The 288,358-nt window shown below is 49.3% G+C and overlaps 1 protein-coding gene across 2 annotated transcripts; it reads right to left on the bottom strand.

Annotated features, from left to right (window-relative positions):
• Positions 1-80,884: 80,884 nt before the first annotated feature.
• npm1b (nucleophosmin 1b) lies at positions 80,885-226,990 on the bottom strand. 2 transcript variants are annotated; one of them, XM_072497707.1, is made up of 10 exons: positions 226,740-226,979; positions 204,576-204,658; positions 196,239-196,358; positions 184,894-184,987; positions 176,948-177,069; positions 161,464-161,585; positions 159,761-159,887; positions 92,416-92,526; positions 91,700-91,774; positions 80,885-85,306 (listed from the first exon to the last, which is right to left on the bottom strand). In XM_072497707.1, the coding sequence occupies exons 1-10, from the start codon at positions 226,855-226,857 to the stop codon at positions 85,256-85,258; spliced, it is 1,023 nt and encodes a 340-aa protein (XP_072353808.1). In that variant the 5' UTR covers positions 226,858-226,979; the 3' UTR covers positions 80,885-85,255. The 2 variants fall into 2 exon arrangements, with proteins under 2 accessions (XP_072353808.1, XP_072353809.1); XM_072497708.1 differs by lacking the exons at positions 80,885-85,306; positions 91,700-91,774; positions 92,416-92,526; positions 159,761-159,887; positions 161,464-161,585 and adding an exon at positions 174,412-175,262 and having other exon boundaries at positions 226,740-226,990.
• Positions 226,991-288,358: the final 61,368 nt, after the last annotated feature.

Here is a 288,358-nt window from a genome sequence, read left to right as displayed (position 1 = left end):
CTTTGTTCTTTTGAGGTGATGATGCAACTGTACAAAACCTTGGTAAGACCACATTTGGAGTACGTGTGCAGTTCTGGTCGCCTCATTTTAGGAAGGATGTGGAAGCTTTGGAAAAGGTGCAGAGGAGATGCACCAGGATGTTGTCTTGAATGGAGAGTAGGTCTTACGAGGAAAGGTTGAGGGTGCTAGGCCTTTTCTCATTAGAACGGAGAAGGATGAAGGGTGACTTGATAGAGGTTTATAAGATGATCAGGGGATTAGATAGCGTAGACAGTCAGAGACTTTTTCCCCGGGTGGAACAAGCCATTACAAGGGAACATAAATTTAAGGTGAATGGTGGAAGATATAGGGGGGATGTCAGAGGTAGGTTCTTTACCCAGAGAGTAGTGGGGGCATGGTGCCTGTGGATGTAGTTGAGTCGGAAACATTAGGGACCTTCAAGCGGCTATTGGATAGGTAGAATGATGGAGTGTAGATTAATTTGTTCTTAATCTAGGACAAACGTTAGGCACAACATCGTGGGCCGAAGGGCCTGTTCTGTGCTGTATGTTTCTATGTTCTATGTTCTATGTCCCCACCACCAGAGACCAGAAGTGGTGGTGATCAGGTTGGCACTGCCAAGGAGCATGGCCCAAAAGGGGTAGTGACCTGAAAGGGCAGCATGAAGGGACATTTGGAGACCCCAGAACGGGCTGTCGCTATTACTGGCAATGGGGGGGGTGGGAACTGATGCCGGCAAAAAAGTAGGGGGAGGGGAGAGGGGGCCTGAAGGGAAACTCATTTGGAGGGCCCCAATGCCAGAGATCCTTGGCGGGGGGGATGTGGGGTGGGGAGGAGGATGGAGAGAGGGTTGATGCGTCGAGAATGGTGTTGGGGAGGGGGGCACTGACGTTCCAACGCTGATGATGGTGGGAAGGAGGCACTGAAGCCCCAATGCCAGTGACATTGTTGGAGGGGGGCCTTTATTGTCACTTTGAGATCGGGACGCTCTTTGAAAAACGGCACCCCGATCTGTGAAGCCTGGCTTGCCGGCGAGTCCAGGCCCCGACCCTCTCAATGCCAGTGCAAATCATGCCCCCTCCAAAAAAATGATGAAATACGGGAAGATCGCAGATTGATTTTCATGCCTGAAATGACAGTCATTCTTTGGGAGAATTCCACCTTGCATTGTTTAAAGGCACCCTATGGGATTCTCGTTCGGTAGGACCCTCCGCTTCTCCAGCTGCGCACCTTCAGGTGAATTCCCTGGGAGGGTGTTGGCAACCATGGACTTCCATTAGATTGGTCCATGATTATGCTTGGCAAGGCACTGCTGTGGTTTACCTTCTGAAGCAGGGCTGACCAGGGAACTCTCCCGCTATTACTGCCTGCCATCAGGTGTATTGGAAGGGGCAGCATGGTAGCATTATGGATAGCACAATTGCTTCACAGCTCCAGGGTCCCAGGTTCGATTCCAGCTTGGGTCACTGTCTGTGCGGAGTCTGCTCATCCTCCCCGTGTGTGCGTGGGTTTCCTCCGGGTGCTCCAGTTTCCTCCCACAGTCCAAAGATGTGCAGGTTAGATGGATTGGCCATGCTAAATTGCCCTTAGTGCCCAAAATTGCCCTTAGTGTTGGGTGGGGTTACTGGGTTATAGGGATAGGGTGGAGGTGTTGACCTTAGGTAGGGTGCTCTTTCCAAGAGCCAGTGCAGACTCGATGGGCCGAATGGCCTCCTTCTGCACTGTTAATTCTATGATTTACAGACTGATAACAAATCTGTTTGGCCACATTGAAAATGCACTTTCTGAGGCCATCAAGTTTATGGACTTGAACCTGGAGCTTCTGACCTTGATATCAGGATGCTACTCACTGCACCACAGGACTTCTGATTGTTCATTAGGTTACAAATTGTTCTTGCATCTGTCCTGTAGAATATAAATCTCCAACTTAAACTCTCCAAATCAATCCAAGCTTGGACAGGCTTTTTTTCTTTTGGAGTTAAGACCAGGTGAAGGATAATGAAGAGGTCGTAGACTTTTGGTGGCAGCTTTAAATTGGTCAAAATGTGGGATTTATAGTTATTGCCAGTGGAGATAGTGAGGTCATGGATGTTGAAAGTGCAACGGAGAGTTAGTCTCAAGTGATTTGAAGAGAATTAGAAATCAATCCTTGAGGCAAGGCCCAATGGGGAGCTACTTATCTTGAGCGTGGTTCAAAAATGGGGCCATTGAAAAGAAATACCTACATTTTCAAAGTGTAAAATGGGGCAAGAGAAGGAAGTTCCTCACCAAGAATAACAATAATAATGATTGCTTATTGTCACAAGTAGCCTTCAATGAAGTTACTGTGAAAAGCCCCTCGTCACCACATTCTGCCGCCTGTTCGGGAAGGCCGGTTTGGGAATTGAACTCGTGCTGCTGGCATGGTTCTGCATTACAAGCCAGCTGTTTAGCCCACTGTGCTAAATCAGAATATCTAGAAATTGAAGTTGGAGGAACATTATGAGCCAAAGACAAGTTGGTTTCCTCTCTGTAGAGTGAGAAAATTAACCATGGAGATAAAAGAATAGTGGATGAGAGGAAAGATGTTCATTTTGCCAAATAAGTTTGCCAAGTCCAATCCCATCCTCAACTGACATTTGCACACTTTTCAGCAAGGGCTCACCATGTGGGAAATAGGATCAGGCATCCAGGCAAGGTTTTCTTCTCTGTGATCCAGCGAAACCATCTGCAAACTCTCCACAGACCCTCCATTGACAGAAACGAGCCATATCAGCACTGGTTGTGATCAGCTGTGAACCATTCCTAGTTTGCACGACTCCGTTTCACACCAGACAGTGCAGTTGCCGACCCCAAATCCTCTTTTCCCTTAGCCATTGACGATAAGAGTGATGAATAACACAACAAAAGGAACATGTTTATTTCGCACTCAAAGGGTCGTGGAAAAGTAAAATGTGTAATACTCTGCAGTGAAGCTGTGCATGCTGGGTCAATTGATATTTTGAAGATTCAGTTTGGCAGTTTGCTGTTAGGTTAGAGGATCAATCAATATGGTTGAAAGAGTGGGTATCGGGTGTTGAGATATAGACTGCCATGGTGTGATAAAATGGTGGATTAGGCTTGAGAGACTGATTGGCGCCTTCCTGTTCCAATCGGCCAACAACAATGCATTAATAACTACCCTTGGTCACGTATAATGAATGACTATTTCGCACAGCAGCCACGGAATGAAAACCCAGAGGAAGTCATCTGTTCCAGGAGAGAGATTCGGGAAAGGGAAAGATATGGGATGGCGGATGCTCACTGACATCCTCTTTATTCTCCTAAAGCGTGAGAAAGAGCTTTAAACCTTGCCCGTGCCTGCGGCTTCCGTGAGTTATGGGTCTCTCTCAGCCCTGCAAGAACAGCTGTGAAGCAACATCCCTGGCGAGATACCCTATACTTATTTTAAATAGCATAGATTGCCCATGCCTAACTGCAAATGCATTTCAGGGACTAAGTGAGCCCTGGATCCTCCATGTACAGATGGAGCAAAACATGAATCACGACCAGTCACCAGAGTCTGCTGCAAAGGCCTGGCACAGTAACTTTTTGACAGGTGGAAGCCAATTCAAAATGTCTCTTGTGCCAACTGTGAGTGCTCACAGCACAAAAAGAGGCCATTTGGCCCCACCAAGTCCATGCTGACATTTTGAAAGAGCTATTCGAATAATTTCAGCACCTATGCAATCACCGCAGGTGGATTGTATCAAACAGCATGTCGTCCCGTTGTTTGCAATGGGCAAGGTACTGACCGTTCCCAACCAACCCACACTTGCAAAACCCAAAACATTAGACGTGGCTGTGATTGGCCAACATTTTCTGATTTATCCTTAGTGTGCTAGAAACACTGACAACCAATTTAAGAAGGTCAACTGGACTCGCAGCGTACTGTCAGTGTACCCATCTCAGATGGCCACCTGCAAAGGACCATGGGAATTATGGCCAACCCAGAACTCAGACAGACTCAGAGCTTGTGTGTGTATTTGCAACCCAGATAGCTAGACGTGATCGAAACCCACGCTCGTTTGCATTCTAATGGCCCATTTCCCCAGAACAAAAGAACTGTACTCACGTAACCGATACAGATACAGACTAATCGGCGCCACACACTTTACTCAGGGAGCCCAAACAGCCAAGGTCAATGACCGCTAAGGACACGCCCAGCAATCAAGGCACCCGCCCCTTTATTGGCCAAAATCGAAGGCAGTCGAAATATTGGGTCCAAGTTAAGGTCCGCCCCAAAGAGCGCGAAATCCCAGAGGGATAAGAAGAGACACAGCCATGTGCTCGGTCTCTCTTGGATCTGGCCTATGCCAACCCAAGTGCAGCATAACGACCAGATAGTCAAGTTCAAGACCAACAATCGCTACCAGACGGATGAGCCCAGCAGAAACAGAGCCACTTCTTCCACCCAGCCACGCAAGATCCGGACAAAGGCCTTGTCCATCTGCCTAGAGCCGGTTGCACTGAAGTTAAGTATAGGTTATTGTAGTTGTTAGGTGTAGTTTAACTTGTAGTGTTTTGTGTTGCATGTCGAAGTAATCCTTGTGTGTAAATAAACCATCTTTGAACTTGAACTGACTAACTGGTTGTATGGTACTTTGATCGATATCCAGTAAAGCCTTATGGTGGTATCATTTGATACCTGGCGACTCTAAAGAGCATCATTATTAATTGGCAACATTATTGGTGACTCTGGTGGGAACTCGAATTAGAAGTGATTTTGTCACTCCGAGAGAACCCACAAACTTTGAAATCCAATTGCGTGAAAGAGAAAGAATTACAAGTGCAAGCCCATATCAACCAGATCACCGAATTTCGGAAGTGTGTACTAACCTGCATGCGTACTAACAGGGATATAAGGTAAACTCTTTAGATTGTGTCAAAACTATCGAGGGAATTGTGAACCGGAAAATAGCTTAGCTCATACCGCAGTTCAAATCGCCGCCTTATCCCCCTGTCCCAAATTAACGATAGGAAACAGAGATTAACGTTAGGAAAAGAGATATGAGAAGCAATGGCCACAAAAGCGATACCGAGGTGCATAAGAAAAATGCAGCGAAAACCGATGGCAATAGTGTCCTGTTTGGCACAGTTGCAAGGCACAGAGGAGGTCTATGTTATTCTCTAAGTCTGAATAAAGATTGTAGACTTCCAGTTAACACAAATACTTTATTCAATGGGTTTGTTCTGTTTCCAGAGCTTAACTAGATGTAAAACAGTCAAGAGGTATGACCAGTGAAGCTCAGGTAAACTGCCTATACTGAGCTGTCTCTGTCTGCTGCTGCTCACTAGCCCTGTGCTTCTGAAAGAGGCGGATCCTCCCTTGGGCTGGACCCTTTATACCCGTCTCTGATGCTCCCTCTAGTGATGCTGTGGCTGTTACATCTGTCTGTAGTCCCTGGTGTATGTGCAGATGTATGTACAGATGTACAGATCACTACAAGATCGTGAGGAAGCTCCGCTAGTTGAGAAAGAAGAGAAGAATGAGGGAAACAATAGTGAAAGCGAAAAGATTATTGAGCAACTCCGGGATCAGTTTGCAGCTAAAGATAAAGAGATGGCTGATGTCAAACGGGCACACCAATCTTGTTTAGTTCATCTTAGCAGCTTTCAGACCCAGTACGATAAAGCCTGCCAAGATACACAGCGCGCAGTCTTGGTACGAGAAGAGACAGAACAGCAGATAGCACAGTTAACGAGACAATGTGCGGATTTAAAGGCAGCTTTACGAGCGCTCCATAGCTCCACTACAGAACAAAGACAGAGCACAGTAGACCACGCAAAATGTAGACAACAAATAGAGAAGTTGCAGTCACTGCTTTCAGTGCAAAACGGATTTAGAGATACCTTTGGACAAAAATTAGATAAGGAAGGTGCCCCCAATTGGCAAGAACTAAATGAAACCGGCCAGAGATATGTGGAGTACACAGAAAATCACAATCGAGCCCCCCATGCCCAGAAAAGGAAAGCACGCACCACCGACTACACAGGCAGCACACCCCCATGAATCCGGTCACCACACAGCGCAAGTCATCGGATCGGGAGGAGCCCGATTGCGTTTACACCACCCCATTATCCATCACCCAATTGAGAGATGCCTGCGCTAAAACTGATCCATTCGAACCCACCGCAGGCCTGCATAATTTCTTTGAGAGAGTACGCCAGCAAAAGGTTATGTACGGTCCGGACGAAAGGGAGGAACTTAAACTTATAGTACTGAGCCTTGACCAGTCCGTCAGCTCAGCTTTGCCAGAACCCCAGAATGTAGGAGAAGGAACCCTACAGGAGATGAAAACGGCCATTTTAAATGCGATTGGGTATAACAAGGGAGACCCAGTAGGTTTAAACTGTTGTAGGCAAAAGAAGGGAGAGCATCCAACCACATTTGCAGGTCACCTTTGGATCCATTTTAAGGCAGTATTTGGGGATTTGAACCGCGCACATTTAAATGAGGTTAATGCCACTAAATGGTCCCACACCTTAGTCTCGCAGGTCAAACGATTGTGTGAATTACGACCCCGCAGACCACACACACAATGAAGTGTGGGTGTTAAAGAGACTCTCCAGAGCTTGGGAACAAGCCCTACACAGGAAGGCAGATCAGGAACAGATAGAAGCAAATATGCACCCAGTCAGGACTAACCAGGACCCAGCATGGATAAATGAGGGTAGACATGAAGGACAGCACCCCAGAGCACAGGCACCACGAGGTCGCTATAATTGTGGACACATGGGACATTACGCCCTCGAATGCCGACAAAACCCCCCGAACCAGCAAAGCCACCAACAACCAGGCCCCCCACCTAGGAACAATGCTAGGCCCATACAAAGAGTTAGTGCCTGTTCAGATAATTCAGCAACCAACACCACAGATTGCCGGTGTTCGGACTCCCCAACATGGGTCTGCGACACACTCTGAGACAAATCAGGCAGACCAGTAGGCACAGGCACAGTCCGGGGACATCCAGTAGAATTTCTTTGGGACACAGGAGGGTCCCGCACCACTTTAAACTCCTCCACAATGTTCCAGTGTGACAAATGGCCCACCACAGACACCATCACCCTTAGTGGATTTACCGGACACATACAACAGGGATGCATCACAGCCCCCGTAGATATTCAGATAGGGAACATAAGCACCAGGCACCCCGTTGTATTAGTCGACTTGCACATTCTAGGAATCGATTGTATGAGCTCCCATAACCTTTCCTTTGAACCAGTGAATAAATGTGCATAGAGAATGGCCAAAGCAGCTAGAACCCCGCTATGCTCACAGTGGGGATTATGAACATAGGATTTGCTCAGTAGGAGACTATTGGTTCAATCCGCAAGCAATTAGTACAGACCAGACAATTAGAGAGAGCCTCAGAAAACATAAAGCTTCCTTCACCCAACACAAACACGATTGTGGGAAGATCCCAGGAATGGTCACAATTTCAGTTCCTGATCCTAAGCCACAGAAGCAATACGGTTTCCCACAGCAAGCCGAGGGTGAGATTTCAAAAGTCATCAATAGTTTATTAGATCAAGGAGTAATTTGGCCGGTAGCCTCAACAAATAATGCCCCAATTTGGCCCGTGAAAAAACCCGATGGTTCTTGGCGACTGACAATCGACTACCGAGAACTTAACAAGGTTACCCCTTTAGCAGCTCCCACCATTGCCACGAGTCCTGAGACCTTGCTCAAGCAGGGAGTACAAGCAAAGTACTTCACAGTGCTGGACATCAGCAATGGCTTTTGGTCCATCCTGTTAGACAAGACCTATCAATATAAGTTTGTGTTCACATTTCAAGGGCAGCAGTATACGTGGACATGCCTCCCTCAAGGATTCCACAACTCCCCCTCCATTTTCCACCGACAATTGGCCAATGGACTTTCCAGATTTTCCCGCCCTGAATGCCTTATACAATATGTGGACGATTTATTCCTGCAGATGGACACAAAGGAACAGCATGTATAGCTTCTTTCAGAATTACTAGGTCTCTTGCAATCCATTGGATGCAAGGTCAACCCAAAAAAAGCCCAGGTCTTAAAAGAAAAGATCCTTTATTTAGGCACTATTATCACCCACTGGAAGAGAGAGATCAAACAGAAGCGAATTGAGTCAATAATTAAATTGCCCCTGCACCACAATATCACTGCACTCCGGTTATTCTTAGGATTAGTTGGATATTGTAGGAACCATATAGATGGTTTTGCCACAAAAGCAGCCCCACTCTCAGAGCTCCTTAAAATGAACGCCCATGGGAATGGCTCCCTCAGCACACAGACGCCATCGATGAATTAAAACCCGCCCTCGACACAGCCCCCGCTTTGCAGTTCTAGACCCACACTCTCCCTAAGCCATAGAAGTAGCAACCACCGACCGGACCCTATCAGCAGACTCCTACAGGAAAGACTTGACCGCTTAGGACCCATAGCCTATGCCTCACGAATTTTGGATCCCGTAGAACAAGGATTTACAGCCTGCAAACGGCACTTGCTTGCAGTCTTTTGGGCAGTACAGTATTTTGCAAACATCACAGGCCTTCACCCAGTAACGATTTTAACCGAGCACACCTCAACGCAGCTACTGTTAGATGGTAGGTTAAAGGACGGTTCAGTCAGCCAGATTAGAGCAGCTCGCTGGACACTGTTGTTCGAAGGAAGGGACATTACTGCCAAACATACAAAGACCCACACATTTCTAGCAGATAACCTTCAGTATGCAGGGACCCCACATGAGTACCATATCATAACAGCCCAACACCACACAGGACCGTTTATTCCGAAGTCACTGCACACACGAGCAGGCAGTAAAACGCAGAATCCACACACCATAGACAACCCTTTAAAGATTTATGTAGACGGTTCCTCCACGATAGAAAATGTAAAGAAAATAACTGGTTGTGGAATTTATGTAGAAGACGCACAGGGACGCGCATTAGAAGAAATATCTTTAAAATTGCCCGGCCACCTAGGATCACAAGCAGCGGAACTATCAGCCATAGCATATAGGCGGGAGGGATTCAGATTTCTGGATAACTGGGGCTCTTTCTGGGGAAGATGGGACCTCTACAGACAGGATGGTCTACATCTGAACCTGAGGGGCACAAATATCCTGGGGGGGAAATTTGTTAGTGCTCTTTGGGGGGTTTAAACGAATACAGCAGGGGCATGGGAACCTGGATTGTAGTTTTAGGGTACGGGAGAATGAGAGTATAGAGGTCAGGAGCACAGATTTGACTTCGCAGGAGGGGGCCAGTGTTCAGGTAGGTGGTTTGAAGTGTGTCTACTTCAATGCCAGGAGTATACGAAATAAGGTAGGGGAACTGGCAGCATGGGTTGGTACCTGGGACTTCGATGTTTTGGCCATTTCGGAGACATGGATAGAGCAGGGACAGGTATGGATGTTGCAGGTTCCGGGGTTTAGGTGTTTTAGTAAGCTCAGAGAAGGAGGCAAAAGAGGGGGAGGTGTGGCGCTGCTAGTCAAGAGCAGTATTTCGGTGGCGGAGAGGATGCTAAATGGGGACTCTTCTTCCGAGGTAGTATGGGCTGAGGTTAGAAACAGGAAAGGAGAGGTCACCCTGTTGGGAGTTTTCTATAGGCCTCCAAATAGTTCTAGGGATGTAGAGGAAAGGATGGCGAAGATGATTCTGGATAAGAGCGAAAGTAACAGGGTAGTTATTATGGGAGACTTTAACTTTCCAAATATTGACTGGAAAAGATATAGTTCGAGTACATTAGATGGGTCGTTTTTTGTACAATGTGTGCAGGAGGGTTTCCTGACACAATATGTTGACAGGCCAACAAGAGGCGAGGCCACTTTGGATTTGGTTTTGGGTAATGAACCAGGCCAGGTGTTGGATTTGGAGGTAAGAGAGCACTTTGGGGACAGTGACCACAATTAGGTGACGTTTACGTTAGTGATGGAAAGGGATAAGTATACAACGCAGGGCAAGAGTTATAGCTGGGGGAAGGGCAATTATGATGCCATTAGACATGACTTGGGGGGGATAGGTTGGAGAAGTAGGCTGCAAGTGTTGGGCACACTGGATAAGTGGAGCTTGTTCAAGGAACAGCTACTGCGTGTTCTTGGTAAGTACGTACCGGTCAGGCAGGGAGGAAGGCGTCGAGCGAGGGAACCGTGGTTTACCAAAGAAGTGGAATCTCTTGTTAAGAGGAAGAAGGAGGCCTATGTGAAGATGAGGTGTGAAGTTTCAGTTGGGGCGATTGATAGTTACAAGGTAGCGAGGAAGGATCTAAAGAGAGAGCTAAGACGAGCAAGGAGGGGACATGAGAAGTATTTGGCAGGTAGGATCAAGGAAAACCCAAAAGCTTTCTATAGGTATGTCAGGAATAAAAGAATGACTAGGGTAAGAGTAGGGTCAGTCAAGGACAGGGATGGGAAGTTGTGTGGAGTCTGAAGGGAGAGGCGAGATACTAAATGAATATTTTTCGTCAGTATTCACTCAGGAAAAAGATAATATTGTGGAGGAGAATGCTGAGACCCAGGCTATTAGAATAGATGGCATTGAGGTACGTAGGGAAGAGGTGTTGGCAATTCTGGACAGGCTGAAAATAGATAAGTCCCCGGGGCCTGATGGGATTTATCCTAGGATTCTCTGGGAAGCCAGGGAAGAGATTGCTGGGCCTTTGGCTTTGATTTTTATGTCATCATTGGCTACAGGAATAGTGCCAGAGGACTGGAGGATAACAAATGTGGTCCCTTTCTTCAAAAAGGGGAGTAGAGACAACCCCGGCAACCGGTGAGCCTCACGTCTGTTGTGGGTGAAGTCTTGGAGGGGATTATAAGAGACAAGATTTATAATCATCTAGATAGGAATAATATGATCAGGGATAGTCAGCATGGCTTTGTGAAGGGTAGGTCATGCCTTACAAACCTTATCGAGTTCTTTGAGAAGGTGACTGAACAGGTAGACGAGGGTAGAGCAGTTGATGTGGTGTATATGGATTTCAGTAAAGCGTTTGATAAGGTTCCCCACGGTAGGCTATTGCAGAAAATACGGACGCTGGGGATTGAGGGTGATTTAGAGATGTGGATCAGAAATTGGCTAGCTGAAAGAAGACAGAGGGTGGTGCCAACATTGAGGGCATTTAAAAGTTTATTGGATAAGCATATAGAACATAGAACATAGAACAATACAGCGCAGTACAGGCCCTTCGGCCCACGACGTTGCACCGAAACAAAAGCCATCTAACCTACACTATGCCATTATCATCCATATGTTTAGCCAATAAACTTTTAAATGCCCTCAATGTTGGCGAGTTCACTACTGTAGCAGGTAGGGCATTCCACGGCCTCACTACTCTTTGCGTAAAGAACCTACCTCTGACCTCTGTCCTATATCTATTACCCCTCAGTTTAAAGTTATGTGCCCTCGTGCCAGCCATATCCATCCGCGGGAGAAGGCTCTCACTGTCCACCCTATCCAACCCCCTGATCATTTTGTATGCCTCTATTAAGTCTCCTCTTAACCTTCTTCTCTCCAACGAAAACAACCTCAAGTCCATCAGCCTTTCCTCATAAGATTTTCCCTCCATACCAGGCAACATCCTGGTAAATCTCCTCTGCACCCGCTCCAAAGCCTCCACGTCCTTCCTATAATGCGGTGACCAGAACTGTACGCAATACTCCAAATGCGGCCGTACCAGAGTTCTGTACAGCTGCAACATGACCTCCCGACTCCGGAACTCAATCCCTCTACCAATAAAGGCCAACACTCCATAGGCCTTCTTCACAACCCTATCAACCTGGGTGGCAACTTTCAGGGATCTATGTACATGGACACCTAGATCCCTCTGCTCATCCACACTTTCAAGAACTTTACCATTAGCCAAATATTCCGCATTCCTGTTATTCCTTCCAAAGTGAATCACCTCACACTTCTCTACATTAAACTCCATTTGCCACCTCTCAGCCCAGCTCTGCAGCTTATCTATATCCCTCTGTAACCTGCTACATCCTTCCACACTATCGACAACACCACCGACTTTAGTATCGTCTGCAAATTTACTCACCCACCCTTCTGCGCCTTCCTCTAGGTCATTGATAAAAATGACAAACAGCAACGGCCCCAGAACAGATCCTTGTGGTACTCCACTTGTGACTGTACTCCATTCTGAACATTTCCCATCAACCACCACTCTCTGTCTTCTTTCAGCTAGCCAATTTCTGATCCACATCTCTAAATCACCCTCAATCCCCAGCCTCCGTATTTTTTCAATAGTCTACCGTGGGGAACCTTATCAAACGCTTTGCTGAAATCCATATACACCACATCAACTGCTCTACCCTCGTCTACCTGTTCAGTCACCTTCTCAAAGATGACCTTGTGCATGTGGATGATAATGGCATAGTGTAGGTTAGATGGCTTTTGTTTTGGTGCAACATCGTGGGCCGAAGGGCCTGTACTGCGCTGTATCGTTCTATGTTCTAAGTTCTATGTAGTGCAGCACCCCGATTCCTTTCCAACCCCTGCAGACATATATTCGGACAGTTTATATGTGTGCAATAGCTTGACAGAATTCCTGCCACTGTGGGAATCTCGAGGATTCGTATCCGCTGATGGTAAACCCCCCCACCCTCAGCCCCATTATTGAAACACATTCTTAGGACAGCTAAAGACTGCATGTAGGGTATTATTAAAATGAGAAGCCATCATCATTCCTCCCCACCCGGTAATGTAAAGGCAGACGCCTTAGCTAAGTCAGGACCATGTCACTTTTGGCAACCCCCCGAAAGTGAACCGATACATGCAGTCCAGGTTTCTCAGACCAATATCGAGGATCTATCCCAGGCCCAAAAGGCAGACGACACTCTCAAACAAGTTTTAGACGGTAACTTCCCAGTCCCCTACGATAAATACAAGGACTCACTGACGGTACAAGACGGTATAGTTTTGAAAAATAGAATTTATGTGGTCCCTACCCAGGACAGAAACCAGATAATTTGCCAGTTTCATCACGGACACCAGGGGATAGACAATACCATTGCCCATTTAAGACCTTTGTTCTGGTGGCCCAATTTAAAATGCGATGTAACACATTATGTTGAGAATTGTTTAATCTGTGCATAGAACAATCCTGAAAGGTACTCCAAAAAGGGACAATTGAGACACACCTGACCTGTTAATGGCACTTGGACAAATTTTCAACTCGACTACATTGGCCCCCTCCCCCCTTACAGAAATGGTTTCAAATACGTATTAGTGGAATCGACACCTTTATAAATGTAGAAGCATTTCCCTCACGGACAAACACTGCAAGGGCCATAGCTAAGATTTTGACCCAACAGATATTTATACGCTGGGGACTCCCCCGCAGCAGTGAGTCAGACCAAGGTTCCCATTTCACCGGCAGAATCATGCAAAATGTCCTAACGATTTTTGGAATCAAACAAAAATTTCACATCGCGTATCACCCCCAATCCAGCGGCATTGTTGAGAGAATGAATCGCACTTTAAAAGCGACCATTAGAAAAATGGTGCAACAGAACAATACCACGTGGGACACAGTTCTCCCATTTGCCCTTATGTTTATTCGGAACACTGTTTCCAGTTCCACTGGTTTCACCCCCCCACACTCTCATAACCGGACGGCCCATGAAAGGAATTGAATATTTATTAGGTCTCGATTTGGCAAGCCCCACAGTCACCGCCCTCACCCATGAAAAAGGGGTCCAACAAGTCACAGACAATATTAAAGCAGCACAGCTCGCTGCAGATGTCCGAGGAAGGCGCTAGAAGGAAGCAGAGTAAAGCCTGCTTTGACAAAACTGTCCACCCTGTAGAGTACACAGTCGGTCAGCAAGTAATGATTCCCCTTTACAATCCCAGTTCTTTCCTCTCCCCCAAATTTGCAGGACCCTATTCCATTTCGGACAAAGTAAGCCCCTCTGTGTACACGATAACGTACCCCAATGGTAAAACTGGTTGGTTCATCAACTAGCTCAAAGTCTACTCCCTAGCAATCGCAGACGATTCCGCCCCACCCATCGACAACCTAGTCCAACCCTCCCCAGCCCCGACAGCATGTCCACGCCCACAGACCCGACCTTGTCTCCGACCACAGGTACGACCTTCCACCTTGAGCTTGACTCCGACGACAGCGCCAGCCTCCCCAAATTGACCACAATCACTGACCACTGGTACAACCACCCCCCCCCCGGCCCCAGTCACTCCAGCCCCCGATACCACAACCAAGACATGTTTGGCCCCCTATACCCCCTTCCACAACCACAGCCAGAGCCACCACCATAGCCCCACAATAGTAACCTAACTTGCCCTTCACTGCCACCGTCCCTATGCCTCATGACAAACGAACCCCTTTTTGGCACCGCAACAACTCTTGTAGACTGGTTAGACATGACGATTCGGATTCCACGATGACCCACGTGGCCACGGCACAAAAACGGCAGACACGAGTCTGGCAACTGGGAGATGGTGATGATTCAGATTCTGACTCTGTTTATGGTAATACTTTTACAACACCTTTTGATACAGAACCCTGAGGTGTCCAGATGATGAGAAAAAGATGCCGCATAAGAATTACGGTGTCCTACTTTCTGATGGAGCCTGCCCGCTTTTTTATTCTTGCCCTGCCGCGGCCCACACGCACCTCATGGTCCCATCACTTCGAGTACTCTGGAATAGTTCTTTACACTTTTCACTGTCTTTGGCAGGTCTTAGTTTTCCCTTCTCTGCTCTTATATTGTGGTTTAAAGAATGTCCTTTGCCACGCTCTGTACACTCATCCCTTTACCTTCCGCGACCCTCGGGCCGTTCCCCACCTGCTATTTACACCAATGACACACTTGGTTGCCACATATGCCGCTACATGCAAACTACCTCTGGACCCTGGGACGAAGAAACTTTATAAAACTGGCCACCCTAAAATTCAGCTGGTTAAGATGAGCCTCAACCACCACTGGTTGCAAGTAAATAAAAGACTGGTCGGAGAAGTTGTCCCCCCACTCCCCGCATCGACCACAAGCTGCGAGAATCTCTGTACTTTAAAAGTAGGTATTTCTTATCTCTCAAAACGTTATTTCAAAAAACAAAATGAGGGAGTCACACATGGTGACGATCATAATGGGAAATTGGATTAAGGAGAGAAAGACAAGTAAAACCAGATATTAACCGAAGATAATAACAGATATCATGCTTGCACCCCCAGGATCACACGGAACACGGAAGAAGACAAGATGAAGCAAGGACTGATGACCTACATTGTGATCATCGCTGGTCTCCTACAACTGCGTGCGTTACAAGCCTCTGCACCACACACCACACCAGCCTCAAACACCACCACACAACATGACACCCCTAGCCTGGACACCACATCAAACATAAAGATAGACACTGAAACCCCCACTTGGTGTGAAAACATTGCCAAATTACCCCCTTTCATACACAGTAGAGGCCCTTCTGATAATTGCAATAATCTGCAGTGTCATCCAGACACTTAGACTCCGCAAATGGTGAAAAAGAGCCTCCCGCTCCCCGATATATATATACACTCCGAGTCCCCTTCTTTGGAATTCAAACAACTCAACAAACACTGTAGTCGCTGATAAAAATAAAGACCGTATACCTCTCTAACGTTGATGGATTAAGTAGGAATGTGATGCTGCTGTTTTAAAATCTTGTATTGTACATAATTTTTTTTTGATATTTGCCAGCAGCATGAGAGTAGCTTAGATAGTGCTAGTTAGATATTCAATTCTGCGGAACAGTGAAATGTTTCATAGTGACCCGATAGAAATTATGAATGTATGATGTGTTAATAAAAATGTTAGGTAAATGCTCCAAGAACACAGGACAGAGTAGGACCTGTCCTTGACCAAGGGTAAGCAGCACACCAGGGATGGATAAGGGATCAACAGTGTGATCCACCACGCTTTGTGTTCAGGATCAAGAGGACGGGATGTAGCCATCTCAGATGGCCACCTGCAAAGGACCATGGGAATTATGGCCAACCCAGACTCAGACAGATTCAGAGCTTGTGTGTGTATTTGCAACCCAGATAGCTAGACGCGATTGAAACCCCTGCTCGTTTGCATTCTAATGGCATATTTCCCCAGAACAAAAGAACTGTACGTAGGTAACCAATACAGATACAGACTAATCAACGCCACTCCCTTTACTCAGGGAGCCCAAACAGCCAAGGTCAATGACCGCTCAGGACACACCCAGCCATCAAGGCACCCACCCCTTTTTTGGCCAAAATCGAAGGCAGTGATCGAAGCCTGTCGAATTATTGGGTCCAAGTTAAGGACCGCCCCAAGGAGCATGAAATCCCAGAGGGATAAGAAGAGACACAGCCACGTGCTTGGTCTCTCTTGGAGCCGGCCTATGCCAACCCAAGTGCAGCATTACGACCAGACAGACAAGTTCAAGACCAACGATCACTACCAGATGGATGAGACCAGCAGAAACAGAGCTACTTCTTCCACCCTGCCACGCAAGATCCGGACAAAGGCCTTGTCCATATGCAGAGAGCCGGTTGCCCTGAAGTTAAGTATAGGTTATTGTAGTTGTTAGGTGTAGTTTAACTTATAGTGTTTTGTGTTGCATGTCGAAGTAATCCTTGTGTGTAAATAAACCATCTTTGAACTTGAACTGACTATCTGGTTGTGTAGTCCTTTGATCGATATCCGGTAAAGCCTTGTGGTGGTATCATTTGATACCTGGCGACTCTAAAGGATTATTAATTGGCAACATTATTGGTGACTCTGGTGGCGATTGACAACACTATTGGCGACGCTCGTGGGATAGTATTCCCTTAAATTGGCAACAGCAGCTACATATATTAATACTCACACCCCTGTTCTTTGCAGACAGAAAGAACATGTACACAGTTGCGCCTGTTTCAGCTAAACAATGTTAGTGATAGCCATTTGCTAGTTCATTCCTCAGGGTAATGTTTTGACCAATCAGAGTCAAGCTGCCTTTTTAAATGTGTTTTTTCAAACCATGCTTGGCAGTTAACTGTCAGCCACCATCAACTGGTGCATTCTCGTGGCAATGCCTCACGACCAATCAGGGTCCACTTTCCAAATAATCAACACTCTCTTCTATTACCGTATAAAGTTATTGATCCCCCTGACATTAATATTCTTTCAGTTATCCTGATGAGTTCAAGACCGACAAGTTTCAACAAAATGTCTTTTATCAGCAAACCCCAAGCTCTTTACTACCAAACGACTACAGTTGAAAATTCAGGAGTCAATTTGTGCATAGCAAGATCCCACAATCAGCAATGGGATTAACGGCCACGTTATCGACTCTCGGTTTTGCTTTAGGGGTAAATATAGGCTCGGACGCTGGGGAGAAACCCCATGCTTGTCATCAAAATACTGGCATTGGATCTTTTCCATCTTCCCAGGAAAGGACTGACAGAGCGACACTTGATGTTTCAGCTGGACGATGGCACCTCTGACAATGAAGCACTCTTTCTGTACTACATTAAGGTGCCAGCTGGATTATGGGGTGGCACGGTGGCACAGTGGTTAGCATTGCTGCCTCACAGCTCCAGGATCCCATGTTCAATTCCAGCCTCGGGTGATAGAGGGTGGAAGAACATAGAACATAAATTGCAGAAGGAGACTATTCGGCCCATCAAATCTGACCCGACCCACTTAAGCCCTCACTTCCACCCTATCCCAGTAACCCCTCCTAACCTTTTTGGTCACTCAGGGCAATTTATCATGGCCACACCTAACCTGTACGTCTTTGGACTGTGGGAGGAAACCGGAGCACCCGGAGGAAACCCGCCCAGACACGGGGAGAACGTGCAGACAGTGACCCAGCATGGGAATCGAAGCTGGGAGACTGGCGCTGTGAAGCCACAGTGCTAATCTCTTGTGCTACCATGCTGCCCAAAAAAGAGATTAAATAACAAAGCTGTCATGGAACAAAACGCAAAAGGAATGGTGATGATTGTAAAGCATTGGTCCAGAGTGAGTGCTAATGACAGAACAATGAACAAATTTGTCTGAAAGCATGTGGTAATCACCGCTGTTGTATATATTAGGAGATGTGTGGTAAGGCCCTGTACTCTCGGTACGGGGGAAGTCCCTGCCTGCTGGCTCCGCCCAGTAGGCGGAGTATAAATATGTGTGCTCCCCATACAGCAGCCATTTCACCATCTGCTGTAGGAGGCCACGCATCATAGTGTAATAAAGCCTCAGTTGTATTCACCTCTCACCTTTGTGCAATTGATCGTGCGTCAAAGCAAAAACATGAAAACAAGATACAGGCACCTTCCCAAACAAAACAGATCTAAATATGGAGGACTAAATTTGTGGCCTTAAATTGTTGAACTCAATGTTGAACTGCCCCCTTTCAAAAGCATATAACCCATCACATTTCTCCCTCCTTTCAATTCTGAGGAACGTCATATTTGACCCGAAACCTGAACTGTTTCAATCTCCACAGAGGCTACCAGCCCTGCTACCAACACCTTTTTGTTTTTATTTCAGTATTCCAGCATCTGCAATATTTTGCTTTTATTTTACGGTCTATAAGGCCAATGGGAGGGAGATTACTATAGGGTGCTATGATATGGAGATGGTTGAAATAATCTAGAGTTTTGCCTCTGCCTATGGCACTAACTTTACTGCTAAAAGAACAGGGATGCTCTGTTCCCTCAGATTCACAGAAAAATATAGTGCAGAAAAGGCCCTTTGGCCCATCAAGTCTGCACTGCCGCATGAAAGGCACCTGATCTGCCCATCCTAATCCCATTTGCCGGCACTTGGTACGTCTTGACATTCGAGGCTGTCCCTGTGTCTGCTTGGGTTTCGCCTCCACAACCCAAAGATGTGCAGGGTAGGTGGATTGGCCACACTAAAAGTCTGAAAAACACTGCTCCACCCCATCTCAGAACTCCCCTTTTGTTCTTTCTCTCACTCCACCCTTTCCTCACATTTCTACCTCCCTTTGGTGCTGGGCAAGTCATGTTTAACTTGAAATTAAAACTCTGTTTCTCTCCCCACTGATGCTGTCAGGCCTGGTGAGTATTTCCAGTGCTTTCTGTTTTCACGACCGTGAAAGTATCTACTGAGAAGCAGGAGTGAGGATATTCAGATACGAGGAAAGCTCCACAGTTCATTTTCAGGCTAGTAGGGGAAAGAATTTATTCTGCCATAAAGTAGATGATCAAGAGGTGTGATGTGCTAGGTGTGGTTATCAGAGAGTAATTGTGCATGGGTTCTGAATGGAGTCAACTATAATGGGCCGAATTTTCTTCTCCCATTCTGCAAGCACCATTCTACAAATAAGTCCATAAGACACAGGAGCACAATTAGGCTATTCGGCCCATCGCGTCTGTTCCGCCATTCAATCATGGCTGATATTTTCTCATCCCCATTCTCCTGCCTTCTCCCCATAGCCCCTGACCCCCTTATTAATCACAAACCTATCTATCGCTGTCTTAAAGACACTCAGTGATTTGGCCTCCACGGCCTTCGGTGGCAAAGAGTTCCACAGATTCACCACACTCTGGCTGAAGAAATTCCTCCTCATCTCTGTTCCAAAGGATCGTCCCCTTAGTCTGAGATGGTGTCCTCTGGTTCTAGTTTCTCCTACAAGTGGAAACATCCTCTCCACGTCCACTCTATCCCGGCCTCGCAGTATCCTGTAAGTTTCAATAAGAACCCCCCTCATCCTTCTAAACTCCAATGAGTACAGACCCAGAGTCCTCAACCGTTCCTCATACGACAAGTTCTTCATTCCAGGGATCATTCTTGTGAACCTCCTCTGGACCCTTTCCAAGGCCAGCACATCCTTCCTTAGATACTGGGCCCAAAACTGCTCACAATACTCCAAATGGGGTTTGACCAGAGCCTTTTACAGCCTCAGAAGTACCTCCCTGGTCTTGTATTCTAGCCCTCTCGACATGAATGCTAACATTGCATTTGCCTTCTTAACTGCCGACTGAACCTGTATGTTAACCTTAAGAGAATCATGAACAAGGACTCCCAAGTCCCTTTGTGTTTCTGATTTCCTAAGCATTTCCCCATTTAAAAAATAGTCTATGCCTAAATTCCTCCTTCCAAAGTGCATAACTTCACACTTTTCCACATTGTATTTCATTTGCCACTTCATTGCCCACTCTCCTAGCTTGTCCAAATCCTTCTGCAGCCCCCTTGCTTCCTCAATACTACCTGTCCCTTTACAGATCTCTGTATCATCTGTAAACTTAGCAACAGTGCCTTCAGTTCCTCCTTCCAGATCATTAATGTATTTTGTGAAAAGTTATGGTCCCAGCACAGACCCCTGAGGCACACCACTAGTTACCGGATGCCATCCTGAAAAAGACCCCTTTATCCCCACTCTCTGCCTTCTGCCAGTCAGCCAATCCTCTATCCATGCCAGGATTTTGCACTTAACACCATGGGTTTTAACTTATTGAACAGTCTCCAATGCGGCACCTTGTCAAAGGCCTTCTGGAAATCTAAATAAATCATGTCCACTGGTTCTCCTTTGTCTAACTTCCTTGTTACCTCCTCAAAGAATTCTAACAGATTTGTCAGACATGACCTCCCCTTGACGAAGCCATGCTAACTCAGTCCTATTTTATCACGCACTTCCAAATACTTTGCAATCTCATCTTTAAAAGTCAGACTCTAAAATCTTACCAATGACCGAAGTCTGGCTAACTGGCCTATAATTTCCTGTCTTCTGCCTCCCTCCCTTCTTAAACAGTGGTGTTACATTAGCTACTTTCCAGTCCTCTGGGGCCCTTCCTGTCTCCAGTGCTCGGAAATTAAAATGGACAAGATATTCCAAATGTGATATGAATAATGATGTAAACACACTGAAGGTACATTTGGAACTAAGTTGAACTCCTCCCTGGGTAGTTAATAAATCACAGTCAAGTGTATCTTTATTCATGTCAGCCATTTGTTGTTGCCTGGTCTCAGGTTAGGAGTTAGTTGAATAGGCTGAAGTTCAAGGAAGAAATCAGGTAATGTTACCTTCCGATTTATAGCACAGAAACTGGACATTCAGCCCAACTAGTCCATGAAGTACTTCCTGTTCCAGTGATTCGGGTGGGTTGAAAGATCCCATGGTACTGTTCAAAGAAGAGCAAGGGAATTCTGCTGGAACATTCCTCCCTCAGCCAGCAGTACTACAACATCATTGGGTCAGATGGTGGCATAGTACTAATGGCGAGCAGACAAAGGCCCATGTTGCTGCACGGGGGACATGGGTTCAAGTGACAGCTGGCGGAATTTAAATTCAATTACTAAATCTGGAACATAAAGCTAGTCAACTGATTCTTGCAAAAATCCATCTGGTTCACTAATGTCACTTCTAGAAGGAAATCTGCCATCCTTACCCAGTCTGGTGTACGTGACTCCAGATTCACAGCAATTTTAACGTCCCTCCTGACGCACTATCAATTACCACAAAGACGGGAGTAGTGGAACAATCTGGGCTTTATTGAGCAAAGATGTTGTGCCTCCTGTAGCTGGAACCAGAATGGCTGCAGCACCGGCGAGCACACACATTTATACACCGCCTACTGGGCGGAGCCAGCAGGCAGGGATTTACCATTGTACCTCTACTATACGGGCAGTGCCGTAATACATGTAATATAGTACTAGTGGTGACTACCACACCTCCAAAATGGCCCAGCAAGTCACTCAGTTCAAGGGGCAATGAGGGATGGGCAATGAGGGATGAGCAACAAATACTGACCCTGCTAGCGATGCTCAAAATCCCATGAAAGAATAAGGTAAAAAACTCAACAGCAGATTGAGACATGTGAAGTAATGTGTTATATTTGCTCTCCTGGGAGCTCAAGTGATAAACCCTGCAAAGGAGCCAATTAAGGTGAACCAAGATGTACCACAGGATTGAACTGCACTTTCTGCCCATTGCTAGCTGGGCTCAGCCAGAATGCAAGTAGGAGTGTAATAATAATAATAATAATCGCTTATTGATACAAGTAGGCTTCAATGAAGTTACTGTGAAAAGCCCCTAGTCGCCACATTCCGGCGCCTGTTCGGGGAATTGAACCTGCGCTGCTGGCATTGGTCTGCGTTACAAGCCAGCTGTTTAGCCCACTGTGCTAAGCCAGCCCCAATAATTGGTCTCGGCACATAGTCCACATGAAGAAGGGGGAACATTGCTCTGGGTTCCCACCTCATTTTATACAGAAAGACCTATTGGAAAGTCATTCTGTGTGGGTGCTCAGGTCGACAATTCACCTTCCCCTCCTGATCAACCAGTCTGCTGACACACACTCTCTTGAATCAAAAAGGAAGATTGGCCAGTTGAATTGAGGAACCAAGAGAGATGCCCATCGATCTCGACCCCAGTCTGCACTGAAGTTGAGAAAAATTGGATGGATTATAACTTATTGTCAATTTATCTCCTATTCTTCATTCATTGAAGTCTTCCAACAGTGGGGATTACTTTTTTATTAATTTTCAAGATAATTCTTTTGACAGCAAGGCCAGCATTTATCAACCATCTCTAGGTGCCCTTGGGTCGGTGGTGATGAGGTGGTGTCTTGGACTGCGCAGTCAGTGTGGTGAAGGTGCTCCCCAAGTGCTGCTCGGTAGTCAAAGTTTTGAAGATGAACATAATACATACAGTGCAGAAGGAGGCCATTTGGCCCATCGAGTCTGCACCAACCCACTTAAGCCCTCACTTCCACCCTATCCCCGTAACCCAGTAACCCCTCCCAACCTTTTTTTGGTCACGAAGGGCAATTTAGCATGGCCAATCCATCCTTTGGACTGTGGGAGGAAACCGGAGCAGCCAGAGGAAACCCACGCAGACACGGGGAGAACGTGCAGGCTCCGCGTAGACAGTGACCCAGCGGGGAATCGAACCTGGGATCCTGGCGCTGTGAAGCCACAGTGCTATCCACTTGTGCTACCGTGCTGCCCGAAGGAACAGCACTGCGCATTCTAGTTAGGATTCTGTGTGACTTTGAAGGAGACTTGGAGCTGACGGGGTGGGGTGATCTGGAGTTAGGCTGACTGCACCATCCAGTTCTTGCACCATTCTGAGAACTCCAGTGATACATTCCAAGATTGCACACGTCTGTAATCCCTCGTCTCGCCAACCATCATTCTACTAGGAATTCACTCCCCCGGCCAGCTGTTATTCAAAAGGTACTGCAGCAAATATCGAATTTGGCACATTCCTATAATGGAATAAATGATTTCCAGTGGACAAGAAACAGATGTCAGCACGGTCATCCGAGGTAGTTACTCTGCAGGTAGCTTTCATATCCACATCGTGAGAGTGGATTGCTTGAGTACAGGTAGACTTTAACCCTTTTTGAGTGAGTGGAAATTTGCCATGATCATTTCCACAATATCTGGCAATGAAATGAAAAATGAAATGAAAATCGCTTATTACAAAGAACAAAGAACAAAGAAATGTACAGCACAGGAACAGGCCCTTCGGCCCTCCAAGCCCGTGCCGACCATACTGCCCGACTAAACTACAATCTTCTACACTTCCTGGGTCCGTATCCTTCTATTCCCATCCTATTCATATATTTGTCAAGATGCCCCTTAAATGTCCCTATCGTCCCTGCTTCCACTACCTCCTCCGGTAGCGGGTTCCAGGCACCCACTACCCTCTGCGTAAAAAACTTGCCTCGTACATCTACTCTAAACCTTGCCCCTCTCACCTTAAACCTATGCCCCCTAGTAATTGACCCCTCTACCCTGGGGAAAAGCCTCTGACTATCCACTCTGTCTATGCCCCTCATAATTTTGTATACCTCTATCAGGTCGCCCCTCAACCTCCTTCGTTCCAGTGAGAACAAACCGAGTTTATTCAATCGCTCCTCATAGCTTATGCCCTCCATACCAGGCAACATTCTGGTAAATCTCTTCTGCACCCTCTCTAAAGCCTCCACATCCTTCTGGTAGTGTGGCGACCAGAATTGAACACTATACTCCAAGTGTGGCCTAACTAAGGTTCTAAACAGCTGCAACATGACTTGCCAATTCTTATACTCAATGCCCCGGCCAATGAAGGCAAGCATGCCGTATGCCTTCTTGACTACCTTCTCCACCTGTGTTGCCCCTTTCAATGACCTGTGGACCTGTACTCCTAGATCTCTTTGACTTTCAATACTCTTGAGGGTTCTACCATTCACTGTATATTCCCTAACTGCATTAGACCTTCCAAAATGCATTACCTCACATTTGTCCGGATTAAACTCCATCTGCCATCTCTCCGCCCAAGTCTCCAGACAATCTAAATCCTGCTGTATCCTCAGACAGTCCTCATCGCTATCCGCAATTCCACCAACCTTTGTGTCGTCTGCAAACTTACTAATCAGACCAGTTACATTTTCCTCCAAATCATTTATATATACTACAAACAGCAAAGGTCCCAACACTGATCCCTGTGGAACACCACTGGTCACAGCCCTCCAATTAGAAAAGCATCCCTCCATTGCTACCCTCTGCCTTCTATGGCCTAGCCAGTTCTGTATCCACCTTGCCAGTTCACCCCTGATCCCGTGTGACTTCACCTTTTGTACTAGTCTACCATGAGGGACCTTGTCAAAGGCCTTACTGAAGTCCATATAGACAACATCTACTGCCCTACCTGCATCAATCATCTCAGTGACCTCCTCGAAAAACTCTATCAAGTTAGTGAGACACGACCTCCCCTTCACAAAACCGTGCTGCCTCTCACTAATACGTCCATTTGCTTCCAAATGGGAGTAGATCCTGTCTCGAAGAATTCTCTACAGTAATTTCCCTACCACTGAAGTAAGGCTCACCGGCCTGTAGTTCCCGGGATTATCCTTGCTACCCTTCTTAAACAGAGGAACAACATTGGCTATTCTCCAGTCCTCCGGGACATCCCCTGAAGACAGCGAGGATCCAAAGATTTCTGTCAAGGCCACAGCAATTTCCTCTCCAGCCTCCTTCAGTATTCTGGGGTAGATCCCATCAGGCCCTGGGGACTTATCTACCTTAATATTTTTTAAGACACCCAACACCTCGTCTTTTTGGATCACAATGTGACCCAGGCTATCTACACCCCCTTCTCCAGACTCAACATCTACCAATTCCTTCTCTTTGGTGAATACTGATGCAAAGTATTCATTTAGTACCTCGCCCATTTCCTCTGGCTCCGCACATAGATTCCCTTGCCTATCCTTCAGTGGGCCAACCCTTTCCCTGGCTACCCTCTTGCTTTTTATGTACGTGTAAAAAGCCTTGGGATTTTCCTTAACCCTATTTGCCAATGACTTTTCATGACCCCTTCTAGCCCTCCTGACTCCTTGCTTAAGTTCCTTCCTACTTTCCTTATATGCCACACAGGCTTCGTCTGTTCCCAGCCTTTTAGCCCTGACAAATGCCTCCTTTTTCTTTTTGACGAGGCCTACAATATCACTCGTCATCCAAGGTTCCCGAAAATTGCCGTATTTATCTTTCTTCCTCACAGGAACATGCCTGTCCTGTATTCCTTTCAACTGACACTTGAAAGCCTCCCACATGTCAGATGTTGATTTGCCCTCAAACATCCGCCCCCAATCTATGTTCTTCAGTTCTCGCCTAATATTGTTATAATTAGCCTTCCCCCAATTTAGCACATTCATCCTAGGACCACTCTTATCCTTGTGGTCACTTATTGTCACAAGTAGGCTTCAAATGAAGTTAGAACATAGAACTTGCAGTGCAGAAGGAGGCCATTCAGCCCATTGAGTCTGGACCGACCTACTTAAGCCCTCACTTCCACCCTATTCCCGTAACCCAATAACCCCTCCTAACCTTTTTTGGTCACTAAGGGCAATTTATCATGGCCAATCCACCTAACCTGCACGTCTTTGAACTGTGGGAGGAAACTGGAGCACCCGGAGGAAACGCACGCAGACACGGGGAGAACGTGCAGACTCCGCGCAGACAGTGACCCAGCGGGGAATCGAACCTGGGACCCTGGCGCTGTGAAGCCACAGTGCTAGCCACTTGTGCTACCGTGCTGCCCGAAGTTACTGTGAAAAGCTCCTAGTCGCCACGTTCCGGCGCCTGTTCGGGGAGGCTGGTACAAGATTGAACCCGCGCTGCTGGCCTTGGTCTGCTTGACAAGCCAGCTCTGTAGGAATATAGAAGCATTAAAAGAATAGGAACAAGAGTGGGCCATTCAGTTCCTTGAGCTAGCTCTGCCATTCAATTTAGATCTGCACCATAATTCTCTTTTCTGCCTTTCCTCCTTACCCAACAAAAATCTGATGATCTCAGTCTTGGAAGGGCAATTGACCCCTAGTATCCAGACCCTTTTGAGGGAAAAAGTTCCAGATTTTCAACACCCTTTGTGCGAACAAGAGTTCCCTAATTTTGTTCTTGATTAGTTGGACTTGGGTTTATTGTCACCTGTTCCGAGGTTCAGTGAGAAGTTCTGCGTACAGTCCAGACAGATTGTTCCATGCATGAAAAACATAGGACATACGATGGATACACAATGTAGTAGATACACAGACACAGGCATCGGGTGAAGCATAGGGAGTGTAGTACTACTCAGTAGAGAAGAGGTGTGAAGAGATCAGGTCAGTCCATAAGAGGGTCATTCAGGAGTCCCGGTAACAGCGAGGAAGAAGCTAATTTTGAATCTGTTTTTAAAAAAAGTTGTTCAGGGGGTGTGGCATCGTCGGCATTTATTTCGTATCCCTAATTGCCCTTGAACTGAGTTTCAGAGGGCATTTAAGAGTCATCCACATTGTTGTGTGTCTGGAGTCACATGTAGGCCAGGCCAGATAAGGATGGCAGATTTCCTTCCCTCTCGGGCATTAGCGAACCAGATGGGTTTTTACAACAATGGACAATAGTTTCATGGTCATCATTAGACCCCTAATTCCAGATTTTTATTGAATTCAAATTTCACCATCTGCCATGGTGGGATTGGAACCCGGATCCCAGAGCATTACCTTGGGTCTCTGGATTACTAGTCCAGTGACAATACCATTACGCCACCATCTCCCCTCAGTGCATGGTGTCAGACTTTTGTATCTTCTGCCCATTGGAAGACTTTGGAAAAGACAATAACCTGGGTGGGAGGGGTCTTTGATTATGCTGCCCGATTTCCCAAGGCTGCGGGAGGTGGAGACAGAGTCAATGGATGGGAGGCAGTTTGTGTGATGGACTGGACTGTGTTCACAACTCTGTAATTTCTTACAGTCCTGGGATGAGCAATTGCCATACCAGGCTGTGATATAGCCAGATAGGATGCTTTCTATGGTACATGTGAAAATTGGTAAGAGTCAATGTGGACATGCCGAAGTATTGGTGCCGTTGTACTTTCTTGGTTGTAGCGTCGACATGGGTGGACCAGGACAGATTGTTGGTGATGTGCACACCTGGGAATTTGAAACTGTCAACCATCTCCAGCTCGGCACCATTGATGCAGACAGGGATGTGTACGATACTTTGCTTCCTGAAGTCAATGACAAGTTCCTTAATTTTGCTGACACTGAGGGAGAGATTGTTGTCGTTACACCACGATAGGTTCTCTATCTCCCTCCTGTACTCTGACTCATGGTTGTTTGAGATCTGGCCCACTACAGTCGTGTCATCAGCAAACATGTAGATGGAGTTGATTCTTATGCTGGAAAATACACTCTCTGTATCTATCCTACCAAATCTTTTTGACATTAGTCAACCACCTCTCAATCTTCCAAATTCAAGGCAATACAAGCAAACTTTCAGTATTCGTCCTCATAATTTAAGCTTCCAAACTGCGGTATAAGTTTGATGAACCTGTGGTCCACATCATCCAAGATCAATGTATCCTTTCTGATGTTCTGTTGCCCAAAAGTGAACATAGTACACCAGAATGAATCTGATCAAGGCTTTGTACAACTAAAGTATCACTACCTGCCTTTTCTACTCCAGTACCCCCTGATTTGATTTGATTTGATTTATTATTGTCACATGTATTAGTATCCAGTGAAAAGTATTGTTTCTTGCATGCTGTACAAACAATGCATACCGTACATGGGGAAGGAAGGAGAGACTGCAGAATATAATGTTACAGTTATAGCAAGGTGTAGAGAAAAGATCAACTTAATACGAGGTAGGTCCATTCAAAAGTCTGATAGCAGCAGGGAAGAAGCTGTTCTTGAGTCGGTTGGTACGTGACCTCAAACTTTGGTATCTTTTTCCTGACGGAAGAAGGTGGAAGAGAGTATGTCCGGGGTGCATGGGGCCCTTAATTATGCTGGCTGCTTTTCTGAGGCAGTGGGAATTATAGATAGAGTCAATGGGTGGGAGGCTGGTTTGTGTGATGGACTGGGCTACATTCACGACCTTTTGTAGTTTCCTGTGGTCTTGGGCAGAGCAGGCTCCATACCAAGCTGTGATACAACCAGAAAGAATGCTTTCTATGGTGCATCTGTAGAAGTTGATGAGGGTCGTAGCTGACATGCCAAATTTCCTTAGTCTTCTGAGAAAGTAGAGTCGGTGGGTTTCCTTAACTATAGTGCCGGCATGGTGGGACCAGGACAGGCGGTTAGCGATCTGTACACCTAAAAACTTGAAGCTCTCGACCCTTTCTACTTCGTTCCCATTGATGTAGACAGGGGCATGTTCTCCACTACGCTTCCTGACGTCGATGACAATCTCCTTCGTTTTGTTGACATTGAGGTAGAGATTATTGTCGTCGCACCAGTTCACCAGATTTTCTATCTCATTCCTGTACTCTGTCTCGTCATTGTTTGAAATCCGACCCACTACGGTGGTGTCATCAGCAAATTTGAAAATCGAGTTGGAGAGGAATTTGGCCACACAATCATAGGTGTATGAAGAGTATAGTAAGGGGCTGAGGACACTGCATTGTGGGGCACCGGTGTTGAGGATGATCGTGGAGGAGGTGTTATTGCCTATCTTTACAGATTGTGGCCTGTGGGTTAGAAAGTTCAGGATCCAGTCGCAGAGGGAGGAGCAGAAGAGTTTTGTAGGAATGATGGTATTGAAGGCTGAGCTGTAGTCGATAAATAGGAGTCTGACATAGGTGTCTTTGTTATCTTGGTGTTCCAGGGTAGAGTGCAGGGCCATGGAGTTGGTGTCTGCTGTGGACCTGTTGCAGTGGTAGGAGAACTGTAGTGGATCAAGGCAAACCGGGAGGCTGGAGTTGATTCCTGCCATGACTAACCTTTCAAAGCACTTCATGATGATGGATGTCAGAGCCACTGGACGATAGTCATTAAGGCACGCTGCTTGGCTTTTTTTTGGTATCGGGATGATGGTCGTCTTCTTGAAGCAGTTAGAGACCTCAGATTGTTGTAAAGAGAGGTTGAAGATGTCTGCGAATACCCCCGCAGCTGATCCGTGCAAGAGCTGAAATGAAAATGAAAATCGCTTATTGTCACAAGTAGGCTTCAAATGAAGTTACTGTGAAAAGCCCCTAGGCGCCACATTCCGCCGCCTTTCGGGGAGGCTGTTACGGGAATTGAACCGTGCTGCTGGCTTGCCTTGGTCTGCTTTTAAAGTCAGCGATTTAGCCCTGTGCTAAACAGCCCCTGAGTGCTCTTCCATGTACCCCATCCGGGCCAGTGGCTTTCCGTGGTTTGACCTTTGAGAATCTGACATCTGCAGTGGTGATCTCAGATACAAGTTCATCCGCAGCTTCTGGGATGGAGGGCTTGCTCTTGCTGACCTCTTGCTCAAAGCGGGCATAGAATGCATTGAGCTCATCAGGGAGGGGTGCGTTGGAGCCGACGATTTTACATGCCTTCATCTTGTAGCCCGTTATGTCTTGCAGACCTTGCCATAGACGGCGAGGATCCGTGAGGCTAGCCTGGGACTCGAGCTTGGTCCGGTACTGTCTTTTGGCATCTTTGATGGATTTCTTTAGATCATTTCTGGCTTCCTTGTACAGGTCAGGGTCGCCTGACTTGAGCGCCTCAGACCTAGACTTCAGCAAGCAGTGGATATCCCTGTTCATCCAGGGTTTCCGGTTGGGAAACAAGCGGATTTGCTTCTTTGGAACACAGTCTTCTACACACTTACTAATGAAGTCAGTTACTGTAGTGATGAACTCGTTCAGGCTGGTCGCAGAGTTTTTAAATGCTGACTAGTCCACTGACTCTAAGCAGCCCCGTAGGAGATCATCCGATTCCTCAGACCAACAATACACAACTTTCTTTGACGGATTCTCCCGCTTCAGTTTTTGCTTATAAGCCGGGAGCAGGAGCACAGCCTTGTGGTCAGATTTGCCAAAGTGTGGGCGGGCGATAGAGCGGTAGGCATGTTTGGTATTGGAGTAGCAGTGGTCCAGGATGTTTGGGCCTCTGGTGGAACAGGTGACGTGTTGGTGGTAACTTGGTAGTACGCTCTTGAACTTGGCCTGATTGAAGTCCCCAGCTACAATGAACAAGGCCTCGGGATGTTTCGTTTCAAGGCTATTTGAGGTGGTGAATATTTTGTCCAGTGCGATTTCCACGTTCGCATGGGGTGGGATGTAAACTGCCGTCAGGATAACGGAGCTGAACTCCCGCGGAAGGTACTAGGGGCGGCATTTTAGCATCAGGTATTCCAGGTCCGGGGAGCAGAAACTCGCCAATGTTGCTCCATCTAGGCACCAGGAGGTGTTGATTAGGAGGCAGACCCCACCTCCCCTTGCCTTGCCTGAGGCCGCCGTATGGTCTATTCGGTGGATTGAGAAGCCCTCTGGTTGTAGGGCACAGTCCGGTGAAGCAGGAGTGAGCCGTGCCTCCGTGAAACAGAGCACACAGCAGTCCCTCAGTTCTCTTTGAAAAGTGAGTCTGGCTTTAAGTTTGTCTAGCTTGTTTTCTAGAGGTTGGACATTAGCTGGGAGTCAGCTAGGCAGAGAGGCTTTGGGGCCGTGTTGTTTCACTCTCACCTGCAGGCTGCATGTTTTCTACACTTCCTGGAGTGACAGCTTCTTTTTGAGCCTGGGAGACGGTGAGAGTATGCAGTGTTAAGGGAATAGTTGTGTCCAATGAGGTTATTCATTCTGGTCGGTGTGTGGATGGAGGATTTGTTGCCTTGCTTGCGGTTCCTGCGTCGGTCGCTGGGTCTGCGTGGTCGAGCATTCCGGGTCGCTGTCAGGCTGCGGTTGTCTGCACAGGTCGGTGGATGTCCAGACCACGCTCCGGCATGGATGGGGTGAAGGCCGGTAAGTGGATGACGTCTCTGGGGTCGCGGTTGCGGATGAGGCGATGGTTGGGTCCGTGTGCTGGGGTCCGCGTGTGTTGGGGTCCGCAGGGTCCTTTCCAGAGCGCGATCTTCCTCCAGAGATAAAAGCCTCCCTGGGATAAAAGCTCGCATTTACCCTTTTTGATTCTTTGTTTGTACCTGCCGAGTAGCTTTCAGTGATTTGGAGACTTGAACTCCCCAATCTCTTTGCCCCTCCTCAGTTCCTAGTTTCTCACTATTTAAAAAATACTTTAAAGCAGTGATGGGCAAACTAGTGAATTAGCCATATACGCGACCCTCCTTCATCTCAGTGAGCCATAAGATTGAAGTCGGGCTTGTGCATTAACCGCGACCCCAAAAATAAGATTAAGTACATTTAATACACGCTGAATACTTCATAACAAACTGTAGAAAATGCTGAATCATTTATATATTAATAGAACTAACATAAACCTCTGGTAGGAAAACAAAGGTAATTTTAAAGGATTTATACTTGCATTGGTAAACATTAGACATAATGTATAGTTTTATGTAGGTTTAATTTAATATTTCTGTGCCTGGAAGGGTAAACCCTATAGTTAGATTCATGCTGGACAAAGGTGTTTGTATATGTGGGGATTGGTTTAAGTTCCAACTATGTTTCTATGCTTAGAGAGGGTTACGGGGGACGTCCGGTGGCAGCTATGGTGGAGTAAGTTGCAAATTTGGTGGCTCTCGATCCAGTCGGACTTTTGGACCTTTTCGCCGACTTTTTTGTACTTTTGAGTGCTAGTTCGGAAGGCATAGGCACTCAGGCACTGACTCCAGGCACAGGTGTATGGAATTAAGAAGCAGAAAGAATCACAAACAGTTGAAGAAGTGGGCAAACAAGAGCAGTGTGGAAGCTGCTGCTGAGGACAATATGGCCGACGTCCGGACCCCAGTGCACACAGCCCAGCCAACAACGGAGCATCTGTTGAAGGTCATCCAAGAGGGCTTTACTGCTTTGAAGCGGGACAGTTTAGACCCGATTCAGAAGTCTATCCAGCGCTTTGAGCATAGGCTGGGTGCCCAGGATCGTACGATCCAAAGCTGGAAAAGGCACCGGAGGAGCAGGAGGATAACCAAACGGTGGTGGAGGCAGAGGTGGAGAGGCTGAAGGGCCAGCAAAAAAGGCTCCTGGAAAAGTTGGAGGACCGGGAAAATAAGTCTCGTCAGCAGAATTTGAGAATTGTTGGTCTCCCGGAGGGCGCTGAGGGAGAGGATGCCGCAGCGTATGTGGCGGGCATGTTCCAGAAGCTGTTGGGAGATGATGTCTACGCCTGATGGAGGTGGACAGGGCGCACAGGGCGCTGGCGAGGCAGCCGCGAGCGCCCCCCCCCCCCCCCGAGTGATGGTTGTCCGGTTTCACAAGTTCCTGGACAAGGAGCGGGTGCTACAGTGGGCCAAGCGCACGCGGAGCTGCCATTGGAATAACAGTGTCTTGCGCATCTACCAGGACCTGAGCGTGGAGGTGGCCAGAAGAAGGGCAGGCTACAGGCAAGTCAAAGAGATGCTGTTTAAGAAGCAGGTGAAGTTTGGGCTGCTGTACCCGGCACGCCTGTGGGTCACGCACCAGGAACGTCACCATTACTTTGAGGAGCCCGAGGATGCGATGGACTTTGCCAAGAGAGAAGGGCTGGTGCCGAACTGAGGACTTTTTGGACTTGAGTTAATAAGACACTGAGCGATGTTTACACAAATTTTCTGGTGCTATGTGTTTTTCTTTTCTTTCTTCCTGGTTTTTCTGTTTCCCTCCTGTACTTGAGTTTTTGTTGGGATAAAAGAGGGAGGTTAAGGTATGGGTGCTGGGGCTTTTGTGTTCGGATCGGGGGGGGGTTGGAAGTGCCTATTACTTATTCTGTTTTATTTGATTTGCACTAGCGTTGGGGTTTTCTTTGTTTCTCGTTTTGTTTGTTTCTTTTCAGAGCAATTGCTCGAGGATGGCTGGTTTGGGGAAATGGTGTTGATGGGCGGGGGGGGGGGGGGGGGGTCAGAGGGAACAATAGGTGGGAGACTTGTTGGCGCCGGAGGCTAGCTGGGTGAGCTGTCAACGGAAGCCAGGTGGGGTGTGTGTATTTAGTTAGTTTATAGCATGGGTTAGGTTACAGGGTGTTGTTGCTAGGGGGGGAAGGGGGGGGTAGTTGATCTGCTGATGAGGGAGGGAGTTAGGTGCGGAGTCATGAAGGAGGTCAGAGGTGGGGGCTGCCAGGAGGTGGGCTAGGGCAAGCGCGACACAGTGGCTGGGGGCGGCTCCAAGAAAGGGGATGGCTGATCGGTGGTGGGTGGGGGGAGGGTACGGTGCCCCTCAACCAGGCTGATCACCTGGAACCTTTGGGGGGTAAACGGCCGGTAAAGAGGGCGCGTGTGTTCGCGCATCTGAGGGCGCTGAAAGCGGACATGACAATGCTTCAGGAGACTCATCTGAAAGTAGCTGACCAGGTCAGATTGAGGAAGGGCTGGGTTAGCCAGGTCCTCCATTCGGGGTTGGACACTAAAACCAGGGGGTCGTGATTTTGGTCAACAAACGGGTGCAATTTGAGGCGGGCAGCACATTCTCGGATGGGGGAGGCAGATTTGTTATGGTGAGTGGCAAGCTCGAGGGATGAGGGTAGTTTTGGTCAATGTATATGCCCCAAATTGGGACAATGTGGATTTTATAAAGAGACTGCTGTGGAAGATACCTGACCTGGACTCGCACAAGCTGATTATGGGAGGGGAGTTTAACACAGTCCTTGACCCCGGCCTGGACCGGTCGTGTTCAAGAACGGGTAAGATGCAGGCAATGGCGAAAGAACTGAGGGGGTGTATGGAGCAAATGGGGGGGCTGATCCATGGAGGGCTAGTCGGCCGACAGGGAAGGAGTTTTTGTTCTATTCACATGTCCATAAGGTATATTCCCGAATTGATTTTTTCATCATGAGCAGGGATTTGCTGGCGGGGGTGATGGACGTAGAATATTCGGCGATCGCTATTTCGGACCATGCTCCGCACTGGGTTGATCTGCAAGGAAAGTTTGCAGCGCCCTCAATGGAGGCTGGAGGTCGGTTTGTTGGCGGGCGAGGCGGTGTGTGAGAGGGTGAGGAAATGTATGCAAAACTACCTGCAGGTCAGTGACACAGGGGAAAGTCTCAGCGGCGGTGCCCTGGGAAGCGCTGAAGGCAGTGGTGAGAGGGCAGCTGATTTCGATCAGAGCACATAGGGACAGGACGGACAGGGCAGAAATGGACCGACTGGTGAGGGAGATAATACAGATAGACAGGAGACACGCGGAGACCCCGACAGCAGAGCTATCGAGGGAACGACGAAGGCTACAGACTGAGTTTGGGGTGTTGTCCACAGGTAAGGCTGTGGAGCAGCTCAGGAAGGCGAGGGGTGCGATGTATGAGCACGGGGAGAAAGTCAGTAGAATGCTGGCACAGCAACTGAGGAGGAGGGAAGCGGCCAGGGAAATAGGGAAGGTAGTCAACGGAAGGGGGGAAACTTGGTAGGGGATACACGGGGCTTAACAAGGTGTTCAGGAACTTCTATAGCAAGCTTTACTCCTCGGACCCCCCCCGGGGCAGGAGGGGATCAGACGCTTTCTGGATGAACTGACCTTCCCAATAATGGGTAGGGGATTGGCAGACGGGTTGGGGGCCCCGATCAGAACTGAAGAAATATTGGGGGGGCTTGAGGGCCATGCAATCGGGTAAAACCTCGGGGCCAGATGGGTATCCGGTGGAGTTTTACAAAAAGTTCTCCGAGATACTGGGGCCGGTACTGGCTAGGTTTTTAATGAGGCAAGAGACAGAGGGGTGTTACCCCCGACGATGTCCCAGGCCACCATCTCTCTGATATTGAAATGGGACAAAGACCCGGAGACATGTGGGTCCTATAGGCCGATCTCTCTGCTCAACGTGGATGCTAAAATTCTGGCCAAGCTCTTGGCGGCTAGGATTGAGGACTGTGTGCCAGGCGTCATTATGGAAGATCAAACCGGGTTCGTCAAGGGCAGGCAGCTGGTGGCCAACCTAAGAAGGCTGAATGTGATTATGATGCCCCCGGAGAGTAGGGACGTAGAGGTAGTTGTGGCAATGGATGCCGAGAAGGCTTTCGACCGGGTAGAGTGGGACTATCTATGGGAGGTGCTGGGACGATTTGGGTTCGGGGAGGGCTTTATCGACTGGGTCAGACTGTTGTACCAGGCTCCGGAGGCGAGTGAGGACGAACAGGACAACATCTGACTATTTCAGACTGTACCGTGGGACAAGGCAGGGGTGTCCCCTCTCCCCACTGCTGTTTGCGTTAGCAATAGAGCCGCTGGCAATTGCCCTAAGAGTGGCTGGGATGGATGAAATCATGGGAATCCTGAAAGAATTCGGCCGGTTCTTGGGGTACAAGCTGAACATGGCAAAGAATGAGTTGTTTGTAGTCCAGGCGAGGGGCCAGGAGGGTAGGTTGAGGGGGCTGTCGTTCAGGTTAGTGGGGGACAGTTTTAGATACTTAGGGATACAGGTGGCGCGGGACTGGGGCCGTCTGCACAAGTTGAGCTTGTCTCGGTTGGTGGAGCAAATGAGGGCTGAGTTCTGGAGGTGGGATGCGCGCCCACTGACACTAGCGGGGAGAGTGCAGACGGTTAAAATGACGATCCTCCCGAGATTCCTGTTCGTTTTCCAGTGTCTCCCCATTTTCATTCCCCGGTCTATTTTCACGAAGGTTAATAAAATGATCATGGCATTTGTGTGGGCGGGAAAGTCCCCGCGGGTGACGAGGGTGATGCTTGAGAGGAACTGAGGGGAAGGGGGGCTGGCGTTGCCAAACTTCAGTAATTACTACTGGGTGGCCAACGTAGCTATGATAAGGAAGTGGATGGTGGGTGTGGGGTCGGTTTGGGGGCGGATGGAGGCTGCTTCGTGCAGGGGCACCAGCTTGGCAGCCCTGGTTACGGCGCCCCTGCCGCTCCCGCCGGCACGGAACTCCACCAGACCCATAGTGGTGGCGACTTTGCGAATCTGGGGCCAATGGAGAAGGCACGTGGGGGGAATGGGAGCATCGGTTTGGTTCCCAATTTGCGACAATCACTGTTAAAAATGGAGAGGAAGCTTTGTTTAAGAGTCATTCGGAAAATATGGATTAGATTTTGGAATGCAAACCACTAATAGAAAACATTATTGTGAAACAAAATTTGAAAGCATGTTTTTTGAGAGTGGAGTTTGGAAACACATGTGACAATCATCTGGGGAGATTCTGAGGAGAAATTCCCAGACATTCACCTCAGGTTCAGAGTGGAGAATATGTCTGTGTGTTTAAAGGGACGGTGTGTTTTTGAGACCATTGTAGCTTAAGATAAAGTCTGAGAACACGCACGAACAGACTCAAAAACTGCTTCTTCCCCACTGTTACCAGACTCCTAAATGACCCTCTTATGGACTGATTTCATTAACACTACCTGTATGCTTCACCCGATGCCAGTGCTTATGTAGTTACATTGTATATGTTGTGTTGCCCTATTATGTATTTTCTTGTATTCCCTTTTCTTCTCATGTACTTAATGATCTGTTGAGCTGCTCGCAGAAAAATACTTTTCACTGTACCTCGGTACACGTGACAATAAATAAATCCAATCCAATCCAATTCTGCACTGTACGAATTCTATGGTTCTACGGCTGGAAATGTTAACTCTGCTTCTTTTTCCGCAGATGCTGCCAGACCTGTTGAGTTTATCCTGCATTTTATCTTTTATTACAACATTGTCAGGGTGGGAGTGTCTTTGGCCACTGGCAAGGAAAACCAGATAGACTTTTCCATGGAGTTTCCCCGTTTGCTGTTTTAATGCAGGAATTTCAACCCGGCTGAGAAAAGAAGGTGAAGTCAATCTGCTACACCGACGCACAGTGAATATTTAGATATGCACAGACCGAGTAAGGACTGAGTGAGGAGCACTCAGGTCAGTAGGTTTGATTCACTGGGGAAGTCTGGGATGAGCAGCGCTCAGCTTTCTGCACAATGACCCTGGAAAACAATTTAAAAACTAAATTTAGAGTACCCAATTATTATTTTTTTCAATTAAGAGGCAATTTAGCGTGGCCAATCCACCGAGCCTGCACATCTATGGGTTGTGGGGGTGAAACCCACACAGACACGGGGAGAATGTGCAAACTCCACACGGACAGTGACCAAGGGCCGGGATTCGAACCTGGGACCTCAGTGCCGTAGGCAGCAGTGCTAACCACTGTGCCATGTGCCGCAGCCAAGAAGGAATTATGATAATCTTTATTAGTGTCACAAGTAGGCTTACATTAACACTGCAATGAAGTATAGCTCTTGGGGCTAAAAGGATTAAGGAATATGGTGGGAAAGTGGGATCAGAGAATTGAACTTGATGATCAGCCATGATCATGACTGGTGGAGCAGGTTCGAAGGGCCGAATGGCCTCCTCCTGTTTCTGTTTTCTATGTATGATTCTATGTAGCCTCATGCCTCCACCCACCCTTCATGGCTCCTCATATCCCCCATGCCAACCCATATCCCTCTACCCACTTTCCATAACCCTCATAATCCCATGCCAACCCATGCCCCTCTATCCACCCCATGGCCCCTTATACCCTGTGCCAATCCAGACCCCTCCACTCACCCCTTACGGCCTCTCATACCCACTATGCCCCCCATATCCCCATGGCCCAAATACCCCCATTGACCAACTTAGTGCCAACTCAAGCCAAACCATGTCCCCCTCCCACCACCCTTTACCCTTACCCCCCCCTCCCCCAATCCCAACTTATCTATTATCTAGTATCCTTTGATAGTTCTTTGACAGTTTATTAATAGCTTTGAGAATTTCTTTAAAAAGAACAAATTTAGAGTACCCAATTCTTTTTTCCAATTAAGAGGCAATTTAGTGTGGCCAAGCCACCTACCCTGCACATCTTTTTGGGTTGTGGGGATTAGATCCACGCAAACATGGGGAGACTGTGCAAACTACACACAGACAGTGACCCAGTGCCGGGATCGAACCCGGGTCCTCAGCACTGTGTGACAGCAGTGCTAACCACTGCGCCACCGTGCTGCCCTTAGCTTTGAGAATTTCAATGAGTTTATAAATTATTTACGCTGAATCATGTTTACCTTCAGCAATCCCAAAGCGCTCTCAAAAGTGCCCCAGATCGATATCTAGAGGGGTACCTTTCATTCCCAAAGTGGTACCATGGCTATCCAAACAAATCCAGCTCTTACCTGGTCTGATCTGCTCACTCGCGTCTCACATTCCTGGTCTACGAAAATCCTACATCGGTAAATTGCACAAGCACGAATCCCCATCCCGACTCCAAACACGCCCTTGCAAAAATAGGAAGTGCCGTGTTCGGTGGCGAGACTTAGAATTTCCAGGCAGCACGGTAGCATAGTGGTTAGCACTGTGGCTTCACAGCGCCAGTATCCCAGGTTCGATTCCCCGCTGGGTCACTGTCTGTGCGGAGTCGACGCGTTCTCTCCGTGTCTGCGTGTGTTTCCTCCGGGTGCTCCGGTTTCCTCCCACAGTCCAAAGATGTGCAGGTTAGATGGATTGGCCATGCTAAATTGCCCCTCGTGTCCAAAAAAGGTTAGGAGGGGCTATTGGTTACGGGGATAGGGTGGAAGTGAGGGCTTAAGTGGGTCGGTGCAGACTCGATGGGCCGAATGGCCTCCTTCTGCACTGTATGTTCTATTCATTGCTAGAGGGATGGAGTTCAAGACTAGTGAGGTTATGCTGCAATTGTATAGGGTGTTGGTGAGGCCGCATCTGGAGTATTGTGTTCAGTTTTGGCCTCCTTACCTGAGAAAGGACATATTGGCACTGGAGGGAGTGCAGAGGAGATTCACTAGGTTAATCCCAGAGTTGAGGGGATTAGATTATGACGAGAGGTTGAGTAGACTGGGACTGTACTCATTGGAGTTTAGAAGGATGCGGCGGGATCTTATTGAGACATATAAAATTATGAAGGGAATAGATAGGATAGATGCGGGCAGGTTGTTTCCACTGGTCGGGGAAAGCAGAACTAGGGGGCATAGCCTCAAAATAAGCGGAGGTAGATTTAGGACGGAGTGTAGGAGGAACTTCTTCACCCAATGGGTTGTGAATCTCTGGAATTCCTTGCCCAGTGAAGCAGTTGAGGTTCCTTCTTTAAACGTTTTTAAGAAAAAGATAGATGCCTTTCTAAAGAATAAAGGGATTCGGGGATATGGTGTACGGGCCGGAGAGTGCTGAGTCCACAAAGGTCAGCCATGATCTCATTAAATGGCGGAGCAGGCTCGAGGGGCCAGGTGGCCTACTCCTGTTCCTAGTTCTTATGTTCTATGTTCACCTGCCATTTTGGCCTTGATAAAGAGGCTCTGCATTGTAGTGAAAATCTAGGTTCAGGTATGGTTTCCAGACACATAGGAAGACAAGAACAGGAGTAAACCATTTAACCCTCTCAGCATTCAATACGATCATGGCTGCCCTGTGTCTTATTTCCAGACAGAATCTGAGAAAGTTTATTCTGCTTTGCCCCATATTCTTTAATACCTTTGGTAAACGAAACCATCAATCTTCGATTTATAATTAACAATTGATCTAATGTAAAATGCCATTTAAAGAGGAGAGTCTACAAATTTCTATCACTATTTGTGAGCAGAAGTGTTTCCTAAATTCACTACTGAAAGTGTTTTTTATTCATCCACGGGATGTGGGTATCCCTGGCTGGGCCAGCATTTATCGTCCATCCCTGAGAGCATTTAAGAGTCAACCATATTGTTGTGGATCTGGAGTCACATATTGGCCAGACCAGGTAAGGACGGCAGATTGGATTTCCTTCCCTAAAGGACATTAGTGAACCAGTTGGGTTTTTACAACAATTGCCAATGGTTCCGTGTCACCTTTAGACTTTTAAATCCAGATTTTTATTGAATTCAAATTTCACCATCTGCCATGGTGGGATTCGAACTGAGGTCCCCAGAGCATGACTCGGGAACTCTAGATTACTGGACTGTTTATAATGATGTCTGTCTTTGTGTCCCTGCAAAACTTGAATATGTGGCTTTTCACCCGATTACCTTTTTTTAAATATAAATTCAAAGTACCCAATTCATTTTCTTTTACAATTAAGGGGCAATTTAGCGTGGCCAATCCACCTACACTACATACCTTTGGGTTGTGGGGGTGTGACGCACACAGACACGGGGAGAATGTGCAAACTCCACAGTGACCCGGGACCGGAATCAAACCCGGGTCGTCGGTGCCGTGAGGCAGCAATGCTAACCACTGCGCCACTGTGCCACCTTTCACCCTGGCATCAGTCACTGGCATCTAATTTGTGCCTTCCACTGTGAAGAGCAACCCAAAAAACCTGTTCAGTTCATCAGCCGTTTTCTCATCTCCCATTATTAAATCTCCCTTCTCATCCACTAAAGGACCAATATTTACCTTAGCCACTTTTTTTTGTTTTATATATTTGTAGAAACTTTTATTATCTGTCTTTATATCCTGAGCAAGTTTACTCTCATAATCTATCTTACTCATCTTTATAGCTTTTTTAGTATCTTTCTGTTGCCCCCTAAAGATTTCCCAGTCCTCTAGTCTCCCACTAATCTTTGCCACTTTGTATGCTTTTTCCTTCAATTTGATACTCTCCCTTATTTCCTTAGATAGCCACAGTCAATTTTCCCTCTTTCTACTGTCCTTCTTTTTTGTTGGTATAAACCTTTGCTGAGCACTGTGAAAAATCCCTTGGAAGGATCTCCACTGTTCCTCAACTGTTTCACCATAAAGTCTTTTCTCCCAGCCTACCTTAGGTAGCTCTTCGCTCATCCCATTGTAATCTCCTTTGTTTAAGCACAAAACACTAGTGTTTGATTTTACCTTCTCACCCTCCATCTGTATTTTAAATTCCACCATATTGTGATCGCTCCTTCTGAGAGGATCCCTAACTATGAGATCATTAATCAACCTGTCTCATTATACAGGACCAGATCTAGGACCGCTTGTTCCCTAGTAGGTTCCATTACAGACAGTTTTAGGAATCTATCGCGGATGCATTCTATAAACTCCTCCTCAAGGCTGCCTTGACCGACCTAGTTAAATCGACATGTAGATTAAAATCTCCCATGATAACTGCTGTACCATTTCTACATGCATCAGTTATTTCTTTGTATATTGCCTGCCCCACCATAATGTTACTATTTGGTGGCCTATAGACTACTCCTATCAGTGACTTTTTCACCTTACTATTCATGATTTCCACCCAAATGGATTCAACCTTATCCTCCATAGCACTGATGTCATCCCTTGCTATTGCCCGGATGTCATCCTTAAATAACAGAGCTATACCACCTCCCTTACCATCTACTCTGCCCTTCCGAATAGTTTGATACGCTTGGATATTTAACTCCCAGTCGTGACCTTCCTTTAACCATGTTTCAGTAATGGCCACTAAATCATAGTCATTCAAACATGAGTTGTTATTGCATTACTGACTGACCCATCCCTCCCACTGGCCACATGCCCATTCTATCGCAAATCCTCCAGCCAATGGCGCCGGCCCATTCTGGGTGGCCCCCTCTCCAGTCTCCCATGGGGCTACCTCGGAAGGGAGCTCCGGATAGGAACGACCTAGAGCATTTGCTTCCAGGACGCTGGCAGCAGCAGAACGAAAGTACGCCCGAATCGAAAAGGAAGGACTGGCTGTGATCTTCGCGGTGAAGAAATTTCACCAGTACTTGTACGGGCAGCAATTCACTATAATTACAGACCACAAGCCGTTGCTGGGTTTGTTGAAAGAAGACAAAGCAATACCACCAATAGCTGTGGCCCGGATCCAACGCTGGGCCCTACTACTGGCGACGTACCAGTATCAACTGGAGCATCGGCCAAGAACCCGGGTGGCAAACGTCGATGCACTAAGCAGGCTGCCATTACCGGACACCCCGCCATTAGTACCCAAAATAGAGGAAATGGTAATGACGGTACATTTCCTGGACACCTTCCAGTGGCCGCACAAAACATTCTTCCCAAAGGGACCCGGTTTTATCAAAAATAAAACACATGGTGCTAACTGGTCCAGGAATGAGGATCTAAAAAGTGATTTTAGAGAGTTAGGTTGGAAACTAAAGAGCAGGTCAAGCAGAGTAGTGATCTCAGGATTACTACCGGTGCCACGTGCAAGTGAGGCAAGGAACAGAGAGCGAGTGCAGCTGAACACGTGGCTACAGGGCTGGTGCAGGAGGGAAGGCTTCAGATATGTGGATCATTGGGATATCTTCTGGGGAAGGTGGGACCTGTACATGAAGGATGGATTGCACCTAAACTGGAGGGGCACCAATATCCTGAGTGGAGGTTTGCTAGAGCTCTTTGGAGGGTTTAAACTAGTTTGGCAGGGGGATGGGAACCAGAGCTATAGATCAGAGGATAGAGCAGCTGTTGAATAGGCAGAAATAGTATACAGCGAGTCTGAGAGGAAGGATAGACAGTTGATAGGGCAAAGTTGCACTCAGTGGAATGGGTTAAAGTGTGTCTTTCAATGCAAGGGGTGTCAGGAATAAGGGAGATGAACTTAGAGCATGGATCAGTACTTGGAACTACGATGTTGTGGCCATTACGGAGACATGGATTTCACAAGGGCAGGAATGGTTGTTAGATGTTCCAGGGTTTAGATGTTTTCAGAAGAATAGGGAGAGAGGTAAAAGAGGAGGGGGAGTGGCACTGTTAATTAGAGAGTGCATCATAGCTGCAGAAAAGGAGGTAGTCGAGGAGGGCTTGTCTACTGAGTCAGTATGGGTGGAAGTCAGAAACAAGAAAGGAGCAGTCACTTTATTGGGAGTTTTCTATAGACCCCCCAATAGCAGTAGAGAGTTAGAGGAACAGATTGGGTGGCAGATCTTGGAAAGGTGCAGAAGTAACAGAGTTGTTGTCATGGGTGACTTCAACTTCCCTAATATTGACTGGAACCTCCTTACTGCAAATGGTTTGGATGGAACAGATTTTGCCAGGTGTGTACTGGAAGGATTCCTGACTCAATATGTAGATAGGCTGACTAGGCGGAGGCCATATTGGACTTGGTGTTCCCCAAAGAACCAGGCCAGGTGTCAGATGTCTCTGTGGGAGAGCATTTCGGTGACAGTGACCACAACTCCTTGACCTTTACCATCGTCATGGAGAGGGTTAGGAACAGACAGTATGGGAAGGTATTTAATTGGTGGAGGGGAAATTATACTGCTATTAGACAGGAGCTGAGGAGCATAAATTGGGAACAATTGTTCTTGGGGAAATACACAACAGTAATGTGGGGAATGTTTAAGGAGCACTTGCTGTGAGTGCTGGATAGTTTTGTCCCACTGAGACAAGGAAGGAATGGTAAGGTGAAGGAGCCTTGGATGACAAGAGAAGTGGAGCTTCTAGTCAAGAGAAAGAAGGATGCTTACGTAAGGTTGAGGAAGCAATGATCTGACTCGTCTCTAGAGGGTTACAAGGTAGCCAGGAAGGAACTCAAAAATGAACTGAGGAGAGCTAGATGGGGGCATGAAAAAGCCCTGGCGGGAAGGATTAAGGAAAACCCCAAGGTATTCTATACTTATGTGAGAAATAATAGGATGACCAGAGGGAGAGTAGGGCCGATCAGGGATAGTGGAGGGAACTTGTGCCTAGCGTCTGAGGAGATGGGGGTGGCCCTAAATGAATATTTTGCTTCCGTATTCACTAGAGAGAGGGACCTTATTGCTCATGAGAATAGTGTAAACCAGGTTAATAGACTTGAACAGGTTGATATTAAGAAGGAGGATGTGCTGGAAATTTTGAAAAGCATCAGGATGATAAGTTCCCTGGGCCTGATGGGATATACCCAAGGTTTCTATGGGAAGCGAGGGAGGAGATTGCTGCGCCGTTGGTGAGCACCTTTGCGTCCTCACTCTCCACTGGAGTAATACCGGATGATTGGAGGGAGGCGAATGTTGTTCCCCTGTTCAAGAAAGGGAATAGGGAAATCCCTGGGAATTACAGACCCATCAGTTTTACGTCAGTGGAGAGCAAAACTTTGGAAAGAATTCTGAGAGGTAGGATTTATGATTATTTAGAAAACCATAGTTTGATTAAAGATAGTCAGCATGACTTTGTGAGGGGCAGGTCATGCCTCACAAGCCTCATTGAATTCGTTGAGGATGTGACAAGACACATTGATGAAGGTCGGGCAGTGGATGTGGTGTATATGGATTTCAGTAAGGCATTTGATAAGGTTCCCCATGGTAGGCTCAGTCAGAAAACAAGGAGGTGTGGGATACAGAGAAATTTAGTTGTCTGGATACACAATTGGCTGGCTGAAAGAAGACAGCGAGTGGTGGTGGATGGAAAGTATTCCATCTGGAGGTCGGTGACCAGTGGTGTCCTGTAGGGATCTGTTCTGATCTGTTGTGGTTTTTATAAATTACTTGGATGAGGAAGTGGAAGGGTGGATTAGTAAGTTTGCCGATGACAAAGGTTGGGGGAGCTGTAGATAGTGTTGAGGGCTGTTGCAGGTTACAACAGGACATTGATGCAGAGCTGGGCTGAGAAGTGGCAGATGGAGTTCAACCTAGATAAATGTGAAATGATTCATTTTGGAAGGTTGAATTTGAATGCTGAATACAGGGCTAAAGACAGGGAGCGGGATTCTCCGACCCCCACCGAGTCGGAGAATCGCCGGGGGGTAGCATGAATCCCGCCCCTGATGGCCGCCGAATTCTCCGGCACCGGTGATTCGCTGGGGGTGGGAATCCCGCTGCGCCGGTCGGCACCCCCCACCCCCCCCTCACTGGTGATTCTCCGGCCCGCAATGGGCCGATGTCCCGCTGCTGTAATGCCTGTCCCGCCGCCATGAATCAAACCACCTCCCTTTCCGGCGGGACCAGGCGGCGAGAGCGGGATCTGGGGTCCTGGGGGGGGGCGGCGCAGGGCGATCAGCCCCGGGGCGTGCCCCCACAGTGGCCTGGCCCACGATTCGGGCCCACCGATCTGCGGGTGGGCCTGTGCCGTGGGGGCACTCTTTTCCCTCCGCGTCGGCCATAGCCTCCTCGATGGCTGACGCGGAGGTGACCCCCTCCCCTGCGCATGCACGGGGATGATGTCAGCAGCCGCTGATGCTCCCGCGCATGCGCGGACCTCCGCCGGCCGGCGGAGTCCCTTCGTCCCCGGCTGGCGTGGCGCCAAATGCCTTCCACGCCAGCCGGCGGGACAGCAACCACTCCGGCGCGGCCCTAGCCCCTAAAGGTGAGGGCTTGGCCCCTAAAGGTGAGGAGAAATCCGCACCTTTGGGGTGGCCCGACGCCGGAGTGGTTCACGCCACTCCATCCCGCCGGGACCCCCCGCCCCGTCGGGTAGGGGAGAATCCCGCCCAGGATTCTTGGAAGTGTGGAGGAACAGGAATCTTGGGGTCCACGTACATAGATCCCTCAAAGTTGCCACCCAGGTTGATAGGGTTGTTAAGAAGGCGTATGGTGTGTTGGCTTTCATTAACAGGGGGATTGAGTTTAAGAGCGGCGAGGATTTGCTGCAGTTTTATTAAACCTTAGTGAGACCACACTTGGAATATTGTGTGCAGTTCTGGTCGCCTCATTATAGGAAGGATGTGGATGCTTTGGAGAGGTGCAGAGGAGGTTTATCAGGATGCTGCTTGGACTGGAAGAAAGGTTGAGGGAGCTAGGGCTTTTCTCACTGGAGCGAAGAAGGCAGAGAGGTGACTTGATAGAGGTGTACAAGGTGATGAGAGGCATGAATAGAATGGATAGCCAGAGACTTTTCCCCAGGGTGTAAATGGCTGTCATGAGGGGGACATAATTTTAAGGTGATTGGAGGAAGGTATAGGGGAGATGTCAGAGGTCGGTTCTTTACACAGAGAGTGGTGGGTGTGTGGAATGCACTGCCAGCAGAGGTGGTGGAGTCAGAGTCATTAGGGACATTTAAGCGACTATTGGACAGGCACATGGACAGCAGTAAATTGAAGGGGTGTAGGTTAGGTTGATCTTAGATTAGGATAAATGGTCGGCACAACATCGTGGGCTGAAGGGCCTGTACTGTGCTGGACTGTTCTATGTTCTAATTCCACCCTTACTGGAGCAGAAGAGAGCAGATCACCGTGGAAGACGGGATCCTGCTATGGGTCCAAGTCAAGGCCCTCGAGAGATACTGGCTGAACTACATCATGGGCACCCTGGAGTCTCAAAAATGAAGATGCTGGCCAGGAGCTATGTCTGGTGGCCGGGCCTGGACACGGACAGAGCGGCATTGGTAGGTTGGTGCCAAGAATGCCAACAAGAGTAGAAGGTCAATTAGAATATGAGTTCCCTGATTAGTGGCCCAATCAGGGAACCTCTTTCTGTGTATACAACAGGAAGTGTCAGATCTTCTGCACTCCCGGTGTAGATAGCAGACTTAATGGTCACGGTTGTTCAGCTGTTGGGTTTGTAAATAAGCACCAGCCGCTGTTGGTACACAGCATTGACCCGGACGACGAGTGGTGTGCCACCCTGACAGTCAACCAATCCCAGATCAGATTCCGTCTGGACACTGGTGCTTCCGGCAATCTCCTCGCATGGTCAGCATTTCAAACCCTGGGGGTCAAACCAACAATTCTTCCATCCAATTGCCAACTGGTCGACTATAAGGGTAACGTCATCCCCGCCACCGGGTCATGCCAACTCGAGGTGACGCACAACTCGCGAAAAGTCACCCTACCCTTTGAGATCGTGGGCTTCTCAAAGGGCACCCTGCTAGGCGCACAGGCATGCAAGCTCCTCAACCTCGTGCAACACGTACATTCCCTCTCTCCAGAGGACACGTCTGACTTCTAAGATGCGGACTTCAGGGCGCAACTAAGTGCCATCATCATTCAAAACCGAGATGTCTTCGAAGGCATGGGCACACTTCCCTACATGTGCAAAATCCTGCTCAAACAGGACACCACGCCTGTGGTTCATGCACCTCGCACAGTCCCAACACCCCTCAAGGACTGCCTCAAGCAGCAGCTGCAGGACCCCCAGGACCGAGGAATGCTTTCCAGAGTGACGGAACCAACCGACTGGGTCAGTTCCATGGTGTGCCTCAAGAAGCCTTCCGGCGAGCTCCGGATCTGTATCGACCCGAAGGATTTAAATCGTAACATCATGCGGGAGCATTACCCTATCCCCAAGCGTGAGGAGATCACGCGCGAGATGACTCGAGCCAACATCTTCACCAAGCTGGCAGATTCAATTGGACAAATCCAGCAGAAAGCTGTGTACTTTCAACACCCCGTTTGGCAGGTACTGCTACAATAGAATGCCATTTGGAATCATATCAGCATCTGAAGTGTTCCACCGCATCACGGAGCAGATGATGGAGCGCATCGAGGGTGTGCGTGACTATGTGGACGACTTCATCATCTGGTCCACCATCACTCAGGAGCATATCAGTCGCCTCCAACGCGTTTTTAAGCGAGTACGGGACAAAGGCCTATGCCTCAACAGAGCCAAATGTTCTTAGGAGACCACATCTCCCGGTTGGGTGTGCGGCCGGATGCGGACAAGGTGGCAGCCATCACGGCCATGCAGAAGCCGGCGGATAAGAAGGCGGCGCTCCGGTTCTTAGGAATGGTCAACTTCCTTGGAAAGCTCATCCCTAACCTCGCTTCCCACACCACGGCTCTCTGCAACCTAGTTAGGAAGACGACGGACTTCCAGTGGCTTCCCGCCCACCAGCGTGAATGGGAGGAGCTCAAGGTCAAGCTGACCACCGCCCCGGTTTGGCATTTTTCGATCCTGCAAAGGAGACGAAAATATCAACGGACGCGAGCCAATCTGGCATAGGGGCAGTGCTCCTGCAACGAGATGACGCCTCGTCATGGGCCCCTGTTGCCTATGCGTCACGGGCCATGACCCCCACAGAGCAGCGCTATGCGCAAATCGAGAAGGAGTGGCTGGGCTTGTTGACCAGTGTCGACAAGTTCCATGACTACGTGTATGGCCTTCCCCAGTTCACTGTGGACGCTGGCATCATCCAAAAGGTCACCCTAGGCTTTTCCTTTGGACCCACGGCGAAGAATCACTGAAACGACTACACGATGATATTAATAAGTTCCATCCAACCATCAGACTCACCATGGATTACTCTCCAAAATCAGTTGCATTCTTGGACACACTCGTCTCCATCAAGGACGGTCACCTCAGCACTTCGCTTTACCGCAAACCCACGGATAACCTCATGATGCTCCACTTCTCCAGCTTCCACCCGAAACACATTAAAGAAGCCATCCCCTATGGACAAGCCCTCCGTATACACAGGATCGGCTCAGACGAGGAGGAGCGTGACAGACATCTACAGACGTTGAAAGATGCCCTCGTACGAACGGGATATGGCACTCGACTCATCGATCGACAGTTCCAACGCGCCACAGCGAAAAACCGCACCGACCTCCTCAGAAGACAAACATGGGACACAACCGACAGAATACCCTTTGTCGTCCAGTACTTCCCCGGAGCGGAGAAACTATGTCATCTTCTTCAAAGCCTTCAACACGACATTGATGACGATGAACATCTTGCCAAGGTCATCCCCACACCCCCACTACTTGCCTTCAAACAACCGCGCAACCTCAAACGAACCATTGTTTGCAGCAAACTACCCAGTCTTCAGAACAGTGACCACGACACCACACAACCCTGCCATGGCAATCTCTGCAAGACGTGCCTGATCATTGACATGGATACCACTATTACACGTGAGAACACCACCCACCAGGTACGCGGTACGTACTCGTGCGACTCGGCCAACGTTGTCTACCTCATACACTGCAGGAAAGGATGTCCCGAAGCGTGGTACATTGGCGAGACCATGCAGACGCTGCGACAACGAATGAACGGACATCGCGCAACAATCACCAGGCAGGAATGTTCCCTTCCAGTCGGAGAACACTTCAGCAGTCAAGGGCATTCAGCCTCTGATCTCCGGGTAAGCGTTCTCCAAGGCGGCCTTCAGGACGCGCAACAACGCAGAATCGCCGAGCAGAAACTTATAGCCAAGTTCCGCACACATGAGTGCGGCCTCAACCGGGACCTGGGATTCATGTCACATTACATTCATTCCCCACCATCTGGCCTGCAAAATCCTACCAACTGTCCTGGCTTGATGTAATTCACACCTCTTTAACCTGGGGTTACCCCATCTCTGGATCTGTAAAGATTTAATCACCTGCTAATGGTCGCATTCCAAGCATTGTTTGGCATCTTTGAATTTGTCTATATATGTGTTTCTGGAACATACCTCTTCATTCACCTGAGGAAGGAGCAGCGCTCCGAAAGCTAGTGACATCGAAACAAACCTGTTGGACTTTAACCTGGTGTTGTAAGACTTCGTACTGTGCTCACCCCAGTCCAACGCCGGCATCTCCACATCATCATCCAAAAAGACCTCAATGACATGACCCCTTGCCTGCAACGCATTCTGCTCAAGTTCCGGAGTAACGATTTCCAGCTCATGTACACACCGGGTAAGGACCTGATCATAGCCGACGCTTTGTCCAGGGCAGTCACCACTCTGTCCGACCCAGAGGGGTTCGTTTGCCAAGTCGACGCCCATGTGGCCTTCACGGCCGCCAATCTGCCGGCCACGGATGAACGCCTAACCCACATTCGCCGTGAGACTGCGGCTGACCCCCTGCTATAACGTGTGATGCGCCACATGACTGACGGATGGCTCAAGGGACAATGCCCGCAGTTCTATAATATTCGAGATGATCTGGCAGTCGATGATGGCATCCTCCTGAAGCTGGACCGCATCGTGATCCCACACAGCATTCATCACCTGGTTTTAGAGCAGCTGCACGAGGGCCATCTCGGCGTAGAGAAGTGCCGATGGAGGGCCCGAAAGGCTGTCTACTGGCCTGGCATAAATGAGGACATTGCCAACACTGTGCTCAATTGCCCCACCTGTCAGCGGTTCCAGCTGGCCCAACCAAGGGAGACCCTTCAGCCCCATGAGTTGGTCACGTCCCCTTGGTCTAAGGTAGGCGTGGATCTGTTCCATGCGCTCGGCAGGGACTATGTTCTCATAGTTGATTATTTTTCCAGCTATCCCGAGGTTGTACGCCTGCACGACGTCACATCATCGGCTGTTATCCGTGCCTGCAAAGAGACCTTTGCTCGTCACAGCATCCCACTCACTGTGATGTCGGACAATGGCCCCTGCTTCGCGAGCCAGGAATGGTCTAACTTCGCCAGCAGGTACAACTTTGTACACGTGACGTCCAGTCCCCTGCACCCCCAAGTCAAATGGCAAAGCAGAAAAGGGCGTCCACATTGTAAAGAGGCTCCTCTGGAAGGCTGCTGATGCAGGATCCGGCTTCTGCCTCGCCTTGCTGGCCTATCGCTCGGTTCCACTGTCCACGGGCCTGTCACCAGCCCAGCTGCTGATGGGTCGCACCCTCAGCACCACTGTGCTGTCCATTCATGTCCCAGACCTCGACCATGCTCCGATCCTTCAGCGGATGTAACAGTCCCGCACGCAGCACAAGGCGGCGCATGATGCTCGAGCCTGATCTTCCTGCTCTGGCGCCAGGTGACAACGTCCGAATTCATCTTCCGGAGGGTGGCTGGTCTGCGACTGCTGTGGGTCTTCGGCTGGTGGCTCCCCGCTCATTCCTGGTTCGTCTGCCTGATGGCTCCATTCGCCGCTGCAATCGGCGTGCCCTTCATCTGGTTCCACGCTCGCTACGCGATCCACCACCGGTGCCACGCCCTCCTGTTGTCCCCGACCTGGACTTTGTAGAGCTTCCGGATACTCTGCATCCTCCTCACTTGGCCGTGGCCCGGCCCGATCTTCAGCCGGTGGCTCCTGACCCACCCTTGAGGCGGTCAACCTGAATTCGTCACCCACCTCAGAGACTTGATTTATGAGCATTACAATGTTGGACTCAATGCTTTGTTCTTTCATCCTGTTTCAGCATTTCACTAGTTTGTTTATAGCATTCGTTATTAGTTTTGTTGTTAGTGTAACACCTTGTTTTTCTATTCTCTGCACCAGGCACCTTCCCGTGTGTATAGACTAGCCTCATGTACATAGTTATGTAAATACTGCACACACATGGTCAGATACACTCATTACACATTATTTATTCTCACATAGGCACATGTTCTTTGTAAAAAAAAAGGGGGATGACATCAGTACATTATGGTGCAATCACATACACAACTGATGGACATGCAGTAGGACCAACGAGCACACATAACACCGCAGCCAATCACCAGTGAGAGCACAAGCACTATAAAGAAAGGGGACAGGAGAGTTCCCGCTCATTCTAGCAGCAGCCAACTCAGAGCACAGAGCTCACAGCCTGCATCACAGACATTCACCATGTGCTGAGTGCCTCACCATAGCTAGTGATAGGAAAGGGTCCACAGTTAAGCTGGTATTGCTTATACCTGCGTTTACAGTATGTTAGCATAGTTGAACAGTTAATAAAATAGCGTTACACCACTTCCAGCATTGTTGGCTTGTTTGTGAACCAGAACACCCAACACGACACAAGGTATGATTGGATTGGATTGGATTGGATTTGTTTATTGTCACATGTACCGAGGTACAGTGAAAAGTATTTTTCTGCGAGCAGCTCAACAGATCATTAAGTACGTGGGAAGAAAAGGGAAGAAAAGAAAATACATAATAGGGCAACACAACATATACAATGTAACTACATAAGCACTGGCATTGGATGAAGCATACAGGGTGTAGTGTTCATGAGGTCAGTCCATAAGAGGGTCATTATGTGGAGATGCCAGTGTTGGACTGGGGTGAGCACAGTAAGAAGCCTTACAACACCAGGTTAAAGTCCAACAGGTTTGTTTCGATGTCAGTAGCTTTCGGAGCACTGCTCCTTCCTCAGGTGAATGAAGAGGTATGTTCCAGAAACACATATACAGACAGATTCAAAGATGTCAGACAATGCTTGGAATGTGAGCATTACATAGATACATAGAATTTACAGTGCAGAAGGAGGCCATTCGGCCCATCGAGTCTGCACCGGCTCTTGGAAAGAGCACCCTACTCAAGGTCCACACCTCCACCCTATCCCCATAACCCAATAACCCCACCAACACCAAGGGCAATTTATCATGGCCAATCCACCTAACCTGCAAATCTTTGGACTGTGGGAGGAAACCGGAGCACCTGGAGGAAACCCACGCAGACAAGGGGAGAACGTGCAGATTCCGCACAGACAGTGACCCAAGCTGGAATCGAACCTGGGGCCCTGGAACTGTGAAGCAATTGTGCTATCCACAATGCTACCATGCTGCCATTAGATCTCCAGTTTATCCTCTCACCGTCTCAGTATAACCATTTGAAAGTTGACGCCCACAACAATGCTTAATCATTCCACTGAGGTGTGTCCCTCACGTTACACGGCAGCACGGTAGCATAGTGGTTAGCACAATTGCTTCACAGCTCCAGGGTCCCACGTTCTATTCCCGGCTTGGGTCACTGTCTGTGTGGATTCTGCACGTTCTCCCCGTGTGTCCGTGGGTTTCCTCCGGGTGCTCTGGTTTCCTCCCAAAGTCCAAAGATGTGCAGGTTAGGTGGATTGGCCATGCTAAATTGCCCTTAGTGTCCAAAATTGCCCTAAGGGCTGAGTGGGGTTACTTGGTTATGGGGATAGGGTTGAGGTGTGGGCTTGAGTAGGGTGCTCTTTCCAAGAGCCGGGCCAAATGGCCTCCTTCTGCACTGTAAATTCTATGACTAAATCTCGGAACTGAGCTAAGTTCACAACATTCCAGCTCAGAGCTGAGTGTTATTTTTCTTTTTAATTAAGGGGCAATTTAGCGTGGCCAATCCACCTACCCTGCACATCTTTGGGTTGTGGGGGTGAGACCCACACAGACACGGGGAGAATGTGCAAACTCCACACGGACAGTGACCCAAAGCCGGGATCGAACCTGGGACCTGGGTGCCCTGAGGTAGCAGTGCTAACCACTGCGCCGCCGTGCTGCCCAAAAGCTGTGTGTTATTAACAGTGATGTGGAGATGCCGGCGTTGGACTGGGGAGGGCACAGTAAGAAGTCTTTCAACACCAGGTTAAAGTCCAACAGGTTTGTTTCGATGTCACTAGCTTTCGGAGCGCTGCTCCTTCCACAGGTGAATGAAGAGGTATGTTCCAGAAACATATATATAGACAGATTCAAAGATGCCAGACAATGCTTGGAATGCGAGCATTAGCAGGTGATTAAATCTTTACAGATCCAGAGATGGGGTAACCCCAGGTTAAAGAGGTGTGAATTGTGTAAAGCCAGGACAGTTGGTAGGATTTTGCAGGCCAGATGGTGGGGGATGAATGTAATGTGACATGAATCCCAGGTCCCGGTTGAGGCTGCACTCATGTATGCGGAACTTGGCTATAAGCTTCTGCTCGGCGATTCTGCGTTGTCGCGTGTCCTGAAGGCCGCCTTGGAGGACGCTTACCCGGAGATCAGAGGCTGAATGCACGTGACTGCTGAAGTGTTCCTCGACTGGAAGGGAACATTCCTGCCTGGTGATTGTCGCACGATGTTCGTGCATTCGTTGTCACAGCGTCTGCATGGTCTCGCCAATGTACCACGCTTCGGGACATCCTTTCCTGCAAGGTATGAGGTAGACAACGTTGGCCGAGACGCACGAGTATGGACCGCGTACCTGATGGGTGGTGTTCTCACGTGTAATGGTGGTATCCATGTCGATGATCTGGCACGTCTTGCAGAGATTGCCATGACAGGGTTGTGTGGTGTCGTGGTCACTGTTCTGAAGGCTGGGTAGTTTGCTGCAAACAATGGTTTGTTTGAGGTTGCGCGGTTGTTTGAAGTCAAGTAGTGGGGGTGTGGGGATGACCTTGGCAAGATGTTCATCTTCATCGATGACGTGTTGAAGGCTGTGAAGAAGATGACGTAGTTTCTCCGCTCCGGGGAAGTACTGGACGACGATATGGCGCTCGTCTCATCGATCGACAGTTCCAACGCGCCACAGCAAAAAACCGCACCAACATCCTCAGAAGACAAACATGGGACACAACCGACAGAATACCCTTGTTTGCAGCAAACTATCCAGCCTTCAGAACAGTGACCACGACACCACACAACCCTGCCATGGCAATCTCTGCAAGACATGCCAGATCATCGACATGGATATCACCATTAAACGTGAGAACACCACCCACCAGGTACACGGTACATACCCGTGCGACTCGGCCAACGTTGTCTACCTCATACGCTACAGGAAAGGAAGTCCCGAAGCGTGGTACATTGGCGAGACCATGCAGACGCTGCGACAACGAATGAACGGACATCGCGCGACAATCACCAGGCAGGAATGTTCCCTTCCAGTCGGAACATTTCAGCAGTCAAGGGCATTCAGCCTCTGATCTCCGGGTAAGCGTTCTCCAAGGCGGCCTTCAGGACGCGCGACAACGCAGAATCGCCAAGCAGAAGCTTATAGCCAAGTTCCGCACACATGAGTGCGGCCTCAACCGGGACCTGGGATTCATGTCGCATTACATTCATCCCCCACCATCTGGCCTGAGAAATTCTACCAACAGTCCTGGCTTTACACAATTCACACCTCTTTAACCTGGGGTTACCCCATCTCTGGGTCTGCAAAGATTTAATAACCTGCTAATGCTCGCATTCCAAGCATTGTCTGGCATCTTTGAATCTGTCTATATATATGTTTCTGGAACATACCTCTTCATTCACCTGAGGAAGGAGCAGCGCTCCGAAAGCTAGTGACATCGAAACAAACCTGTTGGACTTTAACCTGGTGTTGTAAGACTTCTTACTGTTATTAACAGAGACGAGCATGGTAGCGTTGGTCGGGTGCCAATAACCTTGGGACACACTGTCTAGCTTCACACACACAGGAAGAATGACCTCCTGGACGAGAAACGTGGTTGTCCTGGAGATAGCGAAATGCCAAGACCTCCAGGGGAGGAGGTCAGAGAGAGCCCAGAATCCAGATGCCGTCAGCCGCTCTGCTAATGCCGCTCGGCAGTCTCAGAGCTGTAGCTGCTGCCATGAGCCCACACCTCCCAAGGCGGGTGTGGAGAAAGATTAATTCTTATTTCTAGGTCAGAAAGCTAGCGGGTTTAATTTCTCCACGGGTTTGCTCCTGCCATGGAGCCTCAGCAGTCAGAATTGCATGTCAGGCACTTTCTTTTAAAGCCATCAGTAAGTATGGTATTTATTCCCCATTGATTGTTGCCTTGAAAAGCTGGTGGGAGATTTCTTCTTGAACCACTGCAATAATCTGCGATTTGACCCCACTGAGTGGCTTGCTCGGCTACTTCAGAGGGAGGTTAAGATTCAGCCACATTCATCTGGGACTGAAGTCACAAATAAGCCCCAGGCCAGCTAGCGACGTCAGATGCCCTTCCCTAAAGAGAACGTGGCCACAGAATGTCCCAAAGCACTTTGTGGACAGTGTATTGTTGGCGCTATTGCAACATAGGGAAATTAATGGAAATTCAGAAACCAGTTGAGTTTGTAATCACATGCTGACCGATTCGGGCTCATTCATTACTGATACCAACTCATCTTTGAGTCATGAAGGTACGCCTGAGATTTTCCAATATGCGAGCACAACAGGGGCTGTTTAGCACAGGGCTGAATCTCTGGCTTTTAAAGCAGACCAAGGCAGGCCAGCAGCGCGGTTCAATTCCCGTACCAGCCTCCCCGAACAGGTGCCGGAATGTGGCGACTAGGGGCGTTTCACAGTAACTTCATTTGAAGCCCACTTGTGACAATAAGCGATTTCCATTTCACAACCACTGCTCGGAGAATACTCGTCTTGAAAATTCAGAAATTGGAAGCTTGGCTTTCGTCCTGATTTCTTATTCAGGCGAATTTGAGAGTGGGGGTGTGCTGTTACTGCCCCCTAGTGTTCAATGGTACTGAATGGCAGAGGCATGTTAAAGTTTGCTACGATAATCAGAATATATGGCAGGCTGTTCAAAATTCTCCAACATTGTCTGCGCCTCAACAGCATAGCTTTGGTGAACATATTTTGGTTCATGTTTTCAGTCAGAAGCGATGAAACATTTTAAACCATAAGTGCTCCCTAGACATTATCCTGATGCATTGTTGGATTCAGTGACACCTCCCAATCAACCAAGTATTATCCAATGTAGCTTTATTGAAGCTCATATCTTAACTCACACCAAGTTCCATTCACCCACCACCCCAGTTCTTACCAAACACCAGTGACTCCCAGTTTGTTAACTCTCCATTTAAAAGATTTTCATCCTTGTTTCAAAATCCCCTCCTTGGCATCACCCTCCCTATCTTTGTAACCTGCTCCAGCTTTATAACCCTTCGAGATACTGGCCAGAATTATCCGGCTGTTTGCTGCCGGCTGGATTTTCTGGTCCCTGCAGCAGCGCAGCCCCGCCCCGGGTTTCCGGGCAGCGTGGGGTGGCTTCAGTGGAAATTCCCACTGACCGTGGCGGGAGCAGTGAATCCCGCTGCCAGCGAACGACGTGCAGCCTCCCGCTACCGGGAAGCACGTGATTGGGACTCCGGGGAATGCCACCCGCTGCATCTGCATCCTGCCAATTCTGGTCCCTTGTGCGTCTATGAATTTAATCGTTCTATCATCGGCACTTGTTCCTTCATTGCCTGAACCCGAAGGTCCTGAAATTCTTTCCTTGAATCTCTCTCTCTCTCCCCTCTGACGCTAACAATATTTTGGTCAAGAATTATGATCCCTGGCAGCATGGTGGCGCAGTGGTTAGCACTGCTGCCTCACGCGCCGAGGTCCCGGGTTTGATCCCGGCTCTGGGTCACTGCCCATGTGGAGTTTGCACATTCCCCCCGAGTTTGCGTGGGTTTCGCCCCCACAGCCCAAAGATGTGCAGGGTTTGGCCACGATAAATTGCCCCTTAATTGGAAAAAATGAATTGGATACTCTAAATTTATTTTTAAAAATGAATTAACATCCTAATTTCATTCCGCACCTTGGTGTGAAATTTTATTTGCAAACACTCCTGTAAACCTATTGAGAAGGTTCCTGGATCTGCAGCTGAAGGGCTGAAACCTGTGAGGACAAGGCGCTGGAAAATAAATGGCTATTTTGGTTCTCTTTTTTTGGTTGGCACACAGACAATGAGCTGAATGATCGTTTTCTGTGGCATAAAGTTACTATGGTACTATGTTTGCGATGTTTAGCTATGTTAACAGTGCTAGTTAATTGGAAGTTTGTGTTAATCTAGCGCACTTAACCTTTTGGACTCAGTAACTCCTTTTTAAAAATAAATTTAGAGTACCCCATTCTTTTTTTTCCAATTAAGGGGCAATTTAGCGTGGCCAATCTACCTCGTCTGCCCATCTTTGGGTTGTGAGGGTGAGACCCAAGCAGACATGGGGAGTGTATGCAACTCCACACGAACAGTGACCCGGGGCCGGGGTTGAACTCGGGTCCTTGGCGCCATGAGGCAGCAGTGCTAACCACTGGGCCATCGTGCCGCCCATGCCTCAGTGATTGTGTTCAGTTTTGGTCTATTGTATTCAGTTTTGGTCTCCTTACCTGAGAAAGGACAAATTGGCACTGGAGGGAGTGCAGAGGAGATTCACTAGGTTGATCCCAGAGTTGAGGGGATTAGATTATGACGAGAGGTTGAGTAGACTGGGACTGTACTCATTGGAGTTTAGAAGGATGCGGGGGGATCTTATTGAAACATATAAAATTACGAAGGGAATAGATAGGATAGATGCGGGCAGGTTGTTTCCACTGGTCGGGGAAAGCAGAACTAGGGGGCATAGCCTCAAAAGGGGAAATAGATTTAGGACCGAGTTTAGGAGGAACTTCTTCACCCAAAGGGTTGTGAATCTCTGGAATTCCTTGCCCAGTGAAGCAGTTGAGGCTCCTTCTTTAAACGTTTTCAAGAAAAAGATAGATACCTTTCTAAAGAATAAAGGGATTCGGGGATATGGTGTACGGGCCGGAGAGAGGAGCTGAGTCCACAAAGATCAGCCATGTTCTCATTGAATGGCGGAGCAGGCTCGAGGGGCCAGATGGCCTACTCCTGTTCCTAGTTCTTATGTTCTTATATGAAGTTACTGTGAAATTTCCTAGTCGCCACACTCAGGCGCATGTTCGGGTCCACTGAGGGAGAACTCAGAATGTCCAATTCGCCTAAAAAGCACGCCTTTCGGGACTTGTAGGAGGAAACCGGAGCACCCGGAGGAAACCCACGCAGAAAAGGAGAGAACGTGCAGACTCCGCACAGACAGTGACCCAAGCTGGGAATCGAACCGGGGTCCCTGACGTTGTGAAGCAACAGTGCTAACCACTGTGCTACAGTGGCAGGTATTTGTAAGTGCGAAATGTATTTTAACAGTGGATTGAGAGCTGAGATTTTTTTTTGAGTGGGAATAAAGGTAAGGGTTACTGTGCTGCGGCATTGATTAGCATTGTAAATGTTATTTTCTAGTATGATGTTAAAGATATTTTATACCACTTTAGGAATAAAGTTTGTTATAATATATCATGTCCTTATTTCTTTGTGCAATCACTCCAGGAGCGAGGTGTCCTTTCCTCACAGTCTAACAAAATTAAAATAAAATTTGGAGGTTTCTGTCCAGTATCCTAGCTACTGTTGGGGTCTGGTCTGGATCGAAATAACCAAAAGACTCCCAGGTTTGAGTTCTGGTCTACGGTAAGTTGGCTGAGCTCAACCAGGTTGGCACAATTGGCCTCATTCTCCCAAAGTTCAGGGTGAGGGGTTGGCTTGGAAAGAAATGAGCCAAGGATCCACCTCATGATGCCATATTTCATGGGCCTGACCACTGGAAACGGTGGGCAATGGGAGGATAGTTTCATACAACTCAGAGGCTCTTTAGTGATGAGCATTGGCGAGAGGATTGGGCCTGTTGCTTTATAACACCATCTGAAACCCATGGTCACACTTAGCGAGGCACTGAAACAGGACAGAGACTCACTTGCTGCGAGACTGGTAATTGGGTTTATAGGGGAGATGGTGGAGTAGTGGTAACGTCACTGAACTAAAGCTCTGGGGGCACAGGCTCAAATCCCAGCACGGTAGCTGGCAGAATTTAGGTTCAATTCATCAAAATGTTGAATTATAAAGATAGTCTCAGTAATGGTAACCTTGAAATGATTGTTGTAAAAACCCTCTTTAGGGACATTTACTGGTCTGCAAAATAGCACAAGCCACACTATCCAAGGGCATAGCTACCTCTTTCAACACTATGAGATGTAGAATATCAGGCCCCAGGGACTTATCAACATATAGTCCCATTAATTTCTCCAATACAACCTTCTTACTCATACTTATTTTCTTTAATTTCTCATTCTCCCTATTCCCTTGGATCTCTGCGGCAGCACGGTGGTGCAGTGGTTAGCACTGCTGCCTCACGCGCCAAGGACCCGGGTTCAAACCTGGCCTCAGGTAACTGTCCGTGTGGAGTTTGCACATTCTCCCTGTGTCTGCGTGGGTCTCACCCCCACAACCCAAAGATGTGCAGGGTAGGTGGATTGGCCACGCTAAATTGCCCCTTAATTGGAAAAAAAAGAATTGGGTACTCTAAATTTATTTTAAAATAAATATTCCCTTGGATCTCTAATTCTGAGATTTCTTTTACATTCCTCCGTGAAGACAACAGGATTTTCTGTGCAACCCGCAATGTGTTTCACAGCAGCAGAGGTCGCCAGTCACTGGCCAGTGGCCAATAAGGAAGGAAAATTGAATTTTGGCCTTTATAGCTAAAGGAATAGAGTATGAAGATAAGGAAGTGTTGTTGCAACTGTACAAGGCATTGGTGAGATCGCACCTGGAGTACTGTGTACAGCTTTGGTCCCCTTATTTGAGGAGGGAGGTAGTGGCATTGGAGGCAGTTCAGAGGAGGTTCACTACATTGATTCCAGAGATGAGGGGTTTGCCTTGTGAAGAGAGATTGAGAAGTTTAGGCCCATATTCTCTCGCGTTTCGAAGAATGAGAGGAGATCTAATTGACGATGATAAAAGGTCTTGACAAAGTAGACGTGGAGCGGATGTCGCCTCTTGTGGGGCAATCTAAAATGAGAGGACATAGAACAGTACAGCACAGAACAGGCCCTTCGGCCCTCGATGTTGTGCCGAGCTTTGTCCGAAACCAAGATCAAGCTATCCCACTCCCTGTCATTCTGATGTGCTCCATGTGCCTATCCAATAACCGCTTTTTAAAAAAATAAATATTTAATACATAATGAATGGTGGAGCAGGCTCGAAGGGCTGAATGGCCTCCTCCTCCTTCTATTTTCTATGTATCTTTCTATGTTTAGTCTTTATGTAATAGATTATATCTAGTTATGAATACCCTAACTAAATGTGATCCAACCATTGCCTTGTGTCTCATTGCTACTTTTTTTGGTCTGTCCTCTCTGTTCTCATTTCTAAAACTCAACGGCAATTCAGTTTTTAACGACTTTGTAAAATCTGCACACATTGAACAACGAGTTGCTTATTTGGCCTCCGTTTACCCATAGCTTTTAATATCTTTCCAACGTGTAATAGCTCTATCAAAAGGGCCATGAATCTGTGGAATTCACTACCCCAGAGCGTTGTGGATGCCAGGGCAGTGAGTAAATTTAAGGAGGAGATGGACAATTTTTATTTAGCGATGGGTTGAAGGGTGATGGAGAAGGGGCAGGAAAGAGGAGATGATGACGAGAGAGGAAAATCAGCCATGATTGTATTGAATGGCGAGTAGGTTCAAGGGGCTGAAATGCCTACTCGTGCTCCTAGTTCTTACATTCTTATGGACCCACCATTGGTTTTCCGTTGAATGCACCTCTCACCACCAGGAAACCCGGAAGCATGAACGGCCAGAAAATTCCAGCCAAAGTAATAATTTAGCTTCTCTGGCATCTGTTACCCATTATACATTCTCCTGCCTCTGCCAGTAATGGACCCACATTTGTCTCTCAACAAAACCATTGCTTTCAACAGTCCTTTTCTTCTGTGTTTTGCTAGTTTACACTCATATTCTATTTCCCTTTATCAGTTTCGTGGCCCTCCTTTTCTGTATTCTAAAATACTCCCAATCCTCAGGTTTACTACTATTTCTGGTGGCTTTATAGGCCTTTTCTTTAAATATACAATCCTTAACTTCCTTTGTTAACCACAATTGATTGGCTTTTCTTTTAGGCACTTTTGTGCCTTGAAGAAAATAAGTTGCTGTGAATTTTTAACAATATCCATTTTTTTATGGACCGTCGTACCTTTTGATGTACTTTCCTAATCCACCGCAGCCAATTTATCCCTCATGCCTTCATAATTTCCTTTCATTCAAATTTAACACCCTGGCTTCAGATTGAACTTCCTCACTTTCAAACATAAAGTAAAACTCCACCATATTATGGTCACTCATCCCTAAAGGTTCTTTCACAACAAAAAGGTTGCAAAGGAGCTGGCAGTTTTGGGAAGCACTGCTGTTGCAAGTTATTGCAGTGCTTCCTGTAGACTTGGTGTGCCAATGGTGGAGGGAGTGGATATTTAAGCTAATGAATACTGCATCCTCTGTGTTAATGGAGGCTCATTATTTTCTCTTTTCAAAAAAAAAAAATTCAATTAAGGGGCGATTTAGCATGGCCAATCCACCTAGCCTGCGCATCTTTGTGTTTTCAGGGTGAAACCCACGTAGACACGGGGAGAATGTGCAAACTCCACACGGACAGTGATCCGAGGCTGGGATCGAACCTGGGCCCTTGGCGCCGTGAGGCTATCTACTGCACCACTATGCTGACCTATTTTTGAACTTTAACCAGAGTGTATACTTGTTGGCGTGTTGGTTTAAAGGACAAAAGAAAATGCAACAAAAAAATCCTGAGATATATTTAGATCGTACTCAAAGTTTAGCACAATCAAAGAGCACATTGCGGACTATTTAACATCGGATATGTTAGGGAGGGATGTCATTTACAGGACAAACAGCTGGCATCCAAAATATCTTGAGATATACTTCAGATTTATACTAAACGACCAGCACAACAATTAAAGTGCCAATTGCAGGCCATTGAACACTGGAGAGTCTCTCGAATATGTTAAATATTCAGATTAAATGGGTTGGTTTAACAGATTAACATTTACAAGAACTCCAAACACTAACATCCCTCACCTTGACTGAGAAGAAATATTAAGATTAACAGTTGGAAAGGGTAAGAATGGCATTGCTAATCTGGTTTTAAAATGAGCATTGTGTACGGAGAATGGAAACAATTAACTGAATAAAAATGACCTGGGGGGGGGGGGGAAATGTTATTTACAGCTATGTGCAACAGGCGTGCACAGAAATTGGAAGCTGCCTTTTTACAGTTTGTTAAGCAAGTCCACATTTAATATAGTACAACATGTACAGGGACTTAACAGGAGTGTTACCTTTCAGATAAAATTTGACACTAAGCTGTATAAGGAAGTAATGGGACAGGTGACCAAAGACTTGGCAACAGAGGTAAGTTTACAAGCCGGGAAAGATCCTGCTCTCTGCAGTCAGCTGAATATCCCTGGGACAGACGTAGGAAATGGTGGCAACGTGGTAATATCACTGGGCGACTAATCCAGTGGCCCAGTCTCCGGGGAACATGGATTCAAATCCCACCACGGCAAATTCAATGAATAAATCTGGAAAGTGGAATTGAAAGCTAGCCCCAGTAATGATGACCATGATTGCTGTTCCTCCCTTTAAGGAAGGGAATTTGCTGGTCTGGCCTTCTGGCCGACTTGTTACTCCAGACCCCCAAATAATGTGGCTGACTCTTAACTGCCCTTTCAAATGGCTCAGCAGGCTGCTCTTTTCAAGGGCAGTCAGAGTAACAAATACCAGCTGTAGTGATCTCTGCAGGTGCATGGACACAAGGGGTTAATGGGTAAATAGCAGCACCACATGATCACTAGAGGGTTGGACCAACAGGGGTATAAAAAGCAGCCACACAGGGTCTCTCCCTCTCTTGTGGGTGTACTGTGAACAGGGTAACATCAGAATAGTTAAGATAGTTAGTGGAGTTATGTTTAGTTATTGTTGTTAAATCTTGTTAACCTTATCCCGAGTTTCCAAGTTAAGGTGAGGAACTCATGCACTTATAGTTATAGTTACTCAATAAATCTTTGTTGTTACTGGACGAGTTTGAGTCTTCTTCAACAAGATTCAGAGGACCTCACCATCAACCAAGGATTGAGTAACGCGTGTTATCGACCACGCAGGTAACACCACACCGGCCTTGCCATTGAGACTCACATCCCTTGCACTCACATCCCTTGCAAGAATGAATACAATTGGTCCCAGTACTACTTAAGAAGTTCAAAGTTGGCCAGGTTTCCTGCCTGGTGGTTCTGAAAATAAAACGTAGCACTCTTTGTTAAAACACAACTGGTTGACGAATATCTTTCAGGGAAGGAAGAGTCTTTATCTGCCTGGCCTTTTAGTAACTCCAGTTCCACAACATTGAGTTACACTGTTGGCAACTGTGGAGGGAGCAGATTTAATAGTAACTTTCAGAAGGAAATAAATGATGAGAGGGGAGAAAAGCCACAAGGCTATGGGGAAACAGTGTGGGACTAACTTTCAGGGATCTATGTACATGGACACCGAGATCTCTCTGCTCATCCACACTGCCAATAATCTTACCATTAGCCCAGTACTCAGTCTTCCTGTTATTCCTTCCAAAATGAATCACCTCACACTTTTCTGCATTAAACTCCATTTGCCACCTTTCAGCCCAGTGCTGCAGCTTATCTATGTCCCTCTGTAACTTGTAACATCCTAACGCACTGTCCACAACTCCCACCGACTTTAGTGTCATCTGCAAATTTACTCACCCATCCTTCTACGCTCTCCTCCAGGTCATTTATAAAACAGATCCTTGTGGTACACCACTAGTAACTGGACTCCAGTCTGAATATTTCCCACAATCTGAACATTTCCCATCAACCACCACCCTTTGTCTTCTTCCAGCTAGCCAATTTCTGATCCAAACTGCTAAATCACCCTGAATCCCATGCCTCCATATTTTCTGCAGTAGCCTACCGTGGGGAAGCGTATCAAACGATTTACTGAAATCCATATACACAACATCAACTGCTTTACCCTCATCCACCTGTTTGGTCACCTTCTCAAAGAACTCAATAAGGTTTGTGAGGCACGACCTACCCTTCACCAAACCGTGTTGACTATCTCTAATCAAATTATTCCTTTCTCGATGATTATACATCCTATCTCTTATAAACCTTTCCAAGACTTTGCCCACAACAGAAGTAAGGCTCACTGGTCTATAGTTACCAGGGTTGTCTCTACTCCCCTTCTAGAACAAGGGGACACCATTTGCTATCCTCCAGTCGTCTGGCACTATTCCTGTAGACAACGATGACTTAAAGATCAAAGCCAAAGGCTCAGCAATCTCCTCCCTAGCTTCCCAGAGAATCCTATGATAAATCCCATCCAGCCCAGGGGACTTATCTATTTTCACACTTTCCAGAATTGCTAACACCTCCCCCTTATGAACCTCAAGCCCTTCTAGTCTAGTAGCTTGAATCTCAGTATTCTCGACACCATTGTATTTTTCCTCTGTGAATACTGACAAAAAATATTCATTTAGCACCTCTCCTATCTCCTCGGACTCCATGCACAACTTCCCACTACTGTCCTTGACTGGCCCTACTCTTACCCTAGTCATTCTTTTATTCCTGACATATAGAAAGCTTTAGGGTTATCTTTGATCCTACATGCCAAAGACTTCTCATGTACCCTCCTGGCTCTTCTTAGCTCTCTCTTTAGGTCCTTCCTAGCTAACTTGTAACTCTCGAGCGCCCTAACTGAACCTTCATGTCGCATCTTTACATAAGCCTCCTTCTTCCTCTTGAGAAGTGTTTCGACTGCTTTAGTAAACCACGGTTCCCTCGCTCGACCACTTCCTCCCTGCCTGACAGGTACATTCTTATCAAGGACACGCAGCAGCTGTTCCTTGAACAAGCTCCACATTTCTATTGTGCCCATCCCCTGCAGTTTTCCTCTCCATCCGATGCATCCTAAGTCTTGCCTCATAGCATCGTAATTGCCTTTCCCCCAGATATAACTCTTGCCCCGTAGTATATACCTATCCATTTCCATCACTAAAGTAAACGTATTCGAATTGTGGTCACTATCACCAAAGTGCTCACCTACCTCCAAATCTAACACCTGTTCTGGTTCATTACCCAGTGCCAAATCCAATATGGCCTCGCCTCTCGTTGGCCTATCTACATACTGTGTCAGGAAACCCTCCTGCACACATTGGACAAAAATGGACCCATCTAAAGTACTCGAACTATAGCATTTCCAGTCAATATTTGGAAAGTTAAAGTCCCCCATAACAACTACCCTGTTGCTTTTACTGCTATCCAGAATCATCTTTGCCTTTCGCTCCCATCCAGAGAGAGTCGTGAACACAGCCCAGTCCATCACACGAACCTGTCTCCCATCCATTGACTCCATCTACACCTCCCGCTGCCTGGGGAAAGCGGGCAGCATAATCAAAGACCCCTCCCACCCGGCTTACTCACTCTTCCAACTTCTTCCACCGGGCAGGAGATACAGAAGTCTGAGAACACGCACGAACAGACTCAAAACAGCTTCTTCCCCACTGTTACCAGACTCCTGAACGACCCTCTTATGGACTGACCTCATTAACACTACACCCCTGTATGCTTCATCCGATGCCGGTGCTTATGTAGTTACATTGTGTACCTTGTGTTGCCCTATTATATATTTTCTTTTATTTCCTTTTTTCATGTAGTTAATGATCTGTTGAGCTGCTCGCAGAAAAATACTTTTCATTGTACCTCGGTACACGTGACAATAAACAAATCCAAATACCACTACGGCACTGCCTCCCCTGAGTGGCCCAAGATAATGCAAAGTACCAACATGTTGAAGCTGCTTTAACCAGAACCTTGCAGGTTTTTCCACTTATCCCCATCACCTTTGTCTTGTCAACATTATTCTGACTGCATTCCTGGTTAACTTGATAATGACAATTCAATAACTCTTGAAGCTCCTCCACTGAGCTAGCGAGCAGAATAACGTCATCAGCATATCGAAGATACACCCCCCTCTCCAAACCGTATCCCATCTTTGCATCCATTGAGTGTCTATCTCATAACTATTTCTGCCTGGATGTTGAATAAGTATGGCAAGAGGACACAGCCGTCGCACACCCTTTTTGACTCTGAACCATTCTGAGAGGATGCTTACAAAAAAGCTTGGCTAGCAAAGAGATTGTGGTAGTAGAAGTATTATGGTACGTGGTAATGCTGGAACACCATTGGTAGAAACTGTATGCTTCCTATTGGTCAAGATGTATGGTAGCTCCGCCCTGCTAGGCGGGGTGTAAGAGCCTGTGCCGCCCCAGCAGCCTTCATTCTGTACCTGAGCTGCTGGGGGAAACATCTAGCTTATTAAAGCCTTCAGTTGGACTACAACCTTGCTTTAGTGGTCATTGATCGTGCATCAATTTAATAAGCTAGTTTTAAAAAGGATGGAGCTCCGAATCACGCCGGAGTGTCTGCAACTCAGCCCCCACGCGGCGAACTCAGCGGCAATCTTCAAGCACTGGCTGGCGTGCTTTAAAGGATATCTCGGGACTGCCGAAAACACACCCATGGGAGAACAGAAAATGCAAATCCTGTACTCAATCATATCATAGAATTTCTAGTGCAGAAGGAGGCCATTCGGCCCATCGAGTCTGCACCGGCTCGTGGAAAGAGCACCCTACCCAAGGTCAACACCTCCACCCTATCCCCATAACCCAGAAACCCCACCCAACACTAAGGGCAATTTTGGACACTAAGGGCAATTTATCATGGCCAATCCACCTAACTTGCACATCTTTGGACTGTTGAAGGAAACCGGAGCACCCGGAGGAAACCCATGCACCCATGGGGAGGATGTGCAGACTCCGCACAGACAGTGACCCAAGCCGGAATCGAACCTGGGACCCTGGAGCTGTGAAGCAATTGTGTGCTATACACAATGCTACCATGCTCAAGGGTGAGCCCGGAGATTTACACCCTCATCGAGGAAGCGGAAGACTTCGGTGCAGCAATAGAGCTGCTAAAAGGACATTATATTCGCCCGGTAAACCAGGTCTACGCCCGACATCTGCTAGCAACGAGGCGACAAATCCCTGGGGAAATCGCTGGAAGAATTCTACCATGCACTCCTGGTGTTGGGGAGAAACTGCAGCTGCCCGCAAGTTTCGGCAAGCGAACACACTGAACTCTTGGTCCGGGACGCTTCCGTGGCAGGTATGCTATCCTCCCAAATTCGCCAGCGATTGCTAGAAAAAGACACTCTAGGTCTCAAGGAGGCACGGGCCCTTGCAGGCTCCCTGGATGTGGCCTCCAGAAATGCCCGCACTTACATTCCCGACCGCACGGCAGCCCCCTGGGCAGCGTGGAACCCCTCCGCAGCCGACCCCGAGACATCCCCCATTCTCCCACATGCTTGTGCTGCAAGGCGGCCTGGCAACCCTGGGGGGCCCCACTGCTACCTTTGCGGGCAGGCCAAGCACCCACCTGCAAGGGATGCGGTACAAAGGGCCATTTTGCGGTGGTATGCCAGGCCTGTGCAGTCTCCGGCGGCGAATGCGGTCTGCCACCACAAACCTCTCCACGGTCCCCTTGCGGCCAGCGGGCGCCGCCATCTTCCTACTCCAGGGCCACGTGTGGCCCCTGGGTGCCGCCATCTTGTCCCGCGGACGCCACGTTAGAGGGATGGGTGCCGCCATTTTGTGCACCCCCAACCATGTGCGACCAATGGGAGTCGCCATCTTGGATAAACTCCCAGGACCCCAGCTCGGCTGGCCACACACTGCCTGAAGAGAACACTCAACTGCTGCGATTAGCCTCGGTGACTCTGGATCAGTCCCGGCCTCGAACACTCTCAACTGCTACAACGACTGTAATTCATACACCCCGACACGGTAAGGCGCTGTTCTCTCCTCATCCACCCTGTTAATCAAAAAATCTCCCTGGCCTCCGGTTGCCACTCAGTAGAAATAAAGGGGTTTTATGTCGCGAACCTCAAGTCCAGGGAAGGGAGTTCAAAAATGACCGGCTCTACGTCCTTCCCCACCTCTGCGTGGCCACGCTCCTAGGTTTAGACTTCCAGTGTAACCTCCAAAGTCTAACCTTCAAATTCGGCGGCCCTATACCCCCCCTCACTGTCTGCGGCCCACGCGACCTTTAAGGTCGACCCGTCTTCCCTGTTTGCGAACCTAACCCCGGATTGCAAACCCGTCGCCACCAGGAGCAGACGGTACAGTGCCCAGGGCCGGATCTTTATTAGGTCAGTGGTCCAAAGGCTACTGAGGGAAGGAGTTATTGAAGCTAGCAACAGTCCCTGGAGAGCTCAAGTAGTGGTGGTAAACATAGGATGGTCATCGACTACAGTCAGACCATCAGCAGGTTTACGCAGCTGGACGCGTACCCTCTCCCTCGCATATCCAACCTGGTCAACAGGATCGCGCATTACAAGGTCTTCTCCACGGTGGACCTTAGGTCCGCCTACCACCAGCTCCCCATCCGCACTAGTGACCGCAAATACACTGCCTTCGAGGCAGATCATAGATTATCATAGAATTTACAGTGCAGAAGGAGGCCATTCGGCCCATCGAGTCTGCACCGGCTCTTGGAAAGAGCACCCGACCCAAGGTCCACACCTCCACCCTATCCCCATAACCCAATAATCCCACCCAACACTAAGGGCAATTTTGGACACTAAGGGCAATTTATCACGGCCAATCCACCTAACCTGCACATCTTTGGACTGTGGGAGGAAACCGGAGCACCCGGAGGAAACCCACGCAGACACGGGGAGAACGTGCAGACTCCGCACAGACAGTGACCCAAGCCGGAATCGAACTGGGACCCTGGAGCTGTGAAGCAATTGTGCTATCCACAATGCTGCCGTGCTGCCCTTTGGCTGGTAGCAGTGTCTGGTAACAGTGGGGAAGAGGCCGTTTTTGAGTCTGTTTGTGCGTGTTCTCTGACTTCTGTATCTCCTGCCTGATGGAAGAAGTTCGAAGAGTGAGTAAGCCGGGTGGGAGGGGTCTTTGATTATGCTGCACGCTTTCCCCACGCAGCGGGAGGTGTAGATGGAGTCAGTGGATGGGAGACAGGTTTGTGTGGTGGACTGGGCGGTGTTCACGACTCTCTCTGGATGGGAGCGAAAGGCAAAGATGATTCTGGATAGGAGCGAAAGTAACAGGGTAGTTGTTATGGGGGACTTTAACTCTCCAAATATTGACTGGAAACGCTATAGTTCAAGGACTTAGATGGGTCCATTTTTGTCCAATGTGTGCAGGAGGGTTTCCTGACACAGTATGTAGATAGGCCAACGAGAGGCGAGGCCATATTGGATTTGGTACTGGGTAATGAACCAGAACAGGTGTTAGGTTTGGAGGTCGGTGAGCACTTTGGTGATAGTGACCACAATTCGAATACGTTTACTTTAGTGATGGAAAGGGATAGGTATATACAGCAGGGCAAGAGTTATATCTGGGGGAAAGGCAATTACGATGCTATGAGGCAAGACTTAGGATGCATCGGATGGAGAGGAAAACTGCAGGGGATGGGCACAATGGAAATGTGGAGCTTGTTCAAGGAACAGCTGCTGCATGTCCTTGATACGTATGTACCTGTCAGGCAGGGAAGAATTGGTCGAGCGAGGGAACCGTGGTTTACTAAAGCAGTCGAAACACTTCTCAAGAGGAAGAAGGAGGCTTATGTAAAGATGAGACATGAAGGTTCAGTTAGGGCGCTCGAGAGTTACAAGTTAGATAGGAAGGACCTAAAGAGAGAGCTAAGAGGAGCCAGGAGGGGACATGAGAAGTTTTTGGCATGTAGGATCAAGGAAAACCCGAAAGCTTTCTATATGTCAGGAATAAAAGAATGACTAGGGTGAGAGTAGGGCCAGTCAAGGACAATAGTGGGAAGTTGTGCTTGGAGTCGGAGGAGATAGAAGAGGTGCTAAATGAATATTTTTTGTCAGTATTCACAGAGGAAAAATACAATGGTGTCGAGAATACTGAGATTCAAGCTACTAGACTAGACGGGCTTGAGGTTCATAAGGAGGAGGTGTTAGCAATTCTGGAAAGTGTGAAAATAGATAAGTCCCCTGGGCTGGATGGGATTTATCCTAGGATTCTCTGGGAAGCTAGGGAGGAGATTGCTGAGCCTTTGGCTTTGATCTTTAAGTCATCTTTGTCTACAGGAATAGTGCCAGAAGACTGGAGGATAGCAAATGGTGTCCCCTTGTTCTAGAAGGGGAGTAGAGGCAACCCTGGTAACTATAGACCAGTGAGCCTTACTTCTGTTGTGGGCAAAGTCTTGGAAGGGTTTATAAGAGATAGGATGTATAATCATCGAGAAAGGAATAATTTGATTAGAGATAGTCAACACGATTTGGTGAAGGGTAGGTCGTGCCTCACAAACCTTATTGAGTTCTTTGAGAAAGTGACCAAACAGGTGGATGAGGGTAAAGCAGTTGATGTGGTGTATATGGATTTCAGTAAATCGTTTCGTAAGGTTCCCCACGGTAGGCTACTGTAGAAAATACGGAGGCATGGGATTCAGGATGATTTAGCAGCTTGGATCAGAAATTGGCTAGCTGGAAGAAGCCAAAGGGTGGTGGTTGATGGGAAATGTTCAGACTGTGGGAAATGTTCAGACTGGAGTCCAGTTACTAGTGGTGTACCACAAGGATCTGTTTTGGGGCCACTGCAGTTTGTCATTTTTATAAATGACCTGGAGGAGAGCGTAGTAGGATGGGTGAGTAAATTTGCAGATGACACTAAAGTCGGTTGAGTTGTGGACAGTGCGTTAGGATGTTACAAGTTACAGAGGGACATAGATAAGCTGCAGCGCTGGGCTGAAAGGTGTCAAATGGAGTTTAATGCAGAAAAGTGTGAGGTGATTCATTTTGGAAGAAATAACAGGAAGACTGAGTACTGGGCTAATGGTAAGATTCTTGGCAGTGTGGATGAGCAGAGTGATCTCGGTGTCCATGTACATAGATCCCTGAAAGTTGCCACCCAGGTTGAGAGGGTTGTTAAGAAGGCGTACTGTGTGTTAGCTTTTATTGGTAGAGGGATTGAGTTTCGGGGCCATGAGGTCATGTTGCAGCTGTACAAAACTCTGGTGCGGCTGCATTTGGAGTATTGCGTGCAATTCTGGTCGCCGCATTATTGGATGTGGAAGCATTGGAAAGGGTGCAGATTTACCAGAATGTTGCTTGGTATGGAGGGAAGATCTTATGAGGAAAGGCTGAGGGACGTGAGGCTGTTTTCGTTAGAGAGAAGAAGGTTAAGAGGTGACTTAATTGAGGCATACAAGATGATCAGAGGATTAGATAGGGTGGACAGTGAGAGCCTTTTTCCTCAGATGGTGATGTCTAGCGTGAGGGGACGTAGCTTTAAATTGAGGGGAGTTAGATATAGGACAGATGTCAGAGGTAGGTTCTTTACGCAGAGAGTAGTAAGGGCGTGGAATGCCCTGCCTGCAACAGTAGTGGACTCGCCAACACTAAGGGCATTCAAATGGTCATTGGATAGACATATGGACGATAAGGGAATAGTGTAGATGGGCTTTAGGGTGGTTTCACAGGTCGGCGCAACATAGAGGGCCGAAGGGCCTGTACTGCGCTGTAATGTTCTATGTTCTCTCAAGTTTCTTACGGTCCTGGGCAGCTCTATCACTTCTTAAGGGTTCCCTTCGGTGTCACCAACGGGGTCTCGGTCTTCCAGCATGAGATGGACCAAATGGTTGGCCGGTACGGTTTACGGGCAACATTCCCATATCTCGATAATGTCACCATCTGCGGTCACGACCAGCAGGACCACGACACCAACCTCCGTAAATTCCTCCAGACCACAAAGATCCTTAACCTTACAAACAACAAGGATAAATGCGTGTTTAGCACCGACCGCCTAGCCATTCTTGGCTACATAATGCAAAATGGAGTTGCAGGCCCCGACCCTGAACGCATGCGCCCCCTTATGGAGTTCCCCCTCCCTCACTGCCCCAAGGCCCTGAAGTGCTGCCTTACTACGCCCAGTGGGTCCCCAACTATGTGGACAAGGCCCGTCCCCTGATCCAATCCACAGCTTTTCCCCTGTCGATAGAGGCCCGCCAGGCCTTCAGCCGCATCAAAGAAGACATTGCAAAGGCCACGATGCACGCCATCAACGAGTCCCTCCCCTTCCAGGTCGAGAGCGACGCGTCTGACGTAGCACGGCGGCCACCCTCAACCAAGCGGGCAGGCCCGTGGCCTTCTTCTCACGTACCCTCCATGCTTCCGAAATCCACCACTCCTCAGTCGAAAAGGAGGCCCAGGCCATAGTAGAAGCTGTGCGACATTGGAGACATTACCTGGCCAGCAGGAGATTCACTCTCCTCACTGACCAACAGTCGGTTTCTTTCATGTTCGATAATGCACAGCGGGGCAAGATAAAAAACGATAAGATCTTGCGGTGGAGGATCAAACTCTCCACCTACAACTACGAGATCTTGTATCGTCCCGGGAAGCTAAACGAGCCTCCTGATGCCCTGTCCCACCGCACATGTGCCACAGCACAAGTGGACCACCTCCGAGCCCTCCACGAGGACCTCAGCCACCCGGGGGTCACTCGCATTTTCCACTTCATCAAGACCCGCAACCTGCCCTACTCCATCGAGGAGGTCAGGACAGCCACCAGGGACTGCCAAATCTGAGCGGAGTGCAAACCGCACTTCTACCCGCCAGAGAAAGCACACCTGATAAAGGCTTCCCGGCCCTTTGAACGCCTCAGCATGGACTTCAAAGGCCCCCTCCCTTCCACCGACCGCAACACGTACTTCCTGAACGTGATTAACAAGTACTCCCGGTTCCCATTCGCCATCCCCTGCCACGACATGACCGCAACCACCGTCATCAAGGCCCTCCATAACATCTTTGCACTGTTCGGGTTCCCCGCCTACATACATAGTGATAGGGGGTCCTCCTTTATGAGCGACGAACTGCGTCAATTCCTGCTCAGCAAGGGCATCGCCTCGAGCAGGACGACCAGTTACAACCCCCAGGGTAACGGACAGGTAGAGAGGGAGAACGGAACAGTCTGGAAGATCGTCCTACTGGCCCTACGGTCCAGGAATCTCCCAGTCTCCCGCTGGCAGGAAGTCCTCCCGGATGCCCTCCACTCCATCTGGTCACTGCTTTGTACCACAACCAGCCAGACACCTCACGAACGTCTCATTGTCTTCCCCAGGAAGCCCTCCTCTGGGACCTCACTCCCGACCTGGCTGGCAGCACCCGGACCCATCCAGCTCTGAAAACACGCGCGGGCGCACAAGTCGGACCCGTTGGTCGAGAAGGTCCATCTTCTCCACGCAAACCCCCAGTACGCCTACGTGGCGTACCCCGACGGCCGACAAGATACGGTCTCCCTACGAGACCTGGCGCCCGCTGGAGCCCAACGCACACCCCAGCCACCAGCCCCACCCTCCCCTCCACCAGGGCATCTTACAGGAAGATTGGTCCTTCCGCCGGCCCCGTCTAGCCCCCCCCTCCCACCCACCGACGCACCCCGCAGGCGCTCCCTTCCCAGGTCAACCGTTTTCCCCACCAGCGCCGTCTTGGGATGTCAAAGCTGCCACGGAGATCGAAGCCACGCTCCCGGAGTCACAGACGCCCGAGCCTCCACTGGAGTCACCACCGAAGCTCCGACGATCACAGTGGACGACCAGGGCCCCCGGTCGACTGATTGCTTTATTTTAAATTGTAAATTTAAATTATAAATTGTAAATAGTTATTAGAATTGTAAATAGTTACAAAACGCTGTACGGAGGTATTACGGTACCTCCATAACTAATTCTACCACTTTGCCATGTTTGTAGTATCAGGCCACCACTCCCGCTGGACTCTTTTTTAACAGGGGGTGAATGTGGTAGTAGAGGTATTACGGTATTTGGTAATGCTGGAACACCATTGGTAGAAACTGTATGCTACCTATTGGTCAAGATGTATGGTAGCTCCGCCCTGGTAGACGGGGTATAAGAGCCCGTGCCACCCCAGCAGCCTTCATTCTGTACCTGAGCTGCTGGGGGAAACATCTAGCTTATTAAAGCCTTCAGTTGGACTACAACCTCGCTTTCGTGGTCATTGATCATGCATCAGAGGTTAAATGTGGTGATTATCTCATATCGTCAGCAAGGGCTTTGCATGTGAGACCGAATCGAATACCTTCTCAAAATCAATGAGACATACATATATTGGTTGTTTATCTTCTTGAACTTGCACATCATGATTCTAAGCAAAATTGAAGAGTCGTATTGGACTCAAAACATTAACTCTGTTTCTCTCTGTACCAGACGCTGCCAGACCTGCTGAGTTTTCCCCAGCATTTAATTTCAGATTTCCAGCATCTGTATTTTGCGTTCACGATTCTAAGAGTGACTTGATTAATGACTATGTCGGGGACTGCAACGGTTCAAGAAGGCAACTCGCCATCACCTACTAAAGAGCAACGAGGGATGGGCAATAAATGCTGGCCTAATCAGCGACGCCCACATCCCGTAAATGAATAAAAACAAACTTTGGTTCAATTTCCAGAACGGAATCCTTCCATATCTGCAACTTCACTCTGACTTTTTTCCGATTTGATAGGCATGGGCTATCTGGATCTGCAGGTTGTTTTGGGCTAGTTTGTCCCTCCAGCTCTGCCCCTCCCCTTCTCGGGTTTACAAGGAATACTTCACTCTTGCTCAGGTTGAGTTTGTAGCCCGAGAAGGCTCCAAAGTCTCTCAGGAGCTTCATGAGCCCTTCGTTGCCACTTTTGCGGGTCCAAGATGTAGAGGAGCAGGTCATCCGCATAGAGAGAGACTCTGTGTTCTCTGTCTCCCCTTCTGACACCCTTCCAGCTTGTCGCCGCTCTGAGGGCGATCGCCAGTGGTTCGATTGCCAGGGTGAATAAGAGCTGGGACAGCAGGCATCCCTGCCTTGTGCCTCTGTAAATAGAGCTGGTGGCGTTGGTCCGTACACTCACCTTGGGGGCATTGTACAGGAGGTGAACCCTGTCCAGGGAGACAGTTGCCTCTGGTGTTCTCTCCCCAGAAGGGGTCATTAACACGTTCAGCAGATGCCTGATGTTCACTGTTAGCTGTCTACCCTTAACAAAGCCTGTCTGGTACTCAATTCTCCAGCCATTTGGCCAGGATTTTTGCGAGTACTTTTGCATCCACATTGAACAACGAAATGGATCTATGATCCGCATTCCCCAGGTCTTTGTCCTTTTTGGGTATCAGCGATACGGTGGCTTATGTGAGTGCCCCTCGCTAGCGGGTCTGCGAACATCTCCCGCAGATGCGGGGCCAGTGCCGTCACAAATAGTTTGTATAGGTCCAGGCGCCTTCCACGCCTGCATGGAGTTGATGCTCTCCATGATCTCTCCCAGTCCTAGTGGTGCTTCCAGCCCCCTCCGTCTAACGTCCCCAATGACTGGCATGTCCAGTCCGTCAAACTGTTTCATCCCCGAATCTCCATCGTGGGTTTCAGAGATGTATAGACCCTGGTAGAAGGCCTCGAACGCTTTGTTGACCTTTTTTGGTTTGCCTATAGATGTTTTCTGGCAGAAGACCTTGTCGGCCAGGAGTGTCGTGTCCGACCTCCATGTGGGGCATTGGGCAGGGCCCATCTCCAACCTCACATCCATGTAATGTGGAGCATGGTCGAAGATTACAGAGTATTCCACCCTTATTATTGCTGGAAACGCCTATTTCCCCACTACAAAGAAGTTGATGTGGGTATAGATCTTGTGTGCTGACAAGAAAAGCGAGAATTCCTTTTCACCTGGGTGCAGTAAGCACTGCGGATCTACAGCCCCCACCTGTTCCATAAATGTCCCAGTTCTCCAGCTATGCCAGCTGTTTTCCCGGTTCTGGGGTTTGATCTGTCGTCCACGTTTCCTGTGCACAGCATGATCAGTTGCTGCGTATCTATGTCCAAGATTTCTGCTATGGTCTTCTTCACAAATTCCATGTCATCCCAGTTGACCAACGATAGGCTGACAAGGAATACCGGTGCTCCATTTAGGACACTGCTGCCCCATTTAGGACACTGCTGCCCATGACGTACCACCCCCCTTGGTCCGTAACCCTCATCGTCGCAGTAAACACCGTCCTTTTACTTCTGAATCAGGCTACCGGCAAGTGCGGCACATGGCGTAGTGGTTAACACTGCTGCCTCACGGCGCCGAGGACCCAGGTTCGATCCCAGTCCTGGGTCACTGTCCATGTGGAGTTTGTTCATTCTCCCCATGTCTGCGTGGGTCTCATCCCCACAACCCAAAGATGTGCATGCTAAATTGCCCTTTAATTGGAAAAACATATAATTGGATACTCTAAATTTATAAAAAAGAACAAAGAAATATGGCTACCCGCATAGATCCCATTCTGTAGCAGGAATGGTAAGTCAATCCCACCCAGCCCTTCCTCACCCGCAGTCGGTCCTTCGCCCTCAGGTGCATTTCTTGGAGGAAGACTATGTTGGCTTTCATACTTTGCAGGTGGGCGAAGACTCTGGATCTTTTCACTGGGCTGTTAAGTCTCCTGACGTTCCAGGTGACTAGATGGTGGGGGGGGGGGGGGTTGTCATCCCCTGCCCCACCCCCCCCCCCACCTTGCAGGATCAACCATACTCACCTTGTGGATGCGCCCCTGCACTCCTGGGTTTCCCTTTGTTAGGGGGCCGCACAAAATGGCCACGGAGCGACCGGATCGTCGCCCAAGAGGCGGAGGTAGTGAAGTTGGAGGTGATGCAGGGAAATCTAAAGGGAAAAATAAGAGGACCAGGAGAATTGGTCATAGTGCCAAAACCTAAGGATATCGGGCCCGCCGGAGGGAACTGGAGGCAGGGACTCATTGGGGAAATGCCGGATCATAAGGTTACAGATTGTGGCTGATGACCCACCGCACCTCATGGATGCGCAGTCTTGTGTGCTAGATCTATTTGTAGTCTGTCCAATTTAGCATGTTGGTAGTGCCACACGACACGATTGACGGTATCTTCAATGTGAAAATGGGACTTTGTCTCTACATGGGCTGTGCGATGATCGATCCTACCGATGCTGTCATGGACAGATGCATCTGTAGGAGGCAGGTTAGTGAGGATGAAGTTTAGCATGTTTTTCTCTCTTGGTTCCCTCACCACCTGTTACAAAGCCAGTCTACCAGTTATGCCCTTTAGGATACGGCCAGCTCGGTCAGTAGTGGCGCTACCGAGCCACTCTTGGTGATGGACATTAAAGTCCCCCACCCAGAGTATATTCTGTGCCCTTGCCAACCTCAGTCCGTCGAACAAGTGGTGTTCAACATGGAGGAGCACTGATTCATCACCTGAGGGTGGAAGGTACGTATTAATTGACCAAAAGCCACGAGACTTCATGGAGTCTGGAGTTGATGTCGAGGATTCCTAGGGCGACTCCCCCCTGACTGTCTCCCACATGTGTCGCAACATCTTCTGGGTCAGTCCTGCTGGTAGAACAGGACATACCCAGGAATGGTCATAGTGGTGTCGGGGCGTTAACTGTAAGATATGATTCATTGTGTCAGGATATTGCTTGACTAGTCTGTGAGACAGATCTCCCAGTTTTGGAATAAACCCCCTAATGTTAGTAAGGAGGACTTTGCAGGGTCGATTGAGTTGGGTTTGCCGTTGCCATTGCCAGTGCCTCGGTCGATGCCGGGTGGTCTATCCAGTTTCTTTCCTAGATGGTGCCCCACTCTTGGAAATGCTCCCAATGTCCACTTCGCCAGGTCTTCATGGCCAACCCAGTCTTTTTTTTCCATCTGGTGGTGTCCATTCTACTGTCATATCCGGGAGGTAAAATAGATGCCTGGCTAGCCTCAGTCACCTCTCCATCACCATGTCACACAAGTGCCTCTGACTGGCCCTCTGTAGCACCTCTGCACGGCTGATACGGTCTCTCCATGTGATACCCATAATCTTTTTTACTGGTGATAAAGAAAAATCCCTAGTCGCCACACTCGGGCGCCTGTTCGGGCACACTGAGGGAGAATTCAAAATGTCCAATTCACCTAACAGCACGTCTTTCAGGACTTGTGGGAGGAAACCGGAAACCCGGAGGAAACCCACGCAGACACGGGGAGAAGGTGCAGACTCCGCACAGATAGTGAACCAAGCCGGGAATCGAACCTGGGACCCTGGCGCTGTGAAGCAATGGTGCTAACCACTATGCTACCGTGCTGTCCATGATCGTGTTGGATGCCCAGACGACGTGGAGCCGATTCTTGCGTGACGTATATCTCTACTTCACCCTCCCAAGAGATGTTATTTCCCAGAGAGAGGAAGTGGTCAACATCCTTGATGTTCTGTTGTCCGATGGTGATGGGAGGGCCTTGTTGCCGACCAGCCGTCGTCTTGGCTTCCTCACGGCCGATGCATAGACCAATCTTGACGCCACTACTCTCAAAACCGGTTGTCAGGTCTTGGGGACCGCGCGCGATTCTTTGGCCAGCACAGCAATGCTGTGTGCGAACTCCAGGTCCATCAACCGGTGGTGTTTCAGGGATACCATAGCCTGAACCCACCATTACCTTCCTCACCAATAACCAAGAGGAAAAGGAATGACACAGCCGTGCCGTAGTCCTGTGACGATATTGAGGGAGTTTGTGGTGACTGTGCGGCTTTGGAATCATAGTACAAGACTTTGAAGACGTGACTATACCGCATGGTCTAGAGTGGCCACTGAATGCTATCAAAGTCTTCTTGAAATCAAAGAGGTTAATCACAAGCAGCTCCTGACATCCTCGGCTCTGCTCTATGATGTTCCTGAGCGCAGAGACCTGCCTCACCAGAAATCTGACTGTTCTTCACAAAGTGGTTCAATCTATTATATGAATAGAACATAGAACAATGCAGCACAGACCGGGCCCTTCGGCCCTCGATGTTGTGCCGAGCTGTCAACATTCTGGGTGTCAACTTTCAAAATTATATTGCCTACAAATAACACCAAAATGATCAGATCATTATCACATTCCTCTTTTTGGGATATTTGTGCTGCGTTTCCTACAACAGTGACGACACTTCAGAAGTGCTTCTTTGGCCGAAAGCACTTTGCGATGTCCTGAGTTTGCATTTCCCTGATTGAACTACAGTTCTTACACCATCTTGATCAAGGTCGAGTGAGGGATGTCAGGCCACGAAGAACAAGTTGCCGCTGATGACCTAAAGCACCTCACAGCTGATCTGTTTTCAATCTACCTCATTTGGTAGTGGTACCACACATGATGGATGGCACCTTCAGTGAAGATGTAGCTTCGTCACCACAAGGACTAAACAGAGGTCACTCCTACCAATACTATGAACAGCTGTATCAGGTGAATGAGTGAAGGAGAGGACAAGTAGGTTTTTTTCCCCTTGTGCTGGGTCTCTGGACATCTGACGCAGGTCCAGTCTGGTAGATATATTTTTCAGGACTTGACAAGCCCTAGTGCTACTGAGCCACTCTTGGTGATGGACATTGAAGTTCTACCCAAGGTAAATTGCTTGTCCTTGCTACACTGATTCTTCCAAATAGAGAATTACTGATTTGTCAACTCAATAAAGGTAGTGGGCCAGAGACATTTCCTGGCCCATGTTTGAGTCAGTATTGAGGGCCCTCAGGACCACCCCCTCCCAACAGTATGTGGTATACAGTACAACCACCACTGCTGCGTCTGGGACCAGGCGTACCCAGGGATAGTAATGGAGGTGTCTTGAACTTTGGCTGCAAGGTATGATTTGTTGAGTATAACTATTGTCAGGCTGATGCCTCACTAGTCTTGAGACAGCTCTCCCAATTTTAGTAACAGTTCCCAGATGACGGTGAGGTAGACTTTGCAGAGTTGACTGTGTACCAAGTGCAATTCTGGTCACTACATTATAGGAAGGATGTGTTTGCACTGGAGTTGTTTCACGAGGATGTTGCCTGAGATGGAAAATTTAAGTTATGAAGAGAGGTTGGATAAGCTTCGGTTGTTTTTGCTGGAGCAGAGAAGACTGAGGGGTGACCTGATCGCAGTGTTCAAGATTATGAGGGGTATGGACAGAGTGGATAGGATCGTGAGCAGTTGCTCCCTTAGTTGAAGGGACAGTCACGGGGATGGGGACAACGACACAAGTTGAAGCTGAGGGAAAGGAAGTTTGGGGTTGATGTGAGGAAAAACTTTTACCCAGAGAGTGGGGATGGTCTGGACCGCACTGCTTGGAAGAGTGGTAGAGGCAGTTGCCTGACATCCTTTAAAAAGTACCTGGATGAGCACTTGGCAAGTCTTAACATTCAAGGTTATGGGTCAAGTGCTGGCAAATGAGATGCAGGTAGGTAGGCCATGTGTTTTTCATGTCTTGGTGCAGGTTCAGTGGGCCTCTTCTGCACTGTATTTTCTGGTGATTCTGTGACTGAGCTGTGTATACCGTTACCAGTGCTTAGATTGTTGCTGGCTAGCCCTTCAGATTTTATTCAACTTTTCTACAGCAGCTTGATTCAACTGAGCGGCTTGCTGGAGCATTTCAGAGAGCAGTCAAGCACATGTAAGGTACCACAGGACAAGGACTTTCTTCCTGAAAAGGACATAATGGATGAGACACCCAGATAGGAGATTGCATAAAAATAAATGAACACGTTATAAGTAAACAAGTCTGTTCTTTATTCATAGAACCACATACAGGAATGAAACTAGTTCTCCTATTTACAAAGATATCTTGCGTTCAGACATGAAGCAATGCAGGAAGGGTAAACCATTTACAACAGTGACACCTGGCACTACCAGGGAGCATTTTCCTGGTTCCGTTGCTGCTGTTGGCTCTCCAGTCACAAACAGTACTGCAATATTTATTTCAGCATTAACATAAACAAATAAACGAAGGTTGAATGCCTCCATTTCACTGGTGCTCGAGGCTACACTGACAGAACCATAGATAACTAGAGCAGAGAGTGGGTTTATTTGGCCCACTGGATCGGAGCTGGCTCCAGTTAGTCCCAATTCCGGACTCTTTCCCCAGATATTACATTTGTTTTGCTCCTTCCATTAATTTAATGGCAAATCACTGCCACAGGTGGGATGTGGCTTTGAGGAGGTAATGAATACTGCATTAACAGAGACACAAAATGACACTATTGGGATAATGCCAGCATTATATACCATGGGTTGTTCTATTCTGCAACTGAAGACATCTCCATAACTTTTGGAACAGGAGTCCGGAGGAAGGTTCCACCTTAACTGTTAACAATTAATTTTCATTCTGATGATGGGTACATATGCAAACTGTAGAATTGTCTGTTCTCTCCAGCATACATGTCCTTATATTAGAGTGAGGCAGCTGGAGAAGGGAAATCCTTCGCACCTCTGGATTTAGTTTGGCAATTCTGGGCTGGGCAGCTCTGTGGTCTATCAGGCCAGGCTATGATGTTATTTTGCTTCAATGGCCAAATCGTGACTGCCAGCACTTGATTTCTAAGCTCAAGCATAACGAGTGGTGACTTGGGTGAGATATCTAGATGCAAAGGGTGCCTGCAAAAACAAAACCCCTGCAGTGGGCCAATACCGTCAAGGTGGGCGGGGAAGAAAAATGTGTCACCGAGTGACTACAGCAGAAAAGACAGCAAAGAAAAAATATTAAACCATTCCCACGTCATATACAATCTTGAGCTTCTTGTCCATAACAATGCTCTAGCGATGCCCAACTATTGGCATTCTCTGCTGGGAGTGTGCAGTTATTGACTGGGATATGGCTGAGCGTTCACTTTTCACTTGGAGATCTTCCAGCCAACACCAAAATGAAATGAAATGAAAATCGCTTATTGTCACAAGTAGGCTTCAAATGAAGTTACTGTGAAAAGTCCCTAGTTGTCACATTCCGGCGCCTGTTCGGGGAGGCTGGTATGGGAATTGAACCATGCTGCTGGCCTGCCTTGGTCTGCTTTAAAAGCCAGCGATTTAGCCCAGTGTGCTAAACCAGCCCCTGCAGGAGTCTTTCATCCCATTACCTGAGAGCGAGAGCAGTAATCTACTACACCAACTGAATTCTTGTTTAGTTATGTTACTGTACAGATCATAAAGGGTGCAGTTGCAAGATATGCTATCAATACAAAGGGAAATTACATTAACACTGGTGCCTACAGAATATAGGTGTTTGAAGAGGAAACTTATCAAAGGATTGGGGAAAGTACAGGAAAATGAGATTGGAGTAGATTATTCCAATGTGAAGATGGTAGGCAGATGTATCAGGGAAGCGGATTCCCTTCCCCCGCAGTTTCCATGGTTCAACAACACTATCCTCTGCCTAACTGAAAGAATTAACTTAACATTTATTAAAGTGCCTTTCACTACATCCCAAATTGCTTTACAATCAACCAAGGATTCCTGAAGTTTGATTATTTTAGTGTTGCTAACAAATAAAGAAGCTAAATTTAACACGGCAACGTCCCAGCAAACAGCAATAAGATAAATGCCCAGATATCCTGCTTCAGTGACGTTGGTTGAGGAATAGATATTGGCCAGGGTTCTCTTGCCCTTCTTTAAACAGTGCCATGGGATCTCATATTTCCACCTGAGGGGATAGCAACATAACATTATGGGATGCTCTCTGATATTGCTCCAGTTGCTCCAGTGCTATCACCTACAATCTGCTCAAGCACAACGATGGGTATATAAAATTTGCATTGCAAAAACATCCCAGCGGCAACAGATGAATGAAAAAAGAAAAACGGTAAGTTTGAAATAAAAAAAACACATGAAAATGTTAGAAATATACAGCAAGTCAGTCAGAATCGGAGTAAATGGAAAAGACAGAGATAGACTGTGGTCGCCCTTTGTGGCCTGAAACCGAATTGCCTTGATTCTCTTTTATGCTATGCTGTTGGCATTCAAACATAATGATCTTTCCTGGACACATTCCATAGTGTGTAATGTTCTTCCATATCAAAACCTTCTGAGGTGCTGCCTGGTAATTTGATCGTAGCCTTCTCTTTTTAAGAAGAAATGCTAATTCAAAGTAATTATTCTCAATAAAATAAGGGGATTTACCATGCAAAAGCACAGTAATCATACAAGCTTAACTAGTCTTTGTACCAGCATTAAGATACCACACAGACCGTCTCCCCAAGGCTACTTTGAAAAAAGAAAATACTTAAAGCTGAATCAAAACACTGCTTCACTTGGCACTGAGCTTGTCAGGTGAAGGCCATGATGGTCCAGGGTTCAATCCAATGGTCATTGCCTCGTCATCTGATATCAGCTACATAACAGGAGCACTTCAATCGTTTCCCGCGAAGGTACAGATTCCTGCTCTTGAGCCATCTGACAACCCCTGCCCAAAAAAGTGCCCTAGTCCAAAGCTCAGGTTAGGAGAAATTTGAGTTGCAGTATGATGTCCCCTACAGTTGAACAGTCTGCCAATGATACCATCTAGATGCAAATAAAGAATGTCCATTTGGAACAAGCACTGGAGGGTTACCAGTCTCTGGGTACAGTATCGTCTTACCATGAATTCGCATTTTCAGGGACAAGGGGATGAAAAGGAAAGAAAGTGGGATGAAAACTGGCAGAATGTAAAGGGAAAGAAATCTAAAAGTGGTGCAAGCCTAGGGCAGCACAGTGGCGCAGTGGGTTAGCACTGCTGCCTCACGGCGCCGAGGGCCCAAGTTCGATCCCGGCTCTGGGTCACTGTCAGTGTGGAGTTTGCACATTCTCCCCGTGTTTGCGTGGGTTTCGCCCCCACAACACAAAGATGTGCAGGGTAGGTGGATTGGCCACGCTAAATTGCCCCTTAATTGGAAAAAATGAATTGGGTACTCTAAATTTTTAAAAATAAATAAATAAAGTGGTGCAAGTCAAAACATGGAGACAAACATTCCAGGCAATAGGCCTTTGACTGAATAAGAATACCACTTTCGGTTCCGGTGCAGAAAGTATCAGAAGCAATGTTGATCCAGTCCTCGATCAACAGGCACCCGCTTACACTGTGCTGCAAGACATGGGGTGAAGGCAGGCTTGCATTTATATAGCACCATTCACGACCTCTATCGAGGCAATGTTCAGAGAGGAATTTTGCATTGCAAAATTTTTTGGGGGGATGGGAACCGTCTTCCCATCCAGTTACTGCTGTCAGCAGACTTTCTGGAGTTGGTGTTTTCGCTCAACAAAATATGTTTAACAGAAGATCCTACAACAAACTGCTTTGGGAATAGAAAGCTCCAATAATTCTGAGGTGATAAACAAACCATTTTATAATCTCATCCGCATCTTTTCAAGTCAACAGCAGGAACTTGGACCAATTATCCCCCGTCCCTTGATTGCACAGTACAGGCCATTGGTTGCAACACAGCAAAGATCGCCCAAGCCAACAGACCAGGGTCACAAACCTGGGACTGATCTCTCTACAGCACTCCAGGTGGTGTGTGTAAATTGGGGCGACAGTTATAATTACGACGAGGAGAAAATCTTACGGGCTTGTGGAGTTTGGAATACTTGAATTAAGAAAAAAGTTACTTTGTTTTGTTTTTGGGTTCCATGGATTTTATTGGCTGCTGCACTACATAACCAATGAAATTAAAAAGAAAACTCCAAATATTATACATCTGCAATGACAGTGCTGAAAATACACAGCAGGCATGTCAGCATTCACGGGAGAAGACAAGAAAGGTTAATATTTAAATTGTTGATTCATCTCCAAATGTTTAAAATGGTAAACTACCATATTATACATACTACACACCTGCTGCACATTTCCAGTGTTTTCAGATTTCAAGTCGTTATGAATGGACTCGCTCCATGCAATCCTTTAAAAGGATTGTGCAGACCCGCTATCTACAAGCCTCACATGATGCGGTCGTCAGGCTTCTTAAAAGTGAAAAAACATTTGAGACGGTCAACTCAAAACAAAATGTGTTCAGAAGACCTGGCAAGAAAACAAACAACTTTTAGGAAACAGAAACTCCACCGACTGCTCCAAGTGATCCATTAGAATAACCCGTTGCAGCTTTCATGTGCCCTTCATTTGGTTTGCTTCAATGCCTGTCCCCAGGCCCACAGCTGGCCAATCATCTGCAAGCAAAGAGAATGATGTTAAAGGAGAAATACAGCCCACATCTCCTTCCACATCCACAGGTGTAAAATATAGCACATGGCGGCAAATGCAGAATGTTTCTACACTGAACTGATGTCGCTAAGAGTGGAGTTCAGAGGTGGCTGTATTAACATGTCCAATCACTGCACAGCAATCAACAGAGCCAACTGACTGCTCAGCTATGGAGCCTACAGTGGTGGAGTACAGGATGTAAGTTGATCTTAAACTGCACCGTGGACACCCATCTGTAGTTCTGCTCAGTGAGTTACAGAAAAAAAGCCAGAAGGCTGACTTCTCATTACCAGGGCACTTGAGGCAGGAGAATAGACTGGAGAAATGTAGTGTACCCGTGCTGAGATGACAGAGAGGTGCCTGTGTATTAGCTACTGATTATTGTTTCAAATATACTGGGACAAGAGGACAAGGTGCATCACAGTTCTTGCCTTAGAGGGGGTGCAATGAATGTTCGCTGGATTGGTTCCTGGAAATAAGAAACCTCCTCGGAAGAGAGATCGAGTAGAATGGGTCTATGTTCTCCAGAGCTTAGAGCAGTGTTCTTCAAACTCGGGGTCGCGACCCACGGTTGGGTCGCGGGCGGGTGTCAGGTGGGTGTTGGGAGGGTCGCGGAGTCGTCCTTCGCGGCGCTCCCGATCGCGCAAATGCCCGCGCAGCAGCCAGCTTTTAACAACGCCGGCTGCAAGCGGCCTTTAAAATGGCTGAGAACAGGTAAAATCAAATTCAGCCGAATTGCGCATACGCGCACGATGATCTGGCGCGCGGGCGCTATTTTTTTTAAACGGTCGCAGATATTTATTTCACAAGTTTGGGTTTTTTGAATTCATTTTATTCATTTATTTTATTCATTTAATTTTTTTTTCATTTATTTTATTCACTTTATTTTTTTTTCACAAGTTCGGGGGGGGGGGTTTATTTAATAAAATTTTATGGAAAAAAATGCAGAACTTTGGACAGGTGGAGACTCCATACTTTCTCACATCGGAAGGCTTCACCTTCATCCAACAGGTTCCATTAGAGGAGCGTGTACTAGGGCCAAAGGGAGCCAAAACGATTTCTTCCATTTTTATCAGCAGCAAGCAAGGTAAGAGAAAATGGTGGGTCGCGCAGGTCGGGGGCCGCGCAGGGCGGCCGGCGGGGGCCGCGCAGGGCGGCCGGCGGGGGCCGCGCAGGGCGGCCGGCGGGGGCCGCGCAGGGCGGCCGGCGGGGGCCGCGCAGGGCGGCCGGCGGGGGCCGCGCAGGGCGGCCGGCGGGGGCCGCGCAGGGCGGCCGGCGGGGGCCGCGCAGGGCGGCCGGCGGGGGCCGCGCAGGGCGGCCGGCGGGGGCCGCGCAGGGCGGCCGGCGGGAGCCGCGCAGGGCGGCCGGCGGGGGCCGCGCAGGGCGGCCGGCGGGGGCCGCGCAGGTCGGCCGGCGGGGGTCGCGCAGGTCGGCCGGCGGGGGTCGCGCAGGTCGGCCGGCGAGGGTCGCGCAGGTCGGCCGGCAAGGGTGGCGAAGGTCGGCTGGCAAGGGTGGCGAAGGTCGGCCGGCAAGGGTGGCGAAGGTCGGCCGGCAAGGGTGGCGAAGGTCAGCCGGCAAGGGTGGCGAAGGTCGGCCGGCGTGGGTCGTGAAGGTCGCCGGGTTGGGTCCCGAAGGTTGGCAAAAATGGGTCCCCGGAAAAAATGTTTGAAGAACACTGGCTTAGAGGAATGAGGTAATTTGATTGAAGCACATACAACTCTTCGAGAGCATGTTAGGACAGATGGCCCCTTCCACTGGGGCCTATCAGTGATGGAACTGGAGAGAACTCTCTGGGTCAGTACCTGTCAGTGATGGGACAGGGGGGACTCCCTGGGTCAGTACCGGTCAGTGATGGGACAGGGGGGACTCTCTGGGACAGTACTTGTCAGTGATGGGTCAGAGGGAACTCTCTGGGTCAGTGTCTATCAGTGATGGGACAGAGGGAACTCTCTGGATCAGTACCTGTCAGTGATGGGACAGAGAGAACTCTCTGGGACAGTACTTGTCAGTGATGGGACAGAGAGAACTCTCTGGGTCAGTGTCTATCAGTGATGGGACAGAGGGAACTCTCTGGGTCAGTGTCTGTCAGTGATGGGACAGGGGGGACTCTCTGGGTCAGTACCTGTCAGTGATGGGACAGGGGGGACTCTCTGGGTCAGTACCTGTCAGTGATGGGTCAGAGGGCACTCTTTGGGTCAGTACCTGTCTGTGATGGGACAGAGGGAACTCTCTGGGTCAGTACCTGTCAGTGATGGGACAGGGGGGACTCTCTGGGTCAGTACCTGTCAGTGATGGGACAGAGGGAACTCTCTGGGTCAGTACCTGTCAGTGATGGGACAGGAGGAACGCTCTGGGTCAGTGCCTGTCAGTGATGAGTAAGGAGGGGTCCTGTTGGTGATACCTAGTGCTAAGATGGGTTACTTACCTACACAAAGTCTTTTCGATGATGAGTCTGTCTCCCCAATTCACCACAAGGAACTGATTGCTACTGGAATTAAAGAATACCAGCAGCAATCTGGAACCTTGCTCATGTCCATTTCCCGCATTAGACAGTGAGCATTATTGGGCTATTTGTCCGAATGAGAGGAGGCATCACAATCAAAATCTTGTTCTATCCTCTTGTCCACACATTAATTATCAGCCATGAATGAATGGCAGAGCAGACTCAATGGGCTGAATTACCTAATGCTGTTCCTATGTCTTACATACAAGGAGTGTGAGCATCGGTCAATTTTCCCCTTCCCAAGCCTGCTTCCGGCCACTGTGCACCCGTACCATGACTAGCTAATTAATACACAAAAGTCCATGGCACTAAATCTTAAGAGTCATAGAGGTCTGCAGCATGGAAATAGGCCCTTCGGCCCAACTTGTCCATGCTGCCCAGTTTTTACCACTAAGCTTGTCCCAATTGCCTGTATTTGGCTCATATCCCTCTTACCCATCTTATTCATACAACTATCTAAATGCTTTTTAAAATACAATTGTACCCGCCTCTACTACGGTCTCTGGCAGCTCGTTCCAGACACTCACCACCCTGTGTGTGAAACAACTCTCACGCTGGACTCTTTTGGATCTCTCCCCTTAAACCCATGTCCCTTACGTTTGGGAGAAGATGTTGACTTTATCTATGCCCCTCATTATTTTATAGACTCTGTAAGGTCACCCCTTGGACTCTGACGCTCCAGGGAAAAAAGTCTACCAGTCTCTCCTTATAACTCAAACCATCAAGTCCTGGTAACATCCTAGTAAATCTTTTCTGCACTCTTTCTAATTTAATATCCTTTCTGTAATAGGGTGACCAAACTGCACACAGTGTTCCAAGTGTGACCGTAGTAATGTACAATTTCAACAAGGGCTGGGATTCTCCCCTACCTGGCGGGGCGGGGGTCCCGGCGGGATGGAGTGGTGGGAACCACTCCGGCGTCGGGCCGCCCAAAAGGGGCCAAGTCCTCACCTTGAGGGGCTAGGCCCGCGGCGGAGTGGTTGGCGCACCGCTGGCCGGCGTGAAAGGCCTTTGGCACCACGCCAGCCGGGGCCGAAGGGACTCCGCCGGCAGGCGGAAGTCCGCGCATGCGCGGGAGCGTCTGTGGCTGCTGACGTCATCCCCGCGCATGCGCAGGGTCACTTCCGCATTGACCATCGCGTGGGCTATGGCCGAGGAGGAAGGAAAAGAGTGCCCCCATGGCACAGGCCCGCCCCCGGTGGGCCCCGATCGCGAGACAGGTCACCGTGGGGGCACCCCCCGGGCCAGATCGCCCCGTGCCCCCCCCCCCAGGACCCTGGAGCCCGCGCCACCAGTCCCGCCGGTAAGGGAGGTGGTTTGATTCACACCGGAGGGACTGGCATGACAGCAGCGGGACTTCGGCCCATCGTGGGCCAGAGAATCGCCGGGGGCGGGGGGGGCCCGCTGACTGGCGCGGCGCGATTCCCACCCCCGCCGAGTTTTCGGTGCTGGAGAATTTGGCGGCCGGCGGGGGCGGGATTCACGCCGCCCCCCCCACCCCCCGCCGATTCTCCGACCCAGCAGGGGGTCGGAGAATCCCGCCCAAGATCTCCCAACTCCTGTTCTAACCAATGAAACCAAGTATGTCAAATGCCTTCTTCACCACCCTGTCCACCTGTGACTCCATTTTAAAGGAGCTATGAACCTGTACTCCTAGATCTCTTTGTTCTGTAACTCTCCCCAACTCCCTACCATTAACTGAGTAGGTTCCTTCCTGATTCAATCTACCAAAATGCATCACCTCCCATTTATCCAAATTAAACTCCACCTGCCATTCATCGGTCCACTGGCCCAATTGGTCAAGATTCTGTTGCAACCCTAGATAACCTTCTTCACTGTTCACGATACCACCAATCTTTGTGTAATCTGCAAACTCACTAACCATGCCTCCTAAATTCTCATCCAAATCATTAATACAAATAACAGTGGACCCGGCACTGATCCCTGAGGCACACCGCTGATCACAGGCCTCCAGTTTGAAAAACAACCTTCTACAACCACCCTTTGTCTTCTGTTGACAAGCCAACTTTGTATCCAATTGGCTACCTCATGCTGGATTCCATGAGATTTAACCTCATGCAACAACCTGCAATGCGGTACCTTATCAAAGGCTTTGCTAAAGTCCATGTAGACAATGTCAACAGCACTGCCCTCATCTACCTTCTTGGTTACTCCTTCAAAAAACTCAATTAAATTGGTGAGACATGATTTTCCACTCACAAAGCCATGCTGTCTGTCCCTAATTAGTCCTTGCCTCTCTAAATGCCTGATGACCCTGTCTCAGAATACCTTCTAACAACTTACCCAGCACAGATATTAGGCTCACCAGTTTGTAGTTCCCAGGCTTTTCCCAGCGGCCCTTCTTGAACAAAGGCACAACATTTGCTACCCTCCAATCTTCAGGCACGTCACCTGTGGTTGTCGACGATTCAAACATCTCTGCGAGGTGACCCACAATTTCCTCCCATCCTTGGATACATTTCATTAGGTCCCGGGGATTTATCTACCTTGATGTGCTTTAAGACTTCCAGCACTTCCTTCTCTGTAATGTGTACACTCCTCAAGACATCACTATTTAATTCCCCAAGTTCCCTAACACCCATGCCTTTCTCAACAGTAAATACCAATGAGAAATATTCATTTAGGATCTCACTCATCTCCTGTGGATCCACACACAGATGACCTTGTAGATCCTCAACAGGCCCTACTCTCTCCCCAGGTACTCTTTTGCTCTTTATGTATTTGTAGAAACTCTTTGGATTCTCCTTTGCCTCATCTGCCAAAGCAGTCTCATGTCCTCTTTTTGCCCTCCTGATTTCTCTCTTAACTCTACTCCAACAACCTTTATACTCTTCAAGGATCCCCTTGATCCCAGCTGCCTATGCATGCAATATGCCTACTTCTTCCTTTTGACCAGGGCCTCAATATCCCGAGTCATCCAGGGTTCCTTACTTCTACCAGTCGTGCCCTTTACTCTAAAAGGAATGTGCTTACCCTGAACCTTGGTTAACACACTTTTGAAAGCCTCCCACTCACCAGTCATCCCTTTTCCTGCCAACAGACTCTCCCCAATCAACTTTTGAAAGTTCCCGTCTAATACCATCAAAATTGGCCTTGCCCTAATTTAGAATTGTAACTTTTGGGCCAGACCTATCATTCTCCATAGCTATCTTAAAACTAATGGAATTATGGTCGCTGGTCCCAAAGTGATCCCTCACCATCACTTCTGCCACCTGCCCTTTCTTATTTCCCAAGAGGAGGTCAAGGTTTGCCCCCTCTCTAGTCAGGCCATCCATAAACTGAATGAGAATTCATCCTGAATACACTGAACAAATTTCTCTCCATCCAAGCCCCTCAATGCTATGGCTGTCCTAATCAATGTTGGGAAAGTTAAAGTCCCCAACTACTGCCACCCTATTTTTCTTGCAGCTATCTGTAACCTCCTTACATATTTGCTCCTCAATTTCCCGCTGACTATTTGGGGGCCTGTAGTACAATCCTATTTAAGTGATCTCTCCCTTCTTATTTTCAGTACGAAGTCTTACAACACCAGGTTAAAGTCCAACAGGTTTGTTTCGACGTCACTAGCTTTCGGAGCGCTGACCTCTTCATTCACCTGAGGAAGGAGCAGCGCTCCGAAAGCTAGTGACATCGAAACAAACCTGTTGGACTTTAACCTGGTGTTGTAAGGCTTCGTACTGTGCTCACCCCAGTCCAACGCCGGCATCTCCACATCATTCTTATTTTCAGTTCTACCCATATAGACTCAAGTGGGCAAACCCTTGGATATATTCCCTTAGTACTGCCATGATATTCTCCTTGCTCAAATTTTCATCTGAATGCTTCAGGTACTTACTTTTAGGTCTTCAAATCGTAATGAGCTTTTTATAAAGTTTTGAAACTTCTGTTTCGTCTTCGGTAGGTGCTGCCCCTGGGAAGCAAGAATACACCATCTTATTGTGGCAAGGATGTCTTCACATTTTACTGAATGGCATAAGATTTGTATTAAAACATAATCTGCCAATATATAGTCAATAAAAGTAAAGGCGAAAGTCCCATAATAAATGTGCACCAAGGAGCGTGTAGGTGGTGTGGTGGTGGTGGGGGCTGCACAGGCAGGATTGCATCAAAGTGAAAGTGAGGAAGAAAGAGCAGAAGGGGTTGGCGGAGGGATCCTGCTGTCCCACATGAGTGTTATGGTAAATAAAAACAGAAAATGTTGGAAATACTCAACAGGTCTGCCATCATCTGTGGAGGGAGAAACAGCAATATTTTGTATCCTTCCACCATCTTCAGTCCAAAGATATGCAGGTTAGGTGGACTGGCAATGATCAATGGGTTCCAGAGATAGGGTGGGGGAGGGTGGGGGAGTGGGCTTAGGTAGAGTGCTCTTTCGGAGGGTCTGTACAGACTCGATGAGCCGAACGACCCCCTTCTACACTGCAGGGATTCTATGGATATGGTTTCGGTTTTTATTTCAGATTTCCAGCACCAATTGTATTTGCCTTTGTATTAAGATTACTGATTTCCACAAAACAAATAAATAATACATCTGAATAAAACACTGGTTACCTTTTCAACCATGTTCTTCAGTTTGGTTTTTATTTCATCTACAGTGGGTGCAACCTTGGCAGGTTTCAGTAGCTTTGACTTGTCATCTTGCTTTCCATTTTTATCTGAGGTCTGCCAAAGGAAGAGATAAACAACACTGGTTTACTTCACATTGTAATAAAGGTAAAGTAGCCAATGTCCAGACCATAGGCTGCTTTCCCCTTTGAGGGGGGAGAGCTGACTGGTGGTGATTTACCCTGAGGATCACCACAACTCAGGCGAGGGGGCAAGGTTGAGATGCTTAGGCCTTCATGAATAACCTTAATGTCTAGCAGATAAGCAACTGTACATCACTGTATTCCTCTGAAGCATTGGTCTGTTAGCTATCTGGTTCTCCAAGTGCATTTGCCAGAATGCGCCAAATTTGCAACCTACCACAATAAAACAACAAATCACATCTTAATCCCCACAACAGCAGCAACTGACTACTTGTCCTCAGAATATGCCTATTTAAAACTCCTCCCCACTTTGTGTGACCCTCATAAAGACGGCCTTAGTTGTTGTAGCGCACAAAGACTCCGAGAGACGAATAGAGTGAAGTCAATGAGGATTTATTCAGCGTGACTGTTTCCCCCGCAGTTCGGTAGTAGACTGCCTCCGGGGAGGACTCCAGGTACTTATACTAGGTCAACGTCCAACCAGGACCCGGGATCTGTCAGCCAATGACATCATGGCTGCACAGTCCCACATGACCCCTAATGCATACTACCACAGTTGTCAAACAGCTTTCCTCAAAACAGTCTCAGGATCCTGAAGCACAGGAGGCCACACGCGCCGTCGTGAATGATGACAAGAAATAAACTCTGGAACAGGCCACTTGGTTCGAGATGGTCCCAGGGATGAGGGACTTCAATTGTATGGATAGATTGGAGAAGCTGAGTTATTCTTCTTCGAAAAAGTTGAAGGGATGGATGCTTGATAGTTGCGCTCAAAATCATGGAGCATCTGAAGGAGTGGAGAGAGAAATTGTTCCCATCGGCAGAAAGGTTGAGAACCAGAGGACATTAGTTCATTTACCATCCGCCTTAAATCAAGGACAATATAAGAAAAAGCTTTTTAAATGTAGTGAATGGTTAGGATGTGGAATGCACAGACTGAGTGTACGATCAAGGTGGTTTTTCATGAGAATTAGATAATTATCTGAAGAGAGAAAAAGTGCAACAGGGCAAGGGCAGAGGGTGTGACTGGAAGAGTTGCTCTCGGAAGAGCTGGCACAGACAAAACAGGTCAAATAGTCTCCTTCTGTGCTGTAACCACGCTACGATTCTATGAATTGGCCCTTCCAGCCTGGTTTCCCCCCCATTCAACAAGGTCACAATTGATCTTCCACATCAACACCTTACTGCACCATCCCTTAATTTGCTTCATACCTAAAAATCTAAATCTCTGTCCTGAATATACTCAACAACTTACCATCAGCTCTCTTGAGATAGAGAATTTCAAAAATTCACAATCCTCTGAAAGAAGAAATTCCTCATCTCAGTCCTAAACAGTCAGCCTCTCATTCTGAGACTATGATCCCATGTTCTTGCCTTCCCAGCCACTATCTCAGCATTATCCTGTCAAGCCCTTCGATGTTTCAATGAGATCGCCTCTCATTCTTCTAAACTCCAGGGAATATTGGCCTCGTTTACTCAATCATTCTTCATATGGTAATCACCTCAGATTACAGTGCAGGAGGCCATTTGGCCCATCAGGTCTGCCCCTGGAAAGAGCACCCCATTTAAGCCCACACCTCCACCCTATCCCCGTAACCCATCCTAACCTTTTTGGACACAGGCCAATCCACCTAACCTGCATATCTTTGGATTGTTGGAGGAAAACGCAGCACCCGGAGGAAACCCACGCAGACAATGGGAAGAATGTCCAGATTCCGCAGTGACCCAAGCCGGGAATTGAACCTGGGACCTTGGAGCTGTGAAGCAACAGTGTTAACCACTGTGCTACCGTACCACCCACCTCAACCAAGGAACTTATTGTGAATCTCCATGGCACTTTATTTAGTCCTCAAAGTCATTAATATAGATTGTAAATAGCTGAGGCTCAAAGATTGATCCTTGGTGCATCAGTTCGAGCTTTTCACCCTAAAATTATTCCATTTATCCTTAGTCTTTGTTTTTCGTCCATACAGCTTCAAATTCCTGTGTACACATCACCAACAATCTGTCCTGATCCACCCTCGTCAACGCTACGACCAAGAAAGCACAACAGCACCTATGCTTCCTCAGGAAACTAAGGAAATTCCACATTGACTATTACCAATTTTTACAGATGCACCAAAGAAAGCATCCATTCTGGCTGTATCACAGCCTGGTATGGCAACTGCTCGACCCAAGACCATAAGAAACTAGAGAGAGTAGTGAACACAGACCAGCCCAGTCCATAACGCGAACTCACCTCCCATCCATTGACTCCATCTACACCTCCCGCTACCTTGGGAAAGAGGGCAACATAATCAAAGACCCCTCCCACCCAGTTATTCTCTCTTCCAACCTCTTCCATCGGGCAGAAGATACAAAAGTCTGAGAACACACACTAACAGGTTCAAAAACAGCTTCTTCCCGCTGTTACCAGACTCCTGAATGACTCTCTTATGGACTGAGCACATCTCCTCTACTGTTGTAGCACTACACTGTATGCTTCACCCGGTGTCGGTGTCTATGTATTTACATTGTGCATCTATTGTATGTCATATGTTTTTTTTTTCATGCGTAGAACAATCTGCCTGGACTATAAGAACAATATTTTTCACTGTACATCAGTACACATGACAATAAATCTAAATCTTAACCAATCCTCAATCATTACCACAATCTCATGAGTAATAATATTGTTAATAAATAACCTTTTGTGTGGCATCTTACAGAGTACTTCCTGAAATCTTATTATACAGCCACTGGTTTCTCCTTATCCATCTCGCTAGTTATATCCTCAAACAAAAACTAACAGCTTTGTCAAACATCATTTCCCTTTCAGAACCCTTTCAAGTTTCAAATGAAAGGTCACAGACCCGAAACATTAACTTCATTTCTTTCTCCAACCACTGCCAAATCTGTTGAGTATTTTTCAGGATCATCTGTTCTTGTTCATTTGCACAAACCTACATTGACTCTGTTCAATCATATTATCTTCTCAGTGCCCTAACAACATGTCCCACTGTGTCTTTGCTCGCATGTCAGGCTAACTGGCTCCTTTTTTCTCTAATCGTCCTCACTGAAATGGCTTACTGCCTTCTAAGCCAAGAGAACTGTTCCAGATTGTAACAAACTCTGGAAGATCAAAACCAAAGCATCCATCACCTCTTTTTAAACCCTAGGATGCAGGTCACTCAGCCCATGGGATGTCACCACTTAGTCCCATTACTTTTTCCAGTACTATTTCACTTAAACGGATTCCTTTTAAGCACCATATTCTCACTAGACACCTGATTGCCCATTACTTCCGGAATGTTTTTCCTGTCTTCTGTGAAGACAGATCTCTTCCTCGCCAAATCCAGAGACTGTGTTGGGGCAGCACGGTAGCATTGTGGATAACACAATTGCTTCACAGCTCCAGGGTCCCAGGTTCGATTCCGGCTTGGGTCACTGTCTGTGCGGAGTCTGCACATCCTCCCCGTGTGTGCGTGGGTTTCCTCCGGGTGCTCCGGTTTCCTCCCACAGTCCAAAGATGTGCAGGTTAGGTGGATTGGCCATGATAAATTGCCCTTAGTGTCCAAAATTGCCCTTGGTGTTGGGTGGGGTTACTGGGTTATGGGGATAGGGTGGAGATGTTGACCTTGGGTAGGGTGCTCTTTCCAAGAGCCGGTGCAGACTTGATGGGCCGAATGGCCTCCTTCTGCACTGTAAATTCTCTCTCTGACCCCTCGAAAGACTCCTAAAATAATAGACCATTTGACGTATGCCAACTTTTTGAAAGATGTGCCCAATCAGCCATCCTCTGCTGCCCTCTCTCTCAGCCCTTAAAAAGTTTTCTTTGCAAGTATACATTAAATTCCTTTTTGGAAATTATTATTGTTCCCACCACCATTGAAACAGCTTACGTTGATAGGGTTAAATGAGTGCGTGTGTGTGTACATTATGACAAAAGGTTTTGAGACATTCAGTGAAAAGTGCATCATTAAGTGTCTCTTTCTTTTAGTGTGAATTGCCCAGTTGGGCTGAATGGCCTTATTCTGTGTTTGCAGGGTGAGAGGAGTGTGAAGCCAGACATTGTTATGGAGGTGGAAACAGGACTTAGTGATGATGCAAATGAGGTTTGGAAGTTCATCTAGGGTAACAGTGGTAACATTGGCTTAATCTGTGTTATCAGGGAAAGGGATGGAGTTGGTAGCTAGGGAACCAAGTTAGGAGTTTACAAAGGACCATCAAATTTACAGCACTGATGCTGAAACCATCATCCGTGCCTTTGCTATCTCTAGACTCTAACATTCCAACACACTCCCACATTCTACCTCAGTAAGTTATGTAAAACTCTGCTGCCTGTGTCTTATCTCGCACCAAGTCCTGTTCCCCTATCACTCCTGATCTCGATGAACTACACTGGCTCCTAATCAAGCAACATCTGGATTTTTCCCCAAATCCTCCATGGCCTCCCCGTCTCTGTTGTCTCCTTCAACCCCACAATCCTCTTGAGATATCTGTGCTCTTCTAATTCCGCTCCCTTGTGAATTCTCACTGATAACCGCTCCATCATTGGCGGTTGTGCCTTTAGTTGTCTAGGCCTCAAGCTCTGGAATTCCCTCCCTACACCTCTCTGCTCTATTTTTCTTAAAATTTAGAGTACCCAATTATTTTTTTTTCCCACTTAAGGGACAATTTAGTGTGGTCAATCCACCTACCCTGCACATCTTTGGGTCGTGGGCAGGTCAGCACAGTGGCGCAGTGGGTTAGCCCTGCTGCCTCAAGGCGCCAAGGTCCCTAGTTCGATCCCGGCTCTGGGTCACTGTCCATGTGGAGTGTGCACATTATCCCAGTGTTTGCGTGGGTTTCGCCCCCAAAAACCCAAAGATGTGCAGGCTAGGTGGATTGGCCATGCTAAATTGCCCCTTAATTGGAAAAAGTGAATTGGGTACACTAAACATATTTTAAAAAAAAAATCTTTGGGTCGTGGGGAAGAAACCCACGCAGACATGGGTAGAATGTGCAAACTCCACACGGACAGTGACCCAGGGCCGGGATTCGAACCCAGGTCCTCAGCGCCGCAGTCCCAGTGCTAACCACTGCGCCACATGCCACCCTTGCTTACCTCCTTTTAGACACTCTCTTATTGACTAAGATTTCGGTCACCACATCTACTATCACTTCACATGGTTTTGTGTCACAATTTGTGTTATTGTGCTCGTGATGCACCTGGGATGTTTCATTATGTTAAGAGCACTATATAAAGAAATGTTGTAAACAACCACAGTTCCACAACAAGGATCAAGGTATTCAAGATATCCTACTCATGCTTGGCAAGTTCCAGAAGCACGTAGATTGGAGTCTGCAGTAGAAGTGGTCTTTCTATAGCATCAATTACTCTCTATTTTATCAATTCTACTGCAATCATTCCTCCTTCACCCCACGCACTCCAAAGTTCCAAAGACAATAAAAGTACATACGTCTTCCTCTCCAGTAACCCACATTTGAAATTTTAAAAAAATACAAATTCCTTCTCCCACTCTAACTTGGGTCTTTTTTTTTAAGTATCTCTTAAGACTTACCTCCTCCCTTCCTAGTACAATCTACACCAAACCTCAACCGTAGTATCAAAAAACTGACATACTCTTCGCTGTTCTTTTCAACCTTGATGGTGCCTTGCACCACTGCTCTGTAACCCTTCATCTAAGTTTCTTCATAATAATTTACTGAAAGAAACACATTACGTTTTGGAGCTTAGAAGCAAACTTGCAATTCATTGTGGCCCGTGTTATACCTGACCCAACAAAAATTCTTGTCACTGGATTCAAGGACACAAAAGGCATTCCATTCCCTAATATGGTCATCACTCACCTGAACAGGTAAATTAATGATGCTTTCCCTTTTAAACAAAATACTAGAGTAATGGAGAGCCTTGAGAATTAACAAAAAAAAAAATTCCAGTTGTAAATGAATGCATCACATCAATGTCTTCTTACATCAGTCAGATCAAAGGCAATGTTATTATAGGATACAGAAACCACATTCAAATCCCTTGGAAGCTGGCTTACGGCCAGAACGGTAGATTTTTGATTCTTCAAAGAACTGTGACATGGACCGCTACATGACCAACAGAAAGAGTTTTTTGGGGGGGGATTTCCACGGGGTTTCAAGCTCTTTGCGATGTTTCCTGCCAGAGTCCCTACGGGATTCCACCGCACGGCAGGTGATCAGCGAAAGGCCAAGGCTTTACGGTTAAAAATCTGCATGTCCGTATCCCAGGATGGCAGCTGTTATTCGAATGCGAGCGATTAATGTGTGGGGCAGGGGGGGGAAAGAGTTGTTGGGGGTGATTGTCAGTGGTGATTTCTCCCGCCAGCACCGGTCATATTCTAACAGGACCAATGCATTGAATTAAAAAACTTCAAAGTTCCAAACCAATTGTTTGTTTAGATCTGGGACCTACTTTTACTGTTCTAAAGGCTGGAATTTACACGATGTACCAACATTGAGGGTTAGGCCAAGTTCTTAAGGCCATGGGAAGCTCTTCCTGAAAATGGGTTTCAAAAGGTGTGGACAGAGATTACGTTCTTTACAAGGTTGAATGGAAATTGTGAAACAAAGTTTGTCTTTGGGTTCTGGTTATTTTAACCAAACGTTCAACCCGATTCCTGCTCCTCCCACTTACGCCTAACCTCCTCCATCGGGGCAATTTCTCTCTTCTACAGCTCCCAACCTTGTCCTCTCCTATTTTCTCCTCAGATATAAGTTTGACCTGCAGCACCGGGGGTTGGTGACATTGGAAACAAGGGTATCTCTTTCCTCATAAAGTCCCTAACCCTGCAGATACCTGAACCCATTCCCCTTAGCAACTGATATGCCCCCTCAAACTCCTCCAGGTCTGAAAATTTCCCTTCAACAAATAAATCCCTGAAATAATCTATTCCCACCTGCCGCCACCCAAGGAACTTTGCAGCTAACCCCACCGGATCAAACCTATGATTATCGCAGATCATAGAATTTACAGTGCAGAAGGAGGCCATTCGGCCCATCGAGTCTGCACCGACCCTTGGAAAGAGCACCCTACCCAAGCACGCCCTATCCCTGTAACCCAGTAACCCCAGCCAACCTTTTTGGACACTACCGGCAATTTATTATGGCCAATCCATCTAACCTGCACATCTTTGGACTGTGGGAGGAAACCGGAGCACCCAGAGGAAATCCACGCAGACACAGGGAGGACGTGCAGACTCCACACAGACAGTGACCCAAGCTGAAAATTGAACCTGGGAGCCTGGAGCTGTGAAGCAACTTTCCTAACCCCTGTGCTACTGCGCAGCCCACTGCTACCATGCTGCCCACATGGATATACCTTCCATTCTGAAATGCTGCCGGCACTGGTTCCACATGCTCAACTTCGATACCACTACCAGGCTCGTGGAGTACCTGGCCAGCAAGAACAGCAGGGGTGGCAACAATAGTGCCCTCAAACTGTTCCCTTTACACAAGACCGCCTTCACCCACACCCACAACGACCGCTCCTCCACCACTCATTTTCTAACCACTGCAATGTTGCTGCCCAATAATAGTTTTGCAAGATGGGACCCGTGACCTTTCGCACCTGCATTGACCCCATGCAATCCATTAGGTGGTAGTGGCATAGTGTACTTGTGGTATTATCCGGTATTGCAGTGCCCGAGAGGCTGAAGACCATTGGTTAAACCTAGGCGTTTACCATTGGCTGTTTGGTATGTAGCTCCGCCCTGACAGGCAGGGTATAGGAACCGGTGCCCTCCCAGCAGCCCTCATTTCTATACCGAAGTTGCTGGGGAACAGTTCTAGTCTATTAAAGCCTTCAGTTATGTTACTACCTCGTCTTTGATTGTAATTGATCGTGCAGCAATTTAATAGACTACACTTAAGCTGAAAGGATGGATCTCCGAATCAAGCCGGAGTGTCTACAACTCAGCCCCCATGCGGAGAACTCGGCAGCGATATTTAAGCACTGGCTGGCGTGCTTTAAATGCTACCTCGAGACGGCCGGAGGCACCCCTTCATGAGAACAGAAACAGCATCTCCTGCACTCAAGGGTAAGCCCTGGGATCTACACCCTCATCGAGGAGGACTTCAATGCTGCGATCGAACTGTTAAAAGGACATTATATCCGCCCTGTAAACCAGGTCTACGCACGTCACCTGCTTGCAACTAGACGGCAAAGCCCTGTGGATCATTGGAGGTGTTCTACCGTGCGCTACTGGTGCTGGGCAGAAACTGTGGCTGCCCGCAAGTTTCGGGGAGCGAGCACACGGAACTCCAAATCTGGGATGCCTTCGTAGCAGGTATGAGCTCCTCAGAGATCCGTCAAAGACTCTTAGAAAAATACACCGTGGGACCTAGAGAGGCACGGGCCCTGGCAAGGTGCATGGATGTTGCCTCCAGAAACGTACCCGAGCGCACGGCGGACCCCTGAGCTGCGTGGCATCCTTCAGCGGCAGCCCCACAGACCTACCCCGTGTCCCCGCAGGCCTGCGCTGTAAGATGGCCCGCTAACTCCGTCGGGCCCCGCTGTTTCTTCTGCGGACAGGCGAAGCACCCCCGCCTGCGCTGCCCGGCCCGCACCTCCACCTGCAAAGGGTGCGGCAAGAAGGGCCATTTTGTGGGGGTCTGCCAGGCACGAGTCGTGGCCGTGGTCTCCAGAGACTCCGGACCGGCGCGGCAACCTTCCCTTCGGGCCCCAGGCGGCCAGCACTCACCGCCACCCCACTATCCTAGGGCCACGTGCGACCCACGGACGTGGCCATCTTGCCCCTCGGACACCACGCTGGACGGATGGGCGCCGCCATTTTGTCCATCCCTGCCGCCATTTTGTCCATCCCCGACCACCATGTGCGACCCATGGGAGACGCCATCTTGGATGGGGCCCCAGGCCCCCAGCACGGCCGACTACACGCTGCCCGATCAAAACCCGCAACTACTTCATCTGGCCTCGGTGACTCTGGACCAAAATCGACCTCAGATACTCGCAACAGCAACAACGACGGTCTTCATCAACAGCCACGAGACGTTTTGCCTGATCGACTCTGGGAGCACGGAAAGCTTTACACACCCCGACACAGTAAGGCAGTGTTCACTTGTTACCCATTCTGTAAACCAAAGAATCTCCCTGGCCTCCAGGTCACACTTTGTGGAGATAAAGGGGTTCTGCCTAGCAAACCTCACTGTCCAAGGCAGGAAATTCAACAATTTCCGCCTTTATGTCCTGCTGCACCTCTGCGCGGCTACACTCCTGGGGTTGGACTTCCAATGTAACTTGCAAAACCTGACCTTCAAATTCGGTGGCCCTATACCCCTCTTACGGTCTGCGGCCTCGCGGCCCTTAAGGTCGACCTGCCTTACCTGTTTGCGAACCTCATGCCGGATTGCAAACCCGTCGCCACCAGGAGCGGACGGTACAGTGCCCAGGACTGGACCTTCATCAGGTCAGAAGTCCAAAGGCTACTGAGGGAAGGGGTCAATGAATCTAGCAACAGTCCCTGGAGAGCTCAAGTAGTGGTGGTAAAGACCGGGGAGAAACATAGGATGGTCATTGACTACAGTCAGACCATCAACAGGTTTACGCAGATGGATGCGTACCCTCTCCCCCGTATATCCGACCTGGTAAACAGGATCGCGCAATACAAGATCTTCTCCACGATGGATCTCAAGTCCGCCTACCATCAGCTACCCCTCTGTACTAGTGACCGCAAATACACTGCCTTCGAAGAAGATGGGCGGCTCTATCAATTTTTAAGGGTTCCCTTTGGTGTCACTAATGGGGTCTCGTTCTTCCAACGCGAGACGAACCGAATGGTTGACCGGTACGGCTTACGCGCAACGTTCCCGTATCTTGATAACGTAACCATCTGCGGCCATGGCCAGCAGGACCACGACACCAACCTCCGAAAATTTCTCCAGACCGCGGAAATCCTTAACGTAACGTATAATAAGGATAAATGCGTATTTAGCACCGATCGCCTAGACATCCTTGGCTACATGGTGCAAAATGGAGTTATAGCCCCGACCCTGAACGCATGCGCCCCCTTATGGAATTCCCCCTCCCTCACTGCCCCAAGGCCCTGAAGCGCTGCCTCGGGTTTTTCAGGTATTACGCCCAGTTGGTCTCTAACTACACAGACAAAGCCCGACCCCTAATCCAGTCCACAGCCTTCCCACTGTCGACGGAGGCCCGCCAGGCCTTCAGCCGCATCAAAGCAGACATTGCAAAGGCCACGATGCGCGCCAGCGACGAGTCCCTCCCCTTCCAGGTCGAGAGTGATGCGCCCGACGTAGCTCTGCCTGCCACCCTCAACCAAGCGGACAGACCCGTGACCTTCTCCCGCCGGAACCCCACGCGCACCCGAACCATTACCCTCCCCCCCCCCCCCCCCCCTCCACAGCACCTCACAGGAGGGTCAGTCCTCCCGCCACTCCTGCCTAGGCCCTCCCACCCACCGACGCCCCCCCTCTCGTGTCAACCGTTTGCCCCACCAGTGTCGTCTAGGGGTGATGAAGCTGCCATGGAGTCCGAAGCCACGCTCCCGGAGTCGCAGACGCCCGGACCCCCACCATAATCACCACCGAAGCCCAGACAATCCAGGAGGACGACCAGGCCACCCGACCGACTGATTGCTTCACTGTAACTGTAAATGAACACAATGTATATATCTTCCACGCTTGTAAATATTCTCGACAACTCTGTAAGGAGGTATCACGGTACCTCCATATCTGATCATACCATGTTAGATGCAATTGTAATCACTGGCCACCACTCCCGCCGGACTCTTTTTTAACAGGGGGTGAATGTGGTATTATCAGGTATTGCAGTAACCGAGAGGCTGAAGACCATTGGTTAAACCTAGGCGTTTACCATTGGCTGTTTGGTATGTAGCTCCGCCCTGACAGGCGGGGTATAAGAACCGGTGCCATCCCAGCAGCCCTCATTTCTGTACCAAAGCTGCTGGGGAACAGTTCTAGTCTATTAAAGCCTTCAGTTATGTTACTACCTCGTCTTTGATTGTAATTGATCGTGCATCAGTACTATCGCTGGAGTAGTAATCCAGAGAGCTAGAGTCAAGCTCTGGAGACCTGGGTTTGAATCCTGCCATGGCAGATAGTGAAATTTGAAATCGATAAAAATTCTTGGAATTACAAGTCTAAAAAGGTGACCATGAAACCATGGTCGACTGTTGTAAAAACCCACCAGGTTCACTAATGTCCTTTGGGGAAGGAAATCTGCCATCCTTACCTGGTCTGGCCGATATGTGACTCCAGATCAACAGCAATGTGATTGACTCTTAAATGCCCTTGAGGATGGGAAATAAATGCTGGCCCAGCCAGCGATGCCTACATCCCATGGACGACTGAAAAAAAAATGATCTCCCTCAGCCCGATCTGGGCCGCCTGCACTTTTGCCACCCTCGGGAACTCCAGCCTATCCGAAACCTCCTCATACCGTCATCCTCCACCGGAGGCCCCGAGCTCGACAGTTTCCGGTAAAACGCCTCAAACACCCCATTCACCTCCTCTGGCTCCGTTACCACCGTACCCCTGCCATCTTTGACCCCTCAAATTTCCTTCGCCACTGCCTGCCTCCTCAACTGATGGCAGCAGCCTGCTGGCATCCCTATATTCATATATTGCCCCCTCATGTCCTGCATGCCTTTCCCATGGACACAAGTCCAAACTCAGTCTTGAGTTTTTGTCTCCCTTTGCCACCCACAAATCCAAGCAATGCGGCACGTGGTCAGACACCACAATTGCCGAATGTTCCAATCCAGCCACCCCCACCAATAGTGCCTTGTCCAGGGCAAAGAAGTCAATCCGGGAGTACAATTGGTGGACGTAACGAGAAGTATGAAAATTCCTTCAGCCTCTCAGACTGCCACAGTTAGCCCTTCCCATGCGCTCCATAAGCCCCGACAGCTCCTTGGCCATGGTCAACATATCAGGGACCTGGACACGACCGGTCCAACCAAGGGTCCAGCACTGTATTAAAATCACCTCCATAATCAGCCGGTGCATGTGCTGGTCCGGAATCTTTGCCAATATCCACCTCAAAAACTCCACATTGTCCAATTCACATTCACTTTTTAAAAATAAAATTAGAGTACCCAATTATTGTTTTCCAATTAAAGGGCAATTTTTAATGTGACCAATCCACCTACCCTGCACATCTTTGGGTTGTGGAGGCGAAACCCACGCAGACACGGGGAGAATGTGCAAACTCCATACGGACAGTGATCCAGGGCCGGGATTCGAACCTAGGTCTTCAGCGCCGCAGGCAGCAATGCTAACGACTGTGCCACCGTGCTGCCCCCAATTCACATTCACCAACAACACGGGCACCCCCTCCAACCTCCCCCTCACCATCACAAATCTACCCCCACGGTCTGTCACTATACTTCCCACCTCCAAAGCCACCCCCTAATTGATCATCACTGCCATCCTCCTAGTCTTCATATCCAACCCCGAATGGAATACGTGCCCCACCTAGTCCCTTCTTAAACCTTGTCTGGCCCCACCACCTTCAAATGCGTCTCAAGAAACACTACATCCGCCTTCAAATCCCTTAAATGAGTGGAAACATGACACCTCTAATCGGCCCATTCAACCCCCGAACGTTCCACCTCATCAATTGTGCCTGGTCAGCTCCCCGCCCCGCTCTCCCTCTCCCCAATCAGCCATAGCCCCCCCATTACCCAGATCTCCCAGGTCCACGCCTTGCTCACCACCTGGTCCTCTGCAAGATGTCCGCTGTCATCTCCCCTTAACCAACTGCGCCACACCAACTCTGCCCACGTCAGACAATGCGACTGCACCACCATTGCCAGTGGCTGCCCCCGGCTTTGGACTCCTCCTCAACAGCCTGTGCACTCTATCCACGGTCAAAGACCCCCTCCTTTCATCAGCTTCTCAAACATCTTAGCCACTTCGAGTACCCAATTTCCCCCCCCCCCCAAATTAAGGGGCAAGTTAGCATGGCCAATCCACCTAACCTGCACAACATTTTGGGTTGTGGGAGTGAGAACTACACAGACACGGGGAGAATGTGCAAACTCCACACGGATAGTGACCAGAGGTTGGGTTTGAGCCCCGATCCTCGGTTCCGGGAGGCAGCAGTGCTAACCACTGCGCCACCGTGCTATCCTTGGCCTGTGTTCCTTCGATCCCCGCAGGTAGCCCCATAATCTGGAGATTCTGCATCCTGGAGCGATTCTCCACGTCCTCCACCTTTTCCCTCAACTCCTGGTCGTCTGCCAAGAGCACCATCTCTGACTCCAATGAGGCCATGCGGTACTCATGATCCACCACCGACGACTCCATCTTCTGGAGTGCCGAACTCTCCGGGCCTTTGCTCCACTTTCTCAATGGCAACTTGATCGGCTCCGCCACGTTAGCCAGGTCCTCCATGGCCATTTACCTCTGCTGCTGGAGCTTTCCATTTAAATAGTCCACCAATTGCTTGCTAGACCACTGGGCAGTCAACGATGCCCCAGAGTTCTTCGCCATCTTTCCCTCTATCGCACTTTGAAAGCCCTCCTGGCCAGGCTGCTGCCCCTTGATCATTGGTAATGCATAAACCGGCCCCACTACAGGACCAGGGTCCCAGGTTCGATTCCCTGCTGGGTCACTGTCTATGCGGAGTCTGTACATTCTCCCCATGTCTGCGTGGGGTTCATGCTAAATTGCCCTTAGTGTCAGTTAGGAGGGGTTATTGGGTTAAGGAGATAGGGTTGAAGTGAGGGCTTAAGTGGGTCGGTGCAGACTTGAATGGCCGAATGGCATCCTTCTGCACTGTATGTTCTATGTTCCATGGCCGCCACCGGAAGTCCGGGAGAAACAGAGTTAACGTTGAGTCCAGGATGATTCTTCTTCAGAACTGAGTTCCGAATCACAAAGAAGAATGTGGCTCAAAACATTAACTCTGTTTCTCTCTCTCCACAGATGCTGTCAGACCTGCTGTATATTTACAGCATTGTTTTTATTTCAGATTTCCAGAATCCACGGTATTTTCCTTCTATTCCCATGAATTATGAGCCCAGTTCATAGAATCATAGTATCTATGGGCAAGCAGAGAAGCAATTCATCCCAAACTGGTCCATGCCAACCAAAAAGTCAACCCAAGCTAACCCCATTTCCCGGCATTTGGCCCATATCCCTCAAAACCTTTCCGATCCATATCTCTGTCCAAATGCCTTTTAAATGTTGTCAATGTCCCTGCCTCAACCACTTCCTCTGGCAGCTCATTCCACATACGTACCACCCTCTGTGTAAAAACGTTGCCCCTCAGGTTCCCATTAATTTTTTCCGCTCTTAACTTAAACCTATGCCCTCTAGTTCTTGATTCCCCAATCCTGGGAAAAAGACTGATTGCATTCACCCTATCCATGCCTCCCATGATCTTATACAACTCTAAGATCACCCCTGAGTTTCCAAGTGCCAATGAATAAAGTCCTAGTCTGTCCAATCTCTCCCTATAACTCAGTCCCTCGAGTCCTGGCAACATCCTTGTAAATCTCTTCTGCACTCTCTCCAGTTTAATAACATCTTTCCTAACCAAAACTGAACACAATACTCCAGGTGCGGCCTCACCAGCGTCCTGGACAATTGTAACATAACTTCCCAACTTTTATACCCAATACCCTGACTGATGAAGGCCAGCTTGTCAAAAGCCTTCTTCACTGCCCTATCTAGCTGTGACTCCACCTTTAGAGAACCGTGCACCTGAATTCCAAGGTCCCTCTGTTCCACGATACTCCCTCAGGTCCCACTATTCACCGTGAAAGTCCTACCTTGAATTGACTTTCCAAAATGCAACACCTCTCACTTATCTGTATTGAACTCCATTTGCCATTTCTCGGGCCACTTCCCCAGCTGATCCTGCTGCAATTTTTGATAACCTTCCACACCGTCTACAATACCACCTATTTTACCGTCAACTGCAAACTTACTACCCATGCCTTGTACATTCTCATCCAAATCGTTGATATAGCACTGACCCCTGAGGCACACCACTAGTCACAGGCCTCCAGTCCGACAGGCATCCTTCCACCATTACCCTCTGCTTCTCCCTGGATTCCATGTGATCTAATCTTCCAGAGCATTCTACCATGTGAACTTTATTAAAGGCCTTACTCAACCTGTCACTTCAAAGAACTAACAAATTTGTAAGGCATGATCTCCCATGCACAAAGCCGTGCTGACTCCTCCTAATCAAACCCCGTCTTTCCAAATGCCTGTATATCTTATCCTTCATAATCCTCTCGAGTAACTTACCCACCACTGATGTTAGACTTACAGGGCCAGATTTATCCACCTTCACATTTTAATATGTCCATCACCTCCTCTACTGTAACGCGAACTGTTCCCAATATATCGCCACTAATCTTCCCAGGTTCCTAAGTCTTCATGTATTTCTCCACGGTTAACATAGAAGAAATATTCATTGATAAACCATCTCCTGCAGTTCCACACATGTGACAACGTTGATCCTTTTAAAAAAATTTAGAGTACCCAATTCATTTTTTCCAATTAAGGGGCAATTTAGTGTGTTCAATCCACCTACCTTGCACATCTGTGTTGTGGGGGTGAAACCCACACAAACACAGGGAGAATGTGCAAACTCTACACGGACAGTGACCCAGAGCCGGGATCGAACCTGGGACCTCGGTGCCGTGAGATTGCCGTGCTACCACTGTGTCACCATGCTGCCCTGTCCACGTTGATCCTTGAGGGGCCGTATTCTCTCTCTAATTATTCTTTTTCCTTCCTTAAAGAAATCCTTTGGATTCACTTTAAACCTCTCGGCCAAAGCTACCTCATGCCCCCTTTTTGCCTTCCTAATTTCCTTCTCGAGTATACTCCTGTATCCCCTGTACCCCTCCAGGGAATCCCTTGATTCCAGCTGCTTGTACCTGACCCACACATCCTTCTTTTCCCTGGCCAAAACCTCATCATGTTTTGTCATTCAGGGTTCCCTACTCCTGCCAGCCTTGCCCTTCACCCCAACAGGAACATATAGACCCTGAACTCTAGCTATTTCACTTTTAAAGGCCGGAGGCCTTTAAAACTACCCCAATCAACCCTTGCAAGTTCCTGTCTAATTCCATCAAAATTCACCTTGCCCCAATTTAGAACTTGCATCTGTGGACTAGATTTGTCCCTTTCCAAAACTATTTAAAAACTAATAGAACTAGGGTCGCTGGCCCCAAAGTGGTACCGCACTGTCACCTCAGTCACTTGCCCTGCCCAATTTCCCAAGAGTAGGTCAAGTTTTGCCCTTTCCAGAGTAGGATCCTCCACATACTGCCTGAGGAAACTTCCTGAACACACTTAAATTCCACTCCATCTAAGCCCTTAACACAATGGCAGTCCCTGTCTATATTAGGCAAATTAAAATCCCCTATGACAACCCCATTACTCCTGCAAGTCACCCCAATCTCCCTGCCTTTTTGTTCTTCTAGTTCTCATTGACTATTTGGAGGCCTATAGTACAATCCCAATAAGGTCACCATCCCCTTCTTATTTTTTAGTTCTGCACACAAAGGCTCGCTGGATGATCCCTCTGTTATTTCATCTCTGACTATTGCTGTGATGCTCCCCTTAATCAAAAATGCAACACCCCCTCCCGTTTCCTCCACCTCTGTCCCGACTTATTGGATTTGGTACTGGGTAATGAATCAGGACAGGTGTTAGATTTTGAGGTAGTGATAGTGACCACAATTCGATTACGTTTACTTTAGTGATGAAAGGGATAGGTATATACTGCAGGACAAGAGTTATATCTGGGGGAAAGGCAATTATGATGCGATGAGGCAAGACTTAGGATACATCGGATGGAGAGGAAAACTGCAGGGGGTGGGCACAATGGAAATGTGGAGGTTGTTCAAGGAACAGCTACTGCGTGTCCTTGATAAGAATGAGTATCGAGTGAGGAACCGTGGTTTACTAAAGCAGTCGAAACACTTGTCAACAGGAAGAAGGAGACTTACGTAAAGTTGAGACATGAAGGTTCAGTTAGGGCGCTCGAGAGTTACAAGTTAGCTAGGAAGGACCGAAAGAGAGAGCTGAGAAGAGCCAGGAGGGGATATGAGAAGTCTTTGGCAGGTAGGATCAAGGATAACCCTAAAGCTTTCTATAGATATGTCAGGAATAAAGGACTGACTAGGGTAAGAGTAGGGCCAGTCAAGGACAGTAGTGGGAAGTTGTGCTTGGAGTCGGAGGAGATAGGAGAGGTGCTAAATGAATATTTTTCGTCAGTATTCACACAGGAAAAAGACAATGTTGTCGAGGAGAATACTGAGATTCAGGCTACTAGACTAGAAGGGCTTGAGGTTCATAAGGAGGTGGTGTTAGCAATTCTGGAAAGTGTGAAAATAGATAAGTCCCCTGGGCTGGATGGGATTTATCCTAGGATTCACTGGGAAGCTAGGGAGGAGATTGCTGAGCCTTTGGCTTTGATCTTTAAGTCATCTTTGTCTACAGGAATAGTGCCAGACGACTGGAGGATAGCAAATGGTGTCCCCTTGTTCTAGAAGGGGAGTAGAGACAACCCTGGTAACTATAGACCAGTGAGCCTTACTTCTGTTGTGGGCAAAGTCTTGGAAAGGTTTATAAGAGATAGGATGTATAATCATCTGGAAAGGAATAATTTGATTACACATAGTCAACACAGTTTTGTGAAGGGTAGGTCGTGCCTCACAAACCTTATTGAGTTCTTTGAGAAGGTGACCAAACAGGTGGATGAGGGTAAAGCAGTTAATGTGGTGTATATGGATTTCAGTAAAGCATTTGATAAGGTTCCCCATGGTAGGCTACTGCAGAAAATACGGAGGCATGGGATTCAGGGTGATTTAGCAGTTTGGATCAGAAATTGGCTAGCTGGAAGAAGACAAAGGGTGGTGGTTGATGGGAAATGTTCAGACTGGAGTGCAGTTACTATCGGTGTACCACAAGGATCTGTTTTGGGGCCACTGCTGTTTGTCATTTTTATAAATGACCTGGAGCAGGGCGTAGAAGGATGGGTGAGTAAATTTGCAGATGACACTAAAGTCGGTGGAGTTGTGGACAGTGCGGAAGAATGTTACAAGTTACAGAGGGTCATAGATAAGCTGCAGCGCTGGGCTGAGAGGTGGCAAATGGAGTTTAATGCAGAAAAGTGTGAGGTGATTCATTTTGGAAGGAATAACAGGAAGACTGAGTACTGGGCTAATGGTAAGATTCTTGGCAGTGTGGATGAGCAGAGAGATCTCGGTGTCCATGTACATCGATCCCTGAAAGTTGCCACCCAGGTTGAGAGGGTTGTTAAGAAGGCGTACGGGTGTGTTAGCTTGTATTGGTAGAGGGATTGAGTTTAGGAGCCATGAGGTCATGTTGCAGCTATATAACACTCTGGTGCGGCCGCATTTGGAGTATTGCGTGCAATTCTGGTCGCCGCATTTTGGAAGGATGTGGAAGCGTTGGAAAGGGTGCAGAGGAGATTTACCAGAATGTTGCCTGGTATGGAGGGAAGATCTTATGAGGAAAGGCTGAGGGACTTGAGGCTGTTTTCGTTAGAGCGAAAGAGGTTAAGAGGTGACTTAATTGAGGCATACAAGATTATCAGAGGATTGGATAGGGTGGACAGTGAGAGCCTTTTTCCTCGGATGGTGATGTCTAGCTCGAGGGGACATACCTTTAAATTGAGGGGAGATAGATATAGTCAGAGGTAGGTTCTTTACTCAGAGAGTAGTAAGGGCGTGGAATGCCCTGCCTGCAACAGTAGTGGACTCGCCAACACGAAGGACATTCAAATGGTCATTGGATAGACATATGACAATAAGGGAATAGGGTAGATGGGCTTTAGAGTGGTTTCACAGGTCGGCGCAACATCGACGGCCGAAGGGCCTGGACTGCGCTGTAATGTTCTATGTTCTATGACTAAAGCACCTGCACCCTGGAACATTAAGCTGCCAGTCCTGTCCCTCCCTTAGCCATGTTTCAGTTATGCTATAATACCCCAGTCCCACGTAGCTATCCATGCCCCGGGTTCATCAGCCTTACCTGGCAGCCCTCTTGCATTGAAATAGATGCAATTTAATCCACAAGTTTTCCCCGCTCCCTGCCATGCTCCTGCCTATCATGTATATTCAGCTTGCCTTTGCTGAGTACTGCATCTCCTTTCAGCCCCTCATTTACTTCCCCGCTGCTGAGGATTCCCCCCCCGCCAATCTAGTTTAAACCATCCCTTGTAGCAGTAGTCAGTAATTGCAGGACTACAATGCTACTGTACCCCAATTAGAACATTCGATTTGCGCAAGATGGAAACGATTATCACTACCATCTCTGAACAGCCGAAAGTATCCAAACACAGAGCAATGGCACCTTGTGGTAGTAGTTCGCTGAGGCTCACTATTTGGGCTTAGTTATTGAAAGACACTCCAATAAAAAAAATCAAAGTAGAGAGAAAAATAATTAAGAAAGGATTTTTGGCTCCTTTAAATAGAACTGCTCATTTTACCCAGCGTGAACACCAAAAATCTGTCCAAAATTATTTGATAATTTTGCTTGTGAGCTTTTCATGGTATCCTACAGGGTGAAGAAAAACTTTCCCTCCTCATTCTTCTCTACTTGTTGTGCAGCCTTTGATACTCGACCTCCCCATCCCACCCCAGCGCCTCCCCATCCCGCCCCAGCGCCTCCCCATCCCGCCCCAGCGCCTCCCCATCCCGCCCCAGCGCCTCCCCATCCCGCCCCAGCGCCTCCCCATCCCGCCCCAGCGCCTCCCCATCCCGCCCCAGCGCCTCCCCATCCCGCCCCAGCGCCTCCCCATCCCGCCCCAGCGCCTCCCCATCCCGCCCCAGCACCTCCCCATCACGCACCAGCGCCTCCCCATCCCGCACCAGCGCCTCCCCATCCCGCACCAGCATCTCTCCATCCTGCACCAACACCTCCCCATCCCGCACCAGCATCTCTCCATCCTGCACCTACACCTCCCCATCCCGCACCAGCATCTCTCCATCCCGCACCAACACCTCTCCATCCCGCATGAGCACCTCTCCATCCCGCACCAGCATCTCTCCATCCTCACCAACGTCTCTACATTATTGTCCAATTGGATGAGGCTTCTCTCATCCGATTCCATTCTTATCTATCTAATCTTAGCCAGCGAATCACATTATGATGCACATTAAGATACTCTACGCCAAATGCAGGCAAATGGAGTTAGCTTAGACGGTTATTTTTGGGTTGGCATGGACCAGTTTGGGCTGAAGATTCTATGATACATACATGGTGTCTCTTCCTACTTCCTCATTGTTGCCTCTGGAGACCCCAAGGATCAATACTTGGCCCCTCCGATTTCTCATTGTTACCTCATAGAGCTGTGGAAGCTGTCACTGAACATGTCCAGGACAGAAATCGATAGGTTTCTGGAACATAATGACATCTAGGTGTGTGGAGATAGTGAGGATAAAGGAAGCAAGAGGTAAATGAACAGCCATGATCTGTTTGAATAGCGGAGCAGGCTCAACAGTCTGCCTCCTACTCCCTATGTTCCGATCGCCGTGCCACCCCTCGGCCCATCATCTGAAGGCACAGTGTTATGTTTCACAGGGGCTGGTTTAGCACAGGGCTAAAGAGCTGGCTTTTAAAGCAGACCAAGGCAGGACAGCAGCGCGTGTTCAATTGCCGTACCAGCCTCCCCGAACAGGCGCCGGAATGTGGCGACTAGGGGCTTTTCACAGTAACTTCATTTGAAGCCTACTTGTGACAATGAGCGATTTTCATTTCATCTAGGTTGACAACACCCTGCTTCACCTCACGACTTCTCTCGCCACCTCCGCTGTTGCTAAATTATCAGACTGCTCATCTGTCATCCATTACTGGATGAACAGAAATGTACTCCAATTAAATATTGGGAAGACTGAAGTCATCATTTCCGGTCCACGCTCCAACCTCCGTCCCCTGGCTATTGACTCCATCCTCTCCATGACAACAGCTTGAGATTAACCAGCCTGCTCACAAGCTTCACGGCACAGTTGACCTGGAGGTGAAATTCCGACATCATTTGTACCATCACTAAAATCATCGATTTCCACCTCCATGATATCACCGGATTTCACCCACCTTGGCTCATCTGCTGCTAAACGCTCATTTCTACTTTTGTTATCTCTAGACTTGACTATTCCAATACACTCCTGGCTGGTCTCCGACATCCCACCACCCATAAACTGGAGGTTGTCTAAAACTCTGCTGTCTAAGTCTGAACTCTCAGCAAGTCCTGCTCCCCCAACACCTCTACCCTCACCCACTTGCACTTTCACGCAATCATGCACCACCTTGATTTTCAAATTCTTATTTGTTTTCAACCCCTGCATCGCCTCACCCCTCCCTATCCGTAATCTCTTCCAGTTCCACAACACGCCAAGATATCTGCGCTCCTCTAATCTAGCCTCTTGTTCTGAATTGTTCCACCATTGGTAACACCTTTAGTTGCCCATACAACCTCCAAGCTCCTGAAAACTCTCTCTACCTCACTTTTCTCCTCTAAGACACTCCTTAAGACCTATCTCTTTGACCAAGTTTTTAGTTATCTCACCGAATTATATGGTTTGGTGTTTTATAATGTTTGTTTTATAATGCTTCTTTGAAGTGCCTCGGGATGTTTCATCACATTAAATGCGCTATATGAGATGTTTATTATGACTAAATATGATTATGTGGTCAATATCACATTGCTGTCTGTTAGAGCTTGCTGTGCAGAAAGTGCCTGCCACTTTACCTTGGAGAAAAGTCCTTCATTGGCTGTAAAATGCTTTGGGACATTGAGGTAGTGAAAGCAGCCATATAAATGAAAGCTAATTTTGAAAAAATTACTATCTTTTTTGTTTTTACATTGGTGCAATGGCACACTCCAAACTTGAGCTGTCGCAAATTTGTACTGTAATATGGCCTATTATATATTGCGATTGTGTGCTGGTTTGGGCACAGTTTCTGAAACTCCACATACTATTACAGTGGCTCTGAAAGGCAATCTTCCGCCCCCCCTGTAGCAAGACTAACCAGGCAGTCACGCTCTGATTAGTACATAGTTATTAAGGTAAGAGACATCTGAACACTGTGGTTTGGGAACTAAAAGAAGCATTATTCCACAATTTGTCTCGCATAATCATGCCAAACTTAATTACATGATGCTAAAGGCTGGAATTCATTTCATGTGGTAAAAGGCTAAATACTGTGATGTAAGCCCATGTAAGTAGTAATTCAATACAGTTGATTCTTGTTCAGCGAATAACCCCTGCTTGCCATGAAATATTTCTCTTCTGCGAGAAACAAAATAGCTGACTTAACAAGGGATTTAAAAACTATAACACAAACTTGCGTGCGTTGTAAAAACATGACGTCTTCTTTGCTAATCTGTTTCAACTGCATTAAAAAAAAAGGTTCTATAAATAAATAACTGGGATTATGCCAATGCCAGCAGAGAGGGATGACAGATACGGCACCCAAGTGGAAGATTACCTTTAACGAGCTTCTTGTGTTTGAAACAGCTCTGGTGTAACCTGCTGCTGTTGAATCTGAACTGGCTTGGAGTGAATTTGGCAACCGTGGGGCAACTATGCAGGTACATGATGGAAGTCGCATTGCTGAGAATACGGTGTATCTGTAGGCAATGCAAGGTTGCATTTATGGGGGGGTAGGTTTCTGCACATCCATCAGAAACCTACCCCCACACCGCCCCCTCTAGTTTAAGAGGTCTATCGCTGGTCAATTGGGGGAAGGGGGGGGGGGGCGATAAGTCCATCTTGCCATGGCAAGACCCAAGGTAGTAGATACAATAACCCCCATTGCAAGTTTAAAAACTGCTTACATTTCCAAATAGGTTTTGCTGCCTTAGAACAATTCTGTGGAGCAGTGGAGTTTTACTGGACAGTTCTTCATATTTGGGTTTACTTTGCCGACATTTGGTTTCATTATTGTTGGTTGCTGATGCTAATTACATTGCATCAAACAGGGGAGGATGAGAAATCCCATGAGTACTACACAAGGCAGCTTTATTACCTTGCTGGAATTCCCAACCGAGTGCACTGCATAACATTCTTAATGGATTTTTAGGGAGCACTGTGCCAGATTACCCTCATGTGACTCCACATGATGGTCTCTCAAGGCCCCAGAATGTCACTCAGTACCAGGCAACCAAAACAACCAATACACGAGGTCTTTCCAGTATCACCTATATCCCAAGATAAAGCCTTTTTTGAAAAATGAAGAAATTGATGTCTTCAGGATATCAGGAGGAATAAAACAGGCAGAAAGAACACCTGAGAAAAGGAAATTCCAGATTGATCATACTGGTGGCCATGACCTAGTGAAAAATGATTTCTGAATAGAGTGTAGTGGATTATATTTCAGGCAACATTCACTAGCATTACATTTTAGAGGATAATACTTGGGATTTTATCAACTAGAAAAACGTTAGTCTACCTGATCCTTGTGTTTTCGAAGACCTTTATAGGCCGAGATTATTTATATCTTTTCACCTACCTCGATACCCACATCACAAATCAGTCAAGGATTGTCCAGGGCAGCACGGTAGCATAGTGGTTAGCACAGTTGCTTCACAGCTCCTGGGTCCATGGTTCGATTCCCGGCTTGGGTCACTGTCTGTGCAGAGTCTGCACGTTCTCTCCGTGTCTGCGTGAGTTTACTCCTGGTGCTCCGGTTTCCTCCCACAGTCCAAAGATGTGCAGGTTAGGTGGATTGGCCATGATAAATTGTCCAAAAAGGTTAAGTTAGGGTTACTGGGTTACAGGGATAGGGTAGAGTTGAGTAGGGTGCTCTTTGTAAGGGCCAAATGGCCTCCTTCTGCACTGTACATTCTATGATTGTGATTCAGGCGCCAATCCAACAAGCACACTTTCTTAGCCGATATTGTAATGCGGTGTTAATGGAGTGAAAATGGGGTTTTCTGATGGCCTGGGTAATTGCCCTTCCTTAACTACACAAAAAAGTGGACTTCGTTGTCCAGCACTTCCCCGGAGTGAAGAAACTACGGCATCTTCTTCGCAGCCTTCAACACGTCAACGATGAAGACTAACATCTTGCCAAGGTCATCCCCACACCCCCACTACGTGCAACCTCAAACAAACCAGTTTGCAGCAAACTACCCAGCCTTCAGAACAGCGACCATGACACCACACAACCCTGCCATGGCAATCTCTGCAAGACGTGCCAGATCATCGGTACCACCATTGCACACGAGTACACCACCCACCAGGTACGTGGTACATACTCGTGCGACGCAGCCAACGTTGTCTACATCATACGCTGCAGGAAAGGATGTCTCGAAGCGTGGTACATTGGCGAGACCATGCAGATGCTGCGACAACGGATGAATGGACATCATGCGACAATCACCAGGCAGGAATGTTCCCTTCCAGTCGGGGAACACTTCAGCAGTCAAGGACATTCAGCCTGTGATCTCCAGGTAAGTGTTCTCCAAGGCGGCCTTCGGGACGCGTGACAACGCAGTATCGCCGAACAGAAACTTATAGCCAAGTTCCGCACACGAGCGCGGCCTTAACCGGGACCTTGGATTCATGTCGCATTATATTGATCCCCCACCATCTGGCCTAGGCTTGTGAAATCTTACCAACTGTCCTGGTTTGAGACAATTCACACCTCTTTAACCTGGGATTACCCCTCTGTCTGGATCTGTAAAGTCTTAATTACCTGCAAATGTTCGCATTCAAAGCATCATCTTGCATCTTTGACTTTGTTTGCATGTGTGTTTCTGGAACCTACCTCTTCATTCACCTGAGGAAGGAGCAGTGCTCCGATAGCTAGCGATTTGAAACAAACCTGTTGAACTTTAACCTGGTATTGTAAGCCTTCTTACTGTACACAAGAAGAAAGCTGCTCATTATCCCACTGTAGTCTGTTGGCTTGGACTGTATACTGTATCTGGCTTTCATCCTTCACCCACCTTACAAAAGTAATTTATTGATCATTGTGCAGTGAAATTTGGAAAGGTGTGATGGTGTGGCACAATGACTGCTTCATGCTTTAAATATAACTGCCCTCAGCATCCAAGTCTTTTCTTCTGAAATGGTGGACTCCCATCTAATTCCGAGTAACCTCGTTTGTCAAAGAGATTTGATTAATCAATCACATGGCTTGACTTTACCACTGCTGAGGATGTTGTAAACATTATGCATCTCAGTTAGATACAAAGTAGACAGGATTGAGAGAATGTGTTGATCTCAATGTCACATCGTTTGCCACTGAAATGCAGAAAGATTAAGATTACGTTCTAATTTGTTTATGAATTTGCATTGTGATGCAGTCTGCCCAATTTCTCAATGAATTGCTGAAATTTGTTTCTTGGAACACAGGAGAGCTTACTGAGGCAGTGTCAATCAGTGCCTCTATGTGCTTGGACGTCTCTTCTTATATCCACTCTCCTTTGGTTTGCACCCCACGAAAGAGAAGATCCTGTGAAGGAAGTGGCCACACGCTGCGAGACAGGGCGCAGCTGTTTATATTCCGTCCATTTAAAACACCTTTTTAAGGTGTCAATAGCCTCATGGTTTTTGGATAAGAAAAGGCACCCCAAGAACAAATGCTAACTGCTTTGCCAGAAGGAGTGCTGTATCCATCATCAAAAGATCAACTGCAGCCAGCAACACAAGGATCTGTACTCTGCATCAACGCTCAATACCACTTCTTTTTGCATGGAGCCAACAGCAATTTAAGCCGCACAATTATGAAACTTTTCAATGGTGGTCAGACTATTCCCTTGAACAACTCAAAACAATTATACCCCGACTTTTATCAGGAACTGAATCTTTCCAAAAAAACAAATCTCACCCCTTTCTGGACAATAGTTTTGTGCAAAAGGTGCAAGTAAACTCTGATAACGACATTCTGGGTCCAAATTTGAAGCTGCACCACAGAACTTTGCTTCTGGTAATTGACTCTGTCCAGTGAATATCAATGATTGCCCGAGGAGCTCTGAAATCCCAATGTGAAATTGTGCAGCCTCTGTGTCCATGGTCAAGTTGGGCAGATCGCATGAATGATCCTTGGAAGTGTTACCATCCATGGCAATAGTTGTGTTATAGAGATGTAGAGGTTTACAGCATGAAAACAGGCCCTTCAGCCCAACTTGTCCATGCCGTGTTTTTGCCACTAAGCTAGTCTCAATTGCCCGCATTTGGCCCATATCCCTCTATACCCAGTCTGCCCATGTAACTGTCTAACTGCTTTTTAAAAGTCTCCTGTTAGCTGAAGAAGGATGACTTAGCATATCATACAAACCCTGTAACACCTAAATTGACTTGAGGTGAAGGACTAAGAATGCCAATAGGCATGACTTTTTCTGAATTTATAGGACTTGCCAGCTGGAAGCCTTGTTGACCAGACTTACCCTTTTGCTGAACCTGCTCCTTTCTTCCTCTGAACTGGCAGTTTGCCAACAAAAGTGAACCAAAGCAATTAAATACATTTATAAGACCATAATATGTAGGGGCAGAAGTAGGCCAAATGCAGGCAATTGAAACTAGCTTAGTGGCAAAAACTGGGCGGCATGGACAAGTTGGGCTGAAGGGCCTGTTTTCATGCTGTAAACCTCTGATCGGATATAATCCTCAACTCTACTTTTCCAGGGCAGCACGAGGGCGCAGAGGGTTAGCTCTGCAGCCTCACAGCGCCGAGGTCCCAGGTTCAATCCCAGCTCTGGGCCACTGTCCTTGTGGATTTGCCCCGTGTTTGCAAGGGTTTTGCCCCCACAACGCAAAGCTGTGCAGGGTAGGTGGATTGGCTACGCTAAATTGCCCCTTAATTGGAAAAAATGAATTAGGTACTCTAAATTTATGAAAAAAAGACTCTACTTTCCCACCTTATTCCCATAACCCTCAATTTCATTCTTCTAAACTCCAAAGCGTACAGGCCCAACCTCCTCAACCTCTCAAGAAAATCCCTCCATGCCCGGGAGCAACCTAGTGAACCTTCTCTGGACTGTCTCCAATGGCAGTATATCGTGGGCAGCACGGTAGCACAGTTGCTTCACAGTTCCAGGGTCCGAGGTTTGATTCCCGGCTTGGGTCACTGTCTGTGCGGAGTCTGCACGTTCTCAGTGTCTGCGTGGGTTTCCTCCGGCTGCTCCGGTTTCCTCCCACAGTCTAAAGATGTGCGGGTTAGGTGGATTGGTCATGCTAAATTGCCCTTAGTGTCCAAGGAAAGGTTAAGTTACACGGGGTAACTGGGTTACGGGGATAGGGTGGAGGCGTGGGCTTGAGTAGGGTTCTCCTTCCAAGGGCTAGTGCAGACTCGATGTGCCGAATGGCCTCCTTCTGTGCTGTAAATTCTATGATCTTTCCTTAGATAAGGGAACCAATCTGGTTAACATATACCAAGTGTGGTCCAATTAGTGCCTTGTACAGATTTATCAGTACGTGCCTATTTTTATACTCTAATCCCTTCTGAAATAAAGGCGGCCAACATTCTATTTGCTTCCCGACTACTTTCTGAACTTGTATACTGGTGTTTTATGATTTATGCACGAGGGCCCCCATATACTTTACATAGTATTACTTAGCTCATTCAAGGTAGAAAACAGGCCATTTGTCCCAACTAGTCTGTGCCAGGGTTTATACGCCACAAGTCTCCCATTCAGTTTGCCACACGGTCGCTGAGTCAAGATCCTGGAACCCCCTCCCTAAAAGTACTGAGGGTGCACCTACACCACGTGGACTGCAGCAGCCCAAGAAGACAGCTCACCGTCACTTCCTCAAGGGCAATTAGGGATGGACAATACATGCTGGCCTAGCCACCGAATCCCACATTCTTTGATCTGGTCCCATTCTTGGACATCTTTGCACAGAGATTCATGGGAAAACCGTTCACAATTAAATCTTTGGTTGAACTTGGAGCAGGTTTGTACTGTAAAAATAGATGATGGGAGTGAATAGGTCTCAAAAGGTGAGAGGGTCAACATCCTCAACTAATTAAAGCAGAGCATCCAAAAAAATCTCATTTCAATTAGAGTTAGTTTGCCGGCTAGATTGAAGATTTAAAAAAAAAAAAAATCAACGGATATTTCCAGAAAAGAAAATTAAACACGCCCTGCTAAGAGAACAGTGAATACTACTGGCACCATTCGTGGATCTCTTTGTGCACAGATTCAAGAGTGAATACTACTGATAACAAAAGACAAAAAGTGTCTTAAAATGAGAGCATTACAGTGAAGTACAACCAAAGGAGAAAGCAGAACAATGGGGCATAATCTTGTAATTAGAGCTAGGCCATTTCAGCAGGTTGATGCCAAGACTTCTTCACACACAGGGCAGTGGAATTATCCTCCAAAAAGCTGCTGAGACTGGGGGCTCAATTGAAATTTTCCAAACGGAGATTAATGGATTTTTCAGAAGAAGAATCATACCCGCCTTATTGTTTCCTTAAAACGATCACATTGCTGGTAACCGGAAGGAGGCTGATAGCGTAGTCAGTGGAATGATTTGATTTTAGTGGTTAGGACCTGGGATAATATGGTGGAGGCAGATTCAATCATAGATTTCCAAAGAGAATTGGATGATTGTGCGTGCATGTGTGTATGCGTGTGGTGGGGTGGGGGGGGGGAAAGAGGGGGAGAGACTGCAGAGTTACGGATGAAGGGTGGAATAATGGGACTAGCTGAGTTCCTCTTGCAAACAGCTGGCATGTACATGAGTGGCGACCTCTTGTGCTGCAACCATTCTATGGAACTCTCTCTCTGCCCGGATGCTGCCAGGCCTGCTGAATGTTTCCAGCATTCTCTGCTTTTAGTTCCATTGATTTTTGGTAGGCAAGAGTATTAAATGCTATGAAGCCAGGGTAGATGGAGTTTGAGATTCAGATCAGCCATGGTTTAATTGAAAGGCAGGGAGAGGCCAAAAGGCTGAACGATCTGTTGCTGTACCTGCGTGCTTATAATGACCCTCACCTGTTAGAACGATAATGCCCTAATTGTCACTTCTTCCCCACTATACAGCGAGGATGAAAAAATGAAGAGCAAGTGGAAAGGAAATGACACATTTCATATAGCATCTCATAAATCTCTATTGTGCCTGTAACAGTGACTACATTTCAACGTATTTATCTCACACACATATATACAATATATAAAGTAAGCTTGGTGACAGGAAACAGAGACAATAAAACAAAAAATAATTTGCCAATTTCTGCAGCAGCAAAAGCAAAACTCTCCCATTTGCCTCATAGCAACAATCAGTCATTTCTCTGGTCAACAAGACAAATTCACAACACGTAGGTTTGCTATTTCAAAGTATCTATTTTCTATAAATTCAGGTGTTCTTCAAATGTGGTATGGAATCAAGCTTTGATTCTAAGAACTTGGCACGGGGTTGGGGGGGGGAGGGTGCGCGTTGGTTATGGGAATTGGGAGGCAGACTAGGGTGGACCTGCAAACGACAGATTTCTATGGACGGAACTGTAGACAGTGACGGTGCTTGTGATTTGCAGTCGGAAGCAGATGTTTGCTGATTACGGGGGGTATACTTTTAGATAATGACAGGACAGCTTGTGGACAGTGAAACATTCTGCTACTCGAAGGGAAGCTTTGAAAAAATATATTTTATTTAAAAGCTGTCGATTGTTGGACAAGGCAGCATCTTTGTTCCAACAAAAACTTGTCACGCAAATTAAAGGTAAAGGAACTCATATTTATACTCAAGCTGATGTTGAACCCTCTCAAAAGTTGTGTTTAATTTCTTTTGGAGCACAGGTGCAATGACCAAACTGCACCAGCAACATCCTGTAAATAAATTCTTCTCTTTTAAAGATTCAAGGAAATAAATTATATCTGCATTTATACAGCACTCATGAGCTCAGGATATCCTGAAGCACTTACAGTCAATGAAGTAATGATGTACTTTCTGAAGTGTAGTCAGGGTTATAATGTAGGATAGATGTCAGCCAACTTGGAGAAGAAGCTCCCACAAATGGTAATAATAGTTTAAATAGCCATGATCAATGCGGTACAGGAGGCCATTCAGTTCATGTCAGATCTCAGTAGAGCAATTTATTCAGTCCCATTCCCTCCCCAGTGAGATTTCACAGAATTTACAGTGCCATTCGGCCTATCGAGTCTGCACCGGCCATAAGACCTAGGAGCAGAATTAGGCCACTCGGCCCATCAAGTCTGCTCTACCATTCACTTGGAAAGGGCACCCTACCCTAAGCCCACACCTCTAACCATAACCCAGTAGCTCCACCAAGGGTAATTTAGAATGGCCAGTCCACCTAACCTGCACATCTTTGGACTGTGTGAGGAAAGCGGAGCACCCGGAGGAAACCCACGCAGACACGGGGAGAACGTGCAGACTCCGCACAGGCAGTGACCCAAGCTGGATTGAACCTAGGACCCTGGTGCTGTGAAGCAACAGTGCTAACCACTGTGCTACCGTGCCACCCATAATTTCTCAAGTTCCCAACCAATTCATTTTTCGAATAATTTTAAAATATTACTTGAATTTTAACTGGATACAATTAATCCATAAATGCAACTTAAATCATCGGTTAGGATTATGTGGCAAATGATTAGCAGAAAATCACACTTGCACCAGTTTGATTTAACAGGCACAATATCCTTCTCGTGTGATGCCTGTATTTAATTCAACTCCCCAGTGAGTGGCCTGCAATTACTATCTTACATCCTAGCATTATAAAGCTACAAAGTACAAATTCTCTAGCCCAGGTATGAAAGAACAAAATCCAGCCTGTACAAACCTGGGCACATTTTCTTTTAATACTTGATTACCACAGTTGAAGTGGCCAAGGTACAAAACATTTGTTAACCCATCATCGCTCTTTACTGAAATCTTAGTGTCCACACTGACTTTGGGTAGATCAGACACTAAGCAGTGGATTCAGAAGATGTTTAAGCACCCAGGTGGGATTAAGGATGAAGGAAAGCAGAGAAAATAACCATGAGGAATGTAGGATGGAAAGGGAGGAAACTGTTGATTGGTTTTGTATTTCTGTTCAGCCAAGTGTGGAATGGGAGGCAGGAAGTGTGTCAGGTACAGCCGGTCTCTTAAAAACTCTTTAAAACTCGTTGGAAGAGCAGAGAACCCTCTTACTCAAGGAACATACAAATTCAACCTAGTAGGGGAGCACACTCAAGCCTGATCCTCTCAAGTCATCCATGCTCCTCACCCTTCCCTTTGACAATGGCCAGAGACCAAAAGCAGGGACCTTGGCTGAACTTTCATCTTCCTTTTTTCAGTGGCATAAATGGTCAAGTGAATGGTTACTCACCCTGTGGTTGTGAAGATGAACCAACTCAGCATTTTTAACCGGATGGGGCTCAGCTGATTAAATAAGCTACGTGCCCTCATTTCCATATCATTTAGGAGCCAGAGTAAAGAGATAAAGATCCCCAAAGGGGTGCCTGTAAACTTTCACTCGTCATTGCTCTGCAGTGCAAAGTTTAACATGCTGATCATATCCTTCTGATATCTGCGACCAAGCCCATTTTTTTTAACAGCTGGTTAATCTGTCATTAATTCCTTGCACCTTTGCCTTGTTTACTTGCCTCAGGCGCGAACCTTTCCAAGTGCCTTCTGAAAATTCAGGTTTAATTACAGCCCCGACCTCTCCTCAAACTGGTGTACAACAAAGTTCTACCTGAATAAATCAGGCTTAGTAGGCCGTCAAGCTGAGTGAGCTACAATCACTTGCACTCTTCCAGACAGTCTGATCTCTGGGGTCAGAAATTGCTGGATGGAGCAGAGTCCATTCCTGGGTTCATTCTTTCATAGTTCTTTCCAGGAGATAGACCGACTTTCCTTTATTTGCTACCTCATCTCTCTCTCCTCAAACACCTTTAAGCCCTTCACAATGGAATTAGCTCTCTTTTATCTAGGCCAGTGCAACAAATCATATCACACATAACAAGGTCCTATAAATAGCATTGAATTAAATGACCAGTTCATTTACTTTGGCAGATACAGAAGTAAAAATGTCAGCCAGAGCATTGAGAAAACCAACTATTTCTTCTTCAAATAGTGTCATTAGATATACTCACATCGTGCTTGACAATGGTCAAAGAAGAGGTCTGAAAATCAATGGCCAATTAACAAAAAGGATGATTTTTTTGTGACAAGGAATTAAGCAATTATGGCACTTTTTATAATCAGTGGCAACATACAAATACTTCTAGATCACTTCAGATGTGATTGAGAGAGGAGAATGAGCATGTGCGTGCATACGAGAGCGCGCACGTGAAAGGGATAGAGAGAGACCTGCGTGTGAGAGAATGCGAGACAGATACACGAGTGTGTGTGCACACGTGAAGGGAGGGAGGCGAGTGTTCCCAATATTAGAAACAACTTTCCAGCATCGTTCCTCCCGTTAAAAGTGGCAAAGGGAGGGGCAACACAGTGGCTAGCACTGCTTCCTCACGGCACCGAGGACCCAGATTCCACACTGGCCCCGGGTCATGGTCCGTGTGGAGTTTGTACATTCGTGTCTGCGTGGGTCTCACCACCACAAACCCAAAGATGTGCAGGGGAGGTAGATTGGCCGCACTAAACTGCCCCTTAACTGGAAAAAAAAATTGGATGCTCTATAAATTTTTTTAAATGGCAAAAAGGTAAGAATTGTATATTTTTAATCAGAGAACTTCTTAATTATTACCAGATTAACATATGCATAGTTATAGCTAGAAAAGACTCGTTTACATTTGACTTCTGTGTTCACACCTATTTTGCAGCAAAAGGGCATCGACATGATGGGACTGCTTGGGTTCTCCGATGCTCTTGGTAGGTCACTAGGGGTTCCGCAGCTCAAAAGGTTTAGGAAACCCTGATCATTTCAGCACTCAGTGTTGTCATTGCATGTAATATATGATGGAGGCCATATTTATTAACAAGCCAGTCTCAGTAATGGTGATGGTGACTCCAGATCCTCCTCCTTCTTGGGCAGTCCCTCAGGGTAGAGGATGGCTTGCTTCCACTCCGGGAAGGTGGGTTCTGCGGTGGCTGAATAGTCCAATCCTGGATCCGCAGACACTGCCACAGGTTTGGCAGGTGGTGTTTGATAGGGGTGCGTGGGTGGGACGCTCTGGATTCCGCGCTCTCCTTCCGCTGTTTACACTTGGCCTCCACCTGCTCTACTCTACGAACACTCGGGCCGATTGGCGCCCTCGCGGATGCGTTTTCTCCAGTTTGTGCGTTCTAAGACAAGCGATTCCCACATGTCGATGGGCATGTTGCATTTATTTAGAGAGGCTTTCAGAGTGTCCTTGTAGTGTTTCCTCTGTCCTCCTAGTGATCGCTTGCTATTGCTGAGCTTGGAGTAGAGCACTTATTTCAGGAGTCTTGTGTCGGGCATGCTGAGTGTCTTCAAGAGTGTGATACGATAGATAGGTTCTTGATTAATTTTTTTTAAAAAATGTAAATACCCAATTATTTTTTTTCCAATTAAGGGACAATTTAACGTGGCCAATCCACCTAGCCAGCACATCTTTTTGGGTTATGGGGGTGAAACCCACGCAGACACAGGGAGAATGTGCAAACTCAACATGGACAGTGACCCATGGCCAGGATTCAAACCCGAGTCCTCAGCACCATAGTCCGAGTGCTAACCACTGTGCCACCGTGCTGCGCAGGTTCTTGAATAATAAGGGGATCAGAGGTTATGGGGATGAGAAAAGTATCAGCCATGATTGAATAGCGGAGCAGACTTGATGGGCGAGTGGCCTAATTCTGCTCCTATGGCTCGTGGTCTTATGCGGACAATGTGGCCCGCCAATCGCAACTGGTCGAGCGTGACCAGTACCTCGATATTGCCCTGCGAGAGGATGCTCGCGTTGGTATGCCATTCCTACCAGTAGATTTGCAGCATTTTGCAGGTGCAAAGTTGGCGATATCTCTCCAGGGATTTGAGGTGTTTGCTGTATATTGTCTACGTTTCTGATGCATACAGGAGGGCGGGGACTATGGCTACTCTGGAGACCATGAACTTGGTGCTAGATTTAAAGTCTCGGCCTTGGGTGGGTTAGCCCTGCAGCCTCACAGTGCCGAGGTCCCAGGTTCTAACACGGCTCTGGGTCACTGGCCGTGTGGAGTTTGCACATTCTCCCAGTGTTTGTGTGGGTTTCACCCCCACAACCCAAAGATGTGCAGGCTAGGTGGATTGGCCATGCTAAATTGCCCCTTAATTGGAAAAAAAAAATGAATTGGGTACTCTAAATTTTAAAAAAAGGAAAAAAAAGTCTCGGCCTTGGAACACTTCCTCAGGTGTTCGAAGACTGCTCTGGCCCATTGGAGTCGATGCTAGATTTCATCATCAATGTCTGCTTCCAATGAGAAGAGGCTCCCAAGGTATGGGAAATGATCCACATTGTCCAAGGGTTTACTGTGGATCTTGGATAGTTGGGGGTTGGGGGGGGGGGGGGGGGGGGGGGGCTGTTGTGTGTGGCAGGAGCAGACTAGTAAAGAACTTTTGTTTTCCTAATGTTTAGTCTGAGGCCCGTTCTCAGTATGCTTCAGTGAATGCGTCGATGATGGTTTGTAGCTTGGCCTCTGAAACGTGCACACACAGGCGTTGTCTGCGTACTGCAGCTCAATGACAATAGGTTGGGGTGGTCTTGGTTCTAGCTGGAGGATTCAGAGGTTGAACAGTTTCCCGCTTGCCCGGTAGATTAGCTCCCCTCCAGTGGGGAGCTTCAAGGTTACGGGGTGGAGTGTTGCTGTGAGGATGGTGGAGAAGTGGTATTGATGCGATGACGCAGCCCTGTTTGACCCCAGTTTGCACATTATAGGAAGGATGTGGATTCTTTGGAGAGGGTGCAGAGGTTTACCAGGATGCTGCCTGGACTGGAGGGCATAGCTTATGAAGAAAGGTTGAGGGAGCTAGGGCTTTTTTCACTGGAGCGAAGAAGGAAGAGAGATGACTTGATAGAGGTGTACAAGGTGATGAGAGGCATGGATAGAGAGGATAGCCAGACTTTTCCCCAGGGTGGAAATGGCTGTCATGAGAGGAAATAGTTTTAAGGTGTTTGGAGGAAGGTATAGGGGAGATGTCAGGGGTAGGTTCTTTACACAGAGAGTGGTGGGTGCATGGAATGCACTGCCAGCGGAGGTGGTGGAGTCAGCGTCATTTGGGACATTTAAGCGACATTTGGACATGCACATGGATAGCAGTTATTTGAAGGGGTGTAGGTTAGGTTGATCTTAGATTAGGATAAATGGTCGGCACAACATCATGGGCCGAAGGGCCTGTACTGTTCTATGTTCTAAGATTCTCTCTGGTTGATATGCAGGTTCAGTCAGCAATTAGGAAGGCAAATGCAATATTAGCATTCATGTCAAGAGCAGGGATGTACTTATGAGGCTGTATAAAGCTATTGTCAGACCCCATTTGGAGTATTGAGAACAGTTTTGGTCTCCGTATCTTAGGAAGGATGAGGTGGCCTTGGAAAGGGTCCAGAGGAGGTTCACAAGAATGATCCCTGGAATGAAGAGCTTGTCATATGAGAGCGGTTGAGGACTCTGGGTCTCTACTCGTTGGTGTTTAGAAGGATGAGGGGGGATCTTATTGAAACTTACAGCATACTACAAGGCCTGGATAGCTTGGACGTGGAGAGGATGTTTCTGCTAGTAGGAAAAACTGGAATAAGAGGACACAGCCTCAGACCGAAAGAATGATCCTTTAAAACTGAGATGAGGAGGAATTTCTTCAGCCAGAGGGTGATGAATCTGTGGAATTCTTTGCCGCAGAAGGCTGTGGAGGCCAAATCACAGAGTGTCTTTAAGACAGAGGTAGATAGGTTCTTGATTAATAAGGGGATCAGGGGTTATGGGGAGAAGGAAGGAGAGTGGGGATGAGAAAAAATATAGCCATGATTGAATGGCGGCGTGGACTCGATGCCGAGTGGCCTAATTTTGCGCCTCTGTCTTATGGTCTATTGACTCAGCACTGTAGCAACTGCTACCTTCTTCTACCAAGCAATCAGGAAGCATCCCCACCTCCCCCAAATAAATCACAGATTTCAGAGAATTTCTAAAAAGTCTCCTTTGGAGGGATGGATTTAAAAAAAAAAAAAGGCAGAATGGTTCTTGACTGTGGCACGCACACAAGAAGTTGAACTCGGCTACATTGAGTTTAAATCTGGATTTGGCTTTTAAGTCCCCCGTGTTCCAGCACACAGGGCCATCGATTTCAACTGGGCTTTAGGAACATCAAGTCGGATCTGGAACGCTCTATCTGAAAGGATGGCGAAAGCCCAAATTCATAGAAAATGAGTGAGTTGGCCAGAAAACTGGGGCTGTTTAGCACAGTGGGCTAAACAGCTGGCTTGTAATACAGAACAAGGCCAGCAGCGCGGGTTCAATTCCCGTACCGGCCTCCCCGAACAGGCACCGGAATGTGGTGACTGGGGGCTTTTCACAGTAACTTCACTGAAGCCTACTTGTGACAATTAGTGATTATTATTATTAAAGCAGGGATGCGAGATTATAACTCAATTACTCTTTCAAAGAGATATCATAGGCATGAGAGGCCCAATAGTCTCCTTTAATGCTGTAAATTAATAAGAGGGCACGAGAATACCTTTCAAACATTTCTGGTGCAAGTCAAACTGCTTTTCTTTATTTTTTTGGGAAGGGAGAACCACGACTGGATGAATCCGAAGAATGGAATGTATTCTATATAGCAGATCCTAACCACGGTGATCAGCTCCATCCTTGTAAACGAGAGCCATGTATGAGTGAACCATGAGTGATTACAGGTCACTACAACCCAAACCACACATCAAACTCTGAACAAGTCACAGAGACCTCGTAATGTTTGTCAAAAGGTTAATAAGGGTCAAGGAAGCACACTGAGTTTAACTTACTGCATGCCAAGTGCCCCATCATAGCAAGCAAAACAGCGAGGCTTCTCCAAACAAAACGGATTCTTCAGGGAATATTTTCACTTGCAAGGTACTTTTTAAACAAAAAAAATCATTGCAGGCTGTGGACTTCTCTGGCAAAGCCAGTGTTTATTGTCTATCCCTAATTGCCCTCACGAAGGTGGTATCAAGCTGCCTTCCTGAATACAGCTGAGTGGCTTGCTAGGCCATTTCAGAGGGCAGACTCGAGTCAACCACGTCACTGTGCGTCTGGAGTCCTCTGTCGATCAGACTGGGCAAATGGATGATGGATTTCCTTCCTTAAGTTCAGATCACTGGTCGTTAGTTGAGATTTGATTCATTGCGAATATAGAAATCAACACCATAGTTAAATAATTCTTGCATTACTTTGGTCAAATACTGTAAATATATAGATCGCTTGCTCTCAACCCACCCCGCACAACATCCCCCCCCCCCCCACACCCCCATCTCTCCTGAAAGCACAAACTATTTGAGAAAAAAATGTCAGACGTCCTGTCATCTGCGAGTGGACGCTCATTCATGTGAAGCTGTGCATTCAGTGCTGAGACTACTTGATTGTGGAAGATGCCACATCTGAACCTGACCAACACAGAATGAAAAACACAGACAGACAGGGACACAATTCACAAGATAGTAATCAAGGGCAAGAGTGGAGTCAGTTTTTCCAATCACTTTCCCTCCAGGCCCAAATGAGCTGGGGCTAATTCCATTGTCCTTTCTGACGATCTCATTGTCCTTTTCTGATGATCTTTCTCTGCAGATGCTGCCTGGTTCACTGGTACTTCCAACATTTTCTGCTTTCTGTGCCTTAACTGAACATTTTATTTCATTTTTTTTTCCAATGCGAGAGCAGGAAAGTTAACATTGCCTTAAACTGAAAGTGGGACTTCCTGTTCTGCGCAACTCAGTGCTTATGACAAGTGGCGAACTGGGGACAATGTTATGATATCTTTTTTTTTTTAAAAAAACATCTTTCCAAACTATTCACAAGCAATAGTTTAAAAAAATATTTTTATTATAGTTTTCATTTTATAAACATATCCATGCAACAAAATACCATTTACAAACCTTTCCCCTGGGGGGGGGGGGGGGGGGGGGGGGGGGGGGGGGAAGAAACCCAACCCACTCCCCCCCCCCCCCCCCACTTACCACTCTCCCCCGCCCACCCCACCACCGACTGTAACCAATTTCTAAAGATAGAAGACAATGGTCACCACCTCCGGTAGGCCCACGCTTAGGACCCACCCAAGACAGCCACCAACCCCGTCCCTAAGACAGGACAAAGAAAAGCGTTTAGTCTCAGGTAAATCCTTCTCCCTCCACCCAGCCCCCCATACCCCATAAACTTGAAAAAAGCTTTCCAGAGAAACTACTCTCTCCTCCTCCCCCCCCCCCCTCCCCACCCCCCCCACCATCGCCCATCAAAAAAATAGGCTAGGCTCACTGAATCTTGCTAACAAAGGTCACCCCCCACCAGATTGTATGCCCAAAGAACAAAGAACAACAACGCTCCCCAGCCAGTCCCAGCTACTGAAAGGTCACCAAATCCCAACACCAGCTCCCACAATCCCAAACATACAATAGACATAAACTACAACACATCTCAAACCTATGCCTCCCAACCACCCATTAAAGTCCCAATCAAATCAATTTATCAATTCCAAGTCTATGCTCCTTGACAAAAAGCCCCCACCTTCTCCAATGTATTAAAATAATGATCTTTTGACCGAAATGTAATTCTCTGCCTCGCCAAGTACACCATTCCAAACCCGACTCCACTCCTCAATAGCGCTGACTTCATCTTACTACTAGCCATATATCACTTTGCCAACTCCTCCGACATCTTGTATCCGGATGACGTTTCCTTCCCACCTTGAGTCCCGATTCACTTTGGCTAATTACAGAACCCACTCCTCCTCCTGGAAGTTGTGGAATCCAATAAGCACCGTCCGCGGCGGCTCATAATAATCTTTATTAGTGTCACAAGTAGGCTTACATTAACACTGCAATGGTTACTGTGAAAAGCCTCTAGTCACCACACTCTGGCGCCTGTTCGGATACATTGAGGGAGAATTCAGAATGGCCAATTCACCTAACAAAAGCAACTTTGGGGACTAGTGGGGGGGAAACTGGAGCACCCGGAGGAAACGCACACAGACACGGGGAGAACATGCAGACTCCGCACAGTCATTTTCCCAGGGCTTCCACCAGAGTAGTCGGTGGGCCCGATCCACCTCAAGGGGACAATCGCCCATCTCCTCTCCCCTCCCCAAAAAGTTTGCCGAACATCTGAGAAAAGAACAGTCGGCTTCGGGCCTTCCACCCCCTCCAGCAACCTCCTGATTCTTGTGGTTCTGTCTGCTCGATCTTTGTCCACCTCATCCCCCTTTGCCCTCAGCATTTTCATCCTTTCCTCCACCAACATCTCAGCTTCCAACAAGGTGATTCTGTCACTATGCCGTGGAAAGCCATCTCCGCACCCTTCAGCGCCTCTCCATGCTCCTTCGCCAGCTCAGTTAACAGCTTCTCCCGAATCAGGCCAAGTGCCTCCTCAGTTGACCACTTAAGGGTTTCCATCATCACCCTGCCCTGCTCCTAAAAATGGTTCGCAAATTGTTTTCCAAACATCACCCCAGTCAGCGTTTCCACCATGATATGAGCAGCTACACCCACGGCCGTGTCCACCACCTTCCCTTCTATTGAGCTTCACGGGCTTTCCTCTATAATCATCTTGCCACCGAGCTTCTTCATAGATTGACATATTTTTGCTGACAAATTCCTTATCCCATACGATGGGCCAGTTTTGATAACCAAAATCCCTGGGACGGGGTTAAAAAGTCCAAAAAACAAAGCCTATTGCTGGAGCTACCTCATTTGCGACTATCTCTTACCTGTCACCACCGGAGTCCATTCACAAGCAATAGCTGAACGACATATTAGAATAACATATTGCACAAAATTGGAACCAGGTACCCAAACATAACATTCTGCTATGCTGCCCTAACTGTGATCAACTGGTACAACATTAACCTGCAATCAAACCCCATTACTTCCTTGGTCATATGGCTTGCTGCCACTAGATTTCTTTCAGTAAACTGCAGATAGACCCCTGGCAATCCAACCCTCCAAGCCAAGGCAACGGCTACGTTTGCACTTTTATTTCTTATTTGCTGCACATAGAACGCCCAAAAAACCCCTCGACAACTTGGAAATTACTGGTACCATAATGGTCCGAACTGGTTCTGTATACCTTAAAATGGAACTCCAATTTGGACCAGTAACAGTCATTTCCAGGTTTGCCGTGGTTTTTCTTCTCATCTTGCTTGAATTTCACAGATCTGGAGCTTTGAAGAGTTAAAGCTTGGTTACCTTTATTGGTGGAGAACTCCAAGATCTATTCAAGAATAAGAACCAATGACTTACTGGGCAATAATTCAGCTGTTAGTCAGAAGGTTACGTGCTCGAGTTGACACTCGATGCAGTACTGGAGGAGTGCTGCACTGTTGGAGGTCACTGGGCAATAATTCAGCTGTGAGTCAGAAGGTTACGTGCTCGAGTTGACACTCGATGCAGTACTGGAGGAGTGCTGCGCTGTTGGAGGTCACTGGGCAATAATTCAGCTGTGAGTCAGAAGGTTACGTGCTCGAGTTGACACTCGATGCAGTACTGGAGGAGTGCTGCGCTGTTGGAGGTCACTGGGCAATAATTCAGCTGTGAGTCAGAAGGTTACGTGCTCGAGTTGACACTCGATGCAGTACTGGAGGTGTGCTGCGCTGTTGGAGGTGCAGTCTTTCAGATGAGACATTATACCCTGTAGCGTGAAGACAAAAGATTCCACGGCACTACTTCGAAGAGCAGGGCTGCACTCAAGTGGTCTATCAATCGCTCAACTGACATTGCCAATAAAGATTATTTGGTCATTGCTTCATTAGTTTAGGGGGCCTTGCGGTTTGCAAATTGTCTGCTGTGTGTCTCCTAGAGATTATGCTTCAAAACGTTTTATAACTGGCGGTAAAGTGCTTTGCAATGCCAAGGTTATCAAAGACACTGCATAAAGACAATCCTTTCTTTACAAATAAATCAGTTAAAATATATGCAAAATAATGCAAGCATGAATTTAACTTTAAATGTTCCCACCCTCCATCCATCTGGTTACACTGACTAGCCAAAGACCCTTGGACATCATACAATAAGCAATCTAGCTTTTAAAAAAGAAAACAGGTTCAGTAAACACTGTCTTTCCAAGTCACAGTAATCATTCTTTTCTTTCTTGGCTTTCATGCAGCTTAAAAAGATTTTGGAACAGTCAACACGTGGTTTAGCCTGCAGCCAGCTTCCCACAACTTCCCTGCACACAAAAAAAAACACTCCTCAAACTGGATTAAATACCGGATGGCAGTCACAACCCTGTAACGTACTTAGTTGTTACTTGATGACACATCGCACGAGCCACCGCTTTATCTTAAAGTTAAAGCAGCAGATATCAATGCTATCTTAAATATAAAAACACACACTTGCATCTATGTGGCACCCTCCATGACCTCAGGACATTCCAAAGCATGTTAAAGTTATTTAGAGGAAAGGAAAGGCTTGCGCTTTTCACAACCACCAGTCGATAGAGGAATAAACGTTGGCCAGGAGACCGGAGCCAACACCCTGGGTCTTCTTTCAAGTAATACCACACATCCACTCGACCAGGCAGATGAGGCCTTGTTTTAACAACTCATCTGAAATTCGGCACGTCTGACAGTGCACCACACCCTCAGTACGGTACTGGAGTGCCAGTCTTAATTTTTGCGATCAAGCCCTGGATTTAAGTACTTTCGAAGTGTAGGTGCTGTTGAAGTATGCAAACGCAGCAGCCAATTTGCATACAGCAAGTTCCCACAAGTAACAGTCATATAATCTGTTTTAGTGGCGCTAGTTGAAATACAAACATTGGCCAGAACACTGGGGAGAACACACCTCGTCTTCTTTAAGATAGTGGCGAAGGATCTTGACTGTCCACCTGAGGGGGCAGACAGGGTCTCAGTTTAATATTACATCTGCAAGATAGCATCTCGGATAGTGCAGCACTGCCTCAGTACTGCATTAAAGTATCAGTCTGGTATACAGGCAGACTGGTGAGAATTCCTTCAAGTTACAGCATTGAAATACTATCTAAGAGGAGACTTGACTTAGAATTGACATTGCAGATTGGCTGCAATCAGAATTAAAATCCAGCAGGCCTGGCAGGTTGAGGTGAGGTGCAAAAATCAGTCAGGTTACATATTCCTGATCATCACTTACTTCAGTGTTGGATAATATGAATATTGTTACTGGGTGAGAACAGAATCAGGTTCAGCTGTGACTGTCGCAAAGTTCAAAATATCCTACTGGCGCTTGGGCCCAGAAATGAGGTAATAACCAGACTGGTCATGTGTGACCAGCGAGCCCTGAACTGAAAAGGCCAGAGGGGCAATGGAAATTGTTCCTCAGGCCTGATGCACATGCAAGGTGCTGATCTTACTTCAACAGGTAGCTCTCTCGACAGGCGACCTTGTTGTTGAGCTACCTACCTCGCTTGAAGTGGCATTCTTACAAGTTCCAAGGGGGGAGGGATCTGGAACGGGCCATGGGCTTGGGGTGGAGAACGGGGATCGAAACCCACTTAACGTTCTACCTTCAGGTGCCAAAGCTCACCAATGAACAATATTTGAAATGAAAATGAAAAAATGAAAATCGCTTGTCACAAGTAGGCTTCAAATGAAGTTTGTGAAAAGCCCCTAGTCGCCACATTCCTGCACCTGTTCAGGGAGGCTGGTACGGGAATCAAACCGTGCTGCTAGCCTGCCTTGGTCTGCTTTAAAAGCCAGCGATTTAGCCCAGTGTGCTAAACCAGTTAATAGAGGGTAACTTCAGAAAACAATTACTCAACATCAACATCACGATAGTCCAAGCTTGCTTATAAAGATTTGGCATCCATTAATTTGTCAGAGACCTGACCGTGCTTGTGGAACTGCACTCCCAACAAGAGATAGTAACTGACAGAGGAAGTGGGGAGAATGGAGAGAGAGAAGAAATAAAATGAGGAATGAGAGATCATAAACATTTCTTTAAGTTCCACCGGGACACTTCTCATCTGATAGCGTGTGCTAAACAAGGGTTAGCAACAAAGTCACAAGACAAGCACTGGAGGCTTATACTTGTTTAATGCCCACCTTAAAAGGAATTCATTGAAAAGCTAGCCTGGGGCGATTATGGGGAGCGACAAAAGCATACAAAACATGAAAAAAAAAGTGTGAAAATGAGGGAATTGTGCTGCATTTACCTAGCGCTGTGCTTTGGCAGTGGGAGTGTCTGCTTGCCCAGGTGTACAATTCTGTTTCGAATCAAGCTTAGGCTCAGCATTGACCTTTGCTGGTATCTCCTTTAGAAAGACTTGATTTGAAAAGAAAGAAGATTAAAATAAAAAGATCAAAACACCTTTTTTGGCATTGGGGGGTGGGGTGGGGGTGGTGGAAAGGTGGATTACTGCAAACACTTGTGTGCGGATTAACTTTATAACTAGATTTTTTTTTAAAAATACTTTCACGAAGCATAAAAATGTGTTTATAAACCCTCCTCTCTCATTTACTTGGGCTATAATCTGGATTGAATAGAATGGATTTGTCAAAGTAGCCATGAGGAGGATCGGATTTCAGATAGTGTACTGTACATTTAGAAATCCCAGTTGTTTTTCTTAACAAAATCAAGAGTTTGACACAGGATAGAAACTAAAAGTCTAAAATGTGTGCAGATTTCAAGCCTCATTTTAATAAACAAATCTTACCAACTGCATAGCAAACATAAAACATCCCAAAGCACTTCATGGGAGTGTTAAGGTTTGACACCAAGCCACATAAGAAAACAGCCCTGATCAAAGAGGTAGGGTTAAGGAGCATCTTAAAGGTAGCAAGGCAGAGATTTAAGGAGGGAAATCCAGGGCTTAGGACCAAAACGGCTGAACGTTCCTCCATTAGTGCAAAGGGAGAAAAAAAACATTTGGGGATGTGCAAGAGTCAGAATTGGACTAGATTTAGATTTATTGTCATGTGTACTGAGGTATTGTCTGTGTGCAGTCCAGGCAGATTGCCCCATACATGAAAAAAATAGGACATACGATAGGTACACAATGTAAATACATAGGCACAGGCATCGGGTGAAGCATATGGATACAGGGCTACAACTGTAGAGGAGATGCGTAGAGAGTTCAGTTCAGTCTATAAGGGGTCCGGTAACAGCGGGGAAGCTGTTTTTGAATCTGTTGGTGCACGTTCTCAGACTTTTGTATCTCCTGCCGATGGAAGAGGTTGGAAGAGGGAATAGCACGGATGGGAGGGATCTTTGATTATGCTGGCCGCTTTCCCAAGGCAGCGGGTGGTGTGGACAGAATTGAAGGAGCAATGAGATCTCGATGGGTTGTAGAAGGTTACAGAGATGGGGGAAGGACGAAGCCATGGAGAACCTAAGATGTTCTCCCCTTTGCTCCTCCCTTGAGCATGCTGGCTCTTGGCTGGGATACACCTGCAGTATTGCTCCTAACTAGCCATTTATCACTTGTAGGCCAGAGAGTTTGAATTTATTATTGCTGTACAAGCCTCACCCTGTCCTTATTTAATGCCCACATTTACTGCAGGGAACTGCAGCTGACTTTTTCCCACTCCAATCCAAGGCCGCTGCTGCCCCAACTAACAGAAACTGTGGTCTTCTTGGTCTGGATAGTTTATCATTACACCAGGTAATGCATTAAATCGCTAGACCAGTTTTTGTTCAAAATCAAGAGTGCTGAATGCATGGAACAGTTTGCTACATGCCACAGCAGTGACAATGCCTTAGTGAGGCAGAAAGTAAGGGTAGGGGCCATATCTAGAGACTTCAAATTAAGGTAATCATCTGCATGTTTAGGGAGAGACAAAAGGACAGGATTCGCCATTTCGGAGACTATGTTCTACCGCAAGAGATGAATTGCACTAGTTTTTCGATAGATTAGTGGTCATAAAGCAGGTTGCAATTCTGTACTCCTGGCCATGGAATTTATGCATGGTGTGGAATTTGCGGCAATTACCAGGGGATTCCGATATCAGATCGGCAACTTGAGCGGGTGGCCAGAGAGCAGAGTCCTGAGGCTAGCGCCCCCCCACACCCCCACCCCACCCCCAATCACTACAAATCGGCCACGCACCCCTCCCCCAGCCACACTGCAAATCAGCCATGCCCCTCATCTCCCCGCATCCCAGACTGCTGCCCCCCCCTGCCCGCAGACTGGTCACAATACACCGCCACAAGGACCCCCCTCCACAAAGTGACCTCCATCAGAGGAGGACCCTCCATCACACCCCTCCCTCCCCCCCCCCCCCCCCCCCCCCACACACACACACACACACACACACAGGCCCCCCTACTCACGCCCCCCCACGCACACAGGCCTCCTGCCCACCCTCTCCCCCCCCACACACAGGGCCCCCCCCACACACACAGCCCCCCCCCCCCACACACACACACAGAGGAGCCCCCCCCCCACACAGCCCCCCCACACACACACAGGACCCCTCCCCCCACACACACAGGCCCCCCCCCACACACACACAGGCCCCCCCCCCCCACACACACACACACAGGCCCCCCCCCACACACACACACACAGGCCCCCCCCCCCACACACACACAGGCCCCCCCCCCCACACACAGACACAGGCCCCCTCTCAACCCCCCCACACACACGTGCCCTCCCCCCTCCCCCCCACAGGCCCAACACAGGCTTCCCCCCCACAGGCCCACACACCCACGCACAGGCCTCCTCTCCCCCCCCCCACGCACAGGCCTCCACCCCCCCCCCATGCACAGGCCTCCTCCCCCCCCCCCCCCCACACACAGGCCTCCTCCCCCCCCCCACACGCATAGGCCTCCTCCCACCCCCCATGCACAGGCCTCCCCCCCCCCCCCCCCACGCACAGGCCTCCTCCCCCCCCCACGCACAGGCCTCCTCCCCCCCCCCCCCCACGCACAGGCCTCCTCCCCCACCCCCCACGCACAGGCCTCCTCTTCCCCCCCCCCACGCGCAGGCCTCCTCCCCACCCCCCCCCCCCCACGCACAGGCCTCCTCCCCCCCCACCTCCCCCCCCTCGCACAGGCCGCCTACCCCCCCACACCCAGGCCTCCTCCCCCCCCCCCAACACACAGGCCTCCTCCCCCCCCCACACACAGGCATCCTCCCCCCCCCCCACGCACAGGCCTCCCCCCCCCCCCACGCACAGGCCTCCTCCCCCCCCCCACCCCACCCGCACGCACAGGCCTCCTCTCCCCCCCACCCCCCCCCCACGCACAGGCTTACTCCCCCCCCCCCCACGCACAGGCCTCCTCCCCCCCGCCACACACAGGCCTCCTCCCCCCACCCCCCCCACACACAGGCCCCCTCCCCCCACACACAGGCCCCCTCCCCCCACACACAGGCCCCCTCCCCCCACACACAGGCCCCCTCCCCCCCACCAAAACACACAGGCCCTCTTCCCCCCACACACTAAAACACACAGGCCCCCTCCCCCCACACACAGGCCCCCTCCCCCCTCACACAGGCCCCCTCCCCCCTCACACAGGCCCCCTCCCCCCTCACACAGGCCCCCTCCCCCCTCACACAGGCCCCCTCCCCCCTCACACAGGCCCCCTCCCCCCTCACACAGGCCCCCTCCCCCCTCACACAGGCCCCCTCCCCCCTCACACAGGCCCCCTCCCCCCTCACACAGGCCCCCTCCCCCCTCACACAGGCCCCCTCCCCCCTCACACAGGCCCCCTCCCCCCTCACACAGGCCCCCTCCCCCCTCACACAGGCCCCCTCCCCCCTCACACAGGCCCCCTCCCCCCTCACACAGGCCCCCTCCCCCCTCACACAGGTCCCCTCCCCCCTCACACAGGCCCCCTCCCCCCTCACACAGGCCCCCTCCCCCCACACACAGGCCCCTCCCCCACACACAGGCCCCCTCCCCCCACACACAGGCCCCCTCCCCCCACACACAGGCCCCCTCCCCCCACACACAGGCCCCCTCCCCCCACACACAGGCCCCCTCCCCCCACACACAGGCCCCTCCCCCCACACACAGGCCCCCTCCCCCCACACACAGGCCCCCTCCCCCCACACACAGGCCCCCTCCCCCCACACACAGGCCCCCTCCCCCCACACACAGGCCCCCTCCCCCACACACAGGCCCCCTCCCCCCACACACAGGCCCCCTCCCCCCACACACAGGCCCCCTCCCCCCACACACAGGCCCCCTCCCCCCACACACAGGCCCCCTCCCCCCACACACAGGCCCCCTCCCCCCACACACAGGCCCCCTCCCCCCACACACAGGCCCCCTCCCCCCACACACAGGCCCCCTCCCCCCACACACAGGCCCCCTCCCCCCACACACAGGCCCCCTCCCCCACACACAGGCCCCCTCCCCCCACACACAGGCCCCCTCCCCCCACACACAGGCCCCCTCCCCCCACACACAGGCCCCCTCCCCCACACACAGGCCCCCTCCCCCCACACACAGGCCCCCTCCCCCCACACACAGGCCCCCTCCCCCCACACACAGGCCCCCTCCCCCACACACAGGCCCCCTCCCCCCACACACAGGCCCCCTCCCCCCACACACAGGCCCCCTCCCCCACACACAGGCCCCCTCCCCCCACACACAGGCCCCCTCCCCCACACACAGGCCCCCTCCCCCCACACACAGGCCCCCTCCCCCCACACACAGGCCCCCTCCCCCCACACACAGGCCCCCTCCCCCCACACACAGGCCCCCTCCCCCCACACACAGGCCCCCTCCCCCCACACACAGGCCCCCTGCCCCCACACACAGGCCCCCTCCCCCACACACAGGCCCCCTCCCCCCACACACAGGCCCCCTCCCCCCACACACAGGCCCCCTCCCCCCACACACAGGCCCCCTCCCCCCACACACAGGCCCCCTCCCCCCACACACAGGCCCCCTCCCCCCACACACAGGCCCCCTCCCCCCACACACAGGCCCCCTCCCCCCACACACAGGCCCCCTCCCCCCACACACAGGCCCCCTCCCCCCACACACAGGCCCCCTCCCCCCACACACAGGCCCCTCCCCCCACACACAGGCCCCCTCCCCCCACACACAGGCCCCCTCCCCCCACACACAGGCCCCCTCCCCCCACACACAGGCCCCCTCCCCCCACACACAGGCCCCCTCCCCCCACACACAGGCCCCCTCCCCCCACACACAGGCCCCCTCCCCCACACACAGGCCCCCTCCCCCCACACACAGGCCCCCTCCCCCCACACACAGGCCCCCTCCCCCCACACACAGGCCCCTCCCCCCACACACAGGCCCCCTCCCCCCACACACAGGCCCCCTCCCCCCACACACAGGCCCCCTCCCCCCACACACAGGCCCCCTCCCCCCACACACAGGCCCCCTCCCCCCACACACAGGCCCCCTCCCCCCACACACAGGCCCCCTCCCCCCACACACAGGCCCCCTCCCCCCACACACAGGCCCCCTCCCCCCACACACAGGCCCCCTCCCCCCACACACAGGCCCCCTCCCCCCCACACACAGGCCCCCTCCCCCCACACACAGGCCCCCTCCCCCCACAGACAGGCCCCCTCCCCCCACAGACAGGCCCCCTCCCCCCACAGACAGGCCCCCTCCCCCCACAGACAGGCCCCCTCCCCCCACACACAGGCCCCCTCCCCCCACACACAGGCCCCCTCCCCCCACACACAGGCCCCCTCCCCCCACACACAGGCCCCCTCCCCCCCACCAAAACACACAGGCCTTCTTCCCCCCACACACCAAAACACACAGGCCCCCTCCCCCACACACGAAAACACACAGGCCCCCTCTCCCCCCCCCCCCCCCACACACACACACACAGGCCCCCTCCCCCCCCCCCCAACCACCGAAACACAGCCCCCCCCGCCACACACCACCGGCCCCTTCTTCCCCCCCACCCCCCCACCCTCACAAACACAGGCCCTCCACCCAACCACACAGGCCCACATTTCTCTTTCCCCTCCCCACCAACCACACACACCTCTCGGGCCGAGCGCTAACTCGAACTGTCATTTATTTTACAATTCATGGGATTTGGGCGTCATAGGCAAGGCCAGCATTCGTTGTCCGTCCTTTATTGCCCTCGAAAGGTGTGGCTTTTATTTTTTTAAAAAGAGTCAAACACATTGCTGTGGATCTGGAGTAACGTGTCGGCCAGACCTGGTCAGGGTGGCAGATTTCCTTCCCTAAAGGACATCAGTGAACCCGATAGGTTTCTTCAACAATCGACAATGGTTTCACTAGACCTATAATTCACATTTCACCATCTGCCATGGCGGGATTCAAACCCAGGTCCCCAGAACATGACCCTGGGTCTCGGGATTAGTAACGCAGTGACAATAACACTCAATCACCGCCTCCCGCTGACTGTAATCTAATAACTCCAAGCATATCTGGAAATCCACTTTCTGTTTAGGCTGTTGCGACTAAGTATTCCAAGACTTTGGATAATTTGTTGGTACATGTCCCAAATCACATACTACTTGGCGAACGGCAAACAGTGAGAATTGCTTTGGTGCTCGGGCTGATGCGTCAAGGCAGTGTACAACAGCAGGAAAGCTTTAAATAGTGGGAATGTGCAGATTCTGGAGTCTTGCTTAATCTGGGGTATTGGTGGGCAGAATAAATGATGGAATGCATATTAAGTTGGTTTGTGTGAAAAATGACTTGCGGAATAAAGACTACCCTGGGCTGCTGATTTTGGATATTCCAGACGACACACAGAATCAATCTAGTTAGCTCAACTTGCCGAGAAAGTTGGAAAGAGCAAAAAGCAATCACAAATCATAATGTTAGTCGACATGCTCAGCATCCATCTACCTCAACGCCACTTTCTTGCGCTTTTGCATATCACAATGTCATTAGTCTCCAGAAATCTTTAACACCATTTTAAACATGCTCAATGATCTAACTTCCACAGTCCCTTGGGATAGGGAATTCCAAAGATCCACCACCCTCAACGTGAAACATTTGTCATCTCGGTTTTAAATGGCTTACCCCATTATCCTGGTTTTAAACTTACTAGCCAGGGGAAACATCGAATCTCTACAGTGCAGGAGGAGGCCGTTTGGCCCATTGCATCTGCACCAACCCTGCAAAAGAGCACTCTCCTGGGCCCACATCCCCGCCCACCCCTGTAACCCTGCAACCGCACATCTTGGATACTAAGGGGCAATTTAGCATGGCGAATCCACCTAACCTGCACATCCTTAGACTATGGGAGGAAACCGGAGCACCTGGAGGAAACCTACACAGACCCGAGGAGAACGTGCAAACTCCACACAGAGTTACACAAGGTCGGAATGAGCCAACAGTGCTAACCATCATACTTATATCCGCCCCGTCATGTCCTGTAAGCATTTTGTAGGTTTCAATGAGATCACCCTCCATTCTCCAAACTTCTAAAGAATATGGGACCAGTCTCCTCAATCTCTCATACAGCAACCCGCCATGCCAGGGATTAATTAACTGGATGTGGTTCCAATCAAACAGGCTCTTAGTTCTTGGTGGTGTTGAGTGTCTTGAATTTTGTTGGAGCTGAATTCATCCAAGCTTGATTATTCAAGGAAAATCTAATTGCAGTCCTCAGTTTTATGTCTATATATATGTTTCTGGGACCTACCTCCTCTTCATTCACCTGAGGAAGGAGCAGTGCTCCGAAAGCTAGTCATTTGAAACAAACGTGTTGGACTTTAACTTGGTGTTGTCAGACTTCTTATTTGGATAAACCACTTTGAGAAAGTGATATCCTTCAGAACACAACTTGCAGATTCTTGCCTGTCTCAACTTATTATTTAAGCTGCCAGCCTTTGAAATTGCTCCTATCCTGTTCACAGGCAAGTCTTTAAATCACTGTCTTGAGCTCAATTGCCTCTGGTCTGCCTCCAGTCAAAATCAACTGCTAATCTCGCCTCAACTGTATTGAAAGCACAGTTTCTTTCTGTTCACATCCCAATCTAAAACTAAACTTCAAACCTGAAAAACTCAACACCCGACTGCTTCAACCCCAGTTCCTCCCATTAGCTATATCGTTTGACTAAGCTGAACACCATATTTCTAATTATCTACTCCCCAGGAACCCTCTTAATATTAGTGCAAACTTTTACGCTGCTTTAATTGCACCTCTTGTAGCCACAAAGCCCGGTTGCCTTGCCAACCAGGATTTTTAAAAACAGTACTGTAGCAGTTATATACACACAAACCCAGGCTTCTAACACCTTATTGCACCAACTACATAGAATACGGCATATCTGAAATTACTATTCATCAAACACACTATCCCAACTTGGAAATATATTTCCACTCCTTCACTGTTGCTGCGTTAAAATCTTGGAACTCCCTCCTCAACAGTACTGTGAGCATACCTACACCACATGGACTGCAGTCTTCTGCAAGGCAAGTGGAGATGGGCAATAAATGCTGGTCATGCCTGCAACACTTTCATCCACTGAAAAGAATAAAACAAATTGGGATGGGCAATAATGTTGGTCATCGTCAGGGACACCCACATTGGGGAAATAAGCAAAAAGGATAAAGCCCTCATTTGGAAATGCGGAATCTACAATTGCATTAAGGAGCAAACCTTCTAGAACCTTTCATGCCTCAGGACATCACAAATCGCTTTACTGCCAGTAAAGTATTTTGAAATGATGACACTGTTGTAATCTACTAGTAACATATTTCAAAACTTGAGTGAGCATATTAAGAAAATTACAGCAGCTTTAGAATCGGAATTTCAGTCAATCAGTCTGTACCACCATTAGAAGGAAATAGTTTGCTTCATCTCATTCCCCCAGCCCATATCCATGCCCTTCAAATATTATTTTCCAAACATATATTCAAGTCTCTTAACTAGAAATTATGGTGGAAGCAAAATCCTCATGTTCAAACAGACCGCTGCACAGGATTTCTCCCAGCACTTTTCTTTTCGAGATGAACAGAACATTGCCAGGGCAATGCCGACTATACATTTCTGTTAGCCTGACAGCACATGACATCAAGGTTTGAGATTTGATTCTGGTCATGGCAACTGAACTGATACTCCAGAGCAATTGTGTGGTATTTAGTTGCATTGTTCTCCTAATAATACACCATCTTCTACGTCTGATGGCTCAAACGAGTGGCGCGGTGGTTAGCACTGCTGCCTACAGCGCTGAGGACCCGGGTTCGAATCCCGGCCCTGGGTCACTGTCCGTGTGCTGTTTGCACATTCTCTCCGTGTCTGCGTGGGTCTCACCCCCGCAACCCAAGGATGTGCGGGGTAGGTGAATTGGCCATGCTAAATTGCCCCTTAATTGGAAAAAAATAATTGGGTACTCTAAATTTACATTCAAAAAAAGTACTGACAATTTTTTGCAGTGTCCTCGTCAATACTGCTGTCAAGCAACCCCTTTAGTGAATGAAACCAGCCGTCCTAACCTAGAACTGGACTATTTATGAAAGCCGGTCTCCACCAAAATGCTTGACTCATCACTGTCCTCTCAAGTGACCTGGCAACCAGGCCGATTGTTACCTTTAGAAAGGTAATTAGGGATAGTCAATAAATGTCGACAATGTCAGTGATGTCAATATCCCGACAATGAAAAAGAAAATAAGAAATCGTCTTCTAATATTTTCAATGAGATCAACACCACTATGAACTCTATCACCGTAGCTCCTAGTTCCTAAAAACTCTATTGATCTCAATCCTGAATATGCTTAACAGCTAAGCAGCCCCAACCTTCTCAGCTTTATGGTTCCAAAGATTCACCACTCTCTAAGTGAAGAAATCCCTCTTTCACCCCGTCCTAAATGGCTCACCCCTTATCCTGAAACCTCCCCCCCCCCACCCCCCACCCAAGTTCCACAGGCAGGCAAACAGCCTCTCAGCAATTAACTGGTCAAGCACTCCCAAGAATACTAAATGTCTGAGTTCATCACTCATGCTTCTCAACTCGAGTGTATAGGCCATTTCTACTCAATGAATCGTTACTATTAACCTCATGGCCAGTGGTGGACCTTTTCTTGGTGTAGATTAACTGCTGCATACTTACCTTAATGCTAAAGGCAGATATATGGAGGTAGGCCACAGATCAGCCATGATCTCACTGAATGGTGGAACAAGCTTGAGGGGCTGAATGGCCTAATCCTGTCCCTATGTTCTTAGGACAAAGAGTATTGAAAACATTTCTGATTGGGCTATGTTGAAGTTATTTCTACATAAATCCAAATATTGTTTATTTCAAATTAGAAGGGTGCACAAATTTAATGGCACAATTCACTGCCTGTTAAGTATTTAATTTACACCCCCCCCCCCCCCAAACCAATTGCTGATCAAAATATCAGGTATTGACCATCTTTTATTATATTCATAGACTCAGGAGGCCATTCAACTCATCGAGTCTGCACTGACCCTCCAAAAGAGCATTCTATCTAGGTCCAGTCCCCTGCCCAGCACATTTTCATAACCCCAGAAAGTAACCTACAAATCCCTGGACACACTGGGGCAATTTAGCATGGCCAACCACCTAAACTGCACATCTTTGGCTGTGGAGGAAATCTGAGCACCTGGAAGAAACCCACATAGACACAGGGAGAACATGCAAATTCCACACAATCACCCAAGGCTACAATCGAACCAGTGCCCGGACGTTGTGAGGCAACAGTGCGAACAACTGTGCCACCATGCCGCTCTTGCAAGAGAGAATAAAACCATCGTCCCTTGTCATGCAATGTTATTACCATCAATATCAACATTCTGGGGGCTATCAGTAACCAAAAAACTGAACTGGACCAGCCATATAATTATTGTGGTTACAAGAGCAGGTCAGAGCTTTGGAATTCTGCAGCGAGTAACTCACCTCCTGACTCCCCAGCGTCTATCCACCATCTACAAGGCTCAAGGCAAGAGTATGATAGAATATTTCCCACTTGCCTGATTGAGTGCAAATTCAAGGAGATTGACAACATCCAGGACAAAGCAGCAGGTTTGATCAAACCCCCATTCACTAATTCCAATGCCAGTGGCAGCAGTGTGCATCATCCACAAGATACACTGTTGTAACTCAGCAAGACACCTTTGACAACATCTTCCAAATGCATGACCTTTACCATCTAGGACAAGGACAGCTGACGCATGGTAACACTACCAGCTGCAAGTTCTCATCTGAAGCTATATGGTTCCTGACTTGGAACTATATCACCGTTCCTTCATTGTCGGAGGTATTAGAAAAATAAAAGCAGTTTTAAGGGATGTTTCTTTGTATTAGTAAAAATGAGAAAGAAGGTATAGTTTTAAGTGGATTTAATTTAATGTTTCTGTGCCTGGAAGAATAAAATTTATAGTTCAATTCATGCTGGACAAACATGTTTGTATGTGTGGTGGTTGATTAAGTTCCAACTGTGCTTCTATTGTGCTTCAAGAGGGCTACGGTGTGAAAAATAAATAAATATTAGTCGCAAGGGCATTGCTTAGCAACCACTTTCCTTTGTTCTCAGTTTAACTGGAAGCCAGAGAAGTTGGAGCAAGGTCACTGAGTGAACAATTCTCAACTTTGCCAGATGCCGGACAGGTCACGGGACTTGCAAAGATGCAATCGAGTTTCTTAAGGAACAAGATACAGTCCAGATTACAGATTAGAAGGGAAATGGGACAGAAAGACTGTCTAAGACAACTGGAGCTAAATGAACAGAGACAAAGAAACTGTTCAGAAGATGTCAAGAAAGAGTAAACAAATTGTTCTGCGTTAGAGGCCATTTCAGTAACTAGATTCAAAGTGAGACTACAGACTTCAAAAAGATAGATGAAACATTTGATGTAATTTTAATGAGTCTGGGAAATGAGCGTTAAAACAATTGTTCTTTGGACAGCAGTCAAGACAAAGAAATTCTAAAGAGGTTGGTGCAAAATCTTGGACTGGGTTTAATGGTAAAAGTGGAGCGGAATCTCTGTTCAAAAGAGTCATTTGGAAAATGTGGTCTGAATTTTGGAATGTAAACTGTTAAGGGAAAGCAGTATTGAGAGATGATTATTGGGAGTGGAGTTTGGAATCTTTCATATGACAATCATCTGTGGAGACATCGACACTTCGGATTCAGAGTGGAGTGTTTATTTGACTATTGTCATCTTGTGTGCTTAATAGGGACTTATCATAGAATTTACAGGACAGAAGGAGGCCCATCGGGTCTGCCCCGGCTGTTGGAAAGAGCACCCCATTTAAGCCCACACTTCTAACCTATCCCCGTAATCCAGTAGCCTCACCTAACCTTTTTTGGACTCCAAGGGTCTAATCTGCACATCTTTGGACTGTGGGAGGAAACCGGAGCACGCAGAGGAAACCCACGCAGACACGGGGAGAACGTGCAGACTCCGCACAGACAGTGACCCAAGCCGGGAATCGAACCAGGAACCCTGGAGCTGTGAAGCAACTGTGTTAACCACGGTGCTACCGTGCTGCCCGAACACTTGTGTGTTCATAAGAACATTGTAGTTTACGGTGTACTTGGTAATGAGTGTTAATCTTAAAATCGGTGTGCATTTGATTAAACTGGGGGGGGGGGTATAGTAATATAATCCAATTTTTTCATGTTTAATAAATGTTTTTTTTCTTGTTAAAATCAATTAGCCGTCCCATAACTCTGTTCCTCCACGTATTATCAAAAATAGTTAAGACTTTTGAGCTAGGGTCCCATTCTGGGATCTTCCTGTTCAGTTATAACACCAACTGAGATCTTAACAGTCGATTAAAATCCTGGAATTACCTTCCTAACAGCATTATGGGTGTACCTACAACCATATGGACTGCAGCGGATCAAAAAGGCATCTCACCACTACCTTTTCAAGGGCAATTAGGGATGAGAAATAAATGTTGCCCTTACCGGAAATGAATAAACAAAACACAATCATTAGCAAATGCAATGCATGATGTGGTACTAAGTCATAAATATCAGAGGTCAGGTTTCATCAGTGAGTTAGCTGATCATGACATTAGTAGCAAGTGGACTGGTACAACATTTTCATGCTAGATGGGGGGGCCAGGATTCCATCCGCTGATTGTTGTCCAGTGAGTCCAGCTGTAAAATGCACCTTTGTAAACATGGGAGTTAGGATGAACTGTGATGCCATCCAAAGAGGAGCAATGCACCGATACCCATTCTTCAGGCTCACCGATTAGGTCAATATTGTCCAGAACACAAGAGGACTCCATCACTTTAAAAAAAAAATAGCTAGCAACAGGCTCTTGGTCGAACCATTCAATGTTGGTTGGCACCTGCCGCACCATGCATCAATCAGTGCTTTGAGAAAATAGAAATGACAAGAGAACCCCCCATACAAAAATGACCCTGTCCCTAGCTGGAAGGTCAAAATTAACTAATTTGCTTCAGAATTTTACAACCAGATGTGGAGCTCCGCAATTCTTGAATCTAATTGTATAAGATCTTGGCTTCAATTTTTTAAAATTTGTTCATGGGATGTGGGTGTCACTGGCTGGGCCAGCATTTATTGCCTATTGAAGAGTCAACCACATTGTTGCAGATCTGGAGTCATATGTAGGCGAGACTAGGTAAGGATGGCAGATTTCCTTCCCTAAAGGGCTTCAGTGAACCAGATATTTTTTTTAAAAACAATAGTTTCATGATCATCATTAGACTTATAATTCCATATTTTTATTGAATTCAAATTTCATCATCTGCTATGGTGGGGTTTGAACCTGAGGCCCCAGAGCATTGCCCTGGGGTCTCTACTCTGACCAAGAGTAGCTCTGTTCTCACTCCACAGAAGATGTCAAATCTGCTGAGATTGTCCAGCATTTTCTGTTTCTGTTTCAGATTTCAGCATCCGCAGTAATTTGCTTTCATCACTGGATTACTGTCCAGCGACAATACCACTAACTCCATTGCCTCGCAATCCAGGGACTGGAGCACAAAATCTAGGCACACGTGACGAGTACTGTGCTAAGGGAATCCAGTATCGCAGATGAGACGTTAAACAAGTGCCCCATTTGCCCTCTCAGATGGATGTAAAAGATCTCTCAACATAATACGAAAATGTGAAAGGGCATTTTCCACCATCGCATTGCTGTATGAGAGAGCATGCTGTGCATAAATTGGCTACCTCATTTCCTTTATTACAACATCGACTACGCTTCAAAAGTACTTCACTGGCTCCAAGTGTTTGGGATATCGTGAGGCGAACGGTGTAGTACAAATGCAAATTATTGCTTTCTTTATGCATTCAAAAATAACAATGATAAAATTGAAGTTAAATTATCAATTTGATTTAAAAAATGTCTGAAGTAAAATGTATAGCAAAGAAACAGCTATTAGGGTATGCAAAGAAAAAAAGCTAATAGCATGTCCTGCAGAGTCTAAATTGTATGTTTCAATCATTTAACTTGAGACAAGCTCTCAACCTGTTGAAATATGTGGTTTTGAATTTAATCATATGGGCCCAGCTTTGTAATCTCTCCTTTGCTTTCAGTCAGTAATTCCTCAGTAGTTCTCCATGCCAAGAAAAAAAGATCCAACTGAACAAAGGATGTTTTCTTTTCCTTCTCTCCAGCTGATGACATGGCTACATTCACTTCCAACTGGTGCTTTTGTTGGCCCCTCTGTGCACCTGGGCTTTTTATTTTCAACTCAAGAGATTAACGCACGAATGTAGCAGAAAGAAAGAGGAAAAAAAAAGGTGCTCCTTGTCGCATCAGAGCCAACCTGAGATCAAAGCGCTCCCTACGACCCCTCTTATTTGTATGTGTGCGGGATTCCATCTTTTGCGCGAGTAGGGAGGGGGATAAGGGAGGGAAACAGAAGCTGCAAACATAAGCGCTATGCTTATTCATTATATAATCACACTGGATGTTTCTGGAATCATGTTTCAGCCTGAGAACTAGGGTCACCGTGAAGCTTCAGAAGAATGACAAAGCTTAAGAGAGATGAGCAATAAGCTTTTCTCACCTCTCTTATTGACACAATAACGTTTGGTGCTCATCTGAGACTTCCTGTCTTGGTGCTCCTCGGAACCAAGTGCTACGACCCACATAAGCTTCCTACTCACTCGGTTGAGACTGACACTCGCCATTCTCTCCTACTCTCATTCAGGCGCCAGTCTTGAGCACTCTTGTCTCAGAGTCACAAGATCACATTCCTCCCTTCCAGAGGCTCAAGAGCATAACCCAGGCCAACACTCGAGTGTAGTAATTGTGGGAGAGCCGGGCTGCCGAAGTTCTGTTTTTCAGATAAGGTGTTGAGCCAAGGCTCCATCTTCCTTCTCAGGCAGAAAAGATGGCACAGCAACATTCCAGGAGAGGGGAGGGTCTCCTGCTGTCCCTTAACCAACAACAAAAATCAAGCGCATGAGCCAATTATTTCTTGCTGCTTCGGAGACCTTGCTCTGAACAATTTGTCCATCACGTTCCAAACATTACCACACTTCAAAAATAATTCTTTGGTTGTAAAGTGATTTGGGCCGCCCCAAGGTCAGGATCTAAACATTGCCGAACTTCCATCCTCACTACATAGAACCCTGACAGTGCAGGAGGAGGCTACTCGGCCCATTGAGTCTGCACCGGCCCTGGGAAAGAGCACCCTACTTCAGCCTCCTCCCTATCCCTGGAACCCTATGTTAAAATTTAGTCACTTAAAGGGCATTTGTAGCAAGGCGTACCCACCTAAACTGCACATCTTTGGACCGCGGAAGGAAACCAGAGCACCCGGAGGAAACCCACGTAGACAAGGGGAGAACGTGCAGACTCCACAGGCACCCGAGGCCGGAATTAAACCCAGATTGTTGGTATTGTCAAACAGCAGTGCTAAGCACCGTGCCGCCTAATACGTCCATGCCTTCGTTTCTTGCGAGTAATGTAATCTGCTCCAGCCACACACACACAGTCAAGATCCCAAAGTTAGCCATGAACGCAAAACAATTTCCCGTTCTGTAACATGAATAAATCAGTCCTGCAAAGCACTTGGGGCAGCACAAGTGGACAGCACTGTGTCTTCACAGCGCCAGGGTCCAAGGTTCGATTCCCCGCTAGGTCACTGTCTGTGCAGAGTCGGCACGTTCTCCCCGTGTCTGCGTGTTTCCTCCGAGTGCTCCGGTTTCCTCCCACAGTTCAAAGACATGCAGATTATGTGGATTGGCCATGATAAATTGCTCTTAAGTGACCAAAAACGTTAGGAGGGGTTATTGGGATAGGGTGGGAATGAGGTCTTAAGTGGGTCGGTGCAGACTCGATGGGCCGAATGGCCTCCTTCTGCACTGTGTGTTCTTTGTTCTATGTTAAAAGCACCATTGAAGTACAATTTGTTGCATTGTGAGCCTCTGCCCTCCACAGAAATTCCACATTGGCAATTTTTAAAAACATCTTTCACTTGTAACGTACTACAAGAGCAAAATACTGTGGATCCCCGAAATCTGAAATAAAAACTAAAAATGCTGGAAATACTCTGCAGCTCTTGAAGAATATCTGGCAAGAGAGAAACAGAAATAAGATTTCAGGGGGGTAGCCCTGAACATTTGCAGCATCTTCCACTCTTATCTGAATTTCAAATGTACAGGAACAGATTTAATTATTCTAATACTTTTCTTGCCACAAAAAAGCCACAGGTGTTCAGCACACCCTCTGAGACATATTTAAATTCCCCCTGCTCCGCGATCTTCCATAGATTGACCTCCTCTTGCCTAGCATTATGACCCTACCAGCCTACTCCACCATTCAATAAGAGCATAGCTAATCTGATTCTAACTGCAACTCCGCATTCCCATCTACCCAAAAAACCCTTCATCTCATTATTTTTTACAAAATTAATTTACGGGCGTCGCTGGTTGGGCCAGCTTTTTTTGCACATCCCATTGCCCTTCAGAATCTGGTGGTGAATTGCCTATTTGAACCTCTGGAGTCTGAGGTGCAGGTACATCCACTGTGCTATTAGGGAGGGAGCTCCAGGATTTTGTACCAGCGATAGTGAATGAACGGCAATATACTTCCAAGTCAGGGTGGTGAGTGACTTGGAGGGGAACCTCCAGTTGGTCGGGTTCCCAGGTATCTGCTGCGCTTGTCCTTCTAGATGGCAGTGTTTGTGGGTTTGGAAGGTGCTGTGTAAGGAACCTAGGTGAGTGACTGCAGTGCATCTTGTAGATGGTACACACAGCAGCCACTGGTTTGTCAGTGCTGGAGCTGGAGGGTTTGAATGTTTGTGGAAGGAGGAGCAATCAAGAGGGCTGCTTTGTCCTGGATGGTGTTTTTGAGTATTGTTGGAGCTGCACTCATCCACTCCTGACTTGTGCCTTGTAGATGGTGGACAGGCTTTGGGAGTCTGGAGATGAGAAACCTCACGTAAGATTCCTAGCCTTTGACCTGCCCTGGTAGCCATAGTATTATTATGGCTAGTCCAGTTCAGTTTCTTATCAATGGTAACCCCCAGGGATGTTGATTATGGCAGATTCAGCGATGGTAATGCCACTGAATGTCAAGGGGTAATGGTTAGATCCTCTCTTGCAGGAGATGGCCATTGCCTGGCACTTGTGTGGCAAGAACGTTATATGAGCCATGATTGAACGGCAGAGCAGATTCGATGGGCCGAGAGGCCTAATTCTGCTCCTATATCATATGGTGTTACCCAATTCTTTTTTTCCAATTCAGGGGCAATTTAGCGTGGCCAATCAACCTAACCTGCACATCTTTGGGTTGTGGGACGAGACCCACGCAGACATGGGAGAATGTGTAAACTCCACACGGCAGTGACCCGGGACCAGGACCGAATCCAGGTCCTCAGTGCCGCTAGGCAGCAGTGCTAACCACTGTGCGATTGTGTTGCCCCTGTTTGTGTTATATATTAACTATTTGGATATGAACATGGGGTAGCACGGTTTGAAAATTTGCAGACGACACTAGTGGAAAGTGTGGAGGATAGCAATGATCTCCTAAACGATTCAGATGGGTTGGTGGAGTGAGTGATAAGTGGCAGATGGATTTTAATACACAAGTCATGCATTTAGGGAAGTCAAACAGTTGTAGGGAGTACACAATAAATGGGAATATATTTAAAGGGTAGATGGAGAGAGAATTTGGCGTAGATGTACACAGGCAGCAGGTCAAGTAGACAAGGTTGTAAAGGGATCATGTGGAATGCCCACTTTCATTGGCAGAATATAAAAGGAAGGATATAATGTTGAGGCCACAACTGGAGTACGGAGTTCAATTATGAATCACCACAGGAAGGATGTAATTGCTCTGGTAGAGTGCAGAGGAGGTTTACAAGACTGCTGCCAGGGTTAGAAATGTGCAGCTACGATGAGATTGGATAGGTTGGGGTTATTTTCCTTCTAACAAAGGCTGAGGGCTGACTTAATTGAAATGTGCGAAATTATGAGGGGAAGAGTTAGAGTGGACATGATAAAACCATTACCTTTGGGAGGGAATTCTAGAACCAGGGGGACATAGATTCAAGATAAGTGGCTGAAGGTGTAGAGAGGACATGAAGAACATTTTTACACAGAGGGTAGCGAGTGTCTGGAATTCGCTGCCTGGGTTGGTGGCGGTTGAGGTAGAGACACTAAACTCTTTAAAAAGTGGCTGGATATGCATCTTTAGTGCTATAAGATACAGGGCTATGGGCCGGGTACAGGAAGGTGGATTAGAAAGGGTACCTGGGTTGTCCTCGGGCTGGCATAGACAATTCGTGCTGAATGGCCTCCTTCTGTGCTGGAACATTTCTTTGGTTTTACGGTCTTGAATGGGCGACTCCTTATTTTTAAAGAGTCTCCCACAAGAGGAAACATCCTCTCCACATCCACCCTGTCAAGACACCTCAGGATCTTGTGTTTGAATCAAGTCGTCTTTTACTCTTCTGAACTCCAGTAAATGCAAGCCTAGCCTGTCCACCCTTTCCTCAAGTCTATTCACCCATTCCAGGTATTAGTCTAGTAAACGTCTGAAGTGCTTCCACTGTATTTATATCCTTCCTTAAATAAGGAGACCAATACTGTACACAATACTTCAGGTGCAGTTTCAGCACTGCCCTGTATAACTGACGTATAACGTCTCTACCTTGTATTCAATTCCCCTCGCAATAAATTCAGATTGTACCGTCAGCTTCAGGGTTTCTCGCTAGCCCTCTTCATACAGGGATCAGCACATGCTCACATCCCACAGCAGTAATTTTCCCACCCTTTCCCTCTACACATTCTCCATGACGAATGGATTATCACATCGCTTCCCAGGAGGTGCACGCATGAAACAACATGCTTCTGCTCTTTACAGCCAGAGTTAAAAAATCATCATGCAACGAAAGTCTAACACCAGACTGGTCCTCTATGCCAGTGTTTTTCAAACACTGTCCTGTGATTTGGCACCAAAAGCACATACCTGGAGGGCTCTTTACGTCAAGTGTTAGTGCGGGGCTTGTGACCTGCTCACTGCTGCCGCTTCTTTCTGGAAAACTTCACACAGCCTAATTGATTTTCATTTAAAAGGCGGCAGCTGCCACCATTCTCTTGTTTGCATTAAGTATTTGATTTTGGACAGGTTGGCACCAGAGACCCCAACATCTGTCTGTGCGGAATGTGTACATTCTCCCCGTGTCTGCGTGGGTTTCCTCCGGGTGCTCCGGTTTCCTCCCACAAGTCGCAAAAGACGTGCTGTTAGGTCATTTGGACATTCTGAATTTACCACCGTGTATCCGAACATGCGCCGGAATGTGGCGACTATGGGCTTTTCGCAGTAACTTCATTGTGGTGTTACTGTAAGTCTACTTGTGACAATAAAGAAGATTATTATAATAAGGTACAATACTGAAGCCTGCATTCTCCAAACATTACGGTCTCCTGAGCCATAACCAATATAAGTCATACACTTTTCAGGATTCATGCCATTTTACCAGTTCGATTTATATCACAAGAGGGGAGTCATCCTCAGTAGAGACAGGTGCTTATTTTCAAAATGCGACTTCAGAAACTAAAATAAAATGTAAAAAAGGCGTGACAACAACTCCAGAGGATAACCACGTTGACTTTTCCAAGCCCGGCGCTCAGTACGGCCTTAGGGCTTTACAGCCCTCCCAAAAATAAAACCCAATGCTCAGTAACCCACCAAAACCAAACCACAAACCAGAGGCTGGGTCTCACCCTCATCGGGGAAAGGGGTGGAGATTGTTCAGTCACCAGGGCCTGTCTCAGCAGATTAACTCTCGGGCTCGCACAAGCTTCATTTCCCCAGATAAATCACCTTGAGGCGGCGGTTTGAGCAGCACACCAAGCCTCGGGTGCAGGTGCACCGGGAATCAGATTGGGGCTGGGTTAGCACAGTGGGCTAAACAGTTGGCTTGTAATGCAGAACAAGGCCAGCAGCGCGGGTTCAATTCCCGTACCGGCCTCCCCGAACAGGCGCCGGAATGTGGCGTCTAGGGCTTTTCACAGTAACTTCTTTGAAGATTACTTGTGACAAGAAGCGATTATTAATTATTAGGGGCTGGTTTGGCACAGGGCTAAAGAGCTGGCTTTTAAAGCAGACCAAGGCAGGCCCAGCAGCACGGATCAATTCCCCTACCAGCCTCCCCAAACAGACGCCGGAATGTGGTGACTAGGGGCTTTTCACAGTAACTTCATTTGAAGCCTACTTGTGATAATAAGCGATTTTAATTTCATTTTTTACAAATACAGCAACAGCAATTCCAGTCCATCTATTGTATCCATATGACATACTGGCATGGAAATGACAGAATCAGTCAGGCCAACTGATACGTGATTATACACAGTAGAGGCTAGCCATTTTCCCAAAGGAAGGAAGGGTAGAAGGATGGTGGGGTGGAGGGGGGAAGGATTTGAAAAGAGCTGGACACAATGTAGACATTTGCAGTAGACTACAGAACAGCAGAAACAAAAACCTGCTGGCTCAAATAGGTAAGAGTTTTTTACGGCATGTAAAGAGGCCCTTCAGCTAATCGAGTCCGCTAGGACCATCAGGCAACAATTTATTCCAATCCCACTTTCCAGGGCTTGGTTCGTACCCTTGTATGCTATGGTGTATCAAGTGCTCATCTAAATACTACTTAAATATTGTGAGGGTTCCTGTCTCTAGCACCCTTTCAGGTGTGAATGCCAGATTCACACGACCCTCTGGATGAAAAAAGGTTTTCCTCGCATCCCCTCCAAATCTCCTGCCCATTACCTTAAATCTGTGCCCCCTGGTGTTGGCCCCTCCACTAAAGGAGAAAAGTTCCTTCCCATCCACCATATCTATACCCCTCAATTTTATCCACCCTCAGCCTTCTCTGCTCCAAGGAGAACAACCTCAGCCTTCTCTTCATAGCTGAAATGCTCCAGTCCAGGCAACATCCCAGTAAATCTCCTCTGCAGAATTTCCAGTGCTCACTTTCTTCCTGTAGTGAGGTGCCCAGAACTGCTCACAGTACTCTAGCTGTGGCCTAACCAGCGTTTTAGGCAGTTCCATCATAACCTCCCTGCTCTTATAGTCTATGCCTTGGCTAATAAAGGCAAGTATTCCATAAGCCTTCTTAACCATCTTATCCACCTGACCAGTTGTCTTCAGTTACTTTCCTCCATTGGCGAGATCTAAGTTAGAGCAAACCATTAACCCATGATGTCCGGCTCCCTCCAAATCAAAAGAAAAATAAAAGACTTGCATTCATATAGTGTCTTTCACAACCTGAGAACATCCAAATACGTTTTACAGCCGATGTAACACTACTGAAGGGTAGTCACTATTCTGCTGTTGCAAGCATGATGGCCATTTTGTGCCCAACATAGCCCCACAGGCAGTTACGTGATAATTTGATGATTAAGTTGCAGGATAATCGGCCAAGAAACAGGGTAAGAATGTTTGCTCGTTTTCTAAATAGTGCGAAGGGGCTGTGGCCATCTGAAAAGGCAGAAGGAACTTGTGCAACATCTCATCTGAAAAGTAAAACCCTCCGACAGTTCAGCACTCCCTCAGTACTGCAATGCAGAGTCAATGCGCATAATATCTCTGGAGTGGGGCTTGAATGCACAGATTTCTGAATCAGAGATGAGTGCCACTCACTGAGCCATGGTTGGCAAATGAAGGACAGGGACAGAAAATACATTACCGGATTGCTAAGTGCATACATTTTCAGGGTGGTTGCGCAATATGCCCACTTTAATAATGAGCTGACTGCCCGAACCCAACTTCCCAGGGAATTACACCAGCTATAACCAAGTCTAAAGCAGTTATTAAAATATCAGGAATGGAAGTGAAAAACAAGTTTATGCAAATTTCTAGCAAATTCAAACAGATTGACTGATCCCAATTCAGATCCCCTGAAAAGGCTTCACAGTAAGTTCCTGACGCAGCACACTTTTAGATCTCCTGTTTATAGACACGCAACTGGTTGTTTTGGAGTCATATTGCACAACCTAGTGGCAGCATGGTGCAAAGCAAGTGCAATGAAATCAGGGCGAAGCCCAATGATATCAAATTAGTTGTTTCCTTATGGTTAAAGTTATAAATAAAATGACTGGCTAAATTTGCAAATCCTGCTTTCTTCTCCCTGAACATACACCTAAGGGGCAACCTACATTTTATAATACCATCTTTATCTCAAACTGAAGTCGCAACGCGCCATTGAGGCATAATAAAACAAAAAGCATTCAAACTTTGGTCAGTGATGAGAAATTCCGATGTTCCTCCATCCGTTTTCTATATTTTGCTGTTTTTGGTGAATTGATAGGATATCATTTACGTTGGTCACCTTTTAGAAATCATTAAAAAGTACCTCATTAGATCCAACCCCATCCTCTACTCCTTTCTTATAGCTGGGAGAATTGTCAGAAAGCCACAATTACATGTACAGAAGGTGGCCATTTGGCCCACCGGATCAATGCAGCTCTCTGTAGAGCAATCCAGTCCCGCTCTCTCCCCATAGCGCTGCAAATATGTTTCCATTCAACTGCCTTCTTAAATTTTTCTGCGCTCTCACAACGATCCTCCCACCTTGCTAAAGTGTGCCGACGCGAACTGGAGGCAATACTCGTAGTCCAACCAGCTCTTAACATTTCAGCATAACTTGCGGGCTTTTGTGTCCTGCCACCTTCAAAGATCGCACATGTAAACTAAAAGCTGGCACCTGTATCAATTTATTCATTTAAGGGATGAGGATGTCACTGGCAAGTCCAGCATTTGTTGCCCATCCCTAATTGTTCCTGAGCTGAGTGGCTTGCTAGGACATTTCAGAGGGAAGTTAAGAGTCCACCACGTTGTTGTGGATCTGGAGTCACGTGAGCCAGATCGCATGAGAATGCAGATTTCCTTCCCTAAAGGGGTCAATCGATGATAGTACAAACAAAACAATTGATGGCAGACAAGCTTTATAATTTCAAATTAATTGATTTATTATTGATTAATTAATTGAATTTAAGTCCACTGGCTGCTGTGGCAGGATGTAACCCCATGTCACCAATTAGCTTGGGCCTCTAGATTATAGTCCAGTGATATTACCATCTCCCCATTATCAAAACAATACTGTAATATCAGCCTAACTTATATGTTCAAGATGTTGCTTGATTCAAATTGGCTGGACAGTTCGGACACTAGAATTAGCCTTTAATATTCCAAGAGAGAATAGTTTGAAGGAATCAGTACTGCTCTTGCTCACCATCCAAAGGCCCCGAGGAGTGCATGCACAAATAGCAGGCCACTTCCGGAAGTCATAGACTGGACAGCAGAAAATAAGATGCTTGAAGCAGTTTGTGCTGCTCATGTGCAGGTCAGACCGCATTGCTGTTTGTGGGAGAATGTGGTGTTCAGAATGACTGCTACGTCTCCTTCCATGTGCCTGAATTTCAAAAGTACTTAATTGTGCCTGCTTGCGTGAGGACTCTTCAACTCAACTGAACACAATGTGCCTGGATCAATTTTGTCAAGCCCCTTAATAATCTTGAGAAATTGGAAATGAACCGTGGGAATTACACTGCCATTGGGTTTAACCTTGGTTTGTTTTGCACCTACTGGGAAAGATTGTATCCTGCCACACTAAAGGCGCCACACTAAAGGCTCCACACTCAAACCCAGCCCTATTATCATGCTGGACTGCAATCTTCAACCTTTGCTTCTTCCTCAAACTTTTTTTTGATGCACAATACCTATATTAAACAGACCACCCAAAGAGTGATTTTAACTCACTTTAACTGATGTTCTTACAGGAGTCTTTGTAACCTCATCTTCCTCATCATCCTCCTCCTCCTCCTCCTCCTCGTCGTCGTCATCGTCGTCATCATCATCATCATCATCCTCTTCATCCTCCTCTTCACTAAAATGCAACACATAAAATTCATCCAACGTTCAGTAAATAGTACACGATACATACTGCTTTCAGAAGCTCCAGTACGGCTTACATGGAATTATTAACAGCAAATGTTGGAAAAACACAGATCAGACAGCAGCTATGGGGAGAGTAACAGAGATAATATTTCAGGTCGATGAACATCCTCAGAACGTAAACTATACACGATTTCTCTCTCCCAGAAGCTGCCTGATCTGCCGAATGTTCTCAGCACTTTCCGTTTACATTTCAGATTTGCGGCATCCACAGAACTTTACTTTTTGTTTTGCAGTTTACGGCAAAGTTTGTTTTAGCAAATCCCGTAATTTTTCTCATGTTCCTTCTTACCAGTTCAAAGCTAAAAACACAAGGATCCAGTATCCTTGCTCCAACAACATGCAACCCCATGCCGTTCAAATCAAGATCCTTGGTACTGTCTTCTGACTCTACGTCATTCCCTTTCAAGTTTTCAAAACTGTAGAATTCCTCAAATAAAGGCAAAATACTCCGGATGCTGGAAATCTGAAATACAAAGAGAAAATGCTGTAAAGACATAGCAGATTTGGCAGCATCTGTGGAGAGAGAAACAGAGTTAACATTTCGAGTCCTTAAGACATCCTCAGAACTCCAAACAAGAGTCATATGGGCTCGAAACATTAACTCTGTCACTCTCTCTCTCCACAGATGTTTCCAGATCTGTTGAGTTTTTATAGCATTTTCTGTTTTTATTGTGGAATTCCTCATCTCTTAAACTAATCATGCTTTCCGATGTGAGAGTGCCCTTCACCTATTTCAATGATTATTAATAGTTTTACCAATAGCTATTGCCCATTCAATAATTAAACACCACTCAGACGTTAATTTGTATCCTTCTGAAATAAAATCATGCCGAGTTACCTTGCTCCAAGTGGTTTCCAGGCACAGAACAAACACCTGGCAGATTTATTATGCTACATTAAAAATAATAACCAAAAGGAGCTACTTCCAGTCTGAAATCGGATCTGGAGGCTCAGAAGGAATCCGCAAATTGCTCATGTTTCCATTCTGCATAAAATATGAAGTTGTTCAAACCGCAGCCCCCCCCCCCCCCCCCACCCCCATTATATTCAAGTTGATTTGTCCTGAGAATTCAATGCATTTTAAATATACACAGGTTGTAGTCGGACTACTTCTAGAGTTCTATGCCCAGGCCAGCTGGCCTTTGTCAATTTAGTAGGCCAGTATGTTCGGAACCAGAAAACGCTCAATTAGCTTCTGGCTCACAACACTCCTGTGCATCTATTCAATCTGTGAACAAAGATTCAAACTCATTGGCCAGCTTCAGCATCTTCACCATCTGTTACTGCATGTTGCCCATGTGTTTACATGTGTGAACCAACATAGTGGCCAACAACAGAACTCTGTAAGACTACACACCACGGAACAATTGTCCTCTTGACAATAAATATACTAGTCTCCCCACAATAATATTGTAGGCCAGAGTTTAAACTGCTGCTCATTCCGAAAGGAGCCACATCAGTTCAGTTTGTCTGGTTAGGAAAGGGTGAAGGGATGAACAACGTACTCATCTTCATCGTCATCTTCATCCTCATCATCTGCGTCATCATCTTCGTCATCATCTTCTTCGCTTTTAACTTTATCATTCATTGCCTTATCTTTTGCTAACTCTTCTAACTTTGCCTTTTTCTACAAACACAAAAGAGAAGACAGCCATGTTACGTTCTAGTGCTTAGCCAGATGTAATTAGTGCATTAGAAAACGTCTAGTTCGTGACTAGTTGAATGTTTATTATTAAACAATAATATGGGTCAGATAACAATAAGAAAACTATCAAAATCTATTAACTACTATATTATGATTATAAAATTATCTAAGAGCTACTCCAAATGCGACTATCCACTACGACGACCATCTCCAGGCTCCCCAAGGTAACTGTCATATGGTTGTTCTTTACTGGCACCTGCTGGTTGGAGGTCGTATCTATTAATATTTACATGATTGCTTATGCTCGTCACATCCCCTTTCCTTTGGAAATGAATATTTAGATACATTTAAATTTAATATACAATAGCTATATGCACAACAATTCAATTATTTACATGTTTATAGTCCATCACAAATTCAATCTGTCTCCCTTTCCTGTGTGTCTTGGCGACCTTCTAAGCACTAGTTGAACTTGGGTTTGACTGGTTCCCAACTGTTGTTCAAAATGGTTCTTGCTGTGTTTCTGTACTTTGTACATCTTCAGCTAGTTCTGTTTCTGCGTGAAGTAGCTTTGTTCAGTTGTCCTGAGATTGCTTTCAACATCATCCAGTGGTTCTGAAACAAGGGGTTGCTGAACCTTCAGCAAGGCGTCTCCTGTTTCTTCTTCAAACTTGTCCTTCATCGGTTACGATGATGTATGACTGCAGACCTGTTGGGTGTATTACCTTTGCACACTTCAACTATCCATTTCCATTAGGATATTCTACCCGATTGTGTAATTCTTCGCTAACGGTTGCAGACATCTTGTTGATCTATCAGAATACCTCTTCTGCCTCCTTTTTTGAATTTTTGAAATGTGAGCTTCTTCACAAGTTTTTGATTAGTTGGTTCCTGTGAGAGATATGGTACAGTAGTTCTGAGTTGTCAATTCATTAGCAATACCGGGTAGCACAGTTGCTTCACAGCACCAGTGTCCCAGGTTCGATTCCCGGCTTGGGTCACTGTCTGTGCGGAGTCTGCACATTCGCTCCGTGTCTGCGTGGGTTTCCTCCGGGTGTTCCGGTTTCCTCCCACAGTCCACAGATGTGCAGGTTGGGTGGACTGGCCATGATAAATTGCTCTTAGTATCCAAAAAAGTTAGGTAGGGTTACTGGGTTACGGGGAATAGGATGGTGGTGTGGGCTTAAGTAGGGTGCTCATTTCAAGAGCCGGTGCAGACTCGATGGGCCAAAAGGCCTCCTTCCGCAACATAAATTCTATGATTCTATAATTGTGGAGGTGATAAGCCATGCTGCTCTATAGCTAAGTAACGTGAGATACGGATCTTCCCGACTACCCATGGCTTTTTTGAGTAGTTGCTTCACAATGTGAACACTTTCAGCCTTCCCACTGGATTACTGATAAAGAGGACGAGAAGTCGAAAATCATAGCTCTGTGCGAACTCTGTCCATTCATGACTGCTAAAACATGGGCCATTGTCGCTCATGACAACTTGCGGTATTCCATGATGAGCAAAAATGTCCTTGGTATTTTGATGACACACCTGGCTGATGAGTTGGCTAGTTGAACCACTTCTGGAAAGTTAGAGAAATAGTCAATCATTAACAGGCATTCTCTTCCTGCCAGATAGAACAGATCCATTCCCACTTTCTGCGATGGAATAGTTATTATTTCGCCCATTTGCATTGGTTCTTTTTTCATTGTTTCCACTGAAATTTCTGTCAAGTTTTACAATTTTCTTACGGCACTGAGGACCCAGGTTCGATCCCGGCCCCGGATCACTGTCCAAGTGGAGGTTGCACATTTTCTCTCCCCCCCCCCGGCGTGTGTTTCACCCCCACAACCCATAGATGTGCAGGTTAGGTGGATTGGCTACGCTAAATTGCACCTTAATTGAAAAAAAAAAAAAAATCATTAGTTACTCTAAATTTATTTATTTATTTTTTTTTTTTTTTTAAAAGGGGGGGCTTCTGGTGACGATAATGTGCTGAGAAGTCACACATCAGGTGGCTCTCCTCCCGCGAACCTGTAAAATAGCCACTTTTCACCCGAAAAACTGAATAATTCATCCTCACAACTTTAGCACAACAGGGGGAAAGAAAAAAAAAAGAAAGGATGCCGGGCAAAAGTCAAACCAGGGGCCGAACAGAGACCAGGAGTGGGTCGAGCCTGGATCGGCAATGAACAGATGAGCTGACCGGCGCACGAGACGGCGAAACCCAAACTTCACTGTAGCAAGAAGACCCAACCAGCCGCGTACAAAGCCTTCCCTCACCAGAGGGTGGCTGGCTGGCGTTCCTCTCTAAAGCACTGAGGGAGCAGGGATGAGACAAAATCGGACATTCAGGCGGCGAAGGGCGCGGTGGCCAAAGCTCTGGCATACATGCAACTGGCTGTGGACAAAGCCGAAAAGCGATTGGAGGCCCAGGAGGTGGGTATCACAGACCTGGAAAGGACCGCAATGGACCAGAGTGACCGGACTGTCGCCCTAGAATAAGAGGTGGCAAGGCTGGTCGCGACACAGGATAGCCTAAAAGGGAAGGTTGAGAACTAAGAGAACCTGTCGCAAGAGCAGGACCTGCGAATCGTGGGTCTACCGGAGGGAACCGAAGGTAGGGACCCCACAAACTATGTGGCCCAAATGCTGGGAAATCTGGTGGGAAGGGGGACCTTCCCCAACCCACCAGAAATAGACAGGGCGATTATGAAATGGAAATCGCTTGTCACAAGTGGGCTTCAAATGAAGCTACTGTGAAAAGTCCCTAGTCGCGGGCAGCACAGTGGCGCAGTGGGTTAGCACTGCGGCCTCACGGCGCTGAGTTCCCAGATTCGATCCAGGTTCTGGGTCACTGTCCGTGTGGAGTTTGCACGTTCGCCCCGTGTTTGCGTGGGTTTCGCCCACACAAACCAAAAATGTGCAGGGTAGGTGAATTGGCCATGCTAAATTGCCCCTTAATTGGAAAAAATGAATTGGGTACTCTAAATTTTGAAAAAAAAAATTTTAAGTCCCTAGTCGCCACATTCCGGGGCCTGTTCAGGGAGGCTGGTATGGGAATTGGACTGTGCTGCTGGCCTGCCTTGGTCTGCTTTAAAAGCCAGCGATTTAGCCCTGTGCTAAACCAGCCCGATTAAAGTGAAAATACACCGGTAGCAAGACCAGGAGAGAATCCTGCGGTGGGCCAGGCAGTCCAAGAACTTCTGCTGGGAACTACCCAAGATCCGGATATACTAGGACATTGAGGCTGACCTGGCCAAGCGCCGGGTTGAATTCAACAAAGCAAAGGCCGCCCTGTACAAGAACGGCGTAAGATTTGTTATGCTGTACCCAGCCAAGCTCGGAGTCACATATCAAGGCAAAGAACACGTTTTTACAATCCCTGCGGAGGCGGATATGCCTGTTGCAGAGTGCGGGCTGGAAAAGCAGCAACAGGGGAAATGATGAGGAGCCCACACAACGAGACTGTAACACTGCAATGTGCGAACAAGGGAGAGGGAAGAGAGAAAGAGCCTCTTCCACCCACCCCCCCCCCCAAACATAACCTGTACAAGCAACACCAAACCACCGCCACAGAGACTGCTTTTCGTGGGAGAACGTGGCCTCGTTCTGAAAAACATTTAGCGAAAGAGGGGAGGATGAGCTGCATTCAGACAAGTACAATGTAGAGCGAGCAAGAAGTTCAGAGAACGGGCGAGAGAAGGAAACACAACAACTCCCGGGAGGGGAGCCACCACACTAGCGGGATAGCTAGCACCGGGACTCATGAGAAGGAAAGAGGCCGCAGCACACCCCCAACAAGGGGGAAAGCGCCTGGCAGTGGGGGGGAGCTGATGGGGGGCACTCCGAAAGAAATAGGCAAAAACAGATGGAAAACGGCAGACTAGCTAGGGCAGGCCACACATGGTGGCTTGGAACAAAATGGCACTGTTAGCAACCACCTAGGAGGGCCCCATGGCAAAGGGAGACCCCCGGAGTGCAGGAGCATATCCACGTGGCGGACACACAATTGCCGGCCATGTTGGATGCCGCCTGGACAGAGGAAAACCCCGGAGCGCAGGGGTTTAACCTCATGGGGAAACAGTGACCGCGGCCATTTTGGACAGCTCCCGAACAAAGGAAAACCCCAGAGTGTAGGGGCACGTCCACCAAGCAAATATGGTTTATCCCACAGGAGCAGGGAGGACAAAAACTCCCCATCAGGATAGTCATCTGGAATGTCAGGCGACTGAACGGCCCAGTGAGAGGATCCGGAGTCTTCACCCACTACTGGGTGACTATGAAAGCTGACAGACTTCCTCCAAGAGACGCACTCGAGGGAGAAGGACCGACTGCGGGTCAGGAACGGCTGGATGGGACAGACTTACCATTCCTGCTATAGGACGTGGGCCAGGGGGGTAACCATTCTAATCAGTAAGAGGACGATATTTACCGCGACAAATGCAGTAATGGACCCAGGGGGATGGTACGTGATGTTCAGCGGTTCTGGACGGGGCAACTGTAGTACTCGCTAACTTGTACGCTCCCAACTGGGACAACACGGAGTTCATAAAGAAGACAATGGTGGAAATCCCCAACATAAAGTGTTAGCTTTTATTGGTAGAGGGATTGGTTTAGGAGCCATGAGGTCATGTTGCAGCTATGCAACACTCTGGTGCGGCCGCATTTGGAGTATTGCGTGCAATTCTGGTCGCCGCATTATAGGAAGGATGTGGAAGCATTGGAAAGGGTGCAGAGGAGATTTACCAGGATGTTGCCTTGTATGGAGGGAAGATCTTATGAGGAAAGGCTGAGGGACTTGAGGCTGTTTTCGTCAGAGAGAAGAAGGTTGAGGTGACTTAATTGAGGCATACAAGATGATCAGGGGATTGGATAGGGTGGACAGTGAGAGCCTTTTTCCTCGGATGGTGATGTCTAGCACGAGGGGACATAGCTTTAAATTGAGGGGTGATAGATATAGGACAGATGTCAGAGGCAGGTTCTTTACTCATAGAGTAGTAAGGGCATGGAATGCCCTGCCTGCAACAGTAGTGGACTTGCCAACACTGAGGACATTGAAATGGTCATTGGATAGACATATGGACGATAAGGGAATAGTGTAGATGGGCTTTAGAGTGGTTTCACAGGTCGGGGCAACATCGAGGGCCGAAGGGCCTGTACTGCGCTGTAATGTTCTATGTTCTATAAACACCGCTGTTTCTATCCAATTCAGATACTCAACGAGCTCCGTAACCAAAGTTTACCCAGGTGTCTTTATTTATGAGAACAAAGTACGGACACAGATGTAAATCAACAAACTTTATTAAATATAGTTAACCCATAAATTACCCACTATATATACACAAGAACCATCCAGGATTTGACTAAACTACCCGCAAAAATGGTTTGGTATGCTGCAGATCCGAACCCCGAGGCCCTCTGGTTCCACTTTGCAAAGATGAATCTCGCAGGCGGTTTCTTCCTTGCTTGCTTCCTTCTTTCCTTCTTCTGGTCAAGGTCACCACACGCACCGAGTCTTTGCTGCTGGTCTCTCCGCGATGCCTACTTTAATTCCCTTCTTTCCCCACCTTTCCAGAAACTTAGCTGGCTTCCGGCCAATGAGATCTCCCAGCAGCCGATGGTCCGGTTGATGACCGTTTGACAGGCGGTTTGGGCTGCACTTGACCTGTTCCCATATAAGGCAACAGCAGATAGTCTGGGTGACGGAAAGTCTGGTTCGATATGGGCTACGGAAATAGACCTGTGCATTTCAATGGGCACGATGATCTCCTGCTGGGTCTCAGTAGCGTGAGATGATCTTTGATGGGTGATTGAATGGGACAGGCGCAGACATGTTCCAGCAGCTTGTCTGTTGGTTATGTATTTGGATATTTGGATTCTGCAGGCTTCTTGCTGAAGCAGACTGTGGATTTAATTTAAAGTACCCAATTCTTTAATTTAGGATGTCCAATTTAATCGGCTTTAAAACTAGGCCCCGATTATATTGCCACAGTGTGCACCGACTGATTATGGGAGGGGACTTTAACTGCGTGCAGGACCCATGGACGGACAGGTTGAACCCCAAAACATGAAAGACCTCCAACATGGCAAAGAACTTGGCCTTTGCATGGAACAGGGCGGTTTCACCCACCCAGGGAGGAGTTCTTCTCCCAAGTACACACCTAATCCAGGATTGACTTCTTTGTAGTAGAGAAATCGGTGATTCCAGGGCTGGTTATGGCGGATTACTCCGTGACCGTAATCTCCCCCCACGTTCCACACAACACAGATGCGAGGTTGTAGACGGCAGTGCCCAACGCCCCGCTTGGAAATTTAACATGGCCCTATTGGTCGACAAGGCGAAAATATCCCAGGCCATCGCCAACTATTCAACTAACAACCAGAACGGGGAGGTCTCACCCTCCACATTCTGGGAGGTGCTAAATTCTGTGATCGGGGGAGAAATTATCACTTTTAAAACACGAGGAGACAGGGAAGAGGGCGAGGCAACAGCTGGTTGACTCCATACTGGAGGTGGACCGACAAAATTCCGAGGCCACAACCGTAGAGCCCCTGGCGGAGAGGAAAAAGATACAGATGGACTTTGACCTGTTCTAAGAGGAAAGCGGTGCACCAACTCTACCAGGCATGAGGGACCCTATACGAGCACAGAGTAAGGCCAGCCGCCTTTGGGCGCACCAGCTGAGAAAGCAGGCAGCCACAAGGCAGATCGCACAGATTAGGGATAGCAGAAGTACACTAGTTACGGATGCAGACCAGGTCAACAAAGCCTTCGAGACCTTCTACCAGGAGCAGTACACCTCGGAGCCCCCAGTAGGGGACTCGTGGATGAAGCAGTTCCTTGATGGACTGGACATGCCAGTTGTGGAGCAAGACCAGAAACAGGGCCTGGAAGCACCGCTAGAACTGGGAGAGGTCATGGACAGTATCAGCTCCATGCAGGCGGGGAAGGCGCCGGGACCGGACGGTTTCCCGGCGGACTTCCACAAAAGACAGCACTGGCCCCACACCTGCGAGGTATGTTCACAGACTCGCTGGCGAGGGGCAGACTGCCGCCCACTCTGGTACAAGCTTCAATCATGCAGGTACCTAAAAAGACAAAGACCCAACAAGAGTGCGGTTCCTACAGACCCATCTCTCTACTAAGAGTAGATGCAAAATTACTGACCAAAATCCTAGCCAAAAGGCTAGAGGACTGCGTACCAGAGGCGGTCGCAGAAGGCCAAACGGGTAGACAGCCAACATCGAACATCAGGCGCCTGCTGAACGAGATCATGACCCCATACTGGGAGGGAACACCTGAGGTGATCGTTTCCCTGGATGCAGAAAATGCCTTCGACAGTCAAATGGAAGTTCCTCAGAGGTACTGAAGCGGTTTGGGCTCGGAACAGGACTCACCGCCTGGATGAAACTCCTGTATAACGCTCCCACGGTGAGCATACGGTCAAATGTCAACAACTCTAAGTACTTCCAGCTGCGCAGAGGCACGAAGCAGCGATGCCCGCTACCCCTGCTGGTGTTCGCCCTCGCCATAGAGCCACTAGCGATTGCGCTGAGAACGGCAAAGAATTGGAAGTGGATCCGAAGAGGAGGCAGAGAGCATAGCATCTCGCTCTATGCAGATTACCTGCTCCTCTACATCTCGGACCCACAAAGAAGCATGGAAGGAATCACTGCGCTCCTGAAAGCGTTTGGAACCTTCTTGGGCTACAAGCTCAATAATAAAAATCTTTATTTTCACAAGTAGGCTTACATTAACACTGCAATAAAATTACTGTGAAAAGCCCCTAGTCGTCACATTCCTGCACCTGTTTGGGTACACAGAGGGAGAATTCAGAATGTCCAAATTAACTAACATGACCAAACGTGAACCCGCAAGGGAGAGGGGCAGAGCTGGTGGGACTGCCGTTTAAACAGGCCCAGCACAAATTCCACTACCTGGGGATCCAAATCGCTCACGACTGGATTGGGGCCCACAAATGGAACTGGCCAGTCTGACAGCAAAAGTCAAAAAGGACCTGCAAAGATGGAACACACTCCCACTCCCCTTGGCGGGGAGGGTGCAGACAATCAAAGTGAACGTGCTGTCCACCTCTTCCTACTTAGATCCATCCCGATCTATATCCCCAAGGCCTTTTTCAACTCACTGGACAAATTAATTATGGCGTTCGCGTGGGGGAAGGGGGGGAAATGGAAGGATCCCAAAGAAGGCTCTACAGCGATCAAAATCCATGGGGATTAGCCCTTCCAAACCTACAGTACTACCACTGATCAGCGACGGCAGCAAGAATAAAGTAGAGGATAAAGGAGCCAGAGGCCAATTGGGTGCTCACGGAGGAGGATTCCTGCAAGGGGATCTCCCTCCGGGCCCGAGCCACGGCAGCACTCCCATCCCCACCCAAGAAACATTCAACCAGCCCAGTGTTGGTGGCAACACTCTAGTCATGGAATCAACTGCAACAACATTTAGGCTCAACTGAAATGTCAAAGCACCCATCTGCAACAATCATAGATTCACACCAGCGCTCAGACGCCTCCTTCAAAAGGTGGAGAGAAGATGAGGGGATGCTAACAGTTCGGGACCTGTACACCGACGACAGGGTAACAACACTTGACGAGCTGACAGAAAGATTCCAAATAGCTGGTGGCAACAAATTTAGGTACCTGCAGCTTGAAAACTTTCTGCGAAAAGAAACAAGGATGTACCCACGAGCGCCACTACCAGAGGAACTGCTGGACACAGCCAGTTTAGGCAAAGGGAACTGTAAGACATGTACGGACAACTGATAAGGGGGGCCGGCATCCAACTGGACGAGACAAGGGAAAGGTGGGAGGACGACTTGGGGTTCGAAATAGAGTGGGGATTCTGGAGCAAAGCACTGCATAGGGTCAACTCCACCTCCACATGTCCAAGACTTAGCCTAAAGCAACTAAAAGTGGTAAATAGAGCCCACTTGACCAGAACCCGAATGAGCAGGATCTTCCCGGAGGTGGAGGACAAATGTGAAGGGTGCCAAAGAAGCCCAGCCAACCGCACCCACATTTTCTGGTCTTGCCCCAGACTAGCTGGGTACTGGACAGCCTTCTTCAAGGCAATGTCCAAAGTGGTGGGGATGAGGGTGGAGCCATGCCCAGGAGTGGCAGTCTTCGGGCTATCAGAACAGCCAAATCTCTTCATGGGGAGCAGGGCCGATGCCCTTGCCTTTGCCTTCCTGATTACCCGCCAGAGAATCCTGCTCGGCTGGTGGTCCAAATGGAGAAAATCAAATTTGCCAACCGTGGGGGGGGGGGGGAAGAGGGCTTCCGCAGAACGTGGGAACCAGTCACTCGGTTGTTCCAGGACATGTTTGTGGCCAACAGCTAGGTCGCCATGGACAAAGAGTTGCCACAACACAGAAGGGAAGAAAGGGAGAAAGAGAACAGGGGAAATTAAGTATAGGCAATTGGAAGCCAGTTTTCACAGGCTTCCATTCCCAGTAGTGGTTCACTTTCAGCCTCTACAATGGAAAACTTCACTTTATGCATTTTATTCTTTACACTGACCTCTAGTTCGCATACTCCAAGGCTGTTGCCATTATAAACCTTCAAAAGGACCGTTTTTTATTCAAATTTAATTTCTTGCATATCCAATAAACTTATCAGATTGGCCCTCGCTCCCGTGCCGAGTTTAACATTGACTAATGTTTTATTAATCAGAGGTACTGTCCAGTTATCTCGAAGTAATTGCTTTTACTGCAAATTAGCTTCAAATACATTTTAGCTTGCATCCAGTTATAATGCTCATCTTCACTAGATAGCACATCAATAAAAAAAAGGTGTCTTCCAGATTGATCTCCAGATTGAGTCTGGAGAAAGGTGTGTAGCCGGCGTCACATTGAGATCCAAAAAGACGAGGTGTTGGGCGTCTTGAAAAATATTAAGGTAGATAGGTCCCCAGGGCCCAATGGGATCTACCCCAGAATACTGAAGGTGGCAAGAGAGGAAATTGCTGAGGCCTTGACAGAAATCTTTGGATCCTCACTGTCTTCAGGTGATGTCCCGGAGAACTGGAGAATAGCCAATGTTGTTCCTTTGTTTAAGAAGGGTAGCAAGGATAATCTAGGGAACTACAGGCCGGTGAGCCTTACGTCAGTGGTAGGGAAATTACTGGAGAGAATTCTTCGAGACAGGATGTACTCCCATTTGGAATCAAGTGGACGTATTAGCGAGAGGCAGCACGGTTTTGTGAAGGGGAGGTCATGTCTCATTAACTTGATAGGTTTTTCGAGGAGGTCACAAAAATGATTGATGCATGTAGGGCAGTGGATGTTGTCTATATGGACTTCAGTAAGGCCTTTGACAAGGTCCCTCATGGCAGACTGGTACAAAAGGTGAAGCCACACGGGATCAGAGATGAGCTGGCAAGATGGATTCATAGAAGGCAGAGAAGGGTGCTTTTCTGATTGGAGGGCTGTGACTAGTGGTGTTCCGCAGGAATCAGTGCTGGGACCTTTGCTGTTCTTGGTATATATCAATGATTTGGAGGAAAATGTAACTGGTCTGATTAGTAAGTTTGCAGACGATACAAAGGTTGGTGGAATTGCGGATAGCGATGAGGACTGTCAGAGGATACAGCAGGATTTAGATTGTTTGGAGACTTGGGCGGAGAGATGGCAGATGGAGTTTAATCCGGACAAATGCGAGGTAATGAATTTTGGAAGGTCTAAAACAGGTGGGGAATATACAGTGAATGGTAGAACCCTCAAGAGTACTGACAGTCAGAGAGATCTAGGTGTACAGGTTCACAGGTCACTGAAAGGGGCAACACAGATGAAGGTAGTCAAGAAGGCATACGGTGGCGCAGTGGGTTAGTCCTGTTGCCTCACAGCGCCGAGGTCCCAGGTTCGACCCCGGCTCTGGATCACTGTCCATGTGGAGTTTGCACATCCTCCACCACAACACAAAGATGTGCAGGGTAGGTGGATTGGCCACACTAAATTGACCCTTAATGGAAAAAAATGAATTGGGTATTCTAAATCTATTTCTTTAAAAAGGCATATGGCATGCTTGCCTTCACTGGCTGGGGTATTGAGTATAAAAATTGGCAAGTAATGTTGCAGCTGTATAGAACTTCAGTTAGGCCACACGGAGTATAGTGTTCAATTCTGGTCGCCACACTACCAGAAGGATGTGGAGGATTCAGAGAGGGTGCAGGAGAGATTTACCAGGATGGTGCCTGGTATGGAGGGCATTAGCTATCAGGAGAGTTTGAATAAACTCGTTTTCTTTCACACTGGAACGACGGAGGTTGAGGGGTGACCTGATAGAGGTCTACAAAATTATGAGGGGCATAGACAGAGTGGATAGTCAGAGGCTTTTCCCCAGGGTAGAGGGGTCAATTACTAGGGGGCATAGGTTTAAGGTGCGAAGGGCAAGGTTTAGAGGAGATGTACGAGGCAAGTTTTTTTTTTATACAGAGGGTAGTGGGTGCCTGGAACTCGCTGTCGGAGGAGGTGGTGGAAGCAGGGACGATAGTGACGTTTAAGGGGCACCTTGACAAATACATGACTAGGATGGGAATAGAGGGATACGGACCCCGGAAGTGTAGAAGATTTTAGTTTAGACAGACAGCATGGTTAGCGCAAGCTTGGAGGGCCGTAGGGCCTGTTCCTTTGCTGTACTTTGCTTTGTTCTTTGTTCTCTTCAATCACGTTGATTGATTTTTGCATTTCCGATTTTTTTAATTCAAAAAACATTGTTTTGCAAAGTGATTTTTGACTTTGCATTTAGAACATACTTTTCTGAATGCTGGCCATTGCTTTGCAAATGCCTGTTGCCGCAACGCTTGCACAAAATGGCGTTATCGGCTACCCGTTTAAAATGGCCACCGGTGCATGGTACCACGTTTTGCCTTAGGGCATGTTACAACACTAATGGCGTCGGCTGCATCTCCGATTTTCGCGCCAAAATTCTTTAGGTTTAGAGTGCTAATCTGCTGCGCAGCTAGCTCGCTGGCATGGCAAATTTTAATGGCATCTTCGAGCTGAAGTTAATTCTCCCTCAACAATCTTTGACGAATTTTGTCATTGCTCATCCCGAACACAATTTGATCGCGGATCATGGGCATTTGCAAAGTTGCATGTCTGAGCCTTTAACCGCAAGTCTGTTAAGTTCTCGGACGATTCATCTGTCTGTAACGTTCAAATGTTTTTTTTTCCAGTGCACAGTGCCAATCAAATTTTTTCACGACCTCGGCAAAGTTATTTCTATCAGCTTCGTTATCGAATGTCAAGGTATTAAAGATTTCTATCGCCAATGGACCTGCTACGCTGAGCAGCAATGCTATTCTCCGTTCACCAGGCTGTGCCGAAAGACCTAGAGATGCTACGTAGAGTGTAGAGTGTGAATTGCTGTTTAAAAGCGTGCCAATTCACATCTACATTACCAGTGACTCAAAGCTAGTGTGGTGTTTTCAAACCTTCCGTCATTGACTTCGATGACCAGCAGTACATGGAGTTATATTCTATCGGTACTCTAATGGTTAGTAGAATTGTTTACTTCTTCTTTGTTATCTTGGTCTCTGGTCTTCTTTTATCTTCAGAACCAATCCTGGTACGATGTTACATTCTGGTGCTTGGCTGGACAGAATTAGCACACTAGAGAACGTGTAGTTCATGATTAGTTGAATCTTTATCGTTAAACAATAACATGGGTCAGATAACAATACGAAAACTACCAAAATCTACTACATACTTTATTACCATTATTAAATTATCTAAAAGCTACTACAAATGTGACTATCCACTGCAACAACCATCTCCAGACTCCCCGAGGTAACAGTGTCACGTGGTTGTTCTTTAATGCCACTTTTAAACAAAAAATCTTTATTGTCACAAGTAGGCTTACATTAACACTGCAATGAAGTTACTGTGAAAATCTCCTCGTCGCCACATTCCAGCGCCTGTTCGGGTACAAGGAGGAAGAATTCAGAATGTCCAAATGACCTAACAGCACATCTTTTGGGACTTGTGGGAGGAAACCGGAGCACCGGAAGAAATCCACACAGACGCGGTGAGAACGTGTAGACTCCACACAGACAGTGACCCAAGCCGGGAATCGAACCTGGGACTTTGGTGCTGTGAAGCAATAGTGCTAACCACTGTGCTACCGTGCTGGTTGGAAGTCATATCTATTAATATTTACATGATTGCTTATGCACATCACCACAAGCCAGAGCTGGCAGCAGCTTCAGGAATTGGAAAGTTTGTGTGGGGGGTTAATTATCTCAAAAAAGATTCAATGGTCACCGAATACAATTTGTTCATTATGAATGGGTTCGACAGCATAAGAGAATTGCTGCCACTTTTATTCTTTCACGGGGTATTAGCATCGTTGGCTGGGCCAGAATTTAGTGGCCATCCCCAATTGCCCTTGGGAAGGTGGTGGTGGTGAGCTGCCTTCTTGAACCGGTGAATTCCATGTGGTATAGGTACATCCACAGTGCTGTCAGGGAAGGAGTTCCAGGATTTTGACCCAGCGATAGTGAAGAAACAGTGACATATTTCCAAGTCAGGATGGCGTGTGGCTTGGAGGCGAACTTCCAGGTGGTGGTGTTTCCATGTGTCTGCTGCCCTTACGGGTTGGTAGAGGGTTTGGATGGTGCTGTCGAAGGGTAGATGAATAAACTAAGGACCAAGAATATAAGGTAAACACCATTAAGGAGCTTAGGAGAAATTTATTTACCCAGAGTGTGATAAGAATGTGGATCTTGTTACCACATGGAGAAGCTGAAGTGAACAATATGGGTGCATTTAAAGGAAAACTCGATAGCTCCATAAGGGAGAAAGGAATAGAAGGTATGCTTTGAGATGATGGCACCAAGGGGAAACATGTAGATGAGGAATACGAGGGAGCCATGGATAGACCTTAGGGGGAAACCAGAGGTAATATTTCAGGAGCGGGAAGAGAAGCTACTGGCATTCCAGCCCATCCAGCAGGAAAGCGACAGAGGTGTTGGAGGATTTTATAGTTAACCGCATCAAAGGTGGAAAACAGGTTGAGAAGGATGAGGAAGGACAGTTTAGCTGCATCACCGTCACATAGAATGCCATTTGTGGCTTTGATAAGAGTAATCCTGTTACTTTTGCAGGGCCGAAAATGTGATTGGAGGGGCTCAAATATCGAAGCTAAAGGAGAAAAAGGGTATTGGAAACTAGGTGGGGGGGGGGTACTTTGCAAGGAGGAAGGAGTCATGGGTTGACTATTTTAAATTTTTTGGACCAGAAGAGTGACACCCGCAGATTTGAAGGCGACAGCAACAGGTAACAGTGCATGAAGAGGGAGAACTCATACCAGAGTTAGTGAACATGGGAGCCAGAGAGAGAAGCTTGGTTGTCAGCAACTTGGGAATAGAGTCGAGGGAACAGGAAGAGAATCTCATGGAGGACAGGAGCTCATGGAGGACAGGAGCTCAGAGAGGACGTGAGGGGAGATAGAAGAGAAAATAGAGTGTGACACAAATTTAAGATGGATGAGAATTCACATGTAGAGCACAAACATCCACATTAGGCCTGGTGAGGCAAATTACATGCATCAGTGCCACATAGTTCAACGTAGTTCTATGGAACGTGAAGGGATGATTGAGCTGACAGCAAATAGCGAGGCAACTGTTAATCATTTCTCTAACGATGCCTGTTGGATACCATCCTGTACTCATCACTCATCCCTAACTGTCCAGATAAGATGGTAATGGCCATCTCACAATGGCATTAGGTAAGGATTTGCAAGATATTGACTGAGCAACATTGAAGGGACAGCAATTTATATCCAAGTTTGGATGATACAAGATTCGGTGGGGAATTTAAAAGGTGCTACTTATTCCTGGTGACTTTGCTTCTTTCGTCAATTGCATGCATCACAGGGCATGGTGAAGTTACATCGGTGACTGTGTAAACCTGCGTGTTGTATTTACTGGAGTCACAATGTGCCAGTACCAGAGAGAAGAACTGAGTTCAAGGGCGGGGCCTCCAATCAAGCACAAAATCAAGATAATCAGCAAAAGTGCCAGAAGGGGAGATTAAAACGATTGTTTCTTTTCAAAAAAATACAGTGAACTGTTTCAATCTGGAGCACTGAATACCTAAAGTAAAAATAATTATGGGCAATGGGGAAAGAGCAGGGAATGAAACTAATGACAACTGTTTCCAAAGCCAACACAGTTCAGCAGGCCATATAGCCCCCACCAGTGCTGTATAATTCTATGAAATATCATTTAAAAGTCCTGATCTTGCACCCAGAGGTTTGATGCAAACAATTTATCATTGCATCACGGCTCCAGACATATTTCTATATTCTCTCTCTAGGTACCTACCTTCGCAGGGTGCAGTGCGGTGGGAGACGATGCAGACACAACCAGTTGTTTCTTCACGGGAGACATCGCCTGATGATTGTCTTCAGATTCAGACTCGGAATCAGAGTCAGTGTCAGGTGTCCCTGAAATTTATAAAAAAGATGTACAAGAGGTTGTGATTTATGCCACGGTAAAGTATTCAAAATACAGCCGCACTTTTGAAACGTTACAAGGGTTGGATTAGATTTGATTTGTCACGTATACAGAGGTAGAGTGAAAAGTATCATTCTGTGTACAGTCCAGACAGATCGTTCCATGCATTAAAACCCTAGGACATACATAAATACACAATGTAAATACATAGGCATCGGGTGAACCTACTGAGTGTAGTACTCAGCAGAGGTGGTGTGGAGAGATCAGTTCAGTCCATAAGAGGGTCATTCAGACTTCTGTACCTCCTGCCCGATGGAAGAGGTTAGAAGAGAGAATAACTCGGGTGGGAGGGGTAGACAGAGTCAATGGATGGGAGGCGGGTTCGAGAGATGTACTGGGCCGTATTCGCGACCCTCTGTAGTTTCTTACGGTCTTGGGCTGAGCAGTTGCCATACCAGGCTGTGAAGCAGCCAGATGGGATGCTTTCTATGGTGCATCTGTAAAAATTGGTAAGAATCAATGTGGGTGACACCATAACTGAGAAGCTAGACGATCAAGTCAAAGCATTTTCCTGTGGGAGAAAAGAAAAGATGGCCAAGAGGTGACCTGACTGGTCTTTAAAATTACAAAGGAATTTGTACAGTAGACATGGGAAAAATGCTTCCACTTAAGATGCTGCAAAACTTGAGCCCTAAATATGAAAATAATTAATAAATCCGATATGGAATCCAAGAGAAATATCTTTCCCCTGAATGGTTAATTCAAGACTTAAGGTGAACATCATAGCTACATTTAAAGGGATGTTAGGAGAAGCATTAAGGAAGAGTAGATACCGATCGGACTAGATAAAGTAGGATGGGAGGAGGCTTGTAGGGAGCATAAACACCAGTTTAGAGCCATTGGATCAAACTACCTGCTTATGCACTGTAAATTCACAGAATCAGAGAATTATTATGGTGTAGGAACAGGCCGATTGGCCCTTCGTGTCGACACTGGCTCTCCAAAGGAGCATCGGTCTTTTTTTTTAATCCTTTCGCAGAACTTCGAGAACATGGAAATCCTGTGTCTTCCTCTTCCTGTACAATCTATCACTAGTATTATTTCATTACTTTTGATTCATCTATTTGCTCTTACCCTGCCATTCAGGAGCAGTATTATGGGCCAGGGTTTAGAGAACCCCAAAGTATATCATGGAGTTCACCTGACCCACAACTTTAAATAGATTGTGGTTATGGGGAGCACACGGGCCCACTTTACAGGTGTGATGTAACAGAGATCAAAAAGTATTTTTAAACAAAAACAATGTTTATTCTATGAATCCAGTTAACATTTTATAAACATACAGTAAAAGGTTTATCAACTACCAATCCTGACCACCCCCCAAAAGATAGTACTCAATAGATAACCCTTAATAACTTCCCAAACAACATCCGTAAGTTAAAACCTTTTTAAACAAAGACAACAGGTTTAAAATCTTTACAGAAACAGGTATTACTTTGAAATCATTAATGAGCTGAAGACATTCTTTAGCTTGTAGAGCGAGATCATTACACAGCTGCTTGCTTTGAATGCAGCTCTCCACCTCTGAAAACAAAACTAAAAACACTGCAGCTCCCGGCTCAAAACGAAAGTGAAAGACAAACAGCCCAGCTCTACCCACACAGACATCACTGCAGCTATTTGATAAACACCCATTTCACTCCCATGACAGTCGATAATTTTAAACATGCGAAAGGAAAGAACTGGATGATTGTCTTTTCATCAAGAGCTATTGAGACAAGTGCCTGGATGATAGAAACAGAGGTCCTGGTGCAGAGCTCCTGCTGAGTAATCCAGCATAAAATCATAGAATGATGTACAGCACAAAAGGACGCCATTCAGCCAGCTTCTCTGGCCCTGGCTCTCCGTAAGGGCAACAGACCGCTTCTCCCCACCTTTTCCCCATAACCCTGCAATTTGTTTCTCCTCAAATAATAGGGGCTGGTTTAGCACACTGGGCTAAATCGCTGGTTTTTAAAGCAGACCAGCAGCACGGTTCAATTCCCGTACCAGCCTCCCCGAACAGGCGCCGGAATGTGGCGACTAGGGGCTTTTCACAGTAACTTCATTTGAAGCCTACTTGTGACAATAAGCGATTTTCATTTCATAATTATCCAATTCTCTTTTGAAAGCCACAATTGAACCTGCCTCCACCACACTCTCAGGTAGTGCATTCCAGATCCTAACGACTCGCTGTTAGAACATTTTTCCGCGTGATGTCATTGCTTCTTTTGCCAATCACCTCAAATTTGTGTCCTTTGGTTCGTGACCCTTCTGCTGATGGGAACAGTTTCTCCCTATCTGCTCTGTCCGGGCCCTTTTGAAAATCTCTATCAAATCTCCTCACAACCTTCTCTAAGAATAACAACCTATTGCAGCTTCTCCAATTCATTCAAGCAGTTAAAGTTCCTTGCCCCTGGAAACATTATGTTTACCACACCCTCTCTATGTCTTCAAATCCATCCTGCAGTATGTTGCCGAGAACTGGATCTAATGCTTGAGCAGAAACTGAACTAGTGTTTTATACAGCTTGGTCATATCTTTCTGCTTTTGCACTCTTATGCCCAGATTAATAAAACCACAAATTCTGAATGCATTAACAACCACGTACTCCTCCTTTTCTGCAACCTTCAATGATTTGAGCACATGTAACTCCAGGTCCATCTACTCCTGCATCCCTTTGGAATCGGACTCCATATTTTATATTGCTCCTCCTCAATCGTACCAAAATGTATCACTTCACACTTCTCTGCATTAAATTTCAACTTCCACTTTGTCCGCCTGCATCACAGCCTTTGTTCTCTTGGAGCTTAACACCTCATGGCTCAACCTCGGTCAAGGTGACGCCAGATAACAAAGCTGCAGTGACCAAGAGATTTAGCGAAGTATCTCAATCTCTATAAATTGATTAATTATCAACCACTAGAAATACTTCCATGAACAGCAATATCTATGGTCTGAAACAGTAACAGAGTGAGGAGTGCTGACAACACCAAGCTGTAAGTGAAGATCAATTTGTCATTATCTCAAGCCCTTGAAATACTTGACAAGTGCTTACTGCTCCCAAGATACTTTATTTCCTAATGGACAGTGCAGAGCATGATGGAAATACAGCCTCATGAAGGCAGGCAATTTTCTATTTAATAAACTGCTGTATCCTGGATATTGCTAATCTACATAGATGCAGTAAACAGGAAACAAGGAAAAATGGATGGGACACAGAACATATCTAGGAGCAGGTCTGTTGTTGGATAGGTGTTTTAACATCAATAAACAGAAATAAATAAAGCGCAGTGAACATCACATTCATGAATGTAGGCCTGTGTAATAGATAGGGAATATAGGATGCACACCAAGATTCCCTTTAAAGGCACTGTAAAGATGAAGAGTGTGAAGTCATTCATATTAAGTTAAATTAATCAGCTACAAAAATGCAATTAATGTCAAATATTTCTTTATTTTTAATTAAGAACAAACGAAAGGGAAAAGGAACTAATTGCCTTTCGTAACTTACTTCAACACAACAAACTGTCATTAAGAAAATTAGATTGAGATGCGAGAAGAGGAGCAAGCAGAAGAAGTGGACCAAAGGCACAATTGAAGACACAGATGTTCAAAAGGTTTTGAAAGGCAGGAGTGTGTCAAATGGAGGTTGTGCCACAGGTGGCCAGTCGGCCCATTGAGTCATGCCCACTCTATACACGAGCAATTTAGCTCATCCCACATTTTTCTCCCCCCCCCCCCCATTAATTCGCTGGATGCAGCCGTCACTGACCGGTCCAGGGTTGCCCAGACCCCTCATGGGGGGAAACTTTCACTGGTTGGAGTCATGCTTAGCACAAAAAGATGGTTGTGGTTGTTGGAAGGTCAATCATTTCAAACCCAGGATATCAGTGCAGGAGTTCCCCAGAGTAGTGTCCCAGGTCCAACCATCTTCAACTGCTTCATCAATGACCTTCCTTCCAGCATAAGGTCAGAAGTGGGGATGTTCGCTAAGGATTGTGATGTTCAGCACCATTTACGAGACTCAGTCACTGATCCACTCCATGCACATATGCAGCAAGACCTGGACAACATTCAGGCTTGGGCAAGTAACATTTGCACCACATAGGTGCCAGGCAAAGGCCATCTCCAACAAAAGAATATCCAAACATCTTCCCTTGACATTCAATGGCATTACCATTGCTGAATCCCCCCTCTATCAACATCCTGGGGGTTCCAATGGCGAGAACTGATATAATGACTGTGGCTTCAAGACTAGGTCAGAGGTTAGGAAATTTGCTGCGAGTAACTCACCTCCTGACTCCCCAGAGCCTGTCCACCATCTAGAAGGCTCAAGTCAAGAATATGATGGCATACTCTCCACTTGCCTGCGTGATTGCAACGCCAATAAAGCAACTCCAATAACACTCAAAAAGCTCCACACGATTCAGGACAAACCAGCCTACTTGATCGGCACCCCATTGTCGGGAAATTTATGTTCAACGATTAGTATTAGTTGAGTTTAGTTTACACACAATCGAAGTATACCAATCCAATATGATTTTATGCTGAATTCTGGGACACAACATCTTCACATGACTTGGCCTTAGCATCACACTGAAAATTGACAAGAGAACCGGCGCTGTGAGGCCACTTGTGCTGCCGTGCTGCCCATAGGTGCCAGACTCGCCACCATCTTCAGGTTAACCAAGATTGGTCTTAATGGTGCCCAGATTATGAGAATATTAAAAAACCCACATCAACCACATTTTCCCCCAATTACACCTCTTCTAGAAATACCTTGTAAATATGCAAATATGAAACCGTTTGAATCACCTTCCCTCTACAGTCTAGCCTTTGGATGAAAGTGTTCCACCTGCTTACTCCCATGTTCCCTCATTTTAAAAAAACTTTTGTTTCCTGACATTTGAATGTTCCACCATCGTGAACAATGTTCTGGGATCAATGTAAGCAACTCACTTGTAACTGATAAGCTTCTGCACAACACACACACGCTGATCTTGGAGAATATCGCTCAAAACATGTATGATCTATATATGATCTATTCCAAGATCTGATCATGCGCCATCAAGGGAAGATCAAACATCTCAAGTTGAAACGCAATATATACTTACAGTTCTATAAACATTGTCCACCCTACCCATATTCCTGCATTTACAAAATGCCATTACGCTTGGTATATTAGCTGCCTCTGCTAATTTAGCTCCGTTGGCAGCAATCACCTCTATATTATAGATTGCATTCCCAAAACCCATTAAAGGGTACCAAGTTAGGGTATCAAGAGTATTCTTGCAATCATGTGTATCTTTATCCAGCACCTTCAGTATAAAGCAACCTGACACTTCATAGATCAGCAATCACATAACATTTGGCATTAGCGCTGGAGGAAATTAGAGATAGGCAGCAGCAAGGTGATGCAAGCAAGCATTATAATTATATTTAAAAAGGTATCATCTAATTGAGGAGCAGCTAATCCACAAAGAAGAAATATATCCATGTAAGTATACCCATATAATCAAAAGACCAAGCAGCATTATGCAAGACAGGAGGTCTTGCCCATTATTCTTACAACACCCAGAAATAAGACACCAAGTGAGATTTTAGTGCACACATTCAGTTTGCCAAATTTCATTTACGTAACAAGTGAAAATGCAGGTACTTCACAGTATGTCTCAGCAGCTGAAGTGATTTTGATTTCCCCGCCCCCCCCCCCCCCGAGAGAAGACGTCACCGCAAACAGTATCTTTACAGCTAACATCTTCCTTTTTTTTAAAAAATGTAGTTATTTTTAAAAATTTTAAATACCCAATTATTTTTTTTCTCCCAACTAAGGGGCAATTTAGCGTCGCCTATTCACCTACCCATCTTTGGGTTGTAGGGGTGAGACCCACGCAAACACGGGGAGAAAGTGTAAACTCGACATGGGACAGTAACTGGAACCAGGATCGAACCCGGGTCCTTGGCGGCGTGGGGCAGCAGTGCTAACCACTGCGCCTCCATTGTTCTTTTCCCCTATTAGGGAGCTCTCTTCCCGTCATCCAAAACCAAAAACAAAGCATCGTTCCCCGGTTCGACTATTAGAAAAAGTGTAACCAGCTCGTCCCTTTCAGACGGTCACTGCAATGCATTCTTAGGATGTTGGATTCTTCACATGCATAACCGCATAACTTCAGCATTCTTGTCCTGGGCCAGTTCAAGTGAAAGGTAGGACCTGATTGTACAGCACCAAAACCCCAGATTTACCAAACACTTCAACCTGTTACAGGAAATGCTCTTTTTATATCCACATGCTGCAAAAATTCATGATTTCCGCACATAAAAAATATTTATAGTTTGAATCAATTCTACAGAATAATGAAACCATCAGAATATTTAGTGCAATTATGTTTATTTACAAATATGGATGTATTTCAATACTTCTGCTTCAACATCAATGCACTCACTGAGTTGGTGTTCAATTGGTTCTTTTGATGCTCTTTGCAATAAAAAGTGGCATAGCAGAATACAGACATCCATTTCCAGAATGGCTGATATATCAGATTCTGGGGTACTGATCTTTCTTCCGCTCGGTTTAACAGACGCATGGCTTGGAGATGATACACAAGAGTGGCCGAGTTGCTCAGAGGCTTTCTCTGCTGTTGTTTGAAGAACTACCTGAGAAAAACGTGAATGATAACCAACACACAAAACCTTTGCCCGTTATGGGCCCCAATGACAGTTCTGGAAGCAGAACAAGGTCCTGCTGGGTAATCTGGTAGTTCTTGCATTCTTCACTGACTACTTCACTGTGCAGTGAAGTTTACCTATACTTCAGTGCAAAGTCCTTGGCTTTTTAAATACCACTGATGACTCAAAGACCTTCTCCGAAGCCAGTTCATTTTCACCTGTGCATGTGTCCTTCAGATCGTAAAATATGCTGAACTATATCAGCTTTCTCCATTGTGCATGGCGCATCTTCATAACTTTAGGTGCTTATGTTGAAGTGGATCAGGCTAGCGCACGTTTCTCCAGCAATGGTGCTAGGTATGGTGGATGCACTGGGGCCAGTTCTTCCTCATGATGTGTTTGCATCACATCCAGGCCAATCTGTAGCCAGAAAATAAAAGTCCACAATTACACAATGAACTTGCATTACCAAGGCATTTATTCCTTGATTAACATTCACACGGACTGAAAAATGCATAGGCTTCAGTTGTACATAGCTTTCATATACCATCATGAAGCGACATACGCAAATATTTAGACATGCACACACACACACTTACCAAGATTATTCCTGATACTATCAATATCTGAGGCAACATTTCCCTCCAGGGTCTCAGTTGTATGCGGTTTTCCTTGTATACAGAGCTCTTGAGGTGAAAGGTCCTGGTCCTACAGCGTCTCTTCGAGCCTGGAGGTCGAACGACAAGACTTTCATCCTAAATCAATCTGCGCTGGAATCTTAAGCATGTTCCAGGGGTAACAGGTTAACTGCTAATGCACTGTTTACGTGAAAATTCTCCACCATTTCATCAAGCCATTGAAATGGCATTCAAGACGGTCAGCATACAGACAATAAATGAAGCATTTTATTTCATTTCCCTCACACCTTTTAGAAGGGCTTAGTCCAAACAAAGATTCAATATATAACAGACATGCAAGTTTCAAAAATGCTCAGCACATTCAGCATATATTGTGCAGAGGTAATGCTCAATGTAAGGTTAGTAAAAATTGTTTAATCTTATAAAAGTTTACAATAGTTTTGTAAGATGTGCATTGTGGAAACTCACCAACAATGTGCTCTCCACTGATGTAGATAGGACCAGAACCAGTCTTCAAACGTAAACAGACCGGGGGAGACACCTCAAATCCTCCCAGAACCGTCTGGAACATAAAAGATTGACCGGATGTTCCGTTATCCAATGTACCACCTTTACATGCCAATGACACGACAGGTTAAATTCACACTGATGATAAAATATTTTAATATATTAGTTCATGCGACGTGGGCATCGCATTTATTGCCCATCCCCAATGGTTCCTGGGGAGAGGGGGGGTTGGGGGGGGGGGGGGGCAAAGGGTCAACCCACATTTCTCTGGATTTACAACAATGGTTTCATGGTCCTTATTCCAGATTTTTATGAATTCAAATATCACCATCTGCAGTGGCGGGGTTTGAACCTGGATCCCCAGAGCATTGCTCTGGGCTTCTGGATTTCCAGTAGTGACAATACCACTAGGCCACCGCCTCCCCAATGATAATATCAAGAACAATTAGGGAGAGTGCATGCTTATAACATGTATTCAAGTATTTATTAATTTTAAAAAAAATTTAGAGTACCTAATTATGTTTTTTCCAATTAAGGGGAAATTTAAGTGTGGCCAATTCACCTAACCTGCACAGCTTTGGGTTTATGGGGGTGAAACCCACGCAGACACTGGGTAAACGTGCAAACTCCACATGCACAGTGACCCAGAGCCGGGGTCAAACCTGGGACCTTGGCGCCATGAGGCAGCAGTGCTAACCACTGCACCACCCTGCTGCTGCCCCTACATGTATTCAAGTATTGAATCATATTGCTCTTCACCTTTTTTCTTTACTTTTCCAATTAAGAGGCAATTTAATGTGGACAAGTCTGCACATCTTTGGCTCATGGTGGTGAGGCGCATGCAGTTACGGGGAGAATGTGCAAACTCCACATGGACATATCGCTCCCAAGTTAATGAGGTTCATGATCACAAGTAAACAATTTCCTCTGCGTGCTTCAAAACAGGAGTTTCGCAAATTTGATCCATGGTTTGTGTCAAGTTAACTGATCTCAACTATAGCAATATTCGAAGCGACACAATTAGCCTGTGCACTGAGGTGGTGGGGAGAAATCCAGAGTTGTCATATGCACAGTGTTACACAGGATACGCAGCACAGAATCAGGCCGTTGGGACAACCAGCCCATTTATGCTGCCCTCGAGCCTCCCCCCATCTCTCCTCCCCCCATCTCTCCTCCATTAAATCCATCATAGCCCTCTATTCCCTTCTCCCCCATATACTTTAGTTTCCCCTTAAATGCATCTATATTATTCATTTCAACCACTTCTTGTTGTAGCTTGCTTCGCATTCTCATCATGCTTTGGGTAATGTTTCTTCTGAATTTCCAATGGGATTTCTTGGTGACTACCTAATATGGTTGGCCTCAATTTACACTCCTCTGCGTAAGGGTAAATACTCTCCCCATATCCACTCAATCAAAGTCTTCCATAATTGTATTAGGTCATCCTTTTCCCAAAAGCGAAGGGCATCTTGACTTTAGATATGCATACCCATACATTTCTGGTAGCATTATTGTAAATCTTCTCTGCACCCTCTCAGTACCTCAACACTCTTTTTATAATTTGGCAACTAGAATTATGCACAGTACGAAGTGTGGAATAACCAAGATTTGATATAGGTTTAACAATCTGCCTATTTTACAATCCTAATCCGCAAGACCTAAAGATTAGTATTCACTTTGCTTTTTTAAAGGCCTTGATAACTGTGATGCAACTTTTAGTGGCTGATGTACTTGTGCTCCAAGATCCCCTTGTTCCTCGACTCTACCTAGACTTGCACCTTTCAAATAAGAAGTCACCTCCCTACTCTTTCTAAAATCTATGTATCATATTTATGCCCCAGACACCACTTCTTCCACCTACCACACACTTGGGTTGCACCAAGTGTGATGCCTTAAAATGGGGTCTCAGCAGAGAAATGTGTTTGGGAAGCACCGCTTTATACTCTAGCTGCTTTTTGCCTTTATTCCAGTTGAGCAATCCATTCTATCACTTGCCCTCCGGCTCCACATTCTCTGACCTTATTCAGTACAGATTTACGGGAAACCTCATTAACCTTCTGAAATTCAGATAAATCACATCAATCACCGTCTACTCAGTTACCTACCTGTTTGATAGTTTAAGGTGGTGGCCTCAAGGACAATTAGAGATGGACAATAAAAATGCTGGCATCGGCAGCATGTCCCACAAAATAATGTTAAAAATTCAATGAGGTTGATTAATCATGATTTTCTCTTTTGAAACCCATGACTAGGAAATGGCCCCTTAATCAAAAGTGCACATGTACGAGGATTGAAGGACAGAATTAGGTTCCGATGAGATGCTTTACCTTCTGGCTGCTTAGCTAACACCAGTCACCATCTACACATCATATTAAGATTTACTCTATTAAAGTAAATGGGGGGGGGGGTTGCCGTAGTGGTATTGTCACTGGACTAGTAACCCTGAGACACAGAGACACAGGATAACGGTCTGGGAATCTGGGTTCAAATCCCACCACGGCAGATGGCGGAATTTAAACTCAAATATCTGGAATTAAAAGTCTAATGATGACCGTGAAACCATCGTCATTGTCATCAAAACCCATTTGGTTCACTAACGTCTTTTGGGGAAGGAAATCAGTCATCCTTACCAGGTCTGGCCTATATGTGGCTCAAGACCCACAGCAATGTGGTCGACTCTTAAATGCCTTCTGAAACAGCCTAGCAAGCCACTCAGTTGTATTCAACCGCTACAAAAACAAAAAAGAAATGAAATTGGATGGACTACCTGGCATTGAACCAGGTACTGGAAATGTCAACGGCAGACCCAGCCCTGTTCACCCTGCAACGTTCTCCTTACTAACATCTGGGGCGTGTGACAATAATAAAGGTTATTATTATACCATTGACTCTGGACCCCATCAAGTCTCACGGCTTCAGGTTAAACATGGGCAAGGAAACCTCCTGCTGATTACCACATACCGGCCACCATCAGCCGCTGAATCAGTGCTCCTCCATGTTGAACACCACTTGGAGGAAGCACTGAGGGTGGCAAGAGCGTAGAATATGCTCTGGGCAGGGGATTTCAATGTCCATCACCAAGAGTGGCTCGGTAGTACCACAACAGACCGAGCTGGCCGGGTCCTAAAGGACATAGCTGCGAGACTGGCACTTTGGCAGGTGATGTGGGAACCAAGAGGGAAAAACATACTTGACATCATTCTCACCAATCTGTCTGCTGCAGGTATCTGTCCATGACAGGATCAGTAGAAGTGACCACCGCACAGTCGTTGTGGAGACAAAGTCCCACCTTCACATTGAGGATACCCTCCATCGTGTTGTCTGGCACTATCCCCATGCTAAATGGGATAGACTTCGATCAGGTTTGGCAACTCAAGACTGGCCATCCATTTGGCACTGTGGGCCATCTTCAACAGCATGGCATTCAACCATAATCTGCAACATGACCCGAACCTCATGGCCCAAAGCTCAAAACCATCCAGCACTAAGTTAGCTGCTTGATTGGCACACTATCCACTACATTTCATTTCCTCCACCACCACGTGGCAGCAGTGTGTACTACATAAATAATGCACTGCAACAACTCACCAAGCCTCCTTCACCAGCTAAGATCCGATCCACTGGCTGTGGGATTGCTTAGCTCCATCTATTGGATGCTGTTTCTGCTGTTTGACACACAAGTAGTTGCGTTGTAGCGTGCTGCTCCTGGTATGTCATCTTGCACTCTTTATTGAACCAGGGTTGATCCCCTGCTTGATGGTCTTGGTAGTGTGGGATATGCCGGACCAGGAGGTTACAGTTTGCAGCTGAATACAATTCTGCTGCTGTTGATTGCCAGTGCCTCATAGATGCCCAGTTCTTGAGTTGCTAAATCTGTCAAAAATCTATTCCATGGTGTTAGTTTTCCATGGAAAGTACCGCCAGTGTGAAGGCAGCACCGCCAGTGTGAAGGCAGCACCGCCAGTGTGAAGGCAGCACCGCCAGTGTGAAGGCAGCACCGCCAGTGTGAAGGCAGCACCGCCAGTGTGAAGGCAGCACCGCCAGTGTGAAGGCAGCACCGCCAGTGTGAAGGCAGCACCGCCAGTGTGAAGGCAGCACCGCCAGTGTGAAGGCAGCACCGCCAGTGTGAAGGCAGCACCGCCAGTGTGAAGGCAGCACCGCCAGTGTGAAGGCAGCACCGCCAGTGTGAAGGCAGCACCGCCAGTGTGAAGGCAGCACCGCCAGTGTGAAGGCAGCACCGCCAGTGTGAAGGCAGCACCGCCAGTGTGAAGGCAGCACCGCCAGTGTGAAGGCAGCACCGCCAGTGTGAAGGCAGCACCGCCAGTGTGAAGGCAGCACCGCCAGTGTGAAGGCAGCACCGCCAGTGTGAAGGCAGCACCGCCAGTGTGAAGGCAGCACCGCCAGTGTGAAGGCAGCACCGCCAGTGTGAAGGCAGCACCGCCAGTGTGAAGGCAGCACCGCCAGTGTGAAGGCAGCACCGCCAGTGTGAAGGCAGCACCGCCAGTGTGAAGGCAGCACCGCCAGTGTGAAGGCAGCACCGCCAGTGTGAAGGCAGCACCGCCAGTGTGAAGGCAGCACCGCCAGTGTGAAGGCAGCACCGCCAGTGTGAAGGCAGCACCGCCAGTGTGAAGGCAGCACCGCCAGTGTGAAGGCAGCACCGCCAGTGTGAAGGCAGCACCGCCAGTGTGAAGGCAGCACCGCCAGTGTGAAGGCAGCACCGCCAGTGTGAAGGCAGCACCGCCAGTGTGAAGGCAGCACCGCCAGTGTGAAGGCAGCACCGCCAGTGTGAAGGCAGCACCGCCAGTGTGAAGGCAGCACCGCCAGTGTGAAGGCAGCACCGCCAGTGTGAAGGCAGCACCGCCAGTGTGAAGGCAGCACCGCCAGTGTGAAGGCAGCACCGCCAGTGTGAAGGCAGCACCGCCAGTGTGAAGGCAGCACCGCCAGTGTGAAGGCAGCACCGCCAGTGTGAAGGCAGCACCGCCAGTGTGAAGGCAGCACCGCCAGTGTGAAGGCAGCACCGCCAGTGTGAAGGCAGCACCGCCAGTGTGAAGGCAGCACCGCCAGTGTGAAGGCAGCACCGCCAGTGTGAAGGCAGCACCGCCAGTGTGAAGGCAGCACCGCCAGTGTGAAGGCAGCACCGCCAGTGTGAAGGCAGCACCGCCAGTGTGAAGGCAGCACCGCCAGTGTGAAGGCAGCACCGCCAGTGTGAAGGCAGCACCGCCAGTGTGAAGGCAGCACCGCCAGTGTGAAGGCAGCACCGCCAGTGTGAAGGCAGCACCGCCAGTGTGAAGGCAGCACCGCCAGTGTGAAGGCAGCACCGCCAGTGTGAAGGCAGCACCGCCAGTGTGAAGGCAGCACCGCCAGTGTGAAGGCAGCACCGCCAGTGTGAAGGCAGCACCGCCAGTGTGAAGGCAGCACCGCCAGTGTGAAGGCAGCACCGCCAGTGTGAAGGCAGCACCGCCAGTGTGAAGGCAGCACCGCCAGTGTGAAGGCAGCACCGCCAGTGTGAAGGCAGCACCGCCAGTGTGAAGGCAGCACCGCCAGTGTGAAGGCAGCACCGCCAGTGTGAAGGCAGCACCGCCAGTGTGAAGGCAGCACCGCCAGTGTGAAGGCAGCACCGCCAGTGTGAAGGCAGCACCGCCAGTGTGAAGGCAGCACCGCCAGTGTGAAGGCAGCACCGCCAGTGTGAAGGCAGCACCGCCAGTGTGAAGGCAGCACCGCCAGTGTGAAGGCAGCACCGCCAGTGTGAAGGCAGCACCGCCAGTGTGAAGGCAGCACCGCCAGTGTGAAGGCAGCACCGCCAGTGTGAAGGCAGCACCGCCAGTGTGAAGGCAGCACCGCCAGTGTGAAGGCAGCACCGCCAGTGTGAAGGCAGCACCGCCAGTGTGAAGGCAGCACCGCCAGTGTGAAGGCAGCACCGCCAGTGTGAAGGCAGCACCGCCAATGTGAAGGCAGCACCGCCAATGTGAAGACAGCACCGCCAATGTGAAGACACTATCGTCAATGTGAAGACACTATCGTCAATGTGAAGACAGTATCGTCAATGTGCAGACAGTATCGTCAATGTGAAGACAGTATCCTCAATGTGAAGACAGTATCGTCAATGTGAAGACAGCACCGTCAATGTGAAGACACTATCGTCAATGTGAAGACACTATCGTCAATGTGCAGACAGTATCGTCAATGTGAAGACAGTATCGTCAATGTGCAGACAGTATCGTCAATGTGAAGACACTATCGTCAATGTGAAGACAGTATCGTCAATGTGAAGACAGTATCCTCAATGTGAAGACAGTATCCTCAATGTGAAGACAGTATCCTCAATGTGAAGACAGCGTCGTCAATGTGAAGACAGTATCCTCAATGTGAAGACAGTATCCTCAATGTGAAGACAGTATCGTCAATGTGAAGACAGTATCCTCAATGTGAAGACAGTATCGTCAATGTGCAGACAGTATCGTCAATGTGAAGACAGTATCGTCAATGTGAAGACAGTATCGTCAATGTACAGACAGTATTGTCAATGTGACGACAGTATCGTCAATGTGAAGACAGTATCGTCAATGTGCAGACAGTATAGTCAATGTGAAGACAGTATCGTCAATGTGCAGACAGTATCGTCAATGTGCAGACAGTATCGTCAATGTGAAGACAGTATCGTCAATGTGAAGACAGTATCGTCAATGTGCAGACAGTATAGTCAATGTGAAGACAGTATTGTCAATGTACAGACAGTATTGTCAATGTGAAGACAGTATCGTCAATGTGAAGACAGTATCGTCAATGTGAAGACAGCACCGTCAATGTGAAGACAGTATCGTCAATGTGCAGACAGTATCGTCAATGTACAGACAGTATCGTCAATGTGAAGACACTATCGTCAATGTACAGACAGTATCCTCAATGTACAGACAGTATCGTCAATGTACAGACAGTATCGTCAATGTACAGACAGTATCGTCAATGTGAAGACAGTATCGTCAATGTGAAGACAGTATCGTCAATGTGAAGACAGCACCGTCAATGTGAAGACAGTATCGTCAATGTGCAGACAGTATCGTCAATGTACAGACAGTATCGTCAATGTGAAGACACTATCGTCAATGTACAGACAGTATCCTCAATGTACAGACAGTATCGTCAATGTACAGACAGTATCGTCAATGTGAAGACAGTATCCTCAATGTGAAGACAGTATCGTCAATGTGAAGACAGCACCGTCAATGTGAAGACAGCACCGTCAATGTGCAGACAGTATCGTCAATGTGCAGACAGTATCGTCAATGTGCAGACAGTATCCCCAATGTGCAGACAGTATCCTCAATGTGAAGACAGCACCGTCAATGTGAAGACAGCATCGTCAATGTACAGACAGTATCGTCAATGTGAAGACAGCACCGTCAATGTGAAGACAGCACCGTCAATGTGAAGACAGCACCGTCAATGTGAAGACAGCACCGTCAATGTGAAGACAGCACCGTCAATGTGAAGACAGTATCCTAAGTATCCTCAATGTGAAGACAGTGTCGTCAATGTACAGACACTATCGTCAATGTGAAGGCAGCACCGCCAGTGTGAAGGCAGCACCGCCAGTGTGAAGGCAGCACCGCCAGTGTGAAGGCAGCACCGCCAGTGTGAAGGCAGCACCGCCAGTGTGAAGGCAGCACCGCCAGTGTGAAGGCAGCACCGCCAGTGTGAAGGCAGCACCGCCAGTGTGAAGGCAGCACCGCCAGTGTGAAGGCAGCACCGCCAGTGTGAAGGCAGCACCGCCAGTGTGAAGGCAGCACCGCCAGTGTGAAGGCAGCACCGCCAGTGTGAAGGCAGCACCGCCAGTGTGAAGGCAGCACCGCCAGTGTGAAGGCAGCACCGCCAGTGTGAAGGCAGCACCGCCAGTGTGAAGGCAGCACCGCCAGTGTGAAGGCAGCACCGCCAGTGTGAAGGCAGCACCGCCAGTGTGAAGGCAGCACCGCCAGTGTGAAGGCAGCACCGCCAGTGTGAAGGCAGCACCGCCAGTGTGAAGGCAGCACCGCCAGTGTGAAGGCAGCACCGCCAGTGTGAAGGCAGCACCGCCAGTGTGAAGGCAGCACCGCCAGTGTGAAGGCAGCACCGCCAGTGTGAAGGCAGCACCGCCAGTGTGAAGGCAGCACCGCCAGTGTGAAGGCAGCACCGCCAGTGTGAAGGCAGCACCGCCAGTGTGAAGGCAGCACCGCCAGTGTGAAGGCAGCACCGCCAATGTGAAGGCAGCACCGCCAATGTGAAGACAGCACCGCCAATGTGAAGACAGCACCGCCAATGTGAAGACACTATCGTCAATGTGAAGACACTATCGTCAATGTGAAGACACTATCGTCAATGTGCAGACAGTATCGTCAATGTGAAGACAGTATCGTCAATGTGCAGACAGTATCGTCAATGTGAAGACACTATCGTCAATGTGAAGACAGTATTGTCAATGTGAAGACAGTATCCTCAATGTGAAGACAGTATCCTCAATGTGAAGACAGTATCCTCAATGTGAAGACAGCGTCGTCAATGTGAAGACAGTATCCTCAATGTGAAGACAGTATCCTCAAAGTGAAGACAGTATCGTCAATGTGAAGACCGTATCCTCAATGTGAAGACAGTATCGTCAATGTGCAGACAGTATCGTCAATGTGAAGACAGTATCGTCAATGTGAAGACAGTATCGTCAATGTACAGACAGTATTGTCAATGTGACGACAGTATCGTCAATGTGAAGACAGTATCGTCAATGTGCAGACAGTATAGTCAATGTGCAGACAGTATAGTCAATGTGAAGACAGTATCGTCAATGTGCAGACAGTATCGTCAATGTGCAGACAGTATCGTCAATGTGAAGACAGTATCGTCAATGTGAAGACAGTATCGTCAATGTGAAGACAGTATTGTCAATGTACAGACAGTATTGTCAATGTGAAGACAGTATCGTCAATGTGAAGACAGTATCGTCAATGTGAAGACAGCACCGTCAATGTGAAGACAGTATCGTCAATGTGCAGACAGTATCGTCAATGTACAGACAGTATTGTCAATGTGAAGACAGTATCGTCAATGTACAGACAGTATTGTCAATGTGAAGATAGCACCGTCAATGTGAAGACAGCACCGTCAATGTGAAGACAGTATCCTCAATGTGAAGACAGTGTCGTCAATGTACAGACAGTATCGTCAATGTGAAGACAGCACCGTCAATGTGAAGACAGCATCCTCAATGTGCAGACAGTATCGTCAATGTACAGACAGTATCGTCAATGTACAGACAGTATCCCCAATGTGCAGACAGTATCCTCAATGTGAAGACAGCACCGTCAATGTGAAGACAGTATCCTCAATGTGAAGACAGCACCGTCAATGTGAAGACAGCACCGTCAATGTGAAGACAGTATCGTCAATGTACAGACAGTATCGTCAATGTGAAGACAGCACCGTCAATGTGAAGACAGCACCGTCAATGTGAAGACAGTATCCTAAGTATCCTCAATGTGAAGACAGTGTCGTCAACGTACAGACAGTATCGTCAATGTGAAGACAGCACCGTCAATGTGAAGACAGTATCCTCAATGTGCAGACAGTATCGTCAATGTACAGACAGTATCGTCAATGTGAAGACAGCACCGTCAATGTGCAGACAGTATCCTCAATGTGCAGACAGTATCGTCAATGTACAGACAGTATCGTCAATGTACAGACACTATCGTCAATGTGAAGACAGTGTCGTCAATGTGAAGACAGCACCGTCAATGTGAAGACAGTATCCTCAATGTGAAGACAGTATCCTCAATGTGAAGACAGTATCGTCAATGTGAAGACACTATCGTCAATGTACAGACAGTATTGTCAATGTGAAGACAGTGTCGTCAATGTGAAGACAGCACCGTCAATGTGAAGACAGCACCGTCAATGTGAAGACAGCACCGTCAATGTGAAGACAGCACCGTCAATGTGAAGACAGTATCCTCAATGTGAAGACAGTATCCTCAATGTGAAGACAGGACTTTGACTCCAAAAAGGACCTTGTGGTGGTCACTCCTCCCTATACTGTCATAAGAACTAGGAACAGGAGTAGGCCATCTGGACCCTCGAGCCTGCTCCGCCATTTAATGAGATCATGGCTGATCTTTGTGGACTCAGCTCCACTCTCCGGCCCATATACCATATCCCCGAATCCCTTTATTCTTTAGAAAGGTATCGATCTTTTTCTTAAAAACGTTTAAAGAAGGAGCCTCAACTGCTTCACTGTGACAGATAGATTGGGGAGGATGAGGGTCAAGTATGTGTTTCCCTCTTGTCGGTTCTCCTTTGCCACAGACCAGTCTAGCAGTAGGGCTCAGCCAGCTTGGTCAGTAGTTGCTCTATCATTCAAGTCCCTCAACCAGAGGACATTGTGTCCTTTTCACCTTCGGCGCTTCTTCCAAGTGCTGTTCAACATAGAGGAAAACTGATTCATCGGCGGAGACGGGGTGTGGAGTGGGAGGTGGCAATCAGGAGCAGGTTTCCTTTCCCACGTTTGACCTGATGCCATGAGACATAGGTCTGGAGTCAAATGTCAATAACCCCCAGGAGAACGCCCTCTCAACTATACACCACTGCGTCCCCAGCCCTGTTGGGTCTGCCAGAGATGATTGGATTGTGTCGAAAAGGTGCAATTCCATGAGTATGACAATGACAGACTGTTGCTAGATTAGTCTGTCGGACAGCTCTCAAATTTTGGCACAAGCTCCCAGCAGTTAATAACAAAGACTTACTGAGTGGCTTGCAAGGCCATCTTGGAATCAACCACATTGCTGTGGGTCGAGTCACATGCAGATCAGACCAGAGGGCAGCAGATTTTCCTCACGCTGGTGAACCAAGTGGGCCTTTACAATGGTTTCATGGTGACGGTTGCTGAGGCTTGCTTTTAATTGCAGGTTTATCAAATTTCAATTCCACCAGCTGCCGTGGTGAGATTTAAACATGTGCCCCCATGCAACAATTGGAGCTTCTGGATCTCCACCCCACCCCACCCCACCCCACCAGTCTATATTGCGACTCAGAGTTTGAATACATGCCCATTTGGTCCAGAGGCAAAGGTGCTACAACTGAGTCAAGTGAACAAAATACTTTAGTTACATTAGGTTCCCGAGGCACACTTAATTGTTGATGCGCTCCATTTTATACTGTTGAACGAATAGCACACAACAGACAAACTTCCCCTCTCCACAAATCTGGTTTGCTTTGCAAATGCTCGATCTACTAACCTCATTTGCATTCAACGCAAGTGCATGCGCACATATTAAGGCACTTACTGTAGTTAGAATGGATGGTTTCAGAGATGTCAAAGGCACCTTGATCATTTTCCCATTCGGGTTCATAGCCTCCAGCTCAATGACGTGCAACTCATCCTTCGTTTCAGGACCCACACATACCTGCCACCAAGAAAAAGAAAGGTGATACTGACTTTTCATTGAAAAATAATACAAAGATATTTCAAGAGATCTCCCAACTTTACCGTTGGAGACAGAAAACAGAAAATATTCTCCAGGCTCAGGATCAAAACAGACAGAACTCCAGTAGATTTTTCCAGAGGCCGGATTTCCAAGCTTGCTGCACAAGACACCATCTGGTGGTGTTTTTTAGTTATGACATTAGTAAATAAAAGCCAACCCGCCAACGCTATTCATGCAGAAGGGGCCGTTATGCACGAAGCGGATTCTCGAGTCGGAAATCAATAACCAAAGTGACATATATGCCCTGGCTGCAGTCCTTCTTCTTGGGCAGTCCCTCCGGGTTGAGGATGTCTTCCTTCCACTCCAGGGGTTCTGTGGTGGCTGAATCTTGGATCTGCAGATTCTGCCACAGGTCTGGCAGGTGGTGTTTGATGGGGTGGCTGGGTGGATTCTGCATGTGCTCTTTCGCTGTTTCGGCGTGGCGTCCGTATGCTCCACCCCGTGACGCTCGAGGCAACTGGGGCCTTCGCGGATGCCTTTTCTTCCATTTGTGCGTTCTAAGACAAGTGGTTCCCACTTGTCGATGGGGTTGTTGTATTTATTTAGAGAGTTTGTTACCTTCTTGCTTTTCAGTTGCAACAGAATCAGACTGTTCATACGAACATATGAATTAGGAGTGGGACACTGGGCCCCTTGGGCCTGCTCTGCTATTCAATAAGCTCATGGCTGATCGAACTGTATCAACCCCACATTTCTGCCTACCCCCAATAGCCTCTCCCCCCCCCCCCCCACCCCTTGTTAATCAAAAATCCATTAAGATCTGCTTTAAAAATATTCAAAGTCCCTGCTTCTACTACCTTTTGAGGAAGAGAGTTCCAGTGACTCGAAGACAGACTGAGAGAAAGAAATGCTCCTAATTTCTGTCTTAAATGAGAGGCCCCTTATTTTTAAACAGTGATCCCTAGTTCTAGTTTCTTCCACAAGAGGGAACATCCTCTCCACACCCACCCAATCAAGACCCCTCAAGATTGTAAAGGTTTTGATCAAGAAGCCTCTTGTTCTTCTAAACTCTAGTCAATACAAACCTAACCTCTCCAACCTTTACCTCTGCAACCTTTCTGCCCAAGACAACCTGTGCATTCCTGGTATTGGTCTAGAAAGCCTCGCTGCTGGAAAGAGGTCTGCTAAACAATCTGGCAATGGTGTGAACTGCAAGTTGCTGGTAAATGACTCTAAGCCTGTTCAGTTGTATAGTAGAGAAACGCCATGCCAATGAGGAGTTATGGAAGGTACTTCTTTTTTTAAATATAAATTTAGAGTACCCAATCATATATTTTTTTCCAATTAGGGGGCAATTTAACGTGGCCAATCCACCTAACCTGCACACCCTGGCTGAGGGTGAAACCCACGCAGACATGGGGAGAATGTGCAAACTCCACACGGACAGTGACCCTTTGACCTGCCATCGTAGCCATATGCCTAGTCCAGTTCAGTTTCTGATCATTGGTAACCCCCAGGATGTTGATTGTGGGGGATTCAGCGATGGTAATACCGTTGAATGTCAAGAGGCAGTAGTTAGATCCTTGGAGGAGATGGTCATTGCCTGGCATGAATGTAACTTGCCACTTGTCTGCCCAAGCCTGGGTATTGTCCAGGTCTTGCTGCATTTGGACATGGACTGCTTCATTATCCGAGTCGTTGTGACTTCTGACCTGATGATGGAAGCAGCTGAAGTTGGTTGGGCCTAGGATACTACCCTGAGGAACTCCAGCATTGATGTCCTACAGCTGAGACGATTGACCTCCCAACCACCACAATCATCTTACTTTGTGCCAGGTATGACTCCAACCAGCAGAGAGTTTACCCCGGTTCCCACTGACTCCAGTTTTGCCATACTCGGTCAAATGCCGCCTTGATGTCAAGGGCAGTCACTCTCACTTCACCTTTGGCCATTTAGCTCTTTTGTCCATGTTCGAACCAAGGCTGTAATGAGGTCAGGAGCCGAGTGACCCTGGCGTAACCCAAACTGAACGTCTGTGAGCAGGTTATTGCTAAGTAAGTGCTGCTTGACAGCACTGTTAATGACGGAGAGTAGACCGATTTTTCGGATGACGGAGAGTAGACCGATTTTTCGGATGACGGAGAGTTGACCGATTTTTCGGATGACGGAGAGTAGACCGATTTTTCGGATGACGGAGAGTAGACCGATTTTTCGGATGACGGAGAGTAGACCGATTTTTCTGATGGAGAGTAGACTGATTTTTCTGATGGAGGAGTAGACTGATTTTTCTGATGGAGTGTAGACTGATTTTTCTGATGGAGAGTAGACTGATTTTTCTGATGGAGAGTAGACTGATTTTTCTGATGGAGGAGTAGACTGATTTTTCTGATGGAGGAGTAGACTGATTTTTCTGATGGAGAGTAGACTGATTTTTCTGATGGAGGAGTAGACTGATTTTTCTGATGGAGAGTAGACTGATTTTTCTGATGGAGTGTAGACTGATTTTTCTGATGGAGAGTAGACTGATTTTTCTGATGGAGGAGTAGACTGATTTTTCTGATGGAGAGTAGACTGATTTTTCTGATGGAGGAGTAGACTGATTTTTCTGATGGAGAGTAGACTGATTTTTCTGATGGAGTAGACTGATTTTTCTGATGGAGTGTAGACTGATTTTTCTGATGGAGAGTAGACTGATTTTTCTGATGGAGGAGTAGACCGATTTTTCTGATGGAGTGTAGACTGATTTTTCTGATGGAGAGTAGACTGATTTTTCTGATGGAGGAGTAGACTGATTTTTCTAATGGAGGAGTAGACTGATAGGGTGATAATTGACAGGGCTGGATTTGTCCTGTGTACAGGAGACACCTGGGAAATTTTCCGCATTGCCAGGTAGATGCCAGTGTTGGAGCTGTACTGGAACAGCTTGGCTGGGGGTCAGGCAAGTTCTGAAGCACAGGGCAGCACGGCAGCGCAGTGGCTAGCATTGCTGCCTCACGACACCAATGTCCCAGGTTCGATCCCGGCTCTGGGTCACTGTCAGTGTGGAGTTTGCACATTCTCCCCATGTTTGCCTGGGTTTCGCCACCACAACCCAAAGATGTGCAGGATAGGTGGATTGACCACACTAAAACTGCCCTTGAATTGGAAAAAAATAAATTGGGTACCCCAAATTTTTTTTTTTAAAGTTTGGGAGCACAAGCCGGAACATTATCAGGCCACATAGCTTTTTCAGTATCCAGTGCTTTCAGCCATTTCTTGATATCACGTGGAGTGAAGCCGAGAGCTGACATCTGTGATGCTGGGGACCTCCAGAGGAGACCAAGATGGATCATCCACTCGGCACTTCTGCCTGAAGATGGTTATGAATTCCTCAGCCTCGTCTTTTACACATATGTACTAGGCTCCTCCATCATGGAGGATGGGGATATTTGTGGAGCCACCTCCTCCATTGAGTTGTTTAATTGTCCACTACCAATCATGGCTGGATGTGGCAGGATCGCAGAGCTTAGATCTGATGCAGTCGTTATGGAGTCGCTTAGCTCTATTACTTGTTGTTTATGCTGTTTGGAGTACAAGTAGTCCTGTGTTGTAGCTTCACCAGGTTGACACATTTTTCAATGTGCCTGATGTTGCGCCTAGCATGCTCTCCTGCACACTTCATTGAACCAGGATTGATCCCCTGGCTTGCTGGCAATGCCGGGCTATGAGGTTTCAGATTGTGGTTGATTGGGGAGGATCAGGTTAAGTAGGTTTTTCCCTTTTGTTGGTTCCCTCACCACCTGCTGCAGTCCCAGTCTCGCAGCGATGTCCTTCAGGACCCGGCCAGCTCGGTCTGTGGTGGTACTGCCGAGCCACTTTTGGTGATGGACATTGAAGTCCCCCACCCAGAGCATATTCTGCATCCTTGCCACCCTCAGTGCTTCCTCCAAGTGGTGTTTAACATGGGAGGAGTACTGATTCATCAGCTGATGGTGGCTGGTACATGGTAATTAGCAGGCCGTTTCTTTGCCCATGTTCAACCTGAAGCCATGAGACTTAATGGGATCCAGAGTCAATGTTGAGGACTCCCAGGGCAACTCCCACCCGACTATATACCACTATGTCGCCACCTCTGCTGGGTCTGTCCTGCCGGTGAGACAGGACATACACATGAATGGTGACAGTGGTGTCTGGGATATTGTTTGTAAGGTATGATTCTGTGGGTATGACTATGTCAGGCTGTTGCTTGACTAATCTGTGAGACAGTTCTCCCAACTTTAGCACAAACGCTCAGGTGTTCATAAGGAGAACTTTGCAGGGTCGACAGGTCTCCTCCATCATTGAGGATGGGGATATTTGTAGAACCTCCTCCTCCAGTGAGTTGTTTTAAATTGTTCACCACCATTCATGGCTGGATGTGGCAGGACTGCAGAGGTTAGATCTGACGCGGTAGTAATGGAATTGCTTGTTGTTTGTGCCGTTGTCATTTTGGTGCTTGGTTCAATGCCGGGTGGTCCATCTGGTTTCATTCCTTTTTTGTGCTTTCTAAAGATTGAATACAACTGAGTGGTTTGCTAGGCCATTTCAAAGGGCATTTAAGAGTCAACCACATTGCTGGGGGGCTGGAGTCACATGTAGGCCAGATCAGGTAAGGATGGTAGATTTTCTTCCCTAAAGGACACTGGTGAACCAGGTGGGTTTTTAAAATGACAAATCGACAATGGTTTCATGGTCATCAGTAGAATTTTGATTCCAGATATTTTGTTTTGAGTTTAAATTCCATCATCTGCTGTGGTGGGACTCGAACCCTGGTCACCAGATCATTATCCTGGGTCTCTGGATTACTAGTCCAGCGACAATACCACTATGCCACCGCCTCCCCATATGCAAAATGTTTCCTTGGGGGGGGTGGGCGTGGGGGGAGAGAACAGAGAGGAATGTTGAGAACCAGGGGGACACGGCCCCAGAATAGAAGGCAAGCCATTGGACAGAGGTGTGGAGGAATTTCTTGGGTCAGAGGGTGGCCATTCTCTACCCCAGCTAGCTGTAGAGGCTCAGTCACTCGATGTTCATAGCAGAGAAACATGGGGATAGTGCAGGAGGTTGGCATTGAGGTAGCAGAACAGTCATTATCTGGTTAAATCGCAGAGCAGCAGCAAGGAGCTGAACCCATATTCCTTAGTTTGGGAACCCATGTTTTAGATTCCTCAACCAGAGGAGACAACCCCAGTGTCTAACCTGTAAAACCCCCTCAGAATCTTCAGCTTCAATGAGATTATTGCTGCTCATAGGACAACCGTCACGTCCCAGGCACCAATTCAATCAATCTTCACAATACCACTTCCAAAGCAAGCATATCCTTCCTTTACATGGAGACCAAACCTCAACAGCATTCCAGGTGTAGTCTCATCAACGCCCTGCACAAATGCAGCAGGATTTTGGTGTTCCTGTACGTCAATCCTCTTGCAATAAAGGCCAACAAGCCATTTGCTTTCCTAATTGCTTGATGTACCTGTAGGGGCTGGTTTAGCTCACTGGACTAAATCGCTGGCTTTTAAAGCAGACCAAGGCAGGCCAGCAGCACGGTTCAATTCCCGTACCAACCTCCCCGAACAGGGGCCGGAATGTGGCGACTAGGGGCTTTTCATAGTAACTTCATTGAAGTCTACTTGTGACAATAAGCGATTTTCATTCATTTTTATTCATTTCATTCATACCTGCATGCTAACTTTGAGCACACCCAGGGTCTCAGAAGTTTCACACTTCTGCGTCCTCTTCAACCTCCACTTAAAATTTCAGCAAACTTAGAGACATTACTCCCTTTGTTCAATTCAATATTATAGATTGCAAATAGCTGAAATTAAGGAATTTTCACTTAGATATTTAAGAGAAAAGTTTGAATTATTTCAGGTGTTCGGAACAATACCTTGCTCGTGTGGTCCAGCTGACCAGAATTAGATCTGGTAACAACCAATAATCTCTTATTGAATACCACGATTGTCCAAAAATGCAACATTATCCTCCTTTATTTTTTGGACACTAATGGAAGACACTTTACCATTTAAGTAAGCAGATTCATAGCTATGCTTACATGTAATAAGATTACAGTTTCCAATGACTCGTCTATTATTTAAGGAACAAGTTATTTTAAGGATGCAATAGGACCATACATCTATAACCTCATCACAAATAACTGCGCTTAAATGCTGTTCTGCTTGAGTACAGGGAACTGTCAGAACATCTGGTATTGACAGCACTGCAAATCTCTTGCACAGAATTGCAGCACAAACCAGGCTATTCAGCCCAACAGGTGCCATTGCTGATGCTGCATATGAGCCTCCTCCCTTCCTACCTCATCTAACCCCATTATCACATCCTTTTATATTCCTTTCTCTCTCAAATGCATCCATGCCATTTGCTTCAACTACTCCAGGAGGTATTAAATTCCACATTCTCACCACCTTGGATAAGTTAACAAAGTTCCTTTTTGATCCCTTGTACTCCTGTGGTCCAGCTCCTTCACAGAAATGCCATAAGATTCAAGGCCTTCAGCGCATCCATAATAATACATTTTTGTTGATGTGTTGAAGCCACTATACTGCTCCACTTCGGTTTGTTCGTTATTTTGGCTTTTGGTTAATCCATTGGTCCTGGTCAGTGTTTTCATGAACAATTGCAAACATCGCAAAAGGAGGAGTTCCCAATATTTTCATTTTGTTTCAGAAACGAAAGGAGTAGAGGAGATGCCACAACCTTATCTATCAAAACCATAGGATATGGATAAGAATAAACCACAAAGCAAGACCTTGAAACAGAAAAAAAATAAACCTGAACAGCAACATGACCATTAATATTATTGCTCAGTAAACTGGAGCTCATCTGAAACTTTACGATTTAGTATTTTATAGAAACTTTACGATTCAGGGCAGCACGGTAGCATAGTGGTTAGCACAATTGCTTCACAGCTCCAGGGTCCCAGGTTCGATTCCCGGATGGGGTCACTGTCTGTGAGGAGTCTGCATGTTCTCCCAGTGTGTGTGTGGGTTTCCTCCTGGTGCTCCGGTTTCCTCCCACAGTCCAAAGATGTGCAGGTTAGGTGGATTGGCCATGGTAAATTGCCCTTCGTGTCAAAAAGTGCCCTTAGTGTTGGGTGGGGTTACTGGGTTATGGGGGGTTACTGGGTTATGGGGATAGGGTGGAGGTATGGGCTTTGGTAGGGTGCTCTTTCCAAGAGCCAGTGCATACTCAATGGGCCGAATGGCCTCCTTCTGCACTGTAACTTCGATGTCTATGTATCAGAATCTGGCACTGTTCCTTCCTCCAAGACTCTCCTCAAAGCTTACTTCTGATTGAGTTTATAACCCATCTGTTCTGATACCTCCTCCTTCGGCTCGATCTTTTCTTCCCACTCAAACAAAACGTCTTGCGTCATTTTCAAAATCTCAATTGTTATAAAATTTCATTTTACAAATAATGTGTAGTAAACCGGTGGGAAACAGTTAAAAACCAAAAAAATAAACTCCAAAAAAGGTGAATGAGAGCAGTATTTTATTTTCTGTAATGGTGTTTATGCCATCTTTGAAGTGCAAGATTAACACACTACGCGATTAATTTCCCTTCATTATCTAAAAGGTTACCCCACAAACATCTTTTAAATCATAAAATTAAAGAGTGTGCTGCAAATTTAAGGTTTCAAGAATGGAAGATGGTGAGTCAGAGAATCAATAGCGGTTAAAGTCTAGCCAGAAGAATGGCACAAACAGCCTCTGGCTAAAAGTTAAATAAGTGCAAGAAAGAACTTTAAAAAAAAAAAGACCCGGAGTCTCTAATTAAGCAATTTGAATTGTTCTTGTGCAATATTCTTGGTGAAAGACAAATGAGCCAAGAACAGTAGAGAAACCCAATGGTCTGCAGAATGCACGGGCTTGGGGAAGGGGGGGGGGGGGAAAGAGGAAAAAGGGGGTGTAACAGAATGCAACCTAGAAAAAGTGAGGGTATGCAACAGCTCATTCCCAAGAATGAGGTTCAAGTCTTGTGGCTGCATGGTAGCAGACTCAAATTCTATACAGTACATCATTTTCCAAATTGTCCTCGGTGTCCCATGCATTGAAGCACATTGCATATATCCCCAGTATGGCAGGGTTTTAAAGAGTACCCACCACAAGAGTTTGCACAAGGCCAGACTTGCAACATACTCCATAGCTCAGGACACTCACCGTCCTCAGGATGAGTTGGTGTGCCATCCGATCATCATGCAGCTGGAATTTGTATTCCTTCTTTCCTTCCTCCAACACACATCCTGAACAACCAAATATGAAAAATAAATTTGAGAACTCATATCCACCAAATATACAAAATATTTTTGTTGATTCCAAAAGTTTGAAAGGGAGGTTGGGGCAGCAAATGGATACATTACCGCTCAGGCTAGGTATTACATTGCTTGTGTAAATGGTTTGGTAAATTAAATATGCATTTCTATTGTACTTGTTATTACCCCAGTACAAACCATTTTATGGCCATTGAAAGATTTCTGAAGCACAGTCACCAAGACAAGGTGATTTGAGAAACATGGCAGCCAATTTCACAAAAAGCAATGTAGTGGTTATCAGATAATCTGCCTTAAAGATGTTGGGTGAGAGTTAAATGGTGAGGAGGTCAGTAGGGAGAATTTCTTTGCTGCTTTTAAAGGTAGAGGGAGAGAGATTTTGATTCTTTTTCAAAGCAAGGAAATGGGACTTTGAGATTTAAGGAACAAGGATCTCCCAGGTATGCCATGTTCCGTCTGCGTGAAACAAATTGAGGGACATGGGAAGATCGAATATGGTGTGGTAGGGAGCATTTTTGGCGGATGTGGGCATCGCTGGCTGGACCAATATTTATTTCTCAACCCCGAGGGCATTTAAGAGTCAACCACATTGCTGCGAGTCTGGAGTAACGTGCAGGTCAGACCAGAAAAGGATGGCAGATTTCCTCCCATTAAGGACATTAGTGAACCAGATGGGTTATTATGACAATCAACAATGGTTTCACAGTTATCATTAGATTTTTAATTCCAGATTTTTATTGAATTCAAATTCCACCATCTCTCCTGGTGGGATTCGAACCTCAGTCCCCACGGTATTACACTGGATCTCTGGATTATTAGCTCAGTGAGCATGAAAAAATGAAAATCGCTTATTGTCACAAGTAGGCTTCAATGAAGTTACTGTGAAAAGCCCCTAGTCGCCACATTCCGGCACCTGTTCGGGGAGGCTGGTACGGGAATTGAACCATGCTGCTGGCCTGCTTTAAAAGCCAGCGATTTAGCCCAGTGTGTTAAACCAGTCCCTCCACTACAATACCACTACACCACTTCCACCCCTTGAGTTTTGCTACCAATCTGCACAAGTAAAAAATGTCACATGCCATACTTATTCAACTGAATTCATTAGTTAATGCAAAATTATTTTTCCTTAAATTGGTGTATTAGTTGCCTGCTAAGTGTTTTTATTTGTTCTTTGCCGATTTTATTTGGTTATACTACTGGTCTTAAAACATGAAATGTTATATTTAGGTTTTTTTCAAGTGGTTGGGAAATTCATCTCTCTTTTTTAAAAAAGTTGTCAGTTTCTACAGAGATTGTAACAAATTTAATCAGTTCTTACAACTTCTGCCCCCTCAGTCTATTCCTCAAAATGTGAAGGTCATTCTTCAGTTAATCTTTTAATATGATTTTGATTCTGCGCCTGCTCACAATGTGTGTACCTAAACCCACCCATACCAACCACACCATGTCTCTTTGAATCTCTCCTGTTGAGCAGTGCTCTAAGGGACTAAGAGTAAGGTAGGCAAAGGATTCAAGATGGTGGATGTGTAGCAGCCTTGGTTGTCCAACAGGTTTGAGGTTCTAACAGCTTGCCTGGAAGAGAGCGGGGGCTGCAAAAGTGGATGAGCAAAGAGACAAATGGCACTACGATACAGGGAACCATTCAAGTGCGGGAACGTTGTGATAGTGGGATGATTGCATGGTCGGGGGGGGGGCTGCAGACGAGAACAGCCCAGGTGGCTGTGTTGCTGGCCCAATGCCAGAGTTTGATACAGCTGCTTGGGTAGATGGGGAACTTGCAGTGCGAGGGGTCCACGTGGGTACCAACATGGACAGGCAAGGAAAGAGATTCTGCTTGGGGATTATGAGCACAGATTCACAGAAAGATTCAGTGCAGAAAAGGCCCTTCGGCCCATCGAGTCTGCACCCAAAAGCACCCTATTTGCCAGCCCTAATCCCATTTGAAAGCACTGCTTTTCGAATATATGCCACAATTGATGAAGTCAAGTGTCCCATATACCTTTTTCACAACCCTATTAACCTGCCCTTCTGCCTTGAAATCTATTTACAAACACACCAAGGTCTCTTTGTTCCTCAGGACTACCCAGTGTGGTGCCATTCATTGAATATTTCCTTGTCAAATTGCTCCTTCCAAAGTGGCAAATGTTTGAGAGATTTTTAATGGCTCTCAGCAAAGACTTATCATTTGTAATAGCCATTTTGAAATATCTGTAATGTTTCTGTGACAGCAGGTGACCGGGGTGACGGGGAGGGGAAAGAAGGGGTGACGGGGAGGGGAAAGAAGGGGTGACGGGGAGGGGAAAGAAGGGGTGACGGGGAGGGGAAAGAAGGGGTGACGGGGAGGGGAAAGAAGGGGTGACGGGGAGGGGAAAGAAGGGGTGACGGGGAGGGGAAAGAAGGGGTGACGGGGAGGGGAAAGAAGGGGTGACGGGGAGGGGAAAGAAGGGGTGACGGGGAGGGGAAAGAAGGGGTGACGGGGAGGGGAAAGAAGGGGTGACGGGGAGGGGAAAGAAGGGGTGACGGGGAGGGGAAAGAAGGGGTGACGGGGAGGGGAAAGAAGGGGTGACGGGGAGGGGAAAGAAGGGGTGACGGGGAGGGGAAAGAAGGGGTGACGGGGAGGGGAAAGAAGGGGTGACGGGGAGGGGAAAGAAGGGGTGACGGGGAGGGGAAAGAAGGGGTGACGGGGAGGGGAAAGAAGGGGTGACGGGGAGGGGAAAGAAGGGGTGACGGGGAGGGGAAAGAAGGGGTGACGGGGAGGGGAAAGAAGGGGTGACGGGGAGGGGAAAGAAGGGGTGACGGGGAGGGGAAAGAAGGGGTGACGGGGAGGGGAAAGAAGGGGTGACGGGGAGGGGAAAGAAGGGGTGACGGGGAGGGGAAAGAAGGGGTGACGGGGAGGGGAAAGAAGGGGTGACGGGGAGGGGAAAGAAGGGGTGACGGGGAGGGGAAAGAAGGGGTGACGGGGAGGGGAAAGAAGGGGTGACGGGGAGGGGAAAGAAGGGGTGACGGGGAGGGGAAAGAAGGGGTGACGGGGAGGGGAAAGAAGGGGTGACGGGGAGGGGAAAGAAGGGGTGACGGGGAGGGGAAAGAAGGGGTGACGGGGAGGGGAAAGAAGGGGTGACGGGGAGGGGAAAGAAGGGGTGACGGGGAGGGGAAAGAAGGGGTGACGGGGAGGGGAAAGAAGGGGTGACGGGGAGGGGAAAGAAGGGGTGACGGGGAGGGGAAAGAAGGGGTGACGGGGAGGGGAAAGAAGGGGTGACGGGGAGGGGAAAGAAGGGGTGACGGGGAGGGGAAAGAAGGGGTGACGGGGAGGGGAAAGAAGGGGTGACGGGGAGGGGAAAGAAGGGGTGACGGGGAGGGGAAAGAAGGGGTGACGGGGAGGGGAAAGAAGGGGTGACGGGGAGGGGAAAGAAGGGGTGACGGGGAGGGGAAAGAAGGGGTGACGGGGAGGGGAAAGAAGGGGTGACGGGGAGGGGAAAGAAGGGGTGACGGGGAGGGGAAAGAAGGGGTGACGGGGAGGGAAAAGAAGGGGTGACGGGGAGGGGGAAAGAAGGGGTGACGGGGAGGGGGAAAGAAGGGGTGACGGGGAGGGGGAAAGAAGGGGTGACGGGGAGGGGAAAGAAGGGGTGACGGGGAGGGGAAAGAAGGGGTGACGGGGAGGGGAAAGAAGGGGTGACGGGGAGGGGAAAGAAGGGGTGACGGGGAGGGGAAAGAAGGGGTGACGGGGAGGGGACAGAAGGGGTGACGGGGAGGGGAAAGAAGGGGTGACGGGGAGGGGAAAGAAGGGGTGACGGGGAGGGGAAAGAAGGGGTGACGGGGAGGGGAAAGAAGGGGTGACGGGGAGGGGAAAGAAGGGGTGACGGGGAGGGGAAAGAAGGGGTGACGGGGAGGGGAAAGAAGGGGTGACGGGGAGGGGAAAGAAGGGGTGACGGGGAGGGGAAAGAAGAGGTGACGGGGAGGGGAAAGAAGAGGTGACGGGGAGGGGAAAGAAGAGGTGACGGGGAGGGGAAAGAAGAGGTGACGGGGAGGGGAAAGAGGGGTGACGGGGAGGGGAAAGAGGGATGACGGGGAGGGGAAAGAGGGGTGACGGGGAGGGGAAAGAGGGGTGACGGGGAGGGGAAAGAGGGGTGACGGGGAGGGGAAAGATGGGTGACGGGGAGGGGAAAGAGGGGTGACGGGGAGGGGAAAGAGGGGTGACGGGGAGGGGAAAGAGGGGTGACGGGGAGGGGAAAGAGGGGTGACGGGGAGGGGAAAGAGGGGTGACGGGGAGGGGAAAGAAGAGGGGGGAGGTTACTGAGGGGGGTGGGGGGGTTACTGACGGGGGGAGAGGTTACTGAGGGGGGGAGGTTACTGAGGGGGGGAGGTTACTGAGGGGGGGAGGTTACTGAGGGGGGGAGGTTACTGAGGGGGGGGAGGTTACTGAGGGGGGGAGGTTACTGAGGGGGGGAGGTTACTGAGGGGGGGAGGTTACTGAGGGGGGGAGGTTACTGGGGGGGGGAGGTTACTGGGGGGGGGGTTATTGAGGGGGGGGGAGGTTATTGAGGGGGGGGAGGTTATTGAGGGGGGGGAGGTTACTGAGGGGGGGGGGGGGAGGTTACTGAGGGGGTGGGGAGGTTATTGTGGAGGGGGGAGGTTATTGAGGGGGGGAGGTTATTGAGGGGGGGGGGAGTTACTGACGGGGGGGGGAGGTTACTGACAGGGGGGGGGGGAGGTTACTGAGGGGGTGGAGGTTACTGAGGGGGGGGGGGGGAGGTTACTGAGGGGGTGGGGAGGTTATTGTGGAGGGGGGAGGTTATTGAGGGGGGAGGTTATTGAGGGGGGGAGGTTATTGAGGGGGGGAGGTTATTGAGGGGAGGGGGGATGTTACTGAGGGAACGGGGGATGCTACTGATGGGGGGGGAGGTTTCTGAGGGGGTGGAGGTTTCTGAAGGGCAGGGGGGGGGAGGTTAATGCGGGGGGGGGGGGGGAGGTTACTGGGGGGGGGAAGGTTACTGGGGGGGGGGGGGGGAGGTTACTGGGGGGGGGGGAGAGGTTACTGAGGGGGGGGGAGAGGTTACTGAGGGGGGGGGAGGTTACTGGGGGGAGGGGGGGGAGGTTATTGAGGGGAGGGGGGATGTTACTGATGGGGGGGGAGGTGACAGAGGGGACGGGAGGTGACTGAGGGTGGGAGAGGTTCCTGGGGGGGGGGGGGGGGGGAGGTTACTGAGGGGGGGGGGGGGAGGTTACTTGGGGGGGGGGGGGGGGGAGGTTACTTGGGGGGGGGGGGGGGAGGTTACTGGGGAGGGGGGGGGGAGGTTACTAAAGGGGAGTAGGTTACAGAGGGGGGGGAAGGTTACTGGGGGGGGGGGAAGGTTACTGAGGGGGGGGGAAGGTTACTGAGGGGGGGGGAAGGTTACTGAGGGGGGGGGGAAGGTTACTGAGGGGGGGGGAAGGTTACTGAGGGGGGGGGGAAGGTTACTGAGGGGGGGGAAGGTTACTGAGGGGGGGGAAGGTTACTGAGGGGGGGGAAGGTTACTGAGGGGGGGGGGAAGGTTACTGAGGGGGGGGGGGGAAGGTTACTGAGGGGGGGAAGGTTACTGAGGGGGGGAAGGTTACTGAGGGGGGGGAAGGTTACTGAGGGGGGGGGGAAGGTTACTGAGGGGGGGAAGGTTACTGAGGGGGGGGAAGGTTACTGAGGGGGGGGGGAAGGTTACTGAGGGGGGGGAAGGTTACTGAGAGGGGGGGGTTCCTGAGAGGGGGGGTTCCTGAGAGGGGGGGTTCCTGAGAGGGGGGGTTACTGAGAGGGGGGGTTACTGAGAGGGGGGAGTTACTGAGAGGGGAGGGTTACTGAGTGTGGGTGGGGTTACTGAGAGGGGGGAGTTACTGAGAGGGGGGAGTTACTGAGAGGGGGGAGTTACTGAGAGGGGGGGGGGGGGGAGAGGTTACTGACCGGGGGGGGGGTATTGACGGGGGTGGGGGGTTACTGACGGGGGGAGGTTACTGACGGGGGGGGGGGGGGGGGGGTACCGGGGGGAGGGGGGATGTTACTGAGGGAAGGGGGTATGTTACTGATGGGGGGGGGAGGTTTCTGAGGGGGGGGGAGGTTATTGAGGGGGGGGGGGGGGGGAGGTTATTGAGGGGGGGGGGGGAGGTTATTGAGGGGGGGGGGAGGTTATTGAGGGGGGGGGGAGGTTATTGAGGGGGGGGGGGAGGTTATTGAGGGGGGGGGAGGTTACGGGGGGGGAGAGGTTACGGGGGGGGGGTTACTGGGGGGGGGGGGGAGGTTACCGGGGGGAGGGGGGATGTTACTGAGGGAAGGGGGGATGTTACTGATGGGGGGGGGAGGTTTCTGAGGGGGGGGGGGGGAGGTTACTGAAGGGCAGGGGAGGAGGTTACTGAGGGGGGGAGGAGGTTACTGAGGGGGGGAGGAGGTTACTGAGGGGGGGAGGAGGTTACTGAGGGGGGGAGGAGGTTACTGAGGGGGGGAGGTTACTGAGGGGGGGGGAGGTTACTGAGGGGGGGGAGGTTACTGAGGGGGGGGGAGGTTACTGAGGGGGGGGAGGTTACTGAGGGGGGGGAGGTTACTGAGGGGGGGGAGGTTACTGAGGGGGGGGGGGAGGTTACTGAGGGGGGGGGGGAGGTTACTGAGGGGGGGGGAGGTTACTGAGGGGGGGGGGGGACTGAGGGGGGAGGTTACTGAGGGGGGGGAGGAGGTTACTGACGGGTGGAGAGGTTACTGATGGGGGGGGTGGGGGGAGGTTACTGACGGGTGGGGGGAGGTTACTGACTGGGGGGAAGAGGTTACTGATGGGGGGGGTGGGGGGAGGTTACTGATGGCGGGGGTGGGGGGAGAGGTTACTGACCCGGGGGGGGGGGGGGGAGAGGAGGTTACTGACGGGAGGGGGGGGGGGGGGGGAGGGTACAGACGGGGGTGGGGGAGGATACTGACGGGGGGGGTTACTGATTGGGGGGGGGGGAGGTTACTGAGGGGGGGGGATACTGAGGGGGGCGGGGGAGGATACTGAGGGGGGGGGGAGGTTACTGAGGGGGGGGATACTGAGGGGGGCGGGGGAGGATACTGAGGGGGGGGAGTTTACTGAGGGAGGGGGGGGGAGGTTACTGAGGGAGGGGGGAGGTTACTGAGGGAGGGGGGAGGTTACTGAGGGGGAGGTTTACTGAGGGGGAGGTTACTGAGGGGGGGGAGGTTACTGAGGTGGGGGGAGGTTACTGGGGGGGGTGGGGGAGGTTACTGGGGGGGGGGGGAGGTTACTGGGGGGGGAGGTTACTGGGGGGGGGGGGAGGTTACTGGGGGGGGAGGTTACTGGGGGGGGGGGGAGGTTACTGGGGGGGGGGAGGTTACTGGGGGGGGGGAGGTTACTGGGGGGGGGGGGGGGAGGTTACTGGGGGGGGGGGGAGGTTACTGGGGGGGGGCGGGAGGTTACCGGGGGGAGGGGGGGATGTTACTGATGGGGGGGGGAGGTTTCTGAGGGGGGGGGGGAGGTTACTGAAGGGCAGGGGAGGAGGTTACTGAGGGGGGGAGGAGGTTACTGAGGGGGGGAGGAGGTTACTGAGGGGGGGAGGAGGTTACTGAGGGGGGGAGGAGGTTACTGGGGGGGAGGAGGTTACTGAGGGGGGGAGGTTACTGAGGGGGGGGGAGGTTACTGAGGGGGGGGAGGTTACTGAGGGGGGGGGGGGAGGTTACTGAGGGGGGGGGAGGTTACTGAGGGGGGGGGGGGGAGGTTACTGAGGGGGGGGGGACTGAGGGGGGAGGTTACTGAGGGGGGGGAGGAGGTTACTGACGGGTGGAGAGGTTACTGATGGGGGGGGTGGGGGGAGGTTACTGACGGGTGGGGGGAGGTTACTGACTGGGGGGAAGAGGTTACTGATGGGGGGGGTGGGGGGAGGTTACTGATGGCGGGGGTGGGGGGAGAGGTTACTGACCCGGGGGGGGGAGAGGAGGTTACTGACGGGAGGGGGGGGGGGGGGGAGGGTACAGACGGGGGGGGGGGGAGGATACTGACGGGGGGGGTTACTGATTGGGGGGGGGGGGGGGAGGTTACTGAGGGGGGGGGATACTGAGGGGGGCGGGGGAGGATACTGAGGGGGGGGGGGGGAGGTTACTGAGGGGGGGGATACTGAGGGGGGCGGGGGAGGATACTGAGGGGGGGGGAGTTTACTGAGGGAGGGGGGGGGAGTTTACTGAGGGAGGGGGGGGAGGTTACTGAGGGAGGGGGGAGGTTACTGAGGGAGGGGGGAGGTTACTGAGGGGGAGGTTTACTGAGGGGGAGGTTACTGAGGGGGGGGAGGTTACTGAGGTGGGGGGAGGTTACTGGGGGGGGGGGGGAGGTTACTGGGGGGGGGGGGGGGGAGGTTACTGGGGGGGGAGGTTACTGGGGGGGGGGGGGGGAGGTTACTGGGGGGGGAGGTTACTGGGGGGGGGAGGTTACTGGGGGGGGGGGAGGTTACTGGGGGGGGGGGAGGTTACTGGGGGGGGGGGGGAGGTTACTGGGGGGGGAGGTTACTGGGGGGGGGGGGGGGAGGTTACTGGGGGGGGGGAGGTTACTGGGGGGGGGGAGGTTACTGGGGGGGGGGGGAGGTTACTGGGGGGGGGGGAGGTTACTGGGGGGGGGGGGGAGGTTACTGGGGGGGGGGGAGGTTACTGGGGGGGGGGGAGGTTACTGAGGGGGGGAGGTTACTGGGGGGGGGAGGTTACTGGGGGGGGGGGGAGGTTACTGAGGGGGGGGGAGGTTACTGAGGGGGGGGGGAGGTTACTGAGGGGGGGGGGAGGTTACTGAGGGGGGGGGGAGGTTACTGAGGGGGGGGAGGTTACTGAGGGGGGAGGGAGGTTACTGAGGGGGGGGGAGGTTACTGAGGGGGGGGGAGGTTACTGAGGGGGGGGGAGGTTACTGAGGGGGGGGGAGGTTACTGAGGGGGGGGGGAGGTTACTGAGGGGGGGGGGAGGTTACTGAGGAGGGGGGGGAGGTTACTGAGGGGGGGGGAGGTTACTTAGGGGGGGAGGTTACTTTGGGGGGGGGAGGTGACTGAGGGGGGGGAGGTGACTGAGGGGGGGGGGAGGTGACTGAGGGGGGGGGGGAGGTGACTGAGGGGGGGGGGAGGTGACTGAGGGGGGGGGAGGTGACTGAGGGGGGGGGAGGTGACTGAGGGGGGGGGAGGTGACTGAGGGGGGGGGAGGTGACTGAGGGGGGGGGAGGTGACTGAGGGGGGGGGAGGTGACTGAGGGGGGGGGGAGGTGACTGAGGGGGGGGGAGGTGACTGAGGGGGGGGGGAGGTGACTGAGGGGGGGAGGTTACTGAGGGGGGGAGGTTACTGAGGCGGGGGGGGAGGTTACTGAGGGGGGGGAGGTTACTGAGGGGGGGGGAGGTTACTGAGGGGGGGGAGGTTACTGAGGGGGGGGGGAGGTTACTGAGAGGGGGGGAGGTTACTGAGGGGGGGGGAGGTTACTGAGGGGGGGGGGGAGGTTACTGAGGGGGGGGGGAGGTTACTGAGGGGGGGGGAGGTTACTGAGGGGGGGGGAGGTTACTGAGGGGGGGGGGGAGGTTACTGAGGGGGGGGGGGAGGTTACTGAGGGGGGGGGAGGTTACTGAGGGGGGGGGGGGAGGTTACTGAGGGGGGGGGTTACTGAGGGGGAGGAGGTTACCGGGGGTTGGGTTACGGAGGGGGGGTGAGGTTACGGAGGGGGGGGGAGGTGACGTAGGGGACGGGAGGTGACTGAGGGTGGGAGAGGTTCCTGGGGGGAGGGCGGGGGGGGGGGGAGGTTACTGAGGGGGGGGGGGGGGGGGGGGAGGTTATTGGGGGGGGGGGAGGATACTGAGGCAGGGGGGAGGTTACTAAAGGGGAGTAGGTTACAGAGGGGGGGGGTAGGTTACTGAGAGGGGGTAGGTTACTGAGGGGGGGTAGGTTACTGAGGGGGGGAAGGTTACTGAGGGGGGGGAAAGGTTACTGAGGGGGGGAAAGGTTACTGAGCGGGGGGAAAGTTACTGAAGGGGGGGGGGGAAGGTTACTGAGGGGGGGGAGAGGTTACTGAGGGGGGGGGGGAAGAGGTGGCTGACGGGGGGGGGGGATGTTACTGAGGGGGGGGGAGGTTACTGAGAGGGGGGGGGGAGGTTACTGAGAGGGGGGGGAAGGTTACTGAGAGGGGGGGGAAGGTTACTGGGAGGGGGGGAGGTTACTGAGAGGGGGGGAGGTTACTGAGAGGGGGGGTTACTGAGAGGGGGGGGTTACTGAGAGAGGGGGGGTTACTGAGGGGGGGGTTACTGAGAGGGGGGGTTACTGAGAGGGGGGAGTTACTGAGGGGGGGGGAGTTACTGAGGGGGGGGAGTTACTGAGGGGGGGGGGTTACTGAGGGGGGGGGGGGGAAGTTACTGAGGGGGGGGAGTTACTGAGGGGGGGGAGTTACTGAGGGGGGGGGGGGAGTTACTGAGGGGGGGGGGGGGAGTTACTGACGGGGGGGGGAGGTTACTGACAGGGGGGGGGAGGTTACTGAGGGGGGAGGTTACTGAGGGGGTGGAGGTTACTGAGGGGGTGGAGGTTACTGAGGGGGGGGGGAGGTTACTGAGGGGGTGGGGAGGTTACTGAGGGGGGGGGGGGAGGTTACTGACAGGGGAGGTTATTGTGGAGGGGGGAGGTTATTGAGGGGGGGTAGGTTATTGAGGGGAGGGGGATGTTACTGAGGGAACGGGGGATGTTACTGATGGGGGGGGAGGTGACGGAGGGGACGGGAGGTGACTGAGGGTGGGAGAGGTTCCTGGGGGGGGGGGGGGGGGGGAGGTTACTGAGGGGGGGGGGGGGGGGGAGGTTACTGAGGGGGGGGGGGGGGGAGGTTACTGGGGGGGGGGGGGTTACTGAGGGGGGGGGAGGTTACTAAAGGGGAGTAGGTTACAGAGGGGGGGGGGAAGGTTACTGAGGGGGGGGGGAAGGTTACTGAGGGGGGGGGGAAGGTTACTGAGGGGGGGGGGAAGGTTACTGAGGGGGGGGGGGAAGGTTACTGAGGGGGGGGGAGGTTACTGAGGGGGGGGAAGTTACTGAGGGGGGGGGGGGAGGTTACTAAAGGGGAGTAGGTTACAGAGGGGGGGGGAAGGTTACTGAGGGGGGGGGAAGGTTACTGAGGGGGGGGGAGGTTACTGAGGGGGGGGGGAAGGTTACTGAGGGGGGGGGAAGGTTACTGAGGGGGGGGGAAGGTTACTGAGGGGGGGGGGAAGGTTACTGAGGGGGGGGGAGGTTACTGAGGGGGGGAAGGTTACTGAGGGGGGGAAGGTTACTGAGGGGGGGAAGGTTACTGAGGGGGGGAAGGTTACTGAGGGGGGGCGGGAAGAGGTGGCTGCCGGGGGGGGGGGGGGGGAGGTTACTAAGGGGGGGGGGATGTTACTGAGGGGGGGGGATGTTACTGGGGGGGGGGGAAGTTACTGAGAGGGGGGGGAGGTTACTGAGAGGCGGGGGAGGTTACTGAGAGGGGGGGGTTACTGAGAGGGGGGGGTTACTGAGAGGGGGGGGTTACTGAGAGGGGGGGTTACTGAGAGGGGGGGTTACTGAGAGGGGGGGTTACTGAGAGGGGGGGTTACTGAGAGGGGGGGTTACTGAGGGGGGGGTTACTGAGAGGGGGGGTTACTGAGAGGGGGGGTTACTGAGAGGGGGGGTTACTGAGAGGGGGGGGGTTACTGAGAGGGGGGGGTTACTGAGAGGGGAGGGTTACTGAGTGTGGGTGGGGTTACTGAGAGGGGGGAGTTACTGAGAGGGGGGAATTACTGAGAGGGGGGGTGACTGAGAGGGGGGGTGACTGAGAGGGGGGGTGACTGAGAGGGGGGGTGACTGAGAGGGGGGGGGGGGGAGAGGTTACTGACCGGGGGGGGGTTACTGACGGGGGTGGGGGGTTACTGACGGGGGGAGGTTACTGACGGGGGGGGGGGGGGGGGGGTACTGGCGGGGGGCAGTTTACTGACCGGGGGGGGGGGGGGGTTACTGACGGGGGGAGGGAGGTTACTGACGGGGGGAGGGAGGTTACTGACGGGGGGGGGGGGGAAGTTACTGACGGGGGGGGGGGGAAGGAGTTACTGACGGGGGGGGGGGGAGGTTACTGGCAGGGGGCAGGTTACTGACGGGGCGGGGGGGGTGGGGGAGGTGACTGACGGGGGGGAGGGAGGTGACTGACGGGGGGGAAGTTACTGACGGGGGGCGGGGGGGGGGAGGTTACTGACGGGGGAGGAGGTTACTGACCGGGGGGGGGGGAGGTTACTGACGGGGGGGGGGGGGGGGGGGGGAGGTTTCTGACGGGGGGGGGTAGGTTACTGACGGGGGGGGGGTAGGTTACTGACGGGGGGGGGAGGTTACTGACCGGGGGGGGGGGGGGGGGGGGAGGTTACTGACGGGGGGGGGGGTTACTGACAGGGGGGGGGGGGTGGAGGTTACTGACGGGGGGGGGGGGGGTTACTGACGGGGCGAGTTTACTGACGGGGGGAGTTTACTGACGGGGGGGTGGGGGGGGAGAGGTTACTGACGGGGGGGGGGGGGTTACTGACGGGGGGGGGGGGGGAGGTTACTGACAGGGGGGGGGGTAGGTTACTGACAGGGGGGGGGGGGGAGGTTACTGACCGGGGGGGGGGGGGGGGGGGGAGGTTACTGACGGGGGGGGGGGTGGAGGTTACTGACGGGGGGGGGGGGTTACTGACGTGGGAGGTTACTGACGGGGGGGGGGGTGGAGGTTACTGACGGGGGGGGGGGTTACTGACGTGGGAGGTTACTGACGGGGGGAGTTTACTGACGGGGGGTGGGGGGGGGGAAGAGGTTACTGACGGGGGGGGGGGTTACTGACGGGGGGGGGGGGGAGGTTACTGACGGGGGGGGGGGGGGGAGGTTACTGACGGGGGGGGGGGGAGGTTACTGACGGGGGGGGGGGAGGTTACTGACGGGGGGGGGGGGGGAGGTTACTGACGGGGGGGGGGAGGTTACTGACCGGGGGGCGGGGGGGGGGAGGTTACAGACGGGGGAGGTTACTGACGGGGGGGGGGGGGGGGGAGGTTACTGACGGGGGGAGGTTACTGACGGGGGAGGTTACTGACGGGGGGAGGTTACTGACGGGGGGAGGTTACTGACGGGGGGGGGGGGGGGGGGGAGGTTACTGACGAGCGGGGGGGGAGGTTACTGACGAGGGGGGGCGGGGAGAGAGGTTACTGACGGGGGGGGGGAGAGGTTACTGACGGGGGGGGGGGGGGGAGAGGTTACTGACGGGGGGGGGGGGGGGGGGGAAGAGGTTACTGACGGGGGGGAGGAGGTTACTGACGGGGGGAGGGAGGTTACTGACGGGGGGAGGGAGGTTACTGACGGGGGGAGGGAGGTTACTGACGGGGGGGGGGGGAAGTTACTGACGGGGGGGGGGGGGGGAGGAGTTACTGACGGGGGGGGGAGGTTACTGGCAGGGGGCAGGTTACTGACGGGGCGGGGGGGGTGGGGGAGGTGACTGACGGGGGGGAGGGAGGTGACTGACGGGGGGGAAGTTACTGACGGGGGGCGGGGTGGGGGAGGTTACTGACGGGGGAGGAGGTTACTGACCGGGGGGGGGGGGGGGAGGTTACTGACGGGGGGGGGGGGGGGGGGGGAGGTTTCTGACGGGGGGGGTAGGTTACTGACGGGGGGGGGGTGGAGGTTACTGACGGGGGGGGGGGGGGGGAGGTTACTGTTCGGGGGGGGGGGGGGGGGGAGGTTACTGACGGGGGGGGGGTTACTGACAGGGGGGGGGGGGTGGAGGTTACTGACCGGGGGGGGGGGGGGGTTACTGACGGGGGGAGTTTACTGACGGGGGGAGTTTACTGACGGGGGGAGTTTACTGACGGGGGGTGGGGAGGGGGGGGGGGGAAGAGGTTACTGACGGGGGGGGGGGGGGTTACTGACGGGGGGGGGGGGGGGGGGAGGTTACTGACAGGGGGGGGGGGTAGGTTACTGACGGGGGGGGGGGGGGAGGTTACTGACCGGGGGGGGGGGGGGGAGGTTACTGACGGGGGGGGGGGGGTGGAGGTTACTGACGGGGGGGGGGGTTACTGACGTGGGAGGTTACTGACGGGGGGAGTTTACTGACGGGGGGTGGGGGGGGGGGGGAAGAGGTTACTGACAGGGGGGGGGGTTACTGACGGGGGGGGGGGGAGGTTACTGACGGGGGGGGGGGGGGGGAGGTTACTGACGGGGGGGGGGGGAGGTTACTGACGGGGGGGGGGGGAGGTTACTGACGGGGGGGGGGGGAGGTTACTGACGGGGGGGGGGGGGGAGGTTACTGACGGGGGGGGGGGGGGAGGTTACTGACCGGGGGGCGGGGGGGGGGGGGGGGGGAGGTTACAGACGGGGGAGGTTACTGACGGGGGGGGGGGGGGGGGGGAGGTTACTGACGGGGGGAGGTTTCTGACGGGGGGAGGTTACTGACGGGGGGAGGTTACTGACGGGGGGAGGTTACTGACGGGGGGAGGTTACTGACGGGGGGGGGGGGGGGGGGGGGGGAGGTTACTGACGAGCGGGGGGGGGAGGTTACTGACGAGGGGGGGGGGGGAGAGAGGTTACTGACGGGGGGGGGGGGAGAGGTTACTGACGGGGGGGGGGGGGGAGAGGTTACTGACGGGGGGGAGGTTACTGACGGGGGGAGGAGGTTACTGACGGGGGGAGGAGGTTACTGACGGGGGGAGGTGGTTACTGACGGGGGGAGGTGGTTACTGACGGGGGGAGGTGGTTACTGACGGGGGGAGGTGGTTACTGACGGGGGGAGGTGGTTACTGACGGGGGGAGGTGGTTACTGACGGGGGGAGGTGGTTACTGACGGGGGGAGGTGGTTACTGACGGGGGAGGTGGTTACTGACGGGGGGAGGTGGTTACTGACGGGGGGAGGTGGTTACTGACGGGGGGATGGTTCCTGACGGGGGGAAGATTCCTGACCAGGGGGGGGGTGGGAGGTTACTGAGGGGGTGGGAGGTTACTGAGGGGGGGGGAGGTTACTGAGGGGGGGGGGAGGTTACTGAGGGGGGGGGGGGGGGAGGTTACTGAGGGGGGGGGGAGGTTACTGAGGGGGGGGGGGGGGGGGAGGTTACTCAGGGGGGGGGAGGTTATTGAGGGGAGGGAGGTTACTGAGGGGGGGAGGTTACTGAGGGGGGGAGGTTACTGAGGGGGGGGGGAGGTTACTGAGGGGGGGGGGGAGGCTACTGAGGGGGGGGGGAGGCTACTGAGGGGGGGGGGAGGTTACTGAGGGGGGGGGAGGTTACTGAGGGGGGGGGAGGTTACTGAGGGGGGGGGAGGTTACTGAGGGGGGGGGAGGTTACTGAGGGGGGGGGGAGGTTACTGAGGGGGGGGAGGTTACTGAAAGGGGGGAAGGTTACTGAGGGGGGGGGGAAGGTTACTGAGGGGGGGGAAGGTTACTGAGGGGGGGGGAAGGTTACTGAGGGGGGGGGGGGAAGGTTACTGAGGGGGGGGGGAAGGTTACTGAGGGGGGGGGAGGAGGTTACTGAGGGGGGGGAGGAGGTTACTGAGGGGGGGGGAGGAGGTTACTGAGGGGGGAGGTTACTGAGGGGGGGGGGGGAGGTTACAGAGGGGGAGGAGGTTACGGGGGGGGTTACGGGGGGGGTTCCGGAGGGGGGTGAGGGGACGGGAGGTGACTGAGGGTGGGAGAGGTTCCTGGGGGGGGGGGGGGGGTTACTGAGGGCGGGGGGGGGGGTGGTTACTGAGGGGGGGGGGGGGAGTTACTAAAGGGGAGTAGGTTACAGAGGGGGGGGGGTAGGTTACTGAGGGGGAGTAGGTTACTGAGGGGTGGGGGAAAGTTACCTGGGGGGGGGGGGGAAGGTTACCTGGGGGGGGGGGGAAGGTTACCTGGGGGGGGGGGGGTTACCTGGGGGAGGGGGAAGGTTACTGAGGGGGGGGGGGGGGGAGGTTACTGACGGGGGGGGGTGTTACTGACGGGGGGGGGGGTTACTGACGGGGGGGGGTTACTGACGGGGGGGGGTTACTGACGGGGGGGGGGGGTTACTGACGGGGGGGGGGGGGTTACTGACGGGGGGGGGGGTTACTGACGGGGGGGGGGCGTTACTGACGGGGGGGGGCGTTACTGACGGGGGGGGAGGAAGGTTACTGACGGGGGGGAGGAAGGTTACTGACGGGGGGGAGGAAGGTTACTGACGGGGGGGGGGGAGGTTACTGACGGGGGGGGAGGTTACTGACGGGGGGGGAGGTTACTGACGGGGGGGGGGGGGGGAGGTTACTGACGGGGGGGGGGGGAGGTTACTGACGGGGGGGGGGGAGGTTACTGACGGGGGGGGGGGGGAGGTTACTGACGGGGGGGGGGGGAGGTTACTGACGGGGGGGGGTGACTGACGGGGGGGGGGGAGGTTATTGACGCTGGGGGAGGTTACTGACGGGGGGGGGTTACTGACGGGGGGGGGGGGTTACTGACGGGGGGGGGTTACTGACGGGGGGGGGTTACTGACGGGGGGGGGTTACTGACGGGGGGGGGTTACTGACGGGGGGGGGTTACTGACGGGGGGGGGGTTACTGACGGGGGGGGGGTTACTGACGGGGGTGGGGTTACTGACGGGGGTGGGGTTACTGACGGGGGGGGGGTTACTGACGGGGGGGGGGTGGGGAGGTTACTGACCGGGGGGGTTACTGACCGGGGGGGGTTACTGACCAGGGGGGGGGGGGGGGGGGGTTACTGACAGGGGGGGGGGAGGTTACTGACGGGGGAGGGGGGGAGGTTACTGACGGGGGAGGGGGGGAGGTTACTGACGGGGGAGGGGGGGCGGTTACTGAGGGGGGGCGGTTACTGAGGGGGGGGGGAGGTTACTGAGGGGGGGAGGTTACTGAGGGGGGGGGGGGAGGTTACTGAGGGGGGGGGAGGTTACTGAGGGGGGGAGGAGGTTTACTGGGGGGGGGTTTACGGGGGGGGTGTGTTTACGGGGGGGTTACTGGGGGGGGGGTTACGGGGGGGGTTACGGGGGGGGTTACGGGGGGGGGGTTACGTGGGGGGGTTACGGGGGGGGGGTTACGGGGGGGGGGGTTACGGGGGGGGGGTTACGGGGGGGGGTTACGGGGGGGGGTTACGGGGGGGGGGTTATGGGGGGGGTTACGGGGGGGGGTTACGGGGGGGGTTACGGGGGGGGTTACGGGGGGGGTTACGGGGGGGGGTTACGGGGGGGGTTACTGGGGGGGGTTACTGGGGGGGGTTACTGGGGGGGGTTACTGGGGGGGGTTACTGGGGGGGGTGTTACTGGGGGGGGTGTTTATGGGGGGGGTGTTTATGGGGGGGGTGTTTATGGGGGGGGTGTTTATGGGGGGGGTGTTTATGGGGGGGTGTTTATGGGGGGGGGTGTTTATGGGGGGGGTGTTTATGGGGGGGGTGTTTATGGGGGGGGTGTTTATGGGGGGGGTGTTTATGGGGGGGGTGTTTATGGGGGGGGTGTTTATGGGGGGGGGTGTTTATGGGGGGGGGTGTTTACTGGGGGGGGGTGTTTACTGGGGGGGGTTTACTGGGGGGGGGTTTACTGGGGGGGGTTTACTGGGGGCGGTTTACTGGGGGGGGGCGGTTTACTGGGGGAGGTTTACTGGGGGGGGTTTACTGGGGGGGGGTTTACTGGGGGGGGTTTACTGGGGGGGGGGTTTACTGGGGGGGGGGTTTACTGGGGGGGGGTTTACTGGGGGGGGGGGTTTACTGGGGGGGGGGGTTTACTGGGGGGGGTTACTGAGCGGGGGGGGGTTACTGAGCGGGGGGGGGTTACTGAGCGGGGGGGGGTTACTGAGCGGGGGGGGGGTTACTGAGCGGGGGGGGGGGTTACTGAGCGGGGGGGGGGTTACTGAGCGGGGGGGGGGGAGGTTACTGAGGGGGGGGAGGTTACTGAGGGGGGGGGAGGTTACTGAGGGGGGGGGGGAGGTTACTGAGGGGGGGGGAGGTTACTGAGGGGGGGGAGGTTACTGAGGGGGGGGGAGGTTACTGAGGGGGGGGGGGGAGGTTACTGAGGGGGGGGAGGTTACTGAGGGGGGTGGGAGGAGGTTTACTGGGGGGGGGGGTTTACGGGGGGGGGTGTTTACGGGGGGGGTTACTGGGGGGGGGTTACGGGGGGGGTTACGGGGGGGGGTTACGGGGGGGGTTACGGGGGGGGGTTACGGGGGGGGGTTACGGGGGGGGGGTTACGGGGGGGGTTACGGGGGGCGGGGTTTACTGGGGGTGTTGTTTATGGGGGGGTGTTGTTTATGGGGGGGTGTTGTTTATGGGGGGGTGTTGTTTATGGGGGGGTGTTGTTTATGGGGGGGTGTTGTTTATGGGGGGGTGTTGTTTATGGGGGGGGGTGTTTATGGGGGGGGGTGTTTATGGGGGGGGGTTTACTGGGGGGGGGTTTACTGGGGGGGGGTTTACTGGGGGGGGGGTTTACTGGGGGGGGGGTTTACTGGGGGGGGGGTTTACTGGGGGGGGGTTTACTGGGGGGGGGTTTACTGGGGGGGGGTTTACTGGGGGGGGGGGTTTACTGGGGGGGGGGTTTACTGGGGGGGGGGTTTACTGGGGGGGGGGTTTACTGGGGGGGGGTTGTTTATGGGGGGGTGTTGTTTATGGGGGGGTGTTGTTTATGGGGGGGTGTTGTTTATGGGGGGGTGTTGTTTATGGGGGGGGTGTTTATGGGGGGGGTGTTTATGGGGGGGGGTGTTTATGGGGGGGGGGTGTTTACTGGGGGGGGGTTTACTGGGGGGGGTTTACTGGGGGGGGTTTACTGGGGGGGGGTTTACTGGGGGCGGTTTACTGGGGGGGCGGTTTACTGGGGGGGGCGGTTTACTGGGGGGGGGTTTACTGGGGGGGGGGTTTACTGGGGGGGGTTTACTGGGGGGGGGTTTACTGGGGGGGGTTTACTGGGGGGGGTTTACTGGGGGGGGGTTTACTGGGGGGGGGTTTACTGGGGGGGGGTTTACTGGGGGGGGTTTACTGGGGGGGGGTTTACTGGGGGGGGGTTTACTGGGGGGGGTTACTGAGCGGGGGGGGGTTACTGAGCGGGGGGGGGGTTACTGAGCGGGGGGGGTTACTGAGCGGGGGGGGGTTACTGAGCGGGGGGGGGTTACTGAGCGGGGGGGGGGTGGTTACTGAGGGGGGGGGGAGGTTACTGAGGGGGGGGGGGGAGGTTACTGAGGGGGGGGGAGGTTACTGAGGGGGGGGGAGGTTACTGAGGGGGGGGGAGGTTACTGAGGGGGGGGGGAGGTTACTGAGGGGGGGGGAGGTTACTGAGGGGGGGGGAGGTTACTGAGGGGGGGGGGGGAGGTTACTGAGGGGGGGGAGGTTACTGAGGGGGGGGAGGAGGTTTACTGGGGGGGGGGTTTACGGGGGGGGGGGGGTGTTTACGGGGGGGGTTACTGGGGGGGGTTACGGGGGGGGGTTACGGGGGGGGGTTACGGGGGGGGGTTACGGGGGGGGGTTACGGGGGGGGGGGTTTACTGGGGGTGTTGTTTATGGGGGGGTGTTGTTTATGGGGGGGTGTTGTTTATGGGGGGGTGTTGTTTATGGGGGGGTGTTGTTTATGGGGGGGGTGTTTATGGGGGGGGGTGTTTATGGGGGGGTGTTTATGGGGGGGGTGTTTATGGGGGGGGTGTTTATGGGGGGGGTGTTTATGGGGGGGGTGTTTATGGGGGGGGTGTTTATGGGGGGGGTGTTTATGGGGGGGGGTGTTTATGGGGGGGGGTGTTTACTGGGGGGGGTTTACTGGGGGGGGGGGTTACTGGGGGGGGTTTACTGGGGGCGGTTTACTGGGGGGGGCGGTTTACTGGGGGAGGTTTACTGGGGGGGGTTTACTGGGGGGGGTTTACTGGGGGGGGGGGTTTACTGGGGGGGGGGTTACTGGGGGGGGTTTACTGGGGGGGGTTTACTGGGGGGGGGGGTTTACTGGGGGGGGGGGTTTACTGGGGGGGGGTTTACTGGGGGGGGTTACTGAGCGGGGGGGGGGGTTACTGAGCGGGGGGGGGTTACTGAGCGGGGGGGGTTACTGAGCGGGGGGGGGGGTTACTGAGCGGGGGGGGGGGTTACTGAGCGGGGGGGGGAGGTTACTGAGGGGGGGGAGGTTACTGAGGGGGGGGGGGAGGTTACTGAGGGGGGGGGAGGTTACTGAGGGGGGGGGAGGTTACTGAGGGGGGGGGAGGTTACTGAGGGGGGGGAGGTTACTGAGGGGGGGGGAGGTTACTGAGGGGGGGGGGAGGTTACTGAGGGGGGGGAGGTTACTGAGGGGGGTGGGAGGAGGTTTACTGGGGGGGGGGGTTTACGGGGGGGGGGGTGTTTACGGGGGGGGTTACTGGGGGGGGGTTACGGGGGGGGGGTTACGGGGGGGGGTTACGGGGGGGGGGTTACGGGGGGGGGGTTACGGGGGGCGGGGTTTACTGGGGGTGTTGTTTATGGGGGGGTGTTGTTTATGGGGGGGGTGTTGTTTATGGGGGGGGTGTTGTTTATGGGGGGGTGTTGTTTATGGGGGGGGTGTTTATGGGGGGGGGTGTTTATGGGGGGGGGTGTTTATGGGGGGGGGTGTTTATGGGGGGGGGTGTTTATGGGGGGGGGTGTTTATGGGGGGGGGTGTTTATGGGGGGGGGTTTACTGGGGGGGGGTTTACTGGGGGGGGGTTTACTGGGGGGGGGGGTTTACTGGGGGGGGGTTTACTGGGGGGGGGGTTTACTGGGGGGGGGTTACTGGGGGGGGTTTACTGGGGGGGGGTTTACTGGGGGGGGGTTTACTGGGGGGGGGTTTACTGGGGGGGGGTTTTACTGGGGGGGGGTTTACTGGGGGGGGGGGTTTACTGGGGGGGGGGGTTTACTGGGGGGGTGTTGTTTATGGGGGGGTGTTGTTTATGGGGGGTGTTGTTTATGGGGGGGGTGTTTATGGGGGGGGTGTTTATGGGGGGGGTGTTTATGGGGGGGGGTGTTTATGGGGGGGGGTGTTTATGGGGGGGGGGGTGTTTACTGGGGGGGGGTTTACTGGGGGGGGTTTACTGGGGGGGGGTTTACTGGGGGGGCGGTTTACTGGGGGGGGCGGTTTACTGGGGGGGGGTTTACTGGGGGGGGTTTACTGGGGGGGGTTTACTGGGGGGGGGTTTACTGGGGGGGGTTTACTGGGGGGGGTTTACTGGGGGGGGGGGTTTACTGGGGGGGGGTTTACTGGGGGGGGGGGTTTACTGGGGGGGGGGGTTTACTGGGGGGGGGTTTACTGGGGGGGGGTTTACTGGGGGGGGTTACTGAGCGGGGGGGGGTTACTGAGCGGGGGGGGGGTTACTGAGCGGGGGGGGGTTACTGAGCGGGGGGGGGGTTACTGAGCGGGGGGGAGGTTACTGAGGGGGGGGGGGGAGGTTACTGAGGGGGGGGGAGGTTACTGAGGGGGGGGGGGAGGTTACTGAGGGGGGGGGAGGTTACTGAGGGGGGGGGAGGTTACTGAGGGGGGGGGGGAGGTTACTGAGGGGGGGGAGGTTACTGAGGGGGGGGGAGGAGGTTTACTGGGGGGGGGTTTACGGGGGGGGGGGGTGTTTACGGGGGGGGTTACTGGGGGGGGGTTACGGGGGGGGGGTTACGGGGGGGGGTTACGGGGGGGGGGTTACGGGGGGGGGTTACGGGGGGGGGGGTTTACTGGGGGTGTTGTTTATGGGGGGGTGTTGTTTATGGGGGGGTGTTGTTTATGGGGGGGTGTTGTTTATGGGGGGGTGTTGTTTATGGGGGGTGTTGTTTATGGGGGGGGGTGTTTATGGGGGGGGGGTTTACTGGGGGGGGTTTACTGGGGGGGGGTTTACTGGGGGGGGGGTTTACTGGGGGGGGGGTTTACTGGGGGGGGGTTACTGGGGGGGGGGGTTACTGGGGGGGGGGGTTACTGGGGGGGGGGTTACTGGGGGGGGGGTTACTGGGGGGGGGTTACTGGGGGGGGGTTACTGGGGGGGGGGGTTACTGGGGGGGGTTACTGAGCGGGGGGGGGGGTTACTGAGCGGGGGGGGTTTACTGAGCGGGGGGGGGGTTACTGAGCGGGGGGGCGGTTACTGAGCGGGGGGGGGGGGTTCTCAGCAGACTAGATCTCAGGCCCATTCTCGGTTCCACCTCTTACCGAACAAATAGACGCTGGAGTTGAGCAGCTCCGACACCGACACCTTCCGCTCCTCCATCAGCCGCCGACACTCGGCCGTGGCCGCCCGCGATGACTGACAGCGGCCCCAACCACTCATCCTGCCGCCTGTCTGCCTGCCGCCCACACTGCTTAGCTGCCGGCGGACCACCTCGTCCGCCTGACTGACAGCCGCGTTAGCCAGTGCCGGTCAGCTGGGCGCGCCGGGGCCCTGCGTGCGCGCCACGGCCCCTGCGTGCGCGCCAAGGCCCCTGCGGGCGCTCCAAGGCCCATGCGTGCGCGCCAAGGCCCCTGCGTGCGCGCCTGTTCCGGTCAGCTGGGCGCGCCGGGCCCCTGCGTGCGCGCCAAGGCCCCTGCGTGCGCTCCAAGGCCCCTGCGTGCGCGCCAAGGGCCCTGCGTGCGCGCCAAGGCCCCTGCGGGCGCTCCAAGGCCCCTGCGTGCGCGCCAAGGGCCCTGCGTGCGCGCCTGTTCCGGTCAGCTGGGCGCGCCAGGCCCCTGCGTGCGCGCCAAGGCCCCTGCGTGACGCAGTCTGCTTGAACAAGAACAAAGAAGTACAACAGGAACAGGCCCTTGGTCCCTCCATGCCCGTGCCGACAATGCTGCCCGTCTAAACTACAATCTTCTACACTTCCTGGGTCCGTATCCCTCTATTCTCATCCTATTCATGTATTTGTCAAGATGCCCCTTAAACGTCACTATCGTCCCTGCTTCCACCACCTCCTCCGGTAGCGCGTTCCAGGCCTCTGCGTAAAAAACTTGCCTCGTACATCTCCTCTAAACCTTGCCCCTCGCCCCCTGGTAATTGACCCCTCTACCCAGGGAAAAGGCCTCTGACTATCCACTCTTTTTATGCCCCTCATTGACGGCAGAGCTGTCCGGTCAGCGCGCCTGTCAATCAAAGGCGTGATGGACAGTTGATGCAAACGTTCAAGAAAGTTCTGCCGGACCTTGTGAGCAGTGGCCAGCCTTTGCAATAGGGTGGGGAGGGGCGGGGGGCACGGTGGGTGTAGTGCTGCTGCCTTCTGGGCTTTCATATATATATATATAAAATATAAAGTGCAGAAGGAGGTCATTCGGCCCATCGGGTCTGCACCAACCTACTTAAGCCCTCACTTCCACCCTATTCCCGTAACCCAATAACCCCTCTGTGGTAATACCAGGTATTGCGGTACCTGAGAGGTGGATGACCATTGGCTAGACCCAGGAGTCTACCATTTGCTGATGTACATAGCTCCACCCTAAGAGGCAGAGTATAAGAACCAATGCTGTCCCAGCAGCCTTCACTTTCTGTATCGAAGCTGCTGGGGAAAAGTTCTAGCAGATTAAAGCGTATTAGTTATGACTCACCTTGTCTCGAGAGTAATTGATTGCGCATCACCCTCCTAACCTTTTTGGACACTAAGGGCAATTTAGCGTGGCCAATCCACCCGACCTTCTGTCCCAAACAGGTCTATCTGGCAGCACCTGTGCAGAGAGAAGCAGAGTTGATATTTAATCCAGTATGGTTCTTCTTAGGAGAGTCTAATGCTCTGGGACAGGGGCCCACATCTCACCACAGTGACTGGTGGAATTTACATTTATAGAATCTGGATCTAAATTCATAGAAAGTTAGCCTCATGGTGGCCATGATATCACCGAGGAAAGATTATTTCACAGTCAGTGGTTAAGATCTGGATAACAATGCCTGAGAATATTTTGTTTATTAAAGTCAACAGTATCAAAGATTTGAAAATCAAATGCGTAACATTCCACATATCAGACTAACCATTAAACAAGGAAATGTTCGATATTGGTACTAATACAAAGCTATATCAGCTCATTTTCACGCAAAACAAAACACACTATATCACCCCTTGCAGGTTCCTCAACAGAAACAGGAGAATGTGTTATATCCACAACGTGATGGCAGAAATGATCTGTCCATCAATGTGTGACTTGTTCCACGTATCAGTGCCATTCTCTGTCCAGGCCCTCCCACACGGCCCAATATCACCGGAACCAAATCTTGGCATCCACATATTCCACTGGCGCTCAAGGTGCAGTGTCGTGTAGGCATGTTCCATTGAAGCACTCAAAATGCAACTAGAGTTATCTGAAAAGGAAAGGTGTGCAGGGTTACGGAGAGGGAGCAGGAGAATGGCAGGTGAGTTGGTCATTCGGACAGCGGGTACAAACACAATGGGCCGAATGGACACCTGCGCTGCAACAATTCTGTGACAACTATCATCAATTGTTGTTCAAACCTGGTTCACTAACATCGTTTAGGGGAGGAAATCTGCCCTCCTTGGGAGGTCTGGCCTCCACGTCACTCCAGCAACCATAGCAACGTGGTTGACTCTAAACTGCCATCTGAAATGCCCAAACAAGCCGCTCAATTAAAGAGCAGTTAAAAATGGGTAACAAATGCTGGCCTCGCCAGTGACACCCACATCCCATCAAAAAAGAAATACACAATAGTGCCTTGTACCTCATAGTGGGAGGCGGTGGCGTAGTGGTATTGCCACTGGACTAGTAATCCAGATGAAGGCCCAGTCATGCAACTTCAGTAGCTTGAAATCTTTTCGTTATCCAACTGGCCAAATTTCCCACTATCCCATGCCTCCTTACTTTCTGCATAAGCCTACCATGGGGAACCTTATCAAATGCCTTACTAAAATCCATGTACACTACATCCACTGCTTTACCTTCATCCACATGCTTGGTCACCTCCTCAAAGAATTCAATAAGACTTGTAAGGCAAGACCTACCCCTCACAAATCCGTGCTGACTATCCCTAATCAAGCAGTGTCTTTCCAGATGCTCAGAAATCCTATCCTTCAGTACCCTTTCCATTACTTTGCCTACCACGTCCAGCAGTTTCTCAACTAATGACTGTCCTGACCTCTGGGGGTACGCCGTCGTTTCCCTTCATCGTCGTTCCCTTTAGGTAGTTGGAACCTCTCTGTGAGCTCCTCCAGGGTCCCTAATCAGTTGTCCGTGTACATGTCGCTTCATTCACCTGAGGAAGGAGCTGCGCTCTGAAAGCTAGTGATTCACAACAGACCTGTTGGACTTGAACCTGGTGTTATAAGACTTCTTACATAGAATCCACTGCTTGCAGACAGGCCCTCAACCCAAACTGGTCCATGCCAACCAAAAAGCCCATCTAAACTAACCCCATTTGCCTGCATTTAGCCCATATCCCTCTAAACCTTTCCTATCCATGTGTCCAAATGCCTTTTAAATGTTGTCAATGTCTCTGCCTCAACCACTTCCTCCGGCAGCTCATTCCACATACGTACCACCCTCTCTGTAAAAAAGTTACTCCTCAGGTTCCCATTCATTCTTTCTCATCTTATGCCCTCTAGTTCTCGACTCCCCAACCCTGGGAAAGGTACTTAGTGCATTCACCCTATCCATGCCTCTCATGATCTTATACACCTCTATAAGGTCACCCCTCAGTCTCCTACGCTCCAAAGAAAAAATTCCTAGCCTGTCCAATCTCTCCCTATAACTCAATCCCTTGAGTCCTGGCAACATCCCTGTAAATCTCTCCTGCACGCTCTCCAGTTTAATAACATCTTTCCTGAAGCAAGGCGACCAAAACTGAACACAATACTCCAGGTGCGGCCTCACCAACGTCCTGGACAATTGCAACATAACTTACCACCTTCTATACTCAATGCCGTGACTGATGAAGGCCAGCTTGTCAAAACCTTCTTCACTGCTCTATCTACCTGTGCCTCCACCTTTAGAGAACCGTGCACCTGAATTCCAAGGTCCCTCTGTTCCAAGATACTCCCTCAGGTCCCACTATTCACCGTCAAAGTCCTACCTTGAATTGACTTTCCAAAATGCAACACCTCTCACTTATCTGTATTGAACTCCATTTGCCATTTCTTGGCCCACTTTCTCAGCTGATCAAGATGCTGCTGCAATATTTGATAACTTTCCTCACTGTCTAGAATATCACCTATTTTAGTGTCATCTGCAAACTTACTGAACATGCCTTGTACATTTTCAACCAAATCGTTGATATAGATAACAAACAGCAATGGGCCCAGCACTGACCCCTGGGGCACACCGCTAGTCGCAGGCCTCCAGTCCGACAAGCATCTTTCCACCATTACCCTCGGCATCCGACAATCAAGCCAATTGTGTATCCAATTTGCCAGCTCTCCCTGGATTGCATGTGACCTAACCTTCCAGAGCAGCCTACCATGTGGTACTTTATCAAAGGTCTTACTGAAGTCCACAAAGACTATATCTGCCGCCCTGCCCTCATCAACCTCCCTGGTCACTTCATCAAAGAATGCTAACAAATTTGTAAGGCCTGATCACCCATGCACAAAGCCGTGCTAACTACTCCTAATCAAACCCCGTCTTTCCAAATGCCTGTATACCTTATTCCTCAGCATCCTCTCTAGTAACTTACCCACCACAGATGTTAGGCTTACCAATCTATAATTCCCAGGGCTTTCTTTTGAAGCGATGCTTCGTACTCCGTGTGTGTTCTTGTATGTTGGCCTCATTGCCGATGCTTGTGCCTTCACTGTCGTGGCTGCCACCCGGTCATAGAGTCATAGAATATACAGTGCAGAAGGAGGACATTCGGCCCATCAAGTCTGCACCGGCCCTTGGAAAGCACCCTACCCAAGCCCACACCTCCACCCAATCCCCATAACCTCGCCTAACCTTTTTGAACACTAAGGGCAATTTAGCATGGCCAATCCGCCTAACCTGCACATCTTTGTTATGTGGGAGGAAACCGGAGCACCCGGAGGAAATCCACGCAGCCATGGGGAGAAGGTGCAGACTCCGCACAGTGACCCAAGCGGGAATCAAACCTGGGACCCTGGAGCTGTGAAGCAACAGTGCTAACCACTGTGCTACCGTGCTGCCCAATTGTGATCTCGACTCTTCTCTTACACTTCCTTCTCTTTTTTATAATCAGCTCTTTCCTTCTCCTTTTCTTCATAGATTTAGTGGCATCATCCATGATGTTGGTGCGGTTCACACTCACATCTGCCTGTGCACATAGAGCACCATTCTTGCTACTGGTCTTGGCCAAGGAATTGGCTGCTTCTGGACCCCCTGCTGCAATGGCTGCTTCTGGATCTTTTGCTATAGTAGCTGCTTTTGCATCATCTGCTGTAGTAGCAGTTGCTGGATCTGCTGGTGTGAAAGTTGTTTCTGGCTCTTCTGCCACATTAGCCGATTCTGGAGCATTTGCTGGATTGAAGAGTGATGCACGATCAATAACCTCAGAAACGAGATTGGAGACAATTGAAGGCTTTAATACGCTAGATGTTTCCTCCAGCAGCGCAGGTACAGAAGAAAGCTGCTGGGGCAGCACGGGCTCTTATACCCCGCCTTGCAGGGCGGAGCTAACATACAAGCTTAACCAATGGGAACAAGTACATTCTCCACCAATGGTATTCCGGCATTACTAGGTACCGTAATACTCCTAACATCGACTACCACATTCACCCCCTGTTAAAAAAGAGGGTGGTGGCTTCGCATTACAACATGGTAAAAGTGGTAGAAGTTACAGTTATGAAGGTACAGTAATGCCTCCGTACAGCGTTTTGCCTCATTACATCTTAACTATTTACAACAATAATGTACATTTCAATAGGAAGCAATTAGTCGATCGGGGGCCCTGGTCGTCCTCTGCGATTGTCGTAGCTTTGGTGGTGATGCCGGTGGAGGTACGTGCGTCTGTGACTCTGGGAGCGTGGTTTCGGCTTCTGTGCCAGCTTCATCATCCCAAGACATGGCCGGTGGAAGGCCCGCTGACCTGAGAAGGGGGCGGCTATGGGGTTCGCCAGTGGGCAGGGCCTAGACGGGGCCGGTGGAAGAACCGATCCACCTGGGAAGGGGGCGGCTGTGGGGTGCGCTGGTGGGAGGGAGGGTGGGACTGGTGGCGGGGGTGTGTGGGGATCCAGCGGGCGCCAGGTCCCGTAGGGAAACCGTATCCTGTCGGCCGTCGGGGTACACCAGGAAGGCATACTGGGGGTTAGCGTGGAGGAGATGGACCCTCTCGACCATTGGGTCTGATTTGTGCGCCCGCACGTGTTTTCGGAGCAGGACGGGTCAGGGAGCTGCCAGCCAGGTCGGGAGCGAGGTCCCAGAGGAGGACTTCCTGGGGAAGACAAGGAGACGGTAGTGAGGTGTTTGGTTGGTCGTGGTACAAAGCAGTGACCGGATGGAGTGGAGGGCATCCGGGAGGACTTCCTGCCAGCGGGAGACTGGGAGATTCCTGGACCGTAGGGTCAGTAGGACCGTCTTCCAGACCGTTCCGTTCTCCCTCTCTTCCTGTCCGTTTCCCTGGGGGTTGTAACTGGTCGTCCTGCTCGAGGCAATGCCCTTGCTGAGCAGGAATTGACGCAGTTCGTCGCTCATAAAGGAGGACCCCCTATCACTGTGTATGTAGGCGGGGAAACCGAACAGCGTAAAGATACTACGGAGGGCTTTTATGACGGTGGGTGCGGTCATGTCGGGGCAGGGGATAGCGAATGGGAACCGGGAGTACTCGTCAATCACGTTCAGGAAGTACGTGTTGCGGTCGGTGGAGGGGAGGGGGCCTTTGAAATCCATACTGAGGCTTTCAAAGGGGCGGGAAGCCTTTATCAGGTGCTCTTTCTCTGGCCTGTAGAAGTGCGGCTCTTGCAATCCGCGCAGATTTGGCCATTCCTGATGGCTGTCCTGACCTCCTCGATGGAGTAGGGCAGGTTGCGGGTCTTGATGAAGAGGAAAAATCGAGTGACCCCCGGGTGGCAGAGGTCCTTGTGGAGGGCTCGGAGACGGTCCACTTGTGCGTTGGCACATGTGCTGCGGGATAGGGCATCAGGACGCTTGTTTAGCTTCCCTGGATGATACAAGATCTCATAGTTGTAGGTGGAGAGTTTGATCCTCCACCGTAAGATCTTGTCGTTTTTTAATCTTGCCCCGCTGTGTATTATCGAACATGAAAGCAACCGACTGTTGGTCAGTGAGGAGAGTGAATCTCCTGCCGCCCAGCTAATGCCTCCAATGTCGCACAGCTTCTACTATGGCCTGAGCCTCCTTTACGACTGAGGAATGGTGGATTTCGGAGGAGTGGAGGGTGCGTGAGAAGAATGCCATGGGTCTGCCCACTTGGTTGAGGGTGGCCGCCAGAGCTATGTCGGACGCGTTGCTCTCGACATGTAAGGAGAGGGACTCGTCGATGGCGTGCATCGTGGCCTTTGCAATGTCTGCTTTGATGCGGCTGAAGGCCTAGCAGGCCTCTATCGACAGGGGAAAACTGTGGATTGGATCAGTGGATGGGCCTTGTCTGCATAGTTGGGGACCCACTGGGCACAGTAGGAAAAAAACCTAGGCAGCACTTCAGGGCCTTGGAGCAGTGAGGGAGGGATAACTCCATAAGGGGGTGCATGCGTTCAGGGTCGGGGCCTATCACTCCATTACGCACTACGTAGCCGAGGATGGCTAGGCGGTCGGTGCTGAACACGCATTTATCCTTGTTATACGTGAGGTTAAGGATTTTTGCAGTTTGGAGGAATTTTTGGAGGTTGGTATGGTGGTCCTGCTGGTCGTGGCCGCAAATGGTGACATTATCGAGGTATGGGAATGTGTTCCGTAAATGTACCAGTCAACCATTCGGTCCATCTCTCGTTGGAAGACCGAGACCCCGTTAGTGACACCAAAGGGAACCCTTAAGAAGTGGTAGAGCCGCCCATCTTCTTCAAAAGCAGTGTATTTGCGGCCACTAGTGCGGAAGGGGAGCTGGTGGTAGGCGGACATGAGATCCACCGACGAGAAGACCTTGTAATGTTTACCAGGTCGGATATGCGGGGGAGAGGATACGCGTCGAGCTGCGTAAACCTGTTGATGGTCTGACTGTAGTCGACGACCATCCTATGCTTCTTCCCGGTCTTTAAAACCACTACTTGAGCTCTCCAGGGGCAGTTTCTAGCCTCAATGACACCTTCCTTCAGTAACCGTTGGACTTCTGACCTAAAAAAGATCCGGTCCGTGGGCACTATACCATCTGCTCCTGGTGGCGACAGGTTTGCAATCCGGGGTGAGGCTCGCAAACAGGGAAGGCAGATTGACCTTGAGGGTCTCAAGACTGCAGAGTGAGGGGGGTATAGGGCCGCCGAATTTGAAAGTTAGACTTTGGAGGTTGCACTGAAAATCCAATCCTAGGAGTGTGGTGCGCAGAGGTGGGGAAGGACGTAGAGTCGGTAGTTTTTGAACTCCCTTCCTTGGACTGTGAGGTTAGCTACACAAAACCCCTTGATCTCTACTGAGTGAGATCCGGAGGTGAGGGAGATTTTTTGATTAACGGGGTGGACGGTGAGAGAACTTACCGTGCCGGGGTGTATAAAGCTCTCCATGCTCCCAGAGTCGATTAGGCAGGACGTTTCATGCCCATTGATAAGCACCGTCATCATAGCAATCGATAGTTTTCGGGGCCGAGACTGGTCCACGGTCACCGAGGCTACTCGTGGCAGCAGTTGAATGTTTTCTTTGGGCGGTGTGTGGTCAGCCGAGCTGGGGCCCTGGGAGTCCATCCAAGATGGCGGCGCCCATTGGTCGCACATGGCTGGTTGTGCACAAAATGGCGGTGCTCATCCATTGCACGTGGCGTCCGCGGGACAAGATGGCGGTGCCCGGAGGCCGCACGTGGCCCTGGAGGAGGAAGATGGCGGCGCCCACTGGCCGCACGGGGACCGTGCAGAGGGTTGTGGTGGCGGTCTGTATTCGCCGCCGGAGACCGCAGCGACCCCCGGGCCCTTTTTACCGCATCCCTTGCAGGTGGATGAACTGGCCGGACAGCGCTGTCGGGGGTGCTTGGCTTGCCCGCAAAAATAGCAGTGGGGGACCCCGGGGTTGCCAGGCCGTCTTGCAGCACATGCTTGTGGGGGGATGGGAGATGTCTCGGGGTCGGCCGCAGGGGGGTGGGTTCCAGGCTGCCCAGGGCGTCTGCCGCACGGTCGGGAACGTAAGCGTGGGTGTTTCGGGAGGTCACATCCAAGGAGCCGGCAAGGGCCCGTGCCTCCTTGAGGCCTAGTGTCTCTTTCTCCAGCAATCGCTGGCGGATTTGGGAAGACAGCATACCTGCAACGAAAGCATCCCGGATCAAAGGTTCTGTGTGGTCACTTGCCAAAACTTGCGGGCAGCTGCAGTTTCTCCCCAACACCAGGAGCGCACGCAGAATTCTTCCAGTGATTCCCCAGGGATTTGTCGCCTCGTCGCGAGCAGTTGACGGGCGTAGACCTGGTTTACAGGGCGAATATAATGTCCTTTCAGCAGCTCCATTGCTGCATCGAAATCGTCCGCGTCCCCGATGAGGGTGTAGGTTTCTGGGCTCACCCTCGAGTGCAGGACTTGTAGTTTCTGTTTTCCCGTGGGTGTGATTTCGGGCATACCGAGATATCCGTTGAAACACGCCAGCCAGTGCTTGAAAGTTGCCGCTGAGTTTGCCGCGTGGGGGCTGAGTTGCAGACGCTCCGGCTTGATTCGGAGCTCCATTGTTTTAAATCGAGCGTATTAAAGCCTTCAATTGTCTCCAATCTTGTTTCTGAGGTTATTGATCGTGCATAAATTTAATACGCAGGTACAGAAGAAAGCTGCTGGGGCGGCACGGACTCTTATACCCCGCCTTGCAGGGCGGAGCTAACATACAAGCTTAACCAATGGGAACAAGTACATTCTCCACCAATGGTATTCCGGCATTACTAGGTACCGTAATCCTCCTAACACAGACTACCACAAAGAGTTTTGGTCTGGTGCTTGCGCTCAAATGCTGAACTGCATGCCCATCACCTGGTGAGGCATCCAATGGCTGCATACTTTTGGACGCTTTCTCAGTTACAGACAAGTTTGCGACTTCAGGAATGATCTGCAAACCCTTGCATTCCGGTATCTTAGCTGGATCAATATCCCCAACATTAGGAATTACTTAATAATAATAATATAATAATCGCTTATTGTGACAAGTAGGCTTCAATGAAGTTATTGTGAAACGCCCCTAGTCGCTACATTCCGGCGCCTGTTCGGGGAGGCCGGTACGGGAATTGAACCCGCGCTGCTGGCATTGTTCTGCATTACAAGCCTGCTGTTTAGCCCACTGTGCTAAACCAGCCCCTACTTCATCACTTCATATTCTGGTCTCAATTTGTGGCTCATGGCTGACGATACATGTTTCATTTGCTGTTGTATAACTGCACAAGATTGTATCCACCTATTCTTGCTGCTAGTTTTTCGATGGACTGGCCTTGAGAACTTGGCAATTCACTGCAGGAACTATGGAGAAATCATCGTGCTTCTCTGGAGCCAACTTCTCCAAACTGGGGATTATTTCTTCAGTTACCTGTTGGCTTTCGCAGTCGATTTGCTCTCAGCTAATTTGTTTGCTGTTGCCATCTGGCTTTCAACCTCGGCGCACTCCATTTTGGACCTTACACATGCTTCGTTGTCCTGCGCAGATTGGAAGCCACTTGTGATCACCTCGTCACTGATGCCAAATAAAGCAAGTATACCGCTATGGTTTTCCTCTTCTGGCTCATCATCTGCTTCTTCACTTTTCTCATCGTAATCATCATCATTGTAATGATCATCATCGTAACCTTCATCATCGGAATCCTCAACATTGTAATCATCATCGTCGTGATCTTCATCATCGTAATCTTCATCATCGTAATCCTCAACATCGTAATCATCATCGTCGTGATCTTCACCATCGTAATCTTCATCATCGTCTGCAATAGCTTCTCCTGTGAAGTATAACACTGCTCGTGGAATTATGTGTTCCTGCAAGAAGTGACCAATTTCAAAGTCAGCAGAGAGTCTTGCTGAAGAACCATCATCCAATTCCCCATCCCCTGGAGCTGCAGGGAGACTAAACAAATTGAAAAAAAGAGTCATTTGGTCCAGTTTTCATAGCTGTTCCACCAGTGCACCGACCCTTATGCTTCCGCTTCGTTTTAATGGTCTTGATTGTGACTTTTTTTCTTCCTTCCAGTTGATCTGGCATCCTGTGCATTCTATGATTTCTAAAGAAGAAAAAAATCTAGCTCATCAGGCTGTGACCCCATCTTGTATGTTATAGTCAGTGCCTCATTTGTGAAATACTCATTTGGCTCAAACTTAAACTCCAGAGTAAAACTCATTGGCTGCCCCGTTCCTGAAAATCTCACCTCGAAGTCTTGTAAATGCTTTAGGATGAGCTCATCGTGCTCCTGTATCATGTCACTGGGCACATCCACACTCTTGAAGACTGTTAACCAGGAGTCTTGAACTCCTATAGGCTCCTCCATCTCTTCATCTGGGGTCCCTTCCTCTGCCTTGGCTTTTATCTCACTGGATAGCTGTGCCACCTCATCTTGTTGCCATTTGCAATCACCCTTTGACGTAGCGCTTTCTGGAATTTAGGCCGCTCAACTGGATTCAGTGCCTCGCACACTTCCGCTCCTTTGATGGACTCCTGTTCTGTGTCCACAATGTAAAATGTTATGGTGTGACTTCTGTTGTGTACCCATGCTTTGAGCTCATATGCACCTAGCATGGCAATCTCCTTCCCATTGTAGTTTCTCAGCAGTTTTGTTTGAGTGACGACTGTCGGTTTGCCTCTCAGCCTGCTCAAATCTGACAAACCAATAAGGGTGGTCCTCACTCCCGTGCCGAGCCTGCATTTAATTGAAGTGCTATTGATCATCAATGGAATTTCCACCTGTCTTCCACAGAGTCAACATTGATGTGTTGGGTGTTCTGGGTCACTAACAGGCCACCAACACTGGAAGTGGTGCAACTCTATTTTATTATAAGGTTAACCATATTAACATACTTGAACTGTAGGTAACTGCAGTACCAGCTTTATCTGTTGACCCTTGCCTAGTCCTAACCAGGTGATGCACTCAGCACATGGTGAATGTCTGTGTTGCAGGCTGTAAGCTCTGTGCTCCGAGCTGGCTGCTACTAGAATGAGCGGGAACTCTCCTGTCCCCTGTCTTTATAGTGCGTGTGCTCTCACTGGTGATTGGCTGCGGTGTTGTGTATGCTGATTGGTCCCACTGCATGTCCATCAGTGTGTGTGTGTGTGTCTGCACCATAATACACTGCTGTATATTATGACAAACATCACCATAACTATTGCTGCAACTGGTATGTCGGACTTCGTCACTTTACATCTTCGGACTCATTGTGCCTTCAGTCGAGATCAGCTCAACAAAGAACAGGTCTTCAATGCACATCTCACCAACCACATTGACTGATCCCGTTTAGTCCCCAGTCGGATGTGAGAAATATTGCCTTGCAAAATGATTTGTTCTGCCAAACTTGGAACACACCTTCCGAAATGCTGGGCATTGTCGTGGCCCATGTAGAGTGCCGCATCGCTGGCACAAAGTGGCAGATCCGGTCGACCATCTAAATTGGCCGCCCCCACTGAGAGCACATTTCTTATTGGAATGCATCACCAAGCTTATGGCGCTGGCGTCTTCTTCCACATTGGCGCCAAAATGTTTCAGGTTGGGCGTACTAATCTGCTGTGCAGCTAGCTTGCTCGCATGCCAAATCTTGATAGCGTTGTCTAACTGAAGGTATTCTTCCCTCAATAGCCTCTCGCATACCTTATCATTCAATATCCCAACACTATCTGATCGCAGATCATCAACTACTTTAAAGTACTGAAGTTGCAAGGCTCCGCCTTCAAAGTCAGTTAGAAAACGAGCGAAAGATTCTCCTGCCTTCTGAGTTCGCATGTGAAAGATATAGCATTCGTATATAACGTTTTTCTTCGGGAAACAATGTCGATCAAAGTATTTAATTACTTCATTGAAGCTCTTGCTTTCTTTGCTGTCGAAAATGAAGGTATTATAAATTTCTATGGCTTGAGGACCTGGTACCCTGAGCAGCAACTCAAAAGCCTCGGGGCTTTTCACAGTAACTTCATTGAAGCCTATTTGTGACAATAAGCGATTATTATTATTATTATATGCCTCTCGTCAGGCTGTGTCTGCAGGCCATGGGCTGCAACATAGAGTCTGAAATGCTGTGTAAAAATGTGGCAATTTCCGTCTACATTACCGGTGACTTGAAGCTGGTGGGGTGCCTTCAGACCTTCCATCCCTAACTTCACAGTCCGTCCATGCATTGAGTTCCAGTTGCCAGTAGTTTACCAGATAGGTGGAAGAATTTTCTTTTTTCTGTCTTCAGTCTGTTTCATCCCATCTTCTCCATAGTTATCTTCAATCGTTTAACACTCTTGGTACCATGTTATGTTCTGGGTTGTGGCCATGGTAATGATGCAGACAGAACATCTAGTTCTTTGACCAACAGTATAGTTTATTAACAAAGTGAGCACGTGGAAAGATAACTGACAAACTATCATACAGACGGTAACGAATAATTGAACTCTCCTGGAACTACTTCTCATGCGACTGACTTCTAGTTCGACTTACCATCAACTGCTGGATCTGTAGAGACACATGGTGGATCTCTATCACCACCTGATGGTCGGAGGTCATACAGACAAGTATATACATTAATATGTATATGCATATCACCACAGCCTGTACTCTTCCTCCAGGTCCTCCAACCTCGTAAACCTGCCCCCAAAAACAGGTCATCAAATCGCTCGACCCCTGCTCACCACCACCCACAAAACCTCATGTCCAAACCCTCCGGCACAACCTATGGTTGTTGCAGATCGGTGCCCACACTGAGGTGCCCTCCAAACCCAAATGCTGCCTCCAGTGCCCCCACACACTTAATGCTGGCACCACCACTGGGCTCATGGAGTACCTGACTGGTGAGAATGGCAGAGGATCTGACAACAAAGCCCTTTAACTCGTTCCTCTACCCAATGCCGCCTCCCCTACGTCCCATTTCTTAACTATGCCGCTGCCCAGTAGTAGTTCATCATGTTCGGCAGCGCCAGCAACCCTCCTCCCCGGCCCCTTGTCTCCCCCCCCTCTATCCCCCATGAATCTATTCCCCCTTCCCCTGTGTGTCCCCTTCCCTATTTCCCCCTTGCACTCCCCATTCCTGCCCCTGTGAATCCACCCCCCCCTCCTCCCCTCCCCGCCAGACACTCCCACCCTGCTGGGAGGTGCGCCGTGGCCCCCTCTTGTTCTCATACTTCCTGCACTAGCTTTCCTCGCTAGTGTGGTGGCCACCCTCCTGAGGCTGATCATACCCCTTTCCTGTGCCCACTAGGTTGCTGTTCCCTCTTCACCCTCTCCTGTGCCCCGCTGCCCTCGTCCTTTCTTGTGTTTCAACATTTCTGTTCAGAACGAGGCAGTACTGTCCCGCGCAAACATGGAACAAGTCCATCATAGTTTTGTTCCTTTCTCCTTTTTTTCCCCTCCTCCGTTTTGCCCTCAGCGCTGTCTCGCCTGCCCCTTGTTCACTTGCATGAACCCGTCTACCCCCGCCAGGGTATTGAAATAATGTTCTTTATTTTAGAATGTGACCCAGAGCCTGGCTGGGAACAACATTCCAAACTTAACTCCGCTCCTGTATCGGGCTGATTTCGCCTGGTTGATTTCGGCCCTGCCCTTTGCCAGCTCTGCCCCCGATGTGCTGGCAGATCCGGATTCTGTGGCCTTCCCAGTGTCTCGCCTTTGTCTACTGAGTCCAAAGTGCAATGTGTCCAACTTTGCAGACGACACTAAGATGAGTGGTAAAGCAAAAAATACAGAGGATACCGGAAGTCTGCAGAGGGATTTGGATAGGCTGAGTGAATGGGCTAGGGTCTGGCAGATGGAATACAATGTTGACAAATGTGAGGTTATCCATTTTGGTAGGAATAACAGCAAAAGGGATTATTATTTAAATGATAAAATATTAAAACATGCTGCTGTGCAGAGAGACCTGGGTGTGCTAGTGCATGAGTCGCAAAAAGTTGGTTTACAGGTGCAACAGGTGATTAGGAAGGCGAATGGAGTTTTGTCCTTCATTGCTAGAGGGATGGAGTTTAAGACTAGGGACGTTATGCTGCAACTGTATAAGTTATTAGTGAGGCCACACCTGGAGTATTGTGTTCAGTTTTGGTCTCCTTACCTGAGAAAGGACGTACTGGTGCTGGAGGGTGTGCAGAGGAGATTCATGAGGTTAATCCCAGAGTTGAGGGAGTTGGATTACGAGGAGAGGTTGAGTAGACTGGGACTGTACTCGTTGGAAATTAGAAGGATGCGGGGGGGATCTTATAGAAACATAAAATTATGAAGGGAATAGACAGGATAGATGCAGGCAGGTTGTTTCCACTGGCGGGTGAAAGCAGAACTAGGGGGCATAGCCTCAAAATAAGGGGAAGTAGATTTAGGACAGAGTTTAGGAGGAACTTCTTCACCCAAAGGGTTGTGAATTTATGGAATTTTCTGCCCAGTGAAGCAGTTGAGGCTCCTTCATTAAATGTTTTCAAGAGAAAGATAGATAGTTTTTTGACGAATAAATGGATTCAGGGTTATGATGTTCGGGAAAGTGGAGCTGAGTCCACAAAAGATCAGCCATGATCTCATTGAATGGCGGAGCAGGCTCCAGGGGCCAGATGGCCTACTCCTGTTCCTAGTTCTTATGTTCTTATGTTCATCCCCCTGTCCTGGTACCAATGTAATTTGGGAATTATTGCCCTTGGCTGTTCCCCCGCTTTGGGCTTCGGTCAGAGCGATCTGTGGGCCCTGTCAATCTCCGGCGGTTTGGGGAAGCTGTCCCTCCTATCCAGGTTAACCCAGCATCTGGGCCACAAAGTCTGTCGGGTCCCTGCCCTCGATCCCCTCTGGCAGGCCCACGATCCATATATTCTGGCGGGGCTGGTTCTGCTGGTCCTCGACCTTCCCCTTTAGGCTCCCCTAGGTTGCCACCAACCTTTTAATTTCGGCCTCCAGGTTGACAATCCTGTCGCTCTGGTCCGTTGACGCCTTCTCAAGCTCCTGGATCGTCTTCCCTTGAGCTTCCAGCTTCTTCCCCATTCCGTTGATCGGCATCTGCATGCCGACCAACGCCGCCTTCACTGCCACCTTGACCACCACCTGGATCTCCACTTTTATCACCTCCCTCATCGCCAACAGTTCCTTGGTCAGGAATGTCTTCCATCCATCTCCAGGCATGGGGTGGGGGGGAGGGGGGGGGGGGGCATTGTTTGAGTCGTCGGTCTCCCTCTCTCTGGGTGGCCGGGGACCCCTCGCCTCGTGGGTCAGCTGCGTCACCCACCCGCTGCTCTTGGCCTTCCCCTCCGCTCCTGCCATCCCTGCGGCTTCTCGAGCTCCCGCTTGCTGGCATGTTGTCATTCCTCATCTCTCCCTTTCTTATCGGTGGGTGAAAGGAGTCCGAATTTTGGGGCTAAACTCGACTAAAAGTGCCTGTTTGGTAGTGTTCTGGAGGAGAGCCACCTAATGTGCGACTGTGCAGCACATCACCGCCACCGGAGGTCCAAGCATTATTTTCGATGTGTTCAGTTATCACATCCTTTAGAATAGATTCTAGCAATTTCCCTACCACTGATGTCAGGCTGACAGGTCTGTAGTTCCCCGTTTCCTTTCTTAATAGTCAGGATACCTTATAACTGGACACAAGGAATCAAAATTGAGAGGGGCTACCCTGCAAAGGTACATGGGAGTTTAAGGCACACTGAGATGCTGGTGACATTTCAAAATGGCACAGTGTAAGTTTTTTTAATAAATGGTTTTTTATTGGGTTTTTGAACAAAGTATATTTACCGTTATGTACACAGAATAAGAAATATATATATATACATTTCTAGAAGTGAAGGGCACACCCAAACATATTTTAAAAAAGTAATAATAAAAAATAAAATAAAAAATAAAGTAGGATAACGGATAGGGTATTGTGCACCAGCTCAACAGCAGCAACTCTGCACACCTGGCAAAATTATTTACAACTCATAAGTAGGCGACTGTTTGTGGGGGGGAGGGAGCCGGGGTGTAGACTGGGGAGGTAAATATACATTTGGGTGCCGGAGAAGCAATTACAGAGGGCAATACGCGAATGGGTCTGGTGTTGGTGTTGTCACTTGCTTCTCCCGGACGGATCTCGCTGCCGTCCTCGTCTCGCACTCACCTCCGCTTCAGCCGTCCCTCGGAGTGTAAGTTGACCTCCAGTTTTGGAGAGAGTTCCAGATGCGTCAAAAGGGGAAGTGCATTTCAGCTCCACTGGCATCTGTCAATGCTCCAATCTCACACTAGGTGGCAGTCTCTTCCACAAGTTAACAGCTCTGAGGAGTTTATTTTTAAAAAAGAAAGTCATTCCATGATCTAACTAAGTCAGTTGAGCGTGACTTAGTTTTCTTTGAATTAACTGTTGGAAGGCAAGATTTTTGTTCCGGGATGGATAAAGTGCTCCAGTGAGGTGGATTGGAGAATGGATTGGGGACCTGTGCCATTCTCACTGTTTTTTGCGCTGTTGACTCCACCAGAAAAAACCCTCAAAACACTGAGTGCTCGGTGTCTAATGTCCCAGGCCGATGACGTGGTTTGATAGACAAAGTTGGTCCTCAGTTCGAGTAAGGTGACCAATTTTGGCCCGCGTTTTAGGACGTGATGGTCTTCGAGATGGTGGAAAGGAGAATTTTTTTTAAAATTCCTTCTCGGGATGTGGGCCCTGGCTGTCCAGGCCAACATTTACTGCCCCTCCCTGGCTGCCCTTCAGAAAGCGGCGGTGAGCTGCCTTCTAGAACAATCCAGGAGAATTTACCAGAATGTTACCAAGATGGGGACCCGCTGCAGTCATGTAGAGGGGACTAAGAGGAGCCGGGATAATAATAAAAGTAAGTTGCAGCACAGTGGCGCAGTGGATTAGCCCTGCTGCCTCACGGCGCCGAGGTCCCAGGTTCGATCCCGGTTCTGGGTCACTGTCCGTGTGGAGTTTGCACATTCTCCCCGTGTTTGCGTGGGTTTCGCCCCACAAGACAAAAAATGTGCAGGGTAGGTGGGTTGGCCACGCTAAATTGCCCCTTAATTGGAAAAAAAATGAATTGGGTACTCTAAATTAAAAAATAAATGAATAAATAATAAAAGTCAAACGCTGCGGATTCTGGAAGTCTGGAGCTCAGCCGGTCTGGCAGCATCTGTGCAGAGAGAGACAGAGTTCACCCTTCGAGTCGGTATGACTCTTGTGCAGAGCTAGAATATATATTCCTATGTGAGAGACTGGGATTGTTCTCCTGAGAGCAGAGAAGGCAAAAGGGGATTTAATTGAGGTGTTCAAAGTCATGCAAGGTTTTCATAAAGTGAGTGAAGAGAAATTGAAGGGAAACCACTAGAGGATACAAATATGAGACTTTGAAAATTCATTTGTGGAGTTGGGCTTCACGAGTTGGACCAGCATTTCTTGCCCATCCCTAATTACCCTTGGGAAGATGTTGGTGAGCTGACTTCTTGAATCGTTGTAGTCTCTGAGGTGTAGGTGCTCCTATGTCTTATGGTCTTATCCACTTGTTCAGTAGGATTCGATGAAGTGAGAACATTTTGCCAAGATCTACAGCTCGAGTGTTGTCACTTATTTGGAGTCTGTCCCCCTGAAAGGGGAACCAGTTAAGTGGTGAACGGAGCCCTTTAAGATGCAACAAGTGTGATGGGCTTGCAGTAACATTCCCAATCCCTCCCATTCATCCCATTGATAAAGGAGAAAGGACTCGCATTTATATAGTGCCGACCACAACCTCACAATTTCCCAACCCAGTGAAGAACTTTTTTAAGCGTAGTGAGCGTTCTAATGTAGGGAACGTGGCAGCCAATTTGGGCACAGCCGTGTGATAATGATCAGGCATTTCAGGGATGCAGGGCGCCAGGGCAAACTCCCCTGTCAACTTGGAAAATAGTGGCCCTGGGACCTTTACAAGCACCTGAGAGAGAAGACTCGGTTCAACATCTCATTCGAAAGATGGCACCTCTGACTCTGCAGCACTCCTCCAATACTGCCCTGGGTGCGGCGGCACCCTTGCCATTCTGACAGAAGGTTTGCTTCACCATCAAGATCACCAAGTCTCAATTTAGAACCCCCCCCCCCCCCCACCTGCAGTGTGTGTTCTGGCAGTGGAGGTGGCTTGCAATTGGCTACCGGCAGAATCTCCCGGATCCGCTGATGTCAATGGCGTTCTGCGTTGTTCGCCGGTCGTGCCGCCGGGAAACCCGGGACGGGGGCTCGCCATTGGTCTGGCTGGAAGGTCACTCCGTCGGGAACGGCTGGAAAATGTTGCCCATTGTCTTCAGTCCCTGCTGCCAGTCCCTTGTCACCAACTCCACCCCTCTCCCTGGCAGACGTCTGAGGCTCGCCAGACCGTTCGCAAACTTGGTGTCGCATTTTACCCTGAGAAGAACCTCCAGCCACATATCCGCAACACCATCAGAGGTTCTGATAGGGTAAATAGAAAGATGCTTTCCTTCTGGTGGGCAAGACCAGAACTAGGGGTCATAAATGCAAGGCAGTCTCTAATAAATGCATAGGAGGTCTTGTGGCGCAGTGGGTAGCGTCGCTGCCTCTGAGACAGAAGATCCAGTTCGAGTCCCACCCCAGGACTTGATGGCCACGGACGGAGCATCCATAAAGCAGCCAAACAGGTCGAGTGTGTCAACGTGCAAATCCTTCTGAACAAGACAACGGCTGGTGATGAGAAGGGGGGAGACTCCTGATCAGCCACACTCAGTGTGGAGTGGCGCCCCTCAAGGTACAAGCCCCTGACGACAGCCTAGTGACCTGTTCCGGGCTATGGAAACTGATGAAAGTCTGCCTTAGTGCACCAATAGGTTCGGGAAGAGAATTGGAATTTTAATTGGAATTGATAAATCCAATAGGGAATTGAGGGGAGATTTCTTTACCCCGAGATTGGTGAGAATATGGAACTCACGCCACATAAGTGTCTTAGAAGTGAATATCATAGACGATTTTAAGGAGAAGTTAGATAAATGTGAGGGAGGGAGCCTATGTTGGTAGGACTAGATGAAGAGGGGTTTGAGGAAACAAGTGTAAACACTAACGTAAAGCTGTGGAGCTAAATTGTCTGTTTCTGTGCTGTTAGTGTTGAGATTATTAAGGAGCAGAGTTGTTTTTACATATGCATTGGAAAAGCAAAAAATAAATGCATCGTGGACAGGCTTCAAAATACGTTGAAGCTAATGCATAGTGCCAGGTTGTGGATATGGCAACATCCAATCTAGTCCACAGCAGCCATCGTAATATTTATAAGGTCAATCATTAGCCAGAGGATGCAGATTTAAGGTAATCGGCAAAAGAATGAGAAAGGATGCAAAGAGAATATGTACCTATTTATGATCTGGAATGTACAGTCTACAAATTGTCAGCAACTTGCAAAGGCCCCTTCAACAGCAACTTCCGAACCCGCAACCTCTACCACCGAGAAGGACAAGGGCAGCAGACATGTGGGAAGGACGGCACCTTCACATTCCTCTCGATCAGGCCATACGGTGGGGTGTACGTTGGTTTACTCACGGCCAAAAGAGTTTGTCCTAAGACGGGAAATACACGCACGGTATTGGACCCACATGCCAGTCCCTGGCAATGCTGGCCTTTATATGAGATAACTATGAGCCCCAGCTGGATAGGCCACTGCCCACTCGTGGGGAAGCTCATATTCCTAGGCTCCTACGGGCAGATCAATTAGGGTATCCCCGTGGGCCCTGTGGGCGTGATTATACTCTCCAAACTACACATCATCCTGACTTGGAAATATACCCGAAAGACGTGCTATTAGGTAACTTGGACATTGTCAGTTCTCCCTCAGTGTACCCGAACAGGCACCGGAATGGGGCGACTAGGGGCTTTTCACAGTAACTTCATTGCAGTGTTTATGTAAGCCTATTTGTGACAATAATAAAGATTATTATTATTATTGCCATTCTTTCATTGCCGCTGGGTTAAAATCCTGGAATTCCTTCGCTAACAGCACGATGGGTGTACCGACACCTCAGGGTTGCAGCGTAATCCAACCCCTTTGTCATAATATACACCAGTCTATCATGGTGCAGACACACACTGATGGACACACAGTGGGACCAATCAACACACACAACACCACAGCCAATCACCGGTGAGAGCACATGCACTATAAAGACAGGGGGCATCAGAGTTCCCGCTCATTCGAGTAGCAGCTAGCTAGGAGCACAGAGCTCACAGCCTGTAACACAGACATTCACCATGTGCTGAGTGCATCAACTGGTTAGGACAAGGCAGAGGTCTTTAGTTAAAGCTAGTATCGTGGTAACCCACAGTCTGAGTTTGTTTAAATATTTAATGATTCAATAAAATAGTGTTGCGCTATTTCAAGTGTTGGTGACCTGTATGTGATCCAGAACACCCAACACAACATGATACCAGGAGTGGTGGGATATTAGCACTTCTTAGAACTACCTGCACGTGATCTGCCTTCCGCCAGCATTCCGTCATCCTGCAACATGGACAACATCAGCCCGCCGCCGCCTCTCCGCATCGCCGGCAACCTCGGGGCCAACTGGAAGATTTTCAAACAGCGCTTCCAGCTCTTCCTCAAAGCCACGGACAGGGAGGGTGCCTCGGACACCAGAAAGATTGCTCTTCTCCTCTCCACGGCCGGGGACCATGCCATACACATTTTCAACTCTCTCACCTTTGCAGATGATGAAGATAAGACAAAGTTCAAGACAGTCCTCCTCAAGTTTGACACTCACTGCAGCTAGAGGTGAATGAAAGTTTTGAACGCTACGTGTTCCAGCAGCGTTTGCAGAGTAAGGATGAACCTTTCCAATCCTTTCTCATGCACCTCGGTATCCTTGCGCAATTGTGCAGCTAAGGGCCCACCTCCGACTCCATGATACGCGACCAGATCGTTTTCGGTGTTCAGTCGGACCCCCTACGTCAGCAGCTCCTCAAAGTAAAGCAACTCACTCTAGCGACCGCCATCGATACCTGTGTCTTACATGAAAACGCCACGAGTCGGTATTCCCATATACAAGCGGCTGAAACGGCGCGGCAAGGTCCCCACGAGGCGGAACGGGTCCATGTGATTGAGCACCTCCAGGTCCTCAGCCTGGATGAGGGCGGCCATTTCGCACGCTTTTCGCGGACTCCCGCGCTTGTACGCACCAAACGAGGGGACGGCGACGTTGAGGAACGTAATGCACAGGCGCGCACCATGCACGACCGCACCGCGCATGCACGGTGGCGCAGCGAACGTGCTGACGTCACAACGCTGCAACTGTGGCTCCGCCCATTTAAAGCGGCAATGCCCCGCAAAATCTCGACAATGCCTACAATGTGGAACACTTGGCCACTATGCTGCCTTCTGTTGAGCAGCTCAGCCTACCAACTCATATCGCTTCAGCCAGCCTCGCAGGAATGTTTGGGCAATTCAACCCAGGGTCACCGAGTCCGATGAGGACCTCCCACACAGCAGTGACACCGAGGACCCGAAGGTGCCTTTTCGAGTCGGTGTCATAACGAAAAACAGGCTGTCCCCGAAGCAAAGACACCAGCCGCTGTCGGTATACAGCATCGATCCAGACGATGAGTGGCGTGCCACCCTGACGGTCAATCGGTCCCAAATACGATTCGGCCTGGACACTGGTGCCTCCGCCAATCTCATGGCGTGGTCTGCTTTCCAAAGCCTTTGTGTCAAACCAGCCATCCTTCCATCGGCCTGCCAGCTATTGGACTACAATGGCAATATCATCCCTGCTTGCAGCTCGTGCCAACTTGAAGTGACGCACAAGTCACGGAAAGTCATCCTTCCTTTCGAGATCATGGGCTCCTCGAAGGACTCCCTGCTTGGTGCACAGGTGTGCAAGCTGTTGAACCTTGTTCAAAGAGTTCACTCTCTCTCTCCTAATGACACATCTGCCTTCCAGGACGCTGACTTCAGGGCGCAACTCAACGCCATCATCGACCAGCACCGCGAGGTCTTCGTAGGCATGGACACTTTCCCATATACTTACAAGATCATACTCAAACAGAACGCCATGCCTGTGGTGCATGCGCCTTGCAGAGTCCCAGCACCCCACAAGGATCACCTCAATCAACAGCTGCAGGACCTTCAAGACCAAGGAGTGATCTCCAGAGTTACAAAACCAACCGACTGGGTCAGTTCCATGGTGTGCGTAAAAAAGCCTTCTGACGAGCTGAGAATTTGCATTGATCCCAAGGATCTGAATCGCAATATCATGAGGGAGCATTACCGAAGACCCAAGCGTGAAGAGATCACATGCAAGATGGCTCGCGCCAAACTCTTCACCAAACTTTTGACGCCTCGAAAGGATTCTGGCAAATCCAGCTCGACCAATCGAGCAGGAAACTGTGTACCTTGAACACCCCCTTTGGCAGATATTGTTACAACAGGATGCCGTTTGGGATCATATTGGCTTCAGAAGTGTTCCACAGGATCATGGAACATGGAAGGCATTGAAGGTGTTCGCATCTATGTCGACGGCATAATCATCTGGTCCACCACCACGCAGGAGCATGTCAATCACCTCCAGCGCGTGTTCAAACGCATACGGGAGCAGGGCCTACGCCTCAACAGAGCCAAATGCTCCTTTGGTCAGACGGAACTCAAGTTCCTCGGGGATCACATCTCCCAGTTGGGTGTGCGGCTGGATGCGGACAAGGTGGCTGCTATCATTGCCATAAAAACGCAAGAGGACAAGAAGGCGGTCCTCCGATTTCTGGGCATGGTCAACCTCCTAGGGAAGTTCACCCCGAACCTCGCCTCTCATACCACGACTCTCAGGAACCTGGTCAGGAAGACGACAGACTTCCAATGGCTTCCTGCCCACGAGCGCGAATGGAGAGAACTCAAAACCAAACTCACCACGGCCCCGGTCTTAGCTTTCTTTGATCCAGTGAAAGAGACAAAAGTTTTGACCGATGCCAGCCAATCTGGCATTGGGGCAGTATTCCTGCAATGCGATGAGGCCACATCATGGGCCCCGGTTGCATATGCGTCATGCGCCATGACCCCCACGGAACAGCGCTACGCGCAGATAGAAAAGGAATGCCTGGGCCTTTTGACCGGTGTTGTCAAGTTTCATGATTATCTGTACGGCCTTCCCCAATTCACTGTCGAGACCGACCATCGCCCGCTGGTCAATATAATACAGAAAGACTTGAACGACATGACGCCTCGCCTCCAGCGTATTCTGCTCAAGCTCCGGCGATACGACTTCCAGCTGGTATACACCCCAGGCAAAGACCTCATCATTGCCGACGCTCTCTACAGGGCAGTCAACACTCCGTGTGACCCAGCGAGATTCATCTGCCAGGTTGACGCCCATGTGGACTTTGTGGCCTCCAATCTACCTATGGATGAATGCCTCGTCCAAATTCGCCGCCAGACAGTGGCTGACCCTTTGCTACAGCGTGTCACGCGCCACCAACAGACGGGTGGCTCAAGGGCCAATGCCCGCAGTTCTATAACATCAGAGATGATCTGGCGGTAGTCGATGGTGTTCTCCTGAAACTGGACCGCATTGTCATCCCGCACAGCATGCGCCAGCTCGTCTTGGAACAGCTACACAAGGCCATCTTGGCGTGGAAAAGTGCAGCCAATGGGCCCGAGAGGCAGTGTACTGGCCCGGCATCAATGAGGACATCGCCAACACGGTGCTCAACTGCCCCACTTGTCAGCGCTTCAAGCCGGCCCAACCACGTGAGACCCTACAGCCCCATGAGTTGGTCACGTCGCCTTCGTCCAAGGTCGGCATCGACCTGTTCCACACGCTGGGTACGGACTATGTCTTGATTGTAGACTACTTTTCAAACTACCCGGAGGTGGTACGTTTACACGACATCACATCGTCTGCAGTCATCCGTGTCTGCCAGGACACCTTTGCTCGACACGGCATCCCACTCACTGTGATGTCGGACAATGGCCCCTGCTTCACAAGCCACGAATGGTCCAACTTTGCCAGGAGGTACAACTTTGTGCATGTGACATCCAGTCCCCTGTACCCCCAATCCAACGGCAAAGCGGAGAAAGGCATCCACATAGTCAAACTGCTCCACTGCAAGGCTACCGATGCTGGGTCCGATTTCCTCCTCGCCCTGCTGGCCCATCGCTCGGCCCCACGGTCCACTGGCCTGTCACCAGCCCAGCTGCTCATGGGTCGCATCCTGAGGACGACGGTGCCATCCATTCATGTCCCAGACCTCAACCACGTTACGGTCCTTCAACGAATGCAACTGTCTCGTGCACAGCACAAGGCGGCTCATGACTCCCGTGCAGCTGATCTCCCTGCTCTGGCTCCAGATGACAACGTCCGCATCCATCTTCCAGATGGTGGCTGGTCTGCAACCGCTGTGGTTCTTCGGCAGGTGGCTCCCCGCTCGTTCCTGGTTCGTCTACCGGATGGCTCCATTCTGCGCCGCAATCGACGTGCCCTTCGTCTCGTCCCATGCTCGCTACGTGATCCTCCACCATTGCCACGCCCTCCTGTTGACCCTGACCTGGACTATGCAGAGATTCAGGTCACTCTGCATCCTCCTCACTGTGATGCAGTCCAGCCCGCTTCTCAGCTGGCGTCTCCCTTGAGGCAGTCAACCAGAATTCGACGCCCACCTCTTTGTGGACTTATGGACTTTCTGATTTGTTCTGTTCTTCCGTTTAATCGTTCAAGAGTTTTGTATCTAGTGTTCATCTCGTTATTCTTGTGACACACTGTTTTTCTGCACCAGGCACCTTCCCACGTAAATAGTTTAGTTTTTATATACATAGTCCTGTAAATATTTCACACACACGTAGTCAGAAACATTCACTACACTATTTATTGCCACGCAGGTACATTTTTTATAAAAGGGGGGATGTCATAATATACACCAGTATATCATGGTGCAGACACACACTGATGAACACACAGTGGGACCAATCAACATACACAACACCGCAGCCAATCACCAATGAGAGCACACGCACCATAAAGACAGGGGGCATCAGAGTTCCCGCTCATTCGAGTTGCAGCTAGCTAGGAGGACAGAGCTCACAGCCTGCAACACAGACATTCACCATGTGCTGAGTGCATCGACTGGTTAGGACAACGCAAAGGTCTTTAGTTAAAGCTCGTATTGTGTTAACCCACAGTCTGAGTTTGTTTAAACAGTTAATAATTCAATAAAATAGTGTTGCACTATTTCAAGTGTTGGTGACCTGTATTTGACCCAGAACACCCAACACATCACCCTTTAGCTCTGGGATTAACCTCGCTGTGTGTTCGGGATACTTAAGGGGGAGGGGGAGCAGCCCCAAGTCATGGTTCACATAGGTACCGACGACATAGGTAGGAAAAGGGATAGGGATGTAAGGCAGGAATTCAGGGAGCTAGGGTGGAAACTTAGATCTAGGACAGAGTTATTATCTCTGGGTTCTTACCCGTGCCATGTGATAGCGAGATGAGGAATAGGGAGAGAGAGGAGTTGAACACGTGGCTACAGGGATGGTGCAGGAGGGAGGGTTTCAGATTTCTGGATAATTGGGGCTCATTCTGGGGTCGGTGGGACCTCTACAAATGGGATGGTCTACACCTGGACCAGAGTGGTACCAATGTCCTGGGGGGGAAATTTGCTAATGCTCTTTGGGAGGGTTTAAACTAGTTCAGCAGGGGCTTGGGAACCTGAATTGTAGCTCCAGTATACAGGAGGTTGAGAGCAGTGAGGTCATGAGTAAGGTTTCAAAGTTGCAGGAGTGTAACGGCAGGCAGAAAGGTGGTTTAAAGTGTGTCTTCTTCAATGCCAGGAGCATCCGGAATAAGGTGGATAAACTTGCGGCATGGGTTGGTACCTGGGACTTCGATGTTGTGGCATTTTCGGAGACATGGATAGAGCAGGGACAGGAATGGTTGTTGCAGGTGCCTGGGTTTAGATATTTCAGTAAGCTCAGGGAAGGTGGTAAAAGAGGGGGAGGTGTGGCATTGTTAGTCAAGGACAGTATTATGGTGGCAGAAAGGACGTTTGATGAGGACTCGTCTACTGAGGTAGTATGGGTAGAGGTTAGAAACAGGAAAGGAGAGGTCACCCTGTAAGGGGTTTTCTATAGGCCTCCGAAAAGTTCCAGAGATGTAGAGGAAAGGATTGCAAAGATGATTCTGAATAGGAGCGAAAGCAACAGGGTAGTTGTTATGGGGGACTTTAAATTTCCAAATATTGACTGGAAACGCTATAGTTTGAGTTCTTTAGTTGGGTTCATTTTTGTCCAATGTGTGCAGGAGGGTTTTCCTGACACAGTATGTAGATAGGCCAATGAGAGGCAAGGCCATATTGGATTTGGTACTGGGTAATGAACCAGGACAGGTGTTAGATTTGGAGATAGGTGAGCACTTTGGTGATAGTGACCACAATTCGATTACGTTTACTTTAGTGATGGAAAGGGATAGGTATATACTACGGGGCAAGAGTTATATCTGGGGGAAAGGCAATTATGATGCGATGAGGCATGACTTAGGATGCATCGGATGGAAAGGAAAACTGCAGGGGATGGGCACAATGGAAATGTGGAGCTTGTTCAAGGAACAGCTACTGCGTGTCCTTGATAAGTATGTACCTGTCAGGCAGGGAGGAAGTGGTCGAGCGAGGGAACCGTCGTTTACTAAAGCAGTTGAAACACTTGTCAAGAGGAAGAAGGAGGCTTATGTAAAGATGAGACATGAAGGTTCAGTTAGGGCTCTCGAGAGTTACAAGTTAGCTAGAAAGGATCTAAAGAGAGAGCTAAGAAGAGCCAGGAGGGGACATGAGAAATCTTTGGCAGGTAGGATCAAGGATAACCCTAAAGCTTTCTATAGATATGTCAGGACTAAATGAATGACTAGGGTAAGAGTAGGGCCAGTCAAGGACAGTAGTGGGAAGTTGTGCTTGGAGTCCGAGGAGATAGGAGAGGTGCTAAATGAATATTTTTCATCAGTATTCACACAGGAAAAAGACAATGTTGTCGAGGAGAATACTGAGATTCAGGCTACTAGACTAGAAGGGCTTGAGGTTCATAAGGAGGAGGTGTTAGCAATTCTGGAAAGTGTGAAAATAGATAAGTCCCCTGGGCCGGATGGGATTTATCCTAGGATTCTCTGGGAAGCTCGGGAGGAGATTGCTGAGCCTTTGGCTTTGATCTTTAAGTCATCTCTGTCTAGGAATAGTGCCAGAAGAATGGAGGATAGCAAAAGTTGTCCCCTTGTTCAGGAAGGGGAGTAGAGACAACCCTGGTAACTATAGAACAGTGAACCTTACTTCTGTTGCGGGCAAAATCTTGGAAAGGTTTATAAGAGATAGGATGTATAATCACCTGGAAATGAATAATTTGATTAGAGATAGTCAACACGGCTTTGTGAAGGGTAGGTCGTGCCTCACAAACCTTATTGAGTTCTTTGAGAAGGTGACCAAACAGGTGGATGAGGGTAAAGCAGTTGATGTGGTGTATATGGATTTCAGTAAAGCGTTTGATAAGGTTCCCCATGGTAGGCTACTGCAGAAAATACGGAGACATGGTATTCAGGGTGATTTAACAGTTTGGATCAGAAATTGGCTAGCTGGAAGAAGACAAAGGGTGGTGGTTGATGGGAAATGTTCAGACTGGAGTCCAGTTACTAGTGGTGTACCACAAGGATCTGTTTTGGGGCCACTGCTGTTTGTCATTTTTATAAATGACCTGGAGGAGGGCATAGAAGGATGGGTGAGTAAATTTGCAGATGTCACTAAAGTTGGCGGAGTTGTGGACAGTGTGGAAGGATGTTACAAGTTACAGACATAGATAAGCTGAAGTGCTGGGCTGAGAGGTGGCAAATGGAGTTTAATGCAGAAAAGTGTGAGGTGATTCATTTTGGAAGGAATAACAGGAAGACAGAGTACTGGGCTAATGGTAAGATTCTTGGCAGTGTGGATGAGCAGAGAGATCTCGGTGTCCATGTACATAGATCCCTGAAAGTTGCCACCCTGGTTGAGAGGGTTGTTAAGAAGGCGTACGGTGTGTTAGCTTTTATTGGGAGAGGGATTCAGTTTCGGAGCCATGAGGTCATGTTGCAGCTGTACAAAACTCTGGTGCGGCCGCATTTGGAGTATTGCGTGCAATTCTGGTCGCCGCATTATAGGAAGGATGTGGAAGCATTGGAAAGGGTGCAGAGGAGATTTACCAGAATGTTGCCTGGTATAGAGGGAAGATCTTATGTGGAAAGGCTGAGGGACTTGAGGCTGTTTTCGTTAGAGAGAAGAAGGTTAAGAGGTAACTTAATTGAGGCATACAAGATGATCAGAGGATTGGATAGGGTGGACAGTGAGAGCCTTTTTCCTCAGATGGTGATATCTAGCACGAGGGGACATAGCTTTAAATTGAGGGGAGATAGATATAAGACAGATGTCAGAGGTAGGTTCTTTACTCAGAGAGTAGTAAGGGCATGGAATGCCCTGCCTGCAACAGTAATGGACTCGCCAACACTAAGGGCATTCAAATGGTCATTGGATAGACATATGGACGATAAGGGCATAGTGTAGATGGGCTTTACAGTGGTTTCACAGGTCGGCGCAACATCGAGGGCCGAAGGGCCTGTACTGCGCTGTAATGTTCTATGTTCCATGTTCTAGCTCAGGTTAATTTCATAAACTGAAAGGTCGATCACCACTAATGTTTCAAGGGCAATGAGGATGTTCAAGAAACGCTGGCCATGACAATGATACATCCCATGAACAAAATTTTAAACAAGCATTGTCTGAAAGGACAATGGAAGCAAATTTGAAAGTAACTTTCGCAAAGGAATTTGAGAAATAAAAATGAAGGGGAAAAATTTGCAAGGCACTGGAGGATAGGAAATGGCTTTTTCGCCCCTCGGTCCTGTTCTGCCATTCACAGGAACCTAGGAACTAGGAGCAGAAGTGAGCAATTCAGCCCTTTGAGCGTGCTCCACCAATCAATCAGATCATGGCTGATCTCTTCCTGTTCTCTAATTCACCTCCCTAATTGTTTCCCCATATCCCTTTGACCCGTTTTTTTTACCAGACATATATCTATATCCCTCTTGAAACCATTTAATGATTCAGATTCCACTGCACTATGGGGCAGCAATTTCCACAAATTCACCATCCTCTATGACAATTAGTCTCTCCTCATCTCAGTTTTAAATCTACCGTCTCTCCACATATGTCTGTCACCTCTTGTTCTGGATTGCCCCACAAGGAGGAACGTTTAGTCTACGTTTACTTTATCAATTCCTTTTAGAATTTTATATACTGTAATCGGTTCCCCATTCATCCTTCTAAAATCCAGCGAGTATAAGCCCAAACTGTTTAATCTCTCCTCATATGTCAACCCTTCCATCCCTGGGATCAATCTGGTGAACCCCCTCTGAACTGCCTCCAATTCCTCCACATCCTTCCTCAAATAAGGAGACCAAAACTGGGCACAATTATCCAGTTGTGGTCTCACCAACACCCTGTACAATTGCAACAACACTTCTCTACTTTTATACTCCAGTCCTTTTGCAATAAACGCCAACATTCCATTTGCCTTTCTTATTACATGCTGTACCTGCATACCGACTTTCTGCGATTCATGAACAAAGACACCCAGATCCCTCTACACAGACACATTTTTAATCTGCTTTCCATTTAAATAATAATTTGCGTTATGCAAATGGATAACCTCACACTTGTCCACATTAAACTGCATCTGCCAAATTATGGCCCCAATCTCCGAGCCTATCTACATCAGTCTGTAAAACCTGTATCTCCTCTTCACTGCCTGCTTTCCCACCTATTTTAGTTTCATCCGCAAATTTTGCTGTGATAAATTATATCCCTGTTGCAGATCATTTATATCGATTGTAAACAGTTGAGGTCTGAGGACTGAACCCTGCGCTCCCCCCCCCCCCCCACCCCCATCTATAGTTTGCTACTTTTTGCCCCTCCCCCTTTTGAATAGCGAGTTTCCAATCCACTGGGACATTTCCAGAATCCAGGGAATTTTCAAATGTCATAACCAATGTATCCTCTATCTCTGCTGCCGCCTCCTGGGTGAGATTGTGGCTGATCAGCAACGTAACAGCATAAACCCACCGTTACCCCATATCCCTTAATACTTCTGGCTCACAAAAATCCAACTATCTTTCAAATTAATGCTTGATCTAGCCATTGATCACAGCTATGATGAAGTGAACTGGTTTACGGGGATAGGGTGGAGGTGGGAGGTGTGGGCTTAAGTGGGGTGCTCGTTCCAAGAGCTGATGCAGACTCGATGGGCTGAATGGCCTCCTTCGGCACTGTAAATTCTATGATTCTATGAATGGTCTCCTTCTGTGCTATGTCAGCCTCAGCTTTGATGATAGCACCTATTTCCGGTCATTATTCAGTGAGTGCTGTGGACATTGTGTGGGCATTCGATGTTGACAAGATTGGATGTTGCAATATTAGTAGCCTGGCAACATCCATTAGCTTCAACTCACTTTGAAGCATGTCCACGATGCACTTACGTTTTGCTTTGCCAATGCATTTGTAAAACGACACTGCCCCTCTCGCAGGCTTCTCAACATTCCCTTGTCTGCGTTTTTCTGTTTACCTCAGATGCCTCTGTGATGACTGGATGTTTAAAGAAATTCAGTAACATTTCCTCATAGTCTAGCGACCTGCTTTGTTGATCCAGTTGCAAATAGTTTATGGTTCACCGGCATTTTCTCAATAACCTACCCCTTTCCAGCTGTAACCCTCCAGCCTGCATTTCCTCCCTGTCGTACTTTGTTCTTTGATGTCCTCAACAGCCCTGTATCATAATAACACAACTCTTCTCTATTTTCCTACTGGATACCTCAAAGCTCCTGTGCTGCTATGTTCAACACATTCTTAACAATTTGTTTGATTGACAAGTGGCTGAAGGATTATTTCAGAGCAGGTCGACATTCTGGATGAAAATGAACACAAACCTTTCAAATAATTTGAAGGACACGATGATCCAAGCATAGGTTTCCCATTGACCAAGCCCTTTCCCATTCACTTCCATTTGATACAATCTTAGTGGACTAAACCTTTTTACATGGGCTCTCGTATGCATTTCCAATGAGCAAAATACCTCCCCATTCCTTTTTGTTGTTCACGATTCTAAATGACTTTCCTGTACGACTGTAAGGGCCCATCCTTTTGGTTCCCTTAGTTCTATTTCTTTATACTGTCTTTATCATTTTTGGTCCATGGATGTTTAAGTCGAGCAGAGGAAGTGAGGAACTCAAAAGTTGCAAAATAGTACAATGTGCCATAGCAGGTTTTGGATTTTGAACAACAGAACCCAGACTTTATGGCACCCAAGAGATCCAATTTGATTGGTTGGCTGGTGGCCAGACAATATTCGGCCTAGCAACGGACAGCAATTGAGTCCTGCCAAGTGGAGTTTTTTCAGAGGGCTCAGCAGCGAAAGCTTTTGGACTCAGAGAGGAGAAGCTGTGCGTTGCTCTCTCTTTGTTTCAAACAGAGGGCGGCACAGTAGCACACTGTTGCTTCGCAGCGCCAGGGTCCCAGGTTCGATTCCCGGCTTGGATCACTGTCTTTGCGTTGTCTGCAAGTTCTCCCCGTGTCTGCGTGGGTTTCCTCTGGGTGCTCCGGTTTCCTCCCACAAGTCCCGAAAGACGTGCTGTTAGGTAATTTGGACATTCTGAATTCTCCCTCTGTGTACCCGAACAGGCGCCGGAACGTGACGACAAGGGGCTTTTCACAGTAACTTCATTGCAGTGTTAATGTAAGCCTACTTGTGACAATAAAAATTATTATGTAGGCTGCTTGCTGTTTCGGAGTCTGCAGAGAAGTCTCGAGACCCTGATGAGTCTTCAGTGAAAACCATTACAGACTGAAAGTAAAGATATCCAACTGGAGGCCTGGATTGAAAGAATCCAGCTGGAATACGACTATCTAAATCAAAGCCTCTTGTTCTTTATCCTTTCAATATTTTTTTACACCCCTCTTTCCCCTCTGTGTTTGTTTGTATTGTGTGTGTGTGTAGAGGGTGGGGCAAGTAAAGGGGGGGGGGGTTAGAAATTACATTGTAGGACAAAGAACAATACAACACATGAACAGGCCCTTCGGCCTTCCAAGCTCGTACCTGTCATGAAACCAACCTTTGCTAAAACCCTCAGCACTTCCTTGTGCCGTATCCCTCTATACCCACCCTATCCATGTGTTTGTCAAGATGCCTTTTGAATGCCGTTAATGCATCTGCCTCCACAACCTCCCCTGGCAACGCGTTCAAGGCACTCACCACCCTCTGTGTAAAAAACCTGCTTCGCACATCTCCACTAAACTTTGCCCCAAGGACCTTAAACCTATGCCCCCTGGTGACTGACCCCTCCACCCTGGGAAAGAGTGCCTGCCCATCCATTCTATCCATGCCCCTCATAATCTTGTAAACCTCTATCAGGTCACCCCTCAACCTCCGTCTTTCTAATGAAAACTGTCCGAGTCTATTCAGCCTCTCCACATAGCTAACACCCTCCAGACCAGACAACATCCTGGTAAACCTCCTCTGCACCCTCTCCAAAGCCTCCACATCCTTCTGGTAGTGTGGCGACCAGAATTGTGCACAATATTCCAAATGTGGCCTTACCAAGGTTCTATACAGCCGTAGCATGACTTGCCAGTTTTTATACTCGATTCTCCGTCCAAGAAGGCAGGCATAGTAGTTGTCTTTGTTGCCTATTTAATTATAGTTACTGTTAATAATAAAAGTTAATTGTGTTTAAATTTGCAAACATGGTGACTGTGGTTATTGGACAGACGACGACTTCGGGTATTTTTAAAATTAAGGGTTAATTTCAACTGTGCTGCAACTCAAGTGGGACTGGAATTGGCCACGCACTGGCCCAAGGTGTTGCAACAGTGACGCGAATGGCCCAATTTACTTCCAGTTTATTTTCAAAAATACATTCGTTCACAGGCTGAGGCTGTGACTGGCAATGGCAGCAGTTATTGCCCATCCATTGGTGACTTTGAGAGTCTGGCGATGGGCTTCCTCAGTGACTGACTTGGGCATTTCCCAGGGCAGTTAAGAGTCAGCCAATTTGGGGTGGGTCTGGAGTCACATAGGCCAAACTGAGTAAGCCCACCGGCTTCCTTCCCAAAAGTATATTAATGAAACAGTTGCGTTTTTCTAACAATTCAACCATGGTCATCATTGCTGATACTAAATTTTTTAATTCATTATTTACCCAATGACTGAATTGAATTCACATTTTCAGATTTTTAATCCAGCTCTCGGGATTGCTAGTGCAGGAACATCAGCAGTATGTTACCTTATTCATAACGGCACGGTGTACTCAGTCCTCTTCATAAACAGATGCATTTTCGGCACAGTATCTTTTTCACTCACTCACACTGTACAGAATTGTAATACAGCACTTCCTCTTTGGGCCCAAATTTCAATGAGTGCTCAGTGACTGAATGCAGTTCTCATGCCCCAATTGCATTTTGGTAAGGACCCCTAATTTAGAGGTACCAAGCTTTTTGAACAGTTGTCATGCTATCTTTCAGTGTACAATGCAGTGGCCCGTTGTATTTAAGAATGCCTTTGCACCATCCCCAATATTATGCTACAGTACATCATGGGCCTCTTTGAGACCCCATGACAGACACTGCAACAATACAAAGCTACTCCGATGCGAGCAATTGCTTTATTTCTTGGTTTTCAACTACTAAATGCTGACACCGAGTTTTAAAGCAAATACATCGGGGTGGATTCTCCATTGCCTGACACCGCGATCGTGATCCATGAGTGAGTGGAGAATGGAGTGTCCCCCAAAAACGTGATGCTCCAATCCCCCTTTAGCACCCTCAGCACGCTACCCGCTATCGGTGATTTGCATCCACTTCGATATAATTAACAGCTGGAAGCCCAATTCACCACTCCCCTCCCCCGTTAAGCACCAAAACTGCCCCCCCTGCCCCCACAGCAGGAAATACTTTTATAAAATCTTATTTTTTCAAAAGAGTATCTAATTCATTTATCCCAATTAAGGGGCAATTTAGCGTGGCCAATTCACCCACCCTGCACATCTTGTTGGGTTATGGGCGTGAGGCCCACGCAGTCACAGGGAGAATTTGCAAACGCCACATGGACAGTGACCCAGGGCCGGGATCGAACCCGGATCCTCGGTGGCGTGAGGTAGCAGTGCTAACCACTGTGCCACCGTGCCGGCCTCAAACAGCAGGAAATACATCGGGTGGCTTTCGTGGAAGTTTGTCCAAGCATGGCCCTGACTTAGTGGATCCTGAGGTGGGTCAAGGAGGTCAGTGCATAACTGACGTGCTCCCAAAGTCCATCGGAAGGCTCGTTTCCCCCCATAATGAAAGTCATAGAATCATAGAATTTACAGTGCAGAAGGAGGCCATTCGACCCATCGAGTCTGCACCAGCCCTTGGAAATAGCACCTCACTTAAGCCCACACCCGTAACCCAGTAACCCCACCTAATGTTTTTGGACAATAAGGGCAATTTAGCATGGCCAATCCACCTAACATGCACATCTTTAGACTGTGGGAGGAAACCGGAGCACCCGGAGGAAACCCACACAGACATGGGGAGAACGTGCAGACTCCGCACAGACAGTGACCCAAGCCGGGAATCAAACCTGGGACACTGGAGCTGTGAAGCAACTAACCATGTGCAAACCACTGTGCTATCATGCTGCCTTCAAGGGGCAGCCACAGCAGTCCTGCCACTCCCCCCACTGATAAGTAGAGGTATCCTTCTCCCCCACCATGGGAATAATGTTTCCCCCCCCCCACAGCACTCATGCAACAGGGTGACACAACCCCCTCCCCTACTGAAATCTCCAGTCAACCCCATCAGACCCACATCAGACCTCCCATCGGACCCTCATCAGTCACCCATCAGGTCCACCCATCAGAACCCCCATCAGTCACGCCCATCAAGTCCCTCCATCAGACCCCCATCAGAGACCCCATTGGAGACCTCATCAAACTCCCTATCAGACAAGCTCTCCACCATGCATAAATTTGCACGGTTAAAGAGAGAGACTCGCACCTGAGCCCTGCTCCCAGCGCCAGCGAAGACCAGTCCGGGTTTTTCACACTTCGGCTCCAGAACGGAGAATCCAGGCCACAATTCCTGCTGAATGATTTTTTTTCATAGAATTATACAGCAGGGAAGGAGGCCATTCAGCCCTCTGTGCTTGTGTCAGCTCTTTGAAAGAACAATCTAATTTCGACCCATACCTCAGCGTTTCCCCGTAATCCTGCAAATTTGTCTTCTTTCTTCGTTTATGGGATGCAGTTCTGCTGACAAGGCCAGAGTTTCATTGCCCATCCCTAATTGCTCTTTTTGAGAGCAGTATAGAGTCAATGACATTGCTGTGGATCTGGAGTCACATGTAGGCCAGACCAGGTGAGGATGGCAGATTTCCTTCCGTAAAGGACATTAGTGAACCAGATGTTTTTTTATGATAATCAATAAGTTTCATAGTCACCATTACTGAGAAAAACTTTCAATTCCAGATTATTTTAATACTTCAGCGAACTTGGAATTTCACGGACCATGGTGGGATTAGAAATCGAGTCAAGGGCAGCACGGTGGCGCAGTGGGTTAGCCCTGCTGCCTCACGGTGACAAAGTCCCAAGTTCGATCCTGGCTGCGGGTCACTGTCCGTGTGACGTTTGCACATTCTCCCCGTGTTTGCGTGGGTTTCGTCCCCACAACCCAAAGTTGTGCAGGCTAGGTGGATTGGCCACACTATATTTGCCCCTTAATTGGAAAAAAATGAATTGGGTACTCTAAATTTATTTTAAAAAAGAAGAAAAAAAAGAAATTGTGCTCATTGGACATTAGCCTGGGGCTCTGGGTTGCTAGTTCAGTAACATTACCTTGCCACGACCATCTCCCCTGAACAGAAATGACCAATCCCCTTTTGAAAGCTCCTGTTTAATTTGCTTCCACGTCCAAGAGTGGGAAAGTTGGCTGGCTTGTCAGCTAGCACAGATACATTGGGGTGTACATCTATATGATTCTGTGATGTCCATCTGGCATTTAGAAACTAAATTCCAGCCTCCGCCCGCCAGAACGAACTGGACCATGGCTAAAAATCCTCATCTTCTGACCTAAAGGCAGAAGTTACTGCCACTGATCCAAGAACTGGCTCCTTCTATGTAACCAAGTACCAGTCATGATTCCACAGTGTCCCCAGACAATTGTGGGATTTCACCAAAATGACAAAATCAACCAAACTGTATTGATGTTCATTATCCATAAAGTCATTAGTCCCAATCCCGTAATTTTCCCTGTTCCCACATTTCTCCTTCGTTCAACCAGCTACCTTAGTATCGACGTGAACTGTCTTTTCATCTCGATAATAATCTCTTGTATTTATATAGCACCTTTAATATAGGAAAATGCCCCAAGATGCACCAAAGGAGTATTAATGAACAACTTCGACACAAAGCCACATAAAGACATATCAGGACAGGTGGCCATTGGCTTGGTCAGGTTAGGACTTAAGGAGCAATGTAGATGAGATAGGAAAATGGAAAGGGTTAGGGAGGAGGCTCAGGCAATTGAAGCCAAAGCCAGCCAGTAATTGAAATTGGGGATGTACGTAAGGCCAGAATTTGAAGAAGCTGGCTCACTATAACTCCAGTAATTCACACCATGGCCTCACAAGCCTTTATGTGAGCTCATTTCTCCAGCCAGGAACTCAAAGCAGTTCTTAGAGGCATCAGTATGAATCTTACCTGACCAGAGACAACTCAGATAAGGTCTCTGGACGTCCTGGTGCATCCTGGCTATGTGCACAAAAGACTAATTGAACCATTTAGCAACTGGATTCTCCTGAAGTTTCCCTTATGGTACAGACCAGGATCATAGAACTCCTACAATGCAGAAATAGACCATTTGGTCCATCAAGTCTGCACTGACCCTCTGAAAGAGCACCCTACCTAAACCCACACCCTCACCCTAGCCTCATAACCGAGCCTACCCTTTTGGACACTAAGGGGGCAATTTAGCCTGGCCAATCCACCTAAGCTGCACATCTTTGAACTGTGGGAGGAAACCCACGGAGACACGGGGCGAATGTGCAAACTCCACACGGACGTTCACCCAAGGCTGGAATTGAACGCAGGCCCTTGGCGCTGTGAGGCAGCAGTTCTGAACACTGTGCCACCCAGGTGCTCATCCACACACACACATTTTAATTTGGCAAAGCGAATGATCAGGTGACTTGGGATGAAACAATCTCAACCTATTCTCAAATTGTATTTTCAAAAAATGTTTTTATTGAAGTTTTTGCATTTTAAACACTGTACATTCGGTAAGAATATATGTGTTGGTTACAATATACAAGTCATTTTCCTCTGTTCTGTCCCTTTACCCCCCCCCCCAGCCCCCCCCCCCCCCCCCGCCCCCCCCCATTTGTTGGTTCAGAGCCCTTTCCTGGGTCACTTACTGTACGATGGGCAGGTATCGGTTATTTACATGTGTGTGGAAGTCTTCCCCTTACCTTCCCCCCCTTTGGTCGATTGGCCTCACCCCCTTCTTCGCCCCTCCGTCCTGTCTTCAGCGCTTCTCTGGGTGTCATGTTTCGTGGCCTTGTTCTGGGCCCCTTGATTTCTGTATATGCAATTTTCCAGGCTCCCCCTCCCTTTTCTCTGGCCTCCTCCCTCCCCTCCCTTCCCTGGCTGTTCCCTGCAGTCCCGTTGGCGTCTGTGCATCCCCCCCCCCCCCCCCCCATCTCCCCTCCCCCACTCTATTGGCAGTTTACCTCGAACAGGTCCTGGAACAAGTTGGCGAATGACTTCCACGCTTTGCAGAAGCCTCTGACTCTCGATAGCGAACTTGGTCTTCTCCAGGTGGGGAATTTCCGACAGGTCTGCCAGCCAGTCTGTAGCTGTGGGTGATAGCCAGCCGAGCAGGATTCTGCTGCAGGCGATTAGGGAAGCAAAGGAAAGTACGTCGGCCCTCGTTACCATGAATAGTTCTGGCTGGTCCGATACCCCAAAGTCTGCCACTCCCGGGCACGGCTCCACCCTCACCCCTACCATCTTGGACATTGCCTCGAAGAAGGCTGTCCAAAACCCGACCACTCTGGGGCATGTCGGAACATGTGGGTGTGGTTGGCCGGGCCTCCCTGGCACCATTCTCACATATCCTCCACCTCGGGGAAGAACCTACTCATTCTGGTTCTTGTCAGGTGACTCTGTGCACCATTTCCAGCTGCATGAAGCTTAGCCTTGCACAGGAGGAGATGGAGTTGGCCCTGCTCAATGCTTCGTTCCAGATTCCCCACCGTATTTCCATCCCGAGCTTTTCCTCCCATTTTTCCTGTGCCTCGTCCAGTGTGGAGCATGTCCTTTCTAATAATCATCCGTACAGGTCCCCACACTTTCCCTTCCCCAGACTGTCCGCGTCCAGTAACTCTCTAGCATTGTGCTTCTCAGGGTCCGCGGGTAAGCTGTCGTCACCTCGCGGAGAAAGTTTTTTGACCTGCAGATGTCGGAGTTTGTTTCCATTTGGTGGTTTCAGTCTCTCCGTCAGTTCCTCTAACGTTGATAGTCTATCCTCAGTGTAAAAGTCTCCAACAGTCGGTGTTCCCCGACCTGTCTCCACCTCTTCAAGGTCGTCAAGCATGGCTGGTGCAAACTTGTGGTTGCCGCAGATGGGGGCCATGGTGGACATTTCGGTCAGTCCGAAGTGCTGCCTCATTTGGTTCCAAGTTCTCAGTGTAGTTACCACCACTGGGCTTGTTTAGTGTTTGTTGGCAGGGATGGAGCGCTGCTGCGGTGGGGGTACAGAGTGACGTTCCTGAAATGGAGGTCTCTCTCCCTTCTCACCTATTCTGTGTCTGGCTCCTTCACCCATCCCCTCACTCTTTCCATGGCTGCCCAGTGATTGTATTGGGAAGTTTGGGAGGCCCTCCCCATGTTTCTTCTTCTTTGTAAGCCATTTCTGGGGATTCTTGGATTCTTCAACCCTCTCACAAACACCATAATCATCTTGCCCATTGAATTGAAAATGGTCTTGGGGATGCAGATTGGTATGGACCTGAACAGGAAGAGGAACTTGAACAGTACATTCATCTTGATCATCTGTACCCTCCCTGCCAGGGAGACAGGAGCGTACCCCAACTCCGCAGGTCCTTTTTTACTTCCTCCGTCAGAGTAGTCAGGTTCCACTTGTGGATCCATGTCTAGTCGTGCGCAATCTAGATCCGCAGGAGCGGAATTTGTTTTAGGAACATAGGAATTAGGAGCAGAATTGGGCAATATAGTCCTCCGAGTCTACACCGCCATTCAATTAGATCATGGCTGATCTCTTCCTGGTCTCAAATCCACCTCCCCACCTTTTCCCCATGTCCTTTTAACCCCTCATTTAATCAAAAATATATTTATCTATTTCTTGAAATCATTTAAGGATTCAGATTCACCTGCACTATGGGGCAGTAAGTTCCACAAATTCACTACCCTCTGCGAGAAGTAGTTCCTCCTCATCTCAGTTCTAAAGCAACTGCCTCTCAATCTATATCCTTAACCTTTCATTCTAGATTTCCCCACATTTGGTCTACATTTACTTTATCAATCCCTTTTAGTATTATATATACCTTGATCAGGTCCCCTCTCATTCTTCTAAACTCCAGCGAGTATAAGCCCAACCTGTTTAATCTCTCCTCATACATCAACCCTTTCATCCACAGTATCAATCTGGTGAACCCCCTCTGAACTGCCTCCAATGCCACCACATCCTTCCTCAAATAAGGAGAGCAAAACTGGACACAATACTCCAGATGTGGTCTCACCAACACCCTGTACAATTGCAACAACACTTCTCTACTTTTATACTCCAGTCCTTTTGCAATACACACTAAAATTCTATTTGCCTTTTTTATTACATGCTGTACCTGCATCCCGACTTTTTGTGATTCATGAAGAAAGACACACAGATCCCTCTGCCCAGATACATTTTGAATCTGCTTTCCATTTCGATAATAATTTGCCTTTCTATTTTTTCGGCTAAAATGGATAATCTCACACTTAACTACATTAAACACCATCTGCCAGATTTTGGCCCAATCTCCGAGCCTATTTATATCCGTCTGTAAAAAATGTATCTATAATAATCTTTATTGTTACAAATAAGCTTACATTAACACTGCAATGAAGTTACTGTGAAAAGCCACATTCGCCACATTCTGGCACATGTTCGGATACACTGAGGGAGAATTCAGAATGTCTTTCGGGACTTGTGGGAGGAAATAGAGCACCTGGAGGAAACCCATGCAGACACGGTGAGAACATGCAGACTCTGCACAGAAAGTGACCCAAGCTGGGAATCGAACTTGGGACCTTGGCGCTGTGAAGCAACAGTGCTACCCACTGTGCCACTGTGCCGGTCCTCATCACTGCCTGCTTTCCCAGCTATTTTAGTATCATCTGCAAATTTTGCTACATTACACTCCGTTCCTGCTTGCAGATAATAATAATCTTTATTGTCACAAGTAGCCTTACATTAACACTGCAATGAAATTACTGTGAAAAGCCCCTAGTCGCCACATTCCGGCACCTGTTCAGGTACGCAGAGGGAGAATTCAGAATGTCCAAATTACCTAACAGCACGTCTTTCAGGATTTGTGGGAGGAAATCGGAGCACCTGGAGAAAACCCACGCAGACACGGAGAGAACGTGCAGACTCCGCACAGAAAGTGACCCAAGCTGGGAATCAAACCTGGGACCCTGGCGCAGTGAAGCCATAAGACTAACCACTATGCTACCATGCTGTCCTTCATTTATATAAACTGTAAACAGTTTATATAGGTAACCCGCTAGTTCCAGTTCGCCAGCCAGAGAAGGACTCATTTATCCTGACCCTCTTCTTTCTGACAGTCAGCCAATCCTCAATCTAATCTAATACTGTGCCCCCAATCCCCTGCAACCTCACCTTCTCGATCAGTCTTTTATGCGGCACCTTATCAAATGCCTTCTGGAACTCTAGATATACCACATCCACAAGTTCCCTATTATCCATCTTGTTGGTTACATTCTCAAAGAACTCAAGCAACTTTGTCAAGCATAACTTACCCCTCATAAAACCATGCTGACAATAGTGGATTGAGTTTTGTCTTGCCAAAGGTCACTGACCTTTTTCCGTTTTGGGCTAGTTAAAATGGTAGTCTCTCCAGCTCTGCCCCTCTCCCTCACTGGTTCACAGGGAGTACTGCGCTTTTGCCCGGGTTGAGTTTGTAGCCCGAGAAGGCTCCAAACTCTTCCAGGAGTTTCATGATTCCTTTCATGCTGCTTTACTGGTCTGAGATGTAGAGGACCAGGTCATCCGTACAGAGTGAGACTCTGTGCTGTCTGCCTTTTCTTCGGATTCCCTTCCAGCTTCTCGCCACTCTTAGGGCGATCGCCAGTCGCCCGATTACCAGGGCGAACAAGAGCAGGGACAACGGGCATCAATGCCTTGTGCCTCTGTGCAGCTGTGAGCGTTGGTCCGTACGTTCGCCTTGGGGCATTCTACAGGAGTTTCACCCATGAGGTGACCCCTGTCCCTAACCCCAACCGCGCTTGTACCTCAATGAGGTATTTCCACTTGATTCTATTGACTTTTCTGCATCCAGGAAGATGATCACCTCTGGTCTTCTCGCACTGGACAGGGTCATTATCATGTTCAGCAGACGTCTGACGCTCGCAGTTAGCAGTCTACCTTCAACAAAGCCTGTCTGGTCCTCTGCGACCACCTCTGGTACATAGTTCTCCAGGCACTTAGCCAGGTCTTTTGTGAGTAATTTCGGGTCTACATTGATCAGCGAAATGGGTCTGTAAAATCCACATTCCATTGGGTCTTTGTCTTTTTTGGATATCAGCGATATGGTGACTTGTATTAGCGTAGGAGGCAGGATGCCACTCGCTAGCGAGTCTGTGAACATATTCTGCAAGTGCGGGGCCAGCGTCACCGCAAATTCTTTGTAGAAGTCCGCCAGGAATTCACTGGGTCCTGGTGCCTTCCCCGTCTGCATGGAGTTGATGCTCTCCATGACCTTTCCCAATCCTAGTGGCGCTTCCAGCTCCCTCCGTTTGTCATCCCGCAACTGGCATATCTAGTCTGTCGAGGAAGTGTTTAATCCCTGAGTCCCCGTCGTAGGGCGGGGGGGGGGGGGGGGGGGCTCGGAGGTGTACAGCCCTCGGTCGAAGGCCTCAAATGCTTTCATGACCTTTTTTGATTTGGCTACCAGTGTGCCTCTGCTATCTTTTACCTGTGCTATTTCCCTCGTGGCTGCCTGCTTTCTCAGCAAGCATTGTCTCCGTGTTGGTAAACGGTCCCCCATGTCTGGTGGAGTTGCTGCACTGCCTGCCTGGTGGATAGCAGGCTAAAGTCCATTTGTAGGTTTTTCCTCTCCGCCAGAAGCTCTACGGTCGGGGCCTCAGAGTACCTTCTGTCGACCTCCAGGCTGGAGTCGATCAGCTGTTGCCTGGCCGCCCTCTCTTCCTGGTCTCTGCGCGCCTTGTAGGTGAAAATGTCGACCTTAATCACAGCCTACAGTGGCTCCCAGAACGTGGAGGCTGAGACTTCCCTGTTCCGGTTGTTCGTAACATATTCACTTGGTCTGCTTTCAAAGCCAGCGATTTAGCCCTGTGCCAAACCAGCCCCATCCATGTAATGTGGAACATGGTCAGAGATTATAATTGCGGAGAATTCTGTTCTGACGCTCTTCGGAAGCACCGATGTCCCCGTGACAAAGAGGTCGATGTGGGTGTAGATCCTGTGTACTTGCTGATGTGTTGGGTGTTCTGGATCTGTGGAACACATACAGGCCACCAACACTTAAAATAGTACAACACTATTTTATTAAGTTAGAAACTGTTGAACATACTTTCACTGTGGGTTAACACGATGTTAGATTAAACTAAAGACCTATGCCTGTCCTAACCAGTCTATGCACTCAGCACATGGTTAAGATCTGTACTGTAAGCTGGAAGCTCTGTCCTTCTGCGAGGCTGCATCCCGAATGAGCGGGAACTCTGATGCCCCCTGTCTTTATAGTGCGTGTGCTCTAACTGGTGATTGGCTGCGGTGTTGTGTGTGTTGATTGGTCTTGCTGTGTGTCCATCAGTGAGTGTCTGCACCATGATATACTGGTGTATATTATGATATCCCCCCTTTTATTAAAAAAAAATGCATGTGTGTGGCAATAAATAATATTTGGTGAGAATGTTCCTAACTACGTGTGGGGTGCGAAGACATATTTACAGGACTACGTACATGAGATCTAAGCTATTTACATGGGAAGGTGCCTGGTGCAGAGAAGCAGTATGCAACGAGAGTAACGAGATCAATACTATATACAAACCAGGGAAACGATCAAACAAAGCAACGAGACAATTCAGAGAGTCCATCAGTTCGCAAAGTTCATAAATTTAGTCTCTGAGGTGGGCGACCAATTCTGGTTGACCGCCTCAAGGGTGGGTCGAGAGCCGCCGGTTCAGGTGCGGGCTGGACTGCGTCAAAGTCAGGGAGATGCAGAGTGACAGGGAGCTCTGCATAGTCCGTGGCAGGGTCAGCAGGAGGGCGAGGCGACACTGGAGGATCACGTAGCGAGCGTGGAACGAGACGAAGGGCGCGTCGATTGCGGCGCAGAATAGAGCCATCCGGTAGACAAACCAGGAACGAGCGGGAGGCCACCTGCCGAAGGACAACAGCAGTTGCAGACGGGCCACCATCCGGAAGATGGACGCAGACGTTGTCACATGGAGCAAGAGCGGGGAGATCAGCTGCACGGGAGTCATGAGCCGCCTTGTTCTGTGCACGAGACAGCTGCATCCGGCGAAGGACCGGAACGTGGTCGAGGTCTGGGACACGGATGACGGCACCGTCATCCTCAGGGTGCAACCCATGAGTAACTGGGCTGGCGACAGGCCAGTGGACATTGGGGCCGAGCGATAGGCCAGCAAGGCAAGGTGGAAACCAGACCCAGCATTGGCAGCCTTGCATAGGAGCCGTTTGCCTATATGTGCCCTTCTCCGCTTTTCCGTTGGATTGGGAGTACAAGGGACTGGATGTCACATGGGCAAAATTGTACCACCTGGCAAAGTTGGACCATTCTTGGCTGGTGAAGTAGGGGCCATTATCCAACATATCCGTGAGCGGGATGCCGTGTCGAGCAAAGGTTTCTTTATATGCACGAATGACTGCAGACGAGGTGAGGTCGTGCAACTGTATCACCTCCGGGTAATTCGAAAAGTAGTCCACAATCAGGACATAGTCTCTACCCAGCGCGTGGAACAGGTCGATGCCCACCTTGGTCCATGGTGACGTGACCAACTCATGGGGCTGCAGGGTCTCACGTGGTTGGGCCGGCTGGAAGCGCTGACAAGTGGGGCAGTTGAGCACTGTGTTGGCGATGTCTTCATTAATGCCGGGCCAGTACACTGCCTCTCGGGCCCGTCGGCGGCACTTTTCCACGCCAAGGTGGCCCTTGTTCCAGGACAAGCTGGTGCATGCTACGCGGGATGACAATGCGGTCCAATTTTAGAAGAACCTCGTCTACTACCGCCAGATCATCTCTGACATTATAGAATTGAGGGCATTGGCACTTGAGCCACCCGTCCATTAGGTGGCGCATGACACGCTGTAGCAAGGGGTCAGCCGCCGTCTCGCGGCGAATTTGGATGAGGCGTTCATCCGTGGCAGGTAGATTGGAGGCCGCGAATGCCACATGGGCGTCAATCTGGCAGACAAATCCCGCTGGGTCACATGGAGTGTTGACTGCCCTGGAGAGAGCATCAGCAATGATGAGGTCTTTGTCTGGGGTGTATACCAGCTGGAAGTCATATCGCCGGAGCTTGAGAAGAATACGCTGGAGGCGAGGCGTCATGTCGTTCAAGTCTTTCTGTATTATATTGACCAGCGGTCGATGGTCGGTCTCGGCAGTGAATTGAGGAAGTCCGTACACATAATTATGAAACTTAACCACACCGGTCAGAAGGCCCAGGCACTACTTTTCTATCTGCGCGTAGCGCTTCTCCGTGGGGTCATCGCACGTGACGCACATGCAACGGGGGCCCATGATGAGGCCTCATTACGTTGCAGGAGCACTGCCCCAAAGCCGGATTGACTGGCATCAGTCGAAATTTTGGTCTCTTTTGCTGGATCAAAGAAAGCTAAGACCAGGGCCGTGGTCAGTTTTGTTTTGAGTTCTCTCCATTCGCGCTCGTGGGCAGGCAGCCATTGGAAGTCTGTCGTCTTCCTGACCAGGTTCCTGAGAACCGTGGTATGAGAGGCGAGGTTAGGGATGAATTTCCCTAAAAAATTGACTGTGCCCAGAAATCGGAGGACCGCCTTCTTGTCCTCTGGCGTTTTCATAGCTGTGATGGCAGCTACCTTGTCCGCATCCGGCTGCACACCCAATTGGGAAATGTGGTCCCCAAGGAACTTGAGTTCCGTCTGACCAAAAGAGCATTTGGCCCTGTTGAGGCGGAGGCCCTGCTCATGTATATGTCTGAAGACGCGCAGGAGGCGACTAACATGCTCCTGCGGGGTGGTGGACCAAATGATTATGTCATCGACATAGATGCGAACACCTTCAATGCCTTCCATCATTTGTTCCATAATCCTATGGAACACTTCTGATGCAGATATGATCCCAAACAGCATCCTGTTGTAACAATATCTGCCGAAGGGGTTGTTAAATGTGTAAAGTTTCCTGCTGGATTTATCGAGCTGGATTTGCCAGAATCCTTTTGAGGCATCAAGTTTGGTGAAGAGCTTGGCGCGAGCCATCTCACATGTGAGCTCTTCGCACTTGGGAATTGGATAGTGCTCCCTCATGATATTGCGATTTAGATCCTTGCGATCAATGCAAATTCTCAATTCGCCGGAAGGCTTTTTTACACAGACCATGGAACTGACCCAGACGGTCGGTTCCGTGACTTTGGAAATCACTCCTTGGTTCTGGAGGTCCTGCAGCTGCTGCTTGAGGCGGTCCTTAAGGGGTGCTGGGACCCTGCGAGGTGCGTGCACCACAGGCGTGGCATTCGGTTTTAATAAAATCTTGTAGGTGTACGGGAGCGTGCCCATGCCCTCGAAGACGCCATGGTACTGGTTGATAATGGCGTTGAGCTGCGCTCTGAAGTAGGTGTCCTGAAAGGCAGACGCGTCAGCAGGAGAGAGAGAGTGAACTCTCTGAACTAGGTTCAACAGCTTGCATGCCTGCGCGCCAAGCAGGGAGGCTTTCGAGGAGGCCACGATTTCAAAGGGAAGGATGGCTTTGCGTGACCTGTGCGTCACGTCAAGTTGGCATGAGCCGCTGGCAGCAATGGCTTTGCCATTATAATCTAATAGCTGGCAGGCTGATGGGAGGATGGCTGGTTTGACACAAAGGCTTTGGAAGTCAGACCGCGCAATGAGATTGGCGGAGGCACCAGTGTCCAGGCGGAATCGTATTTGGGACCGGTTGACCGTAAGGGTGGCACACCACTCATCGTCTGGATCGATGCTGTATACCGATAGAGGCTGGATTCTTTGCTTCGGGGACACCCTGTTTTTTGTAATGATCCCGACTCGAAAAGGCGCCTTCAGGTCCTCGGTGTCAATATCGGGTAGCAGGTCCGAATCGGGCTCGGTGACCGTGGGTTGAATGGCCTGGACATTCCTGCGAGGCTGTCTGAAGCGATGTGAGTTGACAGGCTGAGCTGATCTGCATAAAGCAGCATAGTGGCCAAGTTTGCCACATCTCAGGCATCATCGTGATTTGGCAGGGCATTGCTGCTTTAAGTGGGCGGAGCCACAGTTGCCACACATTGTAGCGTCAGTATGTTCACTGTGCCACTGCGCATGCGTGGTGCAGTCGTATGTGGTGCGTGCCTGCGCAGTACGTTTGTCGACGCCGCCGTCCCCTCGTTCGGTGCGCACAAGCGCGGGAGTCCGCGAAAAGTGCGCAAAATGGCCGCCCTCATCCAGGCTGAGGCCCTGGAGTTGCTCAATTGCTTGGACCCGTTCTGCCTCATGGGGACCTTGCCGCGTCGTTTCAGCCGCTTGGATGTGGGAATACCGACTAGTGGCGTTTTTGTGTAGCACGCAGGTTTCGATGGCAATCGCTAGAGTGAGCTGCTTTACCTTGAGGAGCTGCTGGCGTAGGGGGTCCGACTGAACACCGAAAATGATCTGGTTGCGTATCATGGAGCCGGAGGTGCGTCTGTAATTACAGGACTGCGCAAGGATGCAGAGGTGGGTGAGAAAGGACTGGAAAGGTTCATCCTTACCTTGCAAACGCTGTTGGAATACATAGAATATAGAACATAGAAAAATACAGCACAGGACAGGCCGTTCGGCCCACGATGTTGTGCCAAACTTTTGTCCTAGATTAAGAACAAATTAATTTACACCCCATCATTCTACCGTAATCCATGTACCTATCCAATAGGTCCCTAATGTTTCCGACTCAACTACTTCCACAGACAGTGCATTCCATGCCCACACTACTCTCTAGGTAAAGAACCTACCTCTGACATCCCCCCTATATCTTTCACCATTCACCTTAAATTTATGTCCCCTTGTAATGGTTTGTTCCACCCGGGGAAAAAGTCTCTGCCTATCTACTCTATCTATCCCCCTGATCATCTTATAAACCTCTATCAAGTCTCCCTTCATCCTCCGTTCTAATGAGAAAAGGCCTGGCACCCCAACCTTTCCTCGTAAGACCTACTCTGCATTCCAGGGAACATCCTGTAGCGTTCGAAACTTTCATTCACCTCGATGTTGCAGTGACTGTCAAACTTGAGGAGGACCGTCTTGAATTTTGATTTATCTTCATCATCAGTAAAGGTGAGAGAATTGAAAATGTGGATGGCATGCTCCCCGGCTGTGGATGGAAAGAGAGCGATCTTCCTGGTGTCTGAGGCAGCTTCCCGGTCTGTGGCTTCAAGGTAGAGCTGGAAGCGTTGTTTGAATATCTTCCAGTTGGCCCCTCGGTTACCGGTGATGTGGAGTGGCGGCGGCGGGCGGACGCTGTCCATTTTGCAGGATGGCTGTATGCTGGTGGAAGGCAGATCACTTGCAGGTAGGTCTAAGAAGTTATAATATCCCTCAACTCCTGGTATCATGATGTGTTGGGTGCTCTGGATCCGTGGAACACATACAGGCCACCAACACTTAAAATAGTACAACACTATTTTATTAAGTTAGAAACTGTTGAACATACTTTCACTGTGGGTTAACACGATGTTAGATTAAACTAAAGACCTATGCCTGTCCTAACCAGTCTATGCACTCAGCACATGGTGAAGATCTGTGCTGTAAGCTGGAAGCTCTGTCCTTCTGAGAGGCTGCATCCCGAATGAGCGGGAACTCTGATGCCCCCTGTCTTTATAGTGAGTGTGCTCTAACTGGTGATTGGCTGCGGTGTTGTGTGTGTTAATTGGTCTTGCTGTGTGTCCATCAGTGTGTGTGTCTGCACCATGATATACTGGTGTATATTATGACACTTGCGAGACAAATTCCTTACCACCTGGGTGCATGAACTGCCAGGTATCCACCGCCCCCATAAACCTGTACCATGAACATTCCCAGTTCTCCAGCCGTGCCTGTCGTTTCCCCGTTTTGGGGTTCGATCGGTGCATCAGTGGGTCCTGTACACAGTTAAAGTCTCCCCCATGATCAGTCGGTGCGTATAAATGTCAGGGATTTCCACCATGGTCAACTTTACAAATTTTGTCTCGTCCAAATTGCGAGCGTTCACCTTCACCAGGACCACCGGTGCCCCGTCTAGGACACCGCTGACCATGATGTATGGTCATGCTTAAACTGTAACCCCCTGGCTCTCATCCCGCAACAGGAATGGTAAATCTGTCCCAGCCCTTTCTTACCTGCAGTCGGTCCTTCTCCCTCATGTGCGTCTCTTGAAGTGAAAAAATGAAATGAAAATCGCTTATTGTCACAAGAAGGCTTCAAATAAAGTTACTGTGAAAAGCCCCCAGTCGCAACATCCCGGCACCTGTTCGGAGAGGCTGGTACGGGAATTGAACCCACGTTGCTGGCCTTGTTCTGCTTTACAAGCCAGCAGTTTAGAAGATTATGTCAGCTTTCATACCTTTCAGGTGGGTGAAGACTCCAGATCTTTTCACTGGGCAGTTAAGTCCCCTGACATTCCAAGTAACTATCCTGATGGGGGTTTTTGTCTCCCCACCGTCCTCCGGGATTAACCATACCTACCTGATGGGGGTGCCCATGCATTCTGGGATTTCCCATTCTTATGGGGCCATCCAAAATGGCCGCGTCACTGTTCTCACCATGAGGTCGGACCCCTGCGCTCCGGGGTTTCCCTTTGTCCAGGGGTCACCCAACATGGCTGCCAACTGTGAGCACGCCATGCGGGTGAGCCCCCCAACTCTGGGGTTTCCCTTTATTCAGGGACCCTCCAAAGTGGCTGCTTGCGGTACCATTTTGTTCCACGTTTCCGATATGAACTGCTGAAACCAGTCTAGAGCCCTTCCCCCTTGCCATTTTGTTCCGCCTGTAGTTTTGATTCCCCCACCCCTCTCATGCCCCCCCACCCCCCAGTATCCCCCCTCTTGTATCTACCCCCCTGCCCCCTCACTCCCTCGATTCCTTTGAGGCGATCTGATTGCCGTTGTAGTCCTTCAGCCAACATGCAGCGGGTATTATTTCATGGTCTCCTGGAATCGAATGGAGATCCTTGCTAGTGAGGAGGTTAGCTGAGGCCCCAGTGTGAAGCTTGCAGACTAATGGAAAGTCATTGACTTGCACAGTCGCAGTTCACTCACTGCTGGAATCGATGCTGTTGACCGGGTGAGGCGTGGCGATTGTTGCGTCATGTTCCTCAATTGTCTCGATCGTGTCCACGACAAACGAGTTGTCGCAAGCGAATTTGTCCTCGTCCGAGAAGTACTCATCATTGGGTTTTTTGTGCTCCGTTGAATCTATGCTTTTTATATTGAAGTTCATGTGTTTCTTTTTAGGTGTCTTCATTTGCAGTGCAGCTCTGCACTGTGAGGCAAAGTGGTTGTATTTGCCGCACTTTAAACATTATTTTCCAGAAGCTGGACATTGCCCTTTTAAGTGGGCGTGTCCACAGCGGGGACACGTCATGACGCTGTCCCTCGAAGCTCGCGCATGCGCAATAGGCCTTTCTTCTATGTCAAATCTTCGAGAGAACTGCGCATGCATGTGGCCTGCATCCAGGTTCACACGCGCGGGGTTGCCGCTAGAGGAGCGCCTTCTGGATGCCTGGGCCACCATTTTGACAGGCTCGACCTCGTGGTGAAGGCCTTGGTCCCGGTGAGTAAACTCCTCATATTCTTCTTTACTTTTTTCATAAATAGAGCATCTTTGCATGGCTGTTTGTAGGGTTAGGTCTTTTCGTTTAAGTAAGGATTTTCTAAGTCCCTCATCAGGTGTGACTATCTGGTCTCTGATGAGGGAGTCACGGAGGTTTTCAAAGTTGGCGGATTGAGCCAGTAATTTTAAATCAGTTACAAAACTGCTGAAAGGTTCTCCCGGTTTTTGTAAACACCGGTGAACTTGAATCTTTCAAATATCTCATTGACTTCAGATTGACAGCGGATTTCAAATTTTTTGATGATTGTTTCCAGGTTGCCCTTGTCCTCCCCTATCAGGTAGGTAAAGGAATTATATATTTCTAGTGCCTGCAGCCCATCCAGGGATAAGAGCAAGGCTATCTTCCTGGCATCAGACGCTGAGGTTAGATCCTTAGCTTCTAGATATATTTTGAACTGTTGTATGAAAAGTTTCCAATTGGAATGCATATTACCAGTGGTCTGGAGCAGGCGTGGAGGTTAGATTGGGTCCATCGTGCCGATTGGTATCTGAAGGGTCCGAATGCTGCGAGGCCTTCCGTGGTCGAATATCTGGTTTAAGTCCTCTTCTCTTGCTGTTGTCTAGCTAGCTTGCTGAAATCACACCTGGTACCATATGTTATTCTCTAAGTCTGAATGAAGACTGAAGGCTTACAGTTAACACAAGCTCTTTATTCAAAGGGTTCGTTCTGCTTCCAGAGCTCAACTAGATGTAAAACAGTCAAGAGGTATCACTAGTGAAACTAAGGTAAACTGCCTATGCTGAGCTGTCTCTGTGTGCTGCTGCTCCCTAGCTCTGTGCTTCTCAAAGAGGCGGATCCTACCTTGGGCTCGACCCTTTATACCTGTCTCTGATGGGGTGTGCTGTGACTGTTAGATCTGTGCTGCAGTCCCTGGTGTATGTGCAAATGTATGTACAGATGCACAGATCACTACACCCCCCATCGCTGTGTCTACTCTTTCACCAGTGGGAGATGTGCCCTGGCCCCCCTCTCACTCATACCCGCTGACGCTAGCTTTCCCATGGTCAATCTTGATGTATTAAGTAAGTTGGTTCAACGTTGACTGCAACTGGATGCAGTGAAACTGCAGGCTTCTGACACAGGAGATGGTCCAACGCTGTTTTATTGAACTTCCTGATTGCTGTACATAGTCTGCTGTGAATTGACACTCTATCAATCTAACTGATAACCTCCTATTGGCTTGACCAGACTAACTCTCTACTTCATGGTGATAGTGTTCACTGGCTTGTGCACTCTTACTATCTCAGTAGTTGTGTCCTGTAGAGAGAGGGAGAGTCTTAATGCCCTGTGTGCTTTATAGTGGTGGTGGCCTGTCTGGTGATTGGTTGTTATGTGTCGTGTGTGTTCATTGGTTAACCTGTGTGTCAATCACTGCCTGTCTGCATCTCATTATAAACATGAGTGGATATTATGACATCTCCCCTTTTTGAAGTAAATGTTGGAACGTGGCGATATATATATACATGCATGATTATATACAAGTGGTGAGTGAATGAGCATATGTACATGGGAAGGTGTCTATCATGCAGATACAGAGCAAACTGAACAATATTTACAAGATTTAAGTCTATAGATTCAGTCTTTGTGGCGGGCGACAAATTCTTGTTGATCGCCTCAGAGGTGGAGGGGGGGGGGGGGACGCCGGGACTTGGACAGGTGGGATTGCTGCCATGTCGGTGGCCTCATGGAGAGGCGGGATCGCTGCCAGATCGGTGGCCTCGTGTTGCGAGATGTCCGGAGGAAGCATGATGACATGCGGAGAAGTGCGGCCAGGAGGTGGGCAGGGACTTTTTCGTAGCACGCTCCTGTTGCGCCGTAGAAGAGCCAACAGCCATTTGGACAATGAAGGACCTGGGGGCAGCCTGCCTGACGATAATAGCTGGGGCTGACCAACCTCCCTCAGGCAACTGGACGCAAACAACATCGTCTGGAGCCAGCGCAGGTAGATCCTTGGCATGAGCATCATAACATGATCTTCTGCTGGTCCCTGGATCACTGCAGTTTCTGCAGCACCGTGAGGCGGTCAAGGTCTGGAACATGGATGGCTAGAACAGTCGTCCTCAGGTTGCGGTTCATGAGCAGCTGCGCCGGCGACAAACCAGTCAACAGAGGGGTTGCCCTGTATGCCAACAGCGCCAGGTTGAAGTCCGAGGCTGAGTCTGCAGCCTTGCACAGCAACCGCTTGACAATATGGACCCCTTTTTCAGCCTTCCCATTTGATTGCGGGTAATGGGGACTGGATGTGATGTGACTGAAGTTGTAGGATCGTGCAAAGTCGGACCACTCTTGGCTGTAGAAACATGGGCCGTTGTCACTCATTACTGTGAGTGGTATGCCGTGCCTGGCAAACGTCTCTTTGCAGACTTTAATCACTGACTTGGACGTTAGGTCCGACAGTTTCACCATTTCCGGGTAGCTGGAGAAGTAGTCGACCAAGAGCACGTAATCACGCCCATTTGCGTGAAAGAGGTCTATCCCCACCTTGGACCACGGAGAAGTCATGATCTCGTGCTGTTGCAGTGTCTCCTTGGGCTGAGCTGGTTGAAAATTCTGTCATGTTGTGCAGTCGAGGACCGTGTTGGCAATGTCCTGGCTGATGCCAGGCCAGGAGACTGCCTGCCGAGCTCTGCGTCGACATTTTTCGACCCCGAGGTGACCCTCATGGATCTGTCTGAGCACACCATGGCTTGCATGCTTTGGGGAATGACGATTCTATCTAGTTTAAGAAGGATCCCCTTGACAACCGTTAACTCGTCCTTAACGTTGAAGAACTGGAGGCACTGCCCCTTTTGCCAGCCATGGGCAAGGTGTTGCATCACGCGCTGCAGGAGAGGATCTTTGACAGTTTCTTCGCGTATCTGGACAACTCGTTCCTCAGTGGCTGGGAGATTGCTGGCACACAACTGCACCTGTGCCTCGATGTGGCGAATGAAGTCGCCCGGTTCACACGGCATGGTGATGGATCGGGATAGGGCATTCACGATGATCAGCTCCTTGCACGGTGTGTAGACGAGTTTGAAGTCATATCGGCGGAGACGAAGAAGAATTCGCTGCAGCCAAGGTGTCATGTCATTTCAATCCTTCTGGATTATGCGGACTAAAGGCCTGTGGTCTGTTTCCACCGTGAACTTCGGCAGACCGTATACGTAGTCATGAAACTTGGCTATTACTGCCAGGAGATCCAGACACTCCTTATCGATCTGGGCATACTGTTGTTCGGTCAGAGTCATGGCCCTGGAGGCATATGCCACTGGAGCCCAGGACGAGGAATCGTCTCGCTGGAGGAGCACCGCCCCAATGCCGTCCTGGCTTGCGTCTGTGGATATCTTGGTATCCTTGCTCGGGTCAAAGAACGCCAGTACTGGGGCTGTGGTGAGCTTTGCCTTCAGCTCAAGCCACTCCGCTTGATTTGCTGGAAGCCACTGGAACACTGTCGACTTTTTAACGAGATGCCGGAGGGCCGTGGTGTGGGATGCCATGTTGGGAATGAATTTTCCGAGAAAATTTACTATCCCGAGGAAGCAGAGGACTGTCTTTTTGTCCTCTGGTGTCTTCATGACATTGATTGCCAGCACCTTGTCGGCGTCAGGTTGCACACCTTGCTGTGGAATGTGGTCACCTAAAAACTCGATAGCGGACCGCCCAAACGAGCATTTGGCCCTGTTGAGCTCGAGGCCATTTTCATGAATCCTCTGGAAAATCTGTTTGAGGCGAGCAATGTGATCCTCGGGCGTCGTGGACCAGATGATCACGTCGTCCACATAGACTCACACCTCCTCGATGCCCTCCATCATTTGCTCCATTATGCGATGAAATACTTCGGAAGCTAATATGATACCAAAAGGCATGCGGTTGTAGCAATACGTTGTAGCGATATGGGAGCGTGCCCATCCCATCAAACACACTGTGGTATTGTGAGAATGTCGTCTATCTCAGTTTGGAGATCCGCATTGGGCGAGGCCGTCATCGGTGTCGAGAACATGGCATGAACTCGCTGTCCCAGATTTCGGAGTTTGCATGCGCGAGCACCGAGCAGGGATGCCTTGTCAAGCCGGACGATCTCAAATCTCAACGACGCCTTGATTTCCTTGTGAGAGACACCTAACTGACATGACCCACTGGCAGCTGTGGCATTACCATTGTCGTCAAGAAGCTGGCAGGCTGGTGGAAGAATGCTAGGTTGGTGTCGGATGCTATCGAGGTCCGACTGTGATATGAGGTTCGCAGACGCGCCAGTGTCCAATTTAAATCGGATGTGAGACTGGTTGACCGTGATGACGGCACACCACTCGTCGTCAGGATCCACACTGAGGATCGAAAGGCGGTTTGCAGGCACGGTAGAGACCAACTCGCATGTGGTGATGATGCCCACCCGATATGGAGACTCGAGGCAGTCAGCATCGGGGTCCGTTGGGCTGTCTGGATCAGAATCCTGCATGCCTTGTTGGACGCAGCGGACACGTCTGCGTTGCAGCTGGGATCGCTGGCTGTTGTTCGGTGGAGCGGACCTGCAGAAGGCCGCGTAGTGGCCAGGCTTTTCCACACTGTAGACATTGCCTGCCTTTGGCTGGACATTGCCGCTTTAAATGGGCGGAGCCACAATTCGGACACGTCATGACGCTGACGTCAGCACGTTCTGTGCGCCATTGCGCATGTGCAGTGCGGTCGGCCGACGTTCATGCATGCGCCTCAGGGTCTTCGGCCTCATCGTCCACCCGGTCTTGGCGCGCGTGCGTGGGGACCCGAGAAAAGCCCGCGAACTGGCCACTCTCCTCGATGCTCAGGCCTTGCATTTTCGCTATGGCCTGCACCCTTTCTGCCTCGTGGGACGCCAGTTTTGCAGTTTCTGCCGCCCTGATGCGGGAGTAGCGATTTCTGGCATGCACATGGACAACGCACGATGGCGACGGAGGGGGTCAACTGTTTGATTTTGAGGACCTGCTCCCGCAGGGAGTCGGACTGGACCCCGAAAACGATGTGATCCCGGATCATGGAATCAGAGGCGAGTCATAATTACATGACTGCACTAGGATGCGGAGATGAGTCAAGAAGGACTGAAAAGGTTCATCCTTACCCTGAAGCCTCTGTTGGAAGATGTACCTTTCAAAGCTCTCATTCAGCTCAATGTCGCAGTGGCTGTCAAATTTCAGCAGAACTGTCTTGAACTTGGTCTTGTCTTCGCCATCGGCAAACGTAAGCGAGTTATAGATGTGGATGGCCTGATCCTCTGCAGCCGACAGGAACAGCGCGATCTTTCTGGCATCCGATGCTGCCTCGAGGTCGGAGGCCTCGATATACAGGAGGAACTTTCGTTTGAAGACTTTCCAGTTGGCGCCGAGGTTGCCGGAGATCCGGAGTTGCGAAGGAGGCTGGATGTTTTCCATGCCGCTGGATGGCTGCTTGCTGGTCGTTGCAGATGCACTTGAGGTAGGTTCGTTAGGATTAATAGCACTCTGGTACCATGATGTGTGAAGTAAGTTGGTTCAACGTTGACTGCAACTGGATGCAGTGAAATTGGAAACAGGCTTCTGACACAGGAGATGGTCCAACACTGTTTTATTGAACTTCCTGATTGCTGTACATAGTCTGCTGTGAGTTGACACTCTATCAATCTAATTGATAACCTCCTACTGGCTTGACCAGACTAACTCTCTACCTCATGGTGATAGTGCTCACTGACTTGTGCACTCTTACTATCTCAGTAGCTGTGTCCTGTAAAGAGAGAGAGTCTTAATGCCCTGTGTGCTTTATAGTGGTGGTGTCCTGTCTGGTGATTGGTTGTTATGTGTCGTGTGTGTTCATTGGTTATCCTGTGTGTCAATCACTGCCTGTCTGCATCTCGTTATATACATGAGTGGATAGTATGACAAATCTGACTACCTCTAACTGACTGAAGGACTCTGCTGGTGTCCCTGCTATCACCTCCTCGCCCTCTTCTAGGCTCTGCTGTCCTCACCCATTCCTTCCAGCACTGTAGCACAGTGGTTAGCACAGTTGCTTCACAGATTCAGGGTCCCAGGTTTGATTCCCAACTTGGGTCACTGACTCTGTGGAGTCTGCACATTCTCCCCGTGTCTGCGTGGGTTTTCTCCGGGTGCTCCGGTTTCCTCCCAGAGTCCAAAGATGAGCAGGTTAGGTGGATTGTTCATTCTTAGTGTCCAAAAAGGTTAGGTTGGGTTACTGGGTTACGGGGATAGGGTGGAGGGTGCTCTTTCCACGGGGCAGTGCAGGCTCAATGTGCCAAATGGCCTCCCTCTGCATTGTAAATTCTATGATTCCAATGAGCTGGTTCCCCTGTTCATAATGAGGTGAAGCAGTCCTGTGCAAAATTGCCCATTGATTTCCTTCGCCTCGTCTGAGCCTTCCTCATCGCTGTCCCTCAAGCTGTCTGTCCAAACCGTTCTGATGGACGAATTTGTCTGCCTCTGGAGGGGCAGTACTAATGTTCTTTGCTCTGATATGTCACCCAGAGCCTGGCTGGGAATAGCATCCCGAATCTGACTTTGTATTTTTACAGAGCCGTCTTTGCCCAATTAAATACCGCCCCACGCTTTGCCAGCCCCGCCCCAATGTCCTGTTAGATTCTGATTTTATGTCCCTCCCAGTTGCACGCCTGGTATATTACTGCTCTCGGTAGTAATGTTATACTGCATTGTGCAATATTTGTTACTCATTTGCTTCTTGCCAGGATGATCTTTAACTCGATATTGTTTGACACTCGTCGTCTTCCAATTGGAGCAAATACTTTATTGAGTAACGCTAACAAACTGTGAGTTTGTTCTCTCTCCAACATTTGTGATGTTAAATGAACAAGATTGAATAAGAATTAACTATGATTAACTACACCTACACTCTGAGCTGTCTCTCTCTGCCTCTGGTCACTAGTCACTATCCACACGAAGAGGCGGATCTTGGCTTGAGTTGTCTTTTTATACCCATCTCTCGTGCTGCCCTCTAGTGATTACTTAGATGTTATGTCTATACATTAACCCCTTGTGTACATACAGATATGCAGATCACTACAACGCCTTCGTCTGTCTGGTCCAGCGAAGGACCCGTTCCCGGTCCTGATACTTATACAGCTTGGCTATTATCACTCTTGGCTGCTCCCCCGCCTTAGGCTTTGGTCAGAGCGATCTGTGGGCCCTGTAGCTCTCTGGCAACTTGAGGAAGCTGCCCCTCTCCACTAGGTTGCCCAGCATTTAGGCCACGTAATCGTAACCCTCCAGGGCGATGATTTGGTCGCTCTGGTCCGTCGATGCTTTTTCCAGCTCCCGTATTGTGCTCTCCCATGCCGCCGAGAGCCGTCTGCATACCGGCTAGCATGTCCGCCAACGCCACTTGACTGCCATCTTTGTCTCAGCCTTGATGTCATCCCTCATCCCTGGTAAGGAGCTTTCATCCTTTGCCTGGCGAGGGTGTGGGGAGCTCGCTTTCCGGGTCGCTAGTCTCCCTCTCTCGGGGATGGCCGGGGACCCCTTGCCTCGTGGGCCCGCTGACCCACATGCTCGCCGCTCCTGTCCCTTCCCACAATTCCTGGTGTCCTGTGGAGTCTGTTGAGCTGCTGTTCCCAGCATTTTCGTCACCTATTTTATCATTGAGGGCGAGGGGTCTTTCAGTCTAATTTTGCAGACTAAATTCAGTCAAAAGTGCCTATTTTGTGTGCGATGGAGGAGAGCCATCTGATGTGCGACTACTCAGCATATCCTCATCACCGGAAGTCCTCAAATTGTATTCTAATAGTCGCCTGTAACGCAAAACCTTTAGCTGTAGAGGCCAGATTCCAACGTATAAAGATATGTATCTTCATTATGTATCTTCCAGCAATTGTAAGGGAGCCACATTGTGAGCCTGATTGATAATCTAAAAGAACTAATACAGCTATTCATATGCAGGGACCTGTCCTCTGCAGGCAAAAGGAACATGTCCAGACATTGGGGACAGGGTTCTCCGCCAGCGGGATTCTCCGTTTTGCCAGCGCCCGGGGCTTTCCCGACAGCGTGGGCTGCCCCACAATGGGAAGCCCTATTGACCAGCTGACATAACGGAGAATCCCGCCAGTGGGTCGGGGCAGAGAAGTGGCGCAGAGGGGTGGAGAATTCAGCCTTGGATCTTTTTTTGAATTAAACAAAAAGGGACAATACCCCTGGTGCATTCTCCATGGCGATACCTCAACTATTCAGAGTGAACTTGTCAACCAATCAGCATCCTTTTCTCATGCAGTATAAATTGTTGCGTCCTTTGTCATTCTTTCGTCTGTCCTGCTAAGTGCAAGACAGAAAGCTTCGACAGCCAATGTCTTTGTTCAGCAACACTAAACTGTAGTCTCCTAACCCCAGAGGGAATTGAGAAGTGTTTCTGTCTGAGTGAGCGAGCTATCAGAAATCCCAAAACTGACCTGTCTGTGCTGACACTTTCTCTGTGTGGGCTTCCTCCGGAACTCCAGTTTCCTCCCACAATCCAAAGACATGCAGGTTAAGTTATCGGCCATGCTAAATTGTCTCTTCGTGTCCAAAGCTGTGCAGGTTATGGGTTATGGGGATAGGGTGGGACAGTGGGCCTAGGGTGCTCTTTCAGGCGGTTGGTGCAGACTCAATGGGCTGAACGGCACCATAGGAATTCTATGGTTCCAATGGCCTTAAGGAGGCGCCAATGCAGAGCTGAGGGAAGTTTGTTTTTCCATTTTCTGCCAGTGGTAGGGTTTCTGGATCATTCTTCTTTATGCTTGAACGCTGAATGGAATTTTAAATTCTGTGACAAGTTACTTCAGTGCCAGTGCTGTCAATTGAACCAAAGCTAACCCCAAATTTGTGTTAGCTGCAGAATGACAGGGTGTAGCGAGTCCAAAACAAGGAGGCATAACCTTGAAATTAGAACGAGATCATTCAGAGATGATATCAGGAAACACTCCGTCACAGGCATGTAGCCATAGTCCCAGATGACCATAGCTTGCTATCCCCTTTGAGGGGGAGAGTTGACTGACTGGTGGTGATTTAACCTGAGGATCACCACACCTCAGGCGAGGTTGAGCCTTCATGGATAACCTCAACCAGTGTCTACCTTGACTCTTAGCAATCTTTTCAGATGCACCATAGAAAGCATCGTAACTGGCTGCATCACAGCCTGGTATGGCAACTGCTCGTCCCAAGACTGTAGAAACTAAAGAAAGTCGTGAACACAGCCTAGTCCATCATGTGAACCCGCCTCCCATCCATTGACTCTGACTACACGTCCCACTGCCTTGGGAAAATGGGCAGCGTAATCAAAGACCCCTCCCGCCCAGGTTATTCTCTCTTCCAACTTCTTCCATCGAGCAGAAGATACAAAAGTCTGTGAACAGATTCAAAAACAGCTTCTTCCTCGCTGTTGCCAGACTCCTGAATGACCCTCTTATGGACTAAACTGATCTCTCCACGCATCTTCTCTTCTGAGTAGTACTACACTCTATATGCTTCACCTGGGGCGAAATTCTCCTACCCGCCCCGCCACATTTCTGCTCCGACCGGCCGGCGGGAGTCTCCGTAACACCGGCCGGTCAATGGGGTTTCCCATTGTGGGGCAGCCCCACGCTGTCGGGAAACCCCCGGGTGCCGGCAAAACGGAGACTCCTGCCGGTGGAGAATGACACCCCTGATGTCTGTGTACTTACATTATGTATTTATCACATGTCATACGTTTTTCATGTATGGAACGATCTGTCTGGACTGTAGGCAGAACAATACTTTTCACTGTACCTCAGTACACGTGACAATAAATCTAAGTCTAAAATCTAAATCTAAGTCTCTCCCAGCCCAATATCTGAAGCTCCTCGGACACACTAACACGCAAGATAATAACACTACCGAAAGTGGGAGGGTGACCCAAAAATGGGAACTCTCTGAATTTAACCCTCATGATTTCCCCAGCCAGGTTAGTTGTAAGCACTTAAGATTATTTCAGGTAATAACCTTTCCTGTCCAAAATTTCAAAAGCTTGAGACACTAATTGTCCGGAAATTCTTTGAGGGGATCCATAGACTCCCCTCTCAACTGTTCACATGGCATAAGCAGTTCCAGTCCATTACGAGCACTGAGGCAATCAAAGAGCTTCCAATCAGCAAGCATATCTGACTATTCTTGTCACTTCGGTCGAGTTAGAGTTTCACAATGGCAGCAGGTCTTTCAATCTCTCAATGGTGACGGCCAACAGACTGCGGACTGAATGCTGCAAATGCGACAAACGCCTTGCCTTATGGAAACGCCACTGAAGTGGGGTCAGCGTCTTGGTCCGGCCGCCTGAAAACACAATGTCGGAGACGTAAACAATACCCCAAAAATAGGTCAGAGAGTGC

Source organism: Scyliorhinus torazame, chromosome 3 (assembly GCF_047496885.1).
Source record: "Scyliorhinus torazame isolate Kashiwa2021f chromosome 3, sScyTor2.1, whole genome shotgun sequence".
NCBI lineage: Eukaryota > Metazoa > Chordata > Chondrichthyes > Carcharhiniformes > Scyliorhinidae > Scyliorhinus > Scyliorhinus torazame.
The sequence above is the reverse complement of the archived record's forward strand: the minus strand, read 5'-3'. Positions and strand labels throughout refer to the sequence as shown.

What these genes read in the sequence shown, in the direction of transcription:
- npm1b (XM_072497707.1), bottom strand. Translation starts at nt 226,857, where the DNA reads ATGAGTGGTTGGGGCCGCTGTCAGTCATCGCGGGCGGCCACGGCCGAG. An exon ending in AACCATCCATTCTAACTACA is followed by an intron (nt 184,988 to 196,238) that starts GTAAGTGCCTTA and finishes TTTATGTTCCAG; the next exon opens with ACGGTTCTGGGAGGATTTGA. An exon ending in GAAGATGACGATGAAGATGA is followed by an intron (nt 159,888 to 161,463) that starts GTACGTTGTTCA and finishes GTTGCATTTTAG; the next exon opens with TGAAGAGGAGGATGAAGAGG.